The sequence below is a fragment of the Coturnix japonica genome, chromosome 8, assembly GCF_001577835.2.
Source record: "Coturnix japonica isolate 7356 chromosome 8, Coturnix japonica 2.1, whole genome shotgun sequence".
NCBI lineage: Eukaryota > Metazoa > Chordata > Aves > Galliformes > Phasianidae > Coturnix > Coturnix japonica.
This window is the reverse complement of record NC_029523.1, coordinates 16175651-16404825: the sequence shown is the minus strand read 5'-3', so window position 1 is coordinate 16404825 and position 229175 is coordinate 16175651. Positions and strand designations below refer to the sequence as shown.

The window sequence follows — 229175 nt, the reverse complement described above, 5'->3', positions numbered from 1 at the left end:
TTGAGCATTAGAGAGAGCATGATGTCTGTATAAGGGCTGCAATAAGATGAGGTAGGCTGCTTTGAATTTACAGGGCACTTGCACCAGAAATGAAACATGAATACAGCCTAATTAACCTGATTAGAGCTATTGCTTATACACTGCAATTGTCTTTACATAACACATTCTGCTTGGATAACAGAGTCTTATTATCTACTGTTGTACTGCTGCCGATAGCTCTGCTCTCTCCTTGTTCTGTATTCATGTAGCAGAATTATGGTGCAGTGATGCCTTTTCCATCCTGCTAATATATAACCTACTGACAAAGCAGGGATTAGCAAAACAGCTCCCAAGCAACCATAGCAGGTTAAAATAGACATAATCAGTTGCTAAGCTAAGTGATTTTCACCTTTCAGTTTCTCTCATTTCTACATAGGAAGAAATCTTACTTAAAAATATGAAAAAAGAAAATTCCCACCTGTTTCAAATTTAACATTCATTCCTTGATTTTATTTTACTTTTTCATAATATTCAGGATTTGCTATAGTCATGTAGCCTCCAAGATAATGCTTGATATTCTCTCTGGAGACTCTGGACAGTGTCTAATGAATAAGAATGTATTCTGGGCTGGGCTAAATTGCCATATGCTGATTCTAGTACATTAATGAAGGGATTTTATTACACTCTCTTGCTTTAAAAGGTGCTTTTTTCTTGTTTTGTTGGCGTTTGTTTGTTTGTTTTTTGGGGGGGGTTTGGTTGTTGTTTTTTTGTTTTTGTTTTTGTTTTTTAAAAAGCAACAACAACAAAAACTTGCATGCCTTTTACTAGAAAGAAACCAACAGGTCTAATTCCCTGCTGTTATCCCAGTCTGATGCTGGCACACCACCAGTGGTGTGATAACTGTGGGAATCAGATATGATGATTGTAAAATGAGAGGCAGAAATGCTATTTGTATTTTGTCTAGCTGTTGGGGTTTGAAAGATGCAGCTGATCTAGATATATAAAATATCTGTAAATTATTTTTTTATATATATATTTTTTCATTAATATATGCTGTTAGACCCAAGCCATGCTTTTGTGCATTTCAATGAACTTGTCAGAGGGATTGTTCTTCATGTCTAGCTTAGATTTACCTGTCATTTGCACAACAAAGACTGAAAGCGAGAAAAAGAAGAAGCATGGAATCAAACTATGGAATTCTCAACCTGAAAACAAACTGATTTGATACAACAGAACTGAACTGAGATGTTCAAAAGGTTTTGTTTTCATTCAAACACAGAAAACAAATTCTGAAGCATAACAGTCCACTATCATCACTGGCTTATTAACTGCATACTGATAAAGTGGCTACAGGATTTTTCCCTCCCTTTCTGTGTGTACCATTTCCTAAGTCATTCAGTAGGGTTAAACGTCAGACCAGTTGTCATCTGTGGTTTGAGTCACATCATATCTGAGGACTGCTGTTTGCTATGTAACTCTATTGCACTAGAAGATAACTTCAAGTTTATCTTAACCCTAATTTAGACTTCATGGTCATGCAATGATTACCTTACATGGCATTGGTACAGATGAGAAATCAGGTAGCCCTGAAATTTAGCCTTATCATGCCTCCACCTCAGACATTTTGGGGTTGAAATGTTGACTGCATAAACTGAACAGTGGACAACTCTGCACACTGCATTGAATGCTCCCCTATAGGCTGAGGAACTGATTGCAGTTGTGTGCTTGGTTAGAGCTACCATGACAAATACCTTTTTCAGAGGGAAAAAATACCTCTGGAATCTTTGCCTCAATGTACTCTGTCTGTATAAAAGGTCACTACAAGGTAAGATAGACCCAGTCCATCCTGTGAGCCTTAGGATGGACTGCAGGAAGATGGAGCCTAACCTGGCCTAGCAGTTGCTTGACAGCAACTCTGTTGCAGGAGGTTATGTGAGCTATAGACAGATGGTCACTTCAGAAAAAGGCCCGTTTTCCTCCATAATCTTCTATGAGGAACCTTTTCTGTTCTCTGAAGAATATGACCTGAGCCATCTGCGGGAGTTTTAGGGAGAAGAAAATTCTCAAGCCTTTCTGTTTCTTCAAACCAAGCCAAATATATCAGGGCTGCAAAAATTCAGACTATAAGAAAGGAAGTGGGATTATTATTCTTAAGTGCTCAGTTGTACCATTACATACTGAATTCTGAAAATTGTTACTTATTTTGTGGTTCTACCCAAAATGCACTTAATTATTTAGGAAAAAAAGAAAAAGAGGAAACATTGAATTTCCCTCCCCCACCCCCCCAGAAGCCAATATTCTCACGTTTAATTATGACTCTTTTTCTGTTTTTTTTAGTCCTGCACATTAGTGACGTACTCTTACACACCACAGAGCCGTTACAAGGACGTGATGGATCTAGATCATCACTTTCTAGAGGTAAGAGTGTCAGGTAAGATTATGATGTCAGGAGGAAACTCAATATGAACTTAATCTCTGTACAGAACATATGAGTGTGATACCATAGGTTCACAGCACAGGGTCACTGTGACATTAGGTCATGGGCCAGATAAGATAAGCAGTGTATTGTTCCCAAGGAAGGAGCAGATAATACTCTGCCAGTTCAAATAACAGGCATTGGCTTTGCTCTCACATTGAAAAAAACCCCCAAAAATGCAGAGCAAAATCATCTACCAGTATTTGATCAGTGACTGACTTCCAAAGATTAGAGAGTCTATCCTTACAAAGGGTCTTAATATACAAAAATAACAATATAGTTTCAAATTTAAGTTAATGAGAAAGTTAATTCAGTAATAAAATGAGCACCATATGTTTCATTACTTTGAAAGAAATGTTGCTATATTATTACTCCCCGTACAGCATATATTAATCATAATTCTGTTTTCTGTAGAAGGCTGCTACAGTTTAGAACACTAAATGGAACACTGATGTTCTAATCTCCTTATCAAGCAAGTTTGGACCCTCAAAAGCCCTGTTTACACATTTCCTATAAACATCCCTTTTACTGAACAAACCAGCCTATTTAAAGAGGATGAACCAATACTTGGACACACCTTCTACAAGACTCTGAAGAATTCAATTTCTCATTCCAATATAAACAATGAAAACTGAACAAATCCCTATATCCAGGAGATTTGGGTCCTGTCACTGATTTGGGTCTTCCATTTTTAGCTGTCTGATGTCTTATGCTCTTAAACAACTGCATTTTTATCATTCGTGAAGAAAATTTCTTACACATATGACTGGTTACAAATTTAATTTCTTATAATAATGACCACCTTTTGCTGCAAGAGGCATTTAACATGGTCAGAATGCTATAAATACTGTTTTCCAGCAGTGTATGTTGCTGAATATAGGTAACAGTTAAAGGCAGATTCTGGCTGGCTGGCTATGCTTCCCACTCCACAGTAAAGATTTTTACTGAGTTTATCTGCATCAATATCTACTACACACTGACACAACTTCTCTCTTAGAGCAATCCTGTAACTTCACTGTAAATGTTCAAGGATGCTCTCAACTAGAGTAGGGTTTGAAAAATTTGCACTATCACAGGTACATCTCAGGCTAAATTCTTTTAAGATTTTATGTCAGAAACCATTCAGTTTATTACATGTTCAGTAAGTATTTATTTGTGTATTTACAGTATTACCTAAATTCACTTCCTTTTGATCATCTTACTACTTAAAGAAAACACTTGGAAGATTATTACTTTTCTTGGTATATAATTTAATTCTCACGAAATTCTTGCATTGATCACTGAACAATGTTGGTTTGAAAGCTGATAATCTTTTAATTCTTCAGGGAAGGCAATAGAATAGATTCATATTCCATGGATGTTTTCTGCAGTTTTGTTTTGTTAACTTTTCCTTATTCTCCAGCAATTTATTTGTGATTCATTCATTCACAGGCCAATTTTCTTCTGCGATAAACTTATGCAACTCAGTCACATTACAAGGAATTAACTCAGTTTAACCCAACATAATAGTATATATTTTTGGCATTTTTGGACACTGTCACTAAAAACAAGGACTGTAAGTACTAAAAGCAAACAGAAATTAACTGTCCTGTTTAAAGATTGAGACCTTTCCTACAACTAATAAGGTAACATTGATTCATGGTTTGGTGCATTTTCTGAAGTGAACTCTAGCAAATGCACACTTAAAAATACATATAGTGTATAACCTACACAGTATAATAAATGCATACATTTAAACCTAAGTTTTTATTTTAACTCTGAACTAGTGGCACAAATATCATGTATCACTTTCGCTCTTTTTCAGGCCACTACTGGCAACTACTCTCCAATGCAGTTGTCTGAGGCTGCCATCTCACATACAGTTAAAACAGAACTGACCATTAACACAAACTGCATATACAAAGCTCAGATCCCTTTTTCAGTGAGATTATCATTCATAAACATCAAAAATATTTAAATATCTGCCTGTGTTTAGGTTCTAGAGAAAGCTCTTGGGATTTCTGTAGTAGCAGCATGCCCAAGTCATTGTTCTAATGGATTATAGTAGTGCTGTTGTTGAACTTGGAGTCTAAAGAAACTATCATTTTAGGTAGAAGTGTTGGTACTAAATAATTCAGAGTCTTTCTGGAAGGTAGCAGCCCTATAACCTTTCAGCTCTCCTCACCAACCAATCTACAAAGGAATGTTGCCAGGAGAAGCTATGGAAGAGCGTGGGAACAGTTTGTCTTCCAGGCATAAAAGTAACTGCTGGTAACAACAAAGGGAAATTAAAATACAAGACATACAGCTGTAAAAGAAAATATGCTCTACATGAAAGCACATCAGCAGCTCCATCTGTAAATTTCCACTTACCCAACACATTGGGAAACATATAGGAAAAGATAAAAGGGAGTGACAGCAGTGCATGTACCACGACTTAGGCAATGTCTGAAGAAAGAGAAACAAATGCTCAGTTTTAATGAACCATGGAAAAGAAACTGATCTCAGAGTACAGTTGAAAAGCCAGGCTGGTCACCTGGGAAACAAGAAAAAAGGGAAAACAAGCAAATAGGCTATCAGCTCAAGCCTCACAAAGCATTCACAAAATAAAACTACCATAAACTTGCAAGTTGGTGGTTAATAGGCTCTGAAATTATAAAACTGTCTACAGTATATTTGGAAACACAGGTACATACATGGGCCTACTGGAACATCAAAGATGGTAATTACTGAAGTACTGGGATCAAAGTATATAAAGAGAGCGTTAAAGGTATTTCTAGAGACATTTCTCTGCCTTCAAGCAGTAGTTCAGATATGGGCTTGAAACAACGTGTTTTGTTGCCAATAAATCAGTAAATTAAAATCAGACTCTTCCTCATAAGAAGGGTGAGCCCTGAGGACAGATTTTCAAAATGGACCTGGATTAAGCCCATGGACCTCTAAATTGAGAGAAATAAGGTTCTGAAGGTTGCCACCAATAACAATTTGGGGCAGAAGGAGTAGAAGAGTCACTGAGGTGCCTGCAATGGCATGCTGGCAGAAGAGGTGGGGAGAACTTTGATAATTGCATGAAAGGGCAGAATCAGGGATGTAAGCAGGTTTTTCCAAGGTTATTTCTCTGTGCTGAGAGATAACGTGTGTACATCACTGAAGAGTAGGAAACTCAACAGAGGCTGACAACAGCTTCAAATTTATCTGAGAGGAGGGAAGAGATTGTGGCTTACCCAGAGAGGGAGATGTTCAATTTCTTGCCCTAGCACGTTGCATTAATTGTCATTCATTTTACTCTGGAGATATTTAAGATCTTTGACCCAAGAAAGGTGTTTTTATCCCACTAATTATGCTTAATTGGAAACCTACTATTTTTACAGAGACTCTTTCATTTCTTTGAAAAAAAAAAATATGGGGAGAAAAGGTATTTCAACTTAAACACATGAGATATTTTGTCTGTTTTATTACCTCAGTGTTAAGTAGTTTATTTTTGGCTCTTGGTCCCAAGAAAAAATGATTTGGACTTGTTCTTGTAAACAAAAAAAACAATAACAGAGATTTCAGAGAGTTTAAATAAATGCACACCAAAAATGTTTCCAGAAAAAAACTGAGAATAATTTGAAGCTACACAGTAAAAAATACCACTATATATAGAAAATTCTACCTTTCCATTCTCAAGCCCATTTAAAATTCTTCAGATGAGAAGGCTGGAAAAGGTTTCTACTCCTGTCTCTTATCTGAAGCCAGGAGCAAGTGTAAAATGCAGAAAAAACAGGAACCAAGAATAAACTTTTTTCCCTTTGATCCCTTCCTGGATCTTTCAGAACAATATAAGACGCTTCAGGTGTTTTCTTTCTCTTAATCTTGCACTTCTGGAAGACCCCTGAATTTCATATATCCTGCTTTTCTCAGTTGGCTTTTCTTTCTTATCTGGAAAAGTTATTCTTTCTCACCATTTTCAGCCTCTCTCTTGCTTTGTGGCATTACAGACATAGTAAGTGTTTCCCAAACTCAAAGCTGAATAAGGAACCCAGTATAACAATAGCCCTCAGATGGGTCCTTGATCTCTCCAGCAGCCTATGCTATAGTTCTCTAAACCTCTCAGTAATTTACATTGCTTCACAGGGACTTGGACTGTACTAGCTATGAAGAAGACTGAATAAAACCACAGAGTACTCCTTATCTCAGGAGAGTGGAAAGGGAGCTCCATCTGAGCCATCCTTCAGGTGCTGCTGTCTCCTCTTGTGGTTTGTGACAATGCCACCATCACAAACTTTGCCCTTGTAAGTTCCCTGCTTTATGCACTTACACAGAGGTGGGTATGGTACCCTTTTCCCAAATGTCTCACAGAGCTGTTCTTGTGTCTATGGCAGGTGCTGCTTACCATACAAAATAAATAAATAAGTAAATAAAAATTGGAAGACCTATATTTGTATAAAATAAGACCTATTTGTATAAAATATTCCCTGTCTCTGTGTGTATGCTATACCAATTACGATGTATGTTAGCTGCTCTATAGCAAAATGTACATGCTGGTCCCTAGAAATATGCTGTGTTGTTGCTCAGGAAATCTTAAAAGGAAAAATCTATCTTCATCTCAGCAGTACAAAAAAAGGAATCAAGAGAGAAGGAGAAATAGCAAATACAGAAGACAAAGTCCAAGCACCTGATTCTCTTGCAGCAGCTTTTCTGGTAGTAATTCATGCATTGTGATGGTTGAAAGGATATCCAAGCAGAGAAGGAAGGGGAGAGGAACGAATGCTGACATCTGTGCTTGAAGTGCCCCTTTTTCTATAAACGTTGCTGTTTGGTTCCGATGAACAAGAGACAACACAAGGTATGTCTGCTTGGAGGATATTAACAGGGAAGATATCTCCACATTTCTGTTTTGTTCTCTATTTCATTAAATAAGAACCCTCCAGCAGCTGCTAGTCTTAACCTTATTAACAGTCTGTGACAACTGCTTTCTGTCCATCTTTGCTTACCCCAGATGCTCATGATAAAGGAAGACACAGTTCATAGTTTTTTCTTCCCCATTTTTTTTTTCTTTCCCTTATAAAAGCCTGCAGTACGTAATGAACGATTGCTTCCAGTAGCACACTGCAAAGTGTCTATGTGACGATTATGTGAGAGGTTCACAGTCTTTCACATTCCATAGTATAGAAGTGAGCCTTTGGGGCACCTCAAAAAGTTTTAAAACACTTGATTTCATTCAGAGAAGAATCAAAGTGTTTCAGTAGAAGAAATTGTCTTTACACACATAAAAAATGAAGGTTTCTAAAGGGATCTTTTAGTTAGATGACAGAAAAGCTGCATTTTGTAATACCGCAGGGGTTCTTTTAATAAGTCACTGAAAAGTTCCATTTGACAAGTTAAACCTTGAATTTTTTTTCATACTTATTATAGCCAAGGAGGTGCTAACCTAATACAATGGACAAAGGAGTGTTATCACAATACAATAGACCAGACAGAGTTACTGCAATACTGGGCAATAAGGGATCTCACTATAATGAGTGAGAGAAGCAGAGTCTGCAACATAAGAAGCAAGTTTCAGAAAAGGGAAAAGATGTGTTTGGTTTGCTACTGGTCATTCTGTATCTGCAATTGTAAGCCTATGCAATGACCTCAACATGCTTAAGAGTCTTCTTTAAAAAGTGGAATGATCATTTCAAAGGATCATAGGCCAAAAGAAACCATTATGGTTCCTAAACTAGAGGCTTTAGTAACACAGCCTATAGATTATTGCACGTTAGTTAAGTAACCAGATATTTTGGAGCTGTATCAGTAGTCTTAGGCTAGGTCTTAGTTTGGACTTGTGCTTGTCCTTAACTAGGACCAAATCTGAAATATATATATATATATTTATTTACATCTTTGGTCTACATTTCCATGGTCTTTTCTATATTCATGGCCCTGAAGTCACACTCCTCTATCTACATTCTCATTACAGCTCATGCTCAAATTTCAAGGAGAATTACAGTATAGCCCTATTGAAAATATGAAAGGTGTTTTGCTAGAAGAACATTTCCATCCACCACATCATTCTAAAAGCACAACACGGGAAAAGAATGCTCAAAAGAAGTTCATACAATGTTCTATATGTAAATCTGTGCAGTTATTCAGCAATCTAAACTCTGAATTTATGTGACCTACTTTTCAGGTTGTTTAGCACCTAATAGTATCTCTGCTGCCAATCAAATTGCAACTGCAAATATAATATATGCCCTTGATCAGGAAAGAACTGTTCTATGGATAACTTGAATAATACTAGGAGATGATGTATGAGAAAATGAGATAGGTAAGAATTTGACTTTGCAGCATAGCTGTATGAATACTTAGCTGGGGAAAACATGCTTGTTCACTTGATAAGTGACCAGAATAAAGCATGAGGAGTAGATATGTGACATTGAGTACAATTATAACATACGAAGATACAATCTGGATCACCTAGATAAGCAATACTAAAGTCCAGGCTTCTGAAAGTCCAAGGAGCACCTTTCCTCATAACCGTAAAGCTCTAATACAAAGTTTCATACAAAACAGTGACATGCTTGAAAATGCCTGTCAGCAGTCATAATATGTGATGCATTAACATTTCTAATGTCAATATGAAAGAAACACATGTTGGAGTTATTTGATGCCGTATAGTTTAAGGACAAGTGCACTTACTTCTGGATATGAATTTTTAAACATTTTTAATAGAAAGAAGGAAAATATCTATGATATTGAACATTCTTATCTAGCATGGAAAATATGTTTAGTGGTGTATGAACTTGAATTCAAACATGACAAAACACAGCAAAGTTACAAACATCACTAGAAAGAAACAACCTTTTTGGCTTCAGCAAGACTCAATTTATAGGTACTATGAAAAAGAGACTGTGAAATATTTCTGAGTTCCAAATCCTAAATAGCCTGCAGGAGTTAGAAAATTTGGTTTTGTAGTTGTGGCAATAGATATGCCTGAGAAGAACTGGTTTCAATTTATGGCTCCATGTTGGTCTTGGAGTAAATCACTCTTAATACAAAATGTGGGTAGTGTGTCATGCCTATTGGACTATAAAAATGTAAGGCAGGGAAAAATCTCTCACTAGGTGAAGGATCAGCATCTACCTCAAAGGAGCATCTATCTAGACCGTGAGGCTGAAGTATTCCTGTATACAAAATATCAGTCAGAAATAAAAATAAACACTTCTGTCTCTTCCCAACCTGCTCTGGTTATTAAAACTTAACTCAGATGTGAGGTTGGGTACAGAGCTTTTCTTCTGCATATGGCAATGTTGCAAGGTTGTGAGCAGGCAGCTCTCATTTGCTGAAGAAGGCTGGAAAATAAGAAAACGAACCAAAGATGTAAGAGAAATCAAAAAGAAGGAGGAACTGGTGGAACCAGACAGGATGGCGAAAGTATTTTAGTGGGCTTCTGGTGAAGAACATCTTCTCCTGAAGACCACTTTTGGAACAAGGGAAGTGGTGGCTGAAACAGTGGTGTTGAAATAGAAGATAGGGTGCAGGTAAATGGGAGGCAGAGGCTCAAGTTAATCACACATGCTGTATGAAAGGCATTTCCTTGTCCACATTTGCAAATCAGGAACAAAGGCTTTTCAGGTCTTTTTTTTCCTTTGCTTAGAATCAGTAAGGAGTGCTTAGCAATTTCCATTTAAAAACCTGGAGTGAGTTAGAATAGCATGTTCTCAGGAGAATAGATAAGGCTGTTTTCAGCTCAGAGGTAAAAAAAAAATATGGGGGTAATTGTTAAGAGGAAAACTGATTATGGGGTGAAGTACCCATAATTCAGAAGCAAGGTACAAAGCATAAGAAACAGCAAGGAAGAGATCTGTGAGACTTTTTTCTAGCCAGCACCCCACACATAAACTAACCCTTGCTCCGAGTTCTCTTCTTGTACCTCTGTTTGATGCTTCATGCAGCCCTCACCATTCTACTTTTACTCATCCTTTCCTTTCACAGATCCCTGCATCTGCAACACTGCTGTGCTTTGCAGCTTCTGACACATGGGATGGTGTCTAATGGTTTCAACAGATGTAGATGATTTTTGTTCAGAATGGAGAGGGCATAGGTTAGAGAAAGAACTGCCCCCTCTCTATCAGCCTTATTCTTTTCCTTCCCTAAGGACCTTTGGGGTGTAATGTAGTGGGAAGTCATGTAATGGAGGGATAAAGCATAGTGAGAAGTTGTTTTTATCTGCCTCTAAGTAGACATGTAGATAGAAGGGACAGCAGTTTCTAGACATTAGGAGGAAGGGTTGTTTGGCAGAGCTTTTGAAACTTGGTCACATATTTTTAGTTCAACAGCTTACAAGATAGTGTATTTTAAGACTGAGTGAGTGTTTATGATCTGTAGAGGAAAAGGACTATTGCATGGAGTTTGCTGGTGAAAGCAGTTTCAGATTATGCCTGAAAAGCTGGCAAAGATGGAGGAGGCACTATTCAGCTTGGCCCTACACCCTGGCAAGCTGCATCCTGACCACCCTGGTTCTACTCTGTGGTAGAACAATAGGCGCTACCATTTCACCATCAGAACTGATCACTCAGCAATTACCTTACTCTTATGCCTTTGGAGGAGGACAGCAAATTCCTTCAGTTTATACAGACATGCATTTACTGTTAAGGGAATCTAGCTTCCCATTAAGTGCCTCTCAACTCAAATAACTCTGATTGTTCTGTCTTAAAGATGTGAGACATGCCTTTTCTTTTTCTTTTTAGCATGTAGAAAAAGACTTGTACCGCCAAAGACAACTTTTCTTCCTTCTCACCCTTAAAATGCTTTGCAAAATGTACCTATTTAATAACAGTTATCTTTATGTAGTAGTTGAATCTTTTCATAAGCTAATAGTTGTAAAGCACTGTCTACTTTGCTTAATGATACTATTTTCCCAATATAAAACAGGGTTAATGGGTGTCAAATGTGAAAGCAATATTCCTGCAATTTATCACTTAAGCCTTCTTTCACTTTTTGGGGGTGAATTGCTGTATTTTAAAGGGGAATTGATTGCCTTGAGTGAATTCTTTTATTCTTATACATTAACAATTCATGAATGAAGCCAATAGCTGCAACACAATCTCCAGTTCCTTGTCCCACCAATAACCTTAGCTGTGTCCTGGAGGGTAAACTCACACTGCATCAATCAGCAACCTTTGTGGTGCACAGCGAAGCCATATGAACTGTAGCTTACACTATGTTCTTGTTTGCTCCCTTGACTTCTGGCAGTTGGGAACTGCACAGAAACAAATTAACTGTTACAGCGTTTCCTGGCATGCTGTGCTTTACATGATTGGAAAGCTACATTACTAGAAACAACAAAGAATACAGATATGTGGTTGGGAACCAAATGCCAGTGGTCAAATGGTCTCTATGCACCTTACTTCTCCGCTGTCCCTCTCTCCTTGCCACTTATAAGTGTTGGGCAAGTCCAGTCAAGCTCAGAAAGATTATGGGAGATGAAGGAGATCTTAGTTTATGAACATACTTAAAACAAAACAAAACCACTGTAAAATTGAACTGGAATGGGCAAACAGACCAACAGTTTAAGAATACGTTAAGGTTACACACACAAATGAGTTCATTCACATCTTTCCACGAGCAAGCCTGGTGTTTTTGTTCCCAAGTGAGTAATAAACACACAGGCAGAAATCCAAATGCCCAGACTTAGTCTGTCTGTGAGCCTACATGTATGAAATGGAATCTATATGGTCTTCAGCCTACCCTGTCAAGCTGCAGAGATAAACTAATCCCAGTGTGTTGTGATAGCTGGCTTTGAGTTGGAGGTAAAAAACACTTCTGTCATGCCACTTCCTACCTTGAAGGTACCCATTCTCAGGCAAATTTCTCCCCTCTACGAGACTATATTTTGCTCAGTCTCCACAAATGCATGTGAGTACATGTGCCTTACACTGGTGTGGATTCCTTCCAGTAAAATTTACCATCTGTAAGCCACAGCCCACGCCTAGGTACTTCACTTCCTGCACCTGGGCTGGAATCTGACAGTACTTCACGCAGAATTAACACTTCGACTTTATGGACCTGAGCACCTTCACACATGCAGCAAAACATTACTAATGTCACCACACAACAGATTACTTCTAAAACGTGGGGCTGATTTTCCACTCATTAGTACCAGTTTTGCATTAAAACTATGTTTTACAGGAAGTCTTAAAAAGAGACACACACTACATATTTACGATTTTTCGGAATTCTGTACTTCTTTGTCTATGCTCTTTTCATCTTTTTCTAGTTCATTCTCATCGTGACACTTGGTATGGCTGATGATGTCACTTTGCACATCAAACTCAAAAGCAAAATAAAACCTCTCTACTGCTTTAAACAACAACAAAATGTAATGCCTTTCATTAAAAACAACAAGTTGGGGGTGACCAATACCCAGTAAAACTCAATGAAGTGTTACTTTATTTTCTGAGAAAAACAAGAAATGAAGAATTATACAAGTAGCCCTCCCCTGTCATTGAAACTATATTTAACAGAAGCTGCTGCGGCTCTAGTTCTGAAGCACTTGACCTCTTTGGGATAAAGAGATATAAAATATGCTTATTTGTTTGCAGATGGTAAGATAACAAGCAGGACAGCAGAAAACATAAACCTGAGATGACTCTACTTACAAATGATCTTGGGAGAAGAGAAGAAGGAACAGGAACAGAACAGAAATGAAAGAGGCAGAGAAAGGAACGATAGATGTACAGGTTATATGAATAAAGAGCTAAGAAAAGATCTTTAGAAATAATTGATTTTTCTGATTCACTACTGATGCCCACCTGAATCTGATTTCTTTATTATTATTATTTCTTATTTTAACTTACTGAAATTATCCATAATTTAAACAAAAATTGCTTGGGGTTAAATAAAAAAATATTTTTTATTTTTATTTTTTAAATATGAATTGGATTTTTAACTTTGATTTGAGGCATTCTCTGAGACTTTAAAGAAATAAAATAAGAACTTGAAAACAAAAAGCTTGATTCACAGGGACTTAGGCAAAAACTGGGGAAAAAGAAGAACAAGTAATGATTGTGCCTTTCACAAAATAGAGCAGGAAGAAAGCATAGGATATAGAAAAGCAATTTTGCCTCTACCAGCGCTGTAGCACAGTCACTAATTTAGCTTTCTTTCCCTATGCTCATGTCATTTATTCAGACAAATAGTAAGCAAGATTTTGATTGCTTGTTCATTATTTATCCTGTTACAAAATAATGTCCATAGATCCCAGCTGAGATCAGGGTCTCGTGTACAATAAACAGCATTAGAGAGATGACCTTGCTCCACATGATGGAGAGAGATCTGCATCCTGCTTTAATACTGTGGCAAAGAAACAGTAAGGCTAAAGGTTTCTCATTTGTCCGAAACAATCTCTTAAAACTGAGGTCAGAAATCCCAAGTCTGGGTTCTGTGGCTTTTCTGAAAAAATATTCCACAAGACACTGCAAAAGTCTCCCTGATGACCCTCTACCCCTTTACTCCATAAACTGGCAGTGCTGAGACTCCAGGAAAGCACTGACCAGATAACCTTGATTGACAAAACATTTTACATGTACAAGGGCAAGGTAAACTTCCTCAGACTAGCCTGCAGTGTCATAAATGTTTGCAGGATTGACTGTTCCCTCCAGAGGCAGCCCCATGCTTCGCCATCCTTGCTGCATACAAATGAAGTCACTCCGCAGCACAAGCGAGTGCATATGCTACGGTGTGACCTCCTGCTTTGTGACATCCATCAGTGAAATGTTCTGTGCTAGCAGCTGCCTGAAAATCATCTGGTACATGAATTTTTACTCTGATTTCACTAAAATCCAATCAATAAGGGCAGAGAGCCTTAGTGTTCTCATATACCTGCCCAGTAAATAAGGTAAACGAAATATTTGTGCAGACTTTTGTCATTCATTTTGAAGGGCCTAACCAGAAATTGGAGCATCAGGAGCTTGAAGGAAGGGGCTACAGAAAAACAGCATTGTATGGGCATGAAATGCAAAATCCTCCCTTCTTCTGTGTGTTTCTAAAGCAAGAAACAACTCAAAATAGAATGAGCACTAAACATTTTTTGAGATTAATTTGGCATAAATTACTTTAGTGCTTTGATGCAGGACTCCTAGTCAATGTGCAATTCTGATGAAGTTAAATGAGAATTAAAGACAGGTGTTCAAATAAAAGTATATAACACAGCTGAATGCAAATTTACTTGGGAACTTGTGGAAAAAAGCTATCTGGACAAAATACCTCTAAGTACATCATGGGGGAATTCTGTTTTTCCTAATAAAAAAAGATAATCCAATCTGATTACTTTTTAATTATGGAAAGATTAGATAGAAAGAGTTTTTCTCAGTGTATTCTAATAAGAAAACAAGGAAATCAAATGAAAGTGCAAGTAGTAGTTTCAAAACAGAGACACTTTACCAAATGTATTATTAAGCTTTGGGGCTCCTTCTCAAGAGGCGGATGGCCATTGAAAGTTTCCATAACAACAAAAAAGCAATTGGAAAGTTTCTTAAACAGATGTCCATTACAGTCTGTACAGAGCTATCACAGCTTGATCAAAAAAGACCCAGTGCCTCTGGAGGCAGCAATGAGAAAAGATGTATGTTGCTTATTTTCTTAAGCTCATTCTTAGGTATTCTCCATTATTTACTATCACAGAAAGGACGTGTGGAAAACAACAGTAGTGCCTACGTAAGACACCAGAGTAATTATTCCTAAGCATCATATCCTACTTCTTGAAAAATCTTTCTTCTAAAAGCAATGCGACACGATGAAAAACAATAAGGGAAGACTCAGAAGAAAAAACAGCATCCTGGAAACAGCTCTGGGAAATGGAGAGGAGATTTTGCAGGAGAGTTCTTATACACATTAAATTTCAGTCAGGGTATTTTGTTTTGCATTGTAATAGTTTACACAGGACTGAACACACAAAAGGAATAGGAGATTACAGCATGTTAAATGAGATGTTCAGATATTTACTAAACAGATACATGTCCTACAGTAGTTAGTAACCACTTCCCTCCTCTAAGCCTTTGATTCTGACAGAAGTGTGGGTAAATGATAAACATATCTGCTCGTGGTTATTACTGTTTTAGTGGGAAAGAGATTTGATTCAAACAATAATTTTCTTTCCATCAGTTGAAGCTATATGGTGGGTTTTGGTGTTCAATAAGAATCTGTTACATGATCCCAAGCATTACAACTGGTACCCTGTCTTAAAAGTCCTTTGTCTTTCCATCTCTCCTCATTTTCACTCCCATCTATTTCTCTAACTCCCCTTTTCCTACTTTCCACAATTATAAAAGTAAATGATTTCAATATGATGCAAAAGAGTAAATAAACCCTTACCCTGCAATTGTTCTAGAAAGAACAAATAATCATTTTAACAGGTAGACAGGAGACAGGTCAAAGTGATCTGCTCAAAGTCTGCCTTCGAGAAGGGTCAGCAGTGTAAAGCTTCTTTCTCCTATCTTTTATTCCTCTTCTTTGTTTTCTTTCTCTTTTTTTCCCCCTCAAATTTCAGGGTGACCCAACAGCTTTCGCAAACAGCTTCTGTGGCAAAATGCTTTCATTTCTAAGGCAGGTACTATGGAAATTGATTGTATTTTCTGTATCTTTTCAAAGATATCCTTGATTTTGCATAATGATATAAAAAGACCATCATCACAGCTATAAGAACACAAATACAACCTGAACAGTAACAGAAAAATGGTAGTAAGTAACTTCTCTCCAGGACAAAAAGTTTGGACACTGGAGTAGAAGGCCAGTTATCTAGTTTTATCTTTCTGCTTCTCAGTACTGAAAGGAGAGAGCCAGTGCTGTTAAAGTAAGACCCATGCTTTGAAATAATTATCCAGAGCCTAGAAACAGGGAGCAGAGCTTACAAAAACATGCAAGGCATTTAAGTGCAATACATTTCTATAAACATGTTAATACACAATATATGCATCTTTATGCATATAAGCATAGATATACGTATAATCATATTGAATTATACCTAAATGTGTTTTTAAGCACATGTGTATACAGATACATATGGACACTCCCATATATAATAGGTTTTTATGTACATAGTATGAATAATACATATTTTATTCTTAAGTAAGTACCTCCCACCTCTTTTTTTTTTTCCTGAAACTTCTTCCGTGTTCCCAAATTTTTCCCTCCCCCCAGGTATGAAGATTAGGCTTTCCTCCCCTCTCATGGCAGCTGGCACCATGCTGTAAACCCTGTTTTCCTACAGTCAGCCTTTTTTAAGTTTGTATGAGGACAGCTTTATCCTGACATGGGACAAGGGGCAGCTGGGACACTAGCTCTGGCACTCATGGCCTTGTGTCATTCATGGAAACTGAGGCAGGAGCTGTGGCCATGGAGCCCTGGGAGCAGAGTTCTGGCCAGAGGTCCTGCTGCTCCTGACTGGAGCTGCCAAAAAGGAACACAGGTAGCATGGCACACTGGTAGCACTAATGCTTGCTACAGACATGACTTGGGAAGGTTTTGCTTGTGTATGGAGATGGGCTCTAGGAGGCACCACCAAACCACATTAGAGAGCTCTGGATTCTGGTAGCGCCTTATTATACATTTGCTTCTGTTATTATTTTTCATGCTGGCTGGATTAAACTACCAAGGGTAATTCTAGGACAAATTACAATTACACTTTCTTTATGCTGTGTAGACATGCCCTTTGACTGTTTGATTGCAACTGGCTTTGGAACAGGGCTTGTAGCCAAAGCTGTGTCGCTAGCATAGCATGCAACACTCTCTGCAGAGCCTTCAAGTATAAGCCATCAGCCCTGTGATCTAAAACACACATTACTGCAATGAGCTGGGAGATACTTCAGCACTTCACAGCATATAGATTTATTAACACAATTTTTTTGTTTTCGGATACAAAAATATATAGAAGGCCAAATTGTTAGATTAAATGAAGCAGAGAAGCTCAGTGCTTGAAGAGGGAATGAAACTATGGTGCGTGAGCATATGTGAGAATGTACCTCCTCCATCTACCACTTGGTAACTGTTTGAAAATAGATCTTTAAAGGTGCTGAAAATGATAAAGTGGTTGTGGCTTCACAGTCCAGTTTAGACGAAAACACAGCTCTGGGAGAAAAGGGCTGGGATCATATTCACCATGAAGGTAAACTCTTCATATTTACCATGATGGTAAATTCATACATAAAACGGAACTGCAATTCTGAAGTTGCAGAAGAAGCATGGCTAAGACCAGTTCAGCAGGCAGATATACAAGGGGTACCTTGGCAATTCAGCTTCAGGCACAGCACAGAGCTCTCCAAGACTCTGCCCTCGGCTCTCCTACACTGAGGACCAGCCAGATGTGACTCTTAACACAGTGAGGTGGTCAGAGGAGCTACCACAGCTGCCAGTATATCACCTATCACCAAAGCTACCAGCATAAAAAAAACAAACAAAAAAACCCAAAGCACCACAAAATAACCGACCAAACAACCCTTCAAATCCCTCTCAAATCCAACAATTCCTTCAAATGCTACATAATCTGACTTTTCTATCACATGTTTTGTACATGTATCGAGCCATTAATTTCCATGGGGTCAACTTCACACTCACTAAAAAGGGAATGGAATGCAATGAGTAAGTTTTAGTTAGACAAGGTACAATATTTATGGCACTTTTTTCCCTAGTGCTGTTACGTTACAAATGCATTTTATGTGAGTATATCTTGTTAGACAAGCAGGCATTTGCAAAACATTGCAAATGCAACAGAGTATAATGAGTACACTTCCAGAGAGGATACTCTGATACCCTGCAGGCCTTCATTGGGCAGCTCATTTAAACATCAGGTTAAATCCTGTGTAAGCGAGTACTTTACTGAAGTTTTTCAGCAGTACACTTAATGGCTGCAAAATAAACGTCAGGAAATAAAACAGTCAGCTCTCATTTTATTTCCCTTTTCCAGCTAACCATCCAAAGAAACCTTACTTGCTTTGCTTTGTTTCTTCCACACACCCCTCCCCCCCAGTCTTTAAATGAATTCTGTGCAGACTAAGAGGGAAATATGCATTTCCTTCTCCCACCAAGTGTCACGTTCCTTCACACTACATCACCACCACCATTTATTTATAGCGCCACGAACTTCACACTGCTCTCTCTACCTCCGCATGCCCCTCAGCCTCGGGTTCTCGTGCAGGACACACTGTCCAGCTGCATCCAGCTGTCGCCCTCCTCCAGAGCCCTGTCCCCAGCAGGTGGCACTCGGGATCTGCCGCTGGCCCCGGCAGGCTGCGGGGCACGGAGCTGGCAGGCAAAGGATGGAGTGTTTGCTTGCAAACACCTTTTTCATATCTGGGATAGAGGCAAACGGGTGCATTCCATGCTTAAATCATCATCAGCATCCGTTGTGAGCCCTTTCATGCCGTCCATCCCTAACCACTGTCTCAGCTGAGGTGGGCGCACAGCAGTGATTGTGAGGGCTGCAAGGGATATTCCTTGTGGAAAGAACAGGGTCTGCTGTCTGAGCATATGTAATATCACAGCAAACAGTCATGGAACCAGAATTTAAAACGTCTTTATTATCCTCACGGGGGAATCTCTGCATCAAGAAGGGAATATATGTGCATACTGTAACTCCTATTAGCGTTAATGGGAATTATGTGTGTAAATCTCCAAATCCCAATGTACAAAGATGAGAGTGTCCCCGTAAGGGTCTGAAATATGCATTTGAATTAAGCTTGACTGTTGGGAAACTCATAATGCTGTAGCTGGTATTATAAATTTATACTTACTAGGACTAAGTTTCACCTGAAACAACAGAGCCTGAAGTGTTATTTGTTCCAGCAAATTATTTTGTTAGATGTGATAATCAGTTCACAGCAGGACCGCGGGAGGCTACTCAGATTGTTGACAATTCTGGGCTCCATCCAGCTTCAAGCAGCTTCTGAAGCAGCTCCAAAGGCTGCAGAGGGAATCCCAAAGTCAGTGCTTGGGGGAGCCGGGGCAGGGTTGGCTGCCCGCAGCCACCTCCCTGCAGTGCTTTCCTAAGGCACTGCTACCTGCTCTGCAAAGCAGCCCCCTCCCACCAGGAAGTGAGGTCTCAAGGGAGGCGCTGTTTTTCCCAGCCCCACGAATTTTGCCAAGTGGATGAGATTTTTTTGTTATGAGCTAAGTGCCAAAAACGCAGTCTGTGGTGGAGGAGGAGCTGCAAGTCTGTTCTCCTTGACTTACTGGGCTACTTTGTAGTTTATTTCAGGAGTTATATGACCTAAGGGTATGCCTGCCATTAGCATCACCTTTGAATTCAGACAATATCTTTCACAGAAGCTTTTACTCTGATTTTCCAATCTCAAGCTCAAATAGGTTTGAACCCCAGGGCACCCCTCCTCTGTGAGATCCACATTTCCCCTCCGGATGGAAGTAAGCCAAGCCCTGCTTTGACTCTGTGGATCATGCTGCTGCAGGACTGCTCTGGGGCTGGGGGGCTCCTAATGGGAAACGCACCCAAAGCAGCCATATCTGTAGCTTCAGCCTGTCCTAAGTCACCTTCAGCACACATACGGCCCAACACTTTAAAGAACATGAAAGCACAAAATACATACGTGGGGGTCCAGTGCCACTAAGTGAAGGGACTGCTATAACCACAGTGGGAAGCACTTGCCAAGCAGCCCCTCACCTCCCCCCCACACATTGTCACATATTCTTCTCTTTCCTGTCTCTCTTCCTAGCAGCACCTAATCTTGGTTCCCCTTATGCAGCCCCTTTGGGAGCAGCCGTGTGTGGCCCTAATCCTGTGCAGTTCCAAGGTTAGGCTGAAGCAGACCAGGCACATAACAACAGCTTAGCTCAAATGCACTCATAGAGATAGTGATCCACTCTATTCTGAATGAGTCCTTAATTTACTGAGGTTCTTGGGATAGTGTACTTAATCACTTTAAATCTCAATCTTCTACCCTGAGCACGGGTACAACTCCACAAATTCACTTTTGAGTCCTGTAATGGAAGTATTTCCAGTCCTCATTAAAAACACCACAAAACCACAGCAGCAGAGCTGTGTTCCTCATAATGATTTGTTTCACTGATAGATCAAACAGTCTGTTGACAATGGTTGACTGCAACCGACAACCTCTTCTAATAAGATAAAGAAGTTGTACATTTTATTGATTATAAAGCAAATTGGGTTTTTGTCCCTTTAAATTTTTTATTGGCTACAAAATGGAGGACTTAAGCCTTTGAAATTGTAGCTTGCCATGACATTACAATGAATTATAATCCTAACCTATTCATGCTTCCTCAAAGGCCTAACCCATTTGCCTGCTTCACAAGCATGTTGTAAAATGCCCCACATTTACATATATATTTTTGGGAGCTTTTTATTTAAGAGCTGCAGCAAACTTGAGAAAGGAAAAGGGGATGAATGGGCAAGAATTCTTGAGATCCTGGAATTTTAAGAGACCTGCTATATCTCATCACCAGCTAGGAGCTTGAGGCAGACATTTTTGGATAAGGCTCTTAGTTTTTCATTACACAGGAGGTGAGATTTTTAATCCCTTCTGGCTCTGAAGATCTATGTTCCTGAACATCTTGAGAAATGGAGCTTGCAGTGCCAAAATAAATCTACCACTTTCCAGATCAATATTTAGGGTCAGATCTTAGAGAAGCCTGGGGCATATCAAGGAGCACTTTAAATGCCAAAAACCTAAATCAGGACCCCAAAATCTCCTCAGCATCTTTTCCAGCTATCTCCCAACCTGATCCAAGGCCATGCAGGTGCCTCCAGCTCTGCACAGAGCAGAACCTTTACATTGGGCCTGCAGTGATGCTCAAGCCCTCTGCAATGTAGTTTAGAGAGGAAGGTCAGCAAGCAGCTATGGTCACCAAATCTAGCTGCCTCAAAAATACCATAATATCAGCTTTACTCTCCTAAAATAGCTAGACAGGGGAAGACAGGAGAAGAAAGCAGCTACCTGTTCCATCCTTAGCACTTTGCAACTGAGAACACCAGAGAACCTGACTCTGTCTGTAAAGATGTGCAGCTAAGATAGTGGAGGAAAGAAGTCCCAGCTTTTCATTTTTCTTCATTTCTATTCTCTTGCTCTTTCTGCTAATCCCCAGTGGCAGGACAATATAAATGCAAGCAACAACAACAAAAAACAAGATGGAAAAACAGCCCTTGCTCCATTATCAAGCAACTGGAAACATTTCAGAAACACTAGATCTAACACATATAACAGCAACTGCCTTCCTGCTGTCACCTCTGCTGAGAGGACAGATGAGCCTCCCTTTTTAACCTTGTTCTTATGTATGGAAAACTGGTACAAAATGCCAGATACCACATCACCCTGAAAAGTACCACTCTGCACTCAGCATTTTATCCAAATGACCCTTTCCAAGTTTCATTCTCATCATGTCAGGGCAAAAGCACACACATGCACATTCAAAGTCCACAGTAGGTGACAAAGGAAATATTTGGAAACTCAGTTTCCAGCTGCTTTAGGGCAGGCAGTTAGAAGCAGTGGCCTGTGTTGTGTCATGGCATCAGGCAGCAATAGCTGCAACCTGCAATGTCCTGGGTCTGCTGCCTCCTGGTGCCTGCACTCAGCTGGTGCTGGTTATGGCATGCACCTGCTATATCAGTGTGTTGTCAGTGGTATGGAAACTGAGTCTTAAACATTGCTCTTCAAAGTGGGAACTGCTTAGCTGCAGTATTTCCAAGACCAGTGATCAGCTGTCTAAACCTAAAGTCCAGCATTTATGTACATTATTCTATTCTAAAATTAGCAGCTGAAGTGGGTTACCAACTTCTGAATGTCAGGGCATTGATTTCAATGCCTGTGCTTGAGCCTAAGTGGCCACAGTTTGAAAATCTGCACTTAAGCAAGTGGATTATTGGCAGGTGACAGTCATTCACTTGCAGAGGAACAGTTCAAAGCAGCAGCCTTTGCTGTCTCTGTTCTACAGGGACTAGAATCCCTTCAGTTTTCTGTTTGTCAATTGAGATCTTTGCCAGTGCTCAAGTCAGACAAAGGGAAAACAAAACAAAACAACCCAACAATAATCAGAGTTTCGTAGAAATATTGCATTCTTTCCTAGAGTGGAGGCAAAACAAATAGAAGCTTAAAGTAAACAGTCTCTACCAGCAGATCTTTTCCCCTTTTACTGCATGAGCTACAATGCCCTTCAGCCAGTAGAAGGCAGAGAAAGTTTTGCCAAGAAAAAGAGTTAGTTGAAAGAGTTTACTTTAAACTTTTGTATACTCTGACACAGGCACACAAGACAGCCCCTTTCTTCTTCTTCAGTGCCTGATAGAAAGAAAATGGATTTCTCTCTATCGATTGGCATGCGGCTGGCAAAGGTAAAGGCAAGTTTCCTCATGGTCATGCCTCTGTGATCAACCATGATCTGGAAGAACATTATAAGAGATAAAGCAGGACTGTCTTGCTCACGTAGGACATCCAGAGCAGTGGAAAAAAATCCAAAAACATACATGAGCATTACTGATTATTCCTCTCATGGAAAACAAGCTCAAAATACCAAAGTAAAACAACAATATTTTATTTTAATAAATCTGCACAATGAGTATTTTTCTTCTAACTATCTGTCCTTTTTGTAATGAAGAAAAAGGTTGCATTCGGTATTCATTCACAATCCCATAAATCTGGAGTAACCGTAAATCTTAGAGAAGAGAGCTTAAAGAGCTCTGTAGTTGGTTAGGACAGAAATTCTGCCTAAAATGTAAAGTGGTCTCAAAACTGAACCATCATCTTTTATGAAAAATGTTCCCACTCCCAAGTATTTCTAACGTTTCCATCCAAAACAGACTCCTTGATAGGAAGTTAATGAAAGCATGTCATGTGGAATACCCAGACCACTTTGTAAAGTATGTAAGAACAATAGGATTGTGTCCTGAAGATTTTATAACAGGCAAAACAAGAACTAAAAAAGAAAAAGAGGGAAAGGAAGACAAAAAAGATTTCTAGCAATTCAGAGCAGGACAAAGCTGAACAGCAGTTGGATTTGTGTAGCATGAATTTGTTTTTAAAGCACCTCCCTTCTCTGCACTTCCACCCTTGCTGCCTGCCCCATTGCCCCGACCTCATTCCCTTCACAGTTTCAGAAGAGCCGTCCCCTCCTCCTTTCCCTCCCGACCTGCATTCCTCAGTGTTGGCTGGAATGCATGATAAAGACACCAGTAAACCCAGCCAGCTTGCCTAAGATCAGGAGATAGGGAGGGTGATGTTAGCAAATTAACTGATTGGTATAAAACAAAGAGGGAAAAAAAGCTGTCAGGAAATGGAGAACTTTTGAACCCATTTAAACACAGAAGTGGTAGACGAGTGGTCTTGTCTGTCACAAGTACTTACTTCGCAGAAGCGAAGCCAGGACACTACGATAGTCAGATGCAGAGAGCAGAGCTGTCTGAGGAGCAGGAATCGCTCCGTTCAGATGGAGCACACAATGGGAGCTGGGCTGCCACTTCCACCCCTGTACTTAATAGCCGCAGCTTGCTCCAGCCTGCTAAGGGACAGTGCAGCCTCTTTGCGTGTTACCTTTGTGATTATACTTTGAAGGGCCTTGGGCTTGTGGAGAAGCTGTGTTATGCTGAAAATAATTGCAGTAAGGCTTCCAGCTATGCACTGACTCTTTTATTCAGTAAGAGTAGCTGGCACTCCTGGTTTTCTATCAGTGCTGAGAGGGTTAATACCTTCCTCCTGTGCTGGCCTCCAGAGAATTTGCTCTCTGCAGTTCCATATGTCTTTCAGAAATCTCTAAAGTTTTGCTACCCTCATTAGTGACAGATGTGGGAGTTACAATCTGAAATTTAGGTTTACTAAAGTAAAGCATTGTGAAATCTCAAGAATCCACAGAAGCGCTCTTACAGTCACAAGTGGTACAGATCACAGACAACATGCTTTCATGTTATACAGAACAAGAGGCTTTATACAAGCAACATCACTTTTCCCCCTCTACTTTATCTCAACCTTCCCTGGGACCTCCTGGTTGCTTTGTACTGCTTGGCAACAGCAGCACCCAGATTCTCAGCCCAGTGGGCAGACTGGTAGCCTACTGGGTAGGGCTCCCCACCAGGACCAAGTCATGCTCAACTTCCCAGAGCACAGCACCTGCATCCTGCCTTAAGGGGTGTGTGCTTCTGTGTGCAGCTGGAGCCACATGCTAATTCAGTATTGTTATCAGCCATTTTCTTTTTCCTTCAGCAAACACCTAAAGTAACCTGATTCTGGTTCAACCATTGGTTTTACCACAAAAGCAGGCAGATTTTCTGCTCTCTCCATGCATCGTTTAGGACTGCCTTCCATTATCCTGCTATAGAAAGGGGAGACCCAAGCACAGACTTTTCTTGGAGAGGATGTTTGCTTTAGCAAGCAGCCACAAATATTCATCTGCAGAACCTGACAGGTAAGGTCTCCAAAGTCAGCATGCATTGTCACTTGTATAATCAACAAATATACAGAGTGGTGTGGTTAGGCTGGTATCTACAGATCACATAGCTAGAAAGATTATCACAGTAGAAAGCAAAAATAAATGAAAACACTCACCCATGTCCTAGGCTCACAGAAGAACTCCAAAAGAAGCAAACTCCAGAGAAAGATCCTTCCTCAGTGGCAGTCAGCCCTTAAAAGGGGTCTAGGAGAAGTCACACATATGATTTGCCTTCACCTGTGCTCCCAGGGCTGACTCAGCACTTGCCTCAGGTGATCAGGCCTTGATTCAACAGTTCCCTTAAAGCACTATACAAGCCCTGAAGAAGATACTATTTCTTCATTGTCCTTGCATAAAGCCTTTCACCAGCACCTCTTGTACACAGAAAAGACAGAGCAAAATTTACTTGCAACATCCTCCATCAGTACTGGTTGAACTTTGCTCTGGGGGAGGAAAAAATAGCCATGAAATAACCATGCAAGATATAAGCATTTCTGATATGGCTGTAGGCAGTACATAGTTGAGAGAATCTAACTCTTTGGTCCTTCAAGTAGCTGGAATGTCACTGATATCATGAAAGTACAGATCACAGGAAGAAAAAAATTAAAAAATAAAAAATAAAGGCTTTATGCTACTCTACTATTGTATATTATGCATAAGCATAAAGTGAGAAGATCATCCTTCTCAGTGCAGATAACACATGCAGAGAAGGATGCATCCGAGAGGTTTGTAACCTAAGGTGATCAGATCCAGAAGGAAACTCTGGGCAGCCTGGTCTAGTGGTTGGTGACCCTGCCCACAGCAGGTGGGTTGAAACAAGATGATCTTTGAGGTCCTTTTCAACCAAGGCCATTCTGTGATTCATTTGCAGCTTGTAGTCTATGTATCTCATACACATACACATGTATAATTTTTTTTATTTTTTATTTTTTATTTTTTTTGGAAGAAAGTCATAGTTATAGCATAGTTTATTCAAACAAATGATAGTATACATAAATATCAGAGGCTTACATGGTTTCATGGAAGCTGAGCAGAACCACAGGATCTTTCTCTCTTGCTCTATTATTGTAAACTTTTTCCTGCTGTTTCTTCAGGATAGTGCTGTCTGATTCACTAACCCATAATATTTGTAGCCTAGAAGTGTTGCATACAAATCATTCATTAAAAAGGTAGCATGTAGAACATCATTGAGAGTTGCTTTAAGATTCAGTTGATGCCTTTTCAATTTTGTTTAGCTTCAGGGGAGACATCCTTGGAAGCTGTTACCATTTGATGCTTCTCTCATTTTCCCAATAATCCATAAACCTGGGTTGTTTTTTTTTTCTTCCTTTTCTCCTTCTTAAAATGACACTGCTTTCTTTTCCCCTGTACTATTCACTTTTTATCAAGTTCAGTTGTTCATACGCATGTTATTCTCTGGATGATCACTCTTCTGCCATCCATTTTGTTCATGCATTTATTCTCCCCAATGAACCTTTGAATACTTCGTATATTTGAGCTAGCAGACAGTCAAGCCTTTGTTTTATCACCCATCAAGCATTGCCATTTGCAGCACTAAGTTCAATTCCCCACTGCAAAGTCAAATGTTGCACTCCTTCCAGCCTCTGCAGGTTAGACTTTGGGCTAGAAAACAACTGCATATGATCTGGGTACACCACGGATGGGAAAGTCTGTGAAAGGTATGTACATTCTCATTGGTACTTGCCCCATCCATTCAGAGAAGGTCTGTATGCACCACTGATTTTGAAAATAAGGGGTTGAACTTTTCTCTGCTTCTATGCAAGCCACCTGCTGAAGAGGTGCTCAACCTGCCTCTCCCTTGGCTGGCATCTATTCCAAATGGGTTACAGCTGCTACTAATTTAGTTTTGGGCCTAACCCCTTGATGACAGAAGCCATGACTTGTGCACAGGAGTTTGATGAGCCCTAGCTGGGAATTTGTGCATGGTATTTCTGCACCCTTCTTATCCAGCAAGGAACATATTTTCAGCTTAAGAAGAGTGATCTGATCTTTCAACACTAGCATGAATGAGCTGATGATAACATGGGGAAGGTGGGCATTTGTACGTATGTGAACAGGGTGAACTGCTCCTATATATGTTACAGAAAATAGAGATGAAATCAGCAATAACTCATGAGTGGCAACAAAACTGTCCTTAAATTCACCTTAAAAAAAAGCAAAAATTAACAAAACCCACTACTTTGTTGAATGAGAAACAGCTAAATGAATTTCTCTATTGATAATGAGCAGGGAGCCCAGTGCTTGGGATCATGAGTTTATGCAAATCTGTTATTACTGCAAATTGGCATCGTAAGACCCTGATCATGCAACACTTGCACATATGCTTAGCTTTATGCACATGAGCGGTCTCATTAATGCCAAAGACTTAGTCGTGCATAAAACCAAGCAAATGCATGAGTGTTTGTGAGACTGGGATTTAAGCACAAGGGATAGAAAACAAATTTACTGTATCATCAACAATTATTTCTGAAACCCATCAGAAGCCAAGGTGGTGCCAGAAGCCTGCTTATTGCAGAAACATTCAAACAGAGAGGAAAGGGATTTTGAAGATTGCTGCTTCTAACTCAATCCATTAGTTGCAATAATAATAGGCCTAACACAGGAGGAATACATCCCTGCCCTGACTAAAACGTAACTGATTTATGGATATTAGCATCCAAGTATTTCCCACAAAATTTTACAGTATAAACAGAATTACCTCTTAAAATCAGCAACAAGAAAAACCTTTTGCATGAGAGTTCTAACTTACTTAGTTACTATAAAGAAGAACTGGTTGTAATCATCTTGGATTTGACTAAATTATTCAGCAGTGTCTCGCAAAACTCTTCCAAAATTAATTTAAATGGTGTTAGGTTTACGTGGATTCAGAGCTGACTACAGCATTTATACAAATAGCTATGATAAATACAAAGGCTTACATGACAGAGATGTGCCTGTTGCACTGCAGTGAAGACTGATGGCTAATCTTAGAGCTGGTTTTAATTAGAACATCCAGCAACGCTTCAGAAAACAGAAAAACTCCCCTATGTTATGAAACCTGATGAAAATATGCTATTTCCTTGGGAATCTAAAAGAGTAAACACAATAAAATTTGAGTACTTACCAGCAAGATGAGAAAAAACAGAGCTGTAAAGCAACTTCTATACAAGCACAGCTTCTGCCAAATTTAAAGGGACAGCTCTGGAGAAGGATTTCCTGGAAAAGGACAGACCTACATTGTGAAGATTTAAAACTAAGGCCTGAAGAAAAACAATGTGTTATTATCATAAATATAATTTGTCAATAATCATATTGAAGTGTCATGATAATTTCTGTGATTTATTTATTTTACCTTTTCACTTGGCTTCAGATTGCAAAATATTAGTACATTCTCAGCAGTTGTTTTTACTGCTACTTTTTGTTTATTTCTTTTTTTTTCCCCTTCAGTTTCTGGTGTTGTTGTTTTTTTCCACCTAATAAAATTGCTGCTGTCAATTGCACTGCGAAACAGTAAAGCTGACAGAATTATGGTGCTCTCAGTTAGTCACATCTCGAGGCTTGTTTTGAAGCAGCAGTTCCAGGACCTCCAGGTACCATGTGTGGCCATGTATATGACTCCTGGCAAAGCCTGGATGCTCGAGGGCTCTTGGTTCTCCATATGGTTTTGTTCAATGGGTTGTCATGGAGATTGAGAGTCTGAGAAAGGCACCACGGTCTTTCACTCCGTTGCTGTCTGTAGGTGGGGCTGCTCACAGCACTGGCCACAAGGGCTGGGCTGGCAGGGAGCCAGGCAACTTGTGAAAATGCTTTCACACATTTGCACTTGATGTTTTGGTTGTGGTTAAATGGAGTATCGCTGCACAGATGGCCAGCTGTTTCCAAGTCTGTATCAATCTTACAGGCTTAATTTTATATAAAAATAGCTTTGGGGGATGACTTCAGTGAGGTAACATCTCCACTTTTGTAAATTTTACAGCACAGTAATGCTGTGTGTCCTGAATGCATGAGAACTGAGAGGAAAAAAGTAACATAGAAGGATGTCGTCTTGAGGTCCTTCCCCCTCCTCCTGTTAACTCTTGTTAACTCAAAGGAAAGTTTAGTTTTGGCTTTTAATCTTATCTTATGAAGTTCTCAAAGAAAAATGAAGGACTAAGAGGCACCTGCCAAGAGTGTGGTTTTGAACTGGTTGTAAAGGAATATCAAGATAAAGATGTAAAAGGTGGTATTATTGGTGAAAAGAGTGATACAGCTGGTGGAGCCAGCCCTGCAAATATTTGCTCCTTCTGCCTAATGGCACCACGTATGTCATTCCTTTTAACATCTAGTTGAAAAGATGCATTAGTATACAAATTCCTGACTTCAAGGCATCACCATGTCCTGAGGACTATGAAAACTGATAAGCAAAGTCTGGAGCCACTTTGGGCAGTCAGTACCTACATACTTAATTCCAGCAGGTAAAGATCAGCTGGCCATCAGCACAGCTCTGCCAAACTGAAACTCCCAAAGGCTGTGATGATAATTAACTCTAAAATGTTGCCTTTTCCTTGAAATATACATCCTATTGTTTGAAGAAATAATTATTTCAGAATGAACCAGTCATTTTTAATCCAGACCTTACTTATTATATTCTGAAGCACACCTTGAAATGCAACACTGAACACAAATTTCTCTTTGATTGGTTTAATGGAAACAATTTCTCTCTTCAGCAAGCGCTTGCTTTCAGAGTAAAACCTTAACATTTTACTTTTATATGTCTTGTCAATCACTGTTTTGAGACTTTTCCTGCAGGCCCTACCTAGAGATGTCATATTCCCCATAATGCAGTCTGCAAAGATGCTGAACACATCAAACCAGCCAACTAGTTACCACTTGATCTGACAAATAGGTCACATTTATTTTTGGGAAAGTAATTTGTTCAGCTGATGGATGACTTGAGCACAGGTTTCCTTACTTTGCCTGTAACTCATGCCCAACTGTTATTTTTCCACTTTGATACTTAATGTCCTAAACTCATAAAATAATTCAGGCTGTAAGGGACCTCAGAAGGTCATCTCATCCCCGCTCCTCCTCAAATCAGGGTCAGGTATGAGATCAGGTTGCTAGAGGCTTTATCCTGTCCTAAAAAGACCAAAGATTTTAGCACAACTTCACAACGTCTCTGGAAAACTATTTCCAACCCTCGATTAGCTTCATGCTGAAAAAGATTTTTCTGGTGCCTTGTTGAAATCTTTGTGGGTTTTTTTTTTGTTTGTTTGTTTTTGTTTTTGTTTTTTGTTTTTGTTTTTTTTTAAGTTTATGTCTGTTACGTCTTCTCCTCTCTTTCTGCTGGGCTGGGGCTTGCGTTAGTAAGGACTGTGACAAATAAACCCTTTTATTTCTCATCAGTATTATATGCATGCTTTAGGGAGGACAATTACAGTATCCTTCAGGCTTGCAGGTGAAGAATCTAAGCAAAGTTTATCTGCTTTTATGTACTATATTAAAACATAAATCTCATCTTTGCATGTAAGGAAAACAGTTTCAATGATGATCTGACCCAGATACTGGAGTGCACAGTTTTCCTATAAAAGATGTTCTTTCATTTAAAAGACTATTGTAACCTAATCACTTCATAACATATTTTCTTTTCAAGAAAACTTTTTTCAATTGCACTAAGCATGCCAAAGTCATTATGTTAGAGATACTACTTTGTTCAGCCAGTCTTACTATAGGTCAGATTTCTGCAAGAGATTAAAAAATGATGCATTAATAGATATCCTTCTAAAAATACTCTGGTGAGTAATATTTGCATTTTTGCAAACCTGGAGGAGCATACAGAGCAGCAAAGGAAATACAGCAACTAATTCAGGGCAAATAATATATAACCATGAGAACTTTTCTACTGTATTTATTTAAATGAAGGGAAATATGTTAAAATGTGAAAGCTAAGCATTTCAGTTTATTCACATATTTTACATTCAAAGGACCATCTTTTCTTTTCTTTTCTTTTCTTTTCTTTTCTTTTCTTTTCTTTTCTTTTCTTTTCTTTTCTTTTCTTTTCTTTTCTTTTCTTTTCTTTTCTCCCACAAAAAAAGAGATTCATCTTGTGGTTTCCAAAATTTTGACAGAGACATGGAATATACATAATGAAGCACATCATTGCTGTACATAAAATGGAAGCCTTGTGTATACAGAAAGAAAGATAAAATCCAAACAAATCTGACCATTACTAAAAAAAAAAAGAAGAATTCCTTTAATATAAATAAAATTCAGAGTAGTACTTTATTTTAACAGACAAAACAACAGTGGGAATTATTAACAACTATGTATTTACAGTGTCTGACTGGTAAAAATAAACGGCTTCTGAGATCCTAGACACTTCCTTAGAAGGCAACATGGAATGAAGCTCAGCACTTCACATTACCTAGGTGCTAAAAAGATGAAATTAAAGCATACTTTAAAAATGAATATGAGTATGTGGCACAGCTGAAAATGCTGATTAACACACCCAAGCCCTAATGCAGCAAAGCCTGCACTGCAACAACTTCTTTCTGATTTCAGTAGATGTGTCTGCTCTTAAGGGATAAACACAGGATAAATGTTCTAAATTCAGGAGCCTTGGAGGAAAAGAAATGGTTGACTCAAGGGTGCTACAAATAGAGAAAACTTCTGTAATTACAATTTTATGGAGGCACATGACCTTGAATTTAAATCTGTACTCTTCTGCACAGGTGAATTCTACCACTCTATTTTTTAGTTGATATTCCATTTGCTCATGTGTGGTCTGGATTCCACATGTCCCTACCAAGAGACAAACTTGATGAAGTATTTCCTTCCCAGTGCCTCCCAAATCATTGTGCCAGTTCAGCAGATCTCAGTCTTTTTAGCAATTACATAAAACAGGAACCAGATCTTTTTCAAAGTATTCACAAAATAATCTTTCACTTACAAAATGGCTGTCCCATTCTGATACCATTCTTGCATCAGATCTGACCTCAGTTCCTTTAGATCTAAACTATTCTTTAAAAGTTATAAAAATAAAGAATTGATTAATATACAAATATATATTTCAGAGTGATAAGAGAATAATATTAAACAAATTCCTTTTTTAATCTACTTTAAATTAAAAGAAATGTTTTCAAAAGTCTGTGCTGAAGCAGATCTTTATCTATGGACTTTTTAATGGAACCCATTCCCTGCAGATGGTCATACACAACTGAATGTAAGAAGCTCAGTACTACAAAAAGACAGCGAGTATGTTTCCACTAGCAAGTTATTCATAAAATCTGCAGTGCTAGCTGGTTCTTGATATTTCTCTTCCAAGAGCTGAAGATATTTCCAATATCAGAAACGAAACCTAAATCATGATAAGTCCTGAGCTCCTTTAGAAATTTGCTTATTTCCTTGGTCTTCATTAATATATGTTCTGCAATAATCCAGTTTGTTTTGTATGCTGCTTGTATACAGCGTAACATAAATGCTTTGCATGAATGCATACATATGTACAAAAACAGTCAGTAAATCACTTAAGAGATATGCCTGCTCACTGGGTCATTTCATGCTTGTACAATACCACATTCTCCTGTAATATCCATAATGACATGTTATAGGTTGCTCCCCTTTTCCACCGAGATGCTCATGCAGACTTTCCTTCTATTTATCTTAAGCAGCCGAAACAACAAGGAACATTTTTGAACAATCTATAATACTCCTCTTGAATCTGAAAGAAAAAAAAATTGAATCCAAACATAAATAGATAAATTAATATATTTATATATAAATATTTATATTCATATATTGTTACGTGTTTTAACTAATTGTGTATGAATCACTACATTAGATATTTTAAGGTGGGGTTGCTTGTGACTGTAGGACAGGACACTGAAAAAAGCATAATCTCAAAACTGTGTTGGAAGCGTGAATCCTGTTAGTAACTGCAAAAAATGGAAGTGAGCTTTACTGCATTGCTACATCTGGTTACTGATGAGTTTTACAAGTTCATTTTTCATCTCCTTTTTAGGTGCAAAGGTAAGAACAGAGGAGATGTTCTGTCATCCCAGAAGATAATAGCAGTATTTCCCCTCTTCCCTTGCCATCCCCATGAAAGGCACAAGGGTTTCTTCCTGCTTTGACAACCAGTCTACACTAGGATTTGCTTCAAGGCCGGGCATTGCCCAGGGCACGCTTGAGCGCCCCTGTGGCTCCCTGTGAAGATGGGGACACTCACCTTTCTGGACAGCACACAAAGAAAGATGAAGATGAACATCCCCTGAAATGCATTGAAGATTGTAAACAGATAGGCTGTAACCACAGAGCCCTGCACGACATGGAGGACCCCAAAGATCCAAGTAGCTCCAAGAAGGAACAGGAGAGCAAGAGCACCTCGGGCACAGGACCTAGGGAAATGCAGACAAACGCAAACACATTGCATTTCTCTCTTTGCTGCTTGGTGTAGGGAATAGTACCTATGCAATTTATTTTTTTCTGTGAAGGCCTGAGAAGTGAAAATGCATGGCTTGCTCTTTAGGGTGTGCTGTAGCACTGTGCCATGAATAAGCTCACACAATAACTGTAGAAGAGCAAAAGAGTAAAACTGGAGGGCCTTAAAACACTGGCTTCTTTAATCTTCAGATATGTTTTCTCTGGTGTACTGCAGCACCATATGATTTGATTTAAATCTACTGTTAGTGTAATTCCCCAAGGAAAAACATATGTCTGTTATGAAGCATTCACTCGTTTTTCCTCCTCCCCCTTATCCTCCTCAAAAAATAACCCAGAAAAATGTACAGTATGCTCTTAGGTCAGTACATGTGCATGACATCAAAGGGTTCTTAGGCTGCCTCTCAGGTTCACTGCAGAAGATGGTGCCAGTTGTAAACCTAGACTTTCCTGCTTTCATTCTTTTTCTTTTTAAAAATATATTTTTGTTTTTACAACACTTACACTCTCAAATATTTCCTGGGTCACTGTATTGATGCTTTAAAATTACAGGAACTAATTGGGTATGATTTTTTTTATTATTTTTTTTCCCAACAAACAATAAAGCCCTGCTCATGGACTCAAGCAAATTGCAGCATGTTGTCTTGGAAATGAAACCACTGATTACTTTCTTATTCATTCTTAGCCCAGTCATTGCAGGACTTCCTTTGAACAACAGACATTTTTAGCACTGTTCTTCTGAAAATGAATAATTTTCAACTTCATTAAAACCAGCTCACCACATGAAGCTATGAAGGGTAGGGAATAAGAGAAAGTAATCAATCAAACAATTGCTAAATCCTAACTATAAATCTAGTGCAATGCATTGAAACTGCAGGAGTGTTCCTAAGCAACACAAACAGTAAGTTGTTTTCAATGTTCCCTGTAGTACACTTCAGTTTTTCCTGCACAAACGGTTTTCAAGGTTCCTATAAATCAGTTTTAAAGAGAGTGAGTTGATGGAAAAATCATAACAGCATGCAAAGTAAAAATCCTGGAGAGGAACCCCCCTCTCCTCAACACCATAGAAGCACAATGTCCTACTGTGGACTTTTTACTACTAATAAAAATGGCCTGATTTTCTTATCATAAGATTTCTGTATGCCTTGTTACTTCAAGGTAAATATTTTGGTCCCAATTCAGGCATGTTTTGACTTGTATACAGGCTGTGGAGGGGAGGGTACGATTACTACTTTAACCTTCCCCTCAGCCTTTACCCTCTGCTTGACATGGACCTCATGTAGTTTTTTTTCATACATCTTCCTCAAGCCCAGTGTTTCTGCATGAAGCATTGGTCAGGGGAAGTAAAGACTGCAAAGTTTACCTCCAAATGTATACGACAATAGAAAAACCACTTTGGTATTTCTGCAAATCTTCCAGAAGTATAAATCATTGCTTTTGAATCCTTAATTTCACATTTGGCTTTATTCTGTCTAAACAGAAGGTTAAAATAGTATTAAATGGCAAACTTACCTTATATTTTCATAACAACTAACTTCTGGCTTTAACATTGCAGTGTGTCGAAATACTTTATAAATAATCACTCCGAATGCCAGCAAATTAACCTGGGAAGAGTAAAGAGAAGAACTTTTTTAGTTCAAACTGGAATGATTTTGACTTTCAGTAACTGTTACACATTTAAATGGAACAAGTCAGATAAAGTTTCTGCATATATAAAACCTAGACCTAGTATTCAGTGCTGGAGTGGGGAGAACAAAACTCTTTTCTGATCCATGTCTATTAAAAAAAAAAAAATGAGCCCCATAATAAAGACTGATCAAACAATGTAGTAATTCAATCTTATCTCAACAGCATCCCTACCAAAAGCCTGCAAAAGTTTATTGGTAAGTCTCTGATTTCATGCTCTCATTTTTTTTTTTTCCTTTTTTTCTGAAAGTAGGAGATGTTTAAGCAAATTTGGGGGAGAGAAGAGGGAGAGCAAAGAATCCCAAAGATGCTTCCTGCCATGGAATTTCTGTGATACTGAACTGCATAGATTTTGACAAAATGCATGTCTTTATTACATAAATATCATATTAATACATTAATGTCACATTAATAACATAATATGGTCTGAGTTCTTTTGGGTGTGAAAAATTTTAAGTGGCATAAAAATCTTTGAGGTTTACATAAAGCAATTTTAAAAAAATCCTAACTTTGGCTGAAAGGTTCCATGCAGGGTATTCTCTCCTCCACTGTATGTTTGTTTCATTGAACAATGTGCGTGTGTGTATGTATGTGTGTTTTCTGCTTTCCTTATAATCACATTGCTTTATTTGAGCTTGAAACAAACAAAAAAACAACTAAAGGGAGTAGTTTTGTAAATGATGCTCAATTATGGTTCTGAACCTCTGCTTGCTCAGATAGGCTTCACTAAATATTCATTTACTTTTCTTTATTGCTTTACTTTAACAATGTAGATGAGCTTGCTCTCTTGCTTTTTAAAAGAACACTTCTTTTGGTTTGCAGCATTTAACATCAGAATCCATTTGCAATGTTAATAATTGAACCAAATTTTATCTGGATGTCATCCAGATACTATTTGTAGATCCTTGGTTGTAATCCCTTGGTTGGTTGCTGTGGGCATACAGCTGCAGACCAAGTAGAATTAATGTCTTCCCCAACTTGTTTCTCCAGAAAGACAGAGTGGTTTACCTCTCTCCTTTCTCTTAAAAATAAAAACAGCAACACACACACACACACACACACAAAAAAAAAAAAAAAAGCAAAAAAACCCCAACACTCTGAAATGAAAACAAAAGCCTGCTATATAAACACAGCATCACTTTTAAAAGAATTGCTTTCATTTGTTAGCACTTGTTATGTATGTCTTTAGAACATTTTTGTTATGTCGGGTGGGAGTATCTGATATTAAATTCAGGCTCTGCTTTAATTAGCTGCATGCTCATACTTTAATACAGCATAATGTATTTACAATTTGATAAGACAGGAGATAGAGCTGATTAGCAGTTTAGGGATTTAATCCTTCACTGAATACCTTGCACTTTCACTGATCATGAGAGCTATTCTGAAGCTCTTTGTATTTAAAATTGTAATCTATAATATCTCCTAAACCAGCAATTTTTCAAAGTTAATTATAAGTCAGTCAGCAGTTGTGAGTAATTATATGCAGACTTACTTTTTTATCTTATATTTGTTGGTGAATAATATATCAAATAACTTGGAACACACACTGTAATCTGTGTAACCCACCTAATGTACTTATTAAAGTAATCTGAAAAAAAGGTAGGGTGAAAAGTGATCAAAGTACCAAGAGCACGGAGAAAGCACCCCAGTACCTCTTCTGAAGCTGTCAGCACGACCCTGCAGCCAAGCCTCCTCCCCTGCTGGCCTGTCACCGACATCACTGATGTCAATGAGAGCCTTCCTATTGCTGCTAATAGGCTCTTTATGAAGCTCTTTGGGCCAGTCTCCATTATACTTTGGTCATGGAAAACAGCTGCAGAACTGTGTAGGTTTTGCTGAGCAGGGATGGGGATGGGGAGAGGGAGATGTGGGGCCTCGTGGTAGAGGTCTCCATTTCTCTTATGCCGGTGGGGCTCCTTTACACAAATACTATTTACATTGTCTGTAGCACAGGATAATAGGATTTGGCCCTCTGTGTTGAGGTAATACCCATTAACTATGATATTTTCATTCATCAATTCATTCTGATGGGAATAATCTGGATGTGTCAGGGGAGTGGGAGTGGTTAACACTGGTTCCCAGAGCCAGCTGCAGAGTGCAGGCACAGCGCACTGACATGTCTCAGGTAGCCTCTCCGGAGGTTACATTACAGGGTAATGGCAGTGAGCTTAACTTCTGAAACAACCGCTCATTCCCAAGATTTATTAAAGCCTTAAGTAGGTTTTTACCCCATTTAGAAGCACTCCATTAATAAAAAATATCATAGCCAAGTGCATAGGCCGTTTCATATATAGTTCAGTGCCACAAAAAAGTAGGTTTCAGGGAACTTTATTTCAGCCTAACTTACAGCCCTCTGGCACAGCACTTTGTCCTTTGGAGGACCTCAAATAGGTAACAGTAAGGTAGTTGTAACTGTCCTGCAATGTAGAAAATTCAGCAATGCTTAAGGGAAATCAATAACAGAAATTCATACATAAACCACAGAGAAAAACAGACAACGTTAATAACGCTAATAATATTCAAGTGTGCAGAAAACTGGTACTCAAGTAAGGTACAACTGGTACAACAATTGTGTGAAGTTCAACACACTATGCTTCAGCCTAAGACCCTGCATATTTGTTACCATAGGCATGCTGGTAATCTCAGCTGTTTCTGGGAAATGCTAAGTAAAAAGTTCATGTTCGATGGCTGATCTGAGGACTAAAGGAGAAATGGACTTCATATACCTAATATCCTCAAAGAGCCATGTGTGTTTCAACAGATGGGATGAGAAGTGAAACACCTAAATTGCCTAGCATTAGATACAACCACCTAAGACATTTTTCCTTTGCATCAATAAGTGAGATTCAAATGAATAAATGCAGGTGGTAGGCTACAAAAGGCTTCTAAAATATACAAAGATCACCCTGAAATTAATGCCTCCTATTTTTTTTCCATGGAAACTACAATAGATACAAACAGCCTGAGAACACTGCTAGACAGGGCAAATTCTCAGATACAAAATACTATTTCAGCATAGTCACCACCATGCACCATTAGCTGTGCATTTTTACCAGCAATGAACAAGAGCCTGCATGCTGCACTCATAAAAATCTGTGTGGCCATCTAGAACGTGGCTTGTCTTTCACATCACTGTTACCATTGCTGAAATGCACCACCCACCACCTCACTGTTCTCACATCCACTGTTTGGTCTCCATAAATGTTTAGCAAGCATTGGTGAATGTCAATGGGTGCTGTTTCTTCCACTCAGAGGAATTCCATTACATATCTTTGCTTCAAAAGCACGTCTGTGTCAGACACCATTTTGTCACACTGCCCCACTGCTGCCGTCACACAGCATCAAAATGTAATGGAATATTGGTGGGAAAGCTTCAACCTCTACTGCATGGCCACCAACATCCATCTCTGACATTGTGAGCCAACATAATAAAATAGGATGCATTACCTTTGGAGCAGCACTCATAGGTAGGCACAAGGAGCCATAGATGTCTAATATTCTGGCTGGAATAAACTGGTGATAAGAGACACCGAAACACCTAAGAAAGCTTCCAGAAGATACTGCCGAATAGTGTGTTTTGGTTGCAAATGATGTTTTAGATTTTTGTAATTAAAGCACACTTTTCAGCTCTTGTTGGCTAAGCTTTCAAAGATGTTATAATTAAGGCTGCCTGGAGGTGACAGGCAAGGTGAATGGAAACAGAACAGCAAAGCACAGAGGCAGCAAAGCAGAACGGAGCACTGTGTGCAGGCAGCTGTGACACCGAGCTGGGGCAGGCGATGCACAGGCCTGGCCAGGGCCAGCCTGGGGACTGCGTCTGCTGCACATCAGCTCCGTCAGGGAAGTTACTGGGTAATGAGTACGGCCACTTGGCAGCACTGGGCAAGCCCAAGGCGTGAAGTACAGTGGCACTACTGCAGTTTTATCAAGTGAATAACGATTTTACAGCGTGACAGGGCAAGTCCTTGTGCCTTTGTTTCAGTGTTATTACATGGCTGAGCAGTCAGAGAAACTGCTGCATGTCCTGAGATGGGCCGCTGGGCAAGGCTAATAGGCGAAAAGGGAACTGCAGTGATTCCAAGCCCAGGACTGAACTATTTCATTTTTTAACAAACTGCCTCAAACTGCTGTTTAAATTCCATGATTCTATGCTGTTGGATAAACAGCAGAGTTATTGTACCACAAGTCTCTGGCTTTCTCATTGAAGCCCAATCCTGCAGGATGCTGAACATCCTCAGCTCTCCCCCCTGTGATGCTGGTGAGAGTCAGAACTCACTCAGTGCTCAGGTGCACTACAGGACTCATTTTAATAATTAATCTATTCCTTTTTTCTAAGTGGTTAATCAAATACAAGTGCTTATACAGGAGCAGCCTCCATTCTAAGAATCTTCAGGGAATCAACTCTGCTTAAAGATATTTGTATTAAAAGTGCTTTTAGCTTAAATTCTAGAAATGTTGTGATATAAGCAAATGGTAGGAAACTTAGAATATATTTATGTGAAATAGAAGTTGAATAGGGGAAAGTCCTAGGGTCTCATGAAATCAGGATTTTGTAGGTATGGGCAACTAATTTTGAGTATATATTTTACCCAGGAAGATCCCCAGGGAGCCAAAGAGCTGCACAAGGTAGGTTTTGTTGTACATGCACAACTATGTTTAAAGGGAGGATGGTAGGTACTCAGAGAATCTCTTCTTAGAAAATCATCTGTGTGAAGGGTCAAGAAAATTTAGGACTTTGGAGTAACTTCTGGCCTCATTATACTAATGGCAGAACTGTTAGAAGGCAAAACTCCCACTGCTTCCAGTGTTGTCAAGACCTTTCCTCTACACTTGATAGAGAGGGGCATCTTAAGGGATTCATAGGCACCACTTTGTGTGGTGTTAGTCTACCTCCACTCAGAACTAGGATAGTTCTGTAAATCTCTTTGCTGATGCCTTCTTCCCTCTTTCTAGGCTTCTGCAGCGAAGGAAAATTGCTCAACAGTGGGCATGAGCAGACCTAGATGCTGCTACTTTGACTTTAACACCTAGCAGTTCTGGGACCACCAAAGTAACATTTTACCCATACACAGTTTGCAGAAGGAAATAATAGTGTTGTATACAAATCGAAACATAAAAAAGGTACCTAGTAAATATTATTAAGATGAGGATCCATAAGAGAACTGAGAAACAATTTTGTCTATTGCTTAAGCAAATTACAAACTTCCCTGTTGATTACTGTATTTTGCAAACTAAATAATAATATAAAAATGAACACATAGGTCCTAAAATGCTAAATATTCCAAGCTGTTGGAGCTCTGTTATTAGCACATTGCTTAGCAACTGCTATATTTAAAATAGATCCTTAATTCCACTGTTAAATGTACATATTTTAAATACTGGAAGGGTAACATAATGTTCTATCCTCAAATAAATATGATGTTAGTGCTTCACACTGCATGAAACACTCTCTTTGTAAGTACAGATTGATAGCTATTTTTAGTTGAGCACTGAATGGTAAGAAATACACAAAATTTAATAAAGCATGCAAAACATCTGCCTGCAAATAAAAATATTTGCACTCATGTTGAAGAGTTGTAGTTTCTTTCATAATTAATTACAATTAAATAGTAAGATACTGAGTGAAGCGATATATCATCATTTTGCCCCATCAAGGTAGCTGACAGCTGTCAAGTTTTGCAACTGAGAAATCTTTTTTCCCTTCCTCCCTCCCTCCTTTTTTAAAGCAAGACAAAAGAGCTCTTGAATACTCAGAGGGGAGTGGTGCTTTAATGGAGGCAGCTCAGTTAGCACCTGAACAACTTGCAAAATAAGAGACTGGGACAATAAGCATTCAAGAACATTTTCTCCAACAGGTTTTTTGTTGAAAAAAAAAAAAAAAGTCATTTCATCAACACTAAGATATTTACTGATTTGAATTATACTTTCAACAGTAAAGTTACTGACTAGCATCATTCTTCTGATTAAAACCAGAAAGGACATTCATTTCTGAACAATGAAAAATCCCTGTGGATAGAGCATTTATCCAGAATGTAGAAGATATGGGCACAATTTTCTGTTGTACTTAATATTCAGACTATAATATGACCCTTAGTTCCTCCAGCCTCCATACCAGCTATTCACCACTATCACTCCATTAGCCCTGCTGGCACTGTTCCATGCCATATAGATAATTAAACATTCACTGGAGCAGGAAGACCTCATCCCACAGTTCTGCATCCAGGACTATCTAAAGGCAATTATTGTTTTAACAGGAGAGTAATTATTTAATGCGAGACCAAAGTACTAAGGCTCTTTCCAATACACAGATATTTATAGAATGAAAAAGGAATTGGTTATTTCACGTATAATATTCTTGTGTAAAAGATACACTCCAGCCTTTCAAAAGTTATTAAAACACTTTAAACACCAGCTCTTTAAGGTTTTCTAGTGTTACAAAGAAGAGCTAGTATAAGAAAGAAGCAGCTAATTCTAAAGATTCAGACATACTAGCTCTGATTCAGTCTGAGCACTTTACATTCAAACTTCAAAAAATGAAGCCCCCAAATCATTCCCTTTTCCTTTCTTAGTCCCTGTCTCAATAATTGATGAAACCATCTATATGCTGATGTCAGATCTCACAAAAAAGAATGAGAAAATTTCTCCTGCTGCTCTCTTAGGCATATACTTGAATTTTTTACATATATCATATTGAATTTGGCTCTTTCAAAAAATGTCTGAAGTTCAGAGCAGCTGTATCTGTATCAGTCTTTACAATGACCCTCATTATGAGTGTTTGAATTAATGAGCTTGTGATGGTCTGAATTCTGCCAGAGAGAGCAATACGTTTCTGTCTCTCTGTCTGTCTGGCTAATGTCTGGGTAAAATGACAACATTCAATGGGTCATCATTACTTCAGACAGAGGAGAACAAAATTAAGCTATTAATGATACAACAGTTTAAGCTTCAAAATGAAAATGTATGCCATATTAATTGCTCAAAATTGGACACAAGCTGGCAGTCAAACAGTCTGGATTTGTCTCCTGACTGATTTATCTCATTATCATGCCTCCCGTGAATATACCTCCTAAAACACTTTCAGTATACAACAGCAGTCTTATTTAGAAATAGAAAATATAACAAAAACATTAACAAAACCACTCTAGGCTGTATTTTCAGGAAATAGTTTCAACAATGAGGGATTAGAATTTTATGATTCTAAGATTTTAATACTTTCACTTGTTTAAAGTGAAAACACAGCTAAATTAGTTTTTTTTTTTTCAGACCCTTTCTCGGGAAATACATAATTTTCACATAGACTTGCTCTTTATATATGAATACATGAATATTTCAGAGTTGTTCTTTTGCATACCTCTAGCTGTAGATTTAGATTCGATTTAATAAGTAGGTTTTTTCTTGTTTTTTTTTTTTTTAAATGTTTTTAGAACACTTATAGAAAGCTCTAAATAAATAAATAAATAAGAGAAGGGGGGTTTTATATTTTTCATCAGATTAAACAGATCCTCACATTCTTCTGGGTACAGTGTTATTTCTTAGTGAAATGAAAAGCTAAATGCATACTGGCCTAAATATTTTTATTTAGCCTCTGTTCTGCAGACAAGAGCAGGAGGGATGAGGCAATACAGAGTCATGGCTGATCTTAGCCATAAACCCTAGCCCAGCTAGCAGGATAAGGGTCTACCTTACTCACAGTAAAATCAATTATTAGGTACACTTTCTCCTTTTCCTAGAAACTCTAAAAAGAAGTATTTGCTCAGAAGCTGTTAGTGACATAAATAAGGCTGTTTGATGCATTCACTCCAGGTACATCAAAGATTCAGACTTTGTTAGACCTCTGTTGTGGTTTTCTTCCATACATTGTACCTAAAGCTCTATGCAGGAGAACCAGAGAAATATTTTTCTATTGGTAAATAGGTGTGAAATAGTTGCATATTATATTTTAGCACTAATAACTTCAGTGAATGGAAGAACTACCAGGTTGGAAGCAGCATCAAGATTATGGTCAAGACATAATGTGAGTCTGACCACATTTGCCATTTTGGAAGTAAAAATAGTGGGGAGAAAGCCATCTGGTACCTTTCGCATCCCACAAGACCCTGTAAAGGATTTAGTCACTTTGAGTGACAACATATGTGAAGTATATATAGTCAATATGTAATTATTAAGAAAGCACAGAAGACACCATCAGTCTGTGTCAGCAAACCTTTTGAGTTCTATCAGTGAACAGTTTAGGGTAAGTATATACGTTGATGATAATTGTGCTTATATCAAGGTAGCATAATCACTGAAAACACAGAAGATGGAGATATGTGGATAGATTGGAATAACAGGATGGGTTTGTTTCAGCGTAATGACATAAGAGAAAATAATGTTAATTTTGTAGTCTAAATGGCCATGGCCCCTTTTCTTTGGGTATTTCAAAGGGTTTTAGAACATGGAGTTTGATGATAGCCTTATAGGACAGTGGGAGGGAAGTAAAAAACTCTTACCCTTGAAGATCCTGACCTTGCTGAGAAATTTTATCTATTGGTATGGCAATATAGAAGCTATGGCTTGAAGATTAAGGTTCATCCTGTCCATAGAACAGGGCCAGAACTTTCAGACTCAGTGATTATTTAGCACAGCAGGTATTGCTGGTTGCTGAACAATGCTGCAGTTTGAAATGATCTGTTTCCAGCAAAGTTGCAGACTCAGTCTTTAATGCCACTGTGTAATTAATTATTTCCACTTTAACCACAATGGCATAAAAAATGCAATGGAGAGACATTTAACTGAAGCCATAGAGGGACTAATGAAAAGGGACTATTATTTTTTCATAAAGAATAATAAAGCCATTGCTAGTCCCAGTAGGAAATTTATTTCCACTAAAAAAGGCAGACTGAGGAACAAGAGTAGATATAAAAAATGTTTTAAATGGCTATTTTCTGAAAAGTCTATACTAAACAGTACAGAGCAAACTTTCCTCATCTAGCTAACAAACATAATGAGGTATTTGTCTCAAATAACCCCTAGGAAAACAAAAGAAAACCTACACAGAATTTTCCAAAGCATAAATATTCAGTAAAATGTGGAAATGCTAGGTATGATTTGTTATGATGAAGGCCAGAGGTCAAACAACTTTTTCAATAATACTCCGCAGAATATGAAAACACATCAAGAGTAATGAACACAACCTTCTTCATTGAGAACAGGAATAATAATGTGAAGACGCCCAAGGATACAGTGTACCTGATCATATTAGTGTGGAGTGATAGGTTTTGGGGGTCCTTTCTTTTCCTATTTTTTGTTTAAGTGGTAACAATGCACAGTAAGATCATGCTCCATGTTGAAGTCTGGGAAAATGTAAAACTTCTCCCTTTGAATATTTACTTCTCTACATAAAAGATGTTCAATTTGAATGGCCTAGATTAGAGTATTAAGTACGTGAAGTTTGTGAGTATTTGAGAAAGAAGCAGAGTAATGGATTTGCCAGGAAATTTTTCTGCGCTGATTGCAGCAGTATCATGAATCCTGAATCAACCTAAATGTACAGAACTGAATAAGCATTAGAGCTGTCCAATAAGATTTGATGAATGCACTATTTCATTAATTTTACCTTTTTTGTTGAATAAATTATTTGACAAATAATAGTAAAATTCATCAAATAAATTATCTGGTGAATATATTTTTTAAGTAATTGACAAGCCCTAATGAATATGCAGGCAGTTCCTTAATGAAAAGCATTACTCTACTGTTAGGCTGCTTTCATCACTCACATGTCACTATTTTTGTATTTTGCAACTGCAATCTGTATATTTTATTCATTTACCCATTCATTTATACATGGGAAGTTCAAAACAGTATGGTTAATTAATCACAGCAATTCTTAGAATATTTTTGCTTGAAAGTTGATTATTCATTGCATCTATTGTATACAGGAATGATTAATAAAAAGAATCTGGCTTTTCTGAAGACACTTCTCCCAAGAACTATTCTTGTTTTGTATGTTCCAAGTCAACAAGAGTGCTCTGCAAATTGCAGGGTCCATTTATAAGTCATTTCTGTAGTTGCAAACGCTACAATTACCAATTGTTTCAGGAAATGGGAGCTTGAGTCTGAGCCAGACACCTTCAAGGTCCCTGAAAACACACATTAGTGTAATAAAACAATGAGAAGCATACACAAGTTACCCCTTCACTGCACGGTGCTAGGATTTTGGATAGAAGCCGCAGGCAGGATTATTTGGATGGTGTGTAATATTGGAAATTTTCCAACCTTGAAAATCAAGTCTGTATTTTGTCATTACAGAAGTACTCTCAACAGTAATACTGATAGATTTATACTGTTAAATGGCAAATTACACCTGTTAATGTTACATCACACTTCTGAGTCCTGGTACCTCACAGAAGCATGCCAATTTATTATGGCAGTAACAATGGGTGGAATAGTCAAGCCTGAACATCTCTGTCCATGCTGCAAAGCTGCAAATCATATTAGCACATGTCCCCTTAAACTTGCTGCACAAGGTTCAACTAAACAGATTTCATGGGAGAAGGTTGTTGGAGAGGAGCATATTAAAAGGGTCCTCTACAGCTACACTTGTAGTTGCAGTGATTCGCTTCCAAATTTTCCTTTTAATGGCTTGTAGACTTTGGGTAAGTACAGCATTAATAGCCTTTTCACACCACTCCCAAGCAGCTTAATTTCTATGACCAGCTTGACATCTACTCTATTGTTGTTCCTCACAGTAGGTGTAAGTGTAGGGATGTAACCTATGTTTGTGGTGTTTGAAAGATTAACTTCTCACAAGTGTCAGTGATGTGGAAGAAAGCCCTTACATGGGTCTGCTTCCACTCAAGACAGAGTATGCTGCCATGCTAGAGGTGGGAAAAGCCCTGTAGAAGGCCCCGTACAATGGCAAGGAGTCTGTTGTTGGCTAACATTACACACTCATTAAAACAGCAGCTACATTACCCTGCAGAAAAATGGTTATTTCCATTCTACACACTTTCATTACAGACAGATTATTATTGTGAGAATGTATTACAAAGGAAAAGAAAATGTTCTGGGGATTTTTTTTTCTTTCTTTTCATTTTCCTACCTTTTATCTCTGAAACTTATATTTGTATTTGCCTCAATCAGGCATGGGTTGTAGTTTGTGGGAGTGTTTGTCCCTTAAAGCTTGTGATAAATTCACTTTTCTATTAAAAAGTTTAAATACTTGTTATAAATAATTTCTCCACACTTGTATGCTTTGATCTAATCTACTGCATAGTTTTAGCTAAAATGGTTGTGGTTCTAAAGATTACAAGTATTAGGAGAAAGAAATAAGTTGTGGAAATTATCTTCAGCTTGCAGCTTGCTTTACAAAGGTTTAAAATGCCCTTTCTTTGCTAACTCCATCTAAAGAGCCTTTGACCCACTCCTTTTCATGTACAGTCACCAATCTAATAAAAATAATAATTTTTAGGTGGGATCAATAAGGCCATTTCTTTACACTTAAGAATTGTAATATTAATAAGCAAATGCCTTCAGAAGTAGTGCTACTGCTTAGGCAATCAGAGGAGAACTTAGTTTATACTTCTGATAAACACTTGAGCTCCTTTTGCTTCTCTATTATTACTGCAGATGTAAAGCCTAAGGAAGCATTTGAAACAATGTGCCTAGAGACAGAAAACCCACTCAAACAGAATCAGTTCTATTCTTCATCATTTACATGCTGTCTCAAAGGTATATTACAGTATAATTCAAACCACAAATTTCCTGAGTTTCACAGAATTCACAGAAACCAAATGCACATTTTGGGTGTGTGGGCTTTTGTGCTGACAATAAGATTTATATTTTTGTGTGTGTGCAAGATTCAGATTTGCGATGAGTGGATCTCCAGAATTTTCGTATTGAAGCTACCTCAGAAAATCCACAGAATCATTTCATTAGTAGACGAACCTCAGAATTAAAGGTGAGCTTGAAGGTGCTAGAGTTTGTAGCTTTCTATATTAGAGTTATGGTGATCTATCTGGTTATTCCAGAATCAAGAACTATATATATATATTTTCATTTTGCTTTAATTAGCTAAGGGTAAAGTGGATATCTTGAAAAAGGTAGATAGACATCTTTAATCATAAGAACTTCCTGATTGCTGCTACCTTGGGAAGTATTTAGACTTTGTCATAGCGCTCATGCAGTGCACTCAGGAGTGAAAGCTAGACAATGGAAACAGATGTAATGCAGTAAGTATGTGACCCATGAAACACACATTTAACACCAACATCATCTCCTGAAGTAAATGCCTTTTTGCACAAGGTTTCCCATATTATTCATAAAAGAGAATAAACTTCTACCACCTCCAATTTGTCTTTTACTTTATGTATGTTGCCTGCTGCAAGATGTACAGTGCTCAAGCAAAGGCAAAGGAGATCAAAACCCAGCTTTCAGGATGTGCCCCTTTGACCAGCTTGTATTGAAAGCACCACTGTTCTGCTGTCTCTGTACTGTGTGCCTAATGTCTTGCATCAAGCACAGCTCAGCTGGAGATGAAAACAAGTTGTAGATGCATACATTTGAGCTGTTTTGTATATTTTGATAATAAAGCTTTCCCATTCTGACAGCACAGTCATACGTCACTGCCCATAAATCTTCACCTGAAGGCAGGTAAGTATAGGAAGGAAAGCAGAAAGAAAAAATCTCAGCCCTGCAAGCTGCCTTCCTGGAAGAAAGATATAAGGTCCAAAGAGGACAAAGGAAGTTGCCAACTCAAACCTAAGAACTGCAAGAATTTCCAGTAAAGGTTGGTCTTTCACCCCATGATTTTCTTTTACTGCATTAAACTGTCAATGTCATCTGATGTCAGGGTCATAGAACAGGGGAGCTGTGGTATTGTGGCTCTACAGAATTCTGCCATGCTCAACAGGTGTGGTGGGGAGCATTACTGGGGTCATATCTCTCATGCCAGCCCAGTCTACAACAGGAACTTGTGACGGAACTGGGACAGAGTTATACTTAACACTTTATTCAGCTTTGAAATGACTAATGCACTGAAATAAAATTTATACTTTTTAACTGTAATCTTGTGTGCGTTAGGCCCTGCCACTTCCCTTTACAAATCCTCACATTTATAGCTATCACCTAAAAAAGCAGGGAAGGGTTATTACTGACATGACCCTAGATGTCACAAGGCCTTACCACTGTACCTTCTCTTTCTGTTAGCACCAGCCATTGCCTGATCACTGTCTACCCAGACATACACAATAATGTCCCATTACAGTTGGAATGGGTAAACTTTATAGCACTTAGAAATGCTCTTGAGGCACCAAAAATGTTTTGATTCAGAATGGAACATATAATACCTGCCAAATTTGCAGGTTTGAAACCACTTCCAATAAGAATTAAAAAGGCCCTCTTCACAGCTGAAATAGGCCTATCAATACTTGACTTGTCTGCCCATGTGAAATAGTGGGTTCTTTTCTCTGACGTCGCAATTTAGTTTAAAATAGCTTTGATGATGACAGGGTACATGCGAGTGATAAAACCATAAAGATGACAGTCTAATCTTACAAAGATGACCGATCACTGATAAGAGATTAAGTCACATAGCATTTGAAAAACCAGATTATCTGTCTGCTAGGATGGTGTATGTGTACACCTCCTGCTGAGCCATGCTGAGATGCCAATGACATACAAAGATACTACTTCTTACAAACTAGAAATGCTTTTCTCCATTGGGTTGAAAGGAAGAAAGCAAGTGAGAAAAAAAGAAGCTCTGATCTTAATGCGAGCTTTTTTGTTTTTTCCTTTTTTTTTTTTTTCTGTCCAACATTCATTTTTCAGGCTATTTAGATGTACAGCATATAAATAATTTAGAGACACTATAAAAGAATCTAAATTAGCCAATTCTGCCCTATAATTAGCACTCACAGCTATGCTGGCAATGGGTGGGTGATTATTAAACACCTTTTATTATCAGTTTTATGTACTACAATAAAAATGAAAATTATACTTACAAGAATTATTAGGCATGCTGGTCCTATAAAACTCCATATGAAGTTATTCTTTGTGCTGAGCCAACATCTGAAAAGTAAACAGCACAAAACATCTTAAATTGTGTGAAGCTATTGTGACTATTGCATCCTCACATATGTTGATTTAAACACAAAAACAGCAACTTACACTTCTGTGGTACCATAGTACTTGTATCCCAGGGCAGCAGAGATGCCAACTACCACAGCTGGACTGACGTAGCCAAATACATAGAAATTCTTGTGCAAGAAACCCTTGTTATAGATGACTCCCACAACTATAAGGTAGAGATGAATGCCTTCAATGCACATCCATGCAAAAGCAGCTAGAAGGAAATAGTGGAGTAATCCAGCAGTAATTGAACAGACGAGCTAGAAATTCAACCAGAGAAAGCAAGAGTCACAATTCTATTAATATATCTCTTAATACTGCAGCACATGCACAGCAACACAGGCAGTACAGCAGCACAGAAGTAAGGCTGATTGACAAGATCTTGGCCTATACCTACAAGCACACTTGTTCATTAGCATTTTCTGTAACAACTGCTAAGGTAAGAAGATGACATTCAACTTAAAATCAATGCATTTCTTTCCAGAAAACCTGCATTAACAAATTGACAAGGTTGGTCCTATTGCTACATCTGAGTATCACAGTTACATAATTTGCTGATTTAGACAAAGCCTATTTTAACAATTTTAATAGCAACGCAAATAAGCTTCATGAGCAATTATTTCTAAAGGAACTTTTTACTATGAAATATTCTTAAAATGATATTCCACAATCAATACTGTAGTGCAGCCTCACAGATTGCAGTTCACTCTTTTTTTTCAGGTAATTTTAAATCCTATTCAGCGATTTATGGTATAGCTTTCTTGATAATTTATGCATTATTTAATTTCCTAAAACTCTTTGAGATGTAAGAAGCAATAGTCCTAGTTGTACAAAAAGTGACACAGATTAGTCAAGACTTCACATTTAGAAAGCAGAGGTCCTGCAACCAATAATGCAATGTCTTAAGTGCTACCTTGGGACTCCACCTCTGACCTGGTTTTTAGGAAAAATTGTCGTACCAACATTGCTTTACACAGCATTCAAACAGACATGAAAATGTCAAACACACTGGTACCACATTCAGCTCAAGTGAGAAAGTTTAAATGAAACTCATGGACCAAATTCAACTTGCATCAGCTCAGATGACAGCTCTATTTTTATAGATAACAGCAAGTCCAGGTGATCATTTTATATTTCCTGTTACTTGACCAGGAATTCAGAGTCACTAGACTACTATATACTGGTAAATACAGTACGAAATACTGGAAGTAAGAGAAGATGGTATCTTATACTGTGTATTTGTTTTACAACACAAACTCAAGACACAAGTGAAAACTACTCACCTTATTATTGTTCATATTAATTCCAATCAGGAAAATAAGTTCTGCCAGGAAAAGGCTGCAGCAAAGGTTTTTGTGAATTGTCGTTCTAGTGCTTTGAATTTCACTGAAGAACCAGAATGTAAAAATGCACATGGAGAGGCAAATCAACGAAATAATTATTCCTAGCTGAGTGATTCTTGTAAGAATGTTATAATTTGTAACACCCTGGGGGAAAATTATAATATAATATTAAAAAGAATAGCTTTGTATGTTCTCAAGAAAAATGCAGTCTATAATACAATTTTTTTTCTTATTTTCAACAAAATATTAATAAAAATGTTTGCAGAGTTACTGTGCAAATGCATACTTTGCATAATCTTGAAAGTATTGGGGATTTTTTTTTAATTTAATTTTTTTTTTTTTTTGTGGTGGGGGAGACAGATATAACTCTAAAGGAAATTAGTAATGAACTGTATATTTTCTGGTATTTCTTAGCAAAACTTTATTAACATCAGTATCTCATAATATGATTTTAAAATCATATCATTTTAGTGAATGACAAACACACTGGCAGTAGAACATATATTAATATGACATGAACATTTTCTAATATAAAAGGACTTATCACAGCAGTGACTTAGATAAGCAAAATTGAATAACCGTCTTACTGAATTTACAACATGATCAAAACAAGACTCTGAAATAACAATCATTTCAAACAAATGCTATTCCAGATATGTAACAGGAATGTTCTCTAAAGAAACACAGGCTATTTTAATACTGGTTATGAATATTTTTGTATAAGAACACGGTTACGTTTGCTGCTTGGTATTCACACAAAGAATCTCTGAAATACCTAACTGCACATCAGCACAAGGATAGCTAACCAGAAAATGTACTGAAGTATTTTTTTCCCTAAGTAAAGGACCAGAGATTATCCTCCTCCCATTCTTCCTTTTCCAAATAACCATATAAGTACTTGCAAAGGTCTTAAATGTGAACTGAAGACTTAGGATTCTATTTAGCAAGCGGGAAAAAGCCTCTATCAGCATGAAATTCACAGTGTGAGAGTACTATCTCAATACAGTATATTCATGCTAGTATTCTGCTTGCTGTCAGTTCTGATACCAGACAAAGCTGCTTTCTGAGACAGGACACAAGCTCCTGCAGATCCCCATGTGGACACTGGAAATCTCTGGGGCTTCTTAATGTAAGAAGAATAGAAATTGAGTGGTTATTCTCACAGTTTTGTTGTAGTTGTGAGCATCCATGTTTGATAGTCATAAACTCCCTTCATGCTCTTCCAATAATGCTCTTGCAAACTCTCAGGAGAGCATTTAAAGGAGATTTTCAGATGCCAAGGTTACACAAATGGGTGGCAAACCTTTGCTCAAGAGGAATTATGGGCTGTATAGTTACTGACCACTAACGAAGGCCAGTTAAATCCCATGGCAGTCTTAAAGTGTGATTTAAAATTAAAAGCTATGCACCAAAAATAAGCACAACAGACTGTATATTTGAAACAAGATCCTTTGCTGCATCACTGCTCTTCAATACTGCAGAAAGGACACACAGAAATTCAAACATATAAGGGAAGAATTTTGTTTGCGCAGTGCACAATAAATTGTGTGTTTGTTGAATTAAAAAAAGTAACAACCTAAAGGCAAAATAAGTACATAAATTGCACTGCAATAAAAATATAACAAATGAAGATGAAAGAAAGTATTGAGTAAAACAATAAATTAAAAGACCACTTACAACAGAGCCACCTGAGGACATCAAAACAGCAAAATGAGTCAGATGATTACATTTGCATGAGATATGAGTGGAATTGGAATGCATCAGCTCACAGCCTTCTGTAGCCCAGTTGCCATTCATTGTGTCAGCTGAGTAGTTCCAAAATGCACATTTAATATCTTTATCTGCAGTCTGGAACAGAAACAAGATGTTTTACTGATGGCAAAAGGCAGGATATTTCCCATCAAGAGACCTTTCTTGCATTACCCACTGCAATTCATTAAAAATTCCATGTTTCCATTGGAAGGCTGGGAAACAAAACAGCACATTGGTAAGGCCTATTCCAAGCAATTAAAATGTGGCTCAGAATGGAAACACTTTATTCACACAGTTAGCACTCTACCAAACATGCAGGCTAATCAGATTACTGAACCCATTTGGCACTTACCAGAGTGTTAGAATTTTTACCTACTGGAAACACTGTTATATATACCCCTGCACCTGGACAACATGGACTAAACCCCAAGGTTACACTATCATTGCTTGTAGCCCCTTTCAAATAAGCAGATCAAAACCTGAAACTTATTCTATCCATTTTACAAAGCAGTCTGGGAGAAAGTCAGGGTCATATCATACCTGGTATGATATCAGGTGTGTTGACAGCGATGACTAAGACCATTAATATTACTTATTACTGATGGAACATACAAACACTAGTCAAAGATCATCTCTCCACTGTACTAGATGCTGTATAAATATATGCAAATTTACAGAAAGTTGATCTCTATCTCAAATATTACAAGGCAAGTAACAAATTTAAAACCTGCATAATCGAGGTTAACACCTCACCCTTCTCCCACCTCTCTGCACAGTCATTTTCTTGTTTCCTTGCGATATGTAAGATGGTTCCTCACATACAAGTGAAGCCAGCAAAATCCATGTAAAAGTAAAGCTCCCAATTATAGAAGAATATATTCACATTTCAGAAACAGCAAAGGTGCTGTGTTACTGGTTCTTCTGTGAATGCTACATTTGAGATCCTTATTTATTTCTCTGATACTAGTAAAGTCACAATAGCAAACAGAATTATGTCTGAATACATCATATACTGCAGATATGGTTACATCACACATAATAATTAGCTACTTTTTTTTTTCTTATTTTTTTTGATGTTGATAACATAAAAAAAAAAAAATCTTACCTTGGTGTACTTTAATGTAAATGTTATTTTCTCGAGCTCATACAGCGTAGGTGGATTTGAGCTAATTGCAACAGCTATAACTGATGAGCTTACTGTCTCTCTCTGCTCTGAACTATCTTTCGAGGAGCGGTTTTTAGGCGATGAAAGCAAAGAACCAATATTGCTGTACCGCAGAAAGACAACTGCAACAGTGCCTATCAATCAAACAGACCATATTTAGTAGTTTGAGGTTTTTTTTATAGAAGAACAAAATTGAAGACATTAAGGAAACAATAAACAATAGATATCATTACCGTTATTGCATAAAATATGCAAAACAGATGGAATCTTTGTGGAATACTTATATAAATGTTTTAGAGACAATGAAATATAGCTTTATTTAAAACAATGTAACTGCCATTAGAATTAAAAATGTGTTCACGTTGGAAATTCTAATTAGATGCATGCATATCTATTTTTTCTAAACTAATATATGCATGCTGCTGTTCTGCAATTGGCTTTACATGTGGTATCAGGTCTCATAAACCAAAACAGCTCAGACCTGGTTCTCTCTGAACCACATGACTTGCTTTGACTTCCATTGCAGTGGAGACAAGGAGGGAAGGTGCACTGGGAAAAAGAAACCAAAGGTATTTTGGGATGTAGTTCTGATCTGAAAAGTCATGCTCTTCCCTGTACCACAATAAACCACACTTTTGGATGCTGATAGGTAGTGGGTCTCAGATTAGCTGGAAGATTAAGACTTAAAAGCATTTTTTGGTGTGTTTTTTTGTTTAGGTGCATTAATTGTGGAGCTTTTTGACCACATTATTTAATTTTAGTACTGGACTATTGCTGGTTATAAGCCATTTCCATAGAACTCTGAGGTCCAAAGTCAAATTCAGGACTTTGTTGGTTTTGGTACTGAGGAACGTATTTTTGCATTAATGAGCTGCCCTTTAAATAGAAAAGATGCACTAACTTTTGGAGTGACACAGAGATGGGGACTGATCCAAAGTCAGAAAGGAGATCTATGTCTTAGGGATAAAATTCAGGTCTCTGGTATCAATAATCAGTGTTAAAATATACTGGTCCTTCCTGTGAGATAGGCATTGTGAAAATGATGGTAGAAAAATCTTTGTGGAGACAAGAAAGGAGTAGGTGAGACGACAATAAAAATGCCTTGACTCTGTAGTTAGCAAGGCTGCAGCTAAGTCTTAGAATACTGCACCAGTATACTGGTTGTACAATCTATTCAAGGTGTTTATTAAAACCCTTGCTCTTTAATTGCTGTCTCCTACCATTGGGTTGATGTTCCTCTTTCTTCTTCGGGGAGATCTTTATGTAGTCGCCTTCTGTATACACATGTGGGTGAATGTGTTTCATGTGGTGAGAATCAAAAGCAAAAACCTTGAGTGCTGCAAAAGAAGAAAAATACTGTAAAAATCCCATTATCCATTATGGTCTAAGATAGTTGGATTAATAAATGTGCCATCAAATTGTATAATTACTGTAAATTTTAAGAATATATAATTGCACCAAATATTTCAAGAAAAATGCTATTAATACAGTATGTTCACTTAGACTTCTGGATTTTGTTATTTCCATGCATACATTTAGCTTTTATACTTTTTATTCTTTCCATGAGAAATATAGTCTTTTATTTACCTTGCATTAAATTAGGCACTGGAAAGAATAATGTAGGTTACTTTAGGAAGACCTATTGCTTTATTAAAAATGCATTTCTGAAAGGAACCACAAATCAAAATTATAAAGAGCAAAACATAAAATTCTCTACTGAATAGTAACTTTTGATAAAAGCCAATTTTTGAAATGTATATATTTTATAGTTATCTGTCCATACTACCAAATGTACATTGCATGAAATAATGATGTGTTTTGTCAAGAAGAAAACAAACAAGCATCAGCCATCAGAATGGAAACTGCATTAGAGGACACTGAGCTCTTTACTCAGTTCATTATAGTGCTGAGTTTCCATCAGCCAGGATGGGAACAAAAAAAAGTCAATCAGGTCTTTTATAGAAAACAGAGCTAAATAAAAACAAACAAATCTAAAACTTGACTGATGGAGGAGTATCACTAAGCTAGGCCATCTGCATTGCTTATAGCACAGCACACAAAAATAATATGAGCTATTCAATAGACCAGCTGTCAGAAAATGTTTGTCAGGACATAAGAATTTTTTTTGTTTTTATTTTTTTGTGACTGGAGTTTTGAAAAGCCTACAGTTCAGGAACTTGCACTATAAAAAGTGTTGGAGAGAGAAAGGTAATGTTGTAGGTCCCAGAACATGTGTGTGGGGCATGTATGAGACTCATAGAAAGCATATAAATGCTAAGAACCAATAACAAACCAGAAAATGATCAACATAGTTTAATGTAGATATTCCTTTCCATTCTTCTAATTAGCTACTTTTTGTCACCTAGGTTGACTGGTGTCTATAGTAACACCAGAAGCTGCACTGATTCCTCTCTCCTCTCCATCTTCATGGACTCAGTTCCATGATCACAAGAGCCTGTGCCTCCAGACCTGGTGGTGGATGAAGAGGGGCTTTACAAGTAGCTTCCAGCAGCATTCTGGATCTGCTGCAGACCCAGAGGTGCTATTAACAAAAATATAACTTTTTCTACAGAGCTTATGCCACAGAACAAATGTCTTCTTGTTTTTGGTTTTTTTTGGTTTTTTTTGGCGTTTTTTGTATGTTTGTTTTCCCCAATCACTTTTGCTACTTTAGCTTCAGAGGGGTGAGAGAATAGAAATCTGGTGACATTCAGTTTGGATACACTCCAAAACCAAAAAATGCATGAGTCACCTTTACCAAGGGAATCAACAACACCTGATTACAGATCTTCAGAAAGACTGGTATTCGCCCAACTCTACTTCTTAATTTGTAATAAAAGTAAAGCTCCCATAACCACAGAAAAATAGGTTAGGGCTTGAGTGAGGATGTCAGTTGGTAGGGAGAAGGTTGGAGAGAAAAACAGTAGTTAGAATGACTCAATTCTTTGAAATTTCTCTGAAAATAGACATTTTCTAAAAATAAGGCCACACAATATCTAACTTCCAAACTTTATTCCAACTTTATTTACACTACTTTCCCTGAAACAAAAAAAAAAAAACCACAAAGTTTTAAAGTGCAAATTCAAATTTTGCTACTGGTTCTATGAATATAACATATACAGGATACTTTTGCGCATATAAGATAAATCCAGATTCAGTACAAAACTCTAACAATAGTAAGAGACTGAAAGAGAATCTGCAAGGATTACTTTCTACAGCCTTTCAAGTTTTTTTTCTGGGCTCAAATGTTCAATCTTTTAAAATTACAATACCTACACCAAAAGTTGGGTGTTAGTTATAAAACTCATACAAATTAACACCTGAGTGTTTCACATAACACCATGTCTAATCTCTATAATTGTGCTGAAAAATTCCTCAGTGTAATTCACATCTAAAGTATACCTTAGATTAATTTTCTTTATCTTACCTATGTCACTTGCATTAGCATCTAGCTGTGTTGTCTTTTTGAAGTTTTGTGACATGAGAAGCGTTGCTTGTTCTGCAGTATGCAGCAACTTAGTCAGGCTCTGTCTTTGGTTATCAACAGGAAGCGCTTCCCAGATGGTGATTTTATCTTTTTGTAAAAAATTGTTCACAGTGTTAACCAAAACCTGTAAATAAAAGGATATTTTAAAGACCCATATGCTACTTGCAAAGAGAAAAGCACAGTGTTAAGGCTTGATTTGCTCACATTAATAGTTGTATTACGGAGTGTTTCATTGTCAGGAACTGAGTACTGCATGATATTGAGAGATGAATAAGATAATGCTTCGACATAAGAAATCACATCTACAGGCAAAAGTAGTCCCAGAGTATTCCTATTAATTTCTTGCAGCATCTCCAGGGGTGTTTTTAAACGTCTAATCTGAAAAACACAGGAATTCATATATTAATGAGACAAATAAAGTCGTATTGCTGTGAGAGAACATAAACCCAATGCTAATAATGGATTTCTGTGAATTAACAAGAACAGAAGGGCATAAAAAGAGACACTTCTTAAATCAAGAGTTTAACATATAAAGCATGGTTTTACAAAGAAAAAAAAGAGTTTTGACTGTTTTAGCATTAACAAGCAAATATGGAAAAAAAAAAGTCTATCAATACACCCTTTTTTATTTATTTAATCACAACTGCAACTCAGTTTTATTTATCATAATACACCAAAGTAGACTCATAAGTGTGCACAAATAATTCAATGCCAATTGATATGGTAACTAAGAAGAATTTTTTCCGTTAAAATTTATCTGAAGAATTGGGAGAAAATGGGCAGTGTTTGAGTACTTTGCGATGCTTTTTTTCCAAATGCAGATTATAAAACATGCAGTTTAGGGGAACTGAATTTATGAGCTACAAAAACATACTTACGTAACACAGTTAGTTTAAAAAGCAGTAGGTTAAGAGGGTGAGATGTACATTCAGATTGCAGTGTCATGGTTGAATAAGAAAAGAATTCATACTCTACAATACTGAAATTTAATGAGATATTATCAATTCAAGAAAAACTCTCAATATGGGATTGGTGAGACCTGTATTCTCTGCTGTTGAGTAGATTTTGTGGAATTTACTTTGTCTTTGATTGCCTCTGAACAGAAGTAGAACACAGGCTAAAAAATAAGCTAAAGTCTGGTAAAGCTATTTAGATAAAATGGAAATATTATTTTATTTTGACTTTAGTGTAACTACATATTAAAAAAAACCATCTCACTGAAACATCCTGGTGTTAGTATTTATCCTGTCTTTGCAAGTAAATATTGGAAACATGTTAATATAACATACTGAGACGCAGATTAAAACAGAAAGCATTTTAAGAAAACAGACTCAAGTAAGAGCTTTTAATTTAATTCTAGTAACTTGGACAAATTGCATGATATAAAAATATATATAATTGCTTTTAATTTATTCATGCTTATGTTTCATTTATCCTTTTTAAATCATTATTATAGTTGTAGATTATAGTTGTAGACTAATTATTCATTCTTTATTCACTTTTATTTGCATCAGAAAACCTTGGTTTCCACTGAAAAAATTCTAGAGTCTTGTCTGAGTCTATAAAGTCTGTGCCAATTTACACATTAAGTTTTGAGGAGCAAGTATACTAGCATACTTAGATGAAGGTCTTCTATTAGCCAGCAGTGTGCCCTGGTGGTCAAGGCCAATGGGATCCTGGGGTTCATTAAAAGGTGTGTGGCCAGCAAGTCAAGGGATATGTTCTTCCCCTTCTACTGTGCCCTGGTCAGGCCTCACCTGGAGCACGGTATCCAATTCTGTGCTCCCTGGTACAAAAGACAGGGATCTCCCAAAGGGTGTCCATCAGAGGGCCACAAAAATGATAAGGGGTCTGGAGCACCTTTCTTATGAGAAAAGGTTGAGTGACATGGGCATATTGTTCTGCCTTGAGAAAAGAAGACTCTCTCAGTAATCATATTAATGTTCATAAACATCTTAAGTGTGGGAGTCAAAGGACACAGACAACCTCTTTTCAGCAGTCTGTGGACAGGAGGAAACTGCCATAAATTGGAGCATAGGAAGTTCCATACCAATATGTGAAGGGACTTCTTCACAGCAAGGGTGATGGAACACTGAAACAGGCTGCCCAGGGAGGTTTTGGATTCGCCTTTTCTGGAGATATTTAAGACCTACCTTGATGCCTACCTGTATAGCCTGCTGTAGGGGGCCTGCTTTGCAGGGGGTTGCACTTGATCTCTAGAGGTCCCTTCCAATCCCTACAATTCTGTGATTCCATTTTATATTTTATCACTTGTTGACATTACTTTTGTGAGCTATCTTGCTGCCTTCCACTCTGAACAGGCAAATAATTGCACGTTAGCACATAAAGCAGTGTGTAATGTCAGAAATTGCAAAAATAGTTGAGTGTTTACCACACTTCTCAATTTTTCATACATCCTGACTCTGCCGGAAACAGAACACATAGATTCCCAGTAAATTGTTACCATGATTTAAACACATAACTCAGTTCAAATAATTTGAAATTATTTAAAAGACTTCGGTAAACATGTTTAAGCATTTGTTGAGAGTGCCTTAAGAACTATTCTACTTGACATAACAGTTTCAGACAGAAACAATTAAAAGATTTGCAAATTAATCTATAAACCAATGCTACTTACTTTTGCTAAAGTTTTATTAACATGTTCTGTTACACAGTCTTTGTATAACTCACAACTGGCCTCTGGATTTTCTGTAAATTAAAAAAAAAAAAAAACAACAAACAAACACAAATCTAATTATATATTGCAGTTCAATTGATATCCAATATACACTCATTGTAAGAGCTCGTCTTAGTAGTTCCCCAAACCACTGGCATTCTGAATCCATGCACATGCACCCCAGCCTCAAACTTCAACCTCCAAGGGTCCAACTCCTTGGCCACACTAGCTGCTCACACAACACTAAAGCAGCAATGGGCTGACCATGAGCTTTGGCTTTGCTTTGGGAGAGAGTCTGGCCCGTTTCCTTGGAACTTCCACCTATAGGAGAAGTTAAAAAATGGCTTGAATTTACAGAGAAATACAGATTTGGTGCCTGTGAGGAGACATCCGTTATTTCAACTGGGTTTTAACACTGTTTAGTGAAAATACATTTATAAAGGATTCTATTCTCAGGAAATGTAGATGCGAATGCCTTGCCTCTTTTTTATGTCTTGCCGATTAATCTAACTGAAGATAAAGAGGCACTGGTGGGTTTCTCAGAAGATGTAGCTCTATAATAACACATAAACCTTTATAATACCATGTACCTTGGCAGGAAGTGCCATCATTTGGCTTAAACTGCAATTTTCCCGTGGATGGTTGATAACCTTCCTTACAAGAGCAGTTAAACCCTCCATCCACGTTTTCACATTTTGCATGATCTCCACAGGCAACAGTTCCTTCATTGCTGCACTCATCTACATCTGCAAATATCGTGAGAAATTGAATTTTTTATTAAGTATTTACAGACTAACACCTTGCTGCTTTGTTGATAATAGCCCTGCATACTGCAAGCAGTTTCATAATAAAATTTCATGGAAGAAAAAAAAAGTGAAAACTAAAAAGGGAAATAAATGACAAAACACCTGCCAATTATAATACTTAGGGATCAGAAGGATAAATCATAATTGATCATATTTTCATACCACACATGTATTACTATATAATACTGCATTGTTCATATTTTAAAACCATGAGCTTAAATGTTAATTCTATCATAACAAAACACTCGGCATGATGCAAATTATCTGAAATCCATTTTCCAGAGATTAGACTAAATAGATTTTCTCAGCCTTAGTATTCTGTTAGAAAAGAGAAAGAAAAAATCAGTCTTTTGTATTAAGTCACGGCTTTAAAAAGATGCTACCAAAAAAATCGCTCTATCTATCTTGTTAATCTAAGATTTAAGCATAGTGCCTTTAAAATGCTCACCAGGTCTTTCTTTTTAATCCAAAGACAGAATGCATAGGCCTAACATGGCTTTTGTTTTTCTAAATAATTTGCTGCTCAGTAGACACATTCAGTAAACAGGTGGGGCACCGTTCAAGTGCAAACCTGATGAATTCTGGTAAGAGAATCCATGAATTGATCAATTTAGGAGGTCTGTGTGCTGCTGCTGGCTGCTATAGGGATTATTTTGCATTAGTTGGCTGGCTGACAGTAGTGATCAAATAACTCAATGGACTCACTGGAGAACGTAAAGTAGGAACAACATCAAATAATTCTCAAGAATGAAGTAATGGACTATGAAATACTGTGCTAGAAAGGAGAAAAATGTGAGCACTTTTGGGACAGGTATATTTGACAAAAAGTGTTGAAAAATGAAGAAGTGACATATGAGCGGATAGTGAGAAGCAAAGAGGCTGAGAACGTAAAGTGAAGCTGGGAAGGGGAATAGATGAACTGGAGTGGAAGACAAACTGAGTTAAGAACTAGGATGATGATGAATTTGGGTAAGAAACTGGTGAAAAAAAAGAACTGATGAGATGATTATTAGTGCTATAGCTACCAGAATCAATAGAAGGCCTTTGTGCAGTTTTTAAGACAGCTTTTAAGAGCAAGCAAACAGAAAGTAGATACAGGGGGCTGGAAATGCACCATAAGTATATAGGAACAATTTTTGTGCTCTTCTTTTGATATAAAATTGCTGATGGTTTTGAAAATGGAATAAAACAAAAATGAGCAATAATGTCTTTGATATAAGGCTTCTGGAGAATCGGAAATTGTGGGAGAATAGAAAAACACACTGCATGCCTGTGAATATATCCAGGGACTGCAAAAAGATGTCTGAAGAATACCTGGCAATCTGCTTTTTGGACATTCTTTACTAATGGCAAAAGAGTTTCTATAATCAGAAAAATGATTTTATATATATATATATATTTTTTTTCTTTTCTTTCTTTTTTCTCTCTAATATGAGGCAACTGTAAACTGTGTTTAAACTTCTAATGGAGTATCTCAATTTTTCCTACATACACATGCTATTTGTTGTTTTGTGCAACTCCCCAGCTCCCTGTTTTCTGCTTGTAATCATAAAGCTCTCCCTAGCATTCAAGAAGATCTCCTGAGGTTCCACACCTTGCTTTCACATCCCTATTTTGATCACTGAGCAGTGGCCCTGCTTTGCACCAGTAAGACTGTATTCTGAAGCAGTAGTTTGGGAGCTCCCATTGTAGAGCTGCTCAAATGCCTGTACTGCACAGAAGGGTTCTTGGATCCCACCATCGTCCCAGCACAACCACCTCTGCCCTCTGTGGAGAGCTACGGAGAAGGCTATGTTTGGGTGGGCGGGAAAAAGCCTGAAACTTACACAATTAGGTGAAATTATTATTATCTGCATTAGAGTGTTGGGTTGCTAATGTCCCCAACTGCAAACATTTCTCTTTAGTGAGCTAAGTTCTGTATTATCCACAATATCCTGTGGCCTCAGTATTTGTAGTCACGGGGCTACCTATACTTTACATCAATGAAAAGTGAAGAAAAGCGGGGAAAAAGTAGGATACAGTGTTACACATAGGCTACCACATAATTAAATGCAGTCATTAAAGATAAAGGCTAAAAATCCTACTCCTGGCATTGAAATAACTTCTCACATCAGTAAATTATACATCCCTTTTTGAAACAAGTGCCACTCAATTCCCTGCTCTATGACTTAGTGCGAGGCAGACAAACTTTGAGTGAACTGAAGTGCCAAGGGTGAAAAACATGACAACTACAGTTAGTGTAACAAGAAAATGCATAAAACTTATCCCGAGATTTCTCTGGCCCTGTCAGATACATGAAGAAGGACGTGCATGTCTTAATGGGAAAGTAAATAACACAGCTCCAAAACACCAGTAAATGATAATAAGCTTTGCTAAAACTTAGAATGACTTCCAAATGTAGAAATATTTGAATACTGTTCAGATTGCCATTGCTAGCTATCTGGTTTCCATGTGATTTAATGATCCAAGTATTTCAAAATTATTATGATAATTTCTTTTCCATGAACCTAGTTTGATAAATCATTTATTTGTCATTATTGGGCATTCGTACAAATTACTCATCTTTTTGTAATTATGTCACGTATTAAGTGTAATGGAGATTTTAATGAGAAAGCAGGATTATCCAAAATAACAGCAGAAATTCAAGCACGAAAGCACATCTCTGGCAGAATGGCTATTTAAAGTCTGATAGAGACACCCCGTTGAGTATATGCAAATAGATTTTCTGCAGTTCAGTTGCCCATATGGAATGAGTCCATATCATGCCTAACTAATTTACTGTTTCCTAGAGAAAAAAATCTTCTGGATGACAAAATTGAAAGGCAATGTGTCTGATCTTGAAAGGTACTAATCAGCTTCATATTCCTTCTAAATCAGTAAGATTTTCAGGGACAGTCAATTTGTTACAATTGCAACAATATTGCTTTTAAGTTCCTGCTTTGAAATATTCTGTTGTATCTCTAGGTTTTTGTTTCTTTATATTTTGTACTTATGCCTTTTTAAAGAGCACGCAATTGTTGGACTGCACACAGACAACAGCTTGCCAGTGCTTTCAGCAATTCATTTTCACCTGAGCTTTTGGGCTAGGACCTCAAACCATCCTCCTTGATCTACTACAAGAGCAGGAGTGGGCTGCCAAGGCTTGTGTGTGCAGTCTTCACAGACAACATTCCTGAGCAAAGGTTGAAGAATAGCAGCTTTTTTAAACAGAAGAGCATTTGCTCTGCAAAAAGCCCTGGCCTTTTAGTAAATATTCAAAACAAATGCTGTAGCTGAACTTTGAAGCTTTTTTATTTTAGCTCCAATCAGAAAATGATATCACCAACACCACTTAGGCTAGTGTGAAAAAAAAGATTTATAACCTTTTATTTTATTTCTGTGCTTTGTCACTCCTCATTTACTGCAGCAGGCAAGGAAATTCCAATTAAATTAAAAGTACTGAGAACAGTTATTATGTTCAGTCTTGCCAATTACTGGATTGTACCTACATCGCTTTGATTCTTCACCAGCCAGTCAAGACAGCTTGATGTCTACATTATACCTCCTGCTTATTACTAGCTTGCAAGTGACTGAAAAGTCCATTTGCAAAGGACTAAATGTCCCTCCCCATGTCTCCATACTGTGGAAGGCAGCAGCATACATAAAGCAGAAATGAAAAAGCTTAACAATTGCTCAGGTGAAAGGAAGCTTGGTAATGTGGCATAACACCATATCCCCCCCACCCCCCTTTACAACTGCTCCAGTAAAGGATGCAATGGAGAAGGGCTACCTTTCCAGTAGTCTCCGAAGAAGCTCACAAAAAGCTGAAGTAACCTAATAGCGTGTTACTGGAAAAGGCTGAGTGGCACAGATGTCACTTTCATTTTAAAGACGGCCATTTTCACATTTTTACTTTAGCAACTGGGACAAAAAAAGTAGATCTTAACTGCAGCTTAACATTCAATGACATGTGAAGTCTAAGGAAAAAAAAGCATGGCTTTTACAGAGTAAATAGATTTCTTATTCAGGACAGCAGAAAAAAAAATGTCTTCACAAACATCACATATCACCACTTCCCTTCTTCTCTGTCTTTTTCTTTCCCTCCCTTCCTACTCTTCAGTTCCTTCTTTGTCAGCATATTTTATTGTCATCTGTTCACCACTTCTACCTGATAACATAATGAAATAGTGCAGACAGTACAAAACCTAACATTCTGGTGAACTGACATTTCCCAAAGTTCTCTTTTGATTCACTACCTTGAGATTTATAGTTGCTTTGTAGTTAGAAGATCAATATAATATCTGAAGAGGAGAAGAGTGCGGATGTATGTATATGCACATAGACTTTGAAATGGACTTAGATACTCAGTGGTATACAAACTTTTACCACTGGGATCTTCAGACAGGTTCAATGGCATTTGTCTATAAACAAATAGGTTGTATTATGTTGCACTCCCCAAAATTCATCTTAAAGTCATTGGCACATACATTTTATATCAGGATACAAATATTAAAAGGGAAACTTAAGACTCCACAGATTCTGAAATTATTTGGGTAGGATGAATATCTACTAGCTTTTCCTTTTGGTTTGTACTGAGTAACTTGCACTGTGATCAGAATTGCAACCTGGTGTAAGCTTCGGCTACATACAGTACAATTGGATATACTACCATCAGCTGCAAGTCATATCCAGTAACCTATAACAGCAGGCCCATTGGGTACAAAATACCCTTATGGGTTTCCAAAATAACAACAACAACAACAAAAATAATGGAAAAGCAGTTAAATGACCCCTAGTAGAGGATTAAAAAAAAAAAAAAAGAAAAGAAAAGATTGGTCTGCCCAGTAAGAGAAGAGGGCAAAAGAAAAAGAAATTAGCAAGCTAGTGGTAAAAAGTGACACAAAAACAGTCAGAGAAATAAATTTGCAGACAAAAGTTCTGAAGCTGAGGAAATGTCGTAACTGCTAAGAATCAAAGCATGGACCAGAAACAATAAGCATATTTACAACTCAATGTCATAACAGTCTCAGCTAATTTACGGAGAATTCATATTGTCTGGGTAAAGCAGAGCTCTTTTAGATGTATGTGAGCAATGGGCCAGAAATGTTGATTAGATCACTTTCTGGCTTAATATGCAGCCATTCTGCTGTTATTAAGAGCAGTAAGAAGAAGAGAGGTTGTCAGCACTCACAGGCTCACAGGAGACATATCTAGAATGAAACACAGTCAGCATAAAGGTGTAAAGGGCAATAGATTTATTTCTCATTTTCCCATTCCCTGAGGACTGTTGCAACATATTGAGAAAATTACCAGAACTTCGAAAAAAGAGAAATAGTTACAGTTCTTCCATTCAAAGAAAATCCTAAAGAATGGTATAGATGTTCAGATTTTTTTTTTTCTTTTTTTTTTTTTCCAGAGAACTTTCCTTCCCCTGTAATCTTGAACACAATCCATTCAACTGCTATAGAAACAGAAGCTGATGGATGGTACGGGAGGTAGGATAACTACTGATCTTTCTCATTGCTTTTGGTCAGACTTCAAAAATTACAGAAAACAACTAAACCAGAGACCCCAAATAAAAAAATATTTGGAGCACAGTAGGTCATACATGTAGGGAATTGTATTGGTCAAGAGCAACCTGAATGCAGAATGCTTTGTCACTCTGCCTTGTTTTAAAAATACTACCAGCTTGCTCACAGATCAGTCAAACAGTGGCATAAAAGGCTGGATTGGGGTTTTCTGTGTCTTCCTAACTGTATACCTATTTTCTACAACTATGACAAGTAGATTAAAAATACTGAACAATGCATAAAGACTGAAATGTTACTGAAAACACAGGCAGCTGCAGTATTATCAATGAGAAACATGTGCCCAAAAACTGGAATATTAATTTTGTACCAGTCCAAACCATTGGAAGTTTACATTCTGACTCTAAAACTCACAAATCTGAATGCATTTTGCTAGTTTTCCATAATTAACAGAAGCAGTAAGAGAAGAATGACAATGTAAAGCTAGTTGGAAGACATTAATAACTTACCTACACAGGAGGTTCCATCATTAGGTACAAAAGTTTTTTGACCATTGCTGGATTTGAAACCAGGTGCACACATGCAGAAATAACTTCCCACAGTGTTTGTGCAATTGGCATGCTCTCCACAAGGCTGAGTAGCATTTTCACATTCATTATCATCTGTCAAGACACAAATTATGGAGAAATATATTTGCATTTGCAGATTGAAGAAAACAGCCAAGTAAAAGCTTAATTTGGCCTTCAGTATTTTATTTACATAAGGTTCGAATGCTGAGCTGGCACTCAGTGTTTGTACAGGTATCCCATTGCCAAGGATATAATCAGGTGTTCAGCAGATCTTCTCTGCCCTCATCCTGAGCGAACTAACAAATGAGAAAACCAATGGGGTATTGAAACAAACATCTTGCATATTCAGTTGGAACAAAGAATTGAGTCAAGTGCTATAGTTGATTTGAGAATATTTTTGGTACCCATAATGATCTTCACAAATCTACAGGTAGAAAATCACCCTAAGGAAGAAGTAACCCACTACATTCATTAACATTAAAACAGGATCAATATAGCTAAACTGAACTTTTTTTTCCTGGTTTGTCGAAGACTATCTGTGGTATTTCTCAGCAGCACCAGACAACAAGCTTACAAAGTCTGTCTTACTGACTGAATAGTTAAAATGACTTAGGTTGGAAGGGATCTCAAAGATCATCAGACACCAGCACTCCTACTGTGAGCAGGGCCGTCAATCACTAGATGACTGAGCTGTCATTTTTTCATGGTTACCCCAAAGATCTTAACAAACCAATGAGCAAGACTCTTGACTTGATCTTTACATCTGCTTATCAGACTGGGAATAATAGTCACAATAATGATAATATCATCTTTCCAAATAGCCTTTCCCCAAGCACCTCAAAACTATGAAACAAACAAACAAAACTCAAACAAGAAGACACTGAGTTCTCTATTTTCTGCATCCTAAGAAAGTAAAAGAGTTAAGGGCTTCCTGAAGTCTGTTGGGATTTCATCCCTGTTCTCAAGTGAAAGGTACTCATAACATGATGAATGACAGGAAAGAATTCTAACAGAGAGAGAAATAACAATTTATTGCAGAAGAGGAACGATTAAGGAGCATGACAGGGAGAAGAAATATGATTTCAGAAAAGATGCCCAAGGATGAATTTCAGAAAAGTGCTTCTGCTTCCCAATGGCCAGTGTTCTCACAAGGTGTTCTCAGAGATAGGATACAGATAAGTGTAGTATCATGTAAGTTAGGGAAATGGTAAGATTAAAGTACATTAAGAGCTGTAAAGCATTACAGGGATAGATTTCTGCAATGTAACTTAGTCTCAACCCCCAGAATAACCCTGGCACAGGGCATTTTTCAGAATTGAAGTCTGACACAATTTTGAGTATTATTCAGTTGACTCAGAGATGCAAATATCAATTCAGAATGGCAGCTTTCCTCGGGGGAATTTGGGTCAACAGCATTAAATGGATTAAGCTCATTATAACTAAAAGTGAATGTAATTTAATGAGGAATCCAAGTATAAAAGGACTCTGCCAACACATGTCAACAATATTTATTTTCCAGCTTTGGCATTCATGAGAATACAGGAGAGAAAGTATATGATTTGGATCTTAGAGAATGCCAAGGTAAATCTAAATTAATTTAAGTGAAAGTAAGATGGAGGGGAAAAGTGGTGCTAATACAACTTCAGTGACTGTATATAGGAATATGAGAAGTCCAGCTTGGCAAACAGCATTGGGAAGGCATTATACTTTCTAGAAAATAACATACATTAGCTTTGGAAAGCTCGTGGAAGAGAAGGTATGGAATATAAGCGGAGAGAGACACTGATCACTGCAGAACTTTACACAAAGCAGGGGAAAAACAGAGCTGAGAAGAGAAAAAGTACAGGATACATGCAAAAACTCCCCTTTTGGATTTGTTTCCTAGGATCTCAAATATAAGAACTGAAGTCTTCATACCCAGCATTACTACTATTCAAGTGTGACAAATTACTTGTTGAAAACACTAAAATGACTCACACAATTATCATCGATAACACATATACAACTTTGTTTAATTAACTTTACTGGATTATTGTTGTTTTTCCCAGTATTTAGGGTATATGTAAGACTGGTGACTAAACTGACTTAGAAGACTTATTGAGAGAACATCCAGGATACGACTGTCTTACTTTTCTAAGAGTAAAGAAGTCTGTTCTACAGCTAATTTAGGGAACTAACTTGTTTTCAGTAACCAAGTCTGATGGATAAGTTGTCAACAGAAGCTTGCATGAAGCAGATGTGCTTTACAGTCTTTATTAACTAATGGTGAGAGCTAGCACAGATGTGCTTCTGCTCATAGTCGCCCTACATGCAGTGTTATCAGTGACAAATAGCAGGATATTTGCTTAGCCTGTTCTACAAAGCAGTGAGTCTGTGAGCCTTTTTTTTTTTTTTCTTGTCTAATTGTTCAGACAAAAGAAATGGGAATGCAAAGGAAACATCTTTCATGTACCAGAAAAAAGAAAAATATAGGACAGAGTCTGCACATGGCAGAAGTTAAGGAAATGTTTACCTGCTTCAGTGGCTTGAAGCCAGATAATTGGCAGGATTAAGATTTTTAAGGAGGAGAAATGTGATGTTCTTGTACTAGTATCATTCTCATTAACGAGCACGGATCAGTTTCTTTTCACGCTACAGGCTTTTTCCCCAGTTACATACAAAATATACACACTGTGCAAGATCAACAATTAGAAATCATACTATGAATTGATTCATTTGGGATATGCAGACAAATGCAATAAGGTAGACAGTCTTCTATTAAGAAATACTGAGACATATCAAGTGACTGAAAATTCTACCACATTCAGAAATGGTAGCAATTTTATTCCATTTTCAGAAAGAAATAATAAGATGCTTAAATTATAGAAAATGAAGTCCAGCACATCTTCACTATGGCACGATTCCCAGACACCAGCTGTATGTACTGTCAAGGATGTATGGTCTTGTTTATTATCACATAATTTGAGAAACGTCAAGAACATCTGAGCAGAATAATAGAATCTTAAATTGCAAACACAGAAATGGATATTTTAAAGAGTTTAGTTCATAAGGAGTTTTCTTTTTGCTATTCCCATGATCTAATGTAATATTGAGCAGACAGCGCTGGGGGATAATTTACTGGACCATATCCTGCTTCAATTGAAATTAATGGTATAAAAGCCACTAACATAAACTTGCCCAGGATGGTGCTCACTATGGAAAACTACCAGGTTAATGAGAAAGGTAAGGAAGGGAAAAAGTTGAGAAAAACATTTAATATTCAGTTTTACTAAATATATTTAAATAATCTGCCTGACTTCATACAAAATATTTTACATTAAAAGTGATGAATTCATTTCAGTTATTTATGGATATAGACAAAACAATTTATTTTTTGTTTTGTTATTGTTTGTTTTTTTTTTCCCCTTCAGATAGCAGTTAATGTGAAGCTTATGGGATTAAAGATAGTTTCCAAAATTTGCAGAATTTACAGTACTATTGGATTTGTGATTTAAGGGAAGTCAGGAAAAAAAAAAAACAAAAGGATTTACGGACAAACATTTTTCCATCAAGAAGGTATAGCTCAAATGACATCAACAGTATAATCCATCCGCTTTGTTGCTACTTGATTTAACTATGGCACATGCATTCATGACCGGCACCAATGTCCACTGAACACTGCAGGCAGTACTCCAGGAATGCACTTTTTTTTCTTTTTAAAGATTCATTCATTTCTTCTTCTGATTATAATAAGTATATATAAATGTATATATAATGGTTATGTGGTTAGATTAAACTAGTTGATAGGTGCATACAAGAATTTCTCTACTTGTCTCTCAAAAATGTTGAAGGTTTTAAAAATAATATGTATATATAGATGTGTATATCTGAAAAGGTGATATGCTCCTTCCAAACTTTTGAACTGAAGTTGGTATTTCTGAATTAAAACTACATGAGTAATTACTATAAGAACACAATAGATTTACGATTAAGTAGCCTCACTCAGAAGCTCAGGTATTGATGGAAGGTCTTACTCACAGAGGAAGCCAAAGTGGATTCATGTTTGAGAAAATAAATAAATAAATAAAATCACTCTTTTACATCACATACATAACATTGTTCACTGATAAATAAAACGTGTATGACTTCTGTTTAGTAGTTATTGAGCATTTAATCCTTTTAGAAATTTTAAAATTTATGAGATTTAAAGAGGAAAAATAATTTGTGGATTTTACAACAATGATGCTGATGGAAACTAGAGAATTATGAAAAGACTTCCAGGAATAAAGCATAGAGCAAATTACTTAAATCACATTCCACATCCTTTCCAAAAAACAAGTTTTACCCTTTTGTACATACTGTTTCAGTACCAGATAGTTATAAAATTATAATCTACAATAGGAGAACTCTGAGACAACTGCAGTTACAAAATGTCACCATTTGTTATTATTGTGACAAGCACAAGAGAACACTATGATTTATCAGTTCTAGATATAGGATTTCTGTAATGCTGTTTATGTATTTTACATGAAAAAGTGTCACAAGGGGAACTTATGGCAGTGAGTTTGTCAAACCAACAACCTCAGAGGATTACCACTGCACCGAGTACCTTTCCACGATGGACATTATGATGATATGATGACATGTAATATGAAGAGTTAGTTTTGGGGTGATGCCTGTGATATCAATTCACAGCTATACAGCAAAATGTTTTTTCTCTTTTTTACAATCAATTAAAAAAACAAAAAAAATATTTCTCCCTTTAATTTACTAACAAGCAAGGCTGAAAATACCTAAATTAAATAGAGTAAGCCGGGCATGTTTGGTCCTCATCAATCCACGCAAAATCAGATCTTTAGAGAAGTGAAACTACATATCAAGGGATATATTCTGGTCTCTCAGGCAGGTACTGAGTTAAGTTGACAGCAATCAGGCTCATGGCAGTAAGCAATCATGTGACCTAACTGGAAAAAAAATGGCAATGTTGGATCCAAAATCTGGTAATAATAGTCAGCTAAAGGATATTCCTGTGTCACAATGATCCGTAGCATCAGAACAAGGCAGCTATGGAGTCCATCATGCTGGAAAGGCAGCCCTGGAGCTACACAGCCCTTGACTACAATTATTCTGTTTTTTTGTTTGTTTGTTTGTTTTTTAGGAGCTGGAAATCTCAGAAGTCTCAGATCAATATCTGACAGTTAAGCTACCTTTCCCAAAGCTTTCTACTGGGGTCTTGGATAATGGCTGAGCACTCAAGGCTCTCATTCCTCTGCTTCTCTGGCAGAGGCCTTATTCTTGATTCCCAGACTCCTACTGAGTCTCCTACATGGATACCCTAGCCAGACTGTTTAGAGACATGTTTTTAGAGGCAGCAGAAATCTGGTTGTTGCAGGTCAAGAAATTCCTGGCAGGGCTTGAATTTGTTTGGTTTTGATTTTTCCTAGAGCCACTCCTGAGCAAGTGCAGCAGCATTTTTCACAAGTTCATTGAACGCTTGATGTTACTAAGGACCTCAAAGAGCTCCATATCAAGACCATTACTGTATACTACAGTACATTCACAACCTGTTCTATTCCATGCATTTCCCAGATGATAGAAAAAGAAACAATTAAAAATTCCATTAATTTCGCTCCCCAATCCAGACCTTTTAAATCTGAGGTCAGAGGCCACTGGGGAAGACCTGTCCATCAAGAACAGCATTGGCGGCCCTGGGCTGGGGATGGGTACTGCACACAGCAGTCTGAGTAGTGGACAGCCCTGGGTAGGAAAGAAACACAGTCGGGGTGGCTGGGGAATACACTGATTCATTGCATCCGACTGTTCTCTGTCGACAGCAGCCTCTGCTGCCAAAGCTGCAATGGAGCCCCTGAGGGAAACTAAAACTACCCTTCCCTAGTGTAACCCCCATGGGAGAACAGTACTTGAAGTGCCTCACTTAACCCCTCAAAAGCAAGGAAATGAAAGGCTTCCTGTAAAACAAATTCCAGTGCTACTCACCCTGCTGTGCTTAGCTTGTCTGGAGGTCTCAGAACAGTGGGTGATCTTACATACATTACTTCTGTGCTGCAGGACTGTGTATCTACAGCCATCACAGTCTCAGTTAAGAACAGCAATACCATTAACAGCCTTGCCTTGCCTTCCCTGCGATATGTTTCCATTAATGGTAATTTAACACAATTTGTTTATGATTCTCCAAAGATTCAGTATTCAAGTTTGGTCTAAATCAGCATGAAAGAGCAGATGCTTAGAAAAACCACTTGAGACTGCAGAACTGGGCTGGAGAGCTTATTTAAATATGAATTGCTTTCATAATGGGCCGGATTCATCTTTGTCCTTCAGTGTTGCATGGGACCGTGCAGTTGCTGAACAGGAAATCTAGTCACTGAAAGCTCCATCTTGCTAGAATTTCATAGTTCTCTGCCTCTTTGTAACAGCCCTTCACACAATGCCTTCTTGGGACATTTGCATATCTTGCCAGGGGGTTTTTCAACTGGTTTGGATGTAAAGGCACTGCAGCTAGCTGGGCTCCCCGAAGCCCTTGGTTCAGCAAACACATTGTCTCTCACATTCTTCACATGTGTACATGCAAAGGTGATTTCAGATCAACAGTTCTTGTGAGTCTGACTGAACTACAGGTCCTCACAACAAAAAATTCCCATGGTCTCATTTTAAGGAAGAGGGCTGAATTACCTGGAAAAGGAGCAAAGTCACATTCCTACATATGAAAAACATTGAGATTTAAGGAATGGAAAAGGACTAGCGAGGTTAATATATTAATTAAACTGCTTCCTTCATCTCTCATTAGTATTTTTGTTTAATTTGTAAATTCTGAATATTATTTCTTGTATCTTTTTATATAAAAATATATTTTATATCTTTTTTTTATATATATATATCTTATTTCTTTCATCTCAGTGATGAAATTGTCACTTTTTCAGCCACACAGAACAATCTACCTTTTCAATGCTTGCAAAGTATCAGTCAATCAATAAATCTGTAATTTGTGATTGCTCATATGTGAGGAATAAGATGGGAAAAAATATATATATTTTTAACTGCTACTTGCTGACTGCAAACAAAACATTCACCCAGACAAGAATCGGCAGGACTTTGAGAACAGAAAGGAACAGGGTGTTTAAATTAGACTAACAGAAGTAAACAAACGGAGAAGAGGGGGAGAGGGGGATGAGAGGAAGGGACAGGGAGGGGTAAGTAGCTGTTGAATGGCCCTGTGCGCTATTTCCCCAGCACTGACTCTCCTAACTGCACTTGCATTGCAGACAGCCATAACATGACCGGTCACTCCTCCCAGAGGAGACCTCAGGGTGCAATGACCAGTGGAGATTCAGTACAACAGCTCCAGAGCTGTGCTCGTACAAGTGGAGAGCTTCAGGTTGGGTGTGCTCGTGCCACATTTGTTAATTACTATCTGCATGGCACTTCCTCCCTGATAACATCAGGGAAGGAAGGGCTGTAAGCACTTTGAATTCAGATTCACAGCTCTTTCTATTACAAATGTTTGGAGCTGGTCCAGCATCTCCTGCTGATGTGGTGAGCAGGGTCCCTGGGCAGCTGTCAGGGGTGTGGATGAAGAGTGCAACCCACGACACCACAACTTAGGCATGAGGGACCAGGAACTGCCACTCACTCTTAGGGGAAGCAGACCATGACCTCCTTGCATGTGAAGCGCTCAGGTTCCCTTGTCTACCTTCCCCAGAAAAGTGACATGAATTCACCAGCTGAGCACCTAGCCAGATTAACTGTTAAAAATAAGCAGCTGAAGAAGAGGAGACTGCAGTGGAGTAACATCAGAGACAGCAAGTCATTACAGGTAAGCAGGACAAAATTAATGATAAGGATGAAGTGCTGAAGTTCTCAGCCTGGTTTTGATACAAGGAGCAATGACCAGATGAATTTACTAGAAAACAATATTATTGACATTTGAATAAGATAAAACAATAATCCGATGTAAATTACCATTCATTTGCATACTGGTTATTCGTACTGTGAACTGAAACAACCCAAGGCTCCCATCCAACAGGATGTGAATGAATGAGATGTTGCTACTCAGACCTAAACATTTTGTTCCCAAGCATGATGGAAGAGTGAGGGAAAACAACTCAGCAAACAGTTTGATTAAAGGGGAAAAATATCCTGCGCAGCACTTCTCCAGATTCCAAAACAAAGAGGAAGATGTTTATCCAGACTCTGAACACTGCCAGGAAATGCATCACCACGCTACAGCTTATATTTGTAAAACATTGTCATTATGGTACAGTAAAATAAGATGAAAAAAGGGGGTAAGTAAGAGACAACATAGACTGAGAGAGGTAGAGAAACGTTAAACATTATATGATAAGCTTTATCGAACACCCTACAAGCACGCAGCAAAAGCTTTGATCAGAAATAACACTCTTCTGCGTGAGGACATGGATTTATCCATTAGACACACAGGGCTAAAGCCTGGAATGATCTTGGAGTCTTCTGACACACCATCTGGCACCAGCAGTGCTAAGTTCCTGCCATGCCGGGCTGGGAACACCAGAGGCCCATTGCCAGCCTGCTCTAGAGCCTTAACTTCAGCATGGGAGCAGCTTCAAGTGCCCAGTACCAGGGGCATGGTGATGCATGGGAAGTCACTGCACAGACAGCATGTGGCAGTGAACATGAAGCAGAATTCCTCCCTAGAGTAGGGGAAAGTTGAACTGAAGGGCGAGTTCAGGTTCATCTCTATCAAATTCTGAAAAAGCTGCTCCAGCTGACCTGGTCTGTCATTCTTTCTGATGGCAAGCCCTGAAACAGCAGGATGATTTCTCTGCTAATCTGTAAGTGAGCACAGCAGCACCACATTCATGCCTGACCTCAAGCTCACTGATGTGTCAGAGGAATGGCTCCCATTAACCCACAGCTTTGCTTTTATAAAAGCAGATTCTTGGAGGAAAAAGTTGCAAAGAGCAGAAGTAAAGAATGAAAGCCTCATTGCTCTTCCTTCTCTCACCCTACACAGATCTAATTACCAGGACCCAACCTCAACATCCTGTCAGGCACCTACTACTTGAGGATTACACAAAATGTAACTGAGATGCATCGTCAGGTTTTTTTTTATTGCCTTCGTCAGAAACACTGCATGTAAACAAGGTGAAGAGATGAATGGGAATGTGCTGGATTAGAGCTGCCAAGAGTGCACAGACATCAGTATTTTTTTCTCAGTGCTATCAGCAGAAGGGTTTCTGAAACTTCCCTTTTACTAAATTATGTCATTCAGTTTTCATTTTTTACAGCTAACTTGGTTGCTTTCACTAAAACTTATCTTTTAACTGAAAAAGAAAACAGCATAGGTACAATCAGAGAACAGTCTTTTGACTGAGCAGAACAGCATTTCCCTATGGACAGAGGATTTGTCAGTAGATAACTGTGCCTCTGTAGAACTGAATATGCAGCCCAAGAAAATATTCAGTTTCAGCAATGAAAATGAAACTGTAATAATAACATCAAACCTATAGCCAGACAGTATCTGTATTGTAATTTCTTGTAAGCTTCTCAATGAGTTTTCCACGGTGCTGATTCTGTATCAGTATCATGAAAGAAGATGTAGCAGAATGTGAGGTTGAAATCTTGATCATATTGTTTAACTCTTTCTACAGCTTATATAAATGTCATGATTTCTGCTGCATATATCCTCACTGCAGTAGCCACTGTACAACATTCAAGAAAATAGGACTCAAAATCACTGTTCACTTCCTAGTGCACCTGATTCCTGTTATTTCCCACACTTATTCCTTCAAACTCCACAAGCAGATTTTTTTTTAAGCCAAAATACATAAACTCACTATTACGCATTCCGTTGTTAGTCTAAATCCAAACTTCCATTTGAATTCCACAACAGAAACTGGACTCTTTTAGAGGAAATAATACCCCAGTAGGTGCAATGCGATTGTATGCAATCATGCACCAGATCTGAGTTGCATCCAACACAGATGTTAAATGTGTCTAAAAAGGCAGTATAACCATAATGACATTACAGTGCCCATATCTAATTTCAGTGACTTCTCAATGAATGTTTTCTATGGCCAGTTACAAAAGGGCCATCAATCAGAGGTCTTGATCTCTAGCTTTTTCAGATGTACCCCATCTACAAGTGAAACATAAGGCTGGAAGTCAGTATAAACATAAAGTTCCTATGACTCACATGGTCAGACTACTTTCCCAGCCTTGGGGATGTAAACTATGCCAGTTTACATTCACCACTTCAATAGTACTTTTGGAAGATGATAGTGAACTCTAACAATTCAGTTTTGCTAGATCATGAGATAATGTGATTTAAGAGCTTTAATAGGAAGGCTTTACTTGGTTAACAAGAGCATATCTATATGTAGAAAGGAAATCTGGGCTCATTGTTTTTAAATGTCCTTCTTCATGCTTTTGAATCTGCTACTTAAAATTATGATATGTTACAAAATGCAGGCGTCATTCAGCTACAATATCTTAAATACATTTTGTTATTTGAAAAATAACTTGCTGTAACATATCAGAAACAGTTAAAATTATTTCATGGTTCTACAGCTGTATTGAGTTCTATTTTGGATTTAAAAGCAGAATACAATAAAAGATGTAGCAAAAATGCTCTAAGAAAGAGGTAATAGCTCAAATTGTATAGAAGGCCACGAAATGGGGACTACAAGAGAGTTTATGGTTTTTTCTACTGTGGAACAGTTTTCATTAATTTCTGAAACCACAAGCTTATTATACTCCGAGTAGACAAAGTATTTTAAGGAGTCTAGGCATCAAAGACACTGAGTTCATGACGTACTTCTGTCAAACTGAAGTTATAGTACTCATGACAAGAGTAGCTTGATGAAATTTAATCACTGGTACTATTTAGAGAGTTACACAGGGTGACCTAATGCTAGTCTAGGAGATGTATGGAGTACATTGCTCTAAGTAAATACTAAGTTCTTGAAATGAAAAGAAAATAAGCCCAGTAGCAGATAATGGCCTTCTCCTACCCCCTCTTCATTCTTGTCAAAAATTACATGCTAAGTATCTTCTAAAATGGTTCATCCACTGTTTTTTTTTGTTGTTGTTTGTTTGTTTTTTTTGTTTTGTTTTGTTTTTATGTATTATCTCTTTAACTTATCCCACTTAAATGTTCTGGAATTCAGTAGCTTCACTACTGAATAATAAACTACTTCATGAAAGGAAATCATTTTAATCTATTACTGAGAGAAGCCATTAATTACTGGAAAACATCCAGTCTCCAAACCCATAGATATCAAGTATGGTCTGGCAAGGAGGAGAGTGACAATTAGACAGAGGAATTCTACCCAACGGGAAAACGTGCCAGCATTACTTCAGCTTGACTAATGACTTCAACAATAACCACTGAAGTATTTCCAGCTACTGTCAATGCTGTAAGCATTTAACTCTATGGTGAAAATGTCTTAACTACTGGCAGTCATATTCCAACAGATTGACCTCAGTATTTCACATTCAGTAACAAAAGTCACTATAAAAACATACAGCTTTCACTTCTTACCTCCTGGTGTGAATTAGGGCTAAATATAATGATACAAATAGAATTACAGGCTTTAAAATACTGTAGAATCAGGTCCATTGTACTGCTCAGTCTTTGTTAAAAGGCTGCAGATTTGAGTACTCACTCATTTTCCTTTACATTAGCTAAATATAATCTTAGTGAAATTTGTTTATTTGAAAAGCATAGCACTTCTTGAAGCAATATCTTTGAAATCAGGCATCTGAAAGAGGAAACTGAATCTTTACAACATTTCTTTCCTGAACCTTACAGCTTTGCAGTGACAGAATCTGTGGTCTCCTCATGCCAGGTGATCATGATAGCTCTTTCTGGAGCCATCTTTCTGATGCATACAATCCAGAAAACTTCAGACCCAACTCAAATAGCACAAATGGACTGAGACCCCTTAATGAGCTTTGAATATGAGAATAATATACAGCATCCTAACTCAATCTCAAAAGACATTTCCCTTGCTCTGTTCTTCAACAGTTATTATGTACAAGTTTGAAACATAATGTATATTCATGATCGCTGTTGTCTATGTACCCTCGTCATTTTCTCCTGAGGGTTTTTATTCTCACATATAGTACTTATTACAGGGCAGGGAATAACACTGAGATGTAGCAAAACCAATTTAAAACACTTTAAAATTTCCTTACTATAATGCAACCTAGAATATAAAGTGTTATTATGTGCATTTCAAGCCTGGAAATACTGACAGGAGGGAGCGTGTGTGTTATATGAGGCAGTGTATCTTTTGGCCAAGAGAGAGATGTCTGTGCACGACAATGGATGGCTATGTGGAACCCAGAAGTAGATTGTACTAGCAGCAATGATGTATTAGTGCTGCTCTCTATTTAAATAGAGGTGTTTTTTTTTAGCATCATCCTGCTGCTCAGACACACTGCTGCTGATGCTTGACATAGGTTATTCAGTACCATGTTGTGTCATCTCAGCAGACTCCAGGTGCAGAAGTCTCAGTTACAAAACAGTGAGAAAATACTTTTGCCACTGATTCAAGTGAAGGGTATAATCTGTGCACTAAAAAGACAGAAGCCACAGGAAAGGAAGATTGCCATAGTAAACCAAATAAAATAGTATAAAATAGATCTGTACAAACTTCTGTACTGGGGACATATGAGAGAGGGGGGCACCACCACCTCACTACTAGCATAGTGATTGTTACTTAGCTGTAAAACTCACAGCTGGAAATGCTGAATAATTTTTTCCCCTGCAAATTGCTCTCTAAAAAAAATAGTTATTAATTTATTAAAATAAAGCTTGTTAAGCAGTCACCTAAGTCAAAGTTAAAACACCAATAAACATCTTCATTGTCAAATATACAAAACTTCCTGCATCACTGAGTAGATTTTTGCAACATGGCCAGTACACCATAAAAACTGGGTCTTTTTATAAATGTGCAGAGAAGTGCTGCCAGCTTTCTTCTCAGAAACATCAGCTAAGAAATTGGTTCAGCAAAAAGCAATAGTAAAAACTGTTACTTTATTTTTAATACAGGGAAACTATTACATCATGAATCAAATGTTTTGTTCATTAAGAAAGTCACTGCCTTTTGTCCTCTGCTCCTGTCTCTGGATGTACCCGTACAGGCAGTTCTATAGGATATCCTTAGTTTTGCTCAAAGTTACTGGAAATCCTGGAGTAGTTTGTTGAGAAATAATTTTAGTATTATTATTATTATTGGCGCTGGATTTGTTGTGATTTTCATATTATAGTAAGGATTAAACATTTCTCCTATTTATTCAGTTAAGTCGAGTAGGTTTACATTCCAAAAGTAAATACATAATAAGGTCACAAAAAAAAAGTAATGTTTAAATTATTTATTTTCACATGGTCAAGCTGGTAAGTATCAACATACTGGATTAGAGTTTAAATTCTTACTGCAGCTGCCTTGGCTCCAAATCAGCCACTGTAAAGTCAGTCTCCAGGACCTCTTTTGGAGGCCCACTGAAAGATATGGGATAAGGGACAGCTGGAGCTAGGGAAAAGGGTACATCAGTGATAAGACAGCAGAACAGCTTTACAAAAAGGATAACTCCTGCTTTGGAAAAGCTATTTTACAGTCTATTGTTCAGAGATGGGCATCATCAGACCTCACATTCACTAGGAATTTGAATAAAGGAAAGAGCACACCTGTCCTCTTGACTGGTGACATCTGTATTAAATATGATAGAGGCAAGCAGCAGTATCAGACTGTAAGGTGAGGCCCAAGGAAGAAGGAAAAAAAAATTGTTTTCAACTCTGACCCACTTTTAGGCCAAACTGCAAGATAATGATGGTTTTCTTAAGGAGCAATGACTTTCTTTAGAACTTCATTCATTGCCTGTATCAGCCAAATGCTGCACTGTTATTTTTTTGTTTAAACATATCCTACTCTGACACACCACTGAAGTCTTTAAAGTCATCTCCTCTTTATTGCAGAAAGTTCTTTGATCTTGATGCCAGAGAAGGTCAACACAAGAACTTCAAAATTAGAGCTGTTTACATCCAACATGCAATACAAAGAAGTGAATGTGGCAAGGACATCCCTAGCAGATTAAATGAGGCCATGTTTTCCTAGGCCTCAGTTCTGCCTAAAATGTTTTTGTTTTTGCCAACCATTGTGCAAGCAATGTCATCATGAAATCTAGTGAAATTCGCTTATTGAAGCATTTCCCCCCTGAAAATGTTTCATCAATCATAGCCCAGAAGGGCTCTGTCATACGATAATTGCAACTTGGCGTGCCAACAAAGAGCATCCAAATGTCCTCAGCTTCCTTATCTATACAATGGGCAAAAATGACAGCCATTTTATTAGCTGAGATATTGTTACCCCCATCAGATAAAATACTGTGTTTTGTTGCTTTGATGTTTTCTTTCACCATAGCAGAGCTGTCTGTTTCTACTGTGTGTTTAAAAAGAGTTGCAGTGGCAGTTTGTGTTCCTTCACAGTAACACTGTCTACAAACATCTAGCAGATACAGTAGTGTACTAATTGCACTTTCTCAGTAAGAGATGAGAGAAGCAAACAGACTTTCTAGTCAAGATGTAATTGTGGAGTTATCTCTCTTGTCTACATTTGCTTCCTTGAGGATAAAAAGATCAGAACGTAAATTTCCTGTGCAGATAGCCAACTGAGAAGCCACCCCAAAATGATTTCAGCTATCTCAGTCCTCCAGCCTTCACAAATATTACTAATAATCCACAAAATATTTAATAGATTAAAATAACTGCGTAGTGTTACTGCTTATACTTAACGCTTCTCCACAATAACAAAAACCACTACTGCACTCAGAAACATGTATGTTACTTCCACATACTTGGTTAGATCATACAGTCCTTGAAGGCAAACAAAAAGCCTGCCATCCAGAGCAATCTACAAACTCATTTAAGTTTCTAAATCCTTTCTGACAAGGTAGATACTTGAATTCCAAACCAGCAAGTCTGTTAGCCAAACTCTAAAGGTGGATAAGTCTGCTTGTCTACACCAAACTCATCTCACTGTTCTATCATTTGGACAATAATTATATTAATTAAGTGCTGTAGACACAATTTAATAATCCAACATTTGCCAGCTGCTACTGAACACCTCAGTCTATACTAAGCACGAGGAAGAGCTATGGCCTCCGCAGTGGATTGCATGGCAGATATCATCCATACATTTTATCTCAGCTGTGCTTTAGCACACAAATTTCTACTGAGAGTTGATATAGGGGTGATAGTGGGAACAGCACAATTAAGGGCCAACTTCCCAGCAGGAAATCTCATCTTTGGAGGTTAGACCAATAACAAAGGGCAAAATAAGCAAGCATGAATATGCTGGAAAGTACAAGCTCCTCTGATTGTTGACCTTTGTATTTCTATGTTTATCATCTACATCTGGAAAACCACAAGGCATTTCAATAGGTGCATAATGATCACACCCACCCACTCTGTACACCACTAATAAGCAGGCTAAGGAACAAAAGGTAGCTATTGCCTATTTTTTATTTTCCAGCTAAGTCTTATTCATTCTCCTCCTTCCTTTATAGAAGGGTTGCCTTTCCTGGCTTTCCACCTCTTTCCACACTCCTGAAGCAACACCAGTAAGCAGAGCTTGTGAGGTAGATGCACCATTGCAGAGACAGTCTTGGTAGATCTGCAAGTTTCACATTTAGTTATTAGCTTCACTACAGACTGGAAACTCGAGCAATCACTTAACCTACCTTTGTCTAGGTTCCCCAACTACAAAATTCTTGTCTGTTTTGATTTAAACAAAACAAATCCAAAATCCTAAAGGTCACGAGGGCTTCTGTAGCAATGCAAACTCATTTAGTGCCTTGATCTTGTTTAGGTAGAATGTAAATCAAATAAATCCTAAGAAATAAAGCAAACTGAAACTTCCTTTCATTCACTGCTCTCCAGATTGTTTTCCCTTTAAATGAATGATTGCATAACAATACATTGCATAGCTGGGAAGGCAGAGCTAGAAACGAGAGAGAAAGGATTCAAGTAACTGGGAAATTTAACCTTGAAAACTCTTTAAAGACCCTGGGAGACATTACACACTGCATGTACTCATTTCTAAGCCCCACACTTCTGTTCTCATTGCTGAGTACTGGGAGATGGTCTGGAGGAACCATGGCACAGTCAACAGATTTTACTTTGTAGTAATGGAGTAACACACCTCTCTCAGAAAGACCAAAATCTTCCTTAAAATAAAATAAAAAATAAAAATAAAATAAAATAAAAATAAAATAAAAAATAATCCCTGTCTAGCATGGAATAAAAACCAAGATAAAAACTATGACCAATAGAAGGCTATGATAGTCTATTTTGAGCAGAATTGTTGTCTTCAAGCATAAATGGGCATCTCAAGGCTGAAGTGTTCAGTGCTTTGTTAATGTTGTCAAAACATGACACAGACATCTCTGCAATAACTGTTGTAGTTTTGTCCTTAAAGCTTTAACACCTGGAGTCACATTAACTACATTAATTCTCAAGTGTTATTAAAGATAGGGAAAAAATAAGCAAAACATATAACATCCACCAAGCTCCTAGCAACAGAGAAAGTCTATTTTCTTCTTTTTTTAACTAAAAAAAAAACCAACAAAACAAAACTTTCTTTTTTTTTTTTTTTTCCTTATTTGTTTGTTTCCAGTTTCCTGATCTACAGGATACATACATACATGAAAATCAATTCACAAAGACAACCCACAACAACAAAGTCTCAACAAATCCAGAAGTACCACCATTTGTCATGTTCTCTGGTTCTCAAGTTTGCTTACGCATCCTGGATAGATCACATATCAGACTTTTTGAAAGTTAAAATATATCAAGAGCTACATGGCTGTACCACCTCATTTCATTAATGCAGTTTCAAATACTCCTCATGAGAATATCACATAATAAACTAATGAAGAACAGAGAGCAGCAAACAGTAATTGGGAAAGCCAAGGACACAGAGCTACTCATTATCTACTTGCGTTCTCTTAAATGACTGCTTCTAAGATACCTTGTAACAACTCATAGCTTTTATACCTGACAGACTGAGCTCACTTCTGCCTACCTGCTTCAGAGGACAGAATAACTGTATGCATGTCCACCTCACTGATAATAAAACATAGAAGCACTTACCTTTTTATTTTTTTTAAAAAAGTCTGTTTTTAATTCTGTCTATATCTCAAAGCAAGCTGTCAGTAGAAAACACAGCCCTGTTTCTGCTTCCTTCCTTTTTAATAGCTAGTTCAAGAAAGATGCAGTAAATTGGCATCTAGAGTATTGGGGCCCAGGAAGCTACTCAGCTGCAATTGAAATCTGGTGTGAGTCAGGTGTGACGAGTTTTGGGAAAAAAGCAGAAACTTACAGAAACAAACTGCAACTGCCAGAATCACAGCATGGTGATGAAAGGAGCTTCTTAATGAACAGAGTACGCCTTGGTCATTTATAAAGGATTATTGAATTATCTAACAATTAAACCTTTAGGTAATGAAATATGTTTTAAAAGGAGGAGGGGAAAAAGCAGCAACAAGAGCTCTGCTTTGGCAGATGCAAAACTGACACATCTGCCTCCCTCGATACTAGCAAATTGGCTCTTTCAATATGTTTCATTTGTTCTCTTGCCAATTGCTGATCTCTCGTCAATTTACTTTCAAACTTGAAAGAAAATTAAATGGTTTGATGACATATTGGTTTTTGTATTTTATCTTTGAAATGTGAAATTTATATTGCAGTAATCCTAGAAATGTTTCACATCTTTGAAATCTTTGTATAATGTTGGGCTTGATCCTCATCTGGGATATAAGGGCATAAACTCCATCTAGCTAAATTAGATAGTTTATCACAGCTGGTGATCTTTTCCATAGTTTTGCCACAGATTAACATAAAACATGCTGTATACCTATTTAGAAATATGCGGTGTGAAAGGGAGTCACTCTGTACACTTTAAGCATGCTTGAAAATACCTATACTAGATAATTGCTTAAAAATGCTTCCTAATAGCTTTAAATACTCAAAATGAAATGATGGAACTGTCATCACATAAATCCCATGAGGAAGGAAAAATGATAGCAGTATTAAATGCAACAGCCACCTGCTCTGTAAAGGTTATTAAAATGATAGAAACAGTATGTTGGCTATTCCATAGAATGAAGGCTAAAATCCACAGCAGGTCCAATATTCCATGCTACAAGTTGTAATTTATATACCTGTAATTTATCCTATACTGCAATTTATACAATGGTTATTAAAATGCAAGCTGCAAAAAACTGGCTACTGGAGGATATTCATTTAGTGCCTTGCTTTGTGACCACATCCTTAGTCTCAGTTCAACAAATGGATTTTGGCACCAAAATTAGGACTTTGGCAAAAGCCTTTATTTTCTCGCAGTGCTTAGGACAGCCTTGGCTCTGCCAGAGTTAATCTGAGACAGGGTCCTATAGACTTAGAATGTTTAACATGCCAATGGGAAGGTGCTCTGTACTCAACACAGCTGCAGCTATTTTATTAAAAGAAGAAAAGGAGGAAGAGGAGGAGGTAGTAGCAATGTCTTTTCACAAACAGTTTTAGCGTGCTTGAGTTTAATGCAGTCCTAAACTAACCTGCTGTAGTCTGGTCCTGAAAAATACCCCAATTGCCTATCTCCATGCAGAAATGCAACCCATCCCTCCTGCTGAAACTACTCCACCAGGGAACAGGCAATTGAATCACCCTGAGACCATGAGCACATTCCTTCTACTGGGCAGGAAGCATCTTTGTGTGGGTCTTGATTTCAGGTTCCTGCCCTCAGGATGCCTAAAGTATTTTATCCAAGAATTGTTTAAAGTAAAATAATCTGTCACAGAAATGAATGGAATAAGGCTCATTTGCAGAGCCATTGCCACTATGGATGGCCAATATAGATGAAAGTGCTTACAGTTAGGCATTCTTGACTGAAAACAATGGCTTCCCTCTCTTTATGCTAAGTTTACCCATCTGTAAAGCAGACACATTACAGTTTGCCTAACTCAGAGAAATGGGATAATATAACTTTGGCAAAAGAAAGGCTCCATCACATTGCTTTACTAAACATAAAAAGGTAATATGAATATATGATTTTAAATCAACATGAAGATAGTGTAGACTGAGACATTTCTGATATTGCTTTGGCTGGATAATGTAACTCATTTTCTAGCAGGTCTTGCCATGCTTGATATTCCACAGAGCCAGCCCATGTTACAAGATGTACATAGCTAATCTGCTGAGAAAAGAAATCATAAACAACACTTTGTCATGCATTATTTTATTCATGAGAGCATTATTCCAATCTGTGCAATCATGAAGGATGGGCTGGATTCTGGGATCATATAACCATGCTGATATAGCCCAAGTTAGCCCTCTATAAACATTAAACATTCTTTAATTCTAGAGCAGGAATATAGTGCAAAAACATTAAGGCTGTAATATCTGGGTTGAAACTTCATCATCATGTGTTTTTGTCCTTGGCACTTAGTTTCCAGGGTGGAAGTGACTGCATCTGCCACTCTGGTTCTCCCCAGCACAGGAAGTTTGGCATTATGGAGCTCTCGGAGCATATGGCATCCAGCACTGTAAGAAACAGGAATCTCCTGAGTGAGTTTATGTTGTTTGCTTCCAGAATTTGGACTGAAAATTTTGTTAGATGTACAAAATATCCACATACATCTTATAGATCAGCCATCACATATCTTTAGTAGCATTGGTTTCATGGGATAATCTTTACTGATATATAAAATGAAGCTTCTTATCTCTTTGATGAATGAATTTTAAAGTCCAAGAAGAAGTGTAAGTAAGTGACAGAAAGACTGGAAAGGGTTGAAGAACATTAGCAAGAGCTGGCTGAAAAGAAAACTTGTGTTTTTAAAAGTGGCTTCTCCACATATAATTTAGCTGTACTAATCCACACTAGTGCAGTACACTAAATTTGTTACTAAAACTTCATTATACATCATCTCTACCGTTTTTTTTTGTTTGTTTGTTTTTTGGTTCTTTTTTGTTTTTTACATGGCAGGATCCCAAGACCATGCAGTCATTGACCAGATCTTACTAGATTTGATGCTGAGAGCTGTCTCCCATGACAGTCCTGGATACTAAGCCACTGTTAAATGTCTGTCTTGTCAGAGATTTATTCTGTATGTGCTTGAAACTGAACCATGTCACATATTTGGCAGGAAATGTAATCCGTCCACAAAGAGGATTTGATCCTTGGAGTGATCCTGCTGTTCCCAGGAAAGAACAGCTCTCAGTAAAGACAGTGCAAGGTCTGTCCATGTATTTTCAGGCCCCAAATAAGTGGATATGAGGGCAAGAGCTCCTGTCCCCAGTATTCCCCATGGTCTTGATGGCACGAGAAGAGATTGACTGCAGATACAAACTGCTCAGTACACATCCAAAATGCCTTCATCGATTCATAGAATTATAGAATTCTTTAAGATGGAAGGGACCTTTAAAAGTCATCTAATCCAAAATGCAATTGGAAGAACTGGGTTAATTATTTTCCAAAGCCCAGGTGGCACGAAAACAACATTGAAAGGATTATAGGAAAAGCAAGGCCCTTGATTTGACAACTGACTTGACAAGCAACAGGCAAAATCAGAGCCAGAAGACAGAATAGAGATCTTTTGCTAGAGATGAATCACTCGCATTATCCCAGCTCCCAGATTTAAGAATGTCTCTCACATTCCCTGCTCCTTCCCTCTCTTTGAAACTTCATGGCAATCCCTTCCTCACTTGATTATAGCTGCTTCCATATCCCTGCCAATACTTGTCATGTGTGACTCCTCATTGCTGAAGGATGCACTTTTGAGATATGTTGCCACTTTTGCCTTAAAATCCTAGCTGTGAATTTCAGCTGTTTCTGAAAGGCTTTAAAGAAAAGAAGAAAGGGAGAGTGAACCTGCAGATATCTTCTGGTATGTGGTATATGATTGCTATCAATCTCCTCTAATATAATGGAATAAATATTACAAGTCTAAAAATCATCTGGAAGAACAGGGAACCATGACCAATAAATAGTTTATATTTTCAAAGAACAGATCATGCCATACAAACATAATTGCTCATTCACTGTTTGCTGGGTTAGTGTATAGAGGGAGCAGAGTGGCTGCAATATTTCTGGGCTGTAATGTTTGACACAGTGGCTCACAAAATCTTATTAGAAAAATAATTTATAATGTCTTGGATAAAGGTACTGTCATGTGGATTGAAAACTGGCTGAAAGAATGTAAACAAAAGATAATGAGTCATGACAAACAGCTCTGCACTGAGCTGAGAAGAGGTATCCAGTTGGGTTGCCACAGGAACTGGTGTTAAGCCCAGTTTTATTTTACATGTTTATTAATGCTCTGGAAAAAGATGAACAGACTGAGAATTAAATTCACAGATGATACTAAATTACTAGATTTTGTTAACATGACTCAGGACAGAGATAGTATAAAGAGAAAAGGCAGAGAAGATAGAAACAAGAAGTGTCAGTGACCAGATTTACCTATACAAATATGTGAGGGAGGGTTTTATGTCCCAACTGATAATAATGGGTGCCCACTGACAAACCAGCCAGAAGCAGTTTACATCTGGTCTATGAAAGGCTGGAAAAGATAAGTAACAACAAAAACAGCTAGGAGCTGCTTAGTGATTATAACATTTTCCCAAAACAAGTCAGAAAAGTCTTCACTTTCATTTTCAAGCATCAGTAAGTTTCAACATATGGAAGTTCTTTAGATTTTGTTTCATTGAGTGCTACAGAGCAACAGAAAGCAAAGTGCACATAGAACAAAGTCATCTGTTTATATATCAATATATTATGTTGCTTTACCAAAGAAAAATCAGTAGTAGAAGTCTTGCCATTTTTCATGTATGTTGTTTTCTTACACTATTAACATGAAGTAAATAGAACTACCAAAACTGTAACAGAGGTAATAAGCTTTTTGAGGGTTTTCAGTCTCCACAAGCAACCCCTATCCCCCATATTGAGTCTGCTTGGAGTCACTAAAGCAAAAGTAAATTCTCTAGCTACTTGCCATCACCTGACTAAATAGATTCCATGTTACAGAACTAAAAAAGATTTTTTCTTCAAACACTACATTCTATGTGCTACAGACAAACCTGTGAAAGTAGTTCATTGTTTTAAGCTATTCTAGTGAGACTATGTGCAGAATACTTAATTTATTTCCTTCTTATAAATTTATGGAACTTGTTTATGTGAAGAAATGGATATGGATCTAAGTTTTGTGAATTAAGGCTTTGGCCTGTTAAATAGACTCAAGGAATACCTTTTAAACATACACAACAATCTGGTCTTTATATGTGTATGTTCTTATAAAAAATCTCTCACTAGAACCTCATAGATAAAGGAGTAGAAAAATCTAAATACACAATGTGTAATCAGGCTTTCGTGTTAAAACCAATTTTTTCCTCCTAAGATAACATATATTACTCAAAATTAAACAGAGAAGAACATCTCACATAAAAATGCTGTATACTTGCAATATTTCTGAATACTTCTGAATACTAAAAACTACCTTAAAATGTTAAGACCTGGCTTCCTACCATTTTCTATCTTGAAATTACTGACTTTGGTGGCTAGGGAAATGCAAGCTTAAGGTCACATTTTCTCTTGACTCAGTCCAAAGTAAAATAACTCTTTCATAAGGCTTACATTGTAAATTCACAGTGAAGAACTTTTCAAAGGGGGATATTTACAGAAATCTTCCAACTTAACATTTTTTGTTTGTATGATTTGGTAAAAGTCAACTTAATTCAAATGGTACTGAGGTGGATTTCATGTCAATGTTACTCCCACAGAAAACTTTTTAATCTTAGCAAAAATAAAGCCACTCATTAAGAATGTTGTTGTTCTCCAGATTCCTCCCTGGCTGGTGAAGACTGATGTGGAAAACTGGAGAAAGAGCAACCCAGTGTTTGTGATTCATACAGAGATGCCTTCAGGTCGCTTGAAGTTATGACGTAGGACAACTTCAGCCATAATGTCAAAACCAAAGCCAGATCCAAGTATAAATATTGAACGTGTGAAGATCTGATTTCAGGCACTTAGCATGGCATAAGGTAGAATCTGTCAATGACTGCTGTGAAAGATGAAATGATTCAGCCTTCTGAAACAATCTATCATTACCTGTGGACACTATGCTTTCGTAAAGGTATTTCCAAAGAGATTGCTAAACAGGAAAGGTTAAAAATATCCAAAAGGATTTTAATTGTAGCACGATCCAAGTAAATATAAATTTAGGTTTTGTACAATGCTGTCATTTGTATGACATAAAATAGTTCTGTGTGGATGCATTACTGTTGAAGGGAATGTTGCATCTCATAACATCTTTAGGACTGGCAGGGGAAAAACCTCTGAGCCTGAAGTGAAAAGTGGTGTAGTTACTTTGAATTTAGAGAATGGCTATGAAAGATACTAAATTCTACTACATTCTCCAATTATAAGTTTCTATTTTGTGTCAAGGTTTCAACATTTTCTTTTTTCCCCTGTGAATAATTGCAGTCTTTTCCATCCACCAAAATTTGTACAGAAGATAAGCTCAAATTTGCCTAGAAAAGTTATGTTGTGCTTGACACTAGCAGTGTTCTTGCAGCATCCTATATCTGCACAGCATTGTGATTATCTCAGAAATTCACAACACTTTAATTCTGTACAATACTACTTTCCAAAGAGGCAATATCCTCAGCACTAGTCTGAATGTTAAGTGTCCAGCTCTGCCTGAATTCTCCACATTTTCTGTCTGTGAACACGTAGTACATGGCCCTTGATTACTACTTTTAAATTGATCTGTCTGCTATGAAAATATATTGCTTCATAAAAGTCTTTCAGAGTATCAGTTTCCAAATTAATGATTTTCTCTCACAAGCTCTGATTTTCAGAGTTTACAGTACAGAATCATGCAGTCCAGCTACTCAAATCAAATTGAAATCCATCCATCTGCAATTTAGATCCAAATTCTTTCAGTGCTGTTGGCACATCTCTAGGTAAAGAGCAGCTGTTGTCCTGTTAAAGTGACTGTAAATAATTCCAACTTCAAGCTCAGAGAGTGAAACTCACCCTGCTTCACTAGGGACCACTTAATCTCTGAGATGTTCCTGGGTTCAGTCTTCAGGTGGTGGGAACCGACTAATTCTGCTGTCATCGACTGAGCTGAGCTGCATATGCCAGGAGAAGACCTGGCCCTTGGAGAGTCAGTGCACAGTACTGCCTACAGAATTGGGGCTAAGTGCCAGGTCAGCATAGCAATGTGCTATTTACAGAGCAATGTGTGGTCATTGCACTGAGCCAGCAACCCTGACTTGTGCTAATGGCACACAACATTTGCATTTAGAACTTTCCAGTGAGAAGGTAAAAAACGTATTCCTTTCTTTTGCCATGACCATCTCCTTTTTTACAGGGGGAGGTTTACAAGTTTTCTGTAGTCCAAACAGTGCAATACCAGAGAAGGATGTTTTTACAGCAAGGATTCAATAAAGTGTCTAAAGGGAAGAATTTTCCAATGAAAAGAGATAGGCCCTAACCATGAAGGAAGGTACTTGCTCTTAAAGCAAATATCAGAATAGCAGATGAATCATGATGCAATAGCAATATTTGAAAGGATGTTTTGAATAGAGCTGTCAGCAAGTATTTTAATAGCCAGTCTTCAATTTCTGCTTTATAGGTTTTTTAACCATCAAAAAAAAAAAAAAAGAAAAAAAAGAAAAGAAAAAAAAAAAGAAAAAAAAAAGAAAAAAGTAAAATAAGTAATAAGAAGGGATTTAGGAATTGCTTAGTGTTTGCTGTTCAGAGAAAGAAAAAGAGCCCTCCACTTGCATTGCAGCTAATGAAAATTGCCATTATGGCTTTTTTCCTCCATTTGCTGATGTTAAGCACTGTAATAATGCAAATTCCTTATGATTTTCTAAATCTCCTCAATAAGGAGGATATTATCTACTTATTTAATTACCGAATCTCCAACGGCAAGGAGCTACTACCACCAGCAGCTCCAGCTCATTCACATAGTTCCCCTCCCTAATTAAAGATCTTTGCAGTTAAAAATAATGTAAACCAATCAAAAGCTCCAGCTGCCAACAGATGATAGGAAGAAAAAGGCACTTCATGGGCAGATTTTCAATTACTCAGCACCCACTACTGAGATTACTCTTTTGAAACAACTCAGTCCTCCTTTAGGCACATAAGACAGAGCCAGACAGCTCAAAAATTCTCAACAAACATTTCCTCAGAAAAATCCACCCCCAACTGAGGTTTTGTGTCCTACAGCCACTGTAGCTCAAAGAAATCAACTGCAGGAAAGTCATCAGCATCACCTCTTTTGCAGGAAAGTACAACAAAATCTGTTACTGTGTTCATCTATGCTCCTGACATTACTTGCTGCAATGAGGATAGAGGCAGCAGGTAAATCAAGACACTATTTTTACCACACTGCCAGCAGAAGTAGTAATACCCTGCACTTGAATTTATGTTGCAGCACTCAAAACCATATACCCATTTTGAAGCACAGACCCATCACTAGTTTGGATATTGAGCTTCAGTGTGAATGCCCCCCAAGAACACTATGCAAACCATAGCAATGTCCATCATCAGATTATAAGTTTTCCAAATGTAGATCAACCTGAGGCCAAAACTCCAGTAATAATTCAAGAGTAGTTTACAGCTAATAAAAGCTCTAAAAAACTTTTCTCTGGGAACAGAGGACATGGTCCAAAGGCCTTTTAGTACCTTCCTCCCCTCCAACAAGAAGCACTTAGCAGTATTAGCATACTACCTGTTTATTGAAGAGAAGGTATAAAAAGTTTGGTTAACGGTTTTTATCTTTACAGTCCACAGCTGTGTAAATATTGTTTCAGCTTCCCCTTTGACATCTGTCTAATTCTCAGGCCTCATATGCAAAATGGCACAAACTAAGCCCAGCACTTGCTTAGCCCACTACTATGTCCCAGTATAAATAGTGCAGAATATCTATCTAGCTTCTCTTCTGAGGATGGAAGTATTGTGTGACGCAAGCCTAAAATGTCCTCACCCTTGTGAATACCGCTTTGCTTAGAAGTCCCTTGATTTTAACCACAGACCTGAGTATGCTGAAAGCTTGGTGGAACCAACATATCACAATTGAGTACATTGTAATGTATGCCTCAAACCTAAAAAAGCAGACAAATCATAGTTCGGCATAATTTACAACTGCTATCCAGTGTCGTTTCTATTTTGATTAGCCCACCTGAAAAGCTATATTAGGTTTTAGAAATGTCTCTCTAGCTATGGTTTCAAGTCAGTACACTTTTGAAGGCTATTTGCCTTTCCTATTTTCTCTGTGGTTGTTAAGGAGATGAAATTCTTTCTGTATGCATCAGATATACCTTACACAATGGGACAGAAATATTGACATTTTTACATTGCACAGTGGTTCATATTTATGAACTGATGCATGCTTCATCATAGCTCTGAATAATGAAACATTTCGAATAGGTACAAAGGGCCTGAACTGTTTGCCTGTGTACCTCCAGCTTCCACTGATCTCCCTTCTAAACTTCTAGCAAGCTGATTTTGAAAAGGCAGAACTTCCTTAGGATCAATGCTACCCACCAAAATGATTTATTCAAGACAAAAAGTAAGGCAAAACCTCCACTGTAAAATGACTTTCCACCTATTTCTTTCCCATTGCCACAAAGAACTAATGCAAAGTTTGAGCAGCTCAGAACTCCTGTTTAGGCCTGCAGAGCTTAACTGAACTTCTTTCAGCTCACATCAATGTACCTGAACTGTATGGTGGAATTTCTCTGGCAGTTGTTCACAGCCTCTGAAGTTACAGAGATCTGTGATGAAATTTGTCGTGCAACATGGGTACAGCTGCAGCACTAACTCCTGGCCTGACATAAGCTGTGACCCAGGGCTACACTGAACTTTGGTAATAACCCAAAAAAGCATTATTACATTAGGAGATCAGTGAGGATCAGAGTATAATAACCTCCAGAGCCCATGGACTCTCTGCTAACCTGGGATCAAATAGAATATGAGGCAATGATCATGACCTCCAGCTCCTCTGCACAGATGGGGCAGGAGGCAAGCAATGGGCTCCCAGTGGGTGGGGAACTCACCTTTTCTCTTGGTCTTCCTTCAGTAACTCCCTAGGAATGAAAACTGCAGTACTTGAGCCTGATTTCACATTCTTTAAAATTGAGATTCAGATGTTTTGCCACAAATAAATATTAAATATATAAACATGCAAGTCACCATCTATGCTTATGTTCTCCCTCAATGTAACTTATGTAGATTGCTGCCTATGTGCATAGCTTTCATTACAAATAAAACATAAAAGCCAATACATATCCTGAAGAGCTATTTTTCTTTATTGCAGCACCATTACATGAAGCCTGCTAACATAAACAAAGATTGGACTCGGCTGTTTCTGAACAAATAACCATTTATTGTCAAGGCTTTTCAGGAGCTTTCATTTTCCTTTTTGAAAAACATGATCCTGTGCCAAACTAACAAATGTGTAACATTAAGTAATAAGCAAAATAATGGGACACCCTGCCACACTGCTTTATAGACAGCTCTAGACTGTCACAGTAGTACAAATCTAAGCTCAGACAGAAACTCTGCTAAATAAAGCAGAGCTATTAATGCTACAAAAAGGCCTTTCAAAGTAGAGGATACCCAGGACTACCAGTCCAATAACTGAGCAGGCCATGGGCTGCTCTCTCCTCTCCATCACTGGACTCAGTGTGGAGAAAAGAATGACCAGAGGGCCTGCTCCCTGAATCACCTCCTTGCAGAAGGCACCGGACAGAGCTGCTGCAGGTTTAGAGAACAGCACTGAGGAGAAGCCATGCAGAGCTGCCTGCTGTGCTGTACTCTGCCCTGCTCTGGGTGAAGCTCTGGCCCCACACTAAATGGCAATGCCACCAGAAGTCTCTGTTTTGAAGTTATCATGAATCTTTTAAACCTTCCCTGAAGTAATCACACAACAACCTATCCATTAGACAATGAACAGAGATTATTCAGCTTCCTCGCAGAAGAGCTAAACGGCAGCTTCCTTCCTGCTAGTGATTATGGTTGTGATTAACTGCACAGTTCAAGGTGAAGGAAGAATACGGTTCCAGGCATATATGGCTTCCTTTAACCTTAACAAAACACAGTGCCAGATATTTCAATTAGTGTGTACCAAGGTCAAAAAATCAATTTCTTATCACCCAAAAACACACATACTGTAAATTTCATTTTCAAGCCACAATCTCTAAATTAAATCTGTGTACCTAAAAAATATACACTGCAAAACTGCAGTCCTTCAGACCCCTCCTCCTCTTGCAGCCAGGCAGCATTTTTACAAACATCACCTGCCTTTGTGCTCCATATTTAGAGCACAATGTTTGGTTAGATTTTAATCTTCTTGGAGAATGTCGTTATCTATTTCTTTGGCAAATAGAGGCCCAGAGTGTCAATTACCTTCTTAAAATCCTTTATATATACCGGATTGAGTTGGGTTTGATATTCTGTCTGCCAGCAGCTCAGTTGGAAATTTTTCACAGTCATATACAGAAAAATTGTGCACCAGCATATATATCATCCTAGATAAATTACACATTTCAAATGAGGTTACAGACAACTCCACCACTCTTGGCCAGTTTATGCTGGAAGGGGGGAGTTGAGGGGGGGGGAACAACAGTCCTACAGAGAACACTTTTCTGGTATTAAACTCTATGATTTATTGAATGGAAACAAATGAGTATGCTATATTGGTGGGATACTGTGTGGAAATCAACATATTTACACAGAGGTAACATCATCCTCTCTTAGGTGCGAAATTCCTTATGATGCTTTTTTTGGAGACTCATGCTAACTTGACAGCCCCAAAGGCAGATGCAGAATCTGATAGCTGTAGTGGGCCCTACTGCTTGCTTTTTATTCACATACATTTACAGAAATAGATCCCTGTGTGTACATTTGTATATGAGTATACACAAGTTCTGGAAATGTCTTCTGCACCTTTATTTTTATACCAGGAAATTAGAAGAATGCATTGTTACTGCTGGACCTTTTGGGGCTACTTTAGATGTGAGAGAAACAGGAAGTCAATTGTGTCTCTGATAGGCACATAGCAGCACACTTTGAGACAGTAAGTTTAAAGCTCTTTAAATGAATTTTCCTACATACTCTAAACATGTAACATATCAATTGATTCCTAGGGCCATAAAACAGGATGAAAAGAGTATTCTCTCAATAAAGGAAGTTAGCGCTATTTGGCGAGGGTTAAAACACATTTTGAATTAAACAAATAAGAAACTGCCCACGCACAGCTAATCAACTTGAAAGTCTGGGTACATTTTTAAGAGAGATAACTAACTCTATTTAACCACATAATCTACACATATTTAAAACCTCTTTGGATGCAAATGGGTCTAATTTAAAAGAGAGGCTATATATGATTAAAGACATAACAAAAAGAAGTTCAGTTTCTTCCTAACCCCTTCGAAAAATCCATTATCGTATTTTTGTCATGCTTGTAGTACCATTTCAAGAAAATATAAACAAAAACCATAGAAAAAAGATTGAAGTTTTTATTTTCTACTTTCTTTGTGTGTGTGTGTGTATGCTAAAATCTGTGAATGTTAAGACCGTCAATCATGGACTTGGTCCAAGGCTTATTAAAGTCAGGGTCAGTCTCTTATAGATGATTATATTGGGCTCTTTTCAGGCTCCTGATCTACTCTTAAAACTTCAACTAAAAGATACTTTCAATAATATCTTGTTACAGTAAGAAAGTTTGATTACTTATAAAAAGTAGTCAACTCTACAAATACTGTTTTAACATTTGAGTATGTTAAAGAGAATGGCAGTTTTCTGGAACATAAATGTATCTCAGTCCTTTGCAACTGAAAGGCAACCATGCAACTGTAATTAGTCTCCAGTCATCTACATACATCACAGCCACCAAATTCTTCTCTAGTGCAAACAAAAGTATAACACCTTGCAGATGGAAGGATAGAAACCATACATGATTAAAAGTTCTACACGGAAAGTAGAATCGCCAATACTATAGGACTCCAATGGCCAGGAACCTGCTATGCTAACTTTTGTATTGAGTCTTTCCAGGCAAGTAGACTGTTAAGCACGGGACAGGTAATATCTAATCCTCCAGACTAATTTTCCCAGGCTCTCTAGTTCCATAAACTGCTTGCCTTCAGATTTAATTATGAATATCTGATTAAAATGTATAGAATGTATAATGTCTCAAAGATCAGTAGCCAGTCTTCAGTAAAAGGTGAAAAGCACTCAGCTACATTATATGCAGTGCAGATGTGGACAGGAAGGAAACTTACTACCTCCTGCAGAGGAACTCTGAAGGGATGGACTTAATAGAAAATATAATAAACTACAGAAGCAAGCAACGGGAAGGGTCCTTGTAACACCTCATGGGACCACCAAAAAGTCAGACAACTAAACACAAGAGTAGGAATTCTGAACTTGAAGATGGCCTCTGCCCTTTCACACAGCCAGCATTCCTATATTACCACAGTCTAACCTGGAACTGTAGAAAATATGCAACAGAATTTGGAGACAAAATAACAGAATAGATGACACAGGAGGAGGGAGGAAAGGATAAGAAAAAGTGAGAGACATTCACAGACACTATAGGGAGAATGTCAAACAGGCTGGGAATCAGGGGTCTGCTTTGGCTCCTGTGTAGCATATCCCAAGGTTTCCAGGCTATCACCCGCTGTGCTGAGCCCTGTTGTTTGTGTTTGGCTAAGGCATATCTCTCTCCCGCTGTGTTATGCTAGAGCAGCTGCAATTTGCCTTTTTATAGCTTGTGGTAACTGATAGTAGTGAAATGAATTTAGGAAGCGTGTGGGTTGGATCTTCCGTATCAGTGATTTCAGACTATTTGGTAAACACACAAGTGACATCCTATGATGTATGCCTGCTAGTAACAAAAAAAAAAAAAAAAAAAAAAAAAAAAAAAAAAAAAAAAAAAAAAAANAAAAAAAAAAAAAGAAAAAAAACAAGAAACCAAAAAATAATAAAAACCACACACAAAGAAAAACCCCCTCCACTTGTAAACCAACATTTGGATTAGATCATTTGCTACTTCTGGGTAGAATGCAGTGATAACATACAGTGGTTTTACAGAGCAATATTAATTTGAAAGGTAAAATTCCATTAAAATTATACACCTATTGAATGCTGTAGAATGGCAATGGTGACACTGGTGAATCAAAACAAACTCTGTGACTGCAAAAAAAGTCAGTGGTGGGACACAGCAACATTACCTGAGTGCAAGAAGCTGATGTCTTACAAGAAAGCCTCTTTAAGAACTGCCAAAAGAAGACAGTCGGTAGTATGACCCTCAGTAAAACAAGAAAATATATTTGTGTTCAGACTTGGAGTAGGCTTTCAATTGATTCGTCTGAGTTTACATAAATTGCTCTGCATTCTCGGAGGGATTCTGTATTTTGATATAAACTACCACTTTGCACTGATGTATTTTTTTGTCTCTGGAAAATGATAAATCCTACTGCACTGCACTTCACTTCAGTGCAAATTTGCCCTGATAGTCTAAGTCCCTGCTCACTATTTCTGGAAGATCTGAAAGTATGAAACTGATTAATTTTTGTAGTGTATTGTGCAAGCAACATTTAGAAGGGAATATTGTTCAGGGTTATTTGGGAGGGATGTAGTGTTCAGACTTTTACTGCTTGCCTGCCTACCCTCCTGGAACAAACAACACTGCTTCATTTTCCTTCCATATTTTACAAAGTTAAAGTAAACACTGTGATCACACTGTTTACTTTAATTTCCTGCAGTGTGCCAGCAAATCAGCAAATTGGCAGTCAGCAATCAAGAAGCAGCCAGTATCGAAACAGCAGAGCTGCTTGGGAAAGCATCAAAGATGCCAACTCATTCTTCCTTCTGTTTTAAAATAAAATATAAGCTTCTTTAAAGTTTTATGTATGATCTGAAATTTTGTTTGTTTCCTTTTAATTTTGTTGCTGTTGTTTTGGAAGAATGCTGTGATTCTGATCAACACCTAATTTATACAGCTGACTTTTCACATGAAAACGTGACTTTAAAAGGTGCAAATATACGCTATTTACCAGTACAAAATTCATGGCATTTTTGCACAAGAGGAAGTTAACGTATCTAGAAGTCAGTACTATTTGGATATATTTTTACCTTTGCCAAGAGCTTTAGCTGTTTAACTTCAATTTAATGCATGATAATATGAAGTTAAAACCTCCTGAATAACATTCAAAATACATATCTGCCCAAAAACTGAACTCCAAAACGGAAACAGTTTTCAGAGGTCATTCTCTTGTTTCATATTACATAGAAAAAGAAATATAAATACAAAAGATGAATGAGATAGTATTTCCTACCTCAGAGGTGTAAAACTTGACAAGGTGACTCATGTATTGCTTTCTGGAAGATGTTGTACAGAAGGAATTTGTTGCTATGTATGTCATAATTCCAATACATTAAAGAAGCCAGATCCTACAATCAGTTATTTTCCTGACTATATGCATTTCTGTACATATTATTGGAGAAGACAGTGACAGAGGATTAGCTTTTTGTTACACTGTCCAAAGGATGCATTTGGAAAGTCCAAAACATCACCTAATTTAAAGTGGTTGAAATCTTGTGGGAAAGACTGTAAGAGGATAATTATTTTAAAAGCCAAGACTTTGACACCAGGAAATTAAATTCATATCTGTGTGTCTTTATCTATACAGAACAAATCCAATAATCTTGAGCTCTTTGCAGTCACTTAGCCAGCTGGCAAAGGGAGCAAAGTAAAAACTAACAAACCCCATTCCTGAGGTATGCTGACATCAGTGATTCATGATTCATCAATAATGGTGCTAGGAAATAAATGTAACAGGGCATTATTGCCTTTTGCAGCACAGTAAACTCAAGGGAAAATGTCTAAGTATATCACATTGAAAAGACAGAGCTAGTAAAGAAATAACTTTTACAAGTATTTAAGAGGTGTTATGAGCATGCAAAAAAATAGAGAAAAAGAAGAGAGGACCTTTTAAATACTTTGAGAATGTATCTATAAATAAAGGGGGACAGTTTTTCAGCTGTGTAAGCTGAAAACCAGAGATCTTTTTGCTCAACATTTTCAGAAAGAGAAAGAATTTTACTTGTTTTTAGTAGAAACCGTCTAAACATCCACTTATGCAGTTTAGCTGCCTACAGTGAAGAAGATGGTTCTGCACTGTGTAGAATTATTAATGTTGATGAAAGTAATTATGACTCTTACAGCCCATGTAAATAACAAAAAGGGCAAAAGTAAACATAGCAAGACATAAATGCTCTTTAGAAAATGCCTGTATTAGCAAATAATTGATAAGCTCCTTTGAAGGTGACTGGACTATCATTGTAAAAGCCTAAGATTATTAACTGAAGAAAAATGGGTAGCTATCTGCAGAACAGCAGATACACCTGCAGCATTCTCTATACAAAACAGTGAAATCTAATACATCATTAAATAACAGAGGCTTTGCTTTAAGTTTCCATTGCTTTAAAATGATTGTTATAGGGTTTAACCTATATTTCTGATTCTTTCTAGAGGCTACCCAATTAAAACTAAAATTCAAATTACTTGTTTACATTAATAGAGGTCTGCTTCACAGTATTAATAATGCACTGTATAACATATTGCCCTAGAGAAACGTAGGCTTTCTTACAGGGACAACAGGGTTTGCTACCTAGATGTAGGGTAGGTGACTTTGGTAGTCATAGTATCTTCATTTTAAATGTAGTTGATGATTTACTATCAGAAATTTCTAGAAAATTATTGACAGTAGTAGATACAAGATCATAGTTACATACAGAAATGTTAGTTTGAGTTGTTCCAGGAAAAAAAATAAATAAATTACCTTCATTTTCTTATTTCTGTGTATTCACAAGTGTAGGCATTTCTCAAATATGCAGTTAACATTAAAATCAAGCAGCTTAATTATAGTAATAAAATTAAATTAGTCCAAATACAATGGAAAAAAATACAGTATTGAGGTGAAAGCCATTTCTTCTTATTTTAACTTGTCCAGCTCAGTACACAAATAATGATCAACCTATATTTATGGCAAAGTTTGCATTATATTCAAATAACATTTTGTGACTGCATAACACATGATGACGCAAAGAACAGGTTGAAAGAACTGGGATTGTTCAGGCTAAATAATAGAAGATAAAGGGGAAATCTTACTGCCTTCTACAGCTACCTAATAAAAGGTCATGGGGTTTATAGAGAAGATGAAAATAAGCTATTCTTAGAAGTGCAGTAAATGGAAAGAGCACAGGAGGGGCAACTACAAGATAGAACAATAAAACCCCCAACTAGATATCAGAAAATAAAAATAAAATTGTGGTAGCCAGACACAGGAGTGAGTGCCCAGAGAGATCTGTAATCTTCACCTTTAGAGATAACTGAAACTTGGTCAAGGCCCTGAGAAGCCTTGTCTAAGTAGGACTTGCTTTGAGTGATAGCTAGACCACATGACCTCCAGAGTTCTCTCTCAAACTACTCTTTAATTTCATTATTCTTTATTGCTATTTAAAATAGTAAACAATATTTCTCCCTAAACATTCCCAGTTCATAAAAGGTTAGTCAGCTTTCTTATAAGAAAGTCTTTGCATTCTAATTTTTCCTAAAAGAAATACACTTCCAAGTAAATCATGGTAAATGAGGCATAAAAAACCCACAGTTAAGGTGGGCAGCTTGCCTATGCTTATGTGAAACTGAAGTGCCTGATATTGCTTAATTTACCAAGATGCATGAAACACAAAAACTGACTAAATGGCTGGTTAATATTCATAACTACTTCTCAGGGCTCTAAAAACTAGCATGACTCATATGCCTTTCTGCCTACCTGCAGCTGGGCATAGCTACATTTAATAGTGCAGATAAGTATTAGAACTACACATAGTAGAGTATGACTCAAAACTGAAGGCAGAGAAGACAGCCTTTTCTTTGGGTGGAACACAAAGGCTTCCAGAAGCAACCTCAGCAACCTCTCTGTAGGATTTCTAGCATATTTCCTTGGCTTGCAGCTGTAGTGAAAAAAATGAATATTGGCTTCACATGTAATATTTCCCTATGGCACACACACCCCCTCAGTTTTCCAAAGTATCTCAGGAGCTTTTTTTTTTTTTAAAAATCAGGATTAGAGGTTGAGAAGAGTGGCCTATTGCTGCTTTGTGTGTGAGGATGAGATGCGAGAGTAATAAAGTAGTGGTTGTGCCAATCCCAAGCTTCAGAAGTCTGAAGTCATAAAGGAAATTGCTAAAGCTAAACCAGAGATAATGTTTCAGCATTTCTGTAGAACAGGACTCTACACACCAAGACCAGTGCTGGAAAACAGTTTATATACAACCGAGAGAAGCTCTGAATGAAGCTGATTTGTAGAATTTCTTTGAAACTGCCATGATCTTAATGTTTGGCATTGAGAGTATATTAGCATAAGGTGTTGTAACAGAATTTAGTCTGAGTTAATTAGTTCTTGAGTAATTTTTTTCAGGGAAAAAATATCAGAAATACATAAAAGGAAAATCTGTTTACCGTAACAGAAGGTAATGCCATTTCCTGTGTATCCTTGGGAGCAATAGCAGCCTTGTGTCCCTCCCTGAACTTCACACCGTGCATCTTTGTGGCATGTCATGTTGCAGCTTGCTGTAGCGTAGCCATAGTCCAGCAGACTGGAAACCAGAACTGGAACAAAGGAAAAAACATTTATTTAAAAGCTTCATAATGAGCTCTAAATTCAGACTTGGGTGTAAAGTATCCATGAGATTGGGATATTCCAGCAAAATGCTGCATCCTCTAAGAATCAGCAGCTTTGCACAATGGGGTGATGGCCACCAGATGCAGCAGATTATTTGGTTAAAACACTCAGGAGCTAGAAATAGCAGACACTAGAGATTTGAGAACCTGTGTACACATTCAACCAATATCAAACTGGTAAGCAATGTAGAAATTACTCAGTGATCTGGGGAAAACATTTGAAAGGCTTTCGGAGCTTTCTAGTACTTTCCAGTAAAGCACAGACTTTTATTTGCAGTCTGAATTATGTATGGAGTGTAATCCAAACTGCCCTACACATATCAAGTGAAAAATACCACAGAGAATTCCCTAGATCAGATTTTTTATTTTTATAAGCACTTCCACACATATGCAGCTAATACACACGTGTGGTCTGAGAGATTAAATTGACATGTTATGGTATTTACAACATTGTGGCATTAGGGTTTAAAATCTTCTCCAAATTATTTAAAAGTAATCTCTTAAAATACCATTTCCATGTTATGAAAGTACTGTGTTCTTTTTTCCCATCCACTGAACAAATCCCACATGATATAACTACTTTTCCATTGTATGAATGCGTATAGTTTCCAACACAAAGAAGAAAAGGAACCTCTCCCTGGGAGAAAACTAACAGCTCACTGAATAATTATACACACCCTATAATGGGTTAGAAATAGAGGCAGTTAACTCAGAAAGAAAAGTAAGTTTCTGAATTTGTACTGTATAAATGGTTAGCTAGACATAATGAAAGTTGCAGAACACAAAGCCCCCTTTTTGATGCTGTCTTCTCCTGCAGTTCTGCTTTTCCCTACTCAAATATTATTTTGGATATTTTCTAGTCTTGTGTTACAATTACAGGTTTCATTGCTTCCCAGAATCTCACTGAGGTATATTTTTTTCCTCAAACAAACAAATTTTATGAAAAATTCAAAAGACTACAAGTTACACACAAATTTTAACAATTACATCTAATCGAAATCAATTTATATATCACCAAGTTTCATTTTCTCTGTTTTTTCAGAAAAGAGACTGTCTCATAGAGATTAAAACAGAAACCTGTAGGAGTCTGTTGTCATTTTAGTGTTCTTAACAAGTGAAATCTAAAGATCTCTCAAGCAGAGAGACAGCGTGAACTTAAAAAAAAAAAAAAAAAAAAAAAAAAGAAAGAAAGAAGGAAACAGCAAAATCCATAATAAATCTATTTATAGGGAATGAAACCCACAATGAAATAAAGATTGGTATTTGTGGGATTTGGTTTTGGGGTAACCCTAACAGTGGGACTTCTCAATCCTGTAACCAGCAGCACAAGTCACAGCTGTCTGGACTCTTAAGCCCTTGTACCAGCTGCCTTCCATAACGTTCAATACACTCAATTCTCCAGCCCCACATTGCTGTCCTCATAGGTTGTTTGCCAGACCCCACTCCCTTCCCACTTGCCATCCCTCCCCTGGGAAGAAGATTTTACCTACCTAGGAATGGCAGCAGTTTCATTGGTAATGCTGTTGCTGTGTGGTGTCTGGTGCTGAGTGCCTGTGTCACAGGAAAAAACTTCCTGCCTTAAAGTGTGTGACCATGTGCAAAATATGTGCACATGCCTATTAGGAAAGCAAAGTCCTGGTGTAGGCACTGCCCTGACAATGCCCTTTGTCCCAAGCTTCACGTTCCCAAAAGATCCTGAGACTCACAAGGGCTGGGAGGAGCTAAGGACCCCGTCTTCTTGCCATTAGGGAATAAATGAGAAAATGAAAGAGAAGTTGCAGTCAGGTCTGATAGGAATTACCAGAGATGGTGCAGAGTTGAGTAGGTTATGGGAGGACAGGTTGAAGGAACAGCTTAGAGAGTGCTCAGAGAAGGGGGAGGATGAGGATGGAAGCAATGAAATAGAGCTTACTAGATGGTGAAGCAGATCAGGAAGGGTCAGGAAGATGTGGAAGAGATTAGTAACTGGCCAGAGCTCAGAGGTAATAGGTTACATGACTACATATGTTCCACTTTTTTCTGATGAGATGAAAATATGAGCCCTAAGAGCCATTATTATTTTTTTTTTTTCTGGAGGCAGTCCTGCCTAACTGCAATTTTCAAACTGCCTTCTTTGTGTTGGAGATAGATCCTTACTGCAGACAAGCAGTGTTGCCTTAAGGGCAATGGCCTGTGAGGTGGTACAGGAAATCCACCAAGCTCTGCTTTGTGAGAAAAACAAAGACATGCAGGCTGGGAGGAAAGACGCAGGAAGGCAATTGTATGACCGGGAATCTCAGGAGCTGAAAAAGACGGTTTCTGTGGATTTGTAGGAATGAAGTAGCGTGCTGCATAAAAGGGCATATTTAACCCATTTATTTAATGATTTCTTGAGAGGCCTGATCAAGTTGCCAGTAACACTGCCCATGGCAAGAGAATGGAACCTTTAAGGTCCCCTCCAACCTAATCCATTCCGTGATTCTATGACTTTATGATACAGCAAAATGCTTTAGTAAAGCAATTAGCACATCTATGCTAAATGTGTGAGCTACTGTATCCTTATCATAACATCCTAATAAATGAGATTTAGGGATGTGTTTATATTATCCACAGACATGGTAATACTTAATCCAGTCATGGACAGCATGCATACTGTTATTTCTCAGCTTCTTGGAAAGGACATCTAAACAATTAACAAATGTACAGTTAGAAGAGTGGCATGGTTAGGATGGTATTTTACAGGTTTATAGTTAGAAAGATTATCATAGTAGAAAAAGACAGCCAAATGCAATGCTCACCCATGCCCTAGGTTCACAGTAGAAAAATCCAAAGGGAGGGATCTCCAGAAAGAAATCCTTCCCCTGTGGCAGTCAGCCCTTAAATGGGGGGGTCTAGGAGAGATGCTCCAGGCTCCACCCTTTCCAGTCACACAAGTGAATTGCCTTCACCTGTGCTCCCAGGGCTGACTCAGTCTTTGCCTCAGGTGCTCATTAAGTGGTCCTGGCTGTGACTCAACAGTTCCCATAGAAGATCTCACGTACTGAAACACTGCAAAACTTCAGCATTGATGTATGTCAGCTTTCACAGAGGAAAGCAAAGGGAGATGTGAAAACAGACATGCTCCTGGAAGACCAGAGAACTAACTGATAACTAAACAAAATGAATGTACGCTGTAGAATGCCATTGTTACTAAAATCATAGTATCATAGAATCATACAGTGGTTCCAACCTCCTGCCATGGTCAGAGTTGCCAAAATCCTCAGGTATAATTAACTAATTTTTCAAGTTGAGATTTTGGTAGAGAACTGACTTTAGTAAGAGGAGGCATCAGTGTTCTTATAGAATTTATTAATAGTTGAGAGTGTGTCAACATTTTTTTCTAAGCCAGTTATGGACTGTTTTCTTGCCATTGTTTTCCAGCATCTTCATTATCACTGCTCGGTAGAGCCAATGGGGTTAACCTCTGCTCTGACCAGGGAAGAGTGAAGCATGTAGAAATAGCACGTATTTGCCTGGCTGGCACAAAGCACTCATGTCACACCCTGGCAAGGAGAGGAAGCTCCAGTAACAGGATGTTAATTTTCTACAAACTACAGCATAATGAACAAAGTGCCCAGGTGTAAGAGGAATGTTTTTCTCTTTTTTGATTTGTTTGTGAGGAGAGGGGAGGACTTGAAGAGAGGAAGGGACTAGGAGTTTGTTTTCTTAAGTCTTCCTGGAATCTGATGCACTGAGAAAGAGAGGAACAGAAAGTCAGATAAACTGAGTGGAGCTTTGATCTGCATGTCCTGTGCCTGCATGTGCTCTGTCAAGAGCTTGGCTAGTGCTAACTTGCCGCTACTGCTGCTAAATTTCAGCTGACTCATAAGGCTGGGTTTGGAAAACCTGTAATGCAGGAATTACATTTATTTATCCTCTATCCCTTTACTTTCCAAATCAATCTAAGAAGTCTTTAATAACATGCAGTGACAGCAAAAACTTGCAACTCAAGGTTCAGGTCTTAAGAGTTAAAAATGTATTTTTGGAAAGTCAAAGATGAAAACTTTAGTTTCATCTAGACAGCAGCTTTCTGCAGGTGATGTTCAGAGAGATGGTTAGGAGGCCAGTTTCTTGAATCATAGCATTGGTATGTTTATAGGGAGAACTTGAATTCACTTTCTGATTCAAGGCCTAAGCATACTGGAGAAATTGTGGATGATGGACAAAGGCAATACTTCACTGTAAGCAGGCAAAAAACTTCTTTTATTTTTGCTGGAAAATTGCAGGGTAACAAACTTCTTGACAGTCAAAGGTACAAATCTTTCAGTAGGATATGTTTGATCTGGAACGGTACTATTGAACTACTCTATTCTTGGATGCAGTGGACAAAGTGAAGGAGGTGCACACATCTAATTGACAAATGGTTTGTACTGTAACTGGCAGAGGGTGAGGAAGAAGCACACAAAGACAGAAGATGAGGAAGAATAGTACAAGAAGGACATAACAAGGAAGGTTAGGTCAAGAGGAACTCTGGGCGATAAAAGGAGCTTCGATCAGATTTGGAAGGCAATAGGGAGACAGTGAAGAAGGGGGATTTAGGAATATCTTAATGAGATCTCAATACTGGGAGCAGTGGATTACTTTTGCATTAGACTACTTTAAAAACTGGCTAATGTGAGTGTCAGTTAGAGGCTGAAGACAGCAAGGTCGCAGTAGACATGGATGTGGAGAAGGATGGATTTGACAAAGATTTTATGAGGAGAACGAAAAGCAAAGAGGAGATTTCTGAGACATTTTGGAGATTAAACCATGGGGATTTACTGATATTATCTATTGGCATATAGGGATAAGGAGTTAAACAAGCAGAGATGAGCAGGTGAACACATGAGAAAGCAGACACTTTCAAATTTGTGCTGTCAAAGTTTTCAAAATATACTGGGAAAAAAAATATTGAGGTGTCATAAAACTGAAGTATTGATGGGTGCCTGTCTTTAGAGGCAGGGAGGAGGAACATGCACAAACATGCATATTCCTGGAAGACCAGAGAATATGTCAAAGCTAAATGAAATGGGCACAAGAATATCGAATGACGCTAATGCTGAGTCTATTTCTGTTTGACTAAAACAAAGAAGCATTAAAAATAAATATTTTGTGGAAACACTCAAAAAAGTAAAAAAAAAATTTTAAAAAAAAGCCTTTTCATTATTACGTAGTGGAAACAGCCCCAGGCCCACACTTAAATATGGAGTTCGTTTTACAAATGGGCCCATTTGTCTTTAAAAGACTGAGTTAAGAGGGCACAAGTAAGTGAATATCCACAGGTTAACATTCTTGACTTCAAACCACAAGTTTTTGATTACTGATCACCATGATTAAAATATCATAAGTCTGACTGCAGAATTCTCAAGTTAAGTTTTTACTGGTGAGCTCACAGGAAGACATCAATCCACCTATAGAAATGACTGGATATTTTCCAAGCTTTGCATCTTGAAAAAATGTATTTATTCACAGTGATTTTAAAGGTAGTTCAGATGCTGATTGTGCAGAATGTTCTATGAAACTAACCACCCATAGCTGATGAGGGTGGAAAGTTAACACTTTCCAGAACATAGCCTTAGGTAGCTTTCAAAAGAAAACAATAAAACAACTGCTTTTTTAACTTACAGTACCAACAAAAGAAAAAAAAGCAAACAAAAATAGTACTGGGTGCGTTATCTTCTTCAAATGAACATAAGCACAATCCACTATATTAAAGACAGACATTATGCCTTTAGTGCAAACAAATTTGGATTGCTAGGTGGAAATATACAAAAAGCATCAAGATGCCATTTGCAGTTTTATATTACAGGGGACATAAACTCTTGTGGTGTACCAGTATATATACTTCTTTCTCAAATTATGTCTTAAGTATGCCACTAGATACCTAGTGAGAGATGAAAGATGCCATCTGAAGGGCATCTTACAAACATATCTGCCAAAGGTTGCTGACCTCACCTTCAGATCACTATGAATCATCTTGAGAGAGAATGGTCAGAGTGTGTGTTGCATTGAGAGATCCTGAAAGCTCCAGGTGAGGTTCATATATCTTCAGCCTCCTTGCTGTTCAGCTCCACTTATATTCAGTACCCTCCAACTCTGTTAGCTAACTCATCAACAGTGTGCTTCAATATAATCCACTAAGGCTGTTCACAATAACAAGCACTTACACGCACATTTAGCATTATCACATAAGCATGTGTATCCTTTACTGAACTGGGGTAATGAATGTTTAATACCAATTATAAAAAAATGATAAAAAAGTGATACTGATTTTTTAATTATTATTATTTTTTTATTTTTTGCAAATGACTGTTCACTTTAATTACCAAGTTTTCTGCCCAAAATAGAACAGAATGATGCACAAATGTCTTGGATAAAGCTTTCTCTCTGGTACTTGCCTTTTTTTTTGTTTTTTTTTTTTAATTTTTTTTATTTTTTTTTAAAATATAACAAATTAATTTATTGGTTCAAAAACACTGCAAGAATTTAGATGGTCTTAAAGCTACTTTCATTTATTTGAGTCACTAGAATAATTTTCCTAGTTAATAAAATATTCATTTGAAAACATATTTAATGTCATCGCAAAATAATGATTTTTATATTATTATTGTTGTTGTTGTTGTTGTTATTATTATTATTATTATTTTGTGGCTGGTTATTTTCAAATAAAAAATCAGGGAAAATATTTTTAGAGCATAGACTAGCCTATTACAGAGCAACCTACCTTGGAGGATTCTGCCACAAAAGCAGTGTTAGCATCTGTTTTATAACTGCTTCACCTGACCTTCCTGTCTGAATGCCTCACAAAACCTTATCATTTTATGTGCAAACATCATATTCCATCTGAGCATCCAGGGCTGAATATATCTCTTGGGATGATGTAACTCTAGGCAATTCTGAAGCAATAAACACACAAACACACATAAACATATGCATGCACACATCCTACTAAATCTGTGTAGCTATGTCCATCTGAAAGAAATAGAACATTTTAGTGTTCAGAACCAGTTTCTTGCTGCTCTTTGTTTTACCTTAGGTGAAGTCATGGAATGAAGGAATTTAAAGTGAATGCAATGTTTCTAATAGCCAGATTAAGTACCCTGAAATGAGGCTCAGTTTCTGCCATCTGCTATAATACAGAAGAGATGTACAGACCAGATATAAAGATCCTCACAGCTAAAAGGGATAAAGTACCTCAGTTTTCACATCTAGTTATGTTCTCCTGGAATTGGTCATTCTACAGTAGTGCTAATGGTAGTCACAGCTCTTTGGAGGAATGGAGTGAACCCCAGAAATAATTACATCAATGAAATGCCAGATTAGCAGTTGCTTTTAATTTACACACATTTTATATGAAAGCATTAGAAGTGAAGGTCTCTCACAATGCAGTGCTAAGTATGTTAACCATGAAATAACCAAACTAGCTCCTAGAATTTCCTCTATTTTATTTCATGAAATAAGAATTCTGAGAAGTCTTTTTATTCTAACACACAGTACTACAAAACCACCTTGTGTTTTTACTCCTTGGGTAACAGATTGCTAAATGTGGTTAAATTGTGAGTTTCAGTCATTTCTGGAATTAACTTTAATGTCTCCTGAAGAATGAGCAGATCCTAAGCAAGGATGTTGGGATTTGCTCCAACACTTCCTGGGAATCTTCACATTTTGTGGGACTACATCTTACAGAGGTGCAGCCATTCAGGCGGCCATGGTCAGATGAACTATGCACAGTGTTGGAATAGAAGATGTTCTTTTTCATCTTCTCAGCTCCTCATAGTTACAAATGTCTTGGGAGCATGGCTTTTTGTTTCTTTTTGTCCCGGTGTGCTCATTCTCAGTGTCCTGCTTTAGCCAGAGTCCTGTTCCCTTGAACTCATTCCTGCCTTGCTCCCCCTCCCCCCCCCCAGCCCTGCTGCATCACTTCCTTGCTTTTCCCAGTGACTCCTCAGGAATTTGTGCATTTCCTATCTGAGAACACTCACAGAAGGAAAAATGCTTCAGGACTGCAGCTGGGGGACAAAATAATACTCAGAAGAGGAAAATCCTGGATGATCATTTAGGTGTTAGAGTGGAAAGTTCAATCTACAAACTGCCAAGAGTGCTACAAGTTGAAAAAACAAACACTTGCATTAAAAACAACAGTACCATCACTGATTTTTTAGTAGAAACAAAGTACCCTGTGATGCATGTGACGTGACACTACTTATCCTGTAGTATTACTTTGTTATACCATCTCCTTCATTCAAAGCTTGGGGACCATAGTTCACTGACAAGCTGCAAGGTTAGAAAGAAATGCAGCACTAGTCCACAAAGCACAAGTCACTCCACTCAGTGAAGAAGCAGAAAATGCTCTGATGGAGCAGAAGGAATAGAAGGAACAGGTCCTCATGAATTCCTGCTCTTATTGTCCTGATTATCTTTCTAGCACCCAGGTTACCTGGCAAACCATGCTGTTTATGTGGATTGACTCCAGAAAGGGTCTCTTGATCCCAGTACTGCACAGTAGAGAGTTGTATGCAGCTGCAGAATACTGCAGTCTTTGCTGCTGCCAGGATGGCGATTTGGTGCTGTATTCTCACACACTTCATGCAATACTTTCATATTTCTACAGTGTTAATGCACTGATGGTCGAGTTCTGGCGAGTCCTGTTGAAGTACATTAAATTAAACTGCTGTACTGTGCTGGTTTGACCCTTTGCTAGACACCACCACTGAGACAATTAGTCTCAGTCACTTTAACAAAAAGCTTAGCATCTTAATTTAATCCTATTATTCACTGCTAAACCTTTCTGTTTGTCCTCTAATCCTAGCTGCTGGACTGTGGTGTGTCTTGAAGAAACTCAAATTATGTACATTGCAGATGATCTTTTGACTCTGAAAGTAAAGAGTTTGTTTAACTTGTATCCTTCTGGCTATACTTCATGTGTTTTCTTTTCTCTGGACTTTTTGTTTATACTGTGTCCCTTCAGTGTTGCCTTTTTGCTTAACTAGGTCTAATTCAATAGTGAGTTCTTCAATTGCATAGAGGCCTAGAGGTCTCTATTTCTCTCTGACATTAGCTGCACTTATGGCTGAGGTATGACAGAGCTGGTCCTTCAGATTCAGACTTCTCTACAAGCAGGCTGCAGGCATTTTTCCTTGCTTGCTGCTGCTGGGTAGCATGTCCATCCTAACACCTGGATTTCTCTCAAATAGATTACATTCATCCCCATCAATATGTACAAGTACATGATTTTTTCCAATGTTCATTATCTTGTACTTGTCTGCACTGAACTTAATCTGGCATCTTGTTACTCAGTCACTCAGGTTTTATTAGTTCTTCCTGAAATTACTTACTTTGTTCCCTGCTTTATATTAACTTAAATAATCATGTATTGTCAGCAAATTTCAGTACCTTGTTATTCATCCCATTTCCCCTACCATTAAATATGTGTGGTGAGCAAATAGCGTAGGAAATTATTCATGAATATTCATTTGAAGTTAAAAGCAAATTCCATTTTGACAGCATTCGTGACTATTCCTTGCTCACTTTCTGCAAACAGTTGAGTGTTAAAGATTTACTAGTGCAAATGCATGCAATAAATTAATGTTTTTCCCATGTATACAAATAATCCTTCCAACCTGAATTTTTACAGGCAAAGCTCACACATATCAGGGAGAAAAGGGATATCTCTAGATAGGTGCATAGCTTCATAAGCTTGGAACATGCTTAGAAAACCACTCCTCTTCTTGTGCAGAGACAATTTGACATGAGATAGGTAAGGAGAGAACAGCATTGCAGACATTACATTTGCCATCTGTATCTACTCTGACCCAATGCCAAGCAGAGACCTGCAGTCCTGTAGCTCTTCATTGCTGTCTGTACTTGCTCCTGATGAATCCCATTTTCCAGCTATTTTGGTTTACAGATTGACAATTCTATGTGTCCTAGCATTCTGGTTAAATCCCATCTAGTAGGGGATTACGGAGTTTCAGAGGGCTTGGTTATATGAATGCTACCTGGTACAGGCTGTTGCACATTGCCTCTCTGCTGCAGTTACACAGGCACATCAGTCCTGCTGGTCTTACCCAGACAGCAGAGATTGCTCTGCTTGCATGAGGCACAGCTGCTTTATAAATGTGAACCTGTATATTTCTAAAATGTCGTCAGATGTGTCATAAATCAAGGTCATAAAAGAATGAGATATTTTATAATAGTGGTTAAGAACAAGTCCAGCCTGTTACTGACTCTGTTATGTGTTGCACAGCAGCACTAACTTAGATCAAGGTTATCTTTGAAAGCCATGAAGATGACAGAAAGGGAAAATAGAGAAGCAAAGCCTGTGAATAAGGAAGAGAATATGTAACAGTGTGACACAATGCATGGGAAACATTGTTATAATAGAGGGATCAAATTGACTTGACTTCTGTACAGCAAGAAGAGGTTGAATGGAGGTAGCTGGTGAGCTGTTTTGATTTTCATCATCTTTTATTCCTTAGTATTTTTAAGTAGCACTGATACTGTTAAGTGCACCTATAAGGATAAGAAGACTCTTCAGCAGATTCAAATCTGTGCTCCACATTAAGCCTGCTTGAATGCAATGCCAAAGCCCTCACCCACCCCCATACACTCTCAGATGACCACTGGCATTTTGGGTGATTAGCTTAAATTGTGCTAAGGTCTGTTCTGAATAGTATAGCATAATGATGAAAACAGAACAGAATACAGTCTTCAGTGCTCAAAAAGCAGAAAGAAATATGCATTTGCCTCAGTCACATACAGTTCAATATGTGAATGCCCACATATGCCAAGGCAGTTCCTAAATAAATTCCTGTCTGCAAGTCAAAGTTACCAGAAATTTTGCTTATGCATGGGTATAGGACTTGTTCTTTAAAAGGACTGAAATACAATGAAGCTATTTATGCGCTGCTTGAGTTTGTACACTGAAGTCTTCACTTAGTATTTCTGGAGTTTGGATGAACTATTTTAAGCAAATATAATTTTCAAAAGCCACTGCTGTATGCCTGCAGCATAGTCAGTGCTGACTATACCATATGACAGCTTTTTTCATAAGGTTGCAGGAAAGGAGATGTGAAGAAATTTATATGCAATTTCCTTCACAGAAAAGCCCATATTTAAAGCTAAAGGAAATTAAAATGTGATTCCATTGTTTAGATGAGAAAAGGTTCACGACTAAATTAATGTAATTCTGTATTTGACCTTTAGAAAAAGCAGTTAAGAACTTTCCAGTAATGACTTCATATATTCTTGGTGCTTATACCTTAGTTTACATTGTTTAAATTACCTACTGAATAAAACAACTGTAGATTTATAGTATATGCATGATACACTGTATAAGTTAAAATACATACATTGTAGTTGTTTTTATTCAAACCATGATATGCTGAATTTCAGATCAAAAATCCCTTCCTTAAAAACACTGCAGGACCCTGGAAATATCCAAGTACACATAAGGACATGTGTGTCCCAGTGTGTTTCATGGAACTAGAGGGATGTGGAAGATGCACATGTAAATTTACTCCTCTATATCTCACATTGTTTGCCAGTCACCATCCTTTAAAATTCTCCCCTTGGTATCTCAAATTATCTTTTAGTTCAGTATTTTCAAAGCCTTACTATCAAGAAGAGGGTTTCCTTGGAGATTTGGAGAAGATTTTGAGCTCACTGAAGGCAAAGAAACTATGCTGCTTTATGCAAGCTGAGGATCTAGTTTGATAGTCTCATCTTTGTGAATATAGAGCAGAATGAATTTATTCAAACTTATGAAAGCCACATGAATAACTATGTTTGAACAATTCTGTTGTATCCCCTTTGCATTTGCAGTGTAATTTAGCAGACTGAAATTAATTTTTCTTCCCTGATTATATTTTCTACAGACACTGGAAAGGTTGATGAGTACAATATAGTTTTAAATGATGTGCCTTGTTTATGCCTTTTTCTTTATGGTCCATTACTGTAGGATTTGAGTGGAACCATATGATTATAGTCTTAGGTTGTCATGCAAATGGACTCATTTTGTTCTATTTTCCATTCCCCTTACTGTCCTTGTCAATACAGTGGATAAATCTTGCTCTGTGTTCTGTTCCTCATAGACTTGTAAGGCTGTCATCAGAGTGGATTAATCTTCTGCCTGTGTTATCACAAAATTCTCTGTCCTAACAATGACTTATCACTGAATTTAAAGCCTGATATACTTTATACTCAATCTGAAGACTTAGTCTTGCAACAAAAAGTGTAATAAGAGCTAAAAATGGTACAAAACTAATCCATTCTTATCACTGTCTTTGAATTGTAATTTCATGGATTTCCTTGAATATAGCATTTTACTGAACAATACCAAGAGAGAACGTCATAGAATAACACACTTGAAATTTCAATTTTAAATGTCATCTAAAGTAAACTTCCAAATTGTTTAATTATGTGACCATAACTGCAGTAGAGATTACTGCCAGCACAAATGCTGCACAAACAGTTTGCTTGATAAAAGCCAGGATGTGGACAACTTATTACTCAACAACATATAAAAATAATGTTAAAAATAATGATAATAGTGGGATCTGACTTAGACTAATACAAATTTTAGTTACTGCTTCCACACATAATGCCTTAACAATACCCTTCATGCTTAGCCAATGCATGGTTTTTAAACCGGCATGTGGTTGTTCAACATGCTTGTAACTTATTCTTTTCTCAGAGTTCTCACACAGATCTACATCATGAGAAAAATATGTTTTGAGCATTTATTTAAATTATGCATGTACTCAAGATGCTAGATGAAATATGAAGTGTTCAGTATTTCTTGCTCTCTGACATGATGCACAAAGGCCAAAAGAAGTTGATTTCAGCTACTCTAGATTAAAACAAAGTCTTTTAAACTTTAAGGTTTTTTGGTATTTTATAAGTATATTAGTCTTGTCTACATGAGGATTTTAGAACGAGCAAAAGAAGTCAGTGTTTAACTACAATAAATGGAACTAAGTGCTTCTCTACACCACTTCCTCATGCTGATGTACAGAAATTTCTATATTAACCATCTGAGTTGCAGATTCTGCTTGTTTGACTTCATTGTTGGCAATTTTGGCCAGAAACCCAGTGCAAACTTCTGCGTGACAGCTCCGTGATTTTTCTCACAGTGCTTTATGAGATGCTTCCCACAACTGGCAGGAGGCCTGAGACTTACTGTATTAAACTGCCACGATTCTTCTCCCATAACTCAGCTGTGTTTTGCCAGCTCCATTTCTAAACTGCCATGAGAGCAGCCTGGAAGACACACTGCTCACTTACAGCAGTCTTTAATATAAACAGGATAATGTCTTATATTGGCACTCACACAGTCAGATGGATTTGGCTTTGTAGCTTTGGACGAGTTGCATTATGGTTTCTGGAGAAGGAAATCTGGAGGATGAAGTAAAAAGCAGTTTGTTGGATTTTTTTTCCCTTGGAGGCATTTCTCTGCAAATGTTTTCACAAAGTGCATCATTGCTTCTTTCTTTGGCAGACTGTGAATGCCTGGTAGGATGCAATTCTTGGAGGAAAGGCAGTGCTGAAGAATTTAATGATGGAGAAGGTGACGATCCTGCTAAGCCACTTGGTACTCATTTGAAGCGACAGAACATCCACAGGAAAACCCCTTTTCTTCCCAGACCTCGAAGCAGTGGAATACCTTCATTGCCCACAGTACCAAATTAGGAAAAACTTGAAAGGCAGCAGTAGCAAGCAGGGAATGTACTGGGTGGTTTGAATATTCCCAGCAGGTATTAGGCAAATTCAGACCATCCTGTACTATAAAGTCCTGCTACTGGTTAAGAAGTGACTCCCTCAGAAGTGGAAGAGAACCTGGGTAGAGGGACAAGTCTAAAGACCAAATCTGTCTTGAAATCAGTGTGCGATAGCAAACCATTTGCTCTTCCATAAGCACTTCTTCACAAGATCCACAGATCTCTCTTTGCATTCAAAGTACCAAGTATGTTTAACAGTTATTACAATTTGTTAATGGTTGTTCCTAAATCAAACATCAGCCTGTTAGTGCCCACAGCTATAGATTCTGATTTCCCTTATCTAAAGTTAAAAAGATTTTGTTCAAATCAGGGCAGCAATTCTTGAGGACAGCCTGCCCCCCCCACCCCCCCAAAAGTTCAGGGCAGTCAGCTTGTGACATGCCTCTCTTGTCCCAGACAAACTGGGAAGAACAGGAGATCTCTCCTGAGCAAGGAGAGGAGGAGGAATCCTAAAGCACAAACTGGGGTGGCAGGCATACAGCGATTCTGCCCCAGCTTCCCCTCTGCACTGCTGCAGAATGTGCAGCTCAATATTAGAACACAGCCACTGCTCCTGATTTTCACATGCTCTGCAGCACAGCTTGAGGATCCTAGCACAAAATGCTCCTGCCTGCCTGCAGGGTCATATAATTTGTGATTGTTATTAGAAACCTCCTCCTGGCCAGACTTCAGCATGTACATAGAGGGGTTGTTTTTCTGTTCTTTATGGTACCTTGGAAACCTGCAACATTTTATTGGGTGCCTTCCAGGTCAGAGCAATAGTGAGAAACTTATTGATGCACTGCTTGCATGCGCTGATAGAAAGGTGTGCTGAAATGTTCCCTGTTTCCCATGAAGATCAGGAAGTGGTGGGAGTGTGGACTGAGGCTTGGTCCTGTCCTGCCTTCAGCCACTGTCACTGAACATTTTTCTTTTGACGTGGTACTGGGAGAAGTGGGAATTACCATCTCTTTTATTTACTTCAAAAGCATCTTGTAGATGTTTGCATTTGTGACAGTTCTCCAGATGGGACTGAGCATCCAGTTCTTTGAGTCCCAGAGCTCTGCAGATGTCCAGATGGAAGACTAGGGAGAGCAGCAATCAGTGTGTAATTGGGTAAATGATAGACCTGCTGCAAAGCAGCATTACCTCAGCCTTAAGGAGGATTAATTACAATAGACCTATGATGACAATTAATTCTCTTTAAAAAGTTGCGTGTGGATTCAAGGCACTTTAAGTCAAAGAAGCTGGAGTTAATTCAACATAATGGGCCTACATAAGTAACCAAGTGTTGTAAGATATTAAGCACTTCATACATTACAATAATGGAAATATCTAAGCTGTTTTTTGTGAACAGTAAGAAACTGATCCTTTGCCATGCGACATGGTCTTCCTAAAGCAGACTGTAACCCTTTGTTTTGACTCACAAATAGCACCCAGTGTGGAATACCAAATGTGAAGTTCAATCCCAAAGTGCTGATAAAATACAGCTGATTTCTCAGCTTAGGCTGACAAGATTTGTTCATGCTTAAAAAAATAACATCTCAAGTGACAAGCCCTCAAGATTTCAAAGGAAGCCTAAGAGAGTTTTGTTCAATCATAAGGTAACAGAGATGCTCTTCCTGACACATTGTTGCTGTCTCAATGGAATAAGATAGACATAGAGGAGGGAGAAACATTACTGATCAGGTTAACATGAAAACTCTTTGCAAGTGCTAATTGGAATGCAAATCTCTGTACCATAAAACATTTGAGCTATGAATAGAGCATGAGAGTTAAATTGATTAAATCTGTCAGGGTCTAAAAAGGCTGGAGATGCATGCTCTGATATACTTGACTCTCAGCATTTTTATTGACAGGTATAGGGCACTTTGGCATCCTCAGAGATGCAAGTATAATACACTATATATTTTCAGTCAAGTGCATTTCCTATGAAAGGCACACAAGGAGGGCATGGGTTAACAAATAGAGCTGGTACATGCCTGTCAATGACGCACCAGCATTTACTGAATTTTTCTACAGAAGAAATTACAATTAAATGTATCATGCAATTATCATTAAATCACAGAATGGCTTGGGCTGGAAGGGACCTCAGAGTCCACCCAGTTTCAGCCCAGTTGCAGGGCTGCCATCCATCAGAATAGGCTGCCCAGAGCCCCATCCAACCTAGTCTAGAAAACCTTCAGGGGTGGGGGATATTGCTTTGGGCTAATTGTTAATTTAATTTCTTTGACAAATTAGCCTTAGCACTAACATGATGACCTTTTATTATTATTATTTTCCTCAGCCATCAGAAAATAAGATATTTACAAATCACACCCTAAGTTCTACACTCAGCTTCAGATGGGTATGACAATGTATGGGTGTACGTATGCAGGGAGAACATTGGCCCATCTGTACGGTGCTTATCAGTATGCACTGTGACAGATTCCCCCACAGCTGTTTTCTCATTATAACCCAAGTAGATTATTTTCAAAAATCATATCCAGTCACTCTACAGATGTTCACTTCCAACTTATGTATCCCCTCCCCTCTTTCCTTCAAGCAGATTATATTTTTCTAAAATCTTGGACCAACATTTGACAGAGAATATATTGGAACTTTTCAAAATTACAGTAATTAATGGGAAGCTTGTGAAATCCTTACCTACCCAAGGATAAGTAAAAAACAAAAACAAAACAAACAAACAAACCACATTGCAATGAAACGTTATTAAAAATTATGACAACAAATTAAAATTGAACAAGATTGCATTTGTGAATCTTCCCTTTACCTCCAATAAAAGAGGGAAAAAGAAACCCTCATGGAACAACAAAGACTTCATAATCCTGTAATACAAAATAACAAAATTCAGGTATGTAGCACAATATATAATAATGTGCTGATTCATTAATATGACTGCCATGTGACTTGTGGTGCTTTATTACTGTAAAATCTTTAATAGATTATGTCTGCATTTTTTGTTGCATACCTGGTCTCACACTATAGCTCAGAGATTTATTCTTTAAAGGAGGGAATATGAAATGAGGAAATAAAAAGGGTAAATCTATAGGCTTATGTTTGTGCTTCGTGTATAACCACACAAAGCTTTTCCAATTTTCCAAAAAGGCTGAAACTGTTCCAAAAAACCTGAGTCAAAATGAGAAAGCATGAGCTGACTGAAAACAGAATATATCATTTTAAAAATCAGAATAGTAAGGAAAAAAAATCTTCAAATAGAAAAAAATTTCAATTTAAAATACTGAAGTATCAAGATATTGCATCAGAGCAGAGCATTTTGATTTTTGGTTCCATTTTTATTTTCATTTCCATTCGTCTGTTCTCAACACAGACAGTTCAGAGAAACTGAAATGGAACCAAAGAAAAATTTATTGCCACCGCATACAAAAATTGACCTACCTCTAATTTTCTCCTGACATTTTGTGAGAAGATTAATTTCTTCACTCATTTTTCATGTTTATGTTTTACTTTTTTTTTTTTTTTTTTTTTTTTTTTTTTCTGGGGAAAAAAAGATTGGGGAAGAAGTAACAGTATAAAAATACTTTACATCTCATGGAGAGATAACTTGCTGTTGTTGATCCTCTTGGTTAATAACAGTGAAAATTTGCCCCATGCTCTTCACTTAATCTCTTCAAAATTCATTCAGAAGGAGAAAAAAGTGGCTTGTTATCATGCCAGTGCATTGGGAGTTTGTGGGTGAAGGTAAGGTGCTGATGCTGTACAGGAGATCAAAAAACAAAGCTCTAATGGGAAGGGATTGGTCCCAGCCAGAGCATCATTGCCAAAGCATCTACAGCAACATGAAATTTTCAGATTGCCAGACAGCCCATTCTCCAGAGGAACCCTTTGTGGCTGGGGATGGAGGATGAACCCCATGGAAGTGTCATGAAAACAGAGCTGGCTGTACTGCGGAGGACATAAGCCACAAAATGGGATATGTGGGCTGTGGAACTACATCCTTAAAATTGTACAGTGCGATTTGTCGCTAAAATGTCGCAGCAGTCATTTTCAGGGCTCAAAGCATTTCTGCAGAGGAGCAGAAAGTATAAATATTGCCATTTAATTAACATTATACAATATGTTTCCTATACAAGCTGACATAACTGTCTATCATTCAAGTGATAGGTTTATACAGCGATGGCTGGAATCTAGCAGATTTACTGCAAATACTACCATAAATAAACTTTCCCAAAACAACATTAGTAGCGCAAACAAACGACTATGTCTGATGTCTGAAATGCAGCAAAAAGCAAAGTTGTGGCAGGTGTGGCACCTGATAGCTAAATTGAAATTTATAGAATGCATATGGCAGAATTTCATTTTTCTTTTTCATTTAGTGATCAAAAACTAGATGACAGACAGTGTAAAATGAAAACAGATGAAATGAATTTCTGCACGGATCCTGCCAAGCTTCATTTTCTCCATGAGTTCTTGGAAAGCCCAGAACCTATTCCCACATGCAGGGCTAGAATTTGCAGATCCTGCGCTTTACCTCTCCATCCTGCCATCTGACAGTGTGCCAAGTCCTGTGCACCGCAGAGTGATTGTGAAGACAAGTCTGTTTATTATGGTACAGAGATCTTCCCGTCAGACTCAATAGCCTAATTTTTATACGGATTATAAATAAAATATAATAACATATAAATATATAAGTACACACACACACACACAATAGTTATAAAACTTTTCAAAGTCACTGTCATTATAATGCTTTCTCTGAAGAAAGTAGATAGACTGGATAATAAATGAAGTGTAATGGAAATTTGATATGAGTTTTTAAATATATGCTGAGGTAAAAGGTGAACCTAGTTAACTAAGCAACAGCTCCTTTTACTCGTCTGATATAAAACAAGATTCTCTGTGGAATACATTTCAGACAGCCATGAAGAATTTATTTTTAATCAGCTTCAAAATACAGTCTATAATAAGCATGCCCTTAGGCAGTTATACTGTGCATGCCATCATAAAAAGGGAAAAAAAGAGCTTACAACGGAGCTTAAGAAAAATGGCCAACTGGATTCCAGTGTTTTTTTTTTAATCTGTGGTTGTCTTTGCCCCCACTGGGGATTCTTATATCTTCTTTCCATCAGGAGGGTATGGCAAAGCCACTTGCAAGTTCTTTATGTTGGGATCCACAATAAACAATATAGGGGATATGAAGACAATTTTTAAATGCTTATGTGCGAAACATTACAAATCCATGCAGTATAAACCAAGTATAACATTACCAGCTCCACAGCTCAAATAGATCAAATTCAGCAGAAATTGTGGTATATTACACAATAAAGTGAAATAACCTTTAAGACAGAAGATTGACTGTTTTTGGAAAGTTTTACCAATACGGTACATTAAGACCTTCAGATAAAAATAACATGCCTTCTCATAAAAGGGAAATACGCTTTTGAAAGGAAACAACTGGGTAGTGATCTTAGTGGCTAAATGAGGGGAATTAAGCTTAGAGGGGAAAAGTTCAAATTTTATGCCTTTGGTACAAAGTAGGGGGAAATTTTCAGATTAGTGTCTTGTCAGAGCATAATTTCATTTAATTGCATCTTCATAATTATTATATAATAGTTACAAACATGCTTATTTTCTTTCTGAAGACATCATAATTCAAATAGCATTAAAATTATTTTCTTTAAAGCGCTATATACTTTTTTTTTTTTTTTTAAAAAAAAACAGCTGATGAGCTGTATTGCTAGAAAAAGAACCGGAGTCTTTGATAGTGTTTTCATGTACTGAATGAATCCCACTAATTGAAGACGACCATTCTGGGGAAAAATCAAGCGAAAGACATAACATGTTATAATCTATCCAAGAAAGATGAAAGATGGGAGTGTTTCTGTCCTAGTAAGGTTAGCTGGGAACCCACAGGCAGATAAAGGAAGAGGCTAAGATTACATTGGAAGCCTTTGGCAAGGCAGTATCTAAATATATATCTTGGGAATTCTAGAGGGCATGATATCATGTCATTTTGAATCTAAGTATTCTAATTCAGTGAAATCTTCCAAAATAAAATAAAAATTATAGCCTACAGCACATTCATAGTATCTCTGAAAATAAATAAATAAATAAATACATGCATTTTGCATACAGTTCCCTCATCCCTAACAGCTTTTCCCTATATTGGCCTACTAGATCAGTGAGGAAAAAGAATCAGAATACAGGTCTAATTGGAAATCATCTCAGTTCCTTTATGAATACATAACACAATGCCTCAAAACAGATAGACTTTGTAATTTTGCTTTAGGAATAGCATATTTCATGGCTCCTTCTTTAGTTATTTCCTTGAGGCCGCTGGAAGTCCCCTGTTAAAATTTCTGCTCTGATGTGAAGTCACAAACACTTTTCATTTTAACATTCTAGTATTGTGGGTTTTTTATGTGAAGTGTATTAAGTACAGAACAGATTTGCATAAGACTTCTAAAGATAGAGTGTGATTAAAAATATCCCTAATACAACTGAAATACAAGCTAAAAGAACTGAGGGAGAAAATGAGATGCTTAAAAATATAATGAACTCCTGTGTGTTGTAATAGTAGACAAGTAAAATCGATAAATGAATAAAATAAGAGAATTTTCAAAAAAGTTCAGGGATGAAAAAAAAACAAGATTAAGATTTCTGACTAACAGATGAAGAATGATCACCAAGGACTCAGACATGGAAAATTCCTGTGTTAATTCTTTCCTATCAAAAAGAAAGCAGAGTGTCATGGTTTTGTAATGTTGCTGTCAATATTCCACATCATAACATCATGTGCGGTATGGATCATTAAAAGGTTCAAACTCGTGGTCTAGTGGTTAAGGATGCACATGATGTTATGATGTGGAATACTGACAGCAACATTACAAAACCATGACACAGAGGTGTACTGGAAACAAAACTGAAGAAACCAAAGTAAAAATTTTAAACTAATCTTCAGTAAATAAAATGTTCACATACACTTAAGGTAACAAAAGAGGTCTGAAAGGACGTGGTACTTGGGGAAAAAAAATCTAGCAGAGTTGTTAGAGGGAGCATCACACAGATTTTGCAGGCCAGGCTCAACTACCAGTTTTGTTGAATGAATTGTAGAACTCCAGTTTAAACAGTAAAGAAAGGATGAGTGACCTGGACACATAAACTTTTAACCTAGCTTTTGTTTCAGGTGAAGAACTTGAAAGGATCACAAAAGAATTAATTTATGAGAACTGATGGAGTGGAAAGCACCTCTCTGGGGCTGGCCTGAGTTTGCTGAGCTCAGGCTAACATTACTGATCGACTTTTTCCACATACTAAATTGGGCAAAAAAGGATAAGGTAGAATTAATCTAGACTTCAGCAAGATGTTTTGATCTAGTTGCAATCAGAAAAGACAATGAGATAATGGAGATGAATTGCTGGCTTAAGATGATGATATCGTGGATGGTGATTAGTTTTTAGATAGAGTATTATCAGGCTGAGTCATGGTTCAGCTCAGCCAACACTGTACTACATAATCTCTAATGATTTTAAAGCAGTGATTAATTTGGCCTTGATGAAATCTGCTGTTGAAATTGGACGCAGCAATAAATAATTATTTCCTTAGAGCTGATACTATGTGCATTAAATGGTTCTGAGGAGAACTCTGGATCTCCACTGAGCAGCATTTATGTGAGCTCTTATACATCAAGGAATGGGAGACTGGCTGAGTCACAATTTATAGACCAATTTTTAAGTGTTATTTAGAAAATGATTAGAAAGATATTGATGGGAGGAAAAGCAGTGGATAAAGCAGGGGAATAATGCACGTAAAAAGGCCACTGAAAAGACAGGTTTCTCCTGGGATGAATACATGGGTACATATCTCATTTATTGTCTAGCAATCCATACTTCTTTGAGCTGAGTAGAAAATCCTACCAAGTAGGAGCATTGGCAGTTTCTGAACAAATTCTGGCGTCTAACAGACTGCTTGTGATATGGAGTGGGAGAATCAGATCAGCAACCTTTTTGATTAGGAGGGAAGCTTCAGAGCAGTCCTGAGTCACCTCTGTTATATTTAGAAAATCACAAACTGTGATTTTTATGTCCAAGTGGAGGTATTTGCAAATGACTTTACAAGAGGAGATGCATTTCATTAAATGGAACTTTAACATGAAATGCAGATTTCCCTAGTCTAGATGGTATTGAGCCTTCTCCACAGCAGCTCTACAAAAGCTCTATTTTGCTGGCCAATATCACCATTCCATGTAGATCCATCCTACATCCACCATTACAATCCTGGGATGGTACTTAGTAAAGACCAAAGTAAAAAATTAGTTGGAGAATCAAATAATTTATAATTGTATAGGGGAGAGTTTCAACTTGTCTTCTTATAAAGTTTAAGGTTGTTCCATCTACTCTGGGTTTCACTGGTGCTGCTCTCCAGGCCCTACTGTCTCTCCTACTATCTCTCCTGGCACTACTATCTTAGAATTGGATCAGTTTGGTGGGGGAAAAACCTCTCAAAACTAGAAATGCTGGCAGAAGAAGAATCATGCTGATGGACGTCCATATGGTCAAACAGAAATCAATTAATCTGGTTCCAATATTGGAACTAGAATATTTATTTTTGTTTTATGTTGACTTGATTTTTTCCTTTGGATATGCAGACTTTTGTGTTCCCATCCCTGTAATAGGATGCATTTTAACTTTTTCCAGTATTCTCTACATGACAGGAAATCACAACAACCTGTCTGTATTTAGTGTTAAAAAAAAAGAGAATAAAGAGTAAACTGTGACTTTGGCCAATATTTTGCCACAAATTATACAAATTATTAGAGGTTGCTACATTACAGTAAGTAACATTTCCAGAGTATTTCTCCCTGATTTCTTTAGTGTTTTCTCTCCAGAAATATGGAAAAGAATAACATTTTCTTTTGGAGCGTCTGGCATCCTGGCAACAAAAGAAAAAGAAACCAAGCTGGCTTTATTTTAGAAAATTAACCATATGCCTGACATCAGTGGGAGATATGCCCTGTTGAGAGAAAAGAATAGCCCCTGATTGCATGAAGTTCTTTTCCAGGCTACAGGCTTGGCTTCTTATTTGCCAATTTTATGGATGCTTAAGAGTTTGTCTGAATATTTTCTGTATACTTATGCTGATAAATACCAAGGCAGGTGAGAAAGGGAAGAAACATTATCCTAGCCATATCTACATAAATGGAACCTATATTATAATATGTAGTTAAAAATGGAATCACATTATAAACATAATATTACAAGAGAGCATGTCACAGTAGAGTTGATAAGTTCCAAATATGGTAATGTTCCACATTTCTCGATACAGGTAAAAGACAAACATCTTCTACTGCCCTTCAGAACAGACAATGCAAAGATTCTGACCCCAAAAGTATTTGTGCACGTATTTAACTTCTACTAATAGTGATCACTCTTTTCCACTGGCCTTATAAGATAGTTAAAGTTAAGTGTAGATCCAAAGAATTTACAAGGCAAGAAATATCAGACAGGGTTTACAGAGAGAACTGAAGTCCAGAGACAGTAAATGACTTTCCAGGAAGTGACCGTATATCAGAAATAAAACTGAACTCAGACTGCTGAGACCCATTCAAGCAACTAAACCACAAGAGCACACTTCCTCTATTCAGTGATTAGATAAAGAGTGAGATTGAAGAAAAACTTAATTACAGTATGTTTGGCAACCTTTTTGCCTCCACTTTTTGGGCCAGCTTTCAAAAGTAGTAACTTTTTTTTTTTTTAAATACCAAGACCTATAACAGTCAGAAAGGTATATACACATGGAAAGTGACAATGGAAAACTGATCTTACTTTCAGAGAAGGGGGAAAAAAAAAATAGTTTGAAACTCCTGCTGCTTCTATCACAGGTAGACAATAGTCTGAAATATTCATACCTGTTTCTAGCACGTTGGTATCACAGTGTAACCATGATTTTATTACCACATCTTTTGTTTTCTAGCTTTCTATTTCAAGGAGCTGATCAAAATTAATGTGGTCTCTCTACCCAATGGCGTTTATTTTGGTTATGAGATTAGAAATGTAAATTTGCAATAAAAGAAGAAAATAGGAAGCTGTTTTTAATGAATATTTTACACATGATTAATTAACAGAATCCCCTACAGGAATTTGGAAGTAATAAGGAATTGACTGAAAATAAATTAAAAATTAATAAAGGGGTCTCCAAACAACTTTGTTTATGAGTATTACCAGTTGCATTCTTAGTTATGAATATTTCAAGCCACTTTGCTATTCAGGATGTTTTATTCTTGGAGTGTTCATAATTTTAGAGGTGATTAGACAAAAAAGGAACTCCACAAAACAAAATGTCTTGAAGTGATAAAACCTACCTGGGGAAAACTCACTAATGTACAAATAATGGCTTAATATCCATCGTTTTTGTCTAATAATACCTGCACTATGATGTTCCCCTTAATCTTCAGTTTCTAAACAGGGTGAACAGAAATGCTCCCTAATTCATTTAGAAAAACGAAAAGCTTTTCCGAGATGATATCTTAAGCACTGCAGACACTCAGCTTAGTATAGCCATTAATGTTTGTTAACTGAGCCTGGAAAGGGGCATTGGGGCATGCACAGACTGCTGCAGTGCTGGTCCAGCAGCAGGTTGAGGACGGGGCTGAAGCAGAAGAGGTGTGATACCAGGCAGCCATAGATGGAACTTGAATTAATATGTTTTGTTAATGGCATGAAGCAAGGCTACTTCTTACTCAGCTGTTCTATCCTTATTTTTTCTTTTAAGCTAGTACATCAATGTGACTTGAAAAAACAGTGGGACAAGAAAAAAAAAAATTAAAAAATCTTCCCTTGCTCATAGAATATCTTCATTTATACTAGTGTAGCAGAAATGTTAAAGAGAAGAAAAATACTACATGAATCCCAGTTGTTTTTGTACATTTACAATATTTAACTTGCTAAAAATCTTAAGTAGAAGTGATTTGAATTCACTGAAATTACTTCTGAATTAAAAATGACATTAAAAATTCCAGGAGAACTAAAGCTAAAACATCTGGCAGATTCATCTGTGTAAGGTCAGAAGATAAAGAATTGAAAAGTGAATAAACAACCACTTCAAACTAAGTAGGTCCACTTAGTTGTTAGATGATCTGAGTGCAGAGAATCAGCTAGGTGTGATTTCAGCAAAACTAGACCAAAATCATTACGACTGAGTCAATTTTTAGTGACAACAAGAACAAGAAATCAAAACCAAAATTAAGCCATGGCTTATTTTGTCAGATAGTTAGTTCTTTTTTATAAAATGTTAAGGACTAAAACCTCTCTAGTAATAAGTTATCACCGGGGATTGAAGTTCAGAAGGACAATCCAAATTTTTTTCCTAAAATAATAGTCTTCAGGAAGCACATCAAATATTTATAGCAAAAGTAGTTGGGGATAAGTCTTAAGAAGTAAAAAAAACAAAAACAAACAATATATTTTAGAAAGATCTGTGAAGACCATGTATTAAGTCCCCTTAATGACACCCCAAATCTAACTGCCCAGAATAAAATGATTGGCATGGTATTTGTGTGAAATTTATATCTCCAGAATAAGTGTAAGTAAAAACTACTGTAGTAGAAATATTAAGCACTGGTAATAGTAACTGTAACAGCAATGGTAATAGTAATTAAATCTTGATCACAAATTAAAATCTTAACAGTATCCTCAATGTAAAAAGAAATTGTAATTTCTGAGGTTAGATAAGTCAATTTATTTAAGAACTTCTGAGATGATTCACTCTTTTGAAGATAATCTCCAGAACAACACTTGTGGGTATTCATTATATTCTCTACAGCCTTTAAATAACTGTTGCCTCACCTAAGTGGAAATATACCCTTTTTGTTATTTTTTTAATTTTTTTTAAGGTAGGAAATCACCTTGAGTACTTCTGACTGGCTTACAAAGACAGAAACAAAACATGGTTGAAATTTAAACATGGATGCCTGCCAGTGAAATACTGGCTAGAAATCCAAATGTTGGCAAGTTTTTATTGAAAGAAATAACACTCATCTTCTTGTTGGGAATGAATGCCTGTAACTGCAGTTAGAGAGGAGCAGTGTGGCAGGAGCTCACCAGGAGCACAGTGTAACCATCAGCCTTAATAGGGCAGTGGTGCTGGAGGAATCGGCAGGTAGCAAATGAACAGCTGGGGAACAGTTTGATTCACAGATGCTTCAATATTGCTAGAAAGGCCTGCAGTGAAATTCATGGATGTTTTACAAATAACAAGACCATAGCTATTCCAGCTGTGAATAGTCAAGTTGCAAATAATAGTTGGAGGGCCTAGGCCAATTTTCCCCAGAGCTACAAGATATTGGAGTGGATCACTATGGGACTCTACAGTACATTTTCCTCAACAGGAGAGGTGGAAAGAGGGAGGCACTTTTTCTCCTCCCCTCCTTTTAGCACCCCAGACCATACACTGTTCCCATTACATGGTAGAGAAGTTCTGAAATCAACTTCATCTGTACACAGCTAGCTGTCATACTATAAAAATGTTGAACATCAAATATATCAAGCCATTCTACTTAAGAAATTTTCCTTTAACTAAAGAAAATGCCAAGTGAAAAGATCAAATGCAGTTCCTGATTTACACTGTGCAAAAGGTCTTCCTTCAAAAATATAAAAAACAATTTGTATACATTTTTGATGTTCTGATGTATAAATTTCTGAGAAAATTCTCACAAAATTTTCTCAGAAATGTGTAATCGAGAAGTGAACACAAGCCAGAATTCTCAGGTAATATTGTTCAGACCAAGAAGACAAGAAATAAACAGAATAAACAGTGAAAAGTAAATGACATTTTTGAGTCTGCATAGCAGATATTGCAGGGTCAGGCTCCATTACTCATATTTATAAAACAGAAGCAAGTAGGTAATCAGTAGTGGTAGAAATAATTTGCATAAGCCATTGCAAAACTCTTTACCAAACATAACTGGGCTTTTTTTTTTTTTTTTTTAAGGAAGGAAAATGGCCTGCAAAACAAACCTTAAGAACATGCTAACCATAGTCATGCCCTGTGGAAGCAGCATAATTCTTTAACAACAACAACGACATGTAGAGTAATGATTTGAAAAGCAGAAGTCTACCCACGTATGAAGAGGTAAAGATTATAACAAACAGGTTGAAAAATGTGTTTAATTGATGTTTCTAGCATCTGTTTTACTTTTGTCTTCATTTGGGGACTGAATCCAAAGTAAAGAAGCATTTTGGCTTTGAGACAAGTTAGATTTTTCTGGCATCAGTTCATTTTTATCAAGTGAAATTTTGCTGATTTCTATTTATTTATTTTTATAACTCACTGTTTTTGTAGCACATTTTTATCTCACATATGTGAGTGAATTTTATGTAACTATACACACTAATATTTCCATTAAAAGCTATGGAAATTACTTGAAACCATGGCATTCCTTCTCCAATTCCCCCTCAGCCAGCAGTAATTTACTACAATTGTTTGGATCCATTGTCTCTTCAAAACATAAGAAGTCTTAAGTCCTGGCACAAACAACAATCAGAAATAGCTAAGTAATCTTTTACTACAATTGCTCAGAAGAACCCTGCCTACCAATAAATAAATAAAAAAATATAAATAAAAATAAAAAAAGAAATGAAACCAATTTCCATCCATATCATGAGACTAGCTCATGATAAGCTTGTCTCTCTGCAGACACTATCCACTGACCTTTTGTTCTTTCCCCAGATGTTCTACCTGTATGCCATCAGGATCTTCTGACTCACACTGATTTGCTCTAGCTGCTTTTCTGAAGCCTGGTCCACTCACAGCCAGCCATCTCTATCCAAACTTCTGGGGACACATGTGGGGACTGCACTGATTACAGAGATGGCTGCGATGGACTGGGTACCCTAACAACTCTCATGAGAACTATTCCAAATTTTCTGGAACTCTATAGATAAAAATTCAAACCTTGAAGAATTTCATGAGCTGATGAGAACCCAGCACCTGTTATCTCATCTCTGCTTGGAAACTTTGCTAAGTAGGCAGGCTCCCACACACAGCAGCTTGCATATGATTTAGCTAAGACACAACTATCCATTGGTTCCTTGCAGAAATTAAGATTGGGATCACAGAAAAAAAATCCTTATTTGTAAGGAAAGGGTCATAAGCTGCATGCAGGTGCCAAGCAATTTTTGTCTTTCAGGAAAATGCATTGACAAGGACAGAGTTTTTAAAGCAAAGCCAGCCATTCACCATAGCAGTGAGTTCAAACAAGCTGTATTGTATTGCTTATTTTCCTTGTTGCATTACCCAGAGACAGCAATGTAATTTGCTAGTGACATCTACCCTATTCAAATACATTAAAATAAGGATTCTTTGCTGTTTCACAAAGAACATAGCCACTATGTCTTTTGATCTCAAACTTTTATTAAAAATCATGTTTATATATTTGATGTGATTTTACAGTGAGTAGGCAGGCAGTGTTTTGCAGTGGGTTTCCATAATCAGATATTCACTTATATCACTCACTTTTAAATAAAGTATGTAGTGTTGGCATGGAGGGAAAGTAAAAAGCTTTTTTACAATGAAGTACACTGATTAAAACTGAATAAATGTGTTCAAGCAATGAATCTGACTATAAAGAAAGCTTAAATAAATCTACATTTCAGTGCAGGAAATGTAGGAACAACACAAACATTTCACTTAGATTTCTACATAACTCAGCTAACAACTATTCTCAATACTATTGAAATAATGATAAATCAGTTATTTTTCTCTTATATACGTGCATATATAATAGATATATAATACAAATGATAGATACTATTACTGTTATCTCTTCTAGAAACTTAACTGAGATTCAAACCTCAGCCCAGTATCTTGGGAAACTGAATTACCTTCCATCAGTTTTTCCAATGAGTATTACTCCTGAACTTACAGAAAGTAAATCCCAAGAATTAAACTGAGAGTGAGGTTAAGTGCTTACACTTGTCTTGCCTTGGACCATCCCTCCTTGATACTAAATTTAGCTCCTCGTAAGAGAGAATACAGCCCCATGAATTTTTGTATATTCATATAAATTAGATAAGGTCTGGGACACATAGCTGCTTGATTGAGTTCCTTCCTTTCACACAAAGCACATTAAAATATTTCTTTTTTATTTCATGAGCAGTTTTTGAAACCGTTTCTCTGACTACTTAAAACTAGAGAACAGTCCATTACACTGTCACATGAAATTAATTGAGCATTAAACAGAAAAATCTACATTTAAAGTCTTGAATTAATGCTATCTGGCTTTACACCTAGACTGACCTACAGCAGTTGTCAAGACCCTAAGAAATAGTATAATGGACCATCATATAAATAGAAACTTGCAATCAATCAGAAGAGTTTGCACTTCATTGATCAGCTACCATGAGAAAGAAAGACCTGTAAATATAATTCTGAAAGTCAAAGGAATGCTTACACATCTTGTTTACCTGAAACTGAACTTAAAATGCCTGGATTCCTCAGCACTGTGGAGTTAAATATTCAGCCAAACACTGAAATACAGTCCTAAAAAAATCTTTAGCAAAAACCTCAGACAAAAGGAAGAGCTAAGCATCTGTCATGAATATTTTTAACTGTTATGTGTTGTAAGAAAAACAAGTTGCTTTTCTCACCAAAAACTGATATATTTTTGCACAAATATTGGCAATTTTGAATTTACAAAATAGACATAACTACTCCATACTTGCCAACATAAATTTTCAAATATATATAAATATATGTAAATCTATCAGAAGAAATAGAATCTGTCATAAAATCTGACATGAATATTGAGACTGGGTTTTGGCCAGTGGCTTCATTTAACCAGCACCTTATCAAGAAAACTTTCCTTCCTTCTGAATGGCACTTTCCAAGACAGAGGATGGTAGGAAAAATAAGCACTGTAAGTATACTGAATTGTTTATTTTATAATGTGTTGCTAATGACTCCTAAGTTAAGATTGCTAAGATTGGCAATGAGATTTGCATTTAAATCAAGGTTGAAATCCTCTTGTTTCATACTTCAGTGGTTGAGCAGTCTGTAAGTTTGGCACAGCAATCTTCAGAGGAGAATTTTCTTTGTTATATTCTTTAATAAATATTGACTACACAGTTATTAAACATATGCAAAAGAAAATTGCAAAGGAAACAGCTTTTCTTTTGTGCCATTTTCTTGTGTATTACAGTTGCCAGTCCCAACAAACTGCACAAATATATGGGTGCATACATCATAAGTCTTTTACCTGCTAGCTTATGGTCAACACAGACCATTCTAGAAATACTGAATCAAGCGTGAACAGATGTTTTGATAAACAGAGTAATCTACTTTAGCTGTACTTGAAGGAGACACTTCATCCTTGTACGGTGACAATAATGAAAAGATGGTAGTAAATACCCAAAAGGTTATTTACATGACAAACTCACCCATATAGAAGCCTTTGGTCTGCTGAGAACCACTGAAGTAATCTCCACTAAGAAGCAATCTCCAAGAGATGTTGCCTTAGTGATGGTCAGCCCTTAAATGAGATCTAGAGGAGATGGAGTCAAGCCCCACCCCTTCTGGGAGCACAGCTAAATTACTCTCACCTGTGCTCTCACAGCTGACCCAACACTTGCCTCAGCTGATTAATCAGAGTTTCAGGCTGAGATTACCAATTTCCCATACAATCCTGGATCTTTTTTTCTGATGAAGATAATTTCTTTTTCCTCTGGGCTCACTAATTCTGTTGTGTTTTTTGGTTTTTTTGTTTTTGTTTGTTTGTTTGCTTGTTTTTTGTTATTGTTTCTTAATTTGTTTGGGTTTACTTCCGTGCAGAGTGGAGCAGCTTATCACAAATGTAGTATTATTTTTGTATTAGAGCTTGGCGTTAGAATAATGCCTGCCTGCTTTGATCCATAAAATGGAGCAATCACAACTGGTAGAAGAAAACATTGTTTTCTTGTACAGCTGCATATCAGGGTGACAGAATTAGAAAGCTGACCCACAGCTAATCGTAAGGACTAAAAATGTTATTTCTACAATTGGATAAAATCTGAGTCAATTACGAAGTTCTTTCATGCCTGCTGTGAAACTGTTCTTTACAGACCTGCTGTTAGCATCATAACTCCTTCGTTTCTTCTCCTTCTTTATATCAACAGGCATATTTGAACAGTTCCTACCCAAAGAGCTTTGTCCCTTTAACATGAGTTGTTTCCTTTGAACTAAGCTGGAAATCTCTAGACTCCAGCCAGGCAAGAGGTGAGGAGTTGTGTTAGGCTACATTAGGAAATGTATGATTTATGGTGGGGTGGTTTAAGGATGAGGTCAGGGAAAGAAAGAACAAATAAATCATCAGCACAATATTAAGTAACTTCCAAGATGATTTGCCTTTCATAGCCTGTTTTCAAGGGGTGTACGATTGTATAATCCCATCCACGGATAAATAAATAAATAAACAATATATATATACTGGATTCCATACAGTATAGACAATATTTGGCTTAATTTATAATATTATAATTGGATTATAAATGAAGAGTGGAATTTCACATTGATTAAGTAGAGCTGGATTAGTAAAGGAACAGACTTGGATCAAAGAGCTAGTGGAAAGACTTAGTGCAGTTCTTGAAAAATGTAGCAACTGGCAAAAAATGAGAGGAATCTTTAAGAGAACAATAAATAGTTCCAACCTTCAGAGAGAGGTAATCAGCCTCCAAAGAACAGCAAACCTGGGGTGAAAGGAAGATGTTGCCACATCCTACCCCATGAGAAGAAGCACTGAAAAAGCATGCACTGGAGGGATTTTCCCCAGTGTTCATCATGATTCCTGCATTTTCTCCAGTGTTCTTCTGTGTGAAAGACACATTTTTTTTCTTTTTTTTTTTTCAATTACATAAAAGGACAAGAAGAGATAAAAGCTAGGTTCAGGAAGTTATGCTGCCCAGATAATGACCCTTTCTTTGTTAACATTGCTAAACGTGAAATCCCAAAGAGAATGAATTCAGCCTCTCATCTTCTATTTCCCTTCCTCCTTTTGTTCATGTTGCTGTCAGTCTCTTTGACACATTCTCCTTCAAACACTCCCTATCAACTCTAATATTTCCAAGAAGAAGAGTCTTTTATGTTCTTCATCATCATGGAGACACTATACATTTCTTCAGGTCAGTGAGCAACTTTTTCTCTGACCATTCAACCTGACAAATAAATTACATTTAGACTTTAGAAGAAAATAGTAATGCATCTATGGCCAGGATCAAACAAAAAATGTACTAACAGTGTATGATCCACCATGAGCCCCTTACTCCTTTCAGCGTTACTGGGAATACGGTTTATCAATGTTAACTAAACTAAACATTTTTTGTGCTTTTAAAGTCAAATAGAAATGTTCAGATGTCAGTTATCTCTAATCTACAAAGTCTTCAATTTCTCATTTTAGCTTCCACTGATACAACAGAATTAAAAAGCTTCCAGGCCAACAATAAAGCAAATGAGTAATGTGTAAATTACCCATTCAGGATCCCTAAATGACTGTACAAGAGACACCACAAGAGCGCAGTATGCAAGTGCAACTGACAATGAAGAGCTGTAGGTGAAGAAGTGAAAGCAGGTGACTCACAGAAAAGCCTGATACATCTTCCTCCTGTAAGAACAAACATAATGAAGTAATATCAGGGGTTCTGTCACGGGTTACTTAGATTTACCTATGCCCGTGACAGGGGAAGCCACCCCACGCCCCCCCCCGGGGCCCGGAAAGGAGGGGAAAAGGGGAGTGGATAAAACAGTGACATCTAAGAGAAAAACTTATTTTACTAAATATGATATTCGAAATACAAGATAACACAATATAAATAATTAAGGCTAACAAATCGAACGAAACAGAGAGAGAGAGTCTCTCGAAAACCGAGAGGCCTACTGTTAACTCTAGGCGACACGGCTGGAACGCTTCCCACTCTCCGAGAAGTTCGAGAGAAGAAGGAGGGCACTCCAGCCTGGGAATCGAGATATATAGAGTCCTGGTCCCGTGACTTATTGTTTACTGCTGTTGTTCTCTGGGATATGTTAGTCTTCTTTGTGACTGCACATTCAACAGAAGTATCCATACTTGACATGATGTTATGATGTGGAATACTGATAGCAAAATTACAAAATTACATAAACCATGACATTCCACCCTTATTCTACTTATTTACATCATGGTTAATACATATACATATATATACATATATATACACGTATGTAAAAATGTGATAGCTAAATATAGAATGCATGTAACATAACTAAATGTACAACTATAATACTAAAATACACTACACATGCAAATCATATTATATATATATAATATAGATACATAAAAATATTGACTCACTCCCCCAGCATCAAATCCCTTGTGGCACACATTGAACATCCCCATCCTTCTGCATTACCCACCAAGTGCACCCAGGAAAGATTGTGTCTTCTTTCTTGCTAGTTGGTGGAGACATGGCAGTGATTTTGTCGATCAACATCTGCTGGGATGTGACGACGTCCATCCTGCCACTTTATACCTAAGAACTGAATTTCCTGGCAGGTCCTTTTACTTTGCTTCGCTTAATAGCAAAGCCAGCTTGTAGAAAGAATCCGGATTATCTGCTCTCCTTTTGTGAAAACTTCTTCTGCTGTATCACCCCACACAACAATGTCATCAATGTACTGCAGGTTCAGGAGCACCACCCTGTTCTCAGTACAGTTTGGACCAACCCATGGCAAATGGTTGGGCTGTGTTCCACCCCTGGGCAAACGTTCCAAGTATACTGAATGCCCCTCCAGGTGAAGGCAAACTGTGGCTTGCATTCTGCGGCCAAAGGAATAGAAAAGAAGGCATTGGCAATGTCAATGGTGGCATACCATTTTGGCTGCTTTTGACTCCAGCTCGTACTGGAGTCAACATGTCCGCACAGCAGCGCTCAATGGGGGTGTGACCTCATTCAGGCCACGGTAGTCTACTGTCAGCCTCCATTCTCCACTGCTTTACGCACTTGGCCATATGGGGCTGTTAAAAGGTGAGTGAGTTTTACTGATCACTCCCTGATTCTCCAACTGGCCGAATCAAATCATGAATGGGGAGCAAGGAATCCCTGTTGGTGCGATAACTGCCGTCTGTGCACTGTCTTTGTAGCAATCTGGTACCTGGCTGCTCTTCACTCGTAGCAGCCCCACAACAGACGGGTCCTCTGACAGGCCAGGCAAAACAGACAGCTGCTTAATGTTGTCCATGTCTACAGCAGCTATCCCAAAGGCCCATCGATACCCCTTAGGATCCTTGAAATGCCCCCTTCTGAGGTAATCAATACCCAGTATACATGGAGCCCCTGGGCCAGTCCACAATAGGATGTTTTTTGCCAGTCTTTGCCATGAGGCTTATTTCAGCCTCCAGCACAGTCAATTCTTGAGAGCCCCCAGTCACTCCAGAAAATATGGATTTGATTTCTCGTCCCTTCATGACTGGAGGGCATTAGGGTGCACTGTGCACCGGTATCCACCAGCGCCTTATATTCCTGTGGTTCTGATGTGCCAGGCCACCAAATCCTTGCAGTCCAATATGCTCCATTATCCCTTTTCACACCCCTGACTGTGTGCAGGGCTCCTCTAATTGTTACCTGTGATGACTGGAGCAACTCCACTGGTGGTTGTGTCTAGTAGTTCTTTCACCCGTTGCTCGTAGTGCAGACGTGGGCTGATCATGCCACTTCCTCATGTCTTCTCCACGGTCACGTAGGTAGCGCCACATGGAAACACGCGGTGCAATCGTACTGTTGTTCTTTGCTCGAGCTGGGAAGCGTGTGCGTTTAACAGCTGAGACTTTTGATGATGCAGGTGGGGAGTAGGACTGGACTAGTTTGATTCAGATCCTTCATTAGACTGGTGGCCCGTACGAGATTGACCTCATCAGTTGTTCTTGATACTATTACGGGATTCATTACAATTAGTTGATGGAAACAATTTCTTGCACATTTCATCTACTCGGTTTTCTAGCCGTGAGAGATGGCAGAAAACTGCGGCATGCAGTTGGGGAGCTGCTGATCGCATGGTTTGAAGCATTATAATCAAGCTCAACAACTCGGGGCCATCTGTCACGAATCCTTTAGATTCCTGATACCAATGACTGTGCAATTCTCTCTGGTGCTGTACTTGTGATTTTCTGCCACATGTCAGGATCGCGCCTCACTCTCTCAGGGTCAAGTTCGCTTGGATCAGGGCTGTACAACATTTCGCCATGGCCAATTCCTCAGGCGCTGAAATACCTTTTTGGACGGTATTCCAACTATCAAATTTAGGCTCAAAAGCATCCTTATAGGGGTACCTTTCTCTCACGTGCTTCTAACAGCCGCAACCAGAGAGTGGCAGCTCCATCCGAACATCTGCTAATCCCTCTGTCGATACCTGCATCTTGGGCATGCTTCCTAGTTGGCGGAGCTTCATTACCATCTAGAGACAACTGTTGGCCCCATTGTCCCAGCAGCGGAAGCAACCAAGGCAAGGATACCTTCATCTGACGCCGTGTAAACTCCTTTCTTGAGCCTTGGATTTCAGTCAGCTTCAGAGGTCGACAATAGGTGATTTCCTCCTCATCATCAGTCTCTTCTTCATGCCTCTTGGTTTTTGCCTTTGCTTTTTTCGTACTGCTCCATGCCCGGCACCTGGGTCTTCTGCTGCCCCCCCCTGTGCTTCTCCCTTCTTTTCGTTCTAGACGCGTGGACACCCGTTTCCATTTCCTTGCCTTCCACAGGGGCAAACTGATATTGCTACTGATGCCTCCTGTGACTGATCAGAATTAACTTGGGCTTGAATCTCAGATCGGAAACTCTCTCTCTCCAGAATAGTATGATACAAAGCACGGTATGCATAAGCCAAACCCCACATAAGGGTTTTACCTCCTTAGATCTCTGACCCAAATACTCACTTTAATTCTTAGGGTCCCTTAGGTGTTCAGAGTGAAATCCATGACACTGCGCGGTCCCCATGCTTCTAAGACTTTTCCTAAACCTTTCCATATTCCCTGCCAGTCATCATTCTCTGGTTCTGGAGGAGACTTCCGCATAGAACGAATGCATAGGAACATATATGCATGCATTGATAGTGATAACATGAATGCAAGTATGAACCCTATCTCAGTTATTGAAAAGCGTGTGGAAATCTGAGAGTACAACCTAAATAAAAAGGGTTTTTTTAGCCTGTACAATGAATATAAACATTGGTGGTGTTTGTAAAATTGCCTGTTCCATCTGGGATGCAAGTATTTGTAAAATTGCCTGTTCCATCTGGGATGCAAGTGTTAGTAAGATTCACAATTGCATCTGAGGTGTAGATGCCAAAATTCTGACCATACCACATCTCGTAAAAGTACCAGGCAGGTGTCTCCATCAGTATCCACCTTATTAGGCTATATATCTGCACAATTCCACAACACCAAATTATGGTGTTAATAGTTGACCAATACTTTAAGAAGATCATAAATTGCTTTCAATCCCTTAAACAGAGCAACTGGGATGAAGAGTGGATTCATTAGTTGGCAGGCTCTGTAAAAGTCAGAGCTAGCTAGCTTTGCTCTAAGGAGAAAGAAATCCCTTTGTTTTCTACACAAAAGTTAGATAGCAATGCTGAGAATGTGCAGCAGCCCTTAATGTTGACAATTTGTCTGGTATTTCAAGGTCACGTTCTCCGTGAGCAGCTACGGAAAGATAACACTCCGAACACTCCGTAAACGAAGCTCTTTTAAGAGCAAAGAGAGAGTTGTTCTAAAAGCTAAAAAAGCTCTATGCCCGCATTCTCCACCAAAAGCTCTGTCACGGGTTACTTAGATGTTACCTATGCCCGTGACAGGGGAAGCCACCCCACGCCCCCCCCCCGGGGCCCGGAAAGGAGGGGGAAAAGGGAGTGGGATAAAACAGTGGACAATCTAGGAGGAAAAACTTATTTTACTAAATATGATATCGAAAATACAAAGATACACAATATAATATAATTAAGGCTAACAAAATCGAACGAAACAGAGAGAGAGAGTCTCCGAAAACGCGAGAGCCTACTGTTAACTCTAGCGACACGGCTGGAACGCTTCCCACTCTCCGAGAAGTTCGAGAGAAGAAGGAGGGCACTCCAGCCTGCGGAACGAGATTATATAGAGTCCTGGTCCCGTGACTTATTGTTACTCCTGTTGTTCTCTGGGATATGTAGTCTTCTTTTGTGGACTGCACATTCAACAGAAGTATCCATACTTGACATGATGTTATGATGTGGAATACTGATAGCAAAATTACAAAATTACAAAACCATGACAGGTTCAAAGAGTCATCCTTAGCTACTGGACTATGCTTCACTGTTAATTTTTGCAAAGTCAATGATGTGAATTTTCATGAATTATTCTAATTCCCAGAGATATTTGAGAAAACTGTAATTTATTATTCTTTCCAAATACTTTATCTTCTGCTTTCCTTTTGCACCATAAACCATTAGCATGTTATACAGTCTGTGAGGTAGAAACAGAGTGTGGAATACATGCAACTTCTGTAAGTGAATTCTGAACCACTGAGAGATGGAAATTTAAATAAGTCAAAGAGTAAATTGTTTGGCATTATAGGTAAAATGTTTTTTTTTTCATACTTTGATTATCAAATTATTTGATTAGCCCATCTCACCTATTGCCTTTTTCAGATCAAATTTACTAACTCCTGATATCATATTTGCTTTAAGTAAAATAGAATCATAGAATCTCCTGGGTTGAAAAGGACCACAGTCATAATCTAGTTTCAACCCCCTTGCTATGTGCAGGGCTGCCAACAAACAGACCAGGCTGCCCAGAGCCACATACAGCCTGGCCTTGAATGCCACCAGAAATGGGGCATCCACAAACTATTTGGGCAACCTGTTCCAGTGCTTCACCACCCTGTCACTGAAAAAATTCTTTCTAATACCTAACCAAAACCTCTCCTGTCTTAGTTTAAAACCATTCCCCCTTGTCCTATCACTATCCACTCTCTTAAAAAGCCATTCCACCTCCTGTTTATATGCTCCCTTGATACATTACAGAATTGTAATAGTATGCTCCAAAAATTACACACATGGAATCAAATCTGGACTTGAAAAGAATTGTTGAACAACAAATTTACTAAAAAACAAAAAATCACATCCTGAGTAGGAGGAGAGAACCTGTTAAGAAATTCAAACTGAGTTACAGAAATAGTTTTAGCCAAATAATTATCCATTTGATTTTGACATTTCTGAAAATTAAATGTTCCATTTTGGAAATGCCAAAAACTTTCACTTTGACTTTTTCCAAACTAACCTTTCTGAATTTTTATTTTGAAGCTAATTCAAATGAATAACACATTAAATAATCTAGATGGAGGGAGGAAAAGCAATTTTCTTGCTTAATGTGAAGAAAAAAAGAGAGAGAATATTTTTTGTTTTTTAGCCTTCCTGGAGTAATACTTTTCTGGTAGTTTTTCATTTGCTGTTAAATTTACACTTACATGTAATTAGCTATGGTCAGAATCTAAAATTAATACTATGCTACTATGCTATTGGGTCATGCGCTTTCGCTGGACTCAGTTTCTATCTTCTTACTATACTTACTATACACTATTCTTACTATACACTTGAATCTTCTCTATTCTTTCCTTACCAAAAAAAATAAAAATAAAAAGACTGCAGAGAGAGAGAGGGATTGTAGAGGAAAAGGCTTTGTTGGTGTGTGTTTGCGTGCAATTGTCCATCCATCTCACAAAACCAATTCCCCATTTCCCATCTGCTTAATTTGCTTAAGTAGCTAATTAATTTATAGACAGCTTCTGTCAATATGCTCAGTTAGCAAATAGCTGTCACTGGTCTATTGTACGTTCCTAAAGTAGCCAATGCAGCCAGGGACTGGTGGGAGGCTGATTTTCGTTCATCAGATGAAGTGAGAATTCAGTGATGTAAAAGCTCAGAAATCCTCCCTTGAATTATGGTACGGAGGCATTCTCTCTATCTTTTGCTCACAGTAAATGGATATACTGTCATATCCCACGGAACCACATGCTGGTGAAGTGCTCTTTTCTCCAGCAGCTGGAAAACCTCCTCAAAGATGTACCAGGTCAGGTTTTTGTGCTGTTTATGCTTTTAAGAGAAAAGTTCTAGAAACTATCAATGTTCCTATGAACTGAGAATTGTTTTCTTTATGGTTTTACAGCAAAAGAAAAATCCCCTCACTGATTTAAGACCTTTCCTCCCACTGAACTTTGGTCCCATTTGATATTCCATAGATTCCTATTTCATAGGTATTATTCGTTCTCTCACTAGAGTGGGCCATTCATGCGTGGAGACATTTATTGTCAAATCAGGCTTGAAATGCCACTGCGCTTTTGCTTTTATTAGCTGCCTTTATATGATGATGATCATCATGCTTGCTGTGACTCAGCACTGAGCATTACAGGTCTATGTGCAGCAGATCACTGCAGTTGGTGAAATACTTGGGCTTTTTCTTTGCCTCCCTAACAATTGAGGCTTCACTGAGGTAGAAAGAGAGAAAATATTAGCACCTAAAACAGAGGAAAAAACAAACAGAGCATTGTTGAACTTTATTATAACTAAGAGCTTTAGCAAAGGGAACATGAGTGCAGTTAGGGTGTAATCCAAAGCCCATTAATGTCATTGGGAATCAGTCCACTGACTTAACCGGGCTTTGGATCAAACCCATATTGCATATCAGAAGGCAGTTCTATCCAAGGGATATTGCATTTCAAAGTGTGAATAAAGTTGCTTGCACACAGCTTTGCTGTTAGAAATTTCAGCTCTGTTACATTTTCTGTTGCTGGCATCCTCTTTTCATCAACATTTGTCTTGCAGCAGATTGTGGTTATTATTCTAAATCCAAAATTTTTTAAAAAACATAATAATCAAGGCAGATCTGCTCAACAGTTATATAATGGAGTGGGCATGGCCATGGTTGACTCAGCATAGTAAAAAAAAGACAGCTTGCAAACCTGTCACTTTAATGTCCTATTGATTTTATAGACTTCTAAAGTGTTTTGCAGCTCTGACCAAAACAGGCTCTGTATGCAGAAAAAAAGGATGATTGGGGTCAACTGTTCAAAATGCCTGAATGTTTTGTAAAAGCACAGTGACAAAAGGCCTCTAAATAACCATACATTTCTCTGCATGATGTTGCCAGGGGAAGAAAGGGGTGGCAGAAACTATTCTAATCAATAGTAACAACTATGTCCCTAAAATCATTACCAGTATTGACTGCTGGTATGTACAGTACAGAACATTGCATTTACTAAATTTAGGACAAAAGCAAAAGGAATCTGCTCAGGGAGTTGTGGTAAACACAGTCCCTTTACCTACTTCCAGAACATACCAGGATGACGTCTTTCCTCTTTTGTTTGTTTCCAGGCAAATGAACTTCTAGGAATTACACCCTCTACTAGCTATACTTACATCACCCATAAGTAGGAGACTGGTGCAGAACTGTCATGCCCCAGGAGATACTCAAGGTATTTCTGTTCAGTTGTGGTGAAGAACTTTGCTATCTGCTATTTATGGCTAATCCTACATTGAATGTGGGAGTTGTGGGGAAAAAAAAAATATGAATCTAAATAGACCAAGTAACCTCTGAAGAAAGGTAATTTCTGAGTTTTTTACATATTCCTATCTGATATGGAGGACAGTTGTTTCCCAATTTTTCCTCTCTGGGCACATTTCCAGGAAGTCATAACCAAGAAGCTGTGTTTGTAGCAGAGGTGAGATAAGGGTAAGATGGTGATGCCCAGTGTATGCCTAATCAGGGATTGCGGGATGCATGAAAGAACATTCATGAAAGAAAAGTACATACAGACACATACAGCAGGCATTTTTAATAGGATTTTGAGAATACATATGATTATATCTCCATATAGTAAATAAATGGTGCTGCTACTCTGGTGTTGAAGAAGGTAATGACTTGAAGAACATATTGCAATAACCCTAAGGAAATTCGTGTGGTTTACATGAAGAAAAAGTCTTTAGGTGAGGGGTGTTATATAAGTCTTGAACAAATAAATCTTAATATTCTAGGCCAAATTAGGCGATATTTATATTACTACCTGATTTTTATTGTTGTATTTTTTCCTTTGAGGCTCTCGAGGAGATTGAGAAAGGAGATCAGTTTCAATACTTTATGTACAAAGCAAATAGTTCATGAACTACATTTTAAGAATCTGAACATACTTTGGAAAATGTCAGGAAGAATGGAGAAACAATGGGAAAAAAATGCACACTTTTTCCACCTGTTTATTATATAATTCAAGATAATTATGAAATTCACCTTAGAAACAGGAAACATAGATTTATCAGTTCTGTGACCAGAGTATTAAATCTAGTATATGTAAGTATAAAAAAAAACAAAACAAAACTGCAAACTTTTGGAATACTGTTACTGAGAGCATGAAGTACTTGCAGCAAGTAATAAAATATGGAAAGTCAGGATGTAGAGTGTTTGCTATTTGTGTTGTAAATATGCATCCCCTTTCACCCAACAGACAAGATAAATTTACATTCTCAGCTCTTCAATCCAGCTGCATCATTTGGAATTAATTTACCCAAAGAAAAAGCAAGGGATCAAACAATGTTGATCTCTGCTACAGTCAGTGAATAAAATGGAGCTTGATGCTAAATATTAATAATCCTTGGGCATAACCAATGCTAGCAGCAGTAAATTTCTGACTCAAGGCAAAATGTGTTAGTTCTTATAAAAAGGCTTGAATTAAGACTATGATCTAATTTGCATGTGAAGCATATAACACAATTACATTCTGATGAACTCATGTGACAGAAACAGAAATCTTTCCTGTTACCAGATTTTTTTTTGTTATGACACTCTCTATCCTTCTTGGAAGAAGATAGCACTTGCATAGCTATTTTGTTCTGAGGACACCAGAATGTCTTACAAACACTACATACTTCATTAAAAAAAAATTACAGTCTGAAATAAAACTGTCCCTGTTGTAGAACTCAGAAACAACCCTCTAAATGTAAACAGGTGAGAATATTCTTCAATGGTAACAGCCACAGCAGTTAGAAGATACAATCCATATACAATTTTATGCAAAATGGTCAAGACCTCAATTTCACATTTTACATTATGAATCCCATTCAATAGCTTATTATGCCAAATAGTTTTCTACAGCTTTAATTTAACAATAACCAAATATTGAAATTATGCTCATTGAATAACCAGTACCACTTCATGGAGTATATTTCTGTGCCCATTTAGAAGGCTTGATAGAATTACAGCAGAAAGTGGCATAAAAAAAAAGTGTTATCATACTGTGAAGTAAAGGAAATCAAATCAAATTAATACCAATTTAGCTTTAAATACAAGTGCCGACAATGCAAGTAATTTAGCTCCACTATTTTAATGGATAATTCAGATTAATTTTCTGGTAATCACGCAGATAAACTCTCATCCACTAGTGGTTGATTGATAGTCATCTCACTTCTATGAAAGTGTTTCAGCGATATTTTTGAAACAGAAAAATGTTCATTACAAATGTGGGATGTGAAGAAATTTTGGTTATGCTCATTGTCACACTTTGAAGAGATCTGCTTTTTGTTACTGACAATAACAACAAAATCTGAAGTCCTAATTTCATTGGCCAAACACACAGATACGAGCAAAAAAGTTAAATTGTTAGAGGATGAAGAATACCTTATTGTTTCTATTGAAATGGCAGTTATCATTCAGATTTTTCTTTTTTAATAAAGAATTTTTTTACTCCAGCACACTGATACTTGATTTTCAAAGCCAAAATGAAATGACACAGCATTCTTAGAATTCTTCTTTTCTCTAAACACAGAAAATGAGTTTGTCAAACATTTGGGTTGAATTTACAACTCTGGGAGAAAAAAAGTTTCAGGGAAAAAGAAAAGTGTACAGTTCCAGGCTGTGCAAGAATTGCCTGGAGAATGATCAATGCTACGTCACCTACTTGTTTTATCTATTAACTGGATAATTTGTCTAGAAGGTGGCAACAAGAGAACAACATCCAATTTACTCTATTAGTAAGTTCCCCAGCCATGGGCAGTATACAAGAAAGTAGATGAATTGTCACAGGTTTCTTGAACTTGGAATAAAATTAAGGACAGGGACTAAATATGCTGGCATGCAATTCTTTGAACTGTATTTGAGTCAGAGAGTGATAATTTTTCATTTTTAAACAATTTTGATTTCGATTTCCATCTGCCCTTCCATAAGGGCTGGTTTCATCCTCTATTTTGTCTACCATGAAAGAGCAGTTTGTATCACTGTCAAGTACTGCCCTTTTAGAAATTTTGTTTATCAGACATTAGTGGAGTCTTAGTAAGTATCCACATTCTCAGATCACATGTGATCAAAATGGTTTTGTGAAGAAAATAGTTTAGACCATGCTTAAAATAAAATAAATTAATTTTATATCTATTCTGTGTATAACAGAAATTTATTTTAAAATATTACTTTGAAGCACATACATCACTTCCATATTGCTCTTCCTTTGGAATTTCACCTCCAGCAAAATCAACAAAGACAGAATATTGCTACACATGGGTCATAAAATATGCCTGAGGGACATAGGTAATGTATTGAATGGCTGAACTGTCATATTTTTAAGCTATTTTTAGTGACTGCTTTTATTCACTGTGCTGTGCTATTAACATCTTCAAGCTTTCTATCCTCCCAGCATTTTGTTTTTAATATTAACAGACCTAATATAAATTGCCTACACATATTTCTGTAAAGACACAGTAGAGGGACAAAAAAGGGAAACAAACCAGGCACCTTTCACTTGCTTCTCACTAGCATTCTTTTAAAGAGGTATTTTTAAGAGGTATATCTTAAAAAGTTAGTACTCTTACAAGAACAGATACAAGCAAAACTTTGCTTTCCTTCTTTCTTAAAATGTTTTCCCAAGGCAGCTGAAGGAAATAGGTGAAGATAGAAATACAATTGTTTTGATTTCAATAAAAGTAACTGATTCCACCTCTCAGGTCAGGTGTTATGGTGTGATAATGTCATTTAGATGCAGAGTCATTTGTAAAGCAACAAGCATTTTTATAGCCTAAGGAATGTTAATCCAGCTCTTTTCCTGGCAAAAATCAGCATAGTTTCACCAAAGCAAATGGAGATTTCTGATTTACATAAGCTGACTGAGGACACGGTTCTTTATTTCTCAGAACCACATTTCATAATTTCCTGAAGATATGGGCTGAATTAAATAAATAAATGAGTGCTGTGCCCTTCACCTGGCAAACTCCACTTTCTTTGCTAAGCTACTGCTCAAACACATCACTTCCTAGAGCGGACAGATGCTCTTAGCTCATGATTTCACAGCAATATCAACATCCAGTTTGACTCAAGAATATCATGGAAACCATTTCTCCAGCCCAGATCTCTCTTGTGGAAAAAAATCAAATGAACACTTAACACAGTATTTTCTTGTGACACTAGGCACTGGATTGACATTGCTTTGTTCTTGCAGAGAGCATGAGAGTCAAAATCCTACTGTAATTAGTGTTTGATGAAGGCAGTACCCCCCACAGCAAGGCAAAACCAAGGGAAAACAGAATTGTGGTGTTATAACTAAAACTAGTTTATACTGTTAAAATGTGCATTTTAACAATCTGAGAATTTTCTATACATAATACCAGGAAGTATATGGAGCCCTTGGTAATTCCCCTCAGGCCCACTTGTATCCCATACTTTAAATTAAAGAGAGAGAAAAATATATTGGTTTGAGTTTTACAACAATTTTGGCCTGAAGCAAACCACACATTTTCCCCAACACAAATCAGCTGCATTTAATTCCCCAGACAGCTGGCATGAACACAGCCTCTCCACAGGACACCTGAATTACAAAATTAGCACATTCAGAACTCTAAATCACATTCCATTACATTAAGCCCTAAGGTCCAACATTACTGAGAAGGAGAATAAATTGCAGAACTTCTTCTGAATTAACCCTCTTAGCACACTCTCAAAGTTATGTTGCCCTTTCCTATCCTTTAAAGAGACATGGAAACTTGAACATTCCCTCCTGCTCTTTCTAATCTATTTCTCTTCTTGCCAAGTGGTACAGTTTATGGAACATAAATTGAATGTCTTGTCAGAAACTCACATTTGTAAATTAGCCCATCACAAGCTTTTTTGACTCACTTAGAAAATTTGCAGGTTAATGTTTATGTCTGGTCCTTCAAACAGCACAGATCCATTTACTTCTCCCTAATAGCACACTTTATTGCAGTACAATAACATACTTTGTAGAGCAAACATGTTCTGGTTGGTTTCTGTGCTATGCAAGTTGCTGTTAACAGAAATAATTTCTGCGAGAAATGATTCAAATTCGCAAGACAGTTTTACTTACAGATTGTCAGTTTTTGCTATATTATTATTATGTTCTGTTGTAATTAGTAGGAATTTTTACATTAGATGCTATACACTTGAATACCCAGATGTTAAATCCACAGAAACTGATGAAACAGTAACAGCAGGCCTTCAAGACAGAAGCATAGGATCAGAAAACAAATACCAATAGTACATTTGAACAAGCAGAGTATTGTATTTTAAAATAATACTGCCTCAAAATTTTAAAGCTTTTTTCTAACATCAACTACAGAATACCAATATAGTGCTAAGATACTTTAGGAAACAGCATAGGAAAACCTCAGAATGTCCCCAAAGAATCTGGGAGAGCTCCTTCAAGAATGTAATGTGAAGTGCTTCTACACCAAGGCACATAACATGAGAAATAAGCAGGATGAGTTGGAAACCATGGTGTAAGTAGAGAACTATAATCTAATTGCTATTAAAGAAACATGGTGGGACAAATTGCACAACTGAGTTAGTATGACTGTGGGCTACAAGATTTTTAGAAGGGAAAAGCAGTTCAAGAGGGGATGGAGAGTTGCCTTCTACATTAAGAAGTGGATTGACTGTGAAGAGCTGCAGCTGAGAAAGAGCCAGAACCAGGTTGAGAGCCTGTAGGTTAAAATTAGGAACTAGATCAATAAAAGATGTGAACAGGTTTCAACAGCATGCCCACACAAACCTAATGAGGTTCAACAAGATCAAGTGTTTCACTTGGGTTGAGGTAGTCCCATATATGTGCACAGACTGGGAGTAGAACTCACTGAGAGCCCTAATGGATGGATGGGAATTGGTGAACAAAAAGCTAGACATGATTAAGCAGTGTGCTTCTGAAGCCCAGAAAGGTAATTGTATCATGGGCTGCATTAAAAGAGGGATTGCTAGCAGGGAGACGGAGGGGATTGTCCCCCTCTGCTCTGCCCTGTCCTTGTTAAGCCCCATCTGGAGTACAGCATCCAGGTCTGAGGTCTCTAGTACAAGACATGGAGTTGTTGGAGTGGCTTCAGCAGAGAGCTACAAAGATGGTCAAATTGTTTAATTTGGAGAAGAGAAGGCTTAGATAAGACCTCATTGCTCAGAGAGGTTGTGGATGTCCACACCTGTGTTCAAGGTCATGTTAGATGGAATTCTGGGCAAACTTATCTGGTGATTGGTAGCCCTGCCCATAGCAGGGAGGGTTGGAACTAGATGATTTTTATGGTCCCTTCCAACCTATTAGATATCTCAAACTCGTGTAAAATCATTTATTTACTCTACATATGCATTACCAAAATTCTGATGCATGACTGAATGTGCTTTGAGCCAAGAGTATAATCAAGATATACTGGTTATTTGTAAGGATGTTTTGGCATTTGTCTGTTTTCTACTTCAAATGACCTCATTTTGATATGAACAAGTGAGAGCTGAATCGTTACTGCCACACCTAGTAACCTTTGCTTGAATGACCTCACATTAAACCATTAGCAACGTCTGCATAGAAATGCCACTCTGCTCTTAAATTTGCTCTCTTCCATTTTATTACATTTAATTTCCATTCATACTTTGTTGACTGTCTCATACAAGATAAATAATGAATGCCACCATAAAAAATTATGTACTGAGATGACTTGTGCTGGGCTTACTGCAGTCAGTCAATGCTATCTCTGCTCCAAAGCAAGATGAAGCCATGCATTCCTACTGTATTTCTTCAATTTTTTAAATCAATCACTTAAACCCATTGTTTCTGAGGAATTTTTAGCTAAGTGTATACACACTGCATTCTTTCCTCTTATTTCTCACTACAAATACCAAATTATTGTTGTGTGGCACTCCAGAAACTCATGACAGGCATGGCAACTTTGCAGAAAATGTTAGTGTTTGGCAAGTGAGAATAAGCAGTATTCTCATATCTCTAGCACCCCTCTGGATCTATCTTTATAGAATGCATTTTAGAAACAAATAATCTATTTCAAATTCTGTTTTAAGTAGAAGATACAAAGCTTGTGATAAACAGACTAAAAAATCAGTTATGCTAAGAAAAAAAAATCCATTTCATTAGATTGGCAAGTGAGCTGCAGTAGTTAGTGGAGTTATTTGTTTACACACATGACACATTTGATTCATGGACCAACTCATGTGTACACAGGCAGGCCAGGGAAGACTCGTGCTTGAAGAGGTCTGGAGTTACAGTTACATTTTGTCAGGCAGGTGGGCTGCCAGGAGCCTCGACTTGCACTAGTTCAATAGAAGACATCAAAATCTGGAAATCAAAGTTTCTTGAGATAGGGACTTGCAAGTAGGCAGCAGGTGCACAAAAGCCCACTATTTCTATAGCAGATAGAGGAAGCTATATAGACATAAACATTTTTTGAAGCAGGAATCAGAAAACAATCATCTGACAGAAAATCACAGCCACAGATATCTCAGATGCTTGGAGAAAAACAGAGGATCCCTGTCTGTTTCTGTGCTGTTGGACATGTCATGTGGTGGGTTCAGAAGTGATATTACTAAGTTCTTCTATTGCCTTTTAGAGTAGGGTCCAAAAGCCTGAGGCTCATGACTGCATTTTCTTTCTACAGGAACAAGATGAGGCACATATACAGTCATTTAAAAATTCTTATTGTACTAAAGGAGAAGAAAAAACATATATTGTGGAACAGTTGCACAAGGTGCACAAGGACAGTAGGCAGCTGCACACCACCCTCTTCCTTCCCCTCAAGTGATGTTTAAGGAAAATAGCAACTAGTTTTTAGTTTACAGAACAGAGGAATTAAACCACTTTGTGGTTTTTCCCCAGTGAAAACTAAAGGCTTAAAATAACTGGTGAAAACAGACCTAGTTGGTGCATGTGCATTGCTGGGTATTTCACAAAAGAATCCATAGAATTCAAGGAACTTAATGGAAAATAATAACAAACAAAAAAGAGAACAATTTGCAATAAGTGGAACAAATATAAAATAATGAAAGAAAACTAGATTCAGTCTAATCGACTGAAACTAAACTCTTAGCGTAGTACACAATAATGGAAATAATTAAAATTACTAAATGTATGGAGGAAAAGAAAATATTTACGGAAAATACTGAGATGAAGGATGGGAGAAGCAGATGTTTTTGCAAATAGTCCCTGTGTTAGGCTTACTGAGTACAAAAATGGCAGCATATTTGAATATATAGAAAATATCTATTGTAAACAGCGTTTCCTTTTTTTTTTTTTCCTTTCTTTTTTTTTTTTTTTTTTTCCTTGTAGCTTTTGCTGTGCTATTAGACAATTTAGTGAGAAATTTATCCTTTGGTATTCTTTTTGTCTTCTCTGTCACAGTGCATCAATTCTACTTAACACCACATAGTGAAACCGGACTGATACACTGTTTTATGTCTAATTCTATTTTGTGTAAACAGAACCTTATAAAACACATTTTATAAAACAACTAAGACATTTAACCATGAGTTCTCACACATGGTGAATTTTAATATCCTGTACTAGCCGGTGCTAAGGACAATGACAGATTACAGAATTCCAACATCTTTTCCCTCCACTTCGCACAGACTCAATCATTATATCTTCAAAGTCCGTGGTGTGTGTCAGCTTATGCTCAGAAAGCCAGCAGTGACAGAGAATTGAGAAGTGCTGCCTTTTTGCATTCTTTATCAGCCTTGCCTGCGAGAAAGAACATTCTTTACTGCAGTCCAGTAGCTATGAAAACACAATTGAGTATTCAGTAGGCATCTAACAAACATTACTTACAAAAAATAATTCAGAGAATGCCTAGAAGAGGACAGTGTTCAGCAGGAAGACAGGGTCAGAAAGCCTGGGCTGTATAAGTGATTCTGCCATCTACTGTTGTTCATGCCTTCCCTTTCCATGTTTGGTTCTTGATGTTTGGATTAGTACAAAGTGAAATTACTCTTAAGATATGTGTTGTGACAGGTCATTATTGCCATCATTGTATGACTTAGATAGGAATACTGCAAGCCTTGTTTTACCCTTTCATGCTCACTCAGTGATCCAGCTTTTCATTCTTCTACTAATAGGGGGAGGGAGTGGGGGAGGGTGTAAAAAATGTATTTTCTTACATTTAAAGTATCAGCAAATAAGGCATTAATAAGGCATTAGTAAAAATATTACTTTATTTGTGCCTCTCTACTGTAGGGGAAGGGGAAATATGAGTAAATTCACTCATCAAAGTATAGATCACTATTTTCTGAGTACAGTATTTACATGGAAATCATTAGGAGAAAAAGCTTCCCTATTCTAATGCAAAACTTCCATTTTGCAACATAAAGAAGCTTTATGGATACCTCATTCTCCTCAGAGAAAGGCATAAATTGTCTGGCATGTAATCTTAACTGGTATCTAAGATGGTAACATAGACCTCTTGCTTTAATAAACATAGTGAATGGCCATGAAATTGACTGATGGGGCATCCTGGATGAAAGCTGAAAAATCAAGGAATGTTCAGCCAGAAGAAGAGATGGCTGGAGAGGATTTTACCTGCGTGTATTACATATCTGATGGGAGGAAATAAAGATGATGGAGCCAAACTACTCTTGGCCATACCTAGTGACAGGACAAGCAACAATGGGCACAAACTTAAATACAGGAAATTCTGTTCAAACATAAGACAACATCCTCTCCCTGAGGAAACTGCACAGCTGACCCTGCTTTGAGAAGATCTTCAGAGACCCTCATCTACCTCAAGTGTTCTGTAACCTAGAGATCAGAGCTTACTATGCATTTTGAAAACTTTCCCGAAATCTCCTATGAGAAAAAATTAGATTTATTGCAGCTGCATAATTTGCTGGTGCTTTATTGTCTTTAAACTGAAAACACAGATCCTTAAAATCATAAGGAGAGACAATGACAGCTAATAAACATCCTTTCCATAGAGGAAACGGCATATACTAAAAGAATGATAATCTGACACTCTTCGGGGATGCAAAGTGAGTGAAGACAGGCAAAATCTGGATGAAGACATTTACTGATGATACATAAATAGATGTATTGCCTTTTTAATATTAAACCATTAATTTGTTCTTCCTGTGCTATAAAATTCTCATGAGCTGTCTTGAGAGAGCTCTCAAAGATCTGCTGTGATCTACTCAGAGACATAGGTTTGAAAGTTTCCACTTCATTTCCATAAGGCTAGAAAGGGTGAGTTAGAGAGGCAGCAAAAGACAAATTGTCAAAATCCTACAAAATTTGCTATCACAAGAACAGACTGAAACCTGACACTCTAATGTGTCATCTGCTATGGGATGTATTCCAAAATCATATTGCATTAAGCCATGCATTCTATTATTTCCAAACCCTGCAACAGTACCAGCAAGGCTAGCTCGCTACTTGGGCAACAGGTATTTAAATAAGACAACAAGAGAGAGCACTGCTGCTAGGAATGTGATTATAACAGTCTGGAGCAACTGGCTGTTGGAGCAATGGTTGTGCTCTCTGAAGACCATACAAACTCCCTTGCAAGAGCAAACTATAAGAAGGCCTTTCTTGGGAAACACCATCTTCAGAAGCACCTAGCTGCATCTGATTGAGCCAAAACTTACAATTAAAGCAGTTTGGTTTTGTTTCACTCTCATGATTTGTTGTTTGTTTTGCGTATATATATATACATTTCAGAATTAACTAAGGTCCTCAGTTAAAAGCTGCTGTACTTGTATAAGATAAGCATTGGTGTGAAAATATTCTTCGATGTACCCTTGAAGTCAGACCCTGGCTGTCACCCTTGTACCTTACCATCAGTTCCAAGAGAATGAAGAGCTATTTTAACAAGATAACGAGACATTTCTTTGATGTAGATATTACTATGACTCCTACTTTTCTCATAGTCTCTGAAAACATTACAAGGTGAGCCCATCAGAAAGGCTGTGGTTAAGTGCCGAGAAAACTGTGCTGGTATAGCATGGCAGCATTGGAAGGATCACTCCCATGCAGTATAATTTAAATGATCCCTTAATTTTGCTATGTGTTTTAGTGATCATCTTTGTTTTAAACAAGGATCACAGGGATAGTCAGTACAAGGCCCACATTCACTTTTTTTGGCCATGCACTCAACACATTAATGGTTAGATCACTGTCTATGCAGCTGACGCACATAATGGGAAATACTAATAAATATTGTTGTTAGAAAAACTAGAATATGTCTCAAATGTTCCAAGTGCTCATAACCATCATTATATAACATTTTCTAATGAAATATTCGTTGCCTTTTTTCTTTTTAAAAATTATATTATTAACTATAAAAAAGAACAAATCCTTAATGACTGTGGTTTAACAAAATGTAGAATTGCATGATAACCATTGGAAACACTGGAAATAGCTACTGGAAAAGATCTCAATTACATTTTCTTTCTGCTAAAGTTTAAAACAGGAGCCCTTCTCTTTCTCTTTCGGCAAAGAAGTCCCACTAGACTATAGGGTAAAGCAGTTCAACCAGAATGATGTAACATGCAGGATGTTTGCAGGCACAGGTTCAATATGACTACATTGTTCCTTACTTATAAACATGTCACTTTTTACTGGCACAACTTCACACATTTTGATGATGAGAGCTGCTCTTTCCTTGGCGAAGAAACAAGGAACTGACATCACAAGATTTCAATGAATTGAACCATCTTTACACTACTCAAAGTGCATACTTAGAGCAGACTGAAGAGATAAAGCAAGAAACAAAAGAAAACAAACAAACAAACAAAATCAACCACAAAAAAGCTCTTGAAAGACAGAAAGCTAGAGAAGACATGGATTTTGGAGGAAATAGAAAATGTTCTCTGTGGCATATCATCTTACTTTGGAAAGACTCACAATTCTCTTGTGGGTTTGTTTCTGATCTCTTCAAATTATTTTGATGTATACTTGTATGCTTAAAATTCTTTCTCTTCCCTTTTATTGTGCTGTCATACAAGTGGATTCATGTGTCACTTTCTATTTTCATTACAGCTTCTGTCAGGAACATGAAAAATCCAAATGTCTCAGTAATTTGTAAACTACCACAATAAACTCTTCTTTGGCCTGACCTTGTCATTATTGTATAACTTAATTGGCCAACTATTCTACTTCTTTCCCTTTTCATTGCCTTATTATAGCGGAAAAATGAGAAGAGACTTGTCATTGACCAGTCAATCAAAGATACACATCAGTTAGAGATGAAAATAACAACTTCTCAATTAATTTTGTAGAATTAACACTCATTATGCTAAAAGACTCCTGAGATAAAGATTCAGATGAGGACTAATTAAAAACAACAACAAAAAATATTTAGCTATTCCTATGATAAAGTTTGTAAAAAAATAGGAAACTGAATGTTTTAATTCAATCACAATATGCAGTTCCATAGTTTCCCCATCATACTAAAAACCAGCTTAGAGACTGACATTCTTCTATGCACAAGTCAGAATATAACTCATTTTTCCACTTTTGTTGGCTGGACTGCAAAGCTGACTGCAATTTTAAGAAATTTCCTTCACAAGATACTTGATGACATTTCACATTTTGGACTACTTCTCTGATGGGAAGCATAATCATTTTGCTATTATGTTGTTATTTCTCACAATGGTTTTAGTTTTCCTCACATAGTTTCTATCTTCAGATGGAGTCATTTTAGACTTGCCAGGGAAAGGATGGCATTTTCTTTTCTTAAACAATGCCCGTTAGGTTCACAAGATATGTTGCGCTCCATCACAACAATAACAATAATATAGAAGAAATAAATAATAGACATGGCAGACATCCATGCCTTAGAATTCTCCACAAATCAGTGGGATCTGGGAAGAAGGGAGCCACTGGGGAAGGCTGTGTTAATCTTACTGTGGGGAAATCAGACACTAGTCATTTAGTACCTGATCTGAGCTAACATAGCCTTCAAAATGAATAACTGTTTAAGATAAAAGCTTTTTATTTCTGTGAAAAGGAGCACCATTATCACAACATCAGTAGTTGTTGGGAAAAAAAAAAAAAAAAAAAAAAAGTATTGCCAGATATAGTTATGCATATTTGTTAGTCCAAACAAAAAAGAATAATAAAAAGAAGAATTCCACCAAGAGGTACCTTGCAAGATATTTCACCAATACTTTGCGTACCTTTCTCTGGTACGCAAGTGGTACAGGCCACTTCTGCAGAAAATCATGAGTAAGAAACAGAAAATGGGTGCTGTTTTGAAAAAAAGTCATCTGACCATGCCAATTGCCTGATCAACATGAGATTAGAACACCCAGGATAGGGAAACAGTGATCAGGTAGAAATTACCTTTCTTTCCCTTTCTTTTTTATTTCAGGTCAAAGAGCAGGAATTTGAAATGAGAGCATAACCTTTGGAAAATAAGCACCTAAACCTTTTTGTAGTACACCACAGTAGTTCAAGATTATTAGGTTGCACATTATTCTCTTTCCCAGTCGAACAAATCAATTTACTGCTTGACAAATAAGCACATAATGCAAAATGCCAACTTACAGATTGGTATCATTAAAAAAGAGAGCATGGTTTTATTGGTGAGGGAACATATTTCGCCTACATTGCAGATCTCATGGTCGAAAGTTTTGTTAATACAGGATATATGACCCATTATGTCTGGTACACTACAAAGAAACTAAAGATATGGTCAAATAGGACTGAAATGAAAGAACAAACAAAGCTGTTTCTCTAAAGGCATATCAGAATTTGGAATTGATTTGTTATAATAGATGCATAACAGAAAAATTGTATAGAATTTTGCATGGAGAGGGTTTCTTATATGTTACAATGCAAAATTCTCTGGTGCTCTAACTGGAACTTTTAAGTAATTAGCCATTATTTGTTATGGTTCTAAAGATACATTAAAAATTAAATTTTCATTGATTAAACTTATTAAGATTGCATTCCAGAAATCTAACTTTAATTTAATAGGAAGATAGAGAAAGCCTGCATTTATTACTGAGGCTCTATAGCTGTCCTGAAGATTGTAATCACAGTCTGTGAGGAGAAGGATTAAGGTAAACTATATCTCGAGCGTTGTCTCTTTTGTTGTATTGGTATAGTATGGTACTAATAAAAAAAAATGCAGTCTACATTTAAATTATTCATGCATTTTTTCATTAGAAAACCAAAAAGTCAATTTAAAAAGTTGGTAAAATTTTTATGAAAGCTAGAGCTCAACAATAACTTTGACTTTGCACACCAAGGTAACAACCTTTTCCTCATTGTTCCTTCTCCCAATAAAAACAAATTTAAAAATTTACATCTTACAAGAATGATGACACCCTGTAAACAAACATAAGTATGCATAACACTGTTCCAGGTTGGACGTCTGTCACTCAAATCACTGTCATGCCGCAAGCTACCCTGATACAATCAGAAAAGAAAATGGAGTTAGTTAGATGGGTTTACAGGATGATGTCTGTGTGAGTGACAGATGTTTGTGCTCTAGCAACATTATGTTTTATTATAGAACAATTGCTTCTAATAGCTCTTATGCTTATGTTCAGTGTGTTGCAAATTCACCTCTATACCAAATGGAAAGAAAAAAGAGCAGAACAGAGAAACATCATAGATTGGTTCCCCCCTCCTCCAAGCATATATATAAAAATATAATGTAATTTGGGCAGCTGGTGAACTGTGGAGCTAACCAATCTATGAGTTCTCAAACATAGACAAACTGTGTCTTCATGGTTCAAGGAAGAACCTACATTATACCTGAAAGGATTTTCAGTCACCGACTGCACAATATAATCTGTTATAAATTGGAAGTCTGATTAATAACAGTGATTCAAGCATGTTCCTTGAAAACTGTGATCTTTATTGACTAACTGGACTGGTGACTTTCTCTTTTCATGTTGTTTGCACTCAGTTTGTACTGCTTTCAGATACTGTTACTGTATATTATTAATGTGGAAAACAATCATAACAGAAATAGATAAAGTCAATAACGAAGTGTCAGGTGAAGAAGGTAAATTTTTCTAAACTCTGTGCCCTACTTGTGATTTTCTTTTTCTCATTCAGTGACAGTACTACATATGCTTCTGTTTTCTTATGTCATTGTAAGAATATCTAGAAAAAAAATTTTAACACCATTGGTTAAAGATGATGTTTGATGTTGTTTACCTTCTTGGAATTCTGTATTCTTACCAAAGTACTGAATCAATATTTTTAAAAGAGGGCTATGTATTTATTTTAATCATTTATTTATTTATTTATTTATTTATTTTAAATAAGAAGAGTAGATATAAAATGCTCAATTTCTGTGTTAGCATATGCATGTCACACATTTTTAATCTAAATCCAAATGCATTGAACTTTTGGATATTTTTCTATTGATGAAGTCAATCTGCAGCTGAAGAAAAGGACTTTTGACTTCTACTCTTTATTTACCCATTACATCATAGAAACTCTGAAAAAAGCAAGTCCTACTTCATCTGAGTTTTTTTGGTTTTGTTAAGATTAACTTGGTCATTTCTGTTCCAACTCTTTCATCCTATTTCTTTAGCCTGTTCCTGTGAGTGTATCAAATTGCTCTTTTGACTGGCATAAATAAACTGGAGCTTGTACCCACGTATTTTCCAACAACTCTCTTTCACAATACTGGCAGTGCTGACCTTTTGCTTTTGCTTTCTAGATAATATACTCAGTTCTGTGTGCAAACCAAGTTAGTCCTGTTGGAATGGAAAAAAAATCAAAGAATAAACCAGTTCTAGCAATTTACTCAGTACTGTACCTTGTGTGTATCTGTGTATCTTTACTCAACTAAACAAAAACAGGGAAATCATTCAGCTCTGGAGAACGTTCTCTAAGTATGAAAAGTACAAGCCCCTGTATTAGGTAGTGAACAATAGTAAACACATCCTGTATGTATTTTACTGTCTAGATCACACCAGCCCAACAACTCAATAACTGTGACAAAATTGATTTTAGCACCATACTGTTAAAGGAATATTGACCAATTTTGGACGCTTTGGCAACTACGCTTCATGAACAACAATCATTTGAAAATCTTTAAAAAAAAAAAGGCATGTACCCTAAAAGAAATAAAGCAGGTAGTTGAGCAGTAGACAAAACTTCATGCTCTTAATGCTTTTTTTTTTTTTTTTCCCCTGGAAGGCCAATGAACACTGTCAGTGAATTTAAGAACAGAAAATTGATTTATGGTAGATAATCTCTTTTATGTTCAATTTTTAGGTATTTTCTTGGAAAAAACAAAAGTCTCAGACAACACTGCAAATTAGATCTGTCTTTCTCTATTTAAGCAAATGCGTTTATTGCTTAGTTGGTATGAGAACAGAGGTTGGCAGGAAACAAAGTCCTCACAGTTAAGAGTGTAATTCCAATACCTCTATTTTGCAGGTATTGTTGCTTGCTGCATGAACTGTGGAGTTGCAGGGATGTGATAAGCTGAAGTCTCTGCATAGCATAAGCATTACAATGATCCTTCTCCCTGTGTTTTTGGCCAGCTAGCCAGTATACATCCCAAGACTATCATGGCAATGTATTAATGTCTTCTTCCCCTGTGATTACTTTGCATGCATGGTGCAGATGTTAATTACGCCTTCAAATTGCTTGCTTCACCCACATTTATGTGCAAGGAGTTGCTGTGCAGAGTACTATGTTATCAGAGAAAGTAAATCCTCAAAACCATTGGTGGAAGAGCCATCCTGATGCAGGAGGAGGAGAAGAAAACTGCAGATAGCTGAGCTGAATTTACTGCAATAAAAAAATCCTGGGTACAAAAAAGGTCAGCTGCCTGCTTTAGTAAGGCTGGCAAAAATGCATTCTACCAACATAATGGAACATAAAAATTGTTTTATCAGATACTCTGTAGATAGGAAAGACTTAACATAAGAAGCCTTAACAGGGCATGTCCCAACAATCCCAAGACTGTTATGATTGATTAACCTAGGTTGTACCTTCTTTTCTTTATTGAAACAAAGAAAAAAATACCTGAAGTTATATGAAGTTTCTGGTGCTGTCCACTTTTAATCTAATCACAGCTAGAGGAAGTTTTAGAAGCATGTTTCTTGACTAAAAATCTGTCAGTTTTCAAATTACGTTTTAGAACTGTGTTAAACCTCTCCTGAAGTCATGAGTAGAAGACAATTGTTGACTCTCTGCTAATTAAAGCAGAAAGAAATTCATAAAAAGGCCATTATGACAACATGTATGGTAGAAGAGTAAATGAGAAAATCCTGCGATGATTTAAACAGTACTTTCAACAGACCTCCACCCAGGATTCAGTTGGACAGACTCCTACAATGCCTCAAGCTCCTTTGTGGCACACTAAAGTAAAGCAGAAAGAGTGAAAAATGCTGAGTGACTCATTGACCAGTTGTTAACCTACTGGAAAGACAGACAAAAGTCCCCAGAGGAGTTGGCAAACTCCAGTAGCTCTTTCAAAAGGTCCGATAGAAAAGTTTGCTCCTTCAAAAAATTCAGATGCATTCCTGTGGAATACTAAAGAAAAGATATCTACTTTGGAAGAACTTTTCCTTCAGCAACAGAAAGCCTTTGCACTGGAAAAACAACATCAAATACAGAAAAGTACAATGTAGACCAGAAAACGTTCAGGAGTAATGCACATCAGGCTGAAATTGTGAAGGACATTCCCATGAACGTTACTTTAAAGAAGAGGAGATGAGGCCTATAAGCAGAAACATCAAGAAACTTCAACATTATAGGGAACAGGGATCTTTCTAGGAAAAAGTAATTTATTAGAAACTGTTTCCAGAAGTACTGTATTTTGAGTACAGAGTGAACCTTATAGCATCAATGATTTAGGATATGATTCAGTATCCCACTGATGCCAGCAGGAGATTTCTGCTGCATTCAACGTGCTTTACTTAGCACCCTTGTGGAACAAAAAATTCAGAGTGCAATTTTTAGCCAGAGGTATGCAGTGAGGGAGGAAAAGCAGTGCATGCAACAAATCAACCCACAACCAGGCCAGCTAATGCACAAGAGAGAAAGGATACAGCCAGTGAGACTGCAGATGGAATATCAGTCATCTGTGGATAGAGAAGCAGGTGGGAAATATCCAGGAAGCATTACAATGGCTGCCCAAGGAACACCAGCCAAAATCACAAACCTCTACAGGCAAAGCAGCAGAGACAAAGTAAAATGCAAATTGATGCACTTTAATGTTAGTAGGTACACACTAGCTAGTGTGACAGACCAAGGGAACAGCTTCTAGCAATACAAAAGCTAAAATGGACTGGGCATATCCTGCTCTAGGCGGCATTGAGGGTACTTGCGTGCACAGCCAGGATGTTTTATGTATACTGCAAGGTGACTAACCCAAACCATCTCTACTATGTTCCCTACTTAGACTGGCACTGTCAGTGAACGATCCCAGTTCTATCTGACTGCTCATTTTTAACTCAAGGTTTTCGAATCTCCTGCTGAAGCAGAAGCAGAGTCCCTTGGTTCAACTGACCGTACCTACAGCTCCTGCAGATCTGTCTCCCACCACCACTGACAGCACCAGCTCTGGTTTAGAAAGGAATAAAACAGAGGGAACTGTATGTCACTAACAAGTGTATTCACTGATGTGTAGACAATGCCAGTAGTATCATTAAAAAATACCAAGAGGGTTGCTTACATCTATCTAGAGACCTAGCTTATGGCAATAGGCTTAAGTGGGACTAAAGTGAAATCCCACCTGAAGTTTCAGAATTTTACTGAAGCACACATGGGCAATTTTCAGTTCTACTGCGATTTGTGCCATGTGGGGAGCAATCACTGCCCATATTCTGTGCAAGTTTAATTTATTTAGGATATGCAGTAGGAAATATTCAGTTTGGCAATTCTAATATGCAGTCCCCTACAACCCATGCAATTCATTTTTTTCTAACTGCCTGGTATTGCCGTCCTGCTGTATTAGCCTGATACTACCCCTCCTGCTGCTCAGTCCACCTGCTTCAAAATTATTTCCAAAATGTATCTCTACTGATAGATCTCCTCCCTTAAGGGGAAGAAATTAATGGCTTTACCCTACTTGATACACTCTTAGATCCATTCCACACTGAGATTTGACTACTGACTATACAATTTCTTCATTTTCTATTCCTAAACTGAAGATAAAAATCCCCCAGTCAAAAGAAGATGCCTTAATGGAAGATATTTCAATCTGAACCCTAAAATGGGCACGTAGAAATGGGGTGTGCTATTACAATATAGATATATTATTTCTTTTCAAAAAAAGAAGCAATAGAAGAAGTAAATCATGTACGTAATTCTTTGTCATAGAATCCCAAAGTTGATCAACGTTCAGAATATTTCAGATGAGCTTCTCCTTCCCCCTCATGGTGAAGACCCATACATTTAATAAAAAAATGATAACGTTCATATAAAATATTGAAGCCATCCCATAGAATATCAGAGAGAACAACATCCCTGTTACAGGATTCCACTGAATGATTTTAAATAACTTGTAGACAGGAATTCTACCTTTACTAAATCTTACTCAGGAATTCCTATACAGTCTTATTGGTTTCATCCCTATTAAACTGTACTCCACTTGTGAATGACACACTCAGTAACAATAATAATAATAATAATAGTTCCAATTTTGCAGACATCCTTTCACAGATCAGAAGTTTGTTACTTTCTCTTTTGTTCCTCTAACAGAAATTATTATATAATATTGTGCAAACTCTTATGGACGGGTTGAGAAGAATACCTCACTATGTCAAAATGAATGTTTTTCCTTTTAATGCAGGCCTGCATATATAGAGATGAAGGAGGAAAATTTTCTCATTTTCAAATGTAATTGAATAAGCTCTTTGTGGAAAATTAAGGATTTCTGGAGAGAATTCGGCAGAACAGATGCATATTTCCCCAAATGAAAAACATGCATCTGTTTCCTAGAAATCTAGTCAACAACAGCAAAGCAGTCACACAAACAAGATGTGTGCTGTGTGGATTTCTTTTTCTTTCCTACAGATGGTTCTTATTTTTATACAAATCAGGGGAAAAAAGCCACAGTGGAAGTTTCTAAATGAAGCAATGAAGTGCATTCTTATCAATGAAACCTAAACGGTCTCTTGCATAAAATTGTTTTATACAAATCTGCTCAATTGTACCTGAAAGCCATACAAAAGTTTTCCTTATTAAAATGCTGCCTTTCAGCTTCCCTGCCTTCATTTAGTCACAGTCTGTTATCCCTATCAATTCATTTTTTCCATTTCTGTTACCTGTAGATCATTTTGCCTTGCTCGTATGATGTGTATTTAAAGTTTGTGATCAGGAACTGATACGATTCATAGCAAACCCGTTTGATTAGATATTCCTGTCCCATGTTCAGAGTTGACAGGAAGGATATGCTTTTTGATGTTTTGAACAGCATTCTCCCCATCTCCCAGTAATCATGCTCTGCATCCACAAAAATGAATCGATAGGAAAGCGTTGCCCACAACAAGAACAAAAACATCCAGAATTACAAAATACCTTAATGTAATTAAAGTATTAGGATTAATTTCTTAATCCTTATATTTTTCACTTGTTCATTTGAGAGATGGGTCTCTAATTAAATTTTTCTTTCATCACACTAATGAAAACAATATCATCTAGAAGTCCAGCCAGCCTGTGTGGATAGCAGTGATAAGACTGGATAATTGCAGGATTAATAATTTTTATTGTGCCTGCAAGCAAAGTAACAGTATATAGACTTTCTAAGTAACTTGAAAACACAGACACTTTGTACAATATAGAAATATTTCTTTTTTCCCTTCACTTTTTTTTTTTTTTTTTTTTTTTTTTTTTCAGGCATGTGAACAATTGGACTACAAAGATGTGATTGTTCCTGGGTCCTATTCTCCTCTAGGGTTTCCAAAAAGCAAGCAAGGTAGCTCCAGCAGCTCCAGTAGCTCTGTGACAAAGTAGAACAAGTTTCAATAACTGCTGTTATTCCTCTTCATTTACAGAACAGGCCACAGGGTAACTGTTTAATGTTGTAGCCAGCCCCCTGAACCTCTTGTACATTTGGTGAAACATGAAGCATTTTCCTAATACTTTGAGCTTCTTGAATAAGTGCAGGATTTCAAAGTTTAAAAAAAAAGAAAAAAAAGAAAAAGTCTAGGGACTAATGCTTTGCTGAATAATCTGGCTCTGGAGACAGAGAGTCTGTACAGAAGTGTTCGTTCTTTATGGATGGGACACTTCACCCTCAATTAGGAAAAGGTACCTTTTAATAGAGCTGCTCTCTCTTTGTGACTAAATCACCATGCTGGGCAAGTAGTAAGTAGGCACTGGGAACCAGATAACCAGAATGCTAAGAAAAGCTGCTGTGTTTCTTAATTAATGTGCAGAACAGGATGTAGGCTTGCACAATTTATCCATGCCATCTGCATATGGTATAGATGCAAAAGAAACTTGAACATAATCTAATAGATTCACAACTTTTATGAAAGGAGATAGTAAAAGTATTTGTGTAAAACACTCTTGTGCCAAACAGGCTGGCAGAAGAGGTTGCAGTTAAGTCTGATGTGGAAGCCATTAGCACTTCCATTGGACATGCAGGTGATTCATCACTAACAACAGAACACCCTGCCTCTGCCTGAAGCCTTGCTCCCTGCCCCATCTCCCGCTGCATGCAACTATCATAAAAGGTTTATTTTCATATCTGCTGGAGAAAACTTTACTTTTATCCCCTTCTCCCTCAAGAAATCAGGGCTTTTGGTGTTCCTGTGAAGACTTTCAGAAGCTGTTCCACATATATTATTCAATTTTATCATTATATACACTCAAATGCAATGTCCCAAATGCAACTGACCTGCCTATTCTACCCAGTGCATTTAAACATGGATTACATCGACATTTGGCTTAATTGCTGCAATGAAAAAAAGATATTTTCACCATTTTGGTAGCACAGACTCATTTGCATCAAGGTCACAAATCTTTTAACTTATGAGGTTTCTTATAAAAGAAAGTATGTTTGGTAAAAATAAGTGTGATTAAAATTGCTTTCTTGTGCTTCAACAGTTAATTCACCTCATCCTGAATTTCCTTCCACTTAGTTCTTCTGCACAACCATTCCTGCACTGGGAGGTTTTCTGTCTCTTTCTCACAGACCTTTAGGGTCAACTGGAGACAAATTAATGCTATTGCTTTTCATTTAACCTCCAAGTCAATATTTTGACTCATTTCTTGATAAATATTTCAGTCTATGTCTTTCCAACATGAATATACACCTACTCTGGTCAGATTTGAAAATTATACCTTGTACTCTCTATCTGAGTTCAGTTGACTACAAGACTTAGATCTCATAAGGACATCTGTGATATTTCTGATTGATACTCAGGTATTTAAAAATTGACCTACACCAAAGTTATCAAGTATTTTTATGTAATATTTTAAATATAAAGAACCAGTCATTTCTTCCATATCCACTAGTTCTGTACATTTAAGGTAGATTAACAGATTCAGACAGACTGCTACATGTGTATATTCGTTAAATCCTGGGCATAATTATTTTTTAGCATTCAGAGACACAAAATGAGTCCTAGGATTAGGCTTCTTTAACATGTTGTTGTTTTTTTTTTGTATTTGTTTAGTAAAAGCAAACCTCTGAAACATAAAATTCGCAAGGATACCATGAAAAGTGGTTTAAGGCAAAACTTAAGGTATTTTTTCCTTCTTACAAATTTTGCATTTTCATGGAAAAAAAAAAGATCAAAACCACATCGATTTTAAACAAATAAATCCCATTTCAAAGAAGAAAATCATAAATGCCAACTTGTTTGTATTTGACAGTTCTAAGGCATTACTGATATTATGAATGAAAAGACAGAGACACCTGAACACCAGAAGACTCAGCTGAAGTGACATCCAGTAATTTAAAAGTGAATCATTTTAAATATAGAGTAAAAGACAGGACAACGTGAGAGAAGTGTGTACGGGTGCTTGTGTCTATACTCCACCTATACTCATAACTGATAGATGGAGAGTTCTCTGTTCTCAGAATGCACAAGAACAAAACATATAGTGAGAAATGTAATATACAGAATAGGTTCTAAATATTTCTCCAGAAACTTCCCGTAAAATAGACAGTAGTGTTTGTTAGCAACTGCTTCTATATCTCTGTCACTCAAAACAGTGCAGCTGAGATTGATCACGATCATACAACAAAATAACAGCAAAAGACTTTTCTGCTCAAGTACAGAAATGGTTCTGAGTTCTCACATTTAACTAATTTCTACTAGTAGCTGCTCTCCTGACATGTTTCTCTGGTGTTCCACCCCCCCACCCATCTGCACTGAAATAAGACTATAGTATGTAATCAGAAAATATGTGAACATCAAGGCCTAAAACTGTTGCCTAGTTATGGAAGATTTTACCATGCTTTTCAGTCTTTAAACCCTTCAACAACCTTTTTATTTTTCCCCTTTAAATACTCAGAAATCAGTCAAGCTGCATAGCAGCAAGCTTGCATGCTGGCAGAAAATAGGCATCTAAAAATTCTTTTGTTATCAAAACATATATATAGATACACACTGTAGTACACTGCATTTTCACAAATCTGAGATTTTTTTATTATTTATTTTTAAAGCCAAAGCTCACAAACACCATACATTATGTGCATAGATTAGAAAAACTACTGCAGCATTTTAGCTTCTCTACACAAGAAGAAAAGCTTTTCTCCACTCCTGTAAAAGTGACATGATAGCTTGCTTATGTTTCCTACCTTAGTAGTCCAGCTGTGAGATCTGGAAAGCAACCATTGAATCTCTCGCCCCTTTTTCTTTAGGAATGTCACAACGTGCAGCTTTCTTTGTGTTGCCCATATGCCAGCAACCGTTTTAAAAGCTACATTTGCTCTGCTGCTGATCATCTTTGCAAAAGACTAAGTTGATTTCAGAACTGCTCTGATTTCCACTGCTTTCAGTGAGAGCAGAAGCAGGTTTTCTCCCCCTCTCCACCCCACCCTCTAAAAAGTATTTGGCAGAGGTATAAGACAAGTTTTTAAACTCCTATCAACAGTTCTTGGAACTAATACTAGTGCTGATCAAATTCTGCCAATTAAAATCTGGCAGTGTGAAACTGTTTAACATTCTACTGAAAAATGATTTGCTAAAAAGTATAGAAAAATGAAGAAATGTTAAACACAATGAATGCAATACCTGCCACATGTCTACCAGAATCATGTCATTTGCTTTAGTTAGCACAGGATCTTTTCTTTGTCCTTTGTTCAGTGCCACACACAATAATGGACATCAGTGGCCCAGACCCTCATTTCCACAACTACTCCGAGTTGGTTCTTTGCAGATGTCCTTGACAGATTTTTTATTTTTTATTTTTTCCTGTAGTTTCTTATTTTAGGGACACTAATTCATATTCCAGTGACCTAAGCAATCCTGGTCCATCCTGCTACAAAGAATTCTCTCAGAATAACCAGCTGAACTGAAGATCCTTGCTTTTCCTTTGCAGCATTGTTATAAAAAAATACCATTAAATCCCATTCTCTGGATGAAGCATTCCTAAATATGCTGGTATCCCTGTCATTCTCTTAGCCATTCTGTACAGAAGAGACAAAGTACTTCTGCAGTGGTTAAGTTCTTTTGTGCCCAAAGAGGGAAGGAGCAGGACATTAGCATATATTAATATCTCCACAGGGAAAATGTATTACATACTTAGTCTCATTCTATTAGCATCAGTCTAAAGGAGGAGCACTTTATGAGCAGTACTTAGTGGAACTACTTAGGTGAACAAAGTAGAAGGGACTAGACTGCTACACTTGAGTCAGATGGATCTATTCATATCCAGTTGCCTCCATAACAATGGCTGCAAGTCAGTATGGGTAATGGCTAGGTATTCATAGTTAAAAAGCCTTCTACTTGCAATAATGTGTAGCTGACAGGAAGCATTACACATGAAAGAAATAAACACTAGGGAAAAGAAAAAAACTCAGTCATGAATACCCCAGATATTCATAGGTCAATGGGAATGTCCAAGGCTGCAGAGAGAGTGAGAAGGGATACTATGACAGAATCACAGAATCACAGAATTATCAAGGTTGGGAAAGACCTACAAAATCATCTAGGCCAACCATTACTGATACTTCTCAGCTAAATCATATTCCTCAACACAACAACCAAACTTTTCTTGAACACTCCCATGGTCGGTGACTCAACCACCTCCCTGGGCAGTGCATTCCAATGCCTGACTACCCTTTCTGAGAAGTAATACTTCCTAATGTCCAGCATGAATCTTCCCTGACATAGCTTAAAACCATTCCCTCTAGTTCTATCACTGATTACACGAGAGAAGAGGCCAACCCCCAGCTCACTATAACCTCCCTTCAGGAAGTTATAGAGAGCTATAAGGTCTCCCCTGAGCCTCCTCTTCTCCAGGCTGAACAATCCCAGCTCTCTCAGCCGCTCCTCATAAGGCCTGTGCTCCAGACCTCTCACCAGCTTCATAGCCCTCCTTTGAACACGTTCCAGGGCCTCAGTGTCTTTCTTGCAGTGAGGGGCCCAAAACTGAACACAGTACTCAAGGTGTGGCCGCACCAATGCCGAGTACAGGGGGACAATTACCTCCCTGTTCCCAGTGTTTTTGGCCTTCCTGGCCACCTGGGCACACTGTCAGCTCATGTTCAGACGAGCATCAATCAGTACCACCAGGTCCGTTTCCTCAACACAGTCCTCCAGCCACTCCGCCCCAAGCCTATAGCACCGCCTGGGGCTGTATCATCCTGTATGACATGGGCTCCTGACAGAAAGGGCAGGGCAGGCAGCTCTGATGCTTGGTGGCTTCCTGTTCCACTATGGGGAGCCCCAAGCCAGAAGATCCTCTCCCCTGTAGCTGTATCAGATTGCAGTTTGGCACTAAAACTCTTCACACTGTACCCCTTCTTTGGAGAGCACAGGGCTACAATCCAGCTCAAAGAATTCGGTAAGGTTTGAAGAGTGGTAAGCAGAGAGAAAACTGGTAATAAATAAAGCCCAGCTCAGGGGAAAAACTTTGAGTTTCTCCTCTGAATTATATGCTGCCGTTTGAAGTCAGTAGGAGTGGCCCTTTCACAACAGCAAGCAGTCCTGTGCACCCAGGCATTATCAACATTTTATATGAGAACACAGTTATCTGCCTGATAATGCATACCCTGTTTTATCATTAGTTGTCAGCGCACCTCCCAAAACAACTAGTCCCTCTGTGGTTTTATAATCATGGGAATATTCTCAATGGCCCTATCAGGCTGGTTATGTTCTGGCTCCAGACATCTCTGGAAAATAGCCTATTGAATAGTGCCGGAAATCAGGGCAGAGTTGACTTCCTGACAGACTCCAAACAATTAAAAGGCTCCCCTTGGAAAGCACAGCCTGTTCTCTGTTATTTGTGCAATGCCACACTACCCTGCAGCTGCCATATCAGCTCCATCTCAGCGGCTCCACCTCCTTCACAGTGGGTGAGGAAATAGCAATCTCTCTATTGTTCCAGAAGTTTATGCAAGTACTGCCTTTACTTCTTTTCCTTTTTTTTTTTTAAATTTTTAATTTTTTTTTTTTTCTTTTTGGCCACCACTTTTAAGAGATAGCAGTGACCTGCTCACTGAAATGCCTCTTTGTTTCCCTGTTTACCTTCTGTTAGCTTAGAACAGCAAACAACCACTGTGTTTACCAGGCAAAAGAAAGGGGAAAACATGTCTATGTGAAAAAACTACTTAATGCTGTAAGGTGTCTCCTTGACATTAAGTAATAACATATATATATTTAAGGAAAAAAAAAAAAAAAAAAAAAAAAAAGAGAGAGAGACAAAGACCCAAGAACCCCCAAAATATCCCTCTTTTCTATTATCATACAAAGAAGAAAAATATTTCCAACTCTGAAGCAGTGCCAAATGGTTCAGCAGATTTTAGAGACTTCGAGACACTGACAGACTGCAACTCCTGCTGTTTACCAGAGGGATTTAAGAGATTCTCTCTCTTAAAATAGCCATATTTTTGTCTTTTTGAGGGTCAAAACTTGCCACTTCTACACTGCTTTCAGTAGACATTTTAACCACACAATACTTGGACATGTCATGGGACTCTGAAAAGGCTCTCGAGATTCTTCTGTCTGCGGCTAACAGGAAGAACTGGTAGCTCCCCTGAAAATTTTCCCATGAGAGGCACAAAATGCAATGGGAAACACACTTCACATGGGTTATTCTACTGCATAAAAAAAACCGCAAAAAACAACAACCCCCCCCCCCCCAGCCTTCGACATATTCTAATAGCAATGTATCAAACTGGATTGCATGAGCCATATTTACCTTTTCTGATATGACATTATGACACATGGCAGACTACCTAAAAATCATTATGCCTCGAGAGCTTATAACCCAAATGGCATTTACGGCATATTAGTCAGCCAAACCCACCCCCACTCCACCATTATCTGCAGCAGCAGGGGACTCACTGTGATGAATCAGAGCTTAGCAATTCTTTCCATGTGCACAGGAAACACCAATTAATTGGAACTGTGACAAAAAAAAAAAAAGTCTCTACCTGGTAAACAGAATACAGCAGTGGAATGTTACTTAACAAATAGTATACGGCTAAGTACTTCAATCTGCCAAGGTAAGAGGTGTAGAAAACTGATTAGGTAGCTTATACGCTATTGCTTTTTCACATGGTGGACATTTGATATTTTTAGCAGTCTCCTCACACAGTAGTCACCACAACTGTCAAATTCTGTGCTACATATTAATGTAGAAAGAGAGACTTCCTCAAATTAAGAGAGAAGCAAGAGAAGAGACCCTCACTCCATCTGGTTTCTCAATAAGAATTCCATTTCCTGACAGTGGACACCTGCCACCCCCGAGTTCCTCCCCAGTCCTCTGTCCTACCTCAGCTAATTCCCCTTTCTCTGCATTAGTATATCCTCATGGGCCTGGCACATATGGCAGTAAATCAGCAGAGGCCAGGACTGCTGCTACATTATGTATGCTCTGGGTCTTAGTACACAGTGCACTCTAGGGCATAGTTCCACTACAAAGTATACTGGGTTTAAACTGTTTATCTGTCTAAGCCTTAATTTATGATCTTTACAAATTCCTCTAAAATGAAAGAACCTTTCATTTGTACCATCTTTATTTAAGAAATAAGGGAAGATTGTCAAGGACAAAAAGCTTTCTGGCACCCATCATTCCCACTGAAAACCAATGGGATTTGGACATATAAGTCTGATTTATGCCTTTGAAAATCTCTTCCATAATCTCATCAACACTAAAAAAATCCTACAGAACAGCCTTTGAATTCAAATGCTAACACCAATGAAAAAACCCTTTTATAGGACACTGGTGACAGAAGGCTAGGATCTGACTGCAGGAACAGCCTGCAGACCTAGCAGACACTGACCGACCAGTATTATTTTGTAACGATATTTAAAACCTCAAGAAATCTGAGTATAGGTTTGCAAGATTTAAAAAGGGGAGAGACCTGCCTGAAGAAGGACTGCTTCCTCAAAGGATGCTGGCTGTGTTTAGACAGAAAAATCTATGTTAGGCTTTACTCCCTGCTTTAAGGAAAGCAAGGGTACTTTGTGTTGCACTGGGTGGTGAAGAAGTGGAGTGAGAGGCGGGTCATTGCCTGAGGGAAAAAAAGCAGTCCAGACATCTTATCTTCACTCAAATTTGTGTTAATTCCAGCTACAAAGAAAAATATATATATATATTGCCTACCCATGGTATCATTTGTGAAAGTGTTATGGTCTGCAAAACTGTCATGCACTGTCAGCAAACAACAAACTTTAGAGCACCTTTAATGTTACACCACAGTGCTGTTGTAGTTGACAATTAAAATAGTTAATGTGCATGCTGGCCTTTAAGTGTTACACTCCTCAAAATAATGGATTTTCTATGATGAACCCATTGCTGTTTTTTAGTCAGTGCTTGCTGGACAAAAAGAGAATTTTAATAGTCCGTGTCTGCAGCACTTCTAATCATGTGTTTCTGCAGCAGTAATGAAGAAGGACATGATCCATACATATCAGTGATTTGTACGGATCACACCTGAGTAATTGTGGCTCCCACAGTATCATATGCATCTCCACGGTCTTCCAGACCTACAGACAGTGTGGGGAATTCAGTCCTTTGGTATTTTTTCATTACTCCCATAGGCATACAGCATTTTCAGTCTTTCTTACTATATTTCTTGGCTATCTGAGAAATTTCTCCCCTGTGCCTACCTTTGTGTAGATTTATGGGGCATAAGGAATTGTAGAGCTGACCTGCTTGGCCAACTGCTCAGTGGCAAGGGGGAATTCATGTTTCCAGCCTGGGCTTACCTGTTCTGTGCTACACATTCAGCTACAAAGACAGACTCAGCATATTCTGCTTGCCAAGGAAGATTAGTTCCCTAGAGTTGAAGTCAGGGCAATTGTGTTTCAAGGCATTTTCCCCTACCTCCATTAACCCTCTGCATCCAGCTTTTGTTCCCTTCATTATTGTTGTTTTTTTTGTTTGTTTGTTTTGTGTGGTTTTTTAGTTTTTGTTTTTTTTTTTTTAATTATTCAGTTTAGAAATTAAATTCAGTGGTAATATCGTGCTAATATCAAAGTGATTAACATTAGGCAGAAGAAAAATATGAAAGGTGGCCTGCCAAAAGCTAAACCTCTGCTTTCACACTCAACTAAAGTTCATTGAAATGGGAATTCATCCCTTTACTCCAGATTAAACTCCTGGCTTATTTAAAGAGCTATATGGGTGATACTGGCTCAGTAGACGGTCCTAGAATGTGCTATTCAACATTATAGCCTCCCATTACAATTTAGTTTGGTAAGTTTGGGCTGAAAATGCCTTGTTCAAGTTCATTAAAGACCTAACCAGCAGCTTTGTCATGTGTATCAATATCTGGAGCGGTGTGTAGTAAATGCCAGAGTGTCTAGCATTACAGACCTTAAAATTGTAAAGTGATATTATTAGATCTGTTCCTCATTACCAATTCTCTCTTCATTATGAGTTTCATTGTCCCCTTTACTTGCACACAGAGTTTTGTGTGAAAATAAGCCTCCCATTCTGAATCAGAGCAAAGGAACCTTCCCTTTAGACAGAAACTTCAATAGCACCCTAAAGAAACTTTTCCACTCAAATTTCTCTTTCTGGAGTTTAGAACTAATTTTTATAGACTAAAACAACTTAGCAGGAAGTGGTTCCAAATTCCAGTATTTAATTACAGGGATAAATACTTCCATAAATTATTAATTCTTTCCTAGAACATTTGACCCTGTGGACAACAGTACTATCATTCCAGTTATTTCATTATATCAGTCTACATTATCGCCACATATTATTTTCTATCCAAAATGTTTATATAAAATTCATGTGATGAAAAGATCTTCCCCCTAATTTTTGTATGCAAATGTAAAATCTTGCCCATTTCCTCACAGTATTTGTTCTGTTTAATTGCATTTTAAATGAACATAAAGTAACTATCCCAAAGACATTAGCATGCTTCTGCCAGGGTTCTGCAGATCCCGCTGGCATGAGTTGAGAAGCTGTGGCATCTCAGAGAATCTCATCTTCACAAACAGGCTATGATGGAGGTGGAGGAAGAAAAGCATCAGAAAATGGCTGTGGGGGTGCTCCCTTGCTCCCCTTTTTTGATCTGAGTCCAGTGATAGCAGATTTAAAGCCCAGTATCAGATTGGAGAGTTTTCTTCTATAATCACTGGTTCCTCCTTCAGCCAAAACAACTTTAAAACACACTGAAAACAGGGTTAGACAGGGCTGGTTGGCTAAAGTTGCTGTAGGCTCCCAGAGACAGTAATAAAGAGAGTACTGGCAGCCATTCAGCTGAAATAAATCTCGGAAAGAAATAGAATAGAAAAAAAAAAAACAAGTCCAAATTGATTTTCAGAGATGTTGTGTCTGCAGCAGTGCTACAAGCACTCATCTCACTGAAACCACCTCTATTTACTCCCCCATCATTTAGCCATGCTGTACTTGTGTGCACATCAAGCATCTGTCATTCCTGGTCTGGTTGTGATCAGGGTGGCATATCCCACAACCTCTTCCCTTTAATGATAATGAAATACTTTACATTGGCCATTTGCAAGAGTTTTATATTTGTGGCATGATTTTGAGAAAGGATGTTAATAATGTTTGTTGGGTTTTCTTTTTATTTTTTTATTTTTTTTAAATCTTTATGGCATCTTGAGTAAATTCCTACTTTATACAAAAATATACAGGGATTATTGGCCTCAGAGGAGGAGGAGGAGGAGGAAATCAGTTCCCTATGAGCAGATAGATCTTTGGAAGTTGTAGGTGAATTTCTTGGCTATCCAAACCCTTCTGAATCTATAAAAAAAAAAAAATCTGATCAAGTTCTTCTAAAAATTTTCAGAGACTAAACACCTGGAGGGCTCTAATAATTGATGGTAAGAAGAAAGCTGGGTACTTTTGAAGTTAGTTTTCTATGTGGAACATATCTAGTGCAATTTAAATAAAAGATAAATCTCCTTCAGTGAAAGAGAAGAATAAGAAAAGTATTGAGAAGAATTAGAAAACTATTGAGGAGATTTTTCAGTGGTTTCTTATCCTGAAAGGGACACTTCTAGCTCTACTCAAGAAATTAATTTGATCTGTAGAGCCTTTAAAACTAATTTTAATTCTTCAGAACTTGAAATATATTCAGTTACTTAAAATATTAATAAGTGCTCACTTTTAAAAACATTTGAGATTGTTATCATCTCCTCTTCTCCAAACTTCACTACTTTCTTTTAAAAGAGGTAAAAATGTAGAAGTGCTGAGAAAGAAATTGCACATTCTAGCTCAAGACAAGCTTTGAAAACACAAAAGAAAAAAAAAAAATTAAATTACATCCATTGTTCTCAGTTCTGCTCTTTGCTGTCATGAGTGGGTCCCTCTTTACTCTTACAGGCTTCTACTTTCTATATTCATAGACATGCTATTTGCTTGCTTTCAGACTGATGTTCCTTGGCTCCGGAGCCGCCAAGTCACTGTCTATTAGCAAATATTTCACTCTTAGGTTTCCTCCAAACCATTCCCCCCCCCAATGCATTCATTTTTTCCTTTCCACTGACAGTTATAAAACCTGAATATGTCTGAAAGCAAAATAGTTTGAAGAAAAAATGGCTGGAAGAGAAACCACAGAAGATGAACATGATGAGATGGGTCTGAATTTTCTGCAGGGATTATGATTCTATAGACCTTGTTCATACTGAGGGGCAAAAACAACAAAATGTTTATCAACATCTTTAAGGACTACAAAAGAGTTATTCCCTAATGGCCAAAGTTGTAGAACTGCTAGGTAATATCTTTGTATAAAGCATAGCCACACATATCTAAACTGTTTACTGAGATCATTACTGCCAAAGGACAGAAATTAATCCAACAACTGTCTCAAATGTTGTCTGAACATACTCTTTAGAGAAGCTCACTTTTATCTTAGAAGTGTTTTTTCTAATTTTAGGTGGAGCTTTGTTAGCTATTAGCAATATCAACATTTCAGAATTGAAAACATTAAGCTTGAAAATCAAATGATCTCTTGTGGAGATGACTGCCCAGACTGCAACCATAACAAAATGCTCCTAACTCTACAAGGTGTTTTGAAAAGGAAGGGAAGAAGAGCGAGGACCCTTCATAGAATACTCAATACAGTATCTGCAACATACACAAGAGGGAAAGATCTCACGAGAGTAAAAAGTTAAAGCTGTTGGGATAGTAGATTCATATTGACTTCTGCTTAATATTTTATTAAGTATATGGTTTTGGCCATCTGTTTTTAAAATAGAATTTGGCTTCCTCTGTCCCCAGGCCAGCATGTGTGAGGTAATAACACACTGTAAGTAGTCTGGAGGTGAGGATTAATGGCTATATGCTGGTGTGGAAATGAAGAAATCAGAAATGATTTCTCTCTTCTCACGCATTTATTTCACTAGATGTATGAAGTAAGCTGACAGAAATATTTGCCCCACAGATCATTTAGAAAATCTAGCAATGCACACAACCTCCAAGACAGGAAACACAACAGGAGCTTTCGCGGGGCTTCAAATACAAGATACAAACTTCTGTAACAGGAGGATATTGCACAGTTCCAGAAGAACTGAGCCAAAACGTACAGGATAACTCACCTTAAAAAATTGGAAATATTAGTAATTTCCTAGTTGCCTCTTACATGCCGATATCAAATCATAGTGATTTCTCTTACCAAAAGGATTAGTTTTCTCAGGCTTTATTATTATTATTGTTTTTTAAGCTACGGTCAGAAGAATAATTTAAAAAGAAATTCCATTGATTTCATCCTTTTTCTACAGGGTAAGATCTGCCTCTTCATGTACATCTCTAAACTGGTGACAATTTCCTAGGGATGATGGAAGGAATAAACAGTACAACTTGGGTATTTGGTCACCCAGTAGAATCACTCAAATCCTCACTTCATAAGGAAATGTACTAGACTTTTTCTTTCCCTTTCTTTTTTTTTTTTTTAGTTTTGTTTTTAATTCTTCTTTTCTGTCATAAGCCTGACAGCTAAACTGAGCAGCATAGTAAACCTGTGCAATCAACACTAGCAGCTTGTTGAGGTTAAACAGGATAGTTCAAACACAATTAGATATTATCTAGGAAGGACAGAAAGATGCAAAATGAACATGTGGGATCATCTGTGATTGCCAAGCATCCTTTAACTCCTTCTACAAAAGTGCCTTGCTGTACTATCAATGAAACAGTAAAGTGGTGTCTGTTTTTACAGTTCTTCTCACTGAAGTGCAAGCCAGGTGAGCATTTATGGAGGCAGCGGTGCATTTACACACAGTTCCCATTAATCCAAATATAGGTAGTAGATTTTGTCATAATCATTCTTCACTGAAAATATAAACCACAACATACTGCAATATATTCCTCAGTTCAAGCGTACTAAGCTTATATGCCCCTTATAATTTTAGGACTCTTTGCAGTAAGTCGCAGTTAGTATAAAAGCACTCAATGTGAATTTTGCCTGACCAAATAGCAAAGATATCCCTGTAGCAAGTGGTTTATTCATGTGGGAGTCAGGTAAGGAAACATGTATGCTTCTGTGAAGACTAGAGTCAACATATTAACTTCCTCTCCAGATATTTTCTTGCTTTTTGATCAGAAAATTAAAAGTTGACACTGCTTTAAGGAGGTCATTCCTTCCCCTGAGTTTAGTCAAATCCAGGGTAAACAATCTGAGAAAACTGCAGTTCTCTTCAAAGACATCCAGGCTTGTAATCCCCATGGACATCAGTAAATTTTCAGTGCCTCTACAAGCCTATTTCCCTGCAATTGCTCCTGTTTTAAAGACTTCGCCCAGGTGCTTAGGATGAGACACAAAGTTACCATACTTGTTTGACTGTTCTGTGCTTATCACTGCTGACAGTAAGAGCCCCGAATCCATAATTTCCCAAACATTTCTCTACTACCTGCCAGTTTTCCTTTTGATAGACAGCATTATTACATAGAAAATATTCACAACTGTATAGTGACACACACTAGTTAACGCACCCTCTGTTCTGTAGAACTTGTCTGCATAAGCAGACAAGGAGCGGGAAGAAGAAGCCCCTGAGAAAACCATGTAGTTTCTAAATCCTTGGTGCACATCTCACAGCCCAAGGCCAAACTCTGCTTCAGCAGGTCCACGTTTAGCAGTAGGGATTTAATTGTTATCTCTTTTTCCGGCCTGGAGGCTGGTGAGATTTGATTTTATATGACACAATATTCACTGGTTCCAAACCTTTCTTTCTAGGTAACTACATAGAGAAACTAGAACTGAACACAGCGATAATGTTGAGCTATAGAGAACGAAATTAGTCACTAACCAAAATGAAGTAGATGTAAGTTTAGAGCTTATGACATTCATAAGACATATACCCTACTCAATAGTAGCTTTCCCTACTAGGCTAGAGAGCTTCAGATAGTTTTCATCCATTTATAGTAAAAAAAACCAACCAAACAAAAAAAAACAAAAACAAACTCCCAAACATTTCTAACGTAGATTTTCATAATCATTGGGATATTCACTTCTGCTAATAATCAGATAAACAGAAAAGTATTTAGTTCTGCATTTAAAAAAAATATATTCCCCTTACAGACATAAAGATGAATCAACTGAACTAACAGTTAATGAATAAAATTATTAACTGCATTTATTTCCTGGGTTTAAATAAAAGTGATGTTTGCTTCCCCCCCCCCCCCGCCCCAGTCTGATTAAATGTTGGATCATAATAATAGCAGCATTTTATTTCTATTTCCAAACAGCAGAATGGGATAAGTGCCATTGAAGTTTGACCCTTGAAAGCCACTATACTTGACTTATCTTTAGAATAGTTCCTCAATAGCAAGGCTTGTTTGCCGGGTACATGATACTGTCTGCTCTAAGCAATGAAATGGGTTTCTCTGAACAATTTAAGAACAATTCAGTGAAAAAAACCCAACATCTTAAGCTCTACTATGTTGACTCATATTTTGAGATAGCTTTCTCAAATATTCCAGAAGACTAGAATAAGCCAACTTTTCTGAATAATTTATATAACCAGGTTTAAAATGAGCTGAAGTGTACTCTTTTAAGCACTTATTGAGAGAAACAAGAAGTATATTGCTTCTCAGTAATGGTCAGCAGCTTAACTGTATTCTAAATTTGTCAACAAATAAAAATAGGTCAAAAATGAACAGCTTGCTGCAAGAATTAATGTGTGACAAGAACCACATCAAGACAAGGTTTTTAAAGCTTCATTTATCTTTGGCTTTGCTATCTCTGTTTTCCTAAAAAACTGAAAGTTGAAATACTGTTGAAGTCTGTATGTCAGACAGTTATGTCCTGAACCTACTCAGAAAATTTATAAAAACATTCTCAGGCCGGATGGGATCCATTCAAAGGTGCTGAAAGACCTAGAAGAAGTGCTTGCCCATTTGCTTCCAATAACTTACTAACAAGCCCTTGCTAAGTGGGGAGGTCCTAGTTGACTGAAGGCCAGCGAATGTGATACCTGTCTATAATATGGTAAGGAAGGAGGATCCAGGGTGTTATCTGGTCAGTCTGGACCAGAGAAGGTCATAGAGAAGATCACTGAAGAGTGCTATCATATGACACGTATAGGACAGTCAAATGATCAGGCCCAGACAGTTCAGATTTATGAAAGGTAGGTTCTTCCTAAATTAACATGATTTCCTTTTATAGCAGTGCAACAGTGTCCACTAAGTGGGATTATCAGACAGAATTTCCTCATGGGTATGGTGATTAGGCATTTGAATGGGCTGCCCACGGAGGTGGTGATATCCTTATCTCTGAAAATACTTAACTGATATGTGGATGAGGACTTAGGGACATGGGCTAGTGGTAGACTGTAGTGTTAGGTGGATGGTTGTATTTCATCATCTTGAAAGTCTTTTTCAACCTGAATGAATATATGATCATTTCATGAAATGTCAAGCTATTAAACTTACTCCATACACTTCTAAAGGTTTTGATATGGCTTATGCGTGGTCTGTAATTAGAACTCATTACATTTCTCCTGTCAGTTTACCTGAGTAGCAGTAAGTACAGTAACATGCTATATCACTGCAGAGATCATGTCAATTAAATATAGACAACACTTCAGTATCTGTATACGCAATTGTGCTGTTGAACTGAAAGTACACAGAAACTGTTAGGAATATGCCATGCTGCCTGTATGTACCATTACTTGAAAATACTTCAATATTGCAATAATATCTGCCAGCTGCAACTCAGTGTGCTACACATCAAATCAAATGGCATAAATGTGTGGAGCTAGGACCAGTGTCAGCTATTATGTGTCAGTTTTTCCTAAGGGGACATGCTGACAGACAGCCAAAACTTTTCTTTAATATTTCTTATTGTGTTTCTTCTAGTGAGACTACCTGTCATGTAGCAATCATCTTCTGCTTGTGACAGAGAAAGAAAAACAGAAAACAAAATAATTTGGATACCCATCCATCTCAAATGCTTAGATTCAACAAAGTTTGCTTATGTTTGCTTTGGCTTTGAACAAAGACATTCCATGGTGTGGTTCTGAGCTCAGGTTAGCCATCTGGGGGAACGTCAGATACCCTTAACTGAAAATTCAAGACTCCTTTACAAAAACTTGGCTCTTCTCACATACATACCAACTCTTCTGATGCATCACTCTGACTACATTGGAAGGATGTCACAGATGGAAATGTTCAACCTGGATGGGCTGAGCCTAGAAAGCTCAGATTTCATTCAAACTACCATTACAGGGCAGCAAAACGCAATAGAAAATACTTGTCATACCATGTTGGTTAAAGTCTCAGCTTCTCTGCTGTAACAGAAAAAAAAATAAATAAAAAAAAATGAAGTGGCAAACACAACTCCCAAACTCAAAGGTATCCTTTCCAAAACCACAGGCATATTTGCACTATGTTGTAATTCAAGAGACTTAGCTCTAAAGTGTCACCATTAGAAAGTGATTGTCTTTGTCTTGAGCACTGGTTATGTTAAGTATAAACACTTAAATGATTAATTGTGCCTTGTAGAGAGAACTGTGGTCACAGTGTAAATCAAGAATTTCATAGTTTGAGAACCTCAGATCTTTCCTCTGCTCTAACGAAGTAACACTGCCCTACAGTTCTGCTGAGCAACTTTTTTTTTTTTTTTTACTAGAACTGCTATCGTTACTTTAAAGCAAGGTATGTGCAAATATAACACGCAAAGAATGTGCAGGCCAGGGTGGACAATTACACTGCATAATTAATCCAATTCTAGTTCACACAAAAAAACGTGCCTATCCCTGCTGATACTTCTTTGCCAATGTTTTGTTCCTTGTGCCTCTTATAGATTTTCCCTACACATATTCTTCTGCATCTATTCTCATCTATTCTTATTCAGTATAATTTTCCCTTTCAGTTTTCTGACACCATCCACTATTTGCTCCTCTTCCCCAGTGCTTCTTACTAAAACATTTATGGCTTGTGCTTGCACCTTTTCATAATCTTGACTAATTGTAGCACCTTTCTTTTGGTAATTCTTGAGAAAGAGATAGATGGAAAGAAAATAGGGGGGGGGGGGGGGGGGGGGGAAAGCAACAACCAACACAGTAAAGACAGGAACAGTGAAAGGGGATCACTGCCTTGTTTAGGAATGTAGGTGGGCAGATAATGCTTGTGGAAGCTGGAAATGGTGAATGGAAGGATTAGGCAAATAGAAAGGAGGGACAAAGCCTCAAATTTGTAGAGGGCACTGCAATGAAATGGGCAGAAAAGGAAATTAAAAGGGTTCTTGCAAGTAGGAAAACTGTTTAGGATTAAGCTTAGCTGATTCAAATCTGTTCTATCAGAGGTTCACCCATCACAGAGAACATTACCAAATGTAATCAGTTGAGGGATTCTGATGTATGGTTCTATCAAAGTATATCCCCAGAAAGAAGACACAGTGCAGTGGCATGGAATGCATTTCAGCTTCAGTAGTTGTCATTTTTTCCACTTAGTAAATTCTAGGAAGAGGTGATGTCTATCTGGAAGACTTCTAATTAAAACCATGTGATTCACTTCTTTTGTTCACATAAAGGAGTTCCATGATTTCTATCAACTTCATCAATTCCAAGCTCATCTCTCTCTTCCCACTAACCTGTAGCCCAACAGTGTTTAATATGAGTAATTTGGAGCATAGTATTTGGTTACACTCCATTACTGCAAATTGCCGCTTTCCTTTAATGGCCTCAGAAGTACAGAGCTAAGCCAGTTAACCCGAAATAAGCTAAAACAAAATGTACATTTCAGAAACAGGCTATTATATTTTTTTAAAGACTACAATATCATTGTGTGCAGTAACTTATTCGCCCTTTCTAACAGCAGGATTATGTTTTAGACAGATACTGATTTCTGCAGAAATGCAGGGTAGATGTAAATCTGTCACACTTACAAAGGTTACTGTAGGAATAGCACTGACTTCTCCCGGCCATCAAATGCAGAACCTCTACTAGAACGGACCAAAGGTGTATCTGAAATAAATTGTATTTTGTTTGTTGGCAGCTACCCTCATCTGTGTCTGTATCCATTGCCTCCTGAGCAGCCTTAAGGACTAGTGCAATTGAGATGCATAGATGCATACAGCCCCCCTGCCCTGACTCAGAGCATTGGGACCAGATCCAGTCTGCCGTAGCCTTCATGAAAATGAAGGCACTGTATGAAAGCACTGTATTTTATTTGTCACTGCTGGGCCATACTCATGATTTGAACATTTTTTCCCCCCAGTGTTAAGTGACAGTCTAGGTAGTTGAAGTTGTGACTGTTCCAAACTGCAGGCCAGTGCCAGTTCTGGCTCCATGGCTGTGCATCCTGACCCAACAGGAACAGAACTGCCAGGCAGAGCAGTACTTGACATATTGCAGAAATGAGTGTTAGAAAACAATTTGATTCATTGCTGTGGTTGACTCCATCTCTCATCTCCAGACAGCTTTATCTGAGATTTCTCAATAAAAAATGGGCCACATAACAAATTTTTACCACAGTCTCTCTTAATCTCTCTCATCAATAGATACATGATATGATAGCCCTACAAATATCACAACTAAACCTTCCTTCCTGTTATGACATGAGGGTCAGTTATTCAGTTAATTAAATCAAACTCCATTGGCTTCAGTTGAAAGACACCCTTATATCAGTAGAGAGTGTCCTTGCTTCTTATTTTTTTCCCCTCCTCACTAACCAAAAATCCCTGAAGATGTGCACAGATAGGGCAGTTTTTTCAAGAGGACACTATTCACAAGTAAATTTACTGGAAACTTTTCTTTTTTTTCCCCCAAGAGATTTCAAATGTCAACATTACTGCCCAATTGTGAACTTTCACACACAAATACAGGATACTTAAGAAGCAAGTGTTACGTCTTCCTTTGTCTTATATCATCACAGCAGGTATACATACTGTGCCCTACTCTTCCTTTATCTCCCCTTCAATACTGAGTCTCTAACATGACTTAAACTATTAAACAACAATAACAAAATACACAACTGTTTTCCCTTTTCAAAATGTCAGGGTATTTCTGAACACGGTCAAAACCACAGTCTCTGTCAGTGAAATGCTAATTCACAATTTTTGAATAAATTTCAAGTAACGCTATGATACAATCCACTGCAACCACATGCTCTGCAATGAGCAGAATGTGAATTCAAACAAAAAATGACAAAATCGCAGTACTATGTTTGGGAATATTCCCCACAGACAGCTTTCTGCATTGTAGTAGTAAATGGTTATGTGTACTATTACTGCTGATGGGTATTGACTATCATCAGCCATGCCAGAACCTGGAAAGAAGTTATTCTCCTTGCTGTACTAAAACAATAATACACCTTGATGGGTTTCAGAGAGCTTTGCTGTTATACTCTGTACAGTGTTTCAAGCCCGTGATAATAAGAGCCAGCTGTGAGGTTAAAATACATATCTAATTTTTTAAACTTTCATTTATTCATTTGGAGCAAATGTGCAGAAAGTGTCCCAAAACAAAGGAATCGCCCAAGAAAGGAAGTCTGAGAAATGGTTAAAAGGCAAGTTTCTGTAAAATCCAAAGTAAAATTTTCACTTTCCCCTTCACCTTTTATAATGCTTTGTGTATAGCAATTACTGTACTTTGTATCCACCTGCATTTTTAAATTATAACAAGAGACATGCAGGTTACAATTTCAGGGAACTAATCTGATGACTCTTAGCTCCTTCTTTTACCCTTTTTCATTCTGGAAATTCATCTTACATTGGATTGTAGCTTTGGACCTGAATTCAGATGGGAACAGCAATATTATTTTAAAGTTATTGATTCAAAGGATGGCAAGGGAGAAATTCTGGGCTGTTATGCTGAAAGCACCTGAAATGAGAAACCTGTCACAAGGAAAAGTGTTATCTTGTATTTAAGAGAGACTAGAGCCTGAGAGAGTCATGGTGCCAGATGCACAAAAGCTATAGCCAGACACATCACGTAAACTGTGCCATCTTCACCAAATGAGGATTTGTCTTAATACTAGAAGTTTCAGAGAAATCAAAATACGCAGAGCCAGGTGTACGATCAAGTCTTTAGAGCATATATGGGCTAATCTGTATTATGTCTTATACGTTACAATTTGAACACAAACTTGTACTTCTTGCAGACTGGCTCTAAACACACAATGTGTGTGATATTCCACAGTAGATCCCCAAATCACTTGGATAATAAAAAGTCAAAACAGTCAGCTTGGTTAATGAGCATTGGCAAAGGAAATTAATTCTTATGTTGTCTAGATGTCTTTGTCCAATAAGGAAAACAATTCTTATTTTGCCATGAAGGTACACGATACAGGTAAAATTCCTATTTTACCTGTAACACTGCACAGCAAAGAACTCAGTACAGGACAGGACTCAGGTCTGTGCCCTGATATACAAAAAACTCTAAATGTTTACTGCATTGGAATATATTGTTTTAAAATAGACAAGCTATCAGTGCCAGAAAATTATGTTATTTAGAATATTCACTGCTCAAACAGAACACAAATCTTGTTACAAATATTAATCAGTGGTTACCTGACAAGACCTGTCATTTTGCATTAATGATATAAGTTCTCACTTGGTATCAATAATGTAATTTCATAACAAATTACATTTATCTTACCATGCTTAAATTAATTTTATTAAAATATTTAGAAAAAGTATTTGTTATTTGTCACTTCAAGAGAGACTAAGTGTCATATTTCATACAGACACTTAGTTGTAATTGTCTCGAACATGAAATTTTAAAGATTTTTTTAAAGCCCAGAGCAATTATCTATGAGACAAACAATGCAACAACAAACCCAAACAAACAAAACAATCAGCCTTCACTCTCTCAACCATCTGTCCCCAATAAAATTTCCCGAGGAGTTTAAAAATGCTTAAATTACCTAGAACAAGAAGAAGTGAAGAAATAGACTTTTAGTTGCTTGGGCAGGTGGTAAAATGATGAACTAGCATGACCTCAATGTACAAGACCCATCAGATCTATTTGCCTACTGGAGAATCAGTTGCGCACCAAAATTTACATTACCCAAATAGTCTGTTTTCTGATTGTCGTAATTCCATAATGAAGTAAAACTAACAGCCCATAATACTACAGATCTTTTTCTTTAGCTTCTATTCTAGAAATTTCAGCACAATGTGTCTAGCATCAGAAAAGATGAGGCTACATAAAAGACACACAGGGGCCTATGGTTCCAAGGGGAAAATCCCCCCTCCAGATTCTTCTCATTAACATCATTTTAAAATCTAGTATTGAGTCCTGCTGAATTCCTGGATATCAACTTTCATTCACACTCTTTAAAACAGATCACTGATAAATGTGGTAGATCACTCAAGTGTGTCCTTAGAGCAGTTATGTAATAAAAACATTTCACAGTTAATTATTTTTAAAAGAAACTTCCACAAAATTCCTAGAAAAATTCAGTGTCCAAAATGCAGATTAAATACCAATTCTAGGGAGAAAGCACGCTGAAAAAGTAGGAACACATACACATTAATAGCTATTTTATTTGTTTTGATGTTTATGTACTGCACTTCTACTCATTTCAGGCAACACAGTGTGAGACTGAAAAGTGTATAGATACAAAGCAGATAAAAATGAGCCTTTGCAAACCACTGTCCTTATATTACAATGGAAATACAGAAGTGTCCACACTATTCCAACTTATTCAACAACCACACACCTTTCTGTCAGGTAATAAACTGCAATAATTTTAATTATTCTTAAAGAAGAAATGTTTGAAGAGACTATCTTGGCACCTAAAATAATGCATTTCAAGGGAATCTCACTTTCTGGACAAGGATGTTCTCTTGTTTCCATAAATCAGTTCAATTTAATAAGTCTTAAGTGAAATATATTTTTTAAAGCCTTCTTGTATATAGTTCTTGAAAATGAAAGATGTTACAGAGCACATATGCCCAAGTATACATTCAGCTCATCTTAACAAATCCAAGTATAAATTCAGCTCATCTTAACAGGTAAATCTGATTTTAGGCCACTGTAAGAAATGGCTTTTTAAGATTTTGTATCAGGGAAAAGTTACCTTTCCATCAAAGTCATCATAGCATGCTAGCAAGTATCCTAAATATATGCTTCCAGGAAGGATTCCCGAGTAAGCATTTACTATTAATGTTGCTGATAAAACATGGCTAAATTGTTTTATAGCTGAAGAAACACCTGGGGGCACTAGGGAAGTTGCTTTTCAAGTCTCTTGTTGCACATTAATTTGGCTTATTTAAGCCAAGCGAAGTGCAGAGTAGTGATAGGAAATTTTGATGAAGCACTCAGGATCTCTTTACTGTCCTCCCTCCTGCTAGGGATAGTAGAATTACTTACAGAAAAGAAACAGCTAAGAGATTGTGTAAGAACAGCATCAGGCCTAGAATACTTTATAAATAAATAAACACATATTCCAGTTCAGTAATATTAACTGCCTCTTTCTACACCTTTTTTATTCTTAGCTGTGAGAAGCACTGTCCTTCAGTGTCTAGAGTCTGGATGCTTAAAGTTGTTTTCACCACCCCCTCATCCTGAAAGATGGAAGAAAAAGTGTAAACAGGCTTACTTAAGCTGACTGGCTAGGGCAGCACCTTTCTACAGTAACACATAGGTATCTTCAAGAATCCTGATACAGAGGCAGGGAATGGAAAAGCTATACCACAAGAGTGACATAAAACTGAAACCCTTCAGAAACTGGACTAACATCCTCAAGAAGCATCAAGCTAAATAACTCTCATCTTCACTGTGTAAACCTGAAACCTGTCCTTTCTTTTGCAATGGTTGCTGCTGCAGTGCAGGGTCTGATGGCTAAAGCCAGGTGTTTAAAACCCTTTAAGTGTACTCCAGTGAGATATACTTAAGACACAACAAAAACCCAAACAAAATCAACACCAGACACCCACCTTTGATTGTGGGATGTTATTCTTAAATACTGTTATATCCAGAAAGTGTCCTTTTAAGAACAAGCACACTGATGCTTGGAGAGATCTTTTAGAGATTACATGACCTGATCTAATGATATTCTAGAGAGACTAGCCACCATCATCAACATCAATCTAATTCTGTGCCCTGTAAAACCTAAAGACCTGTAAAGCTTCAATTTTAGCCACTAAGAACTTAAAATATTACAGAATTGACTGTCCCAAAATGAAAGCTGTAATTTCCTAGCATCCAGCTATGGACAGTTCAGAAACTCTATGGAAAGCTTAGCCTAAGTCCATGCAGCTATGTAATTTTTTTTCCAAAGAAAAAAAAAAATCTTTGTAGAATGGAATATTAGCAATACTTCTTACATATTATATTATATATCTACATATACACACACACAAATTTTATATATAAAACATACTTATTCTGTATTAACTGTAGCTTCTTATCAATTTGTTTTCTGCGTTACAGAGATAAGAAAGAAAGAGCTTCACGGCTAAAAATAAAATTAAGAAAATATCTTATAGTTTAATTCCTGAAGTTTATAGCATGGAAATTGCAATAATGATACACTGAAATTAAGCATCTTTTAATGTATGACTTGTTACACAGCTGTGAGATTAGAGCTTGATGTTCATGCAGTTTGCCACTCCATTACAATATATATGGTCCTGTACTCAAAATCCCACAGGAGCTTTTGTTTAGCCACAAGTCTTTTTGCAGTGGCAGTGCCTCTAGCAAGAGATGAAGATGTGCTACCTTCACATGTCCCTGGTACTCTCTTCACACATGTCACATGTCTCAAAGAACTCAAGCCTGATCACTATCACACTGCTCTAGTAATGTTCCATGAGACAGCATTATTTCTAGTGTGCTGAACAGTCACGCTACAAATCACGTCACGCTAGAAATCACATATCAAAGAAATTCTGCCATGGCAAAATATCATAAAAAGCTATCAGGCTTCTTATTTAACAGCACAGATTTGATCACTGTTAAACATCCCCCTTGCAAACTACTAAGGTGAGTACTTCACAAAGTGAACAACATGAAGTTGCCACTCAAAGGCACAAGCTGCAGGAGCTGCTTGGGTGGTCAGGGTACTCCATGCAGAAATGGTGGTGGGGAGGGACACTTCGGCAGGCTGAACAGAAAGCAGCAGCAAGGAAGGTAGTTGAATGAATAGACCTGAGAGCTCAACTTCAGAGCTTACAATGCACAGGAGGGGCCTAGTAGGAGGTTGGTTTCTTCTGAATTCAAGAAACAGACTTTGCACAATTCCCACCCCCCCCTCCCCTCATTTGAGCTATTGTATTAATACATGTGACTGCATATGTTCTCCTCCTCATGCAGATAAGCCTACAAGGCAACAAACACTGACTAATTGTTTGGGCTAGAGGGGCAAAGATATAAATGAGCTGTTCCTCATTATGCTGTTAGAAAATATTGATTACACAGACACAGATGGTAACCAGTAGTCATCCTGGTATTCTCAAATCTCTACACCAAACCTATCAGTTACACATTCATTATTTTACAAGTTCAAATTATTATTGTTTTCCCTATTGACAAACATGGGCTAAAAACATAATAAACAGAGTGGATTTGTGTCTGTACATTAATGAATTGGCAACAACTGTCTCTGTGCCATTCATCTCTCAACAGCTGTTTATATTTTATTTTAAATCTGTAAAAACATTTATTTGTAATCCCTTGGTCTGTATGATAATTTCCTTTTGTTCCAAGCTGTTAAAGTTATCTTTGAATTACTTAAAAAAACAACAACAACAAAAAAACCACAACATTACTCATCTGTTCCTTCAAGACAAGACTACTTTAATCATAAAAAATGAACACAAAATCAAAGGAAAAAACAAAGGTGGGTGAAATCCGTAGTGCAATAGGATAAAAGTCAGGATGGCTGTGAAAAACTATCAGTCATTATTGCTTTAAATTGCTCTTGATTTGTGCAAAGGAACAGACCAAGTCAGCTGCACCTAATCTTTCTTCGGAGTTATCTTGTGCATTCATTCTCTGCTCTCTGGCTTGCTAAGAATTCTGCTCACCACTTGTCACAGCCAGGAACAACACTGTTAAGCTCACCCCTTGTTGATAAGTAGGCGTTGTTACTTATGGATATCCTGTTGTGTTGGCCCCCTGGAGTCTTGAATTTTCGTATTGTTCAAGCCACAGTGATTTCAGGGCAGTGCTCTTTATGAAATACAATGTCTACTTGAAAATTTGTCAATATGGATTCTAAAAATAGCTGAGATATGAGCAAGTACAAATAACTATTTTCTTCTCTATAACAACTGTATAACCAGAGAAAATATATATATCTTTAAGAACTCAAAAGAGAAGGCAGTACCCTCAGCTTGTGATTTATTATATCACTGAAGAGATTAAAGACAATGTCCACTCCAGAAACAATGTGCATAGACAAATGCTGTATTCATTTCACCAATGGAAATGCAAAAACCATGAACAATGATAAAAGTACTGCCAGGGAAAAGAACAAAGGACCTCTTGGACATCCGGTTCAAACAAGGCAAAAGAAATAACCTAGATTTACACTTTTACATTTTATCTAAAGTTACAAAATGTCACAAAGTTATGCTTTGCGGAGAACCTGTGGCCTTAGGGGATCTGCATAAAAGTGATTATTAAAACACCTACTTAAATTGCAGCATTTTAATGCATTTATTTGATTTTAACATACCTTTGAAGATTTAATACCACTTCTATTTATTTGTGCCCAGAAAAGGCAACTGGAACTCTTTTAAAACTGAATACCCTGCTCTGTGATGTGTATTGCATTCAAGAAAACGAAGGGCAGAGAGAAGACAGAGTAAACTGAAGAGGACAAAGGAACACCAAGTAGCATTGTTGAGGGAAAAAAGAAATGAGAGGCTCTGATCTAAACAAAAACAGACAAAAAAACAAACAACAACAACAACAAAAAACTTGGAAGTATTTTTAGAAAAGAAGTATGTTTAATCACCAAAGGGGCCGGGAGAGGTAATTTATGTGCCAAAAAGTTATGGAGGTTTTACGTGCCTATTAGTCTGCTATTCAATAAAAAATGTGTACTTACCATGGCAACCTCTGCGTCTCATGATACACATGCTAATGCTAAGATATCTCTATAGAGCACCTACTTAAAGAAACAGACACAGAGAAAGTGGTACACTTGCCAGTCACTAAAAGGCATTGCCCATACAAGACTTAGAAACAATCGGTTTGAGATTGTGGCAGGTAAAATCATCACACTCTTAGCACTCTGTATGTGTAATTCACGTACACAGTGCAGATAATACTGCAGGTATGCAGAGCCACTCTAAACTACTGAGGATGGCATTACCAGCACCCTCCTACGTTCCCCTTCTTGCCTACTGAAGTAATGCTCCTAAGCTTTGAAACAACGCTGCCTTTTCTCTGGGATCCATTTTGTTTTGAACTTTACACCAAAACTAGCTCACCAATTCCTGAGACAGTGTAAGCATTCCAGCACAGTTCTTTACTTAAGAACTGCAGGATGCATGACTTCCCTTTGGCTCATCCCTTGATGCCTGGGAATTCCCTTCCTTTCCAGACTGCATCAAGTTCCCTGCTCTCAGCAGGTGTTGTCCTTTTTGATACTTATTTGAGTTTCCCATAAGAACAGCTATTAAAAAGCCTTTTTTTTCCCCCCACTCACTAGCTTACTGCTTTCCAGACAGTGAATATCCAACTCATAACAAACTTCCAGATCAGTCGCATATAATTAATAATCAAAGCATCTGTCATACACACCATCTGAGAAAAGAACTTCCTTTAATGAAAATATAGCACCCCATCTGTAATCTCTAAGCATTAAGCTGAATTTAAATACAATCATGAAAGCAAAGACACAAAGACAAGAGGACACTGAAATGTTAACCTATATTTGTAATGACTTTTTTTTTTTTTTTTTTTGGTCATTAATTGCTGCTCATTATCACCTTCCTCCTCTTCAGTAACCACTGAAAGTATTTCAGATTACTCCTCCAGTGGATGGGGAACAAGGTAACTCACTTGTCTGCAAGCCCATTTGGGTGATATACAGAAAGTGAAAAAAGGAAAACACCATATTGTGAAAAGTTTTTGATTCATTAGAATTTAAACTTTAAATGTATCTTAAAGACACCCAGTTTCTTCCTTTGCTTTCTCTGATGACAAGGAATTTAATCTTACTAGGCACTAACCATCTTCAATCAGACAATATTTATATTGAGGTTTTGGAGCTCCCATACTGCTTTTTTCTTGTAAGCACTTCTTAGGGACATAATAGGAGGAAACAACCACCAAGTCAGCAGATCAAAACCTTTGCAGCCATAAACAACACCAAAGAAGCCTTTCCCTGCCACCTGAAATATCAACAGCATACTCAACCCTGTTCCTAACAATAGGAGGATATACAACCTAGATTTAAAGAACAAGCCAGCAATAACACATGAAGAGCAATTGCTTCAAGCACAACAACCAACAAACATCTAGGTGCATTTGATATTTTCACCTTCCACCAACTGAACAAGATGAAATGACAGCAATTTATATTCTCAAACACAGCTTCTTTATCTAGACTTCATTATTCTAAAACAATGAGTAGGTGTAAAGATTTACTCACGTTTAGGAGACAGAGAAATATCAGGCTTTAGTCTATCCCAACAGCAACAGAGACATGCTCACATGATGCAACTTATTTAAAACTTAAACATTTTCTGTTCTGAAAGCTTCCCAAAAATTGGGTGAACAGCAAGCTATATTGTTTCTCAAATAGGTAATGAGCCTTGGTGGCCATCTGACATCATTAGCACATTGCCATCAGCTGTGAGGGAGTTAGCACTGGGGTGAATGTAAGCTCACCTGATACTAAAAGCTTTTTTGTTTGTTTGTTTCGTTTTTAAATTTTGTTTGTTTGTTTATTTCCCTATGCTTTTTGCCCATATCAGAATAGCTTGAATAAATTATGGAATAGAACTGTGAAGCCTAGGCTGTATTCAAGGTAAATGCTGTTTGGTAGCTTCCTACAAGATGTACCTCTCAAGCATTTTCCTAGGAGATGAGAAATTCATGATCCAGTAAATAATGCAAACTGTATTTGGAAGTGTAATCTGTGTCAAGCTTAGGAAAGTGTTGGTGATATTTGGTATGAATATGCTGTATTGAAGGAATATTGCAACTCTTCCCACTCAAGGGAGGAACAGATCTGAGCTGCTTTCTCACATGATGGATGTGAGTGATTTTCATGAGCAAGCTACGTTGTCCTTTTTGTATTATATCTCTACAATCCTGGGAGGGGAAAATATCTAAAAGCATCAATTTTGATACAAATCCTTTATGGTCTTTAAATTGGGCACTGCCACTTTAATAAGCCACACCTGGTTAAGAATTGTGTTCTGCTGAATTCCTCCTGCTGTAATGAGCCCTGAATATCAGACTGAGACTATGATCAAGACAATACAATTAATCACCAGACCGTGTACAATTTCAGTAACATGAAAATTGCACGCAGTTAGATTTTCTAAGTAAAACTAATATTTCATGCAGTGGAAAAGGTGAAGTTTCAGTGCATAACAAAAAAGAATTTCAGAGGTTTAAAAAAAACTGGCAGTCAGCAGGGCCACGTGAAGGTGAATGCATAAATCAAATAACTATGCCATCTGTTATAGAAAACTTAACGTGAATTAAGTGGCTCATATTTTCTAAAAATATCTTTCTTCATAGTGTGCAGAAGCACTGAATATCTAAGGAGAAATTGTGGAATTGGACTTTAATTAGGAAACTTTGAGTTTTGAATACAACATGAGCTTAGACAAACTATCAGCAAGATAAGCTTATTAGGGGGGAAATAGGAAGGAATGTAAGTGTGGAAAAAAAAAATAAATCTTTTTGGTAGAAGTAAGAGGGTTGATTAAAAACATGTAGTGGCCCAATTTCCAGTATTTTTCAGTATTTTTTTCTGCTACATCATGAGATTTCATAAACGCAAACAATGACAGACAAGTCAAGGCCAGCTTCTGGGAGACTTTCTTTTCTGATGAGATATGAACACCACGGCCACTTAAGTGACTTGAGAACAGGTAAGCAAAAGAGCTTGCTTGTGTATGTGAACCTACGTTTCAATGTGATGTTTGTTTCAATGCAGATACAGCATTCACCAGAATACCCATTCCAAGAGCTGACACACAATGCCATTGTCACTTTCCAGGCTCACCTCCAATGCCAGCTGGGGGGAAGGAACAACTGCTGTAGAAGCTGGTGTCTCCTTTCTTCCTTTTGTCCTTTAAAAGAAAACCATGGAAATTTGTTTTATGCACTACTGAGTAATAAAATTTTCAGATTTCATTTTTTTTTTTAATCTTTCCCCAAGAATTCAACGATCTCTAAAGTCCCGTCTGAACAAAAACAACAAAAACATGAAATAACAAAGACAGATTTCCTTAGAGAGGAGTTATGTATACTTGTCCAAGATAAGAATGCTGCTCCTAGCATAATGCCTCCTATTTTATTATGCTGGCCCACAATGTCAGAGGTAGATGTTGGTGGGATGGCAGTAGAGGTTGAACCTTCCTGCCAATATTCCATTACATTTTGTTGCTGTGTGACAGAGGGCAGCAGAGGGGCAATCTGTCAGAATGGCATCTGACATGGAAGTGCATTTGAAGCAAAGGTGTGCCACTGAATTTCTCCATGCGGAAAAATCTGCACCCATTGACATTCATTTACACTTGCTAAACATTTATGGAGACCGAACAGTGGATGTGAGCACAGTGAAGTGGTGGGTGGTGCATTTCAGCAGTGGCAACAACAACATGATTGACATGTCACATTCCAGACAGCCATGCAGATTTTTACTGGCATAGCATGCAGGCTCCTTTTCATTTCTGGCAAACATTCACAGTGAACAGTGGTGACTATGTTGAAAAATAACATTCTACAGCTGAGAATGTTCTCTATCAAATAGTGTTCTTCTGCGCCTTGTATCTGTGGAAGTTTCCACAGAAATAAACAGGAAGCATTTCTTTCAGTGACCTGTATGAGACTAATCCGAATGGGTAGAATGAGATGACAAAACTGAATGTTTTAGGAAAATGGTTTTCAGAACAAATGATGGAAAAAAAAAGAAAAGAAGGAACAAAGAAGGAACAAAGGATCACAGAAAAAGTCAAGGTGGCACTCAGAAATACAATAAGCAAAATATATATTTAAATAAAAAGACTGATTTTGGTGTACTATATTATTCATGCTTGAAATTAAAAGTTAAATAATAAAATAAAGCAAAACAAAAACCCCCATTTCTTTGTCTGCCATTGGCCTCCTCCAGTCTATACTTTCTTCTGCATCCTCTCTTTATCCTTTATTTTCTGTACACATATTATAAACTTATTTAGAAAGGATGCCCCACTGTGTACTCATACAATGTCTGAAAATATAGAGCTTGGTGCTAAGCTTAGGCCGCTCAATACTACCATAGCTCAAATAGTAAAGAGTAGAATTAATTATAGGTGGGAAAGACACATTTTTCTTCTCAATGTTTTATAATAACAAATGGCAGTTCTCTGACACTGATATACTTCAACTCAGCCAATGACATTTAATTTTTATATCAGAAAAACTGCATGAAAGTATTATGTTTCATGTCAGTTCATCCAAAATCTGGACATGAGTTCATGGAAATTCATTTTTAAACAGTATGATCCACTGGAGGATATGGGGTCACTCAGCAGCTGGGGTTTACCATAAGTTGAAGTTCAGCTGAGAAGTTAGTTATGTCCCACAGCAGCAACCACCATAGGGCAATGCAGTGTAAGACTGAACTGACTTGAAACAAATAAGATTGCATATTCAAGTTAAAACCTTGAAAATTCATCTCTTCGATTAAAAAAAATTAAATCCCAACTTTAAAAAATTGATGAAACAAACAAACAAAACAATAATTTATCCTGCTACAAGATAAAAATCCAAAATATAAGTATTTGGGATTTTAAGGTGAATAAGAAGGACTACCTTGATGGCAGAAAAGAAGCAACTCCTCAGAAGTTATAAAATATCATTGGGAAGTGCTAAAAATCAGATTGCTATGAAAAGCAAAATGTAAGCTAAGCAGGGTTGGATGTGGTTCAATGGTATAAGGAGTAATCAAAGAATATTTTGAATATGCATACTTCTAGAAAGAACTAAAAACTACTTTTACTGTATGTTTTTTGGGAAATGTGGAATAGCAGGAATGAGATGTGCTGTAATTGAAATGGCTCCCATTACATAAAGTATGCGTGGGCAACAGAGAAAGGGATTTTATTGTTCTTTAGTGTGCATGGAAAAAGACAGCATTCTTATGTAAAATTTGATAAAATGCATGGAATAATGTGTTTAAAACATAATAAAAGAAAATGTACATGGAATAGTAGTAATAGGAATAAACATTTTATTTGTTTGGTGCATTTGGAAGTGCTTAGTTTTCATGGAGCAACTGTTTGTTGTCTAATGCTGTAGTCCATGAATGCTAACAAATTAAATACTAAAAAAAAAAAAAAGTATTAATAATTAATTCATTGTGATTAAAAAGTGGATTAGGCCATGTATTTCCCAGGCTATTAATGGCTGGAAGTTCAAAAGAGATAACATAGACTGGGAAGCTGCACACCTCACTCTGAATGTTCCCAGCTGTCACAGCAGATGAAAATGTGCCTGCCTGGGCTGGGGAGGCACCTCACCTCACCTCAACATAAACTCTCATCATAGACCACACTGTGAAGAGACCTGGGCCAGCAGTGGGCCTAAGTGGCAACACGGTGGTGGGGATGCTGTAAGCAAGCTGTGGTGCCATCCAGACATCAGTTCTCCTCACACACAGGATCTTCAGCCAGTCTGTGCACAGACTGGCTCCACAGAATGGGATGTTGCCAAGGGCTACACTCTGAGTGTGAAACTAAACTGGCTTTCAAGCTTAAATCAAGAGTGGAATGTACTGGTGGGCATATAACAGTGTTCCTAGTGCCAAGGCATGTGTGCACACAAATGCATGCAAACACACTTTATTTAAAGGTTTTATTGTTGGCATTATAATTAGGCCCAAAAATATACTGTTTAAATATATCAAATTAAGCTTCTGTAACCGGGGATATTCAAGCCATATATACAATGATTGAATTCTTGTAATTCTCATATTAAAATATTTTTCTATAGCAAACTGTATTTAAGTAAATAGGCCGTTATATTTCACATGCTCACTCAGTGTTATTACCATCTCTTTCCAAGAGAGAGCAGTAGAGAATTATACTATCATTACCCTGGACAGTCTTACTCAAACACACGGAATTTACATTTTCGACTCTATAACCTTTCAACCTATTGACCATGAAAAATGCTCCAATATAACATGACACATATAAATGTTTAAAGTCCAAAGGGTAATTATCTATATTCATAGTTAAAACTGTGCCTTGATTTCACAATAGAAACCATATGTTCACTCAAAACACTTCCAATAGGCTAAATAACACCCAGATTAACCCTGAGTTAGTTTACTGGTTAAAATAATAGCAGCATCTTCTTCTAATTCAGTAGTTCATTTATCATTTTTGATCAAGGCACTGAATGTGAACTTTCAATATTTGAAAGCTTAACTTGAAAAATATACTGCATGCAGGAATGGTAAAAATTTGGCCAACTCTTAGATTTTGTCTTTAATTTCATGTGAAGAGTCTGATAACAACTCAAAATATGTTAATTAGTTTGAAGTAGAATTCTGTGTTTCCTTATTCTATCTCCCAGAAGAAAAGGGCAATGACTTTCTGAATTATTTTTGTTGTTGTTGTTCATGAAAGCACTCAATAGAATGTAGTTTAGAATAAATTTTGACCATTTTCCGTTACAAAAAATGCCTTTGATCCAAAACACTCCCAAGAACTATGAAAAGCATGAGCACTGCACTCCACTATGGCTCTGCAGCAGCAGTAAGCAGTGAAAGATATACTAAATGGGACTACATTTAGGTTGTAGAATAAGCAAACTATTTAGATACACATTTGCTTATCTTATTTCTTGAAAGATAGAAAAAATTATTTTGAACCTCTGGAATCATTGCAGCAGAAAATTACAAACAGAAGACAAAATTGTATATTACAGGAGTAATGACAAGTCAAAGAAAAGAGACATAGTTGAAAAAAATAGCAAACAGGCAAATGACTTTTCAGTGAGTGCCAACTCTGTGCACATTAAACTGGTTAAAAGCTCCTTCTCTGCCTGCTTGTCATGTCATTGTTCCTTGTCAAGCAACAGAGAACACCTCCAGCTAGTACATGATATACTGGATGCTTCATCAGAAAAGGTATTCTCTGTCTTTGAATTTAAATTGACATTTTCCCTATGTATATTATAAAAGCCCTCTGGAAATAGCAATAGACTATGTCACAAAAGAACCTGGGAATGCTGCAAGAAAGCTTACTGGAATGCTGGTCTCATTTTCAAAGAACATTATTGCACATGCTTTAAGAATACACAGGTGTCTGGCCTTCAGTGAACTTCATCTTTATATGGTAAAATCTTGTGCATACAAGGTGCTTTGTTCCATCGCTGCTAACCTGGAATAAAAAAATGATTCCTCTGCAGGGAGAGGCAGTAGCCATGTGTCCGGATTATTAGAATAAGAATATTGTCCTCCATAAATTTGTAATCTTCCCTTGAACTCCTGGCATTCTAAAACATAATTTTACATTCATCATTGCATAATATGCCCCAAACAAGTCAGTGTAACTGTTCACCCTTAGAAAAGCTGGCACTCAACCAATTTATTCACTCTGCAGGAGTCTTCATATAGTTCTCTTGTACACCTTTGCCATCATTTATGCATCATTTACCATAAAGATATGAGCTGCTAATAAATCTGTTATACTGAATGCTGTAAGTAAATCAGAAAGGTCTTTGATATTCAATATCTCTATGACTCTGTAGCCTTCGCTTTTTCATACTGTAGATTATTTCTGGAGAAGCTTTACTTGAATCCCAGTGTTATTTATCACAGTCCTTCTGTACATCATAATATAAACGAACATAGTGAGCATTTGTGTGTCTGTGAGAGTTGTTTTGCAAGGTTAGTCCAATTTAATACAGTGTGGCTTTCCTGGATATATGTAATGAGAATTTGGATAGAGTGAACTTGACTTGAAGAGGATTAACAATTTGTCAGATTTGTTTGATGCATTGGCAAACCACAAGATTTATAAAATCCAAGCTGAAGGGGTATATACTTCTACATCTGCAGAGAAATTCCCAAACGTAGAAGCCTGATTAGTGGCAAAGCCTGCACTGGAGAAGTGGAAGAGCAAGAGAATAGATGTTTTCATTACATATACTAAGAAATATACAGATTACCACATCGTGCTGTTATAGTCCTGGGGAGGAGGATGAGTTAGGTGTTGGAAGCACATTGCCTTCAATGTTTATTCAATTTGTATTTTAAACTAAGAGAAAAGGAGGAAAACAAAACCAAGTAGTAAGTTCATTAAATTTCCCTCTAAGTAAGTGAACCAATAAAGAAGTGATACATTGTTAATATTAATCAAGCTAAATCACACACTGCAGATTGTCAGATTCCTGACAATGCCTAAAGTGATATGAAGGGAGGATGTTAGAAAAAAAAACAAGCAGCAGTTCTTGTTGTCAAAATGCTGGAACCAAATTTATTTAGATATAAAGGCAGCAGAGAAAGAAGCTTTTATCATCATTTAAATGATGGAATTGTGGTAATTTGTTGAACATAAAGGACTCTCCAGAAATATTCAGTTTCCAACAAGTGGCTACGTTCAAGAATTTGTTCTGTTTCACAATGGGATTCTTCTGGTCCTCTATTTGGGCCCAAATTTAACACACTGAGATACCTAGCAATTCTAATTTCCTAATTTACATCAAGTATTTTGGCAAGTTTTATTCTTTATAGTCATTCCTTTAACAGTTACTGCCTGGATGAGAGGTTGAGTTAGTTAGTTTTTTGTAGTCTTGGCACTCAGAAAGAGGAATATGTACCTCTGGGAGACTAAACTGAGCCCTGACTTCCAGATCAGGGACTACAGTGATTACTCTAAGTAGAAGGTAATTGCTAGTACTCCTGTGATTTTCTTCTAGCAAACTTCTTTCCTTCTTCCACCAGCTTTTCAGCAAATATTTGTCAGTAGTACAAAAAATTTATAGGATCTCTTAATATCAGAATACAATAGCATTAAGGAGCACTGAGTCAGCTGTGTGTAATCTGTGAAACGTGCTCTTATCTGCTCTTTGTAAGAGTCAATTCTTGCCGTGTCCTCTTCCTTAATTGTTCACATTTATCTTCACTGTCCTCTATTCCTTTTCATTTTTATTGTTAGGGCATATTTTTAAATAACAGTTCATTTTTGTAATTCTGAATTGTTATTAGTGTAATCTTCCTCTTCTATTGAAAGGACTTTTTATTTTCATTAGTAATTTTCAGAAAACTTCAAATCTTTTGTATTCTCTAAGCACCTACATATTGTTTTAATTTCTTTTCCAAGTTTTATCCTGTAGTGATGGAGGCCATTCTGTTGGTTACAAAGTACTCTTCTTTGATTACCCTCACTTCTTACAGTTTTCTTGTGAAGCAACATTGACTAATTCTTTAAGACCATTAAAATATTTTAATATTTTAATGTACTTCCCCCATCACCTTCCCTGCACATATTTAATAAGAAGTGAAAATCTGGATCTCCTGAAGTAAATGATAACACTGATACTGAGTTTGAAAGAGCCAAAAAGTTAGCTTAGATTTTGTAATATGAGTTTGCTCATTTGTCTTGTAATCTGCAATGGATCCATTCCTTGCCATACTAACATCAGTCAGTTTATGGTCCTTAGCTCTAGGGTATTTCTCTATTTTCACACTCAGGCAGCTCCATCCTCACAGTAAACAGGAGATCTAGGGCAGTTTTGCCTTTTTTTCAAATGATGAAATTTTCTCTTTGACACAGCATGCTTGGGTGTATCTGTTTCCCAGCAGATTTATGAGCAGCTATAATCCCCCATGAAGAAAGTATTTGGTAGCCAAGAATTTTCCATACCCCGCTGTCCTTATGTTTGAGCAGTTTGTAGCTGATATCCACTATTTTTCAGTTCTGCTTTCTAATTCCCCATATCACTGTTACTAATTACTTTGAGCATCCTTGCAGGAAAAGATGCATGTGTATCGATTAGCCATGTTGCTATAAACAGCAGCACCTTACTGGCTTTATCAGCCTCACAAAATATACCATCAATTTTTTAAGTAAACATGGGGGATTTATTTGAAAGACTTGAATTGTACTACATTGTTGTGATTTGCTGCGATGCCTTTGCTGTTGTTACATATTACCAGCAATTATGGGGAATTAACTAATGCACATAAATGATCACAATAGCTAACTAAAATGAATTGGTAGAATAAATTTCCTGAGAAGCACTTCTACAGATGCAGTAATGACAAGACACTGACCTAGATTCAGATGGCTTCAATTCCACATAAATTCTTTAATCTAATGTTTCCTACTGGCTTGGTGCCCCTGAAGGCCTCCAAGCAGCTAGAAGGAAGCCCAGGAACAGGAACCTAGGCTAGCTAAATTTGTACTGTTGTGCATGCCCATACAGCAAGATCACAGGTCTCTTGTGTAGAAATGGAAGAGCTGAGGTCTTTACTTTCTTAGATTCAAAAATCTAGTAAAAAATTAAAAACCTGTGCACACAGATTCAAAAACTCAAATTCCATCTCTATTACCAACAAATAATATTATTATTACTTTTTAATAGCTAAAATGAATCATTAGAAAGGAAAAAAGGAAAATAGTTTCTCCAAAGGTTTGGCAGGATAAACATGAATTGTTTGATACCTGGTATCTGTCCTTTTGTGGATCATGGAAACATCACAGAAGTACTAGCTTTATTATTTCAGACTACTCCTTGAATAGTCTTTTTCAGTACTTTTTGAGTGTTCACAAATGTATATTGCGATATATCTTCAATCCTTTCTTCCTGAGCAGTACAAGTAAAAAGTTAGGCTTTTGTTCTTTGCTTCCAAGTGCTTTGTGAGTGCATTACCATGCTCACTGCTCCTCAGACAGTGGACCACGAAACATTTAGGACAGATAATTACAAAGAAACTTCTCTCAAAGCAAATGCTAACAATAAATTTCCATTTGTTAAAGGGCTGAGAAAACTCTTTGTATAGAGTTTGAAGAGGAGAAAAACCACCTGACCTAACTCTTCAAGTTATCTCAGTCTTCATGAACAGTAGTGGATGGATGATGCTGCAAAAGAATTTAGAGTCTTTAGAGTTCAGTCTTTTTTACTTTCTAGATAATAGCTGTGATTCTTAGAAATGCATAGATTAGAGAGTAGAGATGAATACAAGAAAATGGTGCATTGGAAAGGAAATTTTAGCACTGCTCCCATGATCTGTATTTTTATTCACCTTGACACTGGCTGCAGTCTAGCTACCTATAGTATGCATGCTGTGTGCTCTACAAAAAATGACCATAGAATCCTGGTGCATACCAAGTTGAACGCGACATGGTAATGTGCATATGATGTCAAGATGGTTAATGATACACTTGGCTGCACTAGGCAAAGTATTGCCAGTAGGTTAAGAGAGATGATACTTCCCCTCTAACTGGGGAAGCCATACCTGCAGTCCTGTGTCCAGAGTCCCTGAAATGTTAAAGAGATCTGGACAACTTAGAGAGGATGAGGGCTACCTAGATGACAAAATGGAACACAGAAGGTTCCATCGAAGCATAAGGAAGCACTTCTGTACTATATGGAGCACAGATTGCCCAGAGAGGTTGTGGAGCCTCTTCTCCTTAAAGATCTTCAAAAACTGCCTGGATGCAATCCTCACAGCAGCCTGCTCTGAATGTTGATGCAGGAAAACTGGCTGGACCAGATGAAGCCACAGATCCCTTCCAACTTCAAGCAGTTTTGATACCGTGAACAATAGGGAGAAGACTGCTGGCTCTCTGGAGGAGAATTTTCCCTGAGTCTAGATAGTAGGGGGAACAACTGTAGAGAAATTGCAGTGATTCAAGGAATATATGCAAACTCAGATATTTTTTTTCTTTTCACTTGGGGCATGTCTGCAAAGACAGATGCAAACTGATCTTGAAGCAGAACAATTCACCTTAAACACTGTACTGCAATACAGAGCTGGACCAAATTTGGCAAGTTTCCAACTACCTTACAGCAGGCTGGGTAAGCTTGTGCCTATCTACAAATTTCCATGTAGTTTACTCAGATGATATATTTTATTTCAGAAAAGAAATAATTATTTTCCTCACGCAGTCTTTTATGTTTTCTCTTTTTGTTGCAATTCTTTATTATGTCTCCAAACAGTCATCACACAAATGAACTTTTCTGTTTATATATATATATTCACAGTATGAAAAAATATAATGGCCTAAAAGAATTGGATTTAATGCAAAACAGCTGACAAATTAAGGCATACTTTTCTATCTTAACTTTCCTCCATAATAACATTTGATTGCTTATGGAAGACTGCAGTGAAGGGATTTTTTATTTTTTTGAACATTTGTCTTGCAGAATACTGTATTTAAGAAAAAAAATTACTTCCCCATGTCTTAAAGTTCTTCTATAATTTCAGCGTACAGTATGCCCTCTTACTGCAATATCTGTTTTAGGGGGAAAATAGCAATCTGGATGAACTGTGTCTGTGGCATATTAGATTTAATGTATTCCAATTAAGTTCCCCTCTGAGCCATCTGGTTTACGAATTGTAATAGATTTTAAAATTTCAGCTTGTCCTCCCAATCTACTTAGATTAAGACCACCTTTTTTAGTTTTTACTCTTCAAACATCACTACATTTTAACTTTCTACTAAAAGTAATGGTTATTGGTATATGAGGTGGTTAATAAACCTGAAATCGTAGTTTCGAATATTATCACGTGGAAAACATTTGCCAGGCAAAGCAGCACAGAAGGAACCTTTCAAATCTTTCCTCTGTTTAGAGGAAAACTCACTTTTATCTACAATATTTCCTTGCTTTTAGATGCACTTAATATAGGTAGCACCATGAATTCTACTCTTCTCCATTAATGTATTTGCTTTAGGTCATACTTATGGTAGCTTGATTTTTAATTTTTCTAGGATCAGAAATCCAGTAAGAAAAGACTGACTTTAGCTTACCAAGATTAAGATTTTGTGCATGTAAGTTCAAAATAGAAATGCAACAAGTTCAGACAAGTGTCTAATCAGCACATGAATTCCCTTGTACTATGCATTTGTCTTCTAAGTACTCTTGATGCCTGCAGGTCTTTGCTGAGGTGCAAATCTACCCTGCCCTTGCAGTGAAGCATTGAACTCTGACTGTCATTCCTGAAGCAAAACAGCTTGTACCAGAAGGCATGCTTTGATGCAATGCTCTAAGCAGGTTCACAGTAAAGATTAGACATTTCTTAGATTAGGTGGGTTGAAGTACAGGCCTTGGGGGCTGTAATTTTAGATGAACTTATATCCTGTTTAGTTCCTGGTTCAATTGCATGATCCTGCCACAACTTATTTCTTCTGAGAAATCTGAGACTAAACCACTGATAGCCTTGGACAGGGGACTGTGTAAATAGTAATTCCAAAGTGTATAAGAAGGTATTGCAAATTATGGCTCCTCTGAATGCTATAAGACAAGTTGTATTTTAGGAAAGCAGACTAAGCAAAGAGTAATGCACTTTTGGATATGCATTCCTCACCTCATAACCCTTTGTGAGGAAAAAAGAACAGGTGAACTTGCACATCCTGTCTTATATTCTAGTTCATGGACTTGGCCAGAAGAGAATGTTCTAATAAGGATTTCTGTATCATCTGTACAGTTTCCAAATCATCTGAATTCAAAGAAAGCTCTCCTATGCCAGGCAATTATTCTTATATCCATAGATAAAATTTCTTTCATGCTGTATTTTTATCTGATGTCTACGTATTATTCCTTCATTAATCCCCAATTTTTGCTAGAAGAGGCAAGTTGTGATATTTAATAAAAAGGCCTTTTAAAATTTTACTTCAAGATGATTTATGCAATTCAAAGTTGGTTTTCAAGCCATAATATGTTTCATAATTTTTATACTATAATAGTAATCTATAAAACATGATCAAGAACCTTAGTTTCTTTGTTTAGTCACTGTCTGTTTCTATATAAACACCACATTTTACATCTATTGCAACAAGAAGAGTACAATGGCAAACAGAGAGATATATAGAGATGAATTTATAGGTAGATTTCATAGAGGTCATTATGAACACTGTGAGTACAATTAGCCCAAGCAAACTACATTGATGAGGCATGGAGGGAAGGAAGCCTCTCCAGAATTCCAAGACAAAAAAATCTGCTGTGCAAAACAGAAAAGACAGTGCTATTATCTACCACCACATACTGTGGCAAATTCTTCTGCAGAATCACTTCATGAACATCAGGCAGATTTCTGAAGGTTTTGTGGCATCATGAGAGCACGGGTTGCAAGGAAAGGGGCCAATCCTGCTCACCAACATTATTTTAGAGTTTTCATAATCAAGTGGCAGACAGTAATCTATACATAACTTAAAAAATAAAGTAAAATAAAAAAGGAAATCTGAAGGTAAACATGATAAAATACAATCATCTGGCTAAACTCCGAAGTAAAGGAATTTCTTCTTAATGGAAATTTCATAGAAATCAAAAGGGGAATTCATTGACAGATGGGGAAAGTAATAAATAGCACAAGCTCAATATTGATGTGATTAACATTACTACAAAGAAAATTCTGTGGAACATGTAACAGATCTTATGCAAGACTGATCTAAATAAAGGAGCCTAAGGAAATGGGGAAATAAAGATACAAGATAGAGGGATACTTAGCCTGAGCAGCTGCCTCAGAGTTTGGCATTTGTAGAGAAGATGTAAGAATAAACCATTAAAACACATGGTAGTAGCTTTCCAGATGTTCCTCAGGAATTTTGAAGGACTACAAATATGAAATAGCTGCTTAGTAAATTGTGTGCCTAATCTGTCTTAAATCAATTTGAGTGTTATGGAAATTGAAAATGTCTAAGTTCTGTATGTGACCTGTACAGCTGCAGATTAGTTAGCTCTATATACCCTTTTGTGTCAAAGCCAAAAATATAGAGTAACCAGATTTAGGAAGACCCACACAGAAAGTCCTGCTTTATGTACCTAGATAGAATTAGTTGAGAGTCCATAAGACAAAGAGTAATCTGGGCATTTTCTTTACAGTACTTCCTTTGCCAAAGCTTCCTAAAGAAATTAAGCTACTACAGAATACTATGAAGTGTTTTCACATGCTGGTTAGAAGGGAAGAAAATAGGTGCATGAGTGTCTTTAAACAAAAAGTGAATTTTTCTAAGGGGATCCTCTAGGTGCTGAGATATGAGTTATTAAACATACTTCTACATAGACTAGGAAGGCAGATGGACAGTGATGTAGTAAAAGTTTTCATGATAATATCATTCAGAATAGGTACTTTAAAAAGTTACTTAAAAAAAAAAGTTATTTAAAATTTGGAAATTACTGGAAAGACTACAAAACAGAAAACATTGCGACACTGTGCAGGTTTGTGTCACTCCTCTCAATTATGGTGTGCCATTCTGGTCACACTATCTGTACAAGGAGCGTTGGTGAATGGAAGAAGGTTTGTTGAAGAAAAAGAATTATTGAAGGGCTGAGTTGGTCTCTGCAAGAGGAGAAAATTAGAAAAAAGAAAGAAAAAGTTAGTTTGAGAATTAATTCTGTATAAATATGGCTGAGAGACTCATACAAACATAAGTGGTGAGAACATGAGTAGGAAATAATAGTATTCAATCTTTCTAATGAAATAAGAGTTAAAAGTCCTGGGTTAGGGGCTATGAACCACTAAATCACAACCTGGAAAGGTGGTACTTTTATCTTGGTCATATGTGCTTTTTTAAGAATCTGCAAACCTACAGTGGCTGAGAAAGAGGTGCTGGTTGATTGGGCCTGATCCTCTGAAGTTATGCTCTGTAGCATCCTTGCTGTGGCAACCACAACTTCTCTTACTCTCCTCGGTTTTGCCATAAGCTGATGTTTTGGGGAAACTCTAGCAAGAGTTAGCAAATTATTCACTTACACTAAGCTCTTTTGCATGTATACATGTGTACAAATTAGTTTGATTCCTTCCAGTGTATTTGTTAATCAGACTTGATTAGCTTTGATATACTCCTGTAACCATTATTTGTATACTATTCTGTCAGAAAGGAGGCAAACTGGATTCTGTTCTGCCATGAGTTAGAACTTCAATATTACAGATTTATCCTAAGTCATTCAACCTCTGTTTAAAAGCCCTGTTCTAAGATGGAAAGTGACTTAATATATTATTGTTGGATCTAGTCCATGAATATCCATGACTTTCTTGGCCTCAGTATCATGAATATTTTATTACATACCAGAATACTCTACATATTGCAGAACCTATTTTTGTGACAGAATTTGGCAGGTGATTGTGCTTTTGCTATTTCATTGCAGTTATTTGTACTAGTATTACGATAATGCCCAGAATCCCCATGTGGATTTAAGTCCTGTGGCGTAGACATTTTAGCAGAACTGGAAGAATTTTTCTCTCTAAAAACACTGGTAGTCTGAACAGGTTAAACATACAAAAGCCAAAAAAGAAAAAGCAGATATTTTCTTACTGCCCATTACAGAACAAACTGATCACAGAAATGAGGACTATAACCTTCATTTTCTTACTCCAGCTGCTCTCCTGTTCACTCGTTTATTCAAGATAACTGAGAACACACTTTTCTTTTGGAAAAACTGGCTATACAGAAAGTATTTATACTTCCTACATTTTATTTTTATATCAGGTAAAGTGGATTTTGTTGTCTTCCATTTCTAGCATGTGGGTTGCACTTAGAAAACACTTGTGTATAAGAAGACTCTCATTGCAACACTGCAGTTGTTACTCTGTCCTTTTTAGAGAATTAGCAACATCAGGCTTGCAATGTTTCCTCCCCTAGACAAAAAAAATATATATTTTAACCTTTTATAACTGTAGATTATGGGAAATCTGCTCTGGCATTGCTAAGATTTTTAACGTAGGGTCAAGGACTTTAAATTCATACATGCATACATATATATATACACACATATAATATACATACATATATATACACACATATAATACTGTTCTTAGTTTATCAATTGTTATGTCAATACATGCAAAATATTAGAAAGCTTCCACTGATCATAATACAAAGAGGTGGCAAAGGGTACAAGGCATCAGCGTCTAGTCACTTGTTCACAGTAAACGTACCCAATGGCAGTGCTAAAAAATATTCCTAGAGGCCAAGTTAATTTTTGAATCTCCATGTAAGCCCTGACATTACAAACAAGGTACTATGAAAATTTCTACAGATGGCTGCTTAATGTGTAAATTAATCCAATTCATTGAGTATCATGCTAGTCATTGGCAGTTATAATTATAGATCAGTATAAGATCTTGCTCTACAAATTTGTACGATCACAAACACACACTTCTTTAAATACTTAAATTATTTACTGTCAGGATTTCTGACACATGCATGCTTCAGCTTGCAAACATTAACTAGGAATCATACATTATGGTGTACCTAGCATAAAAATAAACAATGTAGTTAAAATATATATCTATATATATAAAAAGAGGAAAACAACGCTGCAGGAATAAATTGTGCCACAAACACATAAAACAAAATAATCAAACATGATACATCTCTTTGCATGTTGCTGTCCTCAGGAAGATAAGAGAACAATGCAAGTGCAATATTTAGAGAGAATGAAAAAAATTCGGGTATACTCAGATTGAATGTATTTTTTCAGTGTGAATAGAGAGGTAAGCTAAAACTTCAAGGCAACCAATGAAAGGTTTTTTTAAAGCAAATGTGTCCACAGCTAACGAGATTTGTGTGAATTTTCAACCTTTTTTTTTTTTTTTTTTCTTTTTTCTTTCTTTTCTTTTCTTTTTTTTTTTTTCTGAAGAGTTAAGGGAAGCAACAACCTTGAAAAGCTCATCTGTTCTGGTTACTCATGTCGGAAAACAATCCCCTGCACTTTCTATATCAACATGTGGCACAGAACTCACCATGGCAAATTGACAGCAATCTAAATATGCATTCTTATTTATTTCTTTATTTATTTTGTAGAAAATATACTCTGCTGTAATCCTACCCATACTCGACTGAATGGAATTCACACAAGTTAATTTGAATTTACTTTTCACTTTAAAGGGAAAGAAAAGAGAAAGAGGGAAAAAAAAAGTAAGGAGAAAGCAAAGAAAAAATACAAGAATAAGGAAATGGGAAAAGGAAAGGAAAGTGAAAGGAGAGGGAAAGGAAAGGGAAAGTGAAAGGAGAGGGAAAGGAAAGGGAAAGAAAAGGGAAAGGGAAAGGACCAGTGTATATTTTCTCTACAATAAGCCTCATGAATTTAGGGAATTAAGGGCACTTATTAAAGCCTGCAGTTCTGCTGTTTGAGAAAGATTCAAACTGTACACATAGTTTATAGTGAATATGATGTGAAAAAATGAGTATCTGCTCCACTGTGATTGTATGAAATGTTAGGCAAACGGGGAAAAAAAAAAAATTTAAAAAAATTGCTTCAGTGATACAGTTAAACTTCAAGTACAAGCATTTGGACATTTTCTGAAGGACTCACGCTGTGGCTTGTCTAAGCTCCCCACAACCACTGAATTCTTAAATATGTTTACTTGGAAAGGTCAATAGCTGGTTACCCTGTAAACTTTTCTGTAGGCCAGATAATAACAAAGTATTAGTTTTTGTTCATCTTTAGTTGTCAGCCACTCACTAGGAGGTATTCAGTGTGCTCATTTTTTTCTCAGATTGTAAATGAGAGGGATAAAAGTGGATCAGAGGCAAGCAGTTGACTGTTGTTTCTATTTTTCTTTCTCTCCTTTTTTTTTTTTTTAAAAAAAAAAAAGGCCCTGGAATAAAACCTCAAGAAAAAGGAAGAGTCATTTGATTAAGTCATAACCCTCTACAGCAGCAGCATAAAGTGCACGAAGAAGCAAGTGTATTCAGCACACAGACAACAAAGGAAAGAGAAGCTGTTTGTTAAATCTTACAATAGACTATTTTGCTAACATGAGGTTTCCATGAGGTTGTTACTATTATACAACAAGCACACAAAAAACTACGTATGTTGAAGTGTTCTAGTACTCAACCATGTTGCGTAAAAAAGACTGTTGCAGATTTTCATGGCAGAAATCAAAAGTATTTGTTTTATAAGCACTACCAATAAAAAGGAAAATAAACAAAAGAAAAAAAATATTTAATTTTGTCACAGTGTTTGCACATCTGGTTTCTAGAAGGCTTGATTTTCTTTATAAGATTTCTAAAGGAAACAGTGTTGGACAATTGGCCAAAGGGTCAAACACTGGTGTGTGCTTTAGACCAAGACAGAGAGTCATTCCTAGACAAGGCTGAAGCAATTGAGATTGGCTTGACAAACTGGTAAAAGCAATACTTGCTGCTTTACTTGTGGGAAAATATTGACCATTGAGTCATCAAGATAGCCCTAGGGGTCTCAGTTGGTATACCGGAAGATCAGACAGCTGCAATAGGAAACTCAATATATATATTCTACCATGTATACAGAGGTCTGTGATTGCTCTCTTTGGCTGAGGACATATTCTTTGATATCCTTGCTACGTCAAAAGTAATACTGCTTCACAAATCTCTAGAAAAGACTAACCTTGAAGACTTAAGAAAACAAAGCTGATGTGAAATATAGCTAATGTTTGATGAGACTGCAAGATATGCTCTGAACACACTGTCAGCAATTTAAAACAACACTATCTGAAGGAGGCTGCCATTAAGATGACTTTTCCACATCACACTTTAGAACCTCAGCTAGGAGGTAGGCCAAGCTAAGAGCAGTTACTATGTAGGGGAATGGGCTACACTGCATCATACTCTTGTAGTGCTACTCGTGTCTCTATGTAAGCTAGGAAACGTACTCCCCAGCTTGCTCTGCTGTTGCTAGTTAATAATCTCTGTAACACATTTAAACCGGTCAACAGGCATATAATTATTCAAGGAGTCTGCTGTATTCCTTATAAAAGATTAGGCACTGAAGAATTTTAGGGATTATGTATAGGTGAATTCTTATTAATCTTTATGTAACATGAAGAGTATACTTTTCTGGCAGATTTTCTCTTCTTCATAACCTACTACATCCTACAAAACAGCAACTTTTTTTTTTTGCAAAAGCTTAATTTTCTGAATTTTATTAATTTCTTTCTCCAAATCAAAAGAAGATTTTTAGCACCGCAAAATTTCAGAGTCTTGGCCAGATTTATCCACTGGAATTTATTGTGATTCTAACAATAAAAAGAGGTGAGATCTGGTTGACAGTTTGTATCTATTGGCTATTGATTATATGGTTGCTTAAAAATAAAGACAATAATTTAAAAAAACACAACAACAACAGCAAAAACCACAACAGACTGGGAAGGAAAAGGAATTCATAATGAAGTACGAATTACACTGATTTCCATTTTATATTTTATAAAGAGGACTCCACACTGATTTTATGCTGCAAGGTAGTGTCTAGTATACCATGTATAGTTAAATAGGTGAGCTAAATGGTATGCAAAGATTAGCATATAGTAGAATTAACCATGTCTCCCATATGATCAGTTGCACTTTATTGTGAAAGTGGAGGAATAATTACATAGTTGTTGGCAAGTTCCACTTAAAAAAAATAAATAAATTTACCTATTAGTACTGCAATAAAATGATGTTAATAACCTGAGACAAACCCTCAAAAGTAATGAAAGTCACAAGTCAAGACTGAAATTTTGATCCTAGTTGCAATGGGGATCAAATCAATATTATGGAGGTGTTACAGTCTGTTATTTATTTACATACCAGGCTCAATTTTTATCTGAGAATTTTCTAGTTTTTATGAGTCATTTCTTGCTGCTATAATAATCAGGAGGGCTTTTTCTCCCTGTGAATTTACTTTGGATTGCACTACTTCTTTGTGGAATGCCTTTTATTAGACTGACTTATTGAATTTTTCTAAAATGAAAATAAGGGACGGCTGTACTGCCAGTGCATGGTGTATTGTCTGACTACCACAGTTTGACACCCCAGTGATTCAATATGAGATGTCACAAATACCTTAATTGTTCCCAAGTAATATTCCCTCAGTTTGTTTTTTTTTTTCTGTTTTTTTTTTTCTTTTCTTTTTTTTCTTTCTTTCTGGTTCTGTCTGGAGTGGATACAGATATTGCCATAAGGTAAATAGACAGGTGGGAATGGGAATGAAGGGAAAATGGTGAGTTATCCCTGCCTTGCTTTTAATGGTAGTTATAGGGAATCATTTTTGACCAGTGAAATTTTACAGAATGGATGTATGGAAAATTAATTGTGAGGGCAGCCCAATTATCCCCACCTTTACTGCCCACACCATAAAAAAATCTGCTGAAAAAGGAAAAAAGGTCAAGACTGCAAAAGTCATCACAAATGGACTGCCACAATAAATGAAACTGAATGCTTTGAAATCTTCAGGAGAATAACTAAAATAACTTTCTGATGCTCCAGACATCTTTTTGAATTTATTTTCATCCAGCTTAGTTGCTCTCTTTCACCTGAGTTAATAGTTTTAAGTATTTATTAATATCTCTCCCTTAAAAGTCTGGGTAAATTTAAACTATGCATAGATGTATACAAAGGAGATCTTTAACACTGTGACAATGAAAAGCCAGATCTTCCTGGACTAAACAGAAATAGCCATGTGAAATTCAAGGAGCTGAGACTCATTTTTAACATTTAGTTGATCTGCCTCCAAATATGATTTTATATTTATGGAGAAGCTAATTCATACAATAGTAACTCCTTCCAGCACAGTATTTCTGGTACTTTATACCAAGTAGAAAGCCTTAAGAGATCTTTGTCCATAACCTCCTGCAGCTTCTGGGGCCACTGTGCTGTTGCTTCTGGAACCTTCTGTAAATTCTTACTTCTCAAGCAACAGCAACACAGAACTAGAATAGTTACTATTATCAATTTAACTAAAACCTGAGAGGTGTTTTCATTTTATGCAGTCTTCTGGATGTTTAACACTTTTGTGCTGTATGTGCAGTTGCATTTTATTCTCATGTGCTATAAAAGGGATGAAGGGAAGGAAAGGAGAGGGGAGGGAAGTTGATTAGATCTATGATTTTTATGTTTACTCTTTTATTACCTCTGAAATGAAAAGAACAAATCAGTTATGCAAGGGTTTCTGCTCTCTTTTGGGGCATTTTTGAATATTCTATACTTGGCTAAGTATGTATCACCAGTAGAAATTTAAAATAATACTTCTTAACAGAGTAAATTTACAACAGAGTAAACAGACATTATTTTACATTTATATTTGGTAATTTTGATAAAAGCATTCAGAGGAATGATTATTGCCATAGTTTTCAAAACAACTACAATGGGACTCAGGATAGTTTTTTCATCAATTTCTCTCCCTCTCCTCCAGTGTTTACAACAAATAAAATTTTGCTCTCATTCCCCTAGAAAAGAATAAGGACAGAAACAGGGAGGAAAGACCTTCCATGGAACAGCCAGCATCAAACAGCCAGTCTCTCTTCCTGCACCACACTGAGAGATAAGCACTGTGCAAGATACAAGACAGGCTCAAATCATAGATAAGTTGAAGGAAGACTGCAGGATCATATTGCTACGTCCTAATCTGCTTCTTCCTCTGACCAAGTGCAAAGTATAAAGAAGGACTTTGAACAAAACACACCAATTTAATATAATTCACTGCTGATAGGTTTCTGCTCAATTACAAAACCCACACTGCTATGGACAAAGATACAGAACTCTAAACAGGACCAGAGAGTAGGTATCAGGTTGGCAACTATTTATTAATATCTCTGTGAGTAAAAGTGACTTTTGCTTTATTAGCAAGTCACTATTCAACTGCTTTCACAGAAGCAATTATGTGCAATACCAAGCAAATAAATACTAAAAATATTTTTAGAAGTGACTGTATATACTCTGCTATGACTACAAAACTGTGCTTTACTATATAACAAAAGAACCATGGTTAAACTTTGCCTCACATACTCAGCTTCTCAAGTTAACATACTGCATTCATATTTTCTACATTTTCTTGTAACTATTTTGCAATAAAACTTACGTGCAATAAACCAAAAATTAACTTGTACTGTTTCTGCATCTCTGCTGCCATCTCTGTGTTATTCTCTAACTGTTCATAGTTCCTTCCTTTAACTATTAATGATTCTAAAGACTTTTCTAAGTTTCCAGTAATGCTGAGTGGATGTTTTAAAAAAATGATTTATTTTTTTTTTCAGTGTCTCTTTTGATACAGGTTAAGAAAATGTGAACTTATTATGCTTTGATGATCCCCATCCAATTTCCATATATCATGTACAGCAAAATAAGACACCAAATATTTTATTCTTATTACCTCATACTCAATATAATATAATATATATATTATATACATATAATATATACAGATTATAATATATTTTAGCCTTCCTTTTCCCTTTGATTATTTGGCATTAAACATTATTGGAATTGGCTGGATTGGAAGGGATCTCAAAGATAATCAGGTTCCAAACCCCCTGTTGTAGGCAGGGTTGCCAGCTGCTAGATAACTACTAGATCAGGCTGCTTAGGGCCCATCCAACCTGGCTTTGACCATTTCCAGGGATGGGGTATTCATGACCTCTATGAGCAAGCTGTTCCATAATCTCACCATAAACTTACCCCTGACATCTTATCTAAAACTTCTTTACTTTAAAACCATTCCTCCCTGTCCTATTACTATCTAACCAAGTAGAAAAGCTGATATCCCTTTTATATTTTGCTTTTAAATGTTGCAAGCATGTAATGAGGTCTCCACACAGCCTTCTCTTGTCCTGTCTGAGCAAGCCCAACTGCCTTGTTTTAGCAAGTCTTCGTGGGAGAGGTGCTCCGGCTTTCTGGTTATTTTCATGGCCCTCCTCCATAGCCTCTCCAAAACATTTCTATCTTTTCTGTATTCGGTGCCCCAGACCTGTATGGAATATTCCACATTTTCCAAGGAGCGGATTTTACTGCTTTTAGCACTAATGAAGAATTTCCCAGGTCCTTGTTTGCAAACCCAAATAATCTTCTAATATTATTTACAAATATTTTCATGCCAAATGTGGTGATGCTCCAGCATTTATAAATAATTCGTCAGTGTTTTTCAGTGAAAGGTTAATTTCCACTTTAAATAATTCAAATATACATTCAACAGTGAAGAAGGGGAAAATAAAAACTTTTGCTGGGAAGTCAAGTTCAAAGTGTTTTCAAGAAATGGCTATCAGCCAAGAGTTTCAACTCAATGTCAAAAGATGCTCAAAAGATGCACAGCTCACTATCATGAGCATTAGCAGCAATGGTTATTAGGAGTTTGCTTTCTTCTACATTAGAGTAAGCTGTGATGATCCAGGACTAAGAATTCTCAAATAGTTTTTAAAAAAGGTAGTAAAGAAGGAAGTTTAAGTCATCTGCTTTTACTGAGCAAAATCCTACTGTCTTCAATAAAACAGATCAGTCATGCCTGCCGCAAGTTGAGATAGACCAAAAGGAAATAAAGCTAAAACTACCAAGGGGAAAATTTAAAGAAGAGAAAAAAAAGTATTATATCTTTTAAAATACACAGTCCAGTTTCCTAGGACTTTTTTTTTCTTTTCTTTGAAGTCTCACCTTAGACACAAGGCAAATATTGGTTTACAGTGCACAATAAATTGGGAGAAACCATAAGTATAGTCACTGTACAGTGACAATAATGGAAAGATGTTAGCTGTAAATACTCAAAAGATTATTTACAGGACAAACTCACCCATATGGAAGCCTTTGGTCTGCTGAGAACCACTGAGGCAATCTCCACTGAGAAGCAATCTCCAAGAGATCCTGCCTTAGTGGTGGTCAGCCCTTAAATGGGGTCTAGAGGAGATGGAGTCAAGCTCCACACCTTCTGGGAGCACAGCTAAATTACTCTCATCTGTGCTCCCACAGCTGACCTGACACTTGCCTCAAATGCTTAATCAAAGGTTCAGGCTGTGATTACCAATTTTCCATACATTCCATATTTTACCAGCACAATTAACAAGTTTAATGCCAGAAATGTCAAAGCAGCAATGGCACCAACAGTCATTTGTTTTTGGAGAAATGTTACACTTCTGCTCTTTTGGTACATTAGCTCCATTTGAAATGCCACAGAACATGGACAAAACTGGTAAATTTTCAAAAACAACAAAACAACAGAATTTAAAAGGTGAATATTATGATTGGGCAGCATCAAATACTCCTGGTTTTGTTTTGAGAGAAATGGAAGTTTAAGATCTCTAAATTTTATCTGGCAATGAATAACACGGACTGGGGAGGGTAAGCAGGTAATATCTCCGTGGATGGCCAAGACACATAGACATGTCCTTCAGCCCAATAGATGGTCAAGAATCCTGGACAGGAAAGCATAGAAGAAAATAAACATCTTGTGAAAGTGATTATCAGCATCCAGAATTGGGCTATTCCCAATTCTTAATAAATAACAGATGTAAATAGGTCAGTGATAGATATACAGTTAATATTTGAATTGCCAAGTGAAAAGTAGCAATCTAAGGCACAATGTGTAACCATAAACAATTCAGGAACTGTAAAACATTGGCAATTTGAGAGGTGTGCTGTAAAAGAGAGAGAGATCCCATTACTTGTCGCCTTCCTGGAATGACTGGAAGGTGCAGAGGAAGGCTGCTACCTAATAATAATAATAATAATAATAATAATAATAAAAGAAGAGTCACATTTTAATACTGAGATGTCTCTTGAAATTCATGGTAAAATCTTTTTTTTTTTTTTTTTTTTTTTTCTTTTTCATTTCATTGAAAACTGTTAGAATAACATTTTATTTTATTTTAAGAAAAACAGAAAGAAAAACCTCTTCTGCCAAGTATTGTAAGAGATTAATTGTTTCACCAAAGTAGACACTGGCTACAGGGCAATGTCACATTTTATGTCTACCATGAATGACTAATAATTTAAGGTGCTTTGCCTGAAGACATGAAATGATGTCTCTCAGAGGTGTTGTAACCTGTCTACAGTACCTTTTCTCTTCAGAAGGCAGGTGCTTACACTCCTGTTTAAGTTGGGAATTAAAAGGAGTGAAGATCTCACTTTTCCAGCTGCCATTCCCATACCAATCCCTTTTAGTGAGATTCAGAACCCTTTCTTCTGGCACCTGTTATATAAATCACTGACCCTGTGACTAAAAATAGCGACTGTATAAACTGAAGTTAAAGCAAACTCTTGATTTCCTGACAAAGGGTTTCAAAAATCTTGGCAGGCACCTGGCAGGGGCTTGCAAACTTTAGTTTTGTGTTAGGAACTAATTGTTTAGAGGGGACAAATTCTTGTATCTATCCATTACAAACCAAACCAAACTAAAATAAATGACCTAATTCTGGAAGTAGTTTGATGTGTCTATTCTGAAATGAAAGCTGCGTTTCCATCCTTGAGCATTGCTTCATAAACTAGCAACCTTAGAAGGTATCAATTTTAAGTGCTCAATGTATTGAAAACTTACATGACCAGATGTATCCTTCATGTGATTCCTTGTTACTGGTGTACACAAATGTTGCATAGAACTTGCTTAGCACAAGTCACTACATTAGCTGAAGTCTTGTACCCATGTACAAGAAGACCACAAAGACTGCTTGAACCAGAATATAAGAAAGTGAGAAAGATTACATTGGCAGAATCTGCAACACTGTTAGGCATCTAGCTGTGAAGATAAGTGAAAGCAGCTAGCCTAGACACAATTGTAAGAACCAGTCCGGAGCAGAGACCTCCAATGCTAGTAATATTATAGATCTGGACTGTCAGGTAAAGGGCTGGTAATGTAGAGTTTAAAGGCATAATAGTCTAAGGATTTCTTTGTTTGGGGTCCCTCCATTAAGACACACAGCTTAACATCTGGTTTTACCTTTAATACTGCAGATTTTTCTTTTTTTTTTTTTTTTTTTTTTTTTTTTTTCCTTTTTAACATTACGGAAAGCTAGACTCTAGTCCTGTTGTGGTAAGGCATTTGCATAATTTCTATAAACCCTGTAGAGATGTTATGAAAGTGGAAATGGAAATGCATCAGATAATTTTATGTGGAAAGTTAGGTGCACCATTCACTTAATCAACTTTATTAATTTCCTGTAACTTTAATCAACTTAAACTGTCAATCCCATTGTATTCAGAAATTATTTTTTTACTGGGATGAGAGAGGTTATTAAGATTAGCTTTATACAAATTGTTAATAGTACTTTAAAAGGAAGAAGGAACTTGAAGTGTTTTCAGAGAATGATAATGAATGAGTACTTTCGAATAATATGTGATAAAATAAACAAAAAGAAAATTTAAAAAAAAAAAAAAAAAAAGGATTTTCAATAATTTTCTTTTCTGGTTTGGCTAGAAAGTCCCAGACACAAGGAGCTGAGTGCCAAACTTAATTGAGGTAATCTAATCTAAAAGACCACTTTTGATCTCAAGATGTTTGCATTTGAACTTTGATTATGGCCAGAATTAGGAAAGCAAAACACAGATCTATGAGGTACAAGGCTATTTTGAGTTTGTGGGGGGAAGATAAAAAATGGTTTGCTGTGAGCTTTAGGTGACAATTTAGATCCTGCTCCTATTTTAGCAAAAGCTGTTCACCCATTTGATATTGGTAAGTGATATTTTCAGGATGAGTAGCGGAATATACCTCCGAAGAACATTTTTGACCTTTTTGTAATACTAAGAAACATTTTATGAGTGATTAGGGGTCAGTTAGTGACTATTCAACCTAAGCTTTTCGGTTAACAGGAGCAGACTGAATATTTGAACTTCTAAGAAATACAGATGTTCAAGGTCAATAAATCTCTGTTTTTCATCCAGGCAGTCAGGTAGAAAATTAGCCAACTTAACTCACTTTTTTTTTTTTTTTTTTTTCCCCTTTCTTTTTTTCTTTTTCTCCTCCCTTTCTTTCTTCTAGTTAAACTTATGGAAAAGCTTTCAGCTTTCTCTTAGCATCCTTTCATTTTCAGCCTTTCCCTGCAGGCTTGTATTGTTCTGTTTGTTCTATCATAGCATCCTACTGAGCTCTTTGTTTCTGTGCTTTTTGCACCACTGACTACCGACTTTAAATTGGAGTCATTACAACATTAAGAAATTGTTGGCCAGTTTTTAGAGATATGACCACTGCTATAAGGCTCAGGTCACTCAACTCTATGATAAGCTGTTTGTTTTCTTTCTGTCATCCCATCTTTCTCCCTCTGATTTTGTAGATCTCATTGTAACAGAGCTGGTTTTTTTTTTGTTGTTGTTGTTTGTTTTGTTTTTAATAAAAGTAATATTAATATGAAAAATTTGATCCTAAGAAGGTTAATAGCTCCACCCACTATTTTTATATATATTTTTATCAGATGTCAAATATTGAGCAATTCTTATATTAATTACAATTCTCACTGCAAAGAGATATTTTCCTGTGGATGCACAGGTAAAATTTTCAAACTTCAGGTTTTCTTGTCATGAAATGATTCACAAATAAAATTTATGGTAGCTAATAGCATTTAGACCTCTGCAATTAGGTAGTTTCAACAATTTTACTAGCAAGAATCGCAGTTTGGACCATTTTTTAAAAAGGACTATGCTATTTTTTCTTTTCAAACCAAATCTATGGAAAGAATACACATGAACAACAATCATGAAATACCATGCCACAAAACTTGTTCAGAAAATAACAGAGCAGAACACAAGTATTAAAAATAGATAAGCACACTGGTCACAGAAAAACTTCACAACTTATTATAGATACATCACCAATACACTATATGTATTTATACTAGAGAACTTACTGGAGTCTAAACGATTAAAATTATAATTGATGTGATCTGAAGAACAAAAATGAACACCATATTTAATGAGTACCACAGAAATCAAGAAAACATAATGATAAAAGTTTGAATCTGGTCTCTCACTAGATTTTTAGAAAGAAAGAACTTGCCATTTTAATTTGAATTGGTAATTTATAAAGTTTCTTGTCCCTAGTATCAGAGTTATAATTGCTTTGCATTTATGAAGTAGAGCAGTCATTAAAAAACATAACAAGTACCCCTCTAAATGTGATTTCAAATAACTTCTTTGCATCAAAATGTGAATCTTTAGAATGCAATGTACCCAATGAAAACCCGGCAATTCTCTTGCAGAGGTGCAAAGAAGCCCTTCTAGCCATGCAGATATTTAATATAAAGAGACTTAAGACTATCTCACAGCAAAATCTGCTTCTGGCCTTGAACCTGAATGCACTTTTTGGGATTTCAAATTCGTAAAAAAGCAGAAGAAACATATTTATTGAATTGCTTTAAAAATTAACATTATAGAGTTAATAAGCTGCACTTTTGCATTAAGACAGTTTACATGCTGGAGGTAGAAGGTTACAATAAAAAAAATTTAATAATTCGTAGCATTTTATATCATGTTCTATAATTTCTTATGCATCTATTGTCATCACTGCTCGTTGTGACTACTGCTGCCCTGAATCCCCATCTACACAAAACTCCGTATACCTCTTGGTTATATATTCATAGAACCCAACCACAATATCCTTATAGGAATAAGTATTGTAAACTGAGAAGACATTATATTATTTGTCCTAGATTTAAATAGTTCTTGAGAAAATATGGTTGTTTCTTTCCCAAGTTGTGCCTAAGAAAGGAGAACGGGAAAGAACCAAAGGAAAGGTTTCTGCTCACCACTGCAATGAATACAAGTGGCTGTAATGCACTCGTTTAACAGAAAACACAAAAACACTTCAGTGCACAAGTATAATAGGTCAGAAATTTTACTCACTATAGAGAGTAAAAACAAGACTTATTTTTTGATGTGGATTATTAATGAAAGCTGCAATTATGAATTATTAATGAAACTATTAGAAATTTCATCTTCGGTAACTAAGTAGAATTGCCTTATAGATTCTTATTGTTTAAAAATATTAGGTTGCACTCAAAACAACATGGGAAAATCTCAGATAATGTAATATCATTTTTACAAATAAATTAATCAGAAAGCATATGCCTTAATCTAATGATGATTATTCAGGCTGAATGTTTGACATCCTCCCCATCATTCTGTCAAAACAGTCTTCTCAGATATCATCACTGCTATTGCAATACAAGAGAACATTTGACAAACTAAGAGATTAGAAGAAAAAATACACAATCTTGTTAGTATATATTTATGATTTTTTGCCCAGTCCACATTTTTTAAAGATCAAACCATTAGCTGTCCCTATGCATTTGTTAGAAAATGTGTTTAAGGAAAAGTGAAACAATAGAATTATTTTACATTTTAATTTCTGTTTTTAGTTTAATGAATAGTTTGGTAAAGTTGACTTTTTAAAAATGCAAACATTTTGCATAAAGAAAAAAATTGTAAATTGAATATGTTGATGGTGGATTGATATTATCAAGTAATGGGAAGTATTCTGACTGAAGTAATTTTAGTTGATTTTTGAATTTTCTACTTATGAAATGTTCAGGCCAACCTTTTATTCTAAGACCAGGAAAGCTTTAGCTTTCAAAGTTCTGAACAGGACTGGAAAATATCTTCCTATTCACAAACAAAGCAAGAAACAAAAATGAAATTATGTTTTGAATAGGAAAAAACCTCTTATTTGCACCAAGAATACTGAATTTTAGGGGTAAATACTACACTGAATTAGTACTTAAAGATATCAAGCTCCATAGCAACCTCATGGTGCAACAGACTTAACTTTATCTAAATTTAAAAAAGCAGCTTAAAACCTGAAAAAATACCATGAGCTGCTTGCTTTAATTCTGACGTGACATGGTATCATCTGGATTAGGAGACAGAAATACACTAAACTCCTGGTTTTACATTTGCTTAGAATATACTAAGACACACTTTTTTTCATCACTATTCAAGACAGTATCATGTATGTGAATTCAATTTAAAGTATTTGTGGTATTTATATGAATTTCAAATGGATTTTGAAGATATTGTAATGCCTATAACCATATGTATTTGTCTGAATTATGCATCAATAGAAAAAAATTCAAATTGACTATTTTTTCCTACATAGAAAATAACACAGCTTTTCATTTGAGTTTTGACAGTGAAATGCTCTTATTGAGGACATCCTTTTTGGAGGACATAAGAAATCTTTGATTACAATGCATACGAAGAATCGCATTTAAAATGTTCCCCTGCAAAACACTTTAATACATGAGAGTCAACATTTAATTTGCCATAGTTTCATGTTTCCATGCAGTAGCTCCAAGGAAATCAATTTTTCAGCTTGAGGGTGTTTCGATTTGGTGCAGTTCTGTAACACTCGTAAATGTTATCCAGAACGCCTTCAAAAATAACACAATTTAATAATCACAGATGTTCCCACTCTGTCTTCATAGCTGTGTTATAATATAATGACAATGAGATTTATCAGATTTCATGGTACCTACAATATGCACAGAGATATTTTTGGCAAGGTTTTAATATGGCTAAAAGAGAATAAATGCCACTGGAAAGTTTTAGAAGATTTTGCATAAGTTTTTTGATGTTTTGAAAAATAATTCAAAGCTCTTCACAGAACTAAGATGGGGTCAAATTACAATCAGGAGAGAAATGTTATATTTGTGCTCCAGGGTAAAGACATTAGAAAACATTCTATTGAATCTTTCTGAGCAACAAAAAGTTTGAGTATGAAGTATCCAGGGCTGTTTCATATGATACTGTCTATAAGTGCTCCACTAAGAATTTTGCAGTTAATATACTATGGTATTTTCTGCCTCACATCTTATCATATTAGACATATCTAGTTAGACCTTAAACTTAATTCTTCTAAGTTGCTGATTTGCCACAACACACCTCTAAAAACAGTTAGTAGATGGAGATATCACCGAGTGCTGATGCCACACTCTTGGGGTCTGAATAGGCCTTTACAGATGTCCATTTCTCCTCACTGACTGGTAGGAGGTTATGGACACTGAAGACAAGCTCAGTTCAGAGGCTAAATATAGCTCTGATGGATCTGTACCCCACACTTTAATAAGGAAAGCTTTTATCATTCTTTATTGTGCTAAAGCAGTGCTGCAGGCAGGCAAAGGGTTGAGAATCTGTCCCCAAAACTCTTTCCAATCAATAAATAAGATGAAGCTTTGTACTAAAGTATGAATCAAAAGCAGTACAAGAAAGTAGATGTGTTGTGTTTTAAGCTGTGTTTTGTGAGATAGTGAAGACAATGATGGTCACAGAAACTGTGACCATCATGATTCTCCCTTAAATGCCTGGAGGCAGAAGGTGCCTTGAATCTGAGAATAGAAAAGTAATGACTGACAGTAAAAAACAATCCCAGAACAGAGGTATTTACCACAAGACACTCTAGTCCTTCATCTACAGGTTTGTGCTTAGGTACATACTGAATAAGCAAGGTCAGTCTACATTGTCTGTGCCTTCCACTTTTTCTTGTTACATAAATATTGCCCTCTAACCTTCATTCCCCTTAAATAAAGGCCTTCCACTTTTTTTTTCTTTCTTTTTTTTTTTTTTCTTTTTTTCTTTTCTTTTTTTTTTTCCCCTTTCTATTTTGTAAGATTTAAAGAACCACAGTTCTGGGCTTGTATAAACTACATTAGAAAACTGGAACATGGATGATAAAAACAAAGCAACCAAAACAAATCAAATACAAAAAACCCACCCATGCAAAATATAACATCAATTTAAATTAAAACAACATAGCTGCAAGCCTTTGTATAGCATTCAAGCAAAATTGCTCTAGAGAATGTAGCTCAGTGCATTGAATTGGCTGTAAACATGAAATTAATAAGAGAATCAAAGAAAGTGAGATAATTTGCACACAGTTTTTTGCTAACTAGAAATTGTTTTGTTCAGCATTTTGAAAATGTTTTTATCTTTATAAATTATTTTTATTCCAAAAAGCATAGGTAAGCATTGTTAACCACCCTACTGTATTTCTTGCTATTAACTTGTCTTTCTTAAGTACCTGTAGCAGAATTGACAGAAAGTCAGTTGATCACTGTGCTGACACCTACTGTTTGGTTTCCATAAAAGTTCAGCAAGCATCATTTTTTATCTGTATGGACGAATTCAATGACATGAAGCTTTTGCTTCATATGCACTTCTATGTCAGATGCCACCTTCACAGACTGCCCCTCTGTTGCCATGTGTTGCACAGCAACCATATGTAATGGTATATGGGCAGGGAAGTTCAACTTCTACTGCTGTACCACCAATATCTGCCTCTGATGTCATGGGCCAAACATAATAAAATAAGAAGCAGCAATTTCAGAGCAGCCCTTGTAGACTGCACACTGCGTGAAAATAGGTCTTAAACCAAGACTGATCACTGACAGAGAGGATCTGTTAGACAGCATATAAGAGCTATTTTGATGACAGAGTTAGGCTCCAGAAGCACATGAATGACTCCACTTTCCTGTACTGGTCTTATGCACTGGATAAAAAGTGTCTCCTCTGCCTTGTATTAGAGGCTGATTTGGTATCATATTTAGTTAATAGAGCAGAATACTTTGTCAAAGTGAGGAAAGTAAACTATTGTCTCTATGTAGTAACTGGAGATCAAGGGAGATGACATTTTGTCAGCTATTAAAGAAAATTGTCCCTCAGTGCAGCTGCTAAAAGATTTTCCTGTCTACAGAAGTAAAACCAATCAGTATTGCTAATGTCACCATCACTGAGACACTCACTGAGACTAAACTGCCTCTGATAGAAAGACTGGATTCAAAGAAAGCTGAAAAATTGCAAAACCTTGCTCAGAAAATTCTGACAAGTGGTTATAAGATAGCAAAAGGCACAGCTGAGAATCTTGTCTTTTGTATGCACTGGAAGAGCACTCAACAGACAAGAGTATGGTCCTTACAAATGTCTCAATAAATGTATAGTCCTTGAGGAGGAGAAGAGGGAAAATGTTTGCTTCTGTAGTCTGTGACAGACTTCACTTTAGCCTTCCTTGGAAATTGTATTTGACATTCTAAATATGTATAAAAATATATTTATATGGTGCAAAGCTTATATTAACTCCTAAGACAAATTGCTCATGTTCAGTGATGACCACTGAGGTTTCTCTTTGCTATTGATCATTTCACTGCTCTGGAACTCCTTTTAATCAGCCTTATTATATACAGAACTGCAGACTAAACACTGCATGCCCATCTTACTTACTTACTGATACTATGAAACATAGCAGTACTTACAAGCCACACAACAGTTCACAAAAAAGGAAAGAAAAGCAAGAAAATGAAAAGTAACTATATGCTAATTACTCATGTTGCAGTTTTACCAGGAGAAAGAAGGAGATGCTCTCAGTTCTGTAGATAGATGGCAGAGGATTAATGACCAAGCAAGTCAATATCTTTTTAGTAATAATAATTAAAAAATAGAAACTCTCTCTTTTTTTTTTTCCTCTCAACATTACAGTTATTGCTTTTGTCAGAATGAAATGCTCCACTAACATATAAAATTTTCCTAAACGCGTGGTGTCTTGTTGACCATGTCCCATTTATACATCTTATTTTACTATTTGCTTCTGTCCCTGCTATCAGTGCAGTTCTAGGAATCTGTCAGTTATCAACACTGCAACTGCTCAGCCCTCCCCCATCCTGCCTCACACCAGTGGGCCTGTTTAAACACCAATGATTTGTTTTCCTTTTAGCTTTCGCAGGGATGTTCTTTTTTTCTCTGTCTGTAGTAATTCTTTTGCCAGTACTACTGTCTGCAGTGATGAGTTTGTAGTGCTGGTGTATTTTAGGAGAGAAAGCCTCTCCTACCCATGTTCAACCATGTTTAGCATCTGAAAAGACAAAGCCAAAGAAAAAGATCTGCTAAAATATTTAATCTATTTTGTTTGGCTTAGAGACAGACAGTAGCTTTGGTACTACCAATGATGCTAATAATTTGACAAAAGAAAGTTTGCTTTATCTGGCTCCTGTTTTGTTTACAGAGTTCAGCAGTTCTTTCACATGACATAAACACTTTCTTTGTGTAATGTCAATGACTGCAACTTACGAGTGAGCACGGAAAAATGATCTACTGTGGATAGCTTTCCTTTTTTGGAGAGAATCCAGAGTGACGAGCTTCATTCTTTAGAGTATTATGTTAAAAAACAGTGGACCATTCTTATTCACACATGCTAGCATAGCCTCACTATCTGTACAAGAGCAGCAATTTCCATTTTGCTTATCTCTACATTAAGTACAACATATTGCATGGGGCCCATTATTTCTAGTTGTTTCCACTTTTTTTTTTCTCTAGTTTTCTCAGCTTTTCATTCTACACCAGACATCCACTTGAACGATATAAGCCATCTGTAGTTTATAAAACACCTTTAAGCTATTGTTTTAAAGTTTTATACCTTTTAATGTTTTCCTATTTATTTCCTGCTGATATCAACACATATGCTGCCAAAAGCAATCTTTAGTGGATACTAACATATTCATATTGAACATTTGATCCAGAAATTTTGCAGATAATAAGAAGAGGGAACATCTGTGAGAAGGAGATAATTTTTAATATTTATGGATAGCTCACATCCATGTTGTAAACCTTAATATGGGACTGGCTTTATAAGTCTCTCTACAGTTTAAGACATTTTTCTATATTCCCATCTAGGTAAGGTAATGAAGGGGCAGTGATTTTGATGATGGAACACCAACATGTTTATTAATTTATGTTGGAGAATGACTCCCATCATTACTTGAATGAAATCCAGACAAAAAGAATATCTGTAGAGTGAAAAAAAATAATACATTTATGGTACTTTTTAAAAAAGGACAATGCATTCTGGTAGCAGAACAAAAGTACAAAGCCAGAATAATTAACTCTCTTTTGAATTTCCAAATAAATGCTCCTTATATTATATAAAACTTAAAGAGCAGCAATATACTCCAAGCAGTGTCTAAGCATTATTAATGATTAACAGATGCTGGGTCTTTATTGGTAATTCGGTCAGTTGATGAAGTTCTTCCTCCTCCAATGGTTTGAAATCCCATACTAGTATTTCACTTGGTTTATAAAGCTCATCTACTTGAGGTGAAGACACTTTGGAATTGAAATTTTCCCCTGAATCCATAAATGAGTTACCAAGGATTCAAAAATCTTGCTCATGAAGATGCTGAAGATGTGAAAAGGCTGAGCTAGATTGCTAGTCATTAATTTATTGTCACATTAAGTTTGCATGGGTTTGCAAGAACACATAGGCAATTCATCATAAATGTCTCATCTATATTTTATTCCTGCTTTCAGCAACCAAAAGTGTTCCTAATATTAACCTCTTCCTTGTCACTTATGGACACTGATGACAATTGTCCCACCTTTGATACCTATAACTTTGTTCCAGTGAGAAGAGCAACACTTTGTCTTTCGCTAAGGCATTGGCCTCTAAATATTTTTTTTTAAATTAAGTATGCATAAAAAAACCTGTCTGCAGTATTCAAATCCTATTTCATGGTAGCTTTCAAGCTTTTACCTTCTCGTATGTCTCTATTTTAATTAAGCACATTCAAAATAAATCTTTTGATAAAATTTGAAGGATTCTGATCAAAGGTAGTGAGGTCAGACTCAGTTGTTGACTTTAGCAGTTTAGGATGGCTCTTTCTACTTAGAGCATGTTTGTGATCCTTTGCCAGCCACCTTGCCAGAATTAGTCTTGAATTGAGTTAGTATTCAAAGCTAAATTTTGTCTGTTTTAGGAAAGAAAAAAAAAAAATAAATCACATTATGAAGTTGCAATTACTCTTTATCCTTGTCTGTCAACTGAGATAAACAAGAGGGTTCTTGTTTTCTCTACCTAAGAGACTTTTCTGAAGAACCAGCTCATTCATGAACAAAATTGTGTATGATTAAAATTCTAACAGGTGAAAGCAAAGCCAGCTGCCTTCTATATCAGTTCATTTTCTGTTTGCATTTTCAACAATAGTGAAAAGGAATACACAAACTTAGGGCTTCCTATTTTTTGTTACCATGCCCAAGTCTTATGTTTTATTTAAAGCAGTTTAAAACTATTTCTTACAGTTGTCAGACTGAAAGTCATAATGAAAGATAGATATTTAGCAATAAAAACAAACAAATAAACAGAAACATAAAAAAAAAACCCAACACCTAAAAGCAGCAAAGGATTCACTGAAGCACAAGTGCCATGTGGTGTAAACTACATATTCAAGCCAATAATGGTGAAAACAGGCTGACACTTGCTGAATCATTCTGTAGCGAAATAGACAAACTGCTTCATATACCATATAGACTCTTCTAAAAAGCAAATTAATTAAGTCAAAATTTCTCCTTTTTAAGAAATATTTCAGTGTTTCAGTGAAGGAGAATCATTGTACAAGCAGGATAACTGATCAAATATTTCCTTCAAGTGGCATTTGCAAAGGTCTGCACCTTGAAAACACCAAGAATACTTTTAGAATACAGTGGTGAGGATACATACTGGAGAAAACAAAGGCTGTGATGCAGTAGAGAGTCTCTACCATGTTACAACTTTCCTTCTCACACACTTAACATCTGCCCTGTCACTCACATGAAGTTTGAGTGGATTAGAAGGATTATCAAAGGCAATATGCCTTCTATACTGCTTCAAAGCAAATCAAAATTGGACACACATGCGCTTATCCAATGCCAGCATCAATCAGAGTGTGACTGACACTGACACTCCCTGAACCAACTCCAGGATGTTGCCCTGTTGAGCACAGAACTATGCATCACAAAATTCCCCACATGCATGAGACTCGCCCGGGCATAAACATTTCTTATAACAAAAATTCCAGTCAAGTTTGTAAAATACATGACCAAAGCGAAGTTCAATTTTCAGCAAGAATGGCACATACTGAAATATGCCACTCTAAACAAACTGCTGAGATTTTCCAAGGATACCATCTTTTCAGACACCAACCTAACTGGATATTGCTTATCCTAGAAGATCAAATGAGATTCTGCTCCTGGTGGCATATCTCCAAATAAACATGTGGTACATATAGGAAAAAAAAACCCAAACAAACAAAACAAAGGCACCAGACCTTAGATTCAAACTGCTGCAAAATACTTGGAGCCTGGTAAATGCATATGAATGTTTACAATGTGTTTCAGACTTGGCTTCATTTCAGGTTTATTCAGAATTTCTTCCAAAGTTTCAATTCTGTATCAGTATCAGCAGCTCCTCTCTGCATCTCCCTTTCACAAAGACCTCAAAAGGCAGACTGAATATTTAGAAATGCATTCTGACCCTAACCATTAGTGGGAAACATAAAGGAGTGCAACCATTTAAAACCTGACAATGAAACGTGCAATTAACATTAAAGGAAAGAGGCAACAAAATGATATACATTAAAGGACAAAATCCTTATGACATATACAGAAAGCCTACAGTGAAAATTAAACGCCCACACATTCACAAAAATAGCAAAGCCTGTAAATTCTGTTTATAACTGAATAATATCAAGAAAATGAAACAAGAAATATTATTACCAAATATTGAAGTCAATCAACAAACAGCTGATGTCAAAGATTCAGACAGTTGAATATCTAGCTGAACAGAAAGTTGCAATACAAAATCAAAAAACACTAGCAATTACCAGAAGAAATCAAACAATAAGTATTTTGAGAAATGTGGAGTTAAAATGCATTGAACCAGGTGGATTTCTAATGAGCCTTTGAGTTTCAGCTGCTTCGTCATGCTGCATTTACCACTAGTACAGTTGTCTTGCAAAGTAATTATTTCATTCAGTATAGAATATATTCTCATTACTTATTTCTCTTGATAAATGCTTACCCTGGGTTGTGTCTTCAATATGTACTTAGGGGTCATTACAGATAATGATCTCACTTATGCAGCACTCTCACATAAACAGCAAATATGATCCAAGAAGACAGAGAGGAAGACAGGGTAAAAAGAGAAAAGTTACATTTCCTTTCTATGCAACTTTACCAAATAAATCCTGAACCAGCTGTGGTAATCCTAGAAAGAGTTTAAAAGAGATTTACCAGAATGATTCTAACACTGGAAAACAAGCTTTTGTTTGTAATACTAAGAAGTTTGATGTATTAATTTCACTGAGAAAAAGTCAAAGCACTGTGTTTACTGAATATAGGCAGTTACAAATGAAAAAGGTTCCCAGTATTGGGGAACTTCCTATATTTGATGATAAGTACATAAATAATCCAGGAATTAGAAGGTGGACCTTGATTTTTTATTTTGCCTTCCTCAGCACCATAGGTGAGATTATTTTCTTGGCTCATCCAGGCATATTTCATCCAATTAATTTCCTCCCATTGCAGGGACACTGGGGATTAGTTCCGGTCTTTGCCTATAGCATAGTTAAGCCTCATGAGGTCTAAAATTCTTTGGTCTAATGAAAACCTTTAAGTTTATCATAAAGCCTTGGTAAAACTTAATGACCTGATATAGATGATCTGAGGGTCCCTTCTGGCTTCAAACTCTAGGAAACTTTATGATCATTTCAAAAATTGTATTTATTAACTTATGCTGCGCTTGATATATAAGCCACATAGCACAGCTGATCAAAGAGAATTGTCCCCCTTGAGCCAAGAGTGTACTTGAGAGGAAAGAATAAGAAATAAGTGACAGTACTGAAAGTACTTCCATAAATCCAGTTATCATGAACCACTCCATTAAAATGTAACTGAGAATCCTGAACAAGCCTCAGTCAAGGTAGATTGGATCCTCAGTCCCCAGTCCTGCAAACAACTAATCATACAAGAGCTCCATGTGGGTGCTCCTCTGTCTTTGGCACGAAGTGTGAAAGTACTTTTAATTACTATTTGGGCTTCCAGGAAAGAAACCTAATAGGTTCTTTTAGTGCTTAAACATAAAGGGTTGAGAATTGAAGTAATGCAGTCACTTGTAAAAAAAAATAAAAAAATCTAGTACTCCTCTTGAGGAAGAAAGCATTGGGCTTTTCTTTCTTAATATCTGTAAATGAATGCTAAGTGCTCTTAGAAAAGAAAGAAGCT

General features: G+C 37.1%; 1 protein-coding gene across 4 annotated transcripts; it reads right to left on the bottom strand.

Annotated features, from left to right (window-relative positions):
- Window positions 1-31043: 31043 nt before the first annotated feature.
- Window positions 31044-165988, bottom strand: ADGRL4 (adhesion G protein-coupled receptor L4). Of its 4 annotated transcripts, none has more exons than XM_015870368.2 (16): window positions 165867-165988; window positions 101923-102072; window positions 66289-66441; window positions 60057-60212; window positions 59428-59498; window positions 56994-57167; window positions 56730-56913; window positions 54523-54639; window positions 53243-53436; window positions 52063-52233; window positions 50326-50529; window positions 49082-49302; window positions 48916-48982; window positions 34763-34854; window positions 33039-33207; window positions 31044-32531 (listed from the first exon to the last, which is right to left on the bottom strand). In XM_015870368.2, exons 2-16 carry the CDS (start codon window positions 102020-102022, stop codon window positions 32469-32471), a joined length of 2136 nt encoding a protein of 711 aa, XP_015725854.1. In that variant the 5' UTR covers window positions 102023-102072; window positions 165867-165988; the 3' UTR covers window positions 31044-32468. The 4 variants fall into 4 exon arrangements, with proteins under 4 accessions (XP_015725854.1, XP_015725853.1, XP_015725852.1 ...); XM_015870367.2 differs by lacking the exon at window positions 165867-165988 and adding an exon at window positions 104922-105000; XM_015870366.2 differs by lacking the exon at window positions 165867-165988 and adding an exon at window positions 103635-104233.
- Between the last annotated feature and the right edge of the window lie 63187 nt (window positions 165989-229175).

Coding starts and splice junctions, on each gene's coding strand:
- ADGRL4 (XM_015870366.2), bottom strand. CDS start 103,656: ATGAAACTGCTGCCATTCCTAG. Junction 102,073..103,634: donor GAAACTGCTGCCATTCCTAG/GTAGGTAAAATC, acceptor CCTTTGTTCCAG/TTCTGGTTTCCAGTCTGCTG. Junction 66,442..101,922: donor TGGCATTACCTTCTGTTACG/GTAAACAGATTT, acceptor GTGTCTTGACAG/ATGATAATGAATGTGAAAAT.